General features: G+C 44.1%; 1 pseudogene; it reads right to left on the minus strand.

Moving 5' to 3' along the window:
- Positions 1-249,698: 249,698 nt before the first annotated feature.
- On the minus strand, positions 249,699-249,816 carry LOC126110067 (5S ribosomal RNA; annotated as a pseudogene).
- Positions 249,817-288,358: the final 38,542 nt, after the last annotated feature.

Below are 288,358 nucleotides of genomic sequence, written 5' to 3' on the forward strand. Positions count from 1 at the left end.
TGCTTAGTAGCTGTTCAGATTTCGGGAAATATGTTACCATAAAGGGTTTGTGCGTGGCTGTGTTAAGATTAGCTCAGGTTTGGCAATGAACGTGTACATTATCAAGGTTCAGATTATGCCGAAGTTTTTCCAGTATTTCCACCTTTCTTCTTCTTCTTCTTCTTCTTCTTCTTCTTGCGTTACGGCCTCTGTAGGACCACGGGTAGCCCCTTCGTAGACTGCATTTTCCTCTTCTTCTCTTACAACCTCTTCATTCTTTCTCTTCTTCTCTGCCGCTATTCTTCCGAGATCTTCAGTTTCCGTTTCTCCTGTCGCCTCCACTGGTGACACTCTAATCTTTTTCTGTATTCTTCTCTGTCATTGGTCTCCGGCATACTGGTCGGTGTATATTTGTTCCTCCAATTTTCCTTTCCTTCGACCTTGATCCTCTATTCCAACCAGTCCTTCCGAAGTTCAACAACACACTTGGTTCTTGTCTTTCCCCTTCTCCTCCCTGTTGTTTCCCACACTCTCTTCGTCATTCTGTCCATACTCATTCTAACTACATGTCCAGCAAACCTTGCCCTTTTCAGTCTGATTTCCCCGGATATTGTTATCATGTTCCGGTACAATTCTTCCCAAGGTCTTCGCATCCACCTCTCTCCACCTCTTTTTGGGACCTAGTATTATTCTCAGTATTTTTCTCTCTTCTTTCTGTAGTTGTTCTGCCCCATTTATTGCTAGTGTCATCGTCTCAGCAGCATACAATACTGCATTCCCCACCGTTGCCTTTTAGTGGCTAATCTTTGCCTCTGTGGATATATTCTTTTTATTGTATATGTCTCTCGTCATGCAGAAGGCTGACCTCATATTCTTTATCCTCTCTGTTTGTAATCCATTTGGACAGTGCCTTCTGGTGTTTCCCACTCTGCAGTGGTATTTAATGTCTTTGTCTTGTTGTAGGCGTTTATTGCTCTCCACTGCCTGATCACTTCGTCCAGTGCTATACTGAACAACAATGGAGACAACCCATCTCCCTGTTTAACACCACTCTTGATCTCAAATTCTTATGACTTTTGTGGTGTCACCGCCAGACACCACACTTGCTAGGTGGTAGCCTTTAAATCGCCCGCGGTCCGTTAGTATACGTCGGACCCGCGTGTCGCCACTGTCAGTGATTGCAGATCGAGCGCCGCCACACGGCAGGTCTAGAGAGACGTCCTAGCACTCGCCCCAGTTGTACAGCCGACTTTGCTAGCGATGGTTCTCTGACGAATTACGCTCTCATTTGCCGAGACGATAGTTAGCATAGCCTTCAGCTACGTCAATTGCTTCGACCTAGCAAGGCGCCATTATCATTTGCTATTTATCTTGTGATGCATGTACCGTCAGACCGATGTTCACCAATTATGGATTAAAGTTAAGTATTCCAACAGCTACGACCTTTTTTGCTAAAGTCTAACTTCCTTAAATGTTCCATACCTCACGCCAGCCTGCGTGAGCTTAAACGCGTGCCTTTCGGCTTCCTTAGAGTGGCTTGGTTGTCTTGCCAAGTCACAACAACTTTCATTCAAAAGTAAGACCCTTTCCCGATTCTTAGAACAGTTACGTTGTATGCAGCCTGGTGCGAGTTGCAGTACGGTATGTTTCTGCTCGGCTTTCCTACCGGCGATCTGCTGCCACGAGTTCACAGGTAGATGCAGGTAAAAAGGACGAAAGGAACCGCGCCGCCGCAAATGCAGCGTACAGCACATAGGATGGACATCTTTCGTTAACATCTGGTCTGTTATCACCGCGAGAGAGATGCTTTTTTACAGCAAATCGTTGCTGTAGACGACACGCGGGTGCAACATCACGAACCGGGAAGTAAGGCTGCGAGCTTGGTTTGGAAACACCCACCATCACCAAAAGTTAAAAAAGTTAAACGTCCACAATTAGCTGGTAAGAATATGCTAACACTATCCTGGGACATGAAGGGGTAGTAGCCGTTCATTTCACCCCAAGAAGCGAAACTGTGGATACTGAGAACTACTGTTGTTGCGGACTAAACTGGAACCTGCAATAAGAACCAAACGTCGCAGAAAACTGCGAAAACATTTCATCCTGCATCAAGATAACGCTCGGCCACGATCTGCCAAACGGACAGCGGAAACCTGGATGTAACTATTCGAAATGATCTCAAATGGAATGATAAGATTACACAAGTAACGGGTAAGGCAAACTCTAGATTGCAGTTTATTGGTATAATCTTGAAGACATGCAGTCCTTCAACAAAGGAAATAGCTTACAATACATTAGTTCGTCCAGTTTTAGAGTATTGTTCGTCTGTATGGGACCCTTACCAGTTGGGTCTGATTCAAGAGATTGAGAAGGTCCAAAGAAGAGCGGCAAGATTCGTGAATGGTACATTTATCCATCGCGAGAGCGTTCCAAATCTCATAGAAAGTTTGAAGTGGGACACACTTGCAGATAGACGGAGCGCTAAACGGAAGGGGCTGCTCACTAAATTCCGAAATCCGATCTTCAACGAGGATGTAGAGCATATATTATTACCACCAACTTTCAAACCGCACAATGATCACCATTCAAAGATAAGGGAAGTTAGAGCTCGTGCTCAGGCATTCAGACAATCGTTTTTCCCTCGCGCGATCCGCGAGTGGAACAGAGGGAGGGAAATATGACGTTGGCGCGAATTGTGCCCTCCGCCACACACCGGTTGGTGGCTAGCGGAGTATATATGCAGATGTACATGTAGATGTAGAACTTGGCTCCAAGCTATTTCCCATGTTTGGACCACTGAAGGAAGCCCTTAGGGGAAGAAGACTTGCAACTGATGCAGCAGTCATTGATGCGGTTCAAAACTGGTTACTGGCGCAAACAAAAAACTTGTGAAACGTTGGACAAAGTGCGCTGATGTGCGGGGAGGTTATATGGAAAAATATTGGATGTTTCAGTTTTCTATCACTAGAATAAATATCCCTTTTTTGACTTCCCATCGTATACCCACGAAAACGTAAAGTACGAGGTGCATTCAAGTTCTAAGGCCTCCGATTTTTTTTCTCCGGACGGGAAAGAGATAGAAACATGCGCATTGTTTTAAAATGAGGCCGTGTTCATTGTCAATACGTCCCAGAGATGGCAGCACTGTACAGCAGATGGAATTTTACCGCCAGTGGCGAGAATGAGAACTGTTTTAAATACTTAAAATTGCGACGTTTTCCTTACTTGAACAGCGTGCAGTCATTCGTTTCCTGAATTTGCGTCGTGTGAAACCAATTGAAATTCATCGACAGTTGAAGGAGACATGTGGTGATGGAGTTATGGATGTGTCGAAAGTGCGTTCGTGGGTGCGACAGTTTAATGAAGGGAGAACATCGTGTGACAACAAACGGAAAGAACCTCGGGCTCGCACAAGCCGGTCTGATGACATGATCGAGAAAGTGGAAAGAATTGTTTTGGGGGATCGCCGAATGACTGTTGAACAGATCGCCTCCAGAGTTGGCATTTCTGTGGGTTCTGTGCACACAATCCTGCATGACGACCTGAAAATGCGAAAAGTGTCATCCAGGTGGGTGCCACGAATGCTGACGGACGACCACACGGCTGCCCGGGTGGCATGTTGCCGAGCAATGTTGACGCGCAACGACAGCATGAATGGGACTTTCTTTTCGTCGGTTGTGACAATGGATGAGACGTGGATGCCATTTTTCAATCCAGAAACAAAGCGCCAGTTAGCTCAATGGAAGCACACAGATTCACAGCCACCAAAAAAATTTCGGGTAACCGCCAGTGCTGAAAAGGTGATGGTGTCCATGTTCTGGGACAGCGAGGGCGTAATCCTTACCCATTGCGTTCCAAAGGGCACTACGGTAACAGGTGCATCCCACGAAAATGTTTTGAAGAACAAATTCATTCCTGCACTGCAACAAAAACGTCCGGGAAGGGCTGCGCGTGTGCTGTTTCACCAAGACAACGCACCCGCACATCGAGCTAACGTTACGCAACAGTTTCTTCGTGATAACAACTTTGAAGTGATTCCTCATGCTCCCTACTCACCTGACCTGGCTCCTACTGACTTTTGGCTTTTTCCAACAATGAAAGACACTCTCCGTGGCCGCACATTCACCAGCCGTGCTGCTATTGCCTCAGCGATTTTCCAGTGGTCAAAACAGACTCCTAAAGTAGCCTTCGTCACTGCCATGGAATCATGGCCTCAGCGTTGTGAAAAATGTGTACGTCTGCAGGTCGATTACGTCGAGAAGTAACGCCAGTTTCATTGATTTCGAGTGCGTAGTTAATTAGAAAAAAAATCGGAGGCCTTAGAACTTGAATGCTCCTCGTATTTAGCTGCGAAACGTAACAAACCGCATATATTTATCGACCATAGTTTCTTATACTGTATATAAAGTTATGTAATCAGGGAAAGATATTATGCTTACCCTGCACCTCCTGTAAGAGACGGCCCTTGCGCAAAGAAAATTTACGCTCCGCCATGGACTTTAACGTTCGCAGAACTGACATGTAAATACAGAGAAAGACACCGTCCCGCTGGTTCCAGACGTGAGATTAATAGGAGCTCAGAGCCTACCAAGGAGGATGCAGCGGTTAGAGTTGGAACGGGTTGGAATGAAAGGAGACAGAGAGAACTTGAGGGTTCTCCAACCGGCCTTCTCGTCAAATAATTCCGACATGGAGCAGGTAAGTGAAATTTCATAAGCTCTCTCCCACCTGCCTCCCTCTTTTTTTCTTTTTTTTTTTTCAAACGAAGTGCTTCAAAGTGGCTCTCACGAAAATGTAATGCTAAATACGACTCCATTTACATGAAATCGAAAGCTCCTTTTTATTCACGACAGGAGTGCGATCGAAGCTTTAATATCGCGACCTGCTTACCGTAGTTAATACCTCCATCCGGAAACATTAATTACCAGCGCGAGCGCAAAGGAATAACGGAATTCTCACAGCTGCGCGGCGGTATTAAAATGATATTGAAAGTCAAGCATCTCATTCAGCCAGATTAAGCGACGTGCTATAAAAATCCAATATCAGCGCAGTTTATCGCTCCTTCAATGTACTTGCAAGAGAATTTTGTTCTTTTTCAAACAAGTCCACGTTCTCTCTCAATTCCTTCCTCCGACAAATACGCCAATCTCAATGACAAAGGGAAAAATTTCATCACTTACTTTCGTCACGTTTACCGCAGAGGAACTTTGGGAGCGGCATTTCACTCAGTAAGACACAAACGCTTATTAGTAAGCGTATCTCACATGTTAAGCGAAATTTGTGATTGGAGTTAGGGTTCCCTGGCAGCAAGGACACAGAATCAATTCTTGGATCGACAGATGTAGAAGTATCTTCAGGCATGCCCCAGGGAACGGTGTTAGGACCAATGCTGCTTATGCACTATTCAGAGTCTCTTCTGGAGCAAGTAGGCGTTTCAAGAGGTCTATGGAATCTTAGCTGTGCAAAAATTTTCAGCGTTTAAAAATAATCAAATCAAAACATGCGGACAATTATGTCGTATATTTTGATACTCGAAAATTCACTCAAAGCCTATAAGGTGCTTTCCGTTAAAATAGAATCACGAAATTGAGCTTGAATCAAGTTTTAGTGCTACAAGTAAAGGAAAAAATTTGAAAGTGGATAATTTGTAATTGTATCACGTGAAACAAATATTTCTTGTCATTTTTTTATCCGTGTGTACGTCTGTTGATCTGTTAAGATCCCATTTTCTCTGCAACGGGTTGGCGCAAGTTCAGATTTATATCACATATTGAAGGCTATGATACCTTGGTGCAGTAAAAAATTTAAGTTTCTAAGTCAATTGCGATGAAAAGTTTCGGCTATTTATGTCACATATTTTGATACTCGAATAGCCACTCATCGAAACCAATAGGGCACTTCCCGTTGACCTAGAATAATGATATTTGGTAAGAAGCAAGGTTTCACTGTACAAATAAATCATAAAAGCTGAACTTCTGATTTGAAATTATATCACATAAAAATCTCTTCGCCATTTGAACGTACATTGTATTCATCATCCGTCTGAAGCATAATAGACGAACTGCATGCAAACATAAAATGTAAGTAGGAGTTATATTTTAGTAACTAAATAAACATACTTTATTAAACCTTCTCTCTCTCTCTCTCTCTCTCTCTCTGTCTCTCTCTCTGTGTATACAAATTGAAGTCCCCTGCCCGCTTTTTTTTTTTTTTTTTTTTTTTTTTTTTTGCGCGGGCTGGTCTGAGAAACTGCTGTAGAGATTTTGGGACCGTTTTGCAATTCTTGGGGCCAGTATCTTGCCGGTATTGATATCGATAATACGTATAAATCTTTGACGTTCTCTATTTGTGGGATTAATAACTACACCTCTGGCATATGATGAAGGTATCTATAATGAAGTACTGTCGGAGAAAAAGCTGTATCAATATTATCAGATCGTGAGGAGATTTCAAAGTGGTGCAAAGATTGACAAATTTCCCCATGTGTTAGGAAAAGCAAAATTATGCCCTTCAGAGAACATTAAAACTTAGTATATTTTGACTACAACATTAACGAGTCATAACTGGATAAATGAACTCAATCAAACTATACTATAGTAACTTCCATAGATATGAAATGGAACGACCGCATAAGCTCAGTTGTAGGAGAAGGTGGTTTTAGATCTCGGTTTATTGGGGGATGCTAAGAAAATAAAGTCAATATACAAAGCAGATCGCTTACAAAACAGTGGCGCTAGACACCGTAGAATATATTGTTTAACATTGAGTCAGTCGTTGGCTGCAATATTAAAGTTCTAATATTTTTGAAGAATCCAGTTTACCGACATCGCTGCTAATTCTTCTTATTACTGTTATCGGTTTCGACCTACCTCCGCTGTCTTCATTGGATCTTGAAACATTATTAGATGTACCTGCCTTTTACACCACTGAAAGTCATTTAGTGATGTTTTTAATATAAAGTGGCAAAGAACACCAGCATGTCACAAAATACCACATAACTGAAACATATTACATGTTGCGTTGATGACCACGTATACACTAATCACTTGACAGCACAATGGCGACTTTGTGGTTTCAAGTGATTACTATATGCATAGATCTCAGTAACAAAATCAGATCGATGTTGTCACACTCGAAAGAGATGAAAGGGAAACCATAGTTGGGAAGGCTTTTTAGCCTATTCTCGATGTTGTTGAATCTGTGAATACTGAATAAATAGCGAAGGAAACCAAATGTACTGTAAAGAGAAACCAGTAATCACGTTGCCAACTGTATGTGACATGATTAGTGTGAAGTGAGTCTGAATACGACCGTTTATTTGGTAAAACTTCTTTCACATAACAAAGACATGCTGTTCAACACAGGTACGCACCAATTGCATGTGGGTCTACGACATGGAACATGCAGCTAAGTTCCCCCTCCAGCATATGCAGCTGAATAAACAAAGGTGTGCAACGAACGGTTTGTGGGCATATACTGCTGGACTATGAGTGTCCCAACTAGGGACTGTTGTCACAAAATGAGCCAGAAAAATGCGTTTCCAACGAACGGACAGTTATCCTTCAATAGACGTTTGAAGTCGAATCCTGTATTTTCGAAAATAGGTCTGATTACTCTTCAAATAAAATATTTATGGCAAAGAAACGATCTTCCTTGCGAGCAGCAATGTAGTCGTTACTTTTGACACAACAAATTTGACAGTTCGTAATTTAAAATGGCATATTCCGCGATGAGAACCAATATTCTTTCACATTACTTGTAGATTTTTTTCGCTTTTTCTATATATCGACACAGGCTCAGAACAGTACTTGGTGAATGCTGAATAAATTCACATTATTAACAGAATTTTTTTATTTAGTGTAGGTCATATCTCTTTCGTCAAGTCACACCTTATAAATTCTTGTGATAATATAAAGGAGAGTCCTTTTACCGTGATTCTGTAGAAAATATTGAAATATTGACGTACATGTAGCAGCGATTCTTACAAATAACAAAGAACTGCTTTCCAGACAGTTTCACCAATACACCCATAGGCCGACGTCACTGAGCCGTAGGAAAGTACGCCTTGTGGATATGCAACCAAAACAAAATGGGAGCGTTTCAGGTGGCTACCCCAGAGCCAGTAGGCGCACTTGAGAAGAGCAGGAGGGAGGGTGTGGCAGCTAAGGTTAGTGTATACCAATGCCAGTTCGCCTTCCGCAAATGGGGAAGGAAATTATGACTTTAGCGACTGGAGAACGACACGTGCATTGGAGACGGTCAGTCCGTCCAAGCTTTATAAATTAAACAGAAATATATGCTGGTCAGTAGTACTTGTTACACTGTTTCACACACAAATCTTCTCCTTCTTTTCTATATATAAAAGGCAGTGTCCTAATTGGCTAACTGACTGATTCATCTTCGTCCAGCCCAAACCTCAAAAACTTGAAATTTGGAGAAGGTGTGTATTTTATACTGTAGGCATCGTTTAAGAAGAGATTGTCCGTAATTTCACTCTTAAGGGGGTAAAATAGGGGATGTAAGGCTTTTAGATAATATGCCGCTATTAAGGGAATTTTGAAGCTAGAACAACAAAATCTGGTACTTGATTTCTCAGTCAGAAAATAAGAAATAAAGATTCTTTGAAAATAAATAATTACTAAAGAATAACTAATGGATTTTTAAGGCTACATCTATACAATTGGTATTTGAGTTCTTGGTTAGAAATAAAAAAAACATACATGTTTCAGTGTTTCTGGAAATTCAACCCGTAAGGGACGAAAATTTTTAAGAAAATATTTCGTTACATTAAAAAAATTCAAACCTAAATTTATGAAAATTTTTCTTTCACTTCTGGGTTAGATATAAAGACATATTTGTTAGGGGATGACAGTTGCTATGGAAATATCTCCACGAAGACGCAAATGGCATGATTGACAATAACTTTGTACTCCAGCTGAGAGAATCGCTTTTTGGTCAGAAGAATATTCGAAAAAGATCGTGTTTATATATGGCCTTAAATAGCGTGAAAAGCTTTGAAGGTGTTGCAGTTTTGGAGCAACATAAAAATTCGATTAAATGAAAACAAAACAAAGAGCTCTGTGACGCCATACAGCCTACGCGAGCAAAGCTGAGAGGGCTAAGTTAATGCAATATAGATTATGTGGATAATCCAAAAAGATCGCTGGCAATATGCTACCGCACTTTCACTTATTTCCGAGTAGTTCTAATGTGACGTCACTTTATCTTCCTCGCCCTTACGTTTTGCAGTCCCGTGTGTATGCAAAGATAATATGTGGTTCATTTCTGGTTTTTAATTGACACGGTAATCACACCGTCAACAATGTGCGGAATTTTAGTGATAAATATGTGCAAATATTAACGTATACTGGGCAACGATTTGCGTAGGTAAAAAAGACCCACATTTTGGTAAGATTCGCAAAATTACTCGTAGATCTATGTACCGTCTTCAAAGAGACAGGCATCAAAGGTCTCCTGCTGTGTATGCAAACAAGACAATATTGTTGTGACTTATGGAGTGCCGTTAGGAGCACAGTGGAAGCATCAACTATTCTGTCTGTATCCCAGTTCCGGAAGTTTGTTAGGAAATGAGAAGGAGAAATAGGATTTCAACAACCTGAGAGTGACTCGATTGTTATAGACGATCACCCCACTGAAGATAACCTTATAATGTGAATCAGAAATATATATTGGCTGCAAGTATTCTTTATACTGTTTCACCAAAAAAGACACTGTTATTTTGTAAAATACGTTGCAAATTTAGTGTGTACTTTATAAAAATTCTCTTTAGATATATGGCTGAAGATAACTTACGTCATTACAAAATATTATGTTAGCAGCCACTAATTATCACACTGTCGACGATGTACGTAGTTTTAACAAGAAATTCGACTACATAATGACTTTCGTTGGCAAGGAGTGGTGTCGATAACGAAGAGCTGCAGTCAAACACAGGTTCGGCATACTTAAGAGGTAGTGACCCGAGGAAATGTTCCCCTACTGAATATGCAACCCAACAAACAGGGGTGTACATTTGCTGGCTTGCATGTCATCGGCAGGCGCATGGTATGTTCCCTTCTTTGTTTATTTGTGTTTTAGGGTGCAAATCGGCTGAGGTTTTTAGCGCCCAAATCATGATTTAAAATAGACCGTTTCTAAGGACAGCTGTTCGTGGTTCTCAAACTTAGATGACACATAGCAGCCCAAACAGCGTTAGTAAGTGGATAAAACTACAATGCACGATGATAGTGAAGCTGGAGGGCCAGTTAAAATGCGACAAAAGGAGTGAAAAAGTAAAATGAACAATTACATTTTTTAATGTGGCATTTGATAAGAGCTTCTAGGGCAACCAGTGTCCATGCTACAAAATTGTAGCTCCTTCAATAGGATGCTAAGGTGAATAAATTATCTGTGCTGTATGTGCTAACTTTAAGGAGTTAGAAAAAAATTAGATTGGTTTAGGAAGTGGCACATGTCAATGGTTCTTTAGAGTGATAACGAAGTGATGTGAGGTTGTCGCTTAACCGCTGCTGACAAGACAGGGCCTAGTACGTAATGGAATTAAAACTGTCTCCTTCCGATGGCGTAGGCGAGAGAAAGTCGACCTATGCGTACAGTGGAGGAAGATGCTTTAGTATTCGTGTATCGCAATACTTGATCGTCGCCACGAGGCAAGTGAAGAAAAAATAGGGTTTTTTTTGACAGCACCATGACATTATCATTACAGAGTCACTCCAGCTGAGTATGACATTTTACATAAATACGGAAAACTGCAACCAGTCACTTTCTCGAATTGTTCGGCTATTCCATTAATTTGGATCCTCTGGAGGAGGCACGTAGAAGTTACATGTTTACTTCCATAGCCTGATGCTGGAAAATTGCTCTTTCAAAATGAGTCAGATAAAAGAATTTAATGTATCGGCAGAAGTAATTGTTATACAACGAGTTGTATCGTAAAATGAATTCTGCTACAAACTGGAACAGTATGGATGGCTTTGTGTCCAGAAATTATTTGGTTGTAACAAGATCGATTTTTCGATACAACTCGCTGCAGAAACGTTACTCATGACGATACATTAAAGTCTTTTTATCCATCTTATTGCCACAGAACCAGTACCCAGCACCACGCTATAGCTATAGAAGTTAATATGTAGCTTTCATTGCCGCATCTGAAGATGAGCCTGGGAAGCTTCAAACTTTGGTTAGTGGAGTATATCAGTATATCAACAAACGTGGCTGATCGAGTTATTCTGTATCTATGTGTTCTATTCGATTTAAGAAGAAATGCGTACTCGTTAAAAGGCACTAAGAATGACATCACTGAAGCTGTGAGGTATTTTCAATAAGAATCACTTATGAATATCGATTCACGTAAGTAACGAAGAGCTGCAGTGCAATCAAGTTCGGAAAATTCCCGCGTAGCTCTACGTACTGGCATCAAAGAGGCGCTGAAATGTTTCCCTGACGAGTATCAACCAAAGAAAGACGGTTGTGCGCCAGGTAGCACGCGGCCACCGGCAGGAGTACAGTAGGAATGGCAGCTAAGGATAATGTGTCTTAACACCGGGTCGTCGTCACGAAACGAGTGAGGACATGGTTTCAACAGCCGGAGAATAACATGATAATGTCAGACTGTCGTTCCACCGGTGATACCTTTTTAAATTTAAATAAAAATACATAAAGCTTTAGAATATTTGTTACACTATTTCACGCATGTATAATGCAAAATTATACTGCTACTCCATAAAAATCCACTTTAGATATACAGACGGAAACTAAATTCACGGACTAGTTTGACACAGGGTAATTCCTTGTGCACTAGCGGTACAAAAATGCCTGTAATAAAATTTCCTCCTGTGCAAATTTTCGGCAAAAAAATGGAAGTTAAAAAAAATAAAATAAGCAACGGGGCAACAGTATTCTCAGTTAGGCAGTGGCTACAGTTTTGCTTCAGAATACTCCAATTGGAGAGTTCAATTCCGGCTAAAGTTCCATTTATTTTTCCTAATTGTAGACTGTGTCACATGTTATCTGATTTCTTGATAGTTATACGTACCAATTAGAACAGATCGCCCACAAAACACTAGCATTTATTTAATACATACTGAAATGAGAGTACAATCGTTTTTATCCTTTATTACTCCACTTCTACGACATATTTTGTCTTTAAAAGTTCACTCTTTTCTCTTTCATGCACAACTTCCCTCCATACTGTCCGTTACATTGTCAGTATTGCTTGTCCTTTTCTTAATTTAATGTCCGCCGAAATACACTCTTTGTAATTCTGGAGGTAGCAGGGGTAAAATAAAGGGAGCTAAAGGTTGTTCACAATTAGTACAGAAACCAGACGGCAGTTATAAGAGTGGAGGGGCATGAAAGGAAAGCGGTAGTTGAGAAGGGAGCAAGGCAGGGTTGTAGTCTACCCCGATGTAATTCAGTGCACATACTGAGCAAGCAGCAAAGGAAACCAAAGAAATACGGTGGAGTAGACATCGAAATTCAGGAAGAAGAAATAAAGTCTTTTATGTTTGCCGATGACATTCTAATTCTGTCAGAGTCAGTAAAGGTCTTGGAAGAGGAGTTAAATGGAATGGACAGTCTCTTGAAAGGAATAAGATGAACATTATTGAAAGTAATGCAAGAGTACTGAAATATAGACGCATTAAATTAGGTGATACTGAAGGAATTTGATTACGAAAGGAGACACTAACAATACCACATGAGTTTTGCTATTTAGGCAGTAAAATACCCGATTACTGCCAAAGTGGGGAGGATACAAAATGTGGACATGCAATGGCAAGAAAAACGTTTCTGAAGAAGAGAAATTTGTTACGATGTAATACAGATTCAAGTGTTAGGAAGCTTTTTATTGAGATACTTGTCTGAAGTATAGCCTTGTGTGGATGTGAAACGTGGACGATAAATAGTTCAGACAAGAGGGAAATAGAAACTTTTGGAATGCGGTGCTAAGGAATAACTCTAAAGATGAGATGAGTAGATCGTGTAACTAATGAGGAGCTAATGAATATAATTGTTCAGAAAAGAAACTTACAGGGCAGTTTGACTAAAAGAAGAAATCGTTGGTATAATAAATTCTCCCACATCAAGGGACCACTAATTTAGTACTGGTGGGGAGTGTACGCAGTAAAAATTGTAGAGGGAGACCAAGAGATGAATGCTAATCAAGTTGAAATATATGCAGCTTGCAGTAGTTATTCTGAGATGAAGAGGTTTGCACAGGAAATAGTAGTGTGGAGAATTGCACGAAACCATTCGGCCTGAAACAACAACAACTACAACTACAACTACAACAATATCAACAACTACAACCCTTCCCCAGGAAAAACAGTTAACCACAGTTACTGAATATATGTGGTGTGTTTTTTTAATACCTAAACATAGAAAAGATTATTATTTAGCTCTGTGTTATGACACGTAATTTATTTTCAACTGATTATAATTGTTTCTTGCATATTTGACCAGCAACTGTTATGTTGCAAGTAAAACAAAAAGTATTAGGCGAAGGAAATGTATCGTTTATGGAACAGTGTACTAAAGCCTTATTCGGCATATCTAATTAGGCCTAAAACACTCGAATTGACTGTTCTAGCACAAGACTTTACACACTGCAGTAACCGGACAGGACACTACACAACATCAAACGAGTGACATTGTTGTTAAAATGTTGCCCATTTGGCTAATTCTGTCGTCCACTTTTACCGAAAATATGCACGGACGGAATTATTTTAGAGATGCAAGGCATCGAGCTGAGGCGTCCGAGTGCATGAATTTTGGTTGTATGTTTAAATATAATTTTTGGGTCACTGCTTAATTTAAAAGTCGCTAATAATCATATCGTCGACGATGAGTGAAATTTTAATTAGAGATATGACTCAGTATTGATGACTGTTTCCCAGTGGCTTCTTGCAGATAGGAAGAACGCGGATTGCAACGCAGGTACGGAAATTTACTCGTAGCTGTTACGTACTGTCATCAATTGGGCGCTGCAAAGTTCCCCTGACGCGTATGCAACCAGAGAAACAGGAGTGTGCGCCCGGCAGCTTGCAGCGCGTAGGGAGGCGCACGGCGCAGCTGCGCTTTTTCCCGGAGCCCGCGAGGGGCGGCGAAGTACGCGTGTTCGCGAGCGGATCGTAGCGTGTCGGTGTCACGCGGCACGGAGGCGGTGCGCGCCGTGTCACGCCCGGGTCGCGACTGCCGCGGCCGCTCCCGGGTCCAGCAGCCTCCGCCGCCGCCGCCACCGCCGCCTCCCGCCCGCCCCCGGACGCCACGCTGCGCCCGCTTCGATCGGCGGCGGCGGAGGCGGGCGCGCTCGCTGCGTGTTGTGCCACGGCCGCCATCTTGGACGTGACCGCCGCCACCGCATCCACCGCCTCCAGCCTTCGAACCGCCTCCACCGCCCCCCGGATGGCCCAAGCGTCATAGGTGTCGTCCGTCACCCTGAAGCCACCGCATGCCGACCCCATGACGCTACAAGAGCATCACTCGATTACGGAAGGAATGGGCACGTCAAGACCGCGAAATCTGACTAAACCACTCAGCTTCAAATCATCGTTCACCACTCCTCCTCTATTTTTGAAAAATCATGATTTGGCACAATACCTAATCACAACTCTCATAAATATGACGGGGTATCTAGCAGAATACTGAAGTATTGTTCTATGTATGTTAGCCCAGTACTTAGCCACATCTGTAACTTTTCCTTTAGGAGTGGTCGGTTTCCTGACCGATTAAAGTACTCGGTAGTGAAGACACTTTATAAAAAGGGAGACAGTGATAATGTTGACAATTTTAGACCTATTTCTGTGTCATAGGTGTTTGCTAAAGTTATCGAGAAGGTTGTATATACAAGGTCACTGGAGCATTTAAATTCACACAATTTGCTGTCAAACGTACAGTTTGGTTTTAGAAATGGTTTAACAACTGAAAATGCTATATTATCTTTTCTCTGTAAGATTTTGGACGGATTATAAAAAAGGTTGCGAACGCTAGGTGTTTTCTTTGATTTAACGAAGGCTTTTGACTGTGTTGACCACAAAATATTACTGCAGAAGTTGGACCATTATGGAGTAAGGGGAGTAGCTTACAATTGGTTCGCCTCTTACTTTAAGAACAGAAAGCAGAAGGTAATTCTCCGCAATATTGAGAGTGGTAGTGCTGTTCAGTCCCAATGGGGCACTGTTAAGTGGGGCGTTCCCGATGGGTTGGTGCTGGGGCCACTGCTGTTTCTTATTATATAAATGATATGCCTTCTAGTATTACAGGTGATTTAAAAATATTTCTGTTTGCTGTGACACCAGCTTGGTAGTGAAGGATCTTGTGTGTAATATTGAAACAGTATCAAATAATGTAGTTCATGAAATAAGTTCGTGGCTTGTGGAAAATAATTTGATGCTAAATCACAGTAAGACTCAGTTTTTACAGTTTCTAACTCACAATTCAACACGAACCGATATTTTGATCAGACAGAATGGGCATACTGTAAGCGAGGCGGAACAGTTCAAGTTCGTAGGCGTTCGGATAGATGGTAATTTGTTGTGGAAAGCCCACATCCAGGATCTCGTTCAGAAACTAAATGCTGCTTTATTTACCATTAGAACAGTATCTGAAATAAGTGACAGTTCAACACGAAAAATAGTCTACTTCGTATATTTTCATACGCTTATGTCGTATGGTATTATTTTTTGGGGTAATTCTTCTGATTCAAAAAGGGTATTTTTTGCTCAAAAACGGGCTGTTCGAGCTATATGTGGTGTAAGTTCGAGAACCTTTTATCGACTCCTATTCAATAGTCTGGGAATTCTGACATTGCCCTCACAGTATATATTTTCTTTAATGTCGTTTGTTGTTATCAATATTAGCCTATTCCCAGAGTTAGCAGCTTTCACTCAGTTAAAAGTAGGCAGAAACCAAACCTGCATGTGGCATGCAGTTCCTTGCAGAAAGGAGTGCAGTATTCTGCTGCATCCGTTTTAAATAAGCTACCACAAGAACTCAAAAATCTTAGCAGTAGCCCAAACACTTTTAGGTCTAAACTGAAGAGTTTCCTCATGGCTCACTCCTATTCTGTCGAGGAGCTCCTGGAAGATCTGAAAAATTAAGCAAATTCCAGTGTTACATTGTTGTCACAAAAATGAATCAAGTACACGCTCGTAAGCTAGCGCTACAGTGGAACTTAACAGACTTTAAGGGTGGAGATGGTTGATGTTGCAGGTTTATGACGCGTCATGGGCTTAGCATGCGACCGAAACCAAAATATGTCTGAAAATTTCCCAAAAATATGAAGAGATAAATTATCTTTCCATCGCCTTATTATTATTATTAGCATCGAAAGAAAGATAGTGTGGAACTAAGTCAAATGGCAAACACGAACAAATCTCCTCTGAGATTTGATGTGCCAAGTAGAGGAACTGTCGCCACGAAAGGTGATAAAATTGTAACTATAAAAACCAGCGGACATGAAAAAATGCACCTTTCATGTTGTACTGATGCCATTAAACCTAATCCAATGATCATTCTCAAGCGAGAAACAATGCCAAAGCCTTCTGAAATACCGCCAGGTGGTGCTGTTCACCTACATGACAATGGTTGGTTGGACGAGGCTGGTGTGAAATTATGGATCCACAGAGTGTGGACGAGATGCAAAGGTGGTTTATTGAAGAAGAGTTTCCTTCTTGTGCTAGATCAGTTTATTGGTCGTTTGAAAAATTCTGTGAAAGAGAAACTGAGACAGGCAAATACAGAGCCTACTGTTATTCCGGGAGAACTTGCTTCAGAATTGCAACCTCTTGATGTCTCGATAAGTAAACCATTTGAAGTATATATCAGAGAGGAGCGAAATAAATGGATGATGAATGAAACCCAACATGATATTTTTTTGTGGCGAAGGGAGCCTTAAAATGACCTATGATCAAACAAGTGTGTGAGTGAATAAAACAGTCGTGATGTAGATTGAGAGAAGACATTGTTAAATCTTTCAAGAAGTGCGGTGTAAGTAATGCTTTCTGTGGCAGTGAAGACCATCTTACATATGAAGAGGACAACGAGGACAAATAACAAGAAAAATTCATATGACGACTATAGGGATTTTAAAGGTCATTTCGGGTTTTTAAACTAAGAATTTCTTTTAGTCTGGTTTTGCAATCTAATAATAAGAAATGGTAAAAATTTTATTTTTTAAAGAAACTGCTTAAAAACTATGGTGTCCCTCATAGTCTGTATCGTCTTGTAGTCCGTAAAATACGGCAACTAACCAAAGATTAGATGGATAGATCACGTAACTAATGAGGAGGTACTGAATGGAATTGGGGAGAAGAGGAATTTGTGGCACAGCTTGACTAGAAGATGGGATCGGATGGTAGGACATGTTCTGAGGCATCAAGATGTAACGCCAGAAATGCATATCCTCCTATTTCCATCTATTGTACTAAAAATTTTTTCCTTATTTTGTTACCTGAAGATATGACATTTGTGTATCTTTATATATTGTAATTGTTTTACTATATATGTCGATGTATAATTGGTTTGTTTTGTAAATATTATTTGTATTTTTACGCTGGGTCTTCCCTAGGGAAAACTATGCTATCGAACGATTACATCAATAGGTCGTGTGGAGAACCAGAGTGTTTAGGATCTTTGGTAGCGTTAACTCTGCCGCGTGGGGCGCGGGCAGAGAGAGTCTGGCTGGAGTAGGGCGGTGGAGCAGGTGTGTTGTGTGACGCTCCCGCGAGTTGCCGCGCTTTCGGGGTTTGGCAGCATGTAATTACGTTCGACTTGCTATGATAGTTTCTGACACGGTGTTGTGGACAGGAAGCATTAGCTGGCGCACATGAAGAGCCCGTTTCGCCTGGTGACAGTGTCGAGAAGAAGGAGCGCCAACATCCAGCTTCTGCAACAGCGACGGCCGACAATGTGTGACTGTCGCCACTTCCCCGATCGACGACTGCAAACCTTCAATCAACCAACAAGGAAGACTAAAAGCACGTAATGTTTTAGAACTGTATGGCAGACCTCAGCATTTCAAACTGTTGCATCACAAAAATACAGCAACTTAGCATGAATCTTTGTTGCTCATTGTCCCAATTGCATTACCAAGCAGGGTCCCTTCCTTTTCCGAAATGAATCCGAGTGTCGTTGAAATTCAAACGCCAGCATTAAAGTAATGTCATTCCATTTCACTGCTTTAATTTCAAAGTTCAGTTAAGGTCTTCATAACTGGGTACAATATTTAGATTACACAAGCACAAATTAAGAGTGCGAGTTTTGTTACCATATTTTAGCTTACCTGTGACTGCAGCTCAGCTTGATACGTGCTAAATTTTACTATAGATAATTGTTCAGAATCATTTAATACAAGTTCAAAGTTAAATCTCTTATTTCTAAATTGCGTAGATTCAAGTAGCTTTTGAAATGATTCTTGAGGTAGCCCAAGACTAGCCTTATTTTACTGAATTTCGTAGTGCTTCAGAAACAAAGCTCACTATTAATTTCAGTCACTAAATTAACTTTCAATTTTCCAGTTTTATTAATTCTTTTGCTAAATTAAGTTAGAGTATAGCGAAATTTATTACTTCTGACAAACATTCAGTTTTCACACAACATGTGTCAACCTTCACTTGCCACGCTTTTAGTGCTAATTATATGTGCAATAACCTTTCTTTTTCGGTTATTATAGTAGTTGTCCATAGGGCTGGCGACCGTAATTTTCCCCAAATCTCAAATATCTAATTAACGCCAGTTAATTGTTAACGTAACGACCGCACATTTACTTTCTTTATTAACTTTACCCCTTTTCAAAATTAATTTCCACCAGTTTCATTTGCATTTTTCCTTTCATTTAGATGTAACCCTTTTCTCCCTCTTTACCGACAGATTAACTTTGGTGACGATTGCTTTTCCCAAATTTCCATTACGTACACGCGGTTTTATTTTTACTGTCATTAAGGTCGATAAGTGAGGGGGAGGTTACCAAGGGATCACAAATTTCGTTCTGGAGAGAAGCGTGGAGGATAAAAATCGTAGAGGGAGATCAAGAGATGAATACACCAAGCAGTTTCAGAAGGATGCAGGTTGCAGTAGTGATTCGGAGATGAAGAAGCTTGCACAGGATAGAGTAGCATGGAGAACTACATCAAACCAGTCTCTGGCATGAAGACCTAAACAACAAGTGACGTAAAAAGGAGGTAAAACTGAGACAAATTTAGGCTATGTGCTGTGTACCAGCAGCCTTAAATGGTGCAACGGAAGTAAGATTGGTCATAAATAGGATCGTAAGGCAGCGAATGACTTAGTCCAAACCAGTGCTGGTCAAACGTTTATGTTCAAGCGGCGATACTGACGTGGTGAGCCCGCTCCTTGGGCTGCATATGTACCGATCTTTTAACCGACTTAAATTATCTCGTAAGCCCCCAACAGGCTATCTACAGTGTGACTGCGATATGCTGGAAGCTAGTCCCTTAGTACTAGTCGTTAAAAGTCGTCCCATCCGGAAAAAGTGGTCAAACTAAAACATTCATATTTCTTTATGTACTACACGAATATGTAATAAAAAATGGGAGCTCCTATTTAAAAAAAAACGCAGCTGATAGCCGTTTGACCTATGGCAACGCCATCTAGTTGATCAACCATAGCGCCATCTGGATTCCCCCTTCAAGCTAGACAAGTTTCGTTCTTTGTAGTTTTTTCGTTTGACGCTTATTTCGTGAGATATTTGGCGTGGTCACGATCAATGGACCACCCTGTATAGATTAACTCATTTAGGAATCAAGTAAGTAGGAAATCCAAGGAGCCTAAAACGAAATGCCTGAAGAAACAATGTGAACAAGAAAGAAGTGAGAGTCGGAAGAACAGAGTCAGCATATAGAAAAGTCAAAACCATCTTCGATGAAACTAAAAGCAAAAGTCTCAACATTAAAAGTGCAAAAGGAATTCCGCGGTTTAACGTAGACGAGAGAACAAATCTGAGGAAGAGTACAATGAACGCCGGTTCCAGAGGGAATATCTGTCTGTTACTAATGGAGTCGTTGTGTTCAAGTAATAGAGATAGAGTTTCGATTGTCTGAGACCAAATAAGGCGGATGGTATAGACAGGATTCCTTTGGAAATTGAGAAATCATTGAGGGGAGTAGGCAACAAGGTACTACCCAAGCTGATGTGTACGCTTAGAGAAGTACGTTGTGAGTTAGATTTTATAGGATGGCTAAGATTCACAATGGTTTAGTAGCTGTGTTAGAAAATTGCTATGTAAACCGAGAAAGCTTCACACAGATTCACGTGAATCAAACACTAGCTGATGGAAAAATGTGGAACAAAGCTAAAATGACCATAAGGTGAGCAATGAGAAAAGCGCTCAGTGACTTTCAAAGTAAAATTTTGCCAAATGATCTGACTAGAAACCTCAAGAGCTTTTGGTCTTACATGAATCAGCAAGTGGTTCGGAGTCATCTTTCCTGTTGCTCAGTGATCACACTGGCACCGAAACGGAGCAAGATAGAGAGAAGACCGAAATACTGACTTTCGTCTTCTAAAACTTTTTCTGAGCGGATGATCATAATATGGTCCCTCGCACGAACGTCGAAACAGAGTCGCTAGCAGTTGAAAGGCGTCTGCACCAGATGAGATACCCATTAAATTCTACAGAGATTATGCGAAAGAACTTCTTCCACTGCCGTCTGTCCCTTGGATAACGAAGGGTACCTAGCGACGGAACAAAACTCAGGTCATACCTGCGTACAACACGGGTCTACATTGATCAGCCAGAACATTACCATCATCCACCGAAGATTTGGTGTGTCTACCTTTGCCACGGATAACAGTGGCGACGCGCCGTGGCATGGAAGCAATGAAGATTAGTAGATCGCTGTAGGGAGTTGACACCACATCTGCACACACAAGCCACATAATTCCCGTAAATTCTGGAGGGGGGAGGGGAGGGCGGTAAGCTCTGACATCATATTCAGTACATCCCACATGTATTCGATCGGGTTCAGATCTGGCGAATTGAGGGGCCAATACATCAACTGCACGAACCACTCCATCACACTCCTCGCCTTGTGACATGGCGTATTGTCGTCTTGAAAAATGCCATTGCTGTCGGGAAACATGAAAATCGTGTAGGGGTGTAAGTGGTCTGCGACCAGTGATGATACTCCTTGGTCGTCCTGGTTCCTTGCAGCGGTGTAAGTGGTCTGCAACTAGAGTAGATTGTTTTTGTAGGTTCTGGGACACTAGGACAATTTTATACAAAATAAAAAAAATCTCTCGTGACTGCGTCACTCACGATTTTCTTATGTTTCACAAAATTGTCCTAATCTCCCAGAACCTACAAAAACAGTCTACCAGCCCTTTTACCTAATAATAATATAATAAAATAAAATAATAATGAGTATAATAAAAAAATCATTTATTTTACATAATTTCCCATAGGTGAATGTAATGTAATTAAATAAATTAGAGAATTATCTATTATTTTAAAAAACGATTATTAAAAAACGCATTTTTACATCATTTTCTTAGCCCCAAAAATTGTCCTATTTTCGACTTTTGTGAGAAACGTGTTTTTAAAATTATTTTTAAAACGATTTTTTACAAAAGCATTTTATAACTTTTTCTAACCTCCTAAAAATGTCCTGTGTTTGACTTCTGTGAAAACGTGTTTTTTAAAATTATATTAAAGAATAAGTGTATAAAATTATTTACTTTCTGCTTTATCACCTATAAGATTAAATGAGTTGAAGTTTGTAAATGTTTTTTGGAGGAAGATTTATTTACAGTTCTACCACATGTACAAGTAATAGTTGATTAAAATGTATTAGTTAACAAAGGTAAATGTTAATGTTAACATACATTTTTATTTTTATTTTATGTTAATGTTCACATACGTTTACATGTTTATTTTCATACGTTAATGTTAACATTTAACATTTGTTTAACGAATGTTGGTTGTTAAAACTTATGTTTAGTGTTTACCCAAAATTAGTTTAAAGTTTGTATAACATTTATTTGTTTGACTGTCATTTCGAATTTAATTGATCTTTGTTCCAATTTTAATTAATTTATCTTAGTTTAAAGTGTAATTAATTTATCTTTCTTCCAACTTGAATTAATTTATCTTTGCTCCAAATTTAAGTAAATTTGTCTTAGTTTAAAGTTAAATTAACTTATCTTTGTTGTAAGTTTAATTAATTTATTCACAAGCAAATTTTGGTAATAATTTGGCCTCGCAAAATGCGAGCTCAAAAATTAGTTTAAAGTTTGCTTAACATTTGTTTAACATTTTTTTGTTTTACTGTTATTTCGAATTTCCCATTTATTAATTGCTTTAAGAATATTGTATATATATTTGTTTCTACTTCATTTATTCAAATCTTTTAATCCTACAAAAGCATCTTTTTGTTTGTTGTAAACTGTAATTTTTACACAACCATTTTTAAGTAAAACTAAATCTAAACATTGTATTTGGTATTCTTCGTCTAACAAACTATTTAATTTTTCTCTTGTATCATGGTAATGCATTTTATTCTTAAGAAATAGATCTATAATTTTAGCGTTTCTGTCTTCTTCCATTTACTATTATACATTTTTAATAAGTTGGATAAACATTGATTTTAAAATTAAAGAATATAATCCAGATTCATTAAACAAATATAGTGTTTATTTCATTACCTTTTAACTCTTTCTGGCAAATGGGTGTCAAATTTTCTAATAAATTAATATCATCTCCATATTATTTAGATTAAATGAATAAATTAATTATTCCTAAAGATGTTGCTACTTGGTAAACAATTATATCTGTTTACTTAACTAAGAAAACTATAGAAAATGAATGGTATCTGTTGTTATGTAGTTATTTTGGATGTAATGTTTACCACATTTGTTCTGCAGAAGATGGAAATATAATTCGACCTTGTTATATTTTTGGAAATTATTATACTCGCAAATACATAGCAAGTTTAGTTGGACTTAATTACGAATATCCGCCATTAAGGTTAGACTTTTTTAAACAGAATAATATAGTTATTCCAGATAAATTCGAAACAATTAAAATAGATACACAAAAATATTTTAGTTAACTAAACATCAGTCACTAACCGACAATTTGTAATATATACATAAAAATTAGACAGCAAACACTAATCTTCCTTTATGTTTACTTGGTGTTGTTTTAATTTTATCTAGTTTAACTTTAATCTTGCAATTTAGATATATATTTATATTTTTTTATTTGAAATTTCTTTTTTTATTATATGTTAAAGTCATCTGGCAGATGGGTCTCAAATTTTTAACTAAACAACAAACACAAGGCTTTCTTTATTCTTAGTTGGTGTTGTTTTAATTTTATCTAGTTCAACTTTAACCTTGTAATTAAAATCTATATTTTTTATTTTTTATTTCTGCTTCCAACCAATAAGAAACTGGTATATTTTCTGTGTTTAAATTATTTTTGCTGTATACAATTACCTTTGTGTTTTATATAACCAATAAAACAGATGTATTTGTTTATATAACTAAGTAAATTAATTATTTACTTATTTATGTAACTAAGGAAACTGATGTATTCATTTACATAATTAAGGAAACAAATGTATTTATTAAGAAACAGTGTTTTTTGTCTTTTTTATATGTTTAAATTGGAAAGGTTTAAATTTTCTAACAATTTTTTATCATCTTCATCAATATGTTTAAAAGCTTTATGTGTTTGATTATATTCTAAAAACTCAACATTAATTTTATTAAAATTTTCATTTTAATACACATTGGATTTGTTCATTTTCTGTTAGACAACTGGGAATTATACCACAACAAAAAACCTAGATTTGGGTAATCTATTTTAGTTCTTTTTATTTTCTGACCTTAATTTTCTACATTCTACACAAGCTGATAGTATGTTTCCATGATTTCTTGCAAAACAATCTAATTTCTTTTTAATATTACGTAAATTGTATATTTTTAAACTGTTTTTGTCCATGAAATTTTGTACATTTTGTTTCTTGCTGTCCATACTGTTTTGTTCATTTTGTTGATTTCTTTCCTGCCTTTCTTCCATACTATTCTGCATATTAGCCATTTTAATAGAATATCTGCTAATGCAATCATTATTTAAATGTTTCTTACAAATTGATCTCGGTTTACCTAATTTTTTTCCATATTCGGTTACACTTTTTACTGTTTCACGTTCAGTACACTTTTTTACATCATTTGTAGTGTTCAATGTGTTATTGTTCTTAATTTTTTTGGTTGAATAATATCTATTAAGTTGGTCATTATTTATACACTTTTATAAATTGATCTTCGTTTATCTAACTTTGTTCCATATTCTGTAATATCTTTCTCTATACAGCATTTAGCACATTTCTTTTGCTCTATGTTCTCCATTTAATACATATAAAAATAATAGTGTTGTCAATTTTTTGTTGTCCATTTATAATTTACTAAAATTCACTGTTGTTAACTATTACATATTACTTACATTAACAATACAATTTACCTTTGTAAATTAATTCATTTTTATTTTCTTATTGTTGTCCATTTTTTGTTGTCCATTTATAATTTACTAAAATTTACTTTTGTTAACTAATACATTTTAATTAACTATTACTTGTACATGTGGTAGAACTGCAAATAAACCTTCCTTCAAAAAACATTTACAAACTTCAACTCATTTAATCTTATAGGTGCTAAAGCAGAAAGTAAATAATTTTATATACTTATTCTTTAATACAATTTTAAAAAACACATTTTTCACAGAAGTCAAACACCGGACATTTTTTGTAGGTTAGAAAAAGTTATAAAAATGCTTTTGTAAAAAATCGTTTTAAAAATAATTTTAAAAACACGTTTCTGACAAAAGTCGAAAATAGGACAATTTTTGGGGCTAAGAAAATGATGTAAAAATGCGTTTTTTAATAATCGTTTTTTAAAATAATAGATAATTCTCTAATTTATTTAATTACATTACATTCACCTATGGGAAATTATGTAAAATAAATGATTTTTATTATACTAATTATTACTTTATTTTATTATATTATTATTATTTAAAAGGGATAGTAGATTGTTTTTGTAGGTTCTGGGAGATTAGGACAATTTTGTGAAACATAAGAAAATCGTGAGTGACGCAGTCACAAGAGATTTTTTTATTTTGTATAAAATTGTCCTAGTGTCCCAGAACCTACAAAAACAATCTACTCTAGTTGCAGACCACTTACACCGCTGCAAGGAACCAGGACGACCAAGGAGTATCATCACTGGTCGCAGACCACTTACACCCCTACACGATTTTCATGTTTCCCGACAGCAATGGAATTTTTCAAGACGATAATACACCATGTCACAAGGCGAGGAGTGTGATGGAGTGGTTCATGCAGTTGATGTATTGGCCCCTCAATTCGCCAGATCTGAACCCGATCGAATACATGTGGGATGTACTGAATATGATGTCAGAGCTTACCGCCCTCCCCTCCCCCCTCCAGAATTTACGGGAATTATGTGGCTTGTGTGTGCAGATGTGGTGTCAACTCCCTACAGCGATCTACTAATCTTCATTGCTTCCATGCCACGGCGCGTCGCCACTGTTATCCATAGCAAAGGTTGTCCTAGTGTCCAGAACCTACAAAAACAATCTACTAACCAGTGATGATACTCCTTGGACGTCCTGGTTCCTTGCATGAACCACTCTGGACCTATGGATGCGCCACCAGCTTGTCTTCACTCCGCATCAGAAGTGTCGAGGAGCTGTTCCCCTGGATGATGACAGATTTACGCCCTCCCGTCGTCGTGATGAAGAAGGTGCTGGGATTCATCAGACCATGCAACGCTCTGCCCCTGCTCCAACGTCCATTTCTGACGGTGATGGGCCAATTTCAATCTTAGCTGCCGTTGTCGTGGTGTTAAGAGTGCACATACATCGTTCGTCACCAGCAGAGGCCCACCATTAGGAGTGTTCAGTTCACTGCGTGTTCAGACGCACTTGTACTCTGTCCAGCATTAAAGTCTGATGTTAGTTCTGCCACATATCGCCACCTGTCCTGTTTTCACCAGTCTGCCCAGCCTACGACGTCCGACATCTATAATGGTGCATTGCCGCCCAAACCCACGACGTGTGGACGTGATTTCAATTTGGTTTCACTACAGCACTTCTCGAACACCCAACAAGTCGTACAACTTTCGGAATGTTCGCGCTGATCCTCCGGGCCATCACAGCCTGTTCTCAGATAGATCGCACTCCTTCCCCATATTATGCATGGACAGCACTCTCACTAATACTCCATGCACTATGCATGTACCTGACTAGCAACCATTCCCAGTCAGGTGAAGCTGCTATCGCCTGGACTGGTTTATATTCATAATAGGTCAGTGGTCATAATGTTCTGACCGATCAGTGTATATCGCCAACGAAAATACGTTGCAGAATTATAGAATATGTTCACGTATTAAAACGGTTTTAGAGAACGATATTCTACTTTATAAAAATCAACATGGATCCCGCAAAAACAGACCTCACCAAACTCAGCTCGCTCTGTTCCTTCATGAGATCCACTGCACTGTAGAGCTCGGCGCTCAGGTTATTGCTGTGTTCCTTGACTTCAGGAAGGCATTTGCTATAATTCCATCCTGTGTTTAGGCTAAAAAATACGGGCTTACCTTATGACAAGATTTGTGACTTCAAGAATTTCTTGCAGATAGAAGTTAACACAATGCCCTTAGCGAAACAAAATCGGCAGATGCGAAGTAATATCAGGAGTACCCAAAATAAGTGTGATACTAGTGTTACTATTTACAGTATATAAAAAATAATGTTTGAAACTCCATGAGGCACGCATCAGACGATGCAGTTGCGTAAAAGAAGGTAGTATCGCTGGAAGATTGAGAGATTTTCAGAATGACTTGCAGAACTTACATGGTGCAGGGCCAGGATGCTGACCCTGAACGTAAATCAAAGTAAAGAAGTGCACACAAAGAGGAGAGGAGATGCAGTACTGTTCAATCATACTACTGGTGACAAATTTCTGGAAACAGCTACATTAAAACCTCTAACAACAGCTATATCTAGCAGCAGCTGGATAGCTGCTCTACCACATAGAAAAACAAGTCCCAGAATGAAGATTCATAGGGAGAATCTCTAGGAAGTGCAACTAATCCACGAATGAAGTGGCTTACAAAAACACTTGTTTGACCGATTCCTGGGTTTGTCCATCAGTCTGGGACTCCTACCATAACTGATGAATAGGAGAAATGGGAAAGATCCAACGAAGAGCTGCATTTTTCATCACTGCATGGTTAGTAGTTCAAGAGCGTTATGGAGGAACTCGACAAATACCAGTGGGGGGGGGGGGGGGGTCAACAAGAGAGGCGTTGTGTATCACAGAGAGGTTTGCTATTGAAGATCTGCGAGAGTATGTTCTGGGAAGAGTTGGACAACGTATACCGCTGGACAAAAAATGCACACCACCAAGGACAGGCTCAGTTTTATTGACCCGTACGGTGACAGGTAGATAACCAGTTGTGGAGAATATTATAAAAAAATTCAGACCAAATGAACAACATACTGCAAGTTAGTAAGCACGATGGAGATATTCGTTACTCAAAGTTTTGAACATGGCTGCTTGGTTCAGTTACCGTTTATAAATTAAAATTGAAACAAATGAGCCCTCGGTCACAACTTTTTAGTCTTATTAACCAAGTTTCAACACTTCTAAGAGTGCCTTCATCATAATTTAGACGTTGTCTAAATTCTGATGAAGGCACTCTTAGAAGTATTGAAACCTGGTTAATAAGACGTAAAAACTGTGACCGAGGGCTCATTTGTTTTAATTTAGATATTCGTTACGCAATTCCACCTGTCTACCGTGGTGAGTAAACCATATGCTGTAATATGACTGAAAGTAATTTTTACTGTTGTTGCTACGCATCGGTGCCAGTGGTTAGTCACTTGAGAACAGGGATGCCAAAAAAATTATATTAATTAGAGCATGCAATGGGTCAATGGTCACCTAATATTTGTTAAGTGTTGCGAGCACCACAGACCACGACCTTTATATTTCACGAAGATATGTTGCCCTCAAAGATAGTCGAGCTCTTTCGCCCTCGACGTACTCGCTGTAAACTCTAGGAAGAAGAAACAGATAAATAATTTTGTAAATGAAAAGGTTCGTTGCAAATAAGAAAAGGTATCTACCACGATAAGTGAATAAGTGGTAACTGAGAGGCGCAGTTTCCTCTAAGAAAGCAAATGTTAAGTGTGCAAGGGATTGCTATTACAGAACCACTTGGCACCTATTCTTGAATCCAGGAGCACAGGAATAACAGAGTATCAGGCTAACGTCTTCCCTTCAGAGCCATGTGATGACACATCCACCATTCAAGTTCATATTATTATTCTTCACTATGACTCATGCCCCACTACTTGGAGATAAATTTGATATTCGTTAGCCACTTCTGGAACAATACGTCTATTCTGGAAGCACATATACTTTGGATTCCGGTTTCCCTCAGAGTAATCATAACTTTGCACTGCCAGTCGGCTCCTTCAGTAATGGAACGACGATTGCACTCACTCGCATATACGTTCAAACATGAAAGACTGAACTGGGATTCTGTTATACGCACTCGACCCGTCGGCCATCTTAGATGCTGATCTTTTGAAGGCGCAGCGGAAATTCACACCAGCGCAGAGCCATGCATAGATTCACTTGCCGTCGACGATCCTTTATTGTATGATTACATGATAGCGGAACAAACACTGGTAGCAGTTACTTCTGTAAAATATCTGGGAGTATGTGTGCGGAACGATTTGAAGTGGAATGATCATATAAAATTAATTGTTGGTAAGGCAGGTACCAGGTTGACATTCATTGGGAGAGTCCTTAGAAAATGTAGTCCATCAACAAAGGAGGTGGCTTACACAACACTCGTTCGACCTATACTTGAGTATTGCTCATCAGTGTGGGATCCGTACCAGATCGGGTTGACGGAGGAGATAGAGAAGGTCCAAAGAAGAGCGGCGCGTTTCGTCACAGGGTTATTTGGTAACCGTGATAGCGTTACGGAGATGTTTAACAAACTCAAGTGGCAGACTCTGCAAGAGAGGCGCTCTGCATCGCGGTGTAGCTTGCTCGTCAGGTTTCGAGAGGGTGCGTTTCTGGATGAGGTATCGAATATATTGCTTCCCCCTACTTATACCTCCCGAGGAGATCACGAATGTAAAATTAGAGAGATTCGAGCGCGCACGGAGGCTTTCAGACAGTCGTTCTTCCCGCGAACCATACGCGACTGGAACAGGAAAGGGAGGTAATGACAGTGGCACGTAAAGTGCCCTCCGCCACACACCGTTGGGTGGCTTGCGGAGTATAAATGTAGATGTAGACAATGGGACAGCATCTTGATTGCGGTACGGGGTCCTATCGTTCGTTTGGCACAATTTCATGAAACTTTGTACCACACAGTCAAAGTAAATACCTCGCGTACACATTTACTGGTGTGTACTAATAGCGGAATAACTTGTCGCTAGTCAACTGCTGTGCCAGACACTTGGAGCAGTGTTTGGAAAGCTTTGGTACGTTGAAAGCGCTCAGTGACGGTATTAACTGGTCATTTTAGTGGAGCGCTCCGATAATGGCGCCGGCCTCTGTGACCGAGCGGTTCTAGGCGATTCAGTCCGGAACCGCGCTGCTGCTACGGTCGCAGGTTCGAATTCTGCCTCGGGCATGGTTGTGTGTGATGTCCTTAGGTTAGTTAGGTTTTAGTAGTTCTCAGTCTAGTGGACTGGTGACCTCAGATGTTAAGTCCCATAGTGCTTAGAGCCAGATACGGGCCTGATCCCAGTGACAGGCAATCGGTGACTCTCTGGATGGAGCGCGCCAAAGACTAAGCTGGCACACCCTCCACTGTACCCATACCTCCGCGTCGATGAGTAATCAGGTAGTCATTCGATTTTAGAAAGCAAATGAAACAATACGGAATGTACAAGGGGAAATCGTTTTCTCAAGCACTGTTCTCAATTATTTTCTTTAGATAATTAGTAAATTATGTTTTTCTTAACCTGAGGGACTAAGAATAATCGGAACTATTTTGTCTCGATGACGATATCTTGCAATATCGCACAGCAAAGTCGTACGGGGTTTCCCCTCAGAGCTATCAATCCCTCACCCTCTCTTTCTATCGGAAAGGTATTCCTACGCTGGATTTTAGAAGCTACTGAAAGCTTTTTACTTTCCCGCGCACTTGGCATCACCTAATACTTCCGGCCACGTCAGCCAGTGGGCCTGCCCACTCAATGTGACTCACAGCCTTCTACACAAGTCGTTCTGACGTACGCCTGCCCATTATCATCGGAGCACTCTAGTTTACATTTGTTTGGATAATAAAGGAAATAAAACAATTCGTGCCGCCTTATGGGTGGCGTGAATCGTTTCAGCTTAGTTGGGGGTGAAACCCTTATGATACTATTAGAAAGCGTACAACTTTGCTTCCGCCGTTTGCCGATAGGTGGCGAGAACGGAAAGTAGCGGTCGAAAGAAACAGACCGCGGACGTCACGTAGATAGCTTGCACCTCGGTCAACATAACCTCTTTCAAACATTAATAGATTAGTTGTTCTTCTTGATGCGATAATTTACCCACAGCCGTATGCATCGTAGAAATTTGTTTTATTTTATGAACTTCTATGTGCTACCAGTTTCGGCATTACAGTGATGCCATCTTCAGGCCCCACTCGTCATAGTCGTAAAATCGCTATACACGGAAGGAGCCATATAACTGGATCCGTGAATCAAATCGTCCTGCAACAGCTCTTGGCGGCCAAGCCACACAGACTGAGGGTCTGCATTATAAAGTTGTTCTTGATTGAAAATGTTACTGTTAGTTTCAGTATGAATAAAACAGCGGCTTAGTCTCATCGAATGCTCTCAAGTACGTGTGGTAAGGACGCTGTTAGTGAAAGAACGTGTCGTGAGTGGATTCAACGCTTCAAGAACGGAGATTTTAACGTCGTAGACCGGCTTAGTGGTGGAAGGGAGAATGTTTTCGAAGACACAGAATTGGAGACATTTCTGAGTGAAGACTTGCGTCAAACTCAAGAAGTGACACAGCAAGGCATTTAAAAATGTCTCAAGGCTATGGGCATGATTCAGAAAGAAGCTGAAACCAAGAAACGTTGAACAGTGTTTGTTTGTGAACAGTTCGTGCAGAGGCAAAAACGGAAGGGATTTCTGCATCGCATTGTGACCGGGGACGAAAAATCGGTTAATTAGGGTAACCCTAAACGCAAAAAACCATGGGGATGTCCCGGTCATGCTTCCACGTCGACGGCCAAACCGAATATTCACGGCTCCAAGATCATAGTCTGCATTTGGTGGGACCAGCTCGGCGTCGTGTACTATGAGGTATCAAAACAAAGTGAAACAATCACAAGTGGTCGTTGTCGAACGCAATTAATGCGTTTGAGCAGAGCATTAAAAGACAAACGGCCACAATACAGCGAGAGGCACGATAAAGTGATTTTTCAGCACGACAACGCTCGACCCCACGTTGCAAAAGAGGTCAAAACGTACTTGGAAACGTTAGTATGGGAAGTCCTACCGCACCCGCCGTATTCTCCAGACGCTGCTCCCTCTCACTATCACCTGTTTAGATCAATGGCGCATGGTCTGGCTGACCAGCACTTCCGATCTCATGAAGAAGTCACAAATTAGATCGATTAGTGAATCCCTTCAAAAGATGAACAATTTTTTCGACATGGGATTAGTACACTGCTCGAAACATGGAAGAAAGTAGTGACCAGCGATGGAAAATACTATGAATGATACACGTGTAACCAATTTGTTTCATTAAAGCCTCAAATGTTGGGAAAAAAACGGCGGAAGCAAAGTCGTACACCTTATATTATAAATATTAGTCTTGAAATTTTGAAACGGAATTTTTGCGTTACAACATGTAACAATAAAGCAGTCACATCAATACACTTTATACCCCCCTCCCCTCTACCCTTCTGGCAGCAACACAGACGTGTACTATCTTACGCAAACGACCATAAAGCTGCCGTATGGCATCCTGCAATATACTGTCCCAAGTACCTTGCTACTTTTGTTGCAATTCGGCAGGCCCCAGCGAACGGGTAAGTTCAGACTTCATCGTGTCGAATACGTGTTCAATTGGCGAGAGATCTTGCGATCTTTCTCGCCAGGTCAGTTATTTTACACCACGCACGTTGCGCCAAAGCAGTTAAATGTTGACTTGCATTGTCCTGCTGGAAAAGCTCATCTGTCGAAGAAATTGCAGTGGCGCAGGGATAACAGCCTGTGCAATGTAGCAGCCACAGGTTGCTTCACGCAGCACAAACACCGCATGCAACCGGAAGTTGTAAATGATGGCTCCTTGCACCATGAAGCCTGGAGTGGGAGCCGTGTGTCACCGGCGAATTCACTGTGGAACAGCTGGCTCGCCAGGCCTACGACCTAGACGTGAATGTCGATCACTCGCATATCACTGATGACAAAAGAGCGCCATTCCGCTCTCCAGTCAGCTCTTTCACGACACCAGAGCAGAGATGACTGGCGCTGTCGTGGTCTCAATGGTAGTCTGGCCAGAGGCATGCATGATTTGTTTGTTTGTTTTTAGGGCGCAAAAATAACTGCATAGGCGCCCACGTCAGAAATGCAGAACACAAAGACGAAGAAGAGCTAAAAACAACTACCAGGTGTACCTGTATGAAATGAGCGTTTTTTTTTTTTTGTGAAAATGAAACACTAATTTTGAATTTTTAAAGTAAAAACATTTCATTCAAAGTACTGACCATTGCTTTCTATACATTTTGACCACGTTTCTGGCAATTTGTGGACACCGCGCCAGTAGAAATGTTCGTCTTTCGAAGCAAACCAATCAGACACCCAATTTTCGACTTCTTCGTAGGAATCGAAGTGTTCCTCAGCCAACGCGTGTCCTGTTGATGAAAACAAATGGTAGTCGGAAGGGGCCAAGTCTGGTGAATACGGCTGGTAGGGTAGCAGCTCCCAGCCAAGTATTTTGCTTGTATCCTGAATCAGTTTTGCTTTGTGTGCAGAGGCATTGACTTGTAAAAAAATTACTTTGCCATGTCTTCTCGCCCATTCTGGTCTTTTTTCGGTCAATGCATAGCTCAAATTGATCAATTGTTGTTTGTAGCGATTAGTATTCACAGTTTCAATCCCACCAAACACAGAGCATTGTCTTCTTGCCGAATCGATCTGGTATTGCAGTCGATGTTGATGGTTCTCCCAGATTAACCCATGATTTTTCCCGTTTAGGATTCTTACAATAAATCCATGTTTCATCGCCAGTAACAGTTCGATGCAAAACTGATTTTCTTTCATGTCTTTGAAGCAAAATTTGACAAATGGTTTTTCGGTTTTCCATCTGTCTTTCATTCAATTCATGTGGCACCCATTTTCCGCACTTTCGGATCTTTCCCATAGTTTTAAAACGGTCAGAAATTGTTTGTTGTACAACATTTAGCATTGCTGCCATTTGTTTCTGACTCAAAGTATCATCTTCATCCAATATTGCTTGCAATTCGGCGCCTTCGAACTTTTTTGGTGGTCGTCCACCTTCTTCATTTCTTACATCAAAATCATTATTTCTGAACCGTTGAAACCATCTTTTGCATTTTGCTTCTGATAAAGTATGATCACCATATGCCTCGACAAGCATTCGATGCGACCCTGCAGCACTTTTTTTCAAATGAAAACAAAAAATTAATGCTTTCCGCAAATCATCACTTTCTGGTACAAAATTCGACATTGTTAACACGATGAAAACATATGATGTTGTTTGTTCCATGATTTGATGTATACTAAATATCTTTGACAGATGTCATACCAACCAAACAAAAAAAATTAAGGCCCGTTCACAACAAATGTTCCTTATCGACACATTTGTATCTTAACGCTCATTTCATTACGGTACACCTGGTATACGTTAATCCTAATCGAGGGAAGAGAATACCGCTAAAACACGAACATGCAGAAAGGTCTACAAATACGCCATGTTGAAACGGAGATCAAGAACTAAAAATTAAATGCCGCTCACCGTATTGCTACGACGGATAAAAAGTAAAACATGGTTGACAGCCCGCGTGTCGTTCACTAAAACGGCCGATAACTCAGGCGGCAAACACAGACGAGAACGTCAGTGGTTTTAAAAAATAAAAGCACATTCCATCAGGAAATGGCGGACTGTCAAAAGTTGAGCGCAATGTCTACAAGGTGCCGAGGGAGCGCCACTTAACAAATGACGATGCCTAAGAAGACAGTGCCCGATACGCAACCTAACTAAATCGATAAGTTTCCTTTAATTTACGTCTATGTTCACTAACTCTTTGTTAACAGATTACCGATTTTGGCCTATAATGACCATCATCAAATCTGCAGCAAAAAATGGGAAAAACGTAAATACACTCGCAGATTGTCTACATCTTAAAAACAATACATAGACCGTAATGGGAAGTACTACTGACAAATATATGCATTTGTGTGCTTTAAATAGGAAGAGGCATACCTGTTTTATAAAAACAAAGTCCTGATGTACTGCAGCCATAGTGGCATCGTCAAATGTTAAATGCAGAATCAGTCCCAGCATCGTCAAATACATATAAATAACATCACATGCACGAGTCTTGTTGTAAGCAGTACTACTGTTTAAAACAAGCTGCCGCACAGTAGGCACAAGAAGTTTGTGTTGTAAGTTCACCAGATGTCGCTAATGTCGGCATACACTAGTTTTCAATAATTAACTGAAACAGCGAAAATAAAGGGGAATACAACAGATGAAGTCTGTAGTGAGTTTATAACGTATAAAAGGCATTACAGTAATGAAAAGCAATGAAAAGAACACGACAAAAGTATGATTGTTAAAAAGAGGAAGAGTTAAGAAACAGTAATTGACATATGCTCTAGTGCCAATACTCTAGATAATGACATAAATATTTAACACCTTTGATAGTGCACCGTATAATATTAAACAACCGTAAAACAAATCGCTAAAGGAGCCAAAAATGAAAGAAAACATGTTGCTGCACATACTCAGCGCCCTCTGTTAGCGCTAACGCCAGAATTCCGCACAGGCGGGAAGTGGTTGGAGGAACGTGACCGGCAGAGGGCCCCTCCTACCCTGCGGCACTCCGTTGCAAGAAAAGAATGATAAAATTCCGTAATAGTGCATGACCCACATTATCTGGTTAATCCAGTGCAGTGATTAGAGTAAAACAATGTCAAATAAAGCCTCTGTTATATATAGTTTTATGTAAGTCTGCAGGCTTTCGTGGCCGTTGTCACAGAAGTTAAAATCTTCTGGGTTATTGGGCCGTGTCATGTTTCTTCTAAAATGATCGACGTTTCGACCCCTCTGCTGGGATCTTCTTCAGGATCTTTTGGTGTCCACTGTTGCCAGGGGCCAAAGGGACGCCACACGTGTTCTAGCAGCAGTGAACACCGAAAAACCCTGAAGAAGATCCCAGCAGAGGGGTCGAAACGTCGAACATTTTAGAAGGAACATGACGCGGCCTAATAACCCAGAAGATTTTAACTTCAGTATATATAGTTTGTTGATAATTTTACCTAGTATTGAGTGCCTCACATATTTACTTCGTTTTCGTACGTTTTACGCATGAATCTAGTATGTTCTTGTTCCTTCTCTGTTCATTTCATAGAAGTTTGTGACCATAGACTGCAGCCTTGGCAGTAGCGTCAGAGTCCTCGTTTCCTGTCACACGGACAAGACCAGGAACCCACAGAAACATTGCAGTGGCTCCACCAAGAGAGAGCCGAGCGATTGCTTTCCTGTATCCAATCACATGTTTATGACACAGTTATAACCGGTTTCGGTCATACAATGACCATCTTCAGATTCTAAAGGGGGCATACACTGAACACAGGTTCATGCATTGTTGATGCGAGTTTGACAACGCATGAACCTGTGTTCAGTGTATGCCGCCTTTAGGATCTGAAGATGGTCATTGTATGGCCGAAACCTCTTACGACTGTGTCATAAGCTTGTGATTGCGTCTATAAATCAACGAAAAATTTTTTTTAAAAATAATCAATCACGCACGCCATAGACAAAATTTTTCCAAAATTTCCTGGATCCGTTGCACTAAGGGATGGACGATGTACTCTACACAGAAGCTTTGATGGGCACTGAGAGAGTCTGAGAAGATGACGCAATTGAAAAGCGTGTGTCGCCGATGCACTGCGTAGCCTGATACAGGGCAAAGAACTCTGCTGTAAATACTGAGCAGTGATCCGGAAGCCGATACCGAAAAAATTCGGTGCCAACGACGAAGGCACACCCGACACCACGGTCAGTCCGAGAGACATCAGTGTACGCAAAGGTACTGTCGCGAAGTTCCGTGCGAAGGTCCTGAAACTGAAGATATACCTGGTCTCAATCTTGTTGCGAGTTGACGGTTCCCAAGGATATCAGAGGACAGAGCAGGTGCAAAATGAGCGTTCATTTAGTTCCTTTATGATATTTAGTCGTCGATGTTGACTACGGGGACGTCCAGAGACTGGTCTAAAGGTGAGAAAATGATCCACAATGTCGTTGTTGTTGTGGTCTTCAGTACTGAGACTGGTTTGATGCAGCTCTGCATGCCACTCTATCCTGCGCAAGCTTCTTCATCTCCCAGTACCTACCGCAACCTACATCCTTCTGAATCTGCTTAGTGTATTCATCTCTTGGTCTCCCTCTTCGATTTTTACCCTCCACGCTGCCCTCCAATACTAAATTGGTGACCCCTCGATGTCTCAGAACATGTCCTACCAACCGATCCCTTCTCCTAGTCAAGTTGTGCCACAAACTCCTCTTCTCCCCAATTCTATTCAATACCTCCTCATTATTTACGTCATCTACCCATCTAATCTTCAGCATTCTTCTGGAGCACCACATTTCGAAAGCTTCTATTCTCATCTTGTCTAAACTATTTATCGTCCATGTTTCACTTCCATACGCGGCTACACTCCATACAAATACTTTCAGAAACGACTTCCAGACACTTAAATCTATACTCGATTTTAACAAATTTCTCTTCTTCAGAAACGCTTTCCTTGGCATTGCCAGTCTACATTTTATATCCTCTCTACTTCGACTGTCATCAGTTATTTTGCTCCCCAAATAGGAAAACTCTTTTACTACTTAAAGTGTCTCATTTCCTAATCTAATTCCCTCAGCATCTCTCGACTTAATTCGACTACATTCCATTATCCTCGTTTTGCTTTTGTTGATGTTCATTTTATACACTCCTTTCGAGACACTGTCCATTCCGTTCAACTGCTCTTCCAAGTCATTTGCTGTCTCTGACAGGATTGCAATGTCATCGGCGAACCTCAAAGTTTTTATTTCTTCTCCATGGATTTTAATACCTACTCCGAACTTTTCTTTTGTTTCCTTTACTGTTTGCTCAATATACAGATTGAATAACATCGGGGAGAGGTTACAACCCTGTCTCACTCCCTTCCCAACCATTGCTACCTTCTCATACCCCTCGACTCTTTTAACTGCCATCTGGTTTCTGTACAAATTGTAAATAGCCTTTCGCTCCCTGTATTTTACCCCTGCCACCTTCAGAATTTGAAAGAGAGTATTCCAATCAACATTGTCAAAAGCTTTCTCTAAGTCTACAAAAGCTAGAAACGTAGGCTTGTATTTCCTTCTTTCTTCTAAGATACGTCGTAGGGTCAGTATTCCCTCACGTGTTCCAAAAAACAAACAAGTCTTAAAATGACCGAAATACCATCGAGACATTGTTTCCAAGACGTGCACCAATCCGTCGATACATGCAGCCACGTTCCCTCACGCCCACAGTGCGATTCCATTCAAATGGCTGAAGTTGTTTGATCTGTACGGGCCAACCGGGTAGAACGGCTCGCACATTTTGTATTAGGTTTAGGTGCTCCATGGAGGACGGACGGACTGTGACAGCGCAGACTCACAGATATACACTTTACTGCACTGTGATACTGAAGTAGCATAGCAGGTCACTGCATGTGCTTCTGGACAAATACAGCCAAGTCTCCATTCTGGGCGGCTACTTGCGGCTCCGCGAAGGCTACAGGCGACTCCACTTGTGACAAAGTCTCGCAGGCTAATCTCCACTACAAAGTGCAGTCCTGGAACTCTGTACTAGAACTGTCCGTTGCTGGCTATGGCCACCGCTTATCACAACGCGGACGTCCATCTCATTAGCTGCAGCACGGATGTTGCTGATTGGGCCGCGTTTGTGGCAGGCGGCGAACTTCAAAGCGCCGCCCGTGGCGCCAATCGGAAACTGTCTCAGCGCACCAGGTCCGGTTGCGTCCATTGGCGAGGACACTGCTCAACAGCAATGCGTATTCGCTGGTGGCGCATGCCAATCAATGTTGCAAACCCTGTTCTCCACTAAAATCAGCAGTTTCTAGCAGCAGAGCCAAAACAAAGGGCGTACAGACAGAGCAGCATCTGATCACTGACAACAGTCACAAATTAATCACTAACAGTCCACAAAGTCTGGGTACACAGGGAACTCTAATATACATTAATAAATATTCTGTATTTTTGAGGACAATATTACGGAAATGAAAGAGGAGGTATATGAAGACGAAATGGGAGATATGATACTGCGTGAAGAGTTTGACGGAGCACTGAAAGACCTAAGTCGAAACAAGGCCCCGGGAGTAGACAACATTCCATTAGAACTACTGACGGCCTTGGGAGAGTCAGTCCTGACAAAACTCTACCATCAGGTGAGCAGGATGTATGAGACAGGCGAAATTCCCTCAGACTTCAAGAAGAATATAATAATTCCAATCCCAAAGAAAGCAGGTGTTGACAGATGTGAAAATTACCGAACTATCAGTTTAATAAGTCACAGCTGCAAAATAGTAATCCGAATTCTTTACAGACGAATGGAAAAACTGGTAGAATCCGACCTCGGGGAAGATCAGTATACAGATATATTGGATCCCGTAGGAATGTTGGAACACGTGAGGCAGTACAGACCCTACGACTTATCTTAGAAGAAAGATTAACGTAAGGCAAACCTACGTTTCTAGCATTTGTAGACTTAGAGAAAGCTTTTGACAATGTTGACTGGAATACTCTCTTTCAAATTCTAAAGGTGGCAGAGGTAAAATACAGGGAGCGAAAGGCTATTTACAATTTGTACAGAAACCAGAAGGCAGTTATAAGAGTTGAGGGACATGAAAGGGAAACAGTGGTTGGGAAGGGAGTGAGACAGGGTTGTAGCCTCTCCGCGATGCTATTCAATCTGTATATTGAGCAAGCAGTAAAGGAAACAAAAGTTCGGAGTAGGTATTAAAATCCATGGAGAAGAAATAAAAACTTTGAGGTTCGCCGATGACATTGTAATTCTGTCAGAGACAGCAAAGGACTTGGAAGAGCAGTTGAATGGAATGGACAGTGTCTTGAAAGGAGGATACAAGATGAACATCAACAAAAGCAAAACGAGGATAATGGAATGTAGTTGAATAAAGTCGGGTGATGCTGAGGGAATTAGATTAGGAAATGAGACACTTAAAGTAGTAAAGGAGTTTTGCTATTTGGGGAGCAAAATAACTGATGATGGTCGAAGTAGAGAGGATACAAAATGTAGACTGGCAACGGCAAGGAAAGCGTTTCCGAAGAAGAGAAATTTGTTAACATCGAGCATAGACTTAAGTGTCAGGAAGTCGTTTCTGAAAGTATTTGTATGGAGTGCAGCCATGTATGGAAGTGAAACACGGACGATAAATAGTTTGGACAAGAAAAGAATAGCAGCTTTCGAAATGTGGTGCTACAGAAGAATGCTGACGATTAGATGGGTAGATCACATAACTAATGAGGAGGTACTGAATAGAATTGTGGAGAAGAGGAGTTTGTGGCACAACTTGACCAGAAGAAGGGATCGTTTGGCAGGACATGCTCTGAGGCATCAAGGGATCACGAATTTAGTACTGGAGGGCAGCGTGGAGGGTAAAAATCGTAGAGGAAGACCAAGAGATGAATACACTAAGCAGATTCAGAAGGATGTAGGCTGCAGTAGTTACTGGGAGATGAAGGAGCTTGCACAGGATAGAGTAGCATGGAGAGCTGCATCAAACCAGTCTCAGGACTGAAGACCACAACAACAAGATTCGATATATGCGCTGAAGAGCCAAAGAAACTGGTAAAAGCATACGTATTCGAAGGCAGAGGTACGTAAACAGGCGCTGCGGTGGGGAACACCTATATAAGACAACAAGTGCCTCGCGCAGTTGTCAAATCGGTTACTGCTGCTACAATGGCAAGTTATCAAGATTTAAATGAGTTTGAACTTAGTGTTATATTTGGTGCACAAACGATGCGACACAGCATCTCCGAGGCACCAATGATGTGGGATTTCCCCTTACGACCATTTCACGAGTGTACCGTGAATGTCAGGAATCCGGAAAACATCAAATCTCCGACATCGGTGCTGCCGGAAAAAGATCCGGCAAGAACGCGACCGACGACGACTGGAGAGAATTGTTCAACGTGACAGAAGTGCAACCCTTCCGCAAATTTCTGCAGATTTCAATGCTGGGTCATTAACAAGTGTCCCGCTCGTGTACCTTTGATGACTGCACGACACAAAGCTTTAAGCTTCGTCTGGGCCGGTGAACATCGACATTGGTCTGTTGATGACTGTTGCCTTGTCGGACGAGTCTCGTTTCAAATTGTATCTAGCGGATGGACGTGTACGGGTATGGACACAACCTGATGAATCCACGGACCCTGCATGTCAGCAGGGGACTGTTAAGGCTGTTGGGGCCTCTGTAATGGTTTGGAGCGTGTGCAGATGGAGTGATACGGGACCCCTGATTCGTCTAGATACGACTCTGACAGGCGACACGTACGTTAGCATCCTGCCTGATCACTTGCATCCATTCATGTCCATTGTGTATTCCGAGGACTCGGGCAATTTCAGCAGAATACTGCGACACTTAACACGTCCAGAATTGCCACAGAGTGGCTCCAGGAACACTCTTCTGAGTTTAAACACTTGTGTTGGCCACCGAAGTCTCCAGACATGAACAGTATTGAGCATATCTTGGATGCCTTGCAACGTGCTGTTCAGAAGATATCTCCACCCCCTTGTACTCTTACGGATTTATGGACAGCCCTGCAGGATTCATGGTGTCAGTTCCCTCCGGCACTACTTCAGACATTAGCATTCATGCCACCTCGTGTTCGGCATTCTGAGTTCTAGCGGGGGCTACACGATAGTAGGCAGATGTACCATTTTTTGGTTCTTCAGTGTATTAATAAATAATAATGTAATAAACTATAGTAATTCTAATAAATTTCCTTTTTTCCATACTGACTTATGGCTCTGTCTAAAGAAGAATTGGTACTCTTAAGTGGACGAGAATGACATTCGTATCCCAGAATTGCTGAAGAATTTAACCTTCGACACCCTCACTCTCAACCTATTTGTTTTACTGCCGTCAGGAATTTAATCACAAAATTTAAAGAAACAGGCAGCGTGTTAGACAAATGCCGTTCTGAGCGATCAAAGATTTCAGACGAAACGAATTAGGCTGTCTTGGCCAAGGCTTATAGGAGGCTCATGTTCTAGACATTTCTTTTTTGATGAACATCAAAGGAATACCAAAGACCAGTTGAAGAGTCAGCCTGCCAGTTTGCCTCAGATGAGGATCCGACGACTTTGTGGCAGCCACCACAGGTGAATCTGTTCATGCGTCCACACCAGTGGAGTTGCAAAGGCATACCGGTAAGATGGCTCGCACTGCCAAGACCTTTGTAAATTTGTGTCGATTTTGTAATCGCTAAAAATAACATCACATATCCCCGACGGTGTGTGAAATTTCATTTCGTTTCCTCCTCTCCTTTTTGGTGCTTGCCTTTTGTGTTTTCGAGGAATGTACTTTGCGGCGTTTCTTTGCAATGTTAGTCATTTACACATCTAAGCATGTAGCCCTCCTGAAGTCAATTTGACATTGGATACATGTACAATGCTATTACAAATGATTGAAGCGATTTCATAAATTGACTGTTGCTCCATTCATTGACATATGGTCACGACACACTACAGATACGTAGAAAAACTCATAAACTTTTGTTCGGCTGAAGCCGCACTTCAGGTTTCTGCCGCCAGAGCGCTCGAGAGCGCAGTGAGACAAAATGGCGACAGGAGCCGAAAAAGCGTATGTCGTGCTTGAAATGCACTCACATCAGTCAGTCATAACAGTGCAACGACACTTCCGGACGAAGTTCAACAAAGATCCACAACTGCTAACTCCGTTCGGCGATGGTATGCGCAGTTTAAAGCTTCTGGATGCCTCTGTAAGGGGAAATCAACGGGTCGGCCTGCAATGAGCGAAGAAACGGTTGAACGCGTGCGGGCAAGTTTCACGCGTAGCCCGCGGAAGTCGACGAATAAAGCAAGCAGGGAGCTAAACGTACCACAGCCGACGGTTTGGAAAATCTTACAGAAAAGGCTAAAGCAGAAACCTTACCGTTTACAATTGCTACAAGCCCTGACACCCGATGACAAAGTCAAACGCTTTGAATTTTCGGCGCGGTTGCCACATCTCATGGAAGGGGATGCGTTCAGTGCGAAACTTGTTTTCAGTGATGAAACAACATTTTTTCTTAATGGTGAAGTGAACAGACACAATGTGCGAATCTGGGCGGTAGAGAATCCTCACGCATTCGTGCAGCAAATTCGCAATTCACCAAAAGTTAACGTGTTTTGTGCAATCTCACGGTTTAAAATTTACGGCCCCTTTTTCTTCTGCGAAAAAAACGTTACAGCACACGTGTATCTGGACATGCTGGAAAATTGGCTCATGCCACAACTGGAGACCGACAGCGCCGACTTCATCTTTCAACAGGATGGTGCTCCACCGCACTTCCATCATGATCTCCGGCATTTCTTAAACAGGAGATTGGAAAACCGATGGATCGGTCGTGGTGGAGATCATGATCAGCAATTCATGTCATGGCCTCCACGCTCTCCCGACTTAACCCCGTGCGATTTCTTTCTGTGGGGTTATGTGAAAGATTCAGTGTTTAAACCTCCTCTACCAAGAAACGTGCCAGAACTGCGAGCTCGCATCAACGATGCTTTCGAACTCATTGATGGGGACATGCTGCGCCGAGTGTGGGAGGAACTTGATTATCGGCTTGATGTCTGCCGAATCACTAAAGGGGCACATATCGAGCATTTGTGAATGCCTAAAAATACTTTTTGGGTTTTTGTATGTGTGTGCAAAGCATTGTGAAAATATCTCAAATAATAAAGTTACTGTAGAGCTGTGAAATCGCTTCAATCATTTGTAATAACCCTGTAATTTCGATAGACAACAGGCCTAGTGGCGTCTGTATTTGGTGTCTCAAGTAGAGGCGGTGTTCGGTAAGTAATACGAGGAAGGAAATTGCTCTGCCTCGATTACTGGAAGCTAAACCCTACGTCCGTGCACAACACTTTGCTCAGGAAGTGTCAAATACGCAACAGTTCTGATCAGTGGCTCTATGCATGTTGTATGCAAATACACGGTGGGTGTCCTAGAAAGCGAGAAACTGAACTTCAGCTTCCTGAGTTATTGTTATGAACCACAATCGATCGTTACGCCTCCGGCAGAGTGCGGAAACCTAACAGCTGCTGCTGCACCCAACTGCACCGGAAAAATTTAAAAGCAGTTAAGCTCTCTCGTGCCGGGATATTTCGTTCACAGCGCCTGTACACGTGTTGCTGGGCGTGCTGCCTTGTTTAAACACGGTGCTTTGCGCTTTTCGGTGTACTAGTAACGCGAAAAAAGCAAAAAAGAAAAAGTCAAACGGGGAAAAAACGACGGTTTAAAAGAATTTAGAGCGGTTTTCATTTAATATTTTAGATATATAGTATCATCAAATTAGTTAATTTCTCGGTTCATTCTTTGGGTGCTAAACTTTAGGTGTGCAATTCTGATCTACTTAAATTTACGTTGAGACCTTTAGAACAACCGATTTGTACAGGACACGCAACTGTGATTGCAGACCTCAACCATGTGATACTAGGGTCTTCACGCCATGACAGACAACGCTGCAGGTTTCTTAAGGCCTTGATCAGAGGAGGAATTCCCCAACTTACATCTTTGAATGACCTGTTTCGACAGTTGACCATAACTGATTACGTCAGTATTGTCCGGTTTTTGCAAGAAGCAGATATCCAGTTGTATGTCAGACACAAAGGTTCCAGCGTAAGAAGTTGCGATATACAGGGTGTTACAAAAAGGTACGGCCAAACTTTCAGGAAACATTCCTCACACACAACGAAAGAAAATATGTTATGTGGACATGTGTCCGGAAACGCTTACTTTCCATGTTAGAGCTCATTTTATTACTTCTCTCCAAATCACATTAATCATGGAATGGAAACACACAGCAACAGAACGTACCAGCGTGACTTCAAACACTTTGTTACAGGAAATGTTCAAAATGACCTCCGTTAGCGAGGATACATGCATCCACCCTCCGTCGCATGGAATCCCTGATGCACTGATGCAGCCCTGGGGAATGGCGTATTGTATCACAGCCGTCCACAATACGAGCACGACGAGTCTCTACATTTGGTACCGGGGTTGCGTAGACAAGAGCTTTCAAATGCCCCCATAAATGAAAGTCAAGAGGGTTAAGGTCAGGAGAGCGTGGAGGCCATGGAATTGGTCCGCCTCTACCAATCCATCGGTCACCGAATCTGTTGTTGAGAAGCGTACGACCACTTCGACCAAAATGTGCAGGAGCTCCATCGTGCATGAACCACATGTTGTGTCGTACTTGTAAAGGCACATGTTCTAGCAGCACGGGTAGAATATCCCGTATAAAATCATGATAACGTGCTCCATTGAGCGTTGGTGGAAGAACATAGGGCTCAATCAAGACATTACCAACAATGCCTGCCCAAACGTTCACAGAAAATCTGTGTTGATGTCGTGATTGCACAATTGCGAGCGGATTCTCGTCAGTCCACACATGTTGATTGTGAAAATTTACAGTTTGATCACGTTGGAATGAAGCCTCATCCGTAAAGAGAACATTTGCACTGAAATGAGGATTGACACATTGTTGGATGAACCATTCGCAGAAGTGTACCCGTGGAGGCCAATCTGCTGCTGATAGTGCCTGCACACGCTGTACATGGTACGGAAATAACTGGTTCTCCCGTAGCACTCTCCATACAGTGACGTGGTCAACGTTACCTTGTACAGCACCAACTTCTCTGACGCTGACATTAGGATTATCGTCAACTGCACGAAGAATTGCCTCGTCCATTGCAGGTGTCCTCGTCGTTCTAGGTCTTCCCCAGTCGCGACTCATAGGCTGGAATGTTCCGTGCTCCCTAAGACGCCGATCAATTGCTTCGAACGTCTTCCTGTCGGGACACCTTCGTTCTGGAAATCTGTCTCGATACAAACGTACCGCGCCACGGCTATTGCCCAGTGCTAATCCATACATCAAATGGGCATCTGCCAACTCCGCATTTGTAAACATTGCACTGACCGCAAAACCACGTTCGTGATGAACACTAACCAGTTGATGCTACGTACTGATGTGCTTGATGCTAGTACTGTAGAGCAATGAGTCGAATGTCAACACAAGCACTGAAGTCAACATTACCTTCCTTCAATTGGGCCAACTGGCGGTGAATCGAGGAAGTACAGTACATACTGACGAAAGTAAAATGAGCTCTAACTTGGCAATTCAGCGTTTCCGGACACATGTCAACATAACATCTTTTCTTTATTTGGGTGTGAGGAATGTTTCCTGAAAGTTTGGCCGTACCTTTTTGTAACACCCTGTATGGACTGCACTGAGTGTGTGAATGTAGAAAGTGTTCCATGATGCTTATCTGCAATGAACATAACGTCTAACGCCTATGCTGTATATATCATATTCTATGCCACATCTGTAGTTTCTCAATTCTCTGGATAATTGTTTGATGACAAAGGCCAACAAATTAAAAAAAGTATATATAAGTATATATAAATTATTAAAGAATACAAATATGACAATAGCATTCAAAACCAACAACCCACTACAGATGAAACCGAAACTCATAATCGGGGAATCAAATAAATATCAAAAGTCGGGCTGTTACAAAATACCATGTAACGACTGTGAGAAACAATATATTGGTCAAACTAGCCGTAACTTTTTAACACGTTTTAAGGAACATGCTACTGGTACTACACGCAACAAATCAATATTTGGTCAACATCTTGATGAATACAATCACTCTAAGGGTTACATTTCAAGCAATTTGAAAATATTACACAATGTACCAAAAGGGCTTCTGCTAAATACTTTAGAAGAAATTGAAATCTGTTCACTTTACAAAAGTAAACCGTTATCTGTTTTAAATGAGCAGCTTGAATTCAAAGACAAACATTTCTTAGAGCTTTTTGACGATTGCTTTAGAATGCTCACTCTTCTGTCTCTTATTTGTTAAAATTATTCAAACATTTATAAAACTTTTATAGTTTGTAACCTTTATTATTTTGACAAATATTATTTTATGTCTGACAATCTGGTTTTAGAATGTTTACTTCTGCCTCGCTTTAAGACTGCGTAATGCAAATTCAGATCCTTTTAATATTCTGACACTACGGCTTGTAGTATTGTATTTTAAATTCACTCTACTTTCTGACTAATGGTATATACATGATTCATTCTATATTTCTTTCTTAAACATTTTCTATATACTTATAGTGCAAATGATCTTATTCTGTGATAACATATTAGGTTTCTTAAGTTTTGGCTAATCTTCAGTTTTTTCTTTTCCTTTACATTTTACAAAGAAACAAAAGTTAATATAAATTGTTATTATATATGTATAAATTACTGAATATATTTTATTACCAATAATGCATGTCACCTGCTTCAGTGTTTGTCACAGGTACCTGTTAATTCCGTACCTTACACTGTCATTGTTTTATTCTTCGTCTTATAATACTTTTCTTATACTTTAACCATATTTTTGTTTATAAGACTGACATGTAAAATAAAGCATAGCAGTTCCGTTTAACACTGTTACATACAAAATTTGCAGGCAGTATTTTAAGAATATGCACGAGTACGGTGCCCTCTCGATTACTTTCTTTCTCAGTTCTCACCTGTTTGTTCTTGTTGTTGTTGTTATGGTCTTCAGTCCAGAGACTTGTGTGATGCAGCTCTCCATGCTACCCTGTCCTGTGCAAGCTTCTTCATCTCCCTGTACCTACTGCAACCTACATCCTTCTGAATCTGCTTAGTGTATTCATCTCTTGGTCTCCCTCTGCGATTTTTGCCCTCCACGCTGCCCTCCAATGCTAAATTTGTGATCCCTTGGTACCTCAGAATATGTCCTACCAACCGGTCCCTTCTTCTCCCCAATTCTATTCAGTACCTCCACATTAGTTATGTGATCTACCCATCGAATCTTCAGCGTTCTTCTGTAGCACCACATTTCGAAAGCTTCTATTCTCTTCTTGTCTAAACTATTTATCGTCCATGTTTCACTTCCATACATGGCTACACTCCATCCGCAATAACTAATTATTATCTATCGAATAATCTATACAAATGGATGTCTCTTGTTACACCTTGTAAATGTATGTGTGCAGCATTTACTACAATACATCAGTCAACGATTTTTGCCGCCTCTTTAATGGAAAGCGCCCTTGGTAGAGCGTATGTCGTTTCCATAACAACATGCTGGTGTTCATGGTACGTCGTCTGGCGTGACAGTGTTAGCCTATCGATATTACAACAACCTCGTTGGAGAGTAGCCTGCTGCCACATCTATGGAATGACGTCTATACTTACCATGGCAACCAGTAGCTTCTAAATGGTTCTCCAACAGGGCCAGAGAGGGCAACCAATGTACTGTCGAAACGATTTTCATTTATCGCATATGTTTAATATTTTATCTGACAATAGAGGTTGAACCAGCAAAGTTCCATGTATCTTATTTTATTTTTCATTCTTGTCATCGTTCTTTTAATTACGAAATTTTACGTTGGTATTTGACTTTTAACGCATCGATTAGCGATGACATCATTCTGTCAAAAGTGTGCGGAGCCTCCAGTACATAAGTAAGATGTGCGTTGCTGTATCTAGCAGTGATTTACCACCAGAAGGAGGCTCCTGCTCATACAGTCTTTTGCTAATTCGTTGTTTTATAACTTTGTAATTTTATAAACTATTTTCTTTAATGTATGTAGCCTGTGATCAGACTTTGACTTGTGGGTCTGAAGATGACCACAGGTTTGGTCGAAACCGGTTACCAGGATAAATAAATCTGTGATCAAGACTGATTTTAATGGTGACTGTTACTAATTTGTGTGTAAAATGTTGAGTTGACTGAATGACAGAGATTTGAGATTAGTTACTATAAGAAAAATACAAGGAGCAGTGCGCATAAAGCCTCGAACGAGACTTCAATGGGAAGTGATACAGAAATGTAGCACATCAGCCAATGAAGCATTAAACTTGATACTTTTTTTAAAAAAATATTATTTATTGTGCAGAAGTGGTACAAAACTGTATCACTTTCCAACATAATCTCCCCCACGCTCAATGCAAGTCCTCCAGCGCTTACTAAGTGCATAAATTCCTTTAGAAAAAGATTCTTTTGCTAGTCCGCGCAACCACTCATGCATTGCGTGGCGTACCTCCCCATTAGAATGGAACTTCTTTCATACCATTGAGTCTTTGACTAGTCCAAACATATGGAAATCACGTGGGAAAGGTCTGGTGAGTATGGTGGATGAGAAAGACACTCAAAATGCAGGTCTGTGATTCTTGCAACTGTTGTACAGGCAGTGTGGGGCCTTGCATTGTCATGTTGCAAAAGGACACCTGCTGACAGCAGTCCACGTCGCTTTGATTTGATTGCGGGTCGCAGATGATTTTTTAGGAGACCTGTGTATGATGCACTGGTGACGGTGGTCCCTCTAGGCATGTAATGCTCCAAAGACGCCTTTTTCGTCCCAAAAGAGAGTCAGCATAACCTTCCCTGCTGATGGTTCTGTTCGAAACTTCTTTGGTTTTGGTGATGAATGGCGCCATTTCTTACTCGCTCTCTTCGTTTCCGGTTGGTGGAAGTGAACCCAGGTTTAGTCCCCAGTAACGATTCTTGCAAGGAAGCCATGATCTTCTCGTTCAAAGCACCGAAGACGTTCTTCACAAGCATCAACAGGTCGTTCTCTCATTTCAGAAATCAGCTGCCGTGGCACCCATCTTACGCACAATTTGTTAAACTGGAGCACATCACGCACAATGTGGTGTGCTGACCCATGACTAATCTGTAAAAATGCTGCAATGTCATTCAGTGTCACTCGGCGGTTTTCCTCCACTATGGCTTCAACTGCTGCAATGTTCTGTGGAGTCACAACTCGTTGTGCCTGACCTGGACAAGGAGCATCTTCCACTGAAGTCACACCATTTGCGAACTTTCTACTCCATTCGTACACTTCCTGCTGCATCACTTGCTGCTGCATCACAGTACTGAACCTCGCCTGCCGTAGTGGCCGAGCGGTTCTAGGGGCTACAGTCTGGAACCGCGTGACCGCTACGGTCGCAGGTTCGAATCCTGCCTCGGGCATGGGTATATGTGATGTCCTTAGGTTAGTTAGGTTTAAGTACTTCTAAGTTCTAGGGGACTGATGACCACAGATGTTAAGTCCCATAGTGCTCAGAGCCATTTTTGAGTACTGAACCTCCATTCGTCGATGAATTTCAATAGGTTTCACACCTTCACTACTCAAAAACCGAATAGCAAAACGCTGTTCTTTCCTGGTGCAAGTCGCAAGTGGGGCGGCTATCTTTATACTGATACTGCGACGGTATGTGTGCATCCGTACTATACTGCCACCTACAGGCCATTCTGCACGCTGTTTGTAGCACGCTTACCAACTTACAGGATAACGGCACGAAATTTCGATTTGTTATTACAAATTTAAGGTTTTTATTTGACTCACCCTCGTAAGAGCACGTATTGAAAAACTGGAAATAAGCACAAACAGTTAAAATCTTTTCGCTTATAATACGTTTAAAATAAGTTGCGACTTTTGACAGTTCAGTACGGAGCGAGTGGAGGGAAGCGTAGCCGACAGCGTGTGCTGCGCGCGTCAGCGGGTGACGGCAGTGTAATGGCAGTCCTGCTCGGCGCGGAATCTGGGAGGGTCGTTTGACTGCGTGAACACGAGCCCGTCCGATCTGCGACCTTTCTGAAACGATTTTCAAGAAACTATTCTAGAAAATTCTGTAGTTTAATTCATCAGCTTCGTGATGTACCGCCTGTCATTCCATTAGTGGTCATAGTTGTTGCGATGTGTCAATAATACATAAACTAATACAAGAAATTCTTAGTTTGCAGTGAAAAATTCGTGTGGGTATGAATTTGTGTGCGTGGTGCGTGTTAGGTTAGATGTTCCTGCGGATTACATGTAGATAATATATTGAATTATTCTTTAAATTCGGAAGGATCCAGCTGTCTGTTTCCAATCTCGAGAAAATGGAATGTATGTAAAGCGCTCCGTCACGAAATCGTGAGTCAGTGAAAAAGCTAGAATGAAATATTCATAAATTCTTCGTATCTTATAAATGTTTTGAGATATCTAAACAAGATCTTGGCAAATGATCGCACGCAAAGACGAGAGTTTTTTGCCATATGATTGATATGCGAAACTTGCATATCTACTGCGATCTTCAGGAGACAACAGATTTTTTTCAATCAAATAATGTAATTAATGAGGGCCATCGGTGGCTGGTGAAACGAGAATTGCTGTGGGTTTTGTAACAATATAAGAGATGAAGTTACACGTTTATTTTTATACTGAGAATGTAATGACCTGCCTTACACCTGGTTGTTAGTTTAACAATAGACTAATTCGGTATTCTGTCGCAATTTCAACTGCATTGCAATGTTAGTGAGATGAATATTTCTTAACTCTGCCGTGTTCTGACAAAAGAAGCAGATTTTAACATAGCAACTTCCTCAGTACTCGTCTCATTCCTTCAAGAAAGGCTCCTCAACTACCTTCCTGGCATGGCTGACAACTTAAGAGCTGTCCTGTCGTGTAGCATTTGCAGTAGCTTCTTTTGTCAGAATTTCAGCATCAATGACGGTAAACTTCTTGCTGTTTTTTTGCCACAACACTTTTCACATAGGCCCATATACTCTCAGTCGGACTGAAATGAGCTTGATAAGGAGGAATCCTGATTAAACTATGCCCTTTACCGTTGGCCATTTCGTCGACCTGGTAGCGTAGAGTTTTGACTTGTACAATACTACGAATTCCATTAACTTCGCCTTATACACTCTTCGTTAAACTTTATCTCACGGAACATTTCTTTGTACCCGCAGCAAAATATCAGCTTCCGTCCACTGCACTTTTGAAGCTTTGTGCATCGCACAGTGTGGTATGGGTTTTGTCCATTACTATTGTCGAACTGCGAGGAACGTTTTGCAGCAGGACGTTGTCTTCTCGGCCGGTGAACGTGTTCTTGGACGACACTGTTATTGCAAATCTCGTATTCACATGTACTGCACTGATGTTATTAATGCAACGCTAACAAGAAACACTTGTTCACAATACCTCATGACTACAGAACATTTCAAAGCGAGAAAATACGATTCCCTTCACAACACCACGTTAAGCTCTTCTGACGTCGCCGGCCGCGTTGGCCTAGCGGTTCTAGGCGCTCAGTCTGGAACCGCGAGGCTGCTACGGTTGCACGTTAGAATCCTGCCTCGGGCATGGATGTGTGTGATGTCCTTAGGTTAGTTAGGTTTAAGTAGTTCTAAGTTCTAGGGGACTGATGACCACAGATGTTAAGTCCCATAGTGCTCAGAGCCATTTGAACCATTTTTTGAACCATCTTCTGACGTCGTCTTGGTGTGTTTTTTGAGGCCAGCACTACTCGTAACAGAAACAATCAATTCATCCGTTGTGTTCACTTTTTTTCTTTTGAAAAAGAGTAGCGGCCGCGGACATTGGTGGCCAAGAAACGAGACCATTTCCGCCCATCCATCTTCCGGAGGGCGTTGGTTTATAGGATCTGTATCCTGACCACTAGAATCTGCAAGGTCCTTGTCACTCTGGAACGAAAATTCCATCATTGTAGCCGAAGGAACCTTTTCCAATAATAATGAAAGTTCTTTTTCGAGAAAGTGAAGAAAACGGAACCCTATTAGACAATGCGCTAACACAACAAGCCCAATCACCTGGCTGGCCATTATACCGCACAACACATTTACAGAGAAGACGCTCCTGAAAATGAGTCTCCTTAAACGCATGTTGGTTTTCGGCGACCCACCGATGTGAGTTACGCTTTCTAAGTAAACAGTATGAGTACATCGAGGAAGCAATGATGGAAATAAATGAAAAGTTCAGGAGTAGAATTAAAATTCAAGGTGAAAGGATATCATTGATACAATTCGCTGATGACATTGATATCCTGAGTGAAAGTGAAGAGGAATTACATGATCTAATGAACGGAATGAACAGTCTAATGAGTACAGAGTATGTACTGAGATAACCTGAAAAAAAGACGAAGGTAATGAGAAGTAGTAGAAATGAGAAACTTAATAACAGGATCGATGGTCACGAAGTAGATGAATTCAAGGAATTCTGCTACCTAGGCAGTAAAGTAACAAGTGACAGACGGAGCAAGGAGGACATCAAAAGCAGACTAGCAGTGGAAAAAAGGGCGTTCCTGGCCACAAGGAGACTCTTAATTTCAAATATCGGCCTTAATTTGAGGAAGAAATTTCTGAAAATGTACACTCCTGGAAATGGAAAAAAAGAAGACATTGACACCGGTGTGTCAGACCCACCATACTTGCTCCGGACACTGCGAGAGGGCTGTACAAGCAATGATCACACGCACGGCACAGCGGACACACCAGGAACCACGGTGTTGGCCGTCGAATGGCGCTAGCTGCGCAGCATTTGTGCACCGCCGCCGTCAGTGTCAGCCAGTTTGCCGTGGCATACGGAGCTCCATCGCAGTCTTTAACACTGGTAGCATGCCGCGACAGCGTGGACGTGAACCGTATGTGCAGTTGACGGACTTTGAGCGAGGGCGTATAGTGGGCATGCGGGAGGCCGGGTGGACGTACCGCCGAATTGCTCAACACGTGGGGCGTGAGGTCTCCACAGTACATCGATGTTGTCGCCAGTGGTCGGCGGAAGGTGCACGTACCCGTCGACCTGGGACCGGACCGCAGCGACGCACGGATGCACGCCAAGACCGTAGGATCCTACGCAGTGCCGTAGGGGACCGCACCGCCACTTCCCAGCAAATTAGGGACACTGTTGCTCCTGGGGTATCGGCGAGGACCATTCGCAACCGTCTCCATGAAGCTGGGCTACGGTCCCGCACACCGTTAGGCCGTCTTCCGCTCACGCCCCAACATCGTGCAGCCCGCCTCCAGTGGTGTCGCGACAGGCGTGAATGGAGGGACGAATGGAGACGTGTCGTCTTCAGCGATGAGAGTCGCTTCTGCCTTGGTGCCAATGATGGTCGTATGCGTGTTTGGCGCCGTGCAGGTGAGCGCCACAATCAGGACTGCATACGACCGAGGCACACAGGGCCAACACTCGGCATCATGGTGTGGGGAGCGATCTCCTACACTGGCCGTACACCACTGGTGATCGTCGAGGAGACACTGAATAGTGCACGGTACATCCAAACCGTCATCGAACCCATCGTTCTACCATTCCTAGACCAGCAAGGCAACTTGCTGTTCCAACAGGACAATGCACGTCCGCATGTATCCCGTGCCACCCAACGTGCTCTAGAAGGTGTAAGTCAACTACCCTGGCCAGCAAGATCTCCGGATCTGTCCCCCATTGAGCATGTTTGGGACTGGATTAAGCGTCGTCTCACGCGGTCTGCACGTCCAGCACGAACGCTGGTCCAACTGAGGCGCCAGGTGGAAATGGCATGGCAAGCCGTTCCACAGGACTACATCCAGCATCTCTACGATCGTCTCCATGGGAGAATAGCAGCCTGCATTGCTGCGAAAGGTGGATATACACTGTACTAGTGCCGACATTGTGCATGCTCTGTTGCCTGTGTCTATGTGCCTGTGGTTCTGTCAGTGTGATCATGTGATGTATCTGACCCCAGGAATGTGTCAATAAAGTTTCCCCTTCCTGGGACAATGAATTCACGGTGTTCTTATTTCAATTTCCAGGAGTGTATGTCTGGAGTACAGCCTTGTATGGTAGTGAAACATGGACTGTGGGAAAAGCGGAACAGAAGAGAATCGAAGAATTTGAGATGTGGCGCTACAGACTAATGTTGAAAATTAGGTTGACTGATCCAAGGTAAGGAATGAGAAGGTTCTGCGCAGAATCGGAGAGGAAAGAAACATGTGGCAAACACTGATAAGGAGAAGGGACACGATGATAGGACATCTGTTAAGACATGAGGGAATGACTTCCATGGTACTAGAGGGAGCTGTAGAGGGCAAAAACTGTAGAGGAAGACAGAGATGGGAATACATTCAACAAATAATAGAGGACGTATGTTGCAAGTGCTACGCTGAGACGAACAGGAGAGGGATTCGCCGCATCAAACCAGTCAGAAGACTGATGACCCGAAAAGAAGAAGAGTGCGATTGGTGGCATTACTCGGTGATAAGTAATTTGCCAACGACAAAATTCTATTGATGTTTCTCATGGTTAGGAGCGATCTGTGTGTACTTTTAAGAAATTTTTTATAGCCAATATCGCGCCAGAAACTATTTTTTATTGATGGGTTTAGACAGCTAAAACTGATAAGTTCAGATCTTCAAAAAGCTTTGTATGTCATGTTCCACTGTGCTTCCGTTACTCATGCAACTTTAACATTTTAGTGGGCAGTATATTTCATATTCCACAGAGGGTTTATTTTTGACAAAACTGTGTGGAATGTGAAACGTACTCTCCACTAAAATGTTAACGTAGCTTGAGTAATGAAACAACATTGGAACATTACGTACAACCAAAAAAATGTTTGAAGATCTGAAAATGACAGTTTCAATTGTAGAAAGCGAACAACAAAACTAGTTTTGAACGCTATCTTGGCTATAAAAAAATCTTTAAAGAGCAAATTCGAATCGTCTAGCCTCATCGCATCCTCAAAAGATTGAATTCGCTGTATATGATGTGGATAGAGGCCGTGCACACCTAATGTCTGCCATCGTCTTGTATATGCAACGTCGCTATAAGTATAAATTCTGCGTTTGGTAGTTGAATGACGCCGTTCTGTCAACTGAATAACGTCTTGTGTCTCGTTCACACTCTGATCACTTTCAGGTACAGATGAGATACACTGAAGCGCCAAAGAAACGGGTGTAGGCATGCGTATTCAAATGCAAAGATATGTAAACAGGCAGAATACGGCGCTGCGGTAGGCAACGTCTAATTAAGATAACAAGTGTCTGCCACAATTGTTAGTTCAGTTACTGTTGCTACAATGGCAGGTTATGACGGTTTAAGTGAGTTTGAACGTGGTGTTATAGTCGGCGCACGAGCAATGGGACACAGCAGCTCCGAGGTAGCGACCAAGTGGGGATTTTACCGTACGAACACATCACGAATGTACCTCGAATGTCAGGAATCCGGTAAAACATCAGATCTTCGACGTGGCTGCGGCCGGAAAAAGACCCTGCAAGAACGGAACCAACGACGACTGGAGAGAATCGTTGGACGAGACAGGAATGCAAGCCTTCCACAGATTGCTGGAGGTTTCAGTGCTGGGCCATCAGCAAGTGTAAGCGTACGAACCATTCGACGAAACTTCATCAATATGGGTTTTCGGAGCCGAAGGCCCACTCGTGTATCTTTGATTACTGCACGACACAAAGGTTTACGCCACGCCTGGCCCGTCAACAGCGACGTAGGACTATTGATAACTGGAAACATGTTGCCTGGTCGGACGAGTCTCGTTTCGAATTGTATGTAGCGGATGGAAGTGTACGGTTATGGAGCCAACCTGATGAATGCATGGATCATGCATGTCAGCAGGGCACTGTTCAAGCTGTAATAGTGTGGGCCGTGTGCTGTTGGATATGGGACTCCTGGTACACCTGGATACGACTCTGACAGGTGACACGTACATAAGGTATGCATTCCGACGGACTTCGGCAATTCGAGCAGTACGATACGACACCCCATACGTCCAGAATTGCTACATAGTGGCTCCAGGAACGCTCTTCTGGGTTTAAACACTTCCGCCGGCCACCAAACTCCCCAGACATGAATCTTATTGAGCTATCTGGGATTCCTTGCAACGTGCTGTTCAGAAGGTATCTCCAGCCTCTCGTACTCTTAAGAATTTATGGACAGCCCTGCAGGATTCATGGTGTCAGTTCGCCCCAGCACTACTTCAGACATTAGTCGAGTCCATGCCATGTCATGCTGCGGCACTCCTGCGTGCTCGCGAGGGCTCTACACGATTTAGGCAGGTGTACCAATTTCTTTGGCTCTTCGGTGTATAACTGCTGGGCACACCAAAAGTCTGACGCAGATTAGCGAAAACACAAGTAAACAATGCTAATAGAAAATTGTGTCCCGTATTCTCTAGAAGCAGCAGCAGCGTCTTCATTACAAAACCTGGACACAAATGCCAAATGGGCACAGTGAGTAGTTCTGGTAGGCCTACAACTTTGTTTTCGAGGTCTTCTCTGGAAGTTAGGGTATCGTTGTGAAATATTACAAAACATTTGTGATTCAAATATTGGGCATCGCTGGCCCCTACTTTTCGCCATATTTCGGGCAGCATACGAATTTCGCGGAGGAAGAACTGGCCGTCTTTCGAGGAGATCCATGAATCGATCGATTTTTGCAATTGGTCGGATGTGTGCCATTGATCGGAAGAAGGTGGCAGTCAGAGGGAGCAGCGGGTGAAGAATACAACGGCTGGAGTAGGACTTCCCACCTTTGCGACGTGGGGTCGAGCACTTCCGCGCTGCAGTCACCTTTACACGTCTATAGCTGCATTGTGGCCGTTTGTCTTTCAGTTCGTGGCTAAAACGCATCAACTGCTTTCAATAACGATCCCCTGCGACTGTTTCTATAGGTTCCAGGAGCCTGGTAACCTTCCCTCTTCCACTGCCACCCCGGTCTTCGACGTCAGTCACCGTTCGTGAAGCGCTGAAACCATTCTCTGCACGTTCTTTCACTAACAGGCCTCTCGTTACTGGTCTTACCCAACTGTTTGTAAGCCTCAACCACCAATGATGTGAATTATGCTCTCAAGTTGACACATTCAATCGATACTAACTTTATGATGCAATCAGAAATAGAGTAATATTTTGATCGCATTATGTTTACAAATGCTAAGCTTATTGTATGAAACTTACGATCTTCCACCTGCACCGCCACTTACCGTCACTGCCATCTATTGAAAACGGTGGACGCAAAGTTGTAGACCTAATAAATACACGCAGCACGCTTAAACAATACAGTCGAACTAGTCATCAAAAAACATTGTCACAACTTCACTCCTGTATAGTCAAGCACAAATTCGTAACTTGAACGTCGCGAAGTGGAAACTTACTTCTGTAACCGCATGTTTTCTTATTCACGTGTTATTTTATCCTACACCTCCTAAAATATTTCCTATTCGTCGTATAACAGCATCTATATGTTTCACTATAGGTAAAAAAGGCTTGAATGATGTCTTAACGGTTTTAAGAGCTGCTGAGGATTTTAAGGAAGTTGTATCAATACCTTAGCCATCGTTGCTCTGTTCTACGTCGCATTCAGGCTTTGCAAAACGTTCAACCCAGATCTGGTTTATGGCTTTCACTGAATGAAGGCCAACGATATGTCTATCTATCTGGGTCGTGGTCATTTTAGAGAATATTCTGGAAACGATGTAAACAGTCTCCCCTATCTCAATTCTTCTGAAAGGAAATATTGACACTGTGACGTTTAGAATCAGCAAGGGACATTCGGCCAGCATGAAGCGGAATTGACGACCTATCTTTGTGGCAACACTGCCAAAATCACCTGACAAAGTTATGGACTTCGAAGAATTTTACCACTTCACGACAACGTCGCGCCTTCCTCTCCTCAGGACACAGTTACACGAGCGTCTTCTTAGGGCTTTCAAATTTTGTTGCCTCCCCCCCCCCCTCCCAATTACCTGTATTTTCCTAACGAGGCACTCAGACTTCTTCCTCTTTCCTCGAACTATGTAACCACAAATTTTCAGAAAGTTGCCTAAGTGATTTTCTTTTCAGTGAAATTTTTCTCAACAGTCAAACTGCACACTTACGTAGCCACGTATACCCAAAGATAGCTAGGACAAATGAGTGCGAGAACTATCATGCAATTATCTTAACGATTTCTGCATTCACATGCTGACGGGAATAATAGACAGAAGAACGCAAAATAATACTGACGATCTGTTAGATGACGATCAGTGTGGCTTTCGGAAATGGTAAAGGCACGAGAGAGGCAGTTTTGATGATGCAGCTGATAATGAATGCCAGGCTGAAGAAAGGTAAGGATACGTTCATAGTGTTTGACAACACAGAAAAAACGATCGATAATGCAAAATTCTGCAAGAGATTGCAAATTTTGAGGAAAGGGGTGTGGTATAGGGACAGACGGTGAAGTATCTACTATAACGAGGGGCCAACGATAGAAAGTATATGAGACGCAGTCTTTCGCTCATACTGTTCAATCTATACATCGAAGAGGCAATGGCAGGAATAAAAGAATGTTTCAGGAATGGGACTCAAAATCAGGGTTGAAATGCATCAATGATAAGATCCGCTGATGATATTGGCCTCTTCAGTGAGAGTTAGGAAGAGAACAAGAGCAATTCAGTGGAATGAACGGTCTAGTTAACACCCGGTATGAGCTTACAGTACACGGAAGAAAGACGAAAGTAGTGAGTATAGAACCGAATTTAGGCCTAACAATAAAATTAACATCAAAATTGGGACCACAAAGAAGATGAAGTTCAGGAATTCTGAAACCTTCGAAGCAAAGTAACACGTTACGGAAGATGCAAGGAAGGTAAGCAATTGCAATGAGGGCATTCCTGGCAAAGAACTCTATTGGTATGCAGGTATCAAACTTAGACTGTAAATTGAGGAAGCAGTTTCTGAGTATGTACGCTTGTATCACAGCATTGTGTGGCAGGGAATCATGGACTTTGGGGAAAATAGAAAGGTGCAATACAAGAATGTTCAAAATGAGATACACAGATAAGACACGAGCAAGTTCCTGGCACAACCGACGAGGAAAGAATAATGCGGAAAGGGCTGAGAAGGGATCACACTGAGATCACGAAGTTGACACAAGAGAGGAATTCATGGAGGGCTGCATCGAACCAATCAGATAAATGGTGACCCAAAAAGGAACACGTAATGAAAAGATGTTATTTGAAATGTTTCAGTACGAGCTCTTACGAATTTAATTGTTTCATTGACTGAAATCACACATTTTGCTCCGAAAGTGCATACGTACAGTATAGACATAATTTATGCATACTGCGCCATTACTTTTGACCTCAATTTTTTTTTTCGAATAGGAAGGTGTAATGACGTACACCGTAAAACAGACGAAATTTTCTATAGTTCGAAGAGTCGAAACCGCTCGACCGCTCTGGTCATTAGCAACGCGCCCCTTCGCAGTAGGCAACCCATCCGACTCCCGTGTGCGGCGGGGAAAGCGGCCCCGCGGATCGATGGCGCGGCGTGCGCCGGCCGGGCTGTGGGGACGCCCACGCACGCCGCCACGCCTGCGTCACGACGCCGTGCGACGCTGCCCGCCGCGGGCGCGGGACGGCGCCGCGGCGTCCACATAGCAGGAGCTGGCGTCCGCTGAGCACGCGATGTCTTGCTATGGTCGCGCAGATGAGGTTGCTCAGGGTGGCGTACAAGGATCAATACTGTACCATAAAAAGGATGAAGACACCTGTGTACTGTTTGCCAATACAGAAGAAGTATTCGGCAACGTAAATGGTGCATAATGTGTGAAACCTCAGATGAAATGTATGTACGCTGTAGGTGACAAGAGTAGGAAAGGGACATCTTGAGACGAACGCGTAGAAAAGGGTACTCAGGGTTGCATACCAGGACCATTATGTCTACTTAAGAAATATCAAGAGACTTTCGTACGATCTGACGACATTAAAGAAGCGTCCGAAAATCTGAAATGGAACAAGAAGTTCGAAAATCTATAGTGCGAAAGATTAGGGAGTGAAGCCATATGTATGGCAGGCGACTTCTTGAGAGTGATGCGAACATGAGATTCCTCAGGATACCACACAAGGACCAGTACTATTCGCTAAGAGAATCAAGGCATGTTCGTATGATTTGTCGACCTAGAGAAAGTGGACGACTGCGTGAAATCGTGCAAATTGGTCTTAAACGTCACGAAAGATGGGTATGGCTTAAAGCAAGAACGGGATTAAAACTGTCATTTCGTACACGGGACATCTTGGAAGCGACGAGAAGACGAGGTTCCGCAGGGTAGCGTACTAGGCCCAATACTATTCTTTAAAAATATCGAGGCATTTTCATACGATTTTTATTTTCACAAGTCCATCTTGATTACATTGATTTCTTTACACTTTATGACCGGTTTCTGCTCATCGCTATCTTCAGATCTGTTGTAAATATAAATATCAAGACGTACTTGCCGGCCGCGGTGGTCTCGCGGTTCTAGGCGCTCAGTCCGGAACCACGAGACTGCTACGGTCGCAGGTTCGAATCCTGCCTCGGGCATGGATGTGTGTGATGTCCTTAGGTTACACCATTCCATTCAAAAGGTCGAGCAATTCTTCCTCACTTACGCTAAAAATTGCAGTGTTGTCTGCTACTCTTATCACTGATCCGTTCGTCTTGAATTTTAATCCTACTACTGAAACTACCTTCTTACGAAGTTACTTATTAGATGTAAAGACTGAATAGGGAAAAAACGCTGCATCTTTGCCTCACACCCGTTTCAGCCAGAGCACTTGGTGCTTTATCTTATACTCTTCCCTCTTGATTTTTGGACACATTGAACAGCAGTCGTCTTTCCCTATAGCTTAAAATTACTTTTCTGAGAATATTTCACAATTTTAGATCGTCAAAACTTTTCCTAGGACGACAAATCCTATGAAAACGTCTTGATTTTCCCTAAGTGTTGCTTCCATTATCCATCACGACGTCAGAAGTGTCTCTTCGGTACAACTATCTCTCCTAAAGCCATGCTAATCGTCATCTAACAGATACTCAATTTCGTTTTCCACTCTTCTGCGTATTATTCTTGCCAGCAACTTTGATGCACGGGCTAATACGCTCACTGAAAGATAATTTTCACTTCCCTGTCTTTGGGATCGTGTGGATGATATTCTTCCGGAAGTCTGATGGTATACCTGCAGTCTCGTTAATAATACAAACCCAGGGTGAACAGTCGTTCTGTTGGAACCTCCCGTATATGGTTCAAATGGCTCTGAGCACTATGGGACTTAACATCTGAGGTCATCAGTCCCCTAGAACTTAGAACTACTTAAACCTAAATAACCTAAGGACATCACACACATCCATGCCCGAGGCAGGATTCGAACCTGCGACCGTAGCGGTCACGCGGTTCCAAACTGAAGCGCCTAGAACCGCACGGCCACACCGGCCGGCACTTCCCGTATAGATTTCAAAAAATCCTGTGGAACATCGTGCCTTCTGCCTTATTTGATCTCAGGACCAGCAAAGCCCTGTTAAACTCTGGCTCTAATAGTGAATCCCCTATGTCTTTAATATCGACTCCCATTTCTTCTTCTATCACAACAGACAGTTCCTTCCCTCGTAGGCCTCCAGTGCACTCTTTGAACCTATCCGTTCTCTCCTCTGCGTTTAACTATGGAATTATTATTGTACTTCTAATGTTGACACATTTGCGTTTAATTTCACCGAAAGTTGTTGAGTTCTGTATATGCTAAATTTGTCCCTTGACGACCATTCATTTTTCGAATTCTTCACATTTTTTTTCTGCAACAGTTTCACTTTAGCCTCCCTGCACTTCTACTTTATTTCATTTCTAAGTGATTTGTATTGTTTTATTCCTATCTGTCACTTTACAATTTTATACTTCATTCTTTCGTCTATCAACTGAAGTATTTCTTCTGTTACCTAAGGCATCTTTGGACTTACCTTCTTTGTACCTATATTTGATTGTCCAACTTCTGTCATTGCCCTGTTTAGACATGTCCATTCTTTTTCAACTACCTACTGTAATCTTCGTTATCACCATGTGTATTCCTGAGAGAACTACAAACACTTCTCATCATTCCTTAGTACTCCAGCGTCCCACTACCTTCCACAGTGGTTCTGCCATACTATTCTTTTAAACCTCAGTCTACTCTTCATTATTACTAAATTCCGATCTGAATGTATACATGTTCCTCGTACACCTTTCAATGCAGTATATGATTTCAAAATATCTGTCTCACTAAGATGGAAATTAGCTGGCAGGCGTCTTCCAATGTCTTCAGGCCAAGTATATCTCCTCCGCTTGTTATTTCTGAACAACAAATTCGGTATTACTAACAGAAATGTTTTGCAGAACTTACTTTGTCTTGCTTCTCTCTCATTCCCTCTACCGAACCCGTATTCTACTGTGACTCTTTCTTCTATTCACTCACCTATTACATTGACTCATTTCCCCATGATTATTAGATTTTCATCACTTTTTTTTGTCATCAGTCTTCTGACTGTTTTGATGCGTCCCGCCACGAATTCCTCCTCTCCTGTGCTAACCTCTTCATCTCAAAGTAGCACTTGCAACCTAAGTTCTCAATTATTTGCTGGATGTATTCCAATCTGTCTTCCTCTACAGCTTTTGCCCTCTACAGCTCCCTCTAGTACCATGGAAGTACAGATGTCCTATCATCCTGTCCCTTCTCTGTATCAGTGTTTTCAACATATTCCTTTCCTCTCCAATCCTGCGCAGAACCACCTCATTCCTTACCTTATCAGTCTACCTAATTTCCAACATTCGTCTGTAGCACCACACCTCAAATGCTTCGATTCTCTTCTATTCCGTTTTTCGCACAGCCCATGTTTCACTACCATACAATGCTGTACTCCAGACGTACATTCTCAGAAATATCTTCCTCTAATTAAGGCCGATATTTGATATTAGTAGACTTATCCAGAATGAGATTTTCACTCTGCAGCGGAGTTTGCGCTGATATGAAACTTCCTGGCAGATTAAAACTGTGTGCCCGACCGAGACTCGAACTCGGGACCGTTGCCTTTCGCGGGCAAGTGCTCTACCAACTGAGCTACCGAAGCACGACTCACGCCCGGTACTCACAGCTAGGAGACGAGATACTGGCAGAAGTAAAGCTGTGAGGACCGGGCGTGAGTCGTGCTTCGGTAGCTCAGTTGTTAGAGCACTTGCCCGCGAAAGGCAACGGTCCCGAATTCGAGTCTCGGCCGGGCACACAGTTTTAATCTGCCAGGAAGTCTTAGTAGACTTATCTTGGCCAGAAATGCCCTTTTACTATTGCTAGACTACTTTTGATGTCCTCCTTGCTCCGTCCGTCATTGGTTATTTTACTGCCTAGGTAGCAGAATTCCTCAACTTCATCTACTTCGTGACCATTAAGTTTCTCGCTGTTCTCATTTCTACTACTTCTCATTACCTTCGCCTTTCTTTGATTTACTCTCAGTCCATACTCTGTACTCATTCCGTTCAGCAGATCATGAAATTCTTCTTCACTTTCACTCAGGATAGCAATGTCATCAGCGAATCATTGATACCCTTTCACCTCGAATTTTAATTCCACACCTGAATCTTTATTTTATTTCCATCATTGCTTTCTCGATGTACAGATTGAATTACACTTTCAATAGCCCCATGTCCTTCCTCCATCTCTTCGTCTTCAACTTGTGACGCCAGCATGTATACCTGAACCGTTGTTGTTGGTGATGGTTTTCTATCGATTATGACGAGAATAATCTTACCGCTGAACTCTCCAACTTAAGTTCGTATTCATGACTAATCATACTCAGATTACACCATTTTCTGCTACTCCTGTTATAACTCCCTATTCGTCTGTCTAGAATTCTTATCCTATTTCCATTTGGCTTAAAATCTGAGCCATTACATTTCCCTTTTCAAGTTACCAGGCTTACCTCTTACATTTAGACTTCTGACATCCCATCCTGTAACTGTTTTTCTCGTGGTCACGTCCCTGTTACAAATCCTCACCTGGAAAACCGAATGGGGGACTGATCATAAATCTTTTGTCAGTGAAGTGATCATGAAACTTTTTTCGATTTACAGGCCGTGTGGACACACATTGCGTATCATCATACGGTAGATTCCAGTGGCGTCTGCATGTTCATGGAGATAGTCGTTTACCGTCTCTTAGGGGCGTCTCCCACTACAAAGGCAAGAGAGTGCGCCCAAGCTCCTTCCAGGCCTCGACGACTTTTATTCAAAATTTAATCATTGGCAGAGGTCGAACTCAGTATTCAGGATGTTCTGATTATCAACCAAAGACGCTAAACCTTAACGCGACCGATATTTTCAGGACATGTATCCTGGCATGGAGGGGATCATAGTGTTCGATGTACGCCTTTACATTGGAGCTCAGAACACGTTCTTAGATTCCAAAGTAGTATTACTGTGAAGTAAAATTCCTAGCAGTTTTTTTAAGCCTTGTATATTTACTTTGGGGAAAACCATCCTGATTAGGAAATGTCTAATTTTTTTCAGAGGTCAGAGGACAATAAGGTATCACAAAATGCAATACTGTTTACAAATGCACTGCACAGATTTTGATCATAATTGCCGACGCATTTATTTTGAAGATGTTTTTTCTAATTTCAATGATGACTTAGAAACTGTTATAAATCCAGGCTAATAGGCCCAATTCGTCGGTTGTGATTACGTAGATACTGTCCTCAAAAACTGGATAGTAACCATGCTGGCGATCTTCAGACAGTATTTCTTCTCCAGTTCGTCGAAGCGTGTATGTTTGGGTCTCACAAATGTTGAAACGCCCGAAATAAATCACTCACTCACGTCACACAAAGCTGTTTGCCGTCGGTATTTGCGTCCGTAAGTAAATACATCATGTGGAAAGTCGTGCGTGATTAACACTATTTACTGGTGACTCATTCCAGCGAGCCCCGGTGGGAATAAAGCCAACGGGTAGCATTCTCCCTTTCCAAACAAACCATCCGTATTCTCTAGAGACGCTTTCATGTACTTTAGTCAGGCCAGTTACGAAGTACACTCCTGGAAATTGAAATAAGAACACCGTGAATTCATTGTCCCAGGAAGGGGAAACTTTATTGACACATTCCTGGGGTCAGATACATCACATGATCACACTGACAGAACCACAGGCACATAGACACAGGCAACAGAGCATGCACAATGTCGGCACTAGTACAGTGTATATCCACCTTTCGCAGCAATGCAGGCTGCTATTCTCCCATGGAGACGATCGTAGAGATGCTGGATGTAGGCCTGTGGAACGGCTTGCCATGCCATTTCCACCTGGCGCCTCAGTTGGACCAGCGTTCGTGCTGGACGTGCAGACCGCGTGAGACGACGCTTCATCCAGTCCCAAACATGCTCAATGGGGGAAAGATCCGGAGATCTTGCTGGCCAGGGTAGTTGACGTACACCTTCTAGAGCACGTTGGGTGGCACCGGATACATGCGGACGTGCATTGTCCTGTTGGAGCAGCAAGTTCCCTTGCCGGTCTAGGAATGGTAGAACGATGGGTTCGATGACGGTTTGGATGTACCGTGCACTATTCAGTGTCCCCTCGACGATCACCAGTGGTGTACGGCCAGTGTAGGAGATCGCTCCCCACACCATGATGCCGGGTGTTGGCCCTGTGTGCCTCGGTCGTATGCAGTCCTGATTGTGGCGCTCACCTGCACGGCGCCAAACACGCATACGACCATCATTGGCACCAAGGCAGAAGCGACTCTCATCGCTGAAAGACGACACGTCTCCATTCGTCCCTCCATTCACGCCTGTCGCGACACCATTGGAGGCGGGCTGCACGATGTTGGGGCGTGAGCGGGACCGTAGCCCAGCTTCATGGAGACGGTTGCGAATGGTCCTCGCCGATACCCCAGGAGCAACAGTGTCCCTAATTTGCTGGGAAGCGGCGGTGCGGTCCCCTACGGCACTGCGTAGGATCCTACGGTCTTGGCGTGCATCCGTGCGTCGCTGCGGTCCGGTCCCAGGTCGACGGGCACATGCACCTTCCGCCGACCACTGGCGACAACATCGATGTACTGTGGAGACCTCACGCCCCACGTGTTGAGCAATTCGGCGGTACGTCCACCCGGCCTCCCGCATGCCCACTATACGCCCTCGCTCAAAGTCCGTCAACTGCACATACGGTTCACGTTCACGCTGTCGCGGCATGCTACCAGTGTTAAAGACTGCGATGGAGCTCCGTATGCCACGGCAAACTGGCTGACACTGACGGCGGCGGTGCACGAATGCTGCGCAGCTAGCGCCATTCGACGGCCAACACCGCGGTTCCTGGTGTGTCTGCTGTGCCGTGCGTGTGATCATTGCTTGTACAGCCCTCTCGCAGTGTCCGGAGCAAGTATGGTGGGTCTGACACACCGGTGTCAATGTGTTCTTTTTTCCATTTCTAGGAGTGTAGTTCTATAATAAAAGTAGCTTCGAGGTGAAACAGGAAACGTACGCTGAGGAACCGTATCATTAGGAGTACATGTTTAATAGCTTGTTGGTCCGCTTCTGGAATCAAATACAGTAGGCATTCCGCTTGGCGTGGATTCATAGAGTTTCAGCAGGTCTGCGACCTCCAGTGTTTACGCACATGTGACGCTCTTCCCATGAATTACCAGCTGGTTTTTTGTGGGAGAGGAGCCGGCACCGCCAGTGTTCCAGATGTGTTCCATAAGGTTCAGATCAGCAGAATATGGTGGCCAAGACATCAGCGGCAGTTCACTCCCATGCTAGTCTGGCTTTGCGTAAAGGGCTGTTATCCTGCTGGAAGATGCCTAATCTGTTGGGGCAGAAATCAAGCATTAACGGAAGCAGGTGGTCCGCAATACTATTCGCTTACTCTACAGCTGTCATGGTCTCTTCGATTACTGCCACCGGTCCCACAAAAACGTAGGTGAATGTCCACCATAGCACAATACTGCCATAACCTCTAGCGGCCCCACGTATCAAATATGATACAGTCGGGCGATATTTTTTGTCACAGTCAGAAATAATGTTTTGAGTTGGCAGCCGTACAAATTACTTATTATACAGACTGCAATTCACGTTCGTCATTTTTTTCAAGTTTCTCGCAGTCATAAGAAGGTGGCAGCAGTTTCGAAAAGAACAGTATTTGAGCGGGAACGATGATGCCACGTGACATAGAAGGTAAGAAACATAAATAGTATAGCTTGCGAGGCATAATCGTGATAAATATATGCAAATGAGTCTGAATACTCAACTTACGCCACGTCCTAAGTTTGTGCACGTGTTTACAAGTCACAGGACACGTGTAAATGTACTGCATCAAAATTTAATACAATCGGACTGTATGACAAAAATTTTGCACATTATACGGCCAGTTGTGTTTACATTTGTGTGAATGAGGTAAAAAACCAAATGTAGTTTGTTTGCTGCCTCTTATTTGCTGTAAATGAGAAAATGGTGATAGTTTCGCAGGCTATAGAACGAATATTTAAGAATTTAACAGCGTTTGCATTGTATGTGTACGTGGATTAGATTAGATTAGATTAGATTTATACTTGTTCCATAGATCACGAATACGACACTTCGTAATGATGTGGAACGTGTCAGGTTAATAAAAGATGTCTGTACAAGATATTACATTACACAAAATATTGCATGTTTAAGTTGTTGTTGTTTTCTTTTCCCTTAATTAATATTTAAAAATTCAGCCAATGAATAGGAGTTGTCATCTAGAAATTCTTTTAATTTATTTTTAAATGTTACTTGGCTATCTGTCAGGCTTTTGATGCTGTTTGGTAGGTGACCAAAGACTTTTGTGGCAGCATAATTTACCCCTTTCTGTGCCAAAGTCAGATTTAACCCTGCATAGTGAAGATCATCGTTTCTCCTGGTGTTATAGCTATGCACACTGCTATTACTTTTGAACTGGGTTGGATTATTAACAACAAATTTCATAAGTGAATATATATACTGTGAGGTTACTGTGAGGATCCCTAGATCCTTACATAGATGTCTGCAGGATGACCGTGGGTGGGCTCCAGCAATTATTCTGATTACACGTTTTTGAGCAATGAATACTTTTCTACTCAACGATGAATTACCCCAGAATATGATGCCATACGAAAGCAGTGAATGAAAGTAGGCATAGTTAGCTAATTTACTGAGATTCTTATCACCAAAATTTGCAATAACCCTAATAGCATACGTAGCTGAACTCAGACGTTTCAGTAGACCATCAATGTGTTCCTACCAGTTTAGCCTATCATCAATGGACACACCTAAAAATTTTGAAAATTCTACCTTAGCTACAGACTTCTGTTCAAAGTCTATATTTATTACTGGAGTTGTGCCATTTACTGTACGGAAGTGTATATACTGTGTTTTATCAAAATTTAGAGAGAGTCCGTTTGCTGAGAACCACTTAATAATTTTGTGAAAAACATCATTTACAATTACATCACTTAGTTCTTGGTTTTTGGATGTTATTACTATACTTGTATCATCAGCAAAAAGAAGTAACTTTGCATCTTCTTAGGTTTGACTGATTCAGAAATGCTGGAGGTGCTACTGGAGCCAATAGACCCAAATTTTTCGGACGAAAGGGAAAGATATGAAGCAAAGAAGCTTAAATCTATACAAGCCATCCCACCAGCATGCAAAACATCTAGGAATGCATTGCATTTGTCAGATACTTACACCGTGAGACAAAAACGTACAGCTAGATCTAGAGTGCAAGGTTGCTCCCCTCATAAGTTCGTTAAATGTCAGACTTGTGATGTTTTCCTCTGTTTCACTTCAAGAAGGAATTGCTTCAAAAGTTTCAGCGCAGTGTCAAACAGCAATGTGGAAGCAAAAATCACAAGTTCAGTAATGTCCATATATGGGTAATCACGTATATTATTATATAAGAATATGTAATGAAGACCATTTTACAACCTCTAGTCTCTGGAATGATTGTATCTTGGGAATTTTTACATACTGCACCTTTCAGTTTCATAAAAAGCCTTGAGTACATAAAAAATAATGTACAAAAGTATGAAGACAGTAACTGTTCCGAAAGAAGAGATACCAATGATGGCCATGCAGCTTCTCTAGAAAGAAATGATAAATTAAACGAAACCCTCAGCTGCCAACAGGTGTTGTTCATATACCTCAATGGGGACAGGTGAAAATGTGTGCCCCGTCCGGGACTCGAACCCGTGATCTCCTGCTTTCATGACAGACGCTCTGTCCATCTGTGGTTTCTTTTTTTTTTTCGGGTCGGACGTCTCATGACAACCGTTCAGGTTATTCGTTGATCCGTTCACTCATTTTATTATTACAGAGGGTAGCTAAACCCTCTGATCGAACACACTGAGCTACCGTGCTGGCGTGCATTTGGGCCATCGGGGGCACAGCAGGCAGCAGGGACTTATCCCTTGCACGCTTCCCGTGAGACCCACAGAACGTAGGTACGTTTATAGATTTTATTTCGCTTGTTGAAATGTGGTACGTGTACCTTCGTGAACTTATCATTTCTGGGAACGCATACTGTTACAGTGTGATTACCTGTAAATACCACATTAATGCAATAAATGCTCAAAATGATGTCCGTCAACCTCAATGCATTTCTCAATTCGTGTAACGACATTCCTCTCAACAGCGAGTAGTACGCCTCCCATAATGTTCGCACATGCATTGACAATGCGTTGACGCATGTTGTCAGGCGTTGTCGGTGGATCACCACAGAAAATATCCTCCAACTTTCCCCACAGAAAGAAATCCGGGGACGTCAGATCCGGTGAACGTGCGGGCCATAGTATGATTGTTCGACGACCAATCCACCTGTCATGAAACATGCTATTCAATACCGCTTCAACCGCACTCGAGCTATGTGCCGGAGATCCATCATGTTGGAAGTACATCGCCATTCTGTCATGCAGTGAAACATCTTGTTGTAACATCGGTAGAACATTACGTAGGAAATCAGCATATATTGCACCATTTAGATTGCCATCGATAAAAATGGGGGCCAATTATCCTTCCTCCCATAATGCCTCATCATACATTAGCCCGCCCAGGTCGCTGATGTTCAACTTGTCGCAGCCATCGTGGACTTTCCGTTGCCCGATAGTGCATATTATGCCAGTTTAGGTTACCGCTGTTGGTGAATGATGCTTCGTCGCTAAATAGAACGCGTGCAAAAAAATCTGTCATCGTCCCGTAATTTCTCTTGGGCCCAGTTGCAGAACTGTACACGATGTTCAAAGTCGTCGCCATGCAATTCCTGGTGCATAGAAATATGGTACGAGTGCAGTCGATGTTGATGTAGCATTCTCAACACCGACGCTTTTGTGATTTCCAATTCTCACGCAGTTTGTCTACTACTGATGTGCGGATTAGCCGCGACAGCAGCTAAAACACCTACTTGGTCAGCATCATTTGTTGCAGGTCGTGGTTGATGTTTCACATGTGGATGAACTCTTCCTGTTTCCTTAAATAACCTAACTATCCGACGAGCGGTCCGGACACTTGGGTTATGTCGTCCAGGATACCGAGCAGCATACACAGCAGACGCCCGTTGGGCATTTTGATCACAATAGCCATACATCAACACGATATTGACCTTTTCCGCAATTGGTCCATTTTAACACGGGTGATGTATCACGACGCAAATGCCGTCCGCACTGGCGGAATGTTAAGTGATACCACGTACTTATACGTTTGTGACTATTACAGCGCCATCTATCACAAAGCGAAAAAAGTGGTCCAACTAAAACATTCATATTCCTTTACGTACTACACGAATATGTAATAAAAAATGGGGGTTCCTATTTTTTTTGTAAAGGAGTTGATATCCGTTTGACCTATGGCAGCGCCATCAAGCGGGCCAACCATAGCGCCATCTGGTTTCTCGCTTCAAGCTAGACGAGTTTCGTTCTTTGTAGTTTTATTTCGTGACATATTTAGCCCAGTCACCATCAGTGGACCAGCCTGTGTACGTAAATTATGTGACAGACAGAGTGGGCAACAATCTGCGGTTGTTTGCTGATGATGCTGTGGTGTATGGGTAGGTGTCGACGTTGTCTTTGTAGGAGGATACAAGACGACTTGACAAAATTTCTAGTTGGTATGATGAATGGCAGCTTGCTCTAAATGTGCAAAAATGTAATTAATGCGGATGAGTAGGAAGAACAAACCTGTAATCTTCGGCTACAGCTACTACTAGTGTCCTGCTTGCTACAGTCAAGTCGTTGCAACACCTGGCCGCAACGTTGCAAAGCGATATGAAACGGAAGGAGCATGTGAGAACTGCGGTAGGAAGGCGAAAGGTCGATTTCGATTTACTCAGACAATTTTGAGAAAGGGTCGTTCTCTTGTAATGGACACCGCATATAGGAAGCTGGTGCGACCTATTCTTGAGTACTGCTAGAGCGTTTGGGATGCCCATCATGTCGGGTTTGTGATATTCGCTATTTTTGACTTCATTAAAACAGCAAATACGAGTAGTTAATACTTTCAGCCAGAAGGCAAATACTTGTTTATAAATAATAATTAATGTATAATGAGGCGTTGCATGGCGACGGTGGAATTTTCTATATAATGTAATTCGTCGTCTTTGGGCGGCAATATAAACAGAAAAATACGGATAGATATGCGATCCTTCACTATTTTGTTCGCTGGAGAACAAATGAGGCCTTGAGCGCTAAAGACTTGTACTGTTTTTCTCAAGTAAGACGGACGCAGATTTGTGGCAGTCTGATCTAATTTTTACTAAATGTATAAAAACGTGTTATGTCTAAGGTTGAGTGAAGTGTAAAGAGCTGTTATAACTTACCGCGTCGACGCACGAGCGGCTCAAAGACGACAATGGCTATATAAAAGAGCGCTCAATGTACATGATACGGACATAAAAATCTACCGTCATTGTAGTACTAAGCTTAAGGTACGATATAGGTTTTAGTTATAATAAATATTTGTTCTGGGAATACTGAATCATTTAGCAGTGCTCATTCCTATTATCTCCTCAGTATTATTTTCATTTTAATTATGCATTTTGCTAATATTACAACCAAGATCCGCAGTCCAATGTGCGTGTTACTTTGATAAAAAGAAAACTGTTTTATCGTCTTCTTTCATCAGCTTTAATATTGAATTTCCCTTTTGTGTGATGTTACAGTTGTTTTTGCGCCCTTAAGAACTTCCTGGTCCCTTAGGAAATTGTTTTGTCATAACAATAACTTCACAACCGGGTATGATCGTATCTACGATCATGAAGTAATTAGAAAGACGATAACGCAATTTCTTAATCAATAGCACACTAGTTGTGACTGCCTCAAGCCACGCGAAACTGCAAGTAAAAACTATTCACATCTCATAATGCAATATTTTATGACAATGGTCAATCCATGATTCTTACGCCAATTGTGATTGATAAAACAGTAGGTAGGGTAGGAGGAGTCGGGGCAGACCGAGGAGAAGGTACTTGGATTCGGTTAAGAATGATTTTGAAGTAATAGGTTTAACATCAGAAGAGGCACGAATGTTAGCACTGAATAGGGGATCATGGAGGAACTGTATAAGGGGGGCTATGCTCCAGACTGAACGCTGAAAGGCATAATCAGTCTTAAATGATGATGATGATGATGATGATGATGATGATGATGATGATGAAAACAGTAAGCTAAATCTCAATTTCCAACTTTCCGTTGAATAACAACATCACTTTTATTTTGTAACATCACAGGTTGGAGGAAGACATCAAAGCAATCCAGAGGCGGGCTGCTAGACTTTCTACCGGTAGGTTTGAAGAACACGTCAGGGTTATGGAGACGCTTCGGGGATTCAAATGGGAATTCCTGGAGGGAACGAGACGTTCTTTTCGAGAAACACAACCCAGAAAATTTAGAGAACCGATGTTTGACGCTCCCTGCCGAAGTATTCTACTGGCTCGAACATACATTGCGCGGAAGGACCACGGTGACAATATACGATAAGTTAGGGTTCATAGTAAGTCATATAGACAGTCGTTTTTCTATCGCTCTATTATGAGCGGAACAGGAAAGGAAATGACTACAGTGCTACAGGGTACACTCCGCCACAAACCGTGCATTGGCTTGAGGTGTACCTGTGTAGTGGTAGAAACTGTCTTGCAGGCACCAGCGATGCACTGTGTCCTCAGATCTGCCACAGATGGGCAATTATCCTCCTTTAAAAAGCGGGGAAGCCCCGACCTCCACGTTCTGCGATGAGGGCTGGAAGTGCAACACTTTGTAGCCTACCCGCGGTTTCACCGTCCTTCCATCGCTGTCCACAGATCCTCACGACTGTAGCACGCCGCTGTACAGCCGACCCCTCAGCCGTCAGCAAGATGCTCCATCCCAGATGCCATCCCAAAACAATCTGCCCTTTGTCATTGTCACTGCTGTCAGAGCATTTCCCCATTTGCGGTCCGTATCGTCACTAGAATGGTTCCCCCATTCATCCCTACTCCACTTCAAGATGGTCTCTCGTAATTCATGTTACGCACTTGTAGAGGTCGTAGACGGGACTTAGTAGTTCTATGAGTTTTCTATGAGAAGCCATGTCCGGAAATGTCATCCAACGCTACTATACTGCGTCAAAGTCCTCTCAGAGAGGTCACACTTCGTAGTGATGGTAAATCATCGAGTAGAACAGAAGTGACATCTGGCATTGCGCAAGGTAGTGTCATGGGCCCTCTGCTGTTCTTGATTTACATAAATGGTCTAGGTGATAACCTGAGCAATCCCTTTAGCTTATTTGCAGGTGATGCTGTAATTTATCGTCTAGTAAAATCATCAGGCGATCAATTCCAATTACAAAATGATCTAGAGAGATTTTCTGTATGGTGCAAAAAGTGGTAGTTGGTACTAAACAAAGAAAAGTGCGAGGTCATCTACGTGGGTAGTAAAAGAAATCCGATAAATTTTGGGTATACGATAAATCACACTAATATAAGGGCTATCAGTTCGACTAAATACCTAGGAATTACAATTACGAGCAACTTAAATTGGAAATACCACAGAGACAATATTGTGGGGAAGGCGAAACAAAGACTGCGCTTTGTTGGCAGAACACTTAGAAAATGCGACAAACCCACTAAAGAGACAGCCTACATTAAACTTTCCGTCCTCTGCTGGAATATTGCTGCGCAGTGTGGGATCCTTACCAGGTAGGATTGACGGAGGACAACGAAAAAGTGCAAAGAAGGGCAGCCCGGTTGGGTTGTTTTGGGGGATGAGACCATACAGCGAGGTCATCGGATTACGGAAGGATGGGGAAGGAAGTCGGCCGTGCCCTTTCAGAGGAACCATCCCGGCATTTGCCTGGAGCGATTTAGGGAAATGACGGAAAACATAAATCAGGCTGGTCAGACGCGGGATTGAACCGTCGTCCTCCCGAATGCGAGTCCAGTGCGCTAGCCACTGAACCACCTCGATCGGTGAAGGGCAGCCCGTTTCGTGTTATCGCGCAATAGGGGTGAGAGTGTCACTGATATGATACGCGAGTTGGGATGGCAGTCACTGAAACAAAGGCGGTTTTCTTTGCGGCGAGATCTATCTACGAAATTTCAATCACCAACTTTCTCTTCCGAATGCGAAAATATTTTGTCGACACCCACCTATATAGGGAGAAATGATCACCATACCAAAATAAGATAAATCAGAGCTCGAACAGAAAGAGTTAGGTGCTCCTTTTTCCCACGCGCCATTCGAGAGTGGAATGACAGAGAAGTAGTATGAAAATGGTTCGATGAACCCTCTACCAGGCACTTAAGTGTGGATTGCAGAGTAACCATGTAGATGCAGATGTTATATGCGCCGGCGGCCGTAGATGTATTTGTATGTATAGAATGATTCAGTGATGTTACAATTATGATGGAGAAGGGTAAGATTATTAGTTAGAGGTAACGGGAACGAACGAGTCGAAAGTTATAGGTGAGAACCGTTCTGATACCTCTGACAGTGGGATACATGTTTCGGTACTATTCCTGCTAAGAATATGGGATAAGCAACTTTCAGAGATGGTACTATGAAGCAAAATAAGACAAAATGTCAAGCAAACTGAGGAACTATGAGCATTTGTTCATCTTCACTAGTGTGAAACACATCTCTTCTGTTGAACAAGTACTCATAGCTCTTTAAGATATGGTTTCTAAAGACGTTGTTTATTGGACGTTCGACTCATTCGTTTCGTTACACGAACGCTTCCCTCAAATTGATACACTTATCCTTCTCCATCATCCTAGAAAGTTTGTAACATCATCACGGAATCACGCTGTATATACATACATTTACAAGTGCCGGCCCCTTCAAATTTAACGCTCTGTAACGTCGTTGCGTGACGCTCCCGGACGTAGGTTCTTATGTAGAACTTGATCTACTACCTCCTGTCTACAGCCTCTGGAATTGTGGTACATGAATTGTGAAATACCCTGTGCACCTCTCTGTGACGAAATTAGTTGCCGATTCTACGATCTGCCCCTTTCATTACTTTTGTAAAAACTTAAAAAGCAATTTACATCTATATTCAGAAAAGGACTGTCAGGTGCATGGCAAAGAGTACTTCCCCATGTAAGGAAGCAGCCTGCTCACGCCGTATAAAATTCACATCAGTCTTTCCATTGTGTGCCAGCCTAGTCCGCTGTAACTAGCTATGACGTCATAAATGTTGCGCAATAGTTTAAAAGTCAAGTAAATAACCTGAAACGTTTCTAGCATGTCAGGAGTAATACTAAATCAATATGTGTTGAATGTCAGGTCAATAACTTTAACCATTTTCGAAATTTGGACGTTTTTCTGTAAAAATCATTGGCGCAACATAAAAGAGCTAGAAACTTAAAAATTTATATTTAGATTCCTTTTTCATGATAATTTAGTAGAAACAGTATTCTGGATCTCACAAATTAAAATTTTGGTTGAAATTCGTGATTTTCTGGGTTTTGTCTTAGAAATTAAGGAAGCAAGACAGATTACGTAGGCGAATAGATAAGGCTAGGATGTTTAAATTTAAGTAGAAAGGAGATCCGCTATAATCATAAAGATGTGAGAAATTTCAATTGAACAACTATAAAACTATAGCAATAGCGCATCTCCAAAGGGCAAGTCCAGAGCTCGTCTACTGCGTGTAGTGTAATTAAATTAATTCTCTCGCCCAAAATATTTGACTTAGCCACGTCAGACTTTTATTATGATTACTTACCTGTGTGCTGAATGCACATTTGAATTGAGAGCTTCATCGGCCATCAGCAAAGGAAGCGATGACTTATTCAATAACTTAGTGGTGCATTACTAGCCCAGCGGCTAGTCGGGAGAGCGGATTTGATCAGCCGTTCCCTTACATATAAGAACGCGGCGCGAGAGAGGAAGGCCCCAGTTCTCTCCAGACGCTGAATAGCAGACCACCTGTGCCGGGAGTCGCGTCGCGTCGGTATCATTGCTATAAACAGTCTCGGATGCCGTAATAAGTTACTCGGGATACGAGTAACCATGACATCGTTTTCGAGTGAAGTGTTAATTCTGGGATGACTTTAATGATCTATCTTCAGTATGCGTATGTCGTATTTTCACGTGCCGCCGCGAGACAGACATTCTACCATTATTTAGTGTGGCGTTTGATTAACATTATCATCAAATTATGGCGAGCATTCACTTAAACATTTAATTTGAACAGTTATAGTTGTATCAGCGCATTAGACTCTGAACTGCTCTGTTAGTTGGATTGTGTGGATTCTTTTTGGTCTGTGACTTTCAGAATATAGTGAACATTATTAGAGAATCGTTTTTGATTATGAATCCCAGAGAATCTCCTAATTCCTCAGAGCTATAAGCTGTAGCTATAAGTGTATTTGTCAGATGAAGTGGGCACTAGGAATTCTAATTACAGGCTTCACGTTTTGCTAATCACTTTCTGGTTGCCAATGGAGAGCCAGTGTGGGAGAACGGCAAAAGACTGCATAAATAATAGGAACATTTTTATAACAATTAATTCCACCCGCCGCCCCACATATGGTTAATCGGCCGGGAAATGCATCTTTTCTACTTCACATTCTACATTTATAAACCAATTAATTCCACCCGCCGCCCCACAGCAAGTAGGGTTTCTTCCCGTTCCATTCACGCGGAAAGAACGATTTTTAAACGCCTGTCCGTGCCGTAATTATTCTAACCTTGTCCTCGGGATCCTTACGGGACCGACATACAGGGGGCTGTAATACATCCATAAATCTAATACTTTAAGCTGGTTCTCTAAATTTACTAAGCAGACTTTCGCTGCATAGTTTTCATCTACGTTTGAGCTTTTGCTACGTCTTTAGGCATCTCCGTGACACTGTGGCCATTCGTGTTGTCCTGTGTACACGTTCAATACTCCTTGTCAGGCCTGTTTGGTGCTGGCCTCACACACTTGAGCAGTATTCTAGACTGGGCGACACGAGTGTATTGCAAGCAATCTCGTTTCCAAAAAAATGGCTCTAGGCACTGTGGGACATAACACACACAGCCATACAGAGGCAGGATTCGAACTTGCGACCATAGCTGCAGCGCGGTTCCGGACTGAAGCACCTAGAGCAGCTCGTTTGCAGACTGACTGAATTTTTCTAGTATTCTACCAATGAACCGATATCTGCCACACAATTCATCTAGGACTCAGTAAATGTGATCGCACTCTTCCATGTTGTTATTGTGGTCAAGTCCAAAGATCGCTTTGATGCAGCTCTGCTTGCGACTCTATCCTGTGCACGCATCTTCATTTCCGAATAATACTGCAACCTACATCCTTTTCAATCTGCTCCTGCTCCACGCTGGCCTCCAATAAGAAACTGACGATCCCTTGATGCCTCAGAATATACCCTACCAACCGATCCCTTCTTCTAGTCACGTTGTGCTAGAAATTCCTCCTCTCCCTATTCACTAAATCCTCATTAGTTACGTGATCTACCCATCTAATCTTCAGCATTCTTCTGTAGCACCACCTTTCGAAATCCTCTTCATATTTGAAGCAAACAAATGTAAATTTTGTCAGTACTACTTCTCATTATGGTCTATGTATTGCTCTTAAGCTGTAGACAGTTTGCGAGTGTATTTATGTTTCTTTCCATTTTTGATGCAGATCTGATGATGGTCATTAAAGACCGAAACCGGTAATCTGTTAACCAAAATATTTTTGACCATAGACGTAAATTAATAGTAACTTATTTTGTCTGGTGTTTTTCACACCTGTCAACAACTACTTTCTTTGGACCAGGAAATATTATATTCTTCTTGAAGTCAGAGAATATTTCGCCTATGTCATACATCCTACTTACCACATGGCAGCGTTTTGTCGTGGCTGGTTCTCCCAAGGCTATTGGTAGTTCTAATGGAATGTTGTCTACCCTTGGAACCTTGTTTCGACTTAGATCTTCGATACTAAGTCAATTTTTTATCGAAAGTAGATATTGTTTAACACGATGAATAGTTTCTAAACTAGCACTTGCAGAAAAATAGAGTATTGGAGTTAGACTGCAAGTTGATCCTGGACTTAAAATTGTAACGTATAGTACATAAAGGTCAAGGCAGTGTTAACACCGGTTCTCGTGAGATCACTGAAGCTAAGTGTTGTCAGTCTTGGCTAGCACTTGGCTAGGTCGTCGTCTGTGTCTGCCGAGCGCTGTTGCCAAGCGGGGTGCACTCAGCACTTTCAAGGCCGATTTAGGAGCTGCTTGACTGACAAGTAGAGACACCGATCGCGAAATCTGGCAACGACCGGAAGAGCGGTGTGCTGACCACAGGCTCTCTGTATCGACATGCGGTGACTCCTAAGGGTTGACGATGACACGACGGCCGGTCGGTACCATTGGGCCTTCATGGCCTCTTCAGAGCTGTCTGTTCATTTCTATTGTGCATTAATAGACCAAGAGATCCATTAGTGCGCTAGTAAACTATTGGCGACAAATCACTGGAAGTGGTAATCGGCACAAAATGTCTAGGACTAGCGATCTAGAATTAAAATTCAGAGGGAAAGGATATCGGCGATAAGATTTGCTGGTGACACTGCTATGCTCAGTCAGTCCGAGGAAGAAATGCAGGATTGTTGAATGGAATAAACACACTAATGAGCAGGGAACATAAACTGAATGTAAACCAAAGAAAGGCGAAAGGAATAACAGAAATAAACCTAATAAAGGCAAGGCCTCCGGTACAGACTGTACACCAGTCAGGTTCCTATCAGAGTATGCCGATAAAATAGCTCCATATTTAGCAGTTATATGCAACCATTCGCTCACAAAAAGATCCGTACCTAAGGACTGGAAAATTGCTCAAGTCACACCAACACCCAGAAAGGGAAGTAGGAGTAATCCGCTGAATTACAGGCCTATATCACTAACGTCGATTTGCAACAGGGATTTGGAACATATACTGTATTCGAACATCATGAAGTACCTCGAAGAAAACGATTTATTGACAGATAGTCAGCACGGTTTCAGAAAATATCGTTCTTGTGGAAACACAAATAGCTCTTTATACTCATGAAGTAATGAGTGCTATCGACAGGGGATGTCAAATTGATTCCATATTTTTAGATTTCCAGAAGGCTTTCGACACCGTTCCTCACAAGCGTCTTCTAACTAAACTGCGTGCCTACGGAGTATCGCCTCAGTTGTGCGACTCTATTCGTGATTTTCTGTCAGAAAGGTCACAGTTTTTAGTAATAGACGGAAAGTCATCTAGTAAAACAGAAGTATTATCCGGCGTTCCCCAAGGAAGTGTTATAGCCCCTCTACTGTTCTTGATCTATATTAACGGCATAGCAGACAATGTGAGTAGCCGTCTTAGCTTGTATGCAGATGATGCTGTCATTTACCGTCTTGTAAAGCCATCAGATGATCAAAAGGACTTGCAAAATGATTTACATAAGATATCTGTATGGTGCGAAAAGTGGCAATTGAAACTGGATGAAGAAAAGTGTCAAGTTATTTACATGAGTACTAAAAGAAATCAGCTAAATCACACCAATCTGAAGGCTGTAAATTCAAGTAAATACTTAGGGATTACAATTACAAATAACTTAAATTGGAACAATCACATAGATAATATTGTGCCGGCCGGGGTGGCCGAGCGGTTCTAGGCGCTACAGTTTGGAACTGCGCTACCGCTACGGTCGCAGGTTCGAATCCTGCCTCGGGCATGTATGTGTGTGATGTCCTTAGGTTAGTTAGGTTTAAGTAGTTCTAAGTTCTAGGGGACTGATGACCTCAGATGTTGAGTCCCATAGTGCTCAGAGCCATTTGAACCATTTGATAATATTGTGAGTAGAGCAAACCAAAGGCAGCGATTCATTGGCAGAACACTTAGAAGGTGCAACAGGTCTACCAAAGAGACTACTTACACTACGCTTGTCCGCCCTATTCCGGGATATTGTTGTGCGGTGTCGGATCCGCATCAGGTGGGACTGACGGATGACATCGAAAAAGTTCAGAGAAGGGCAGCTCGTTTTGTATTATCACGAAATAGGAGAGAGAGTGCCACAGACATGATACGTGAATTGTAGTGGCAATCATTAAAACAAAGGCGTTTTTCGTTGCGACGGGATCTTTTCGTCAAATTTCAATCACCAGTTTTCTCCACCGATTGCGAAAACATTCTATTGGCACCCACCTACAGAGGGAGAAATGATGATCACGATAAAATAAGAGAAATCAGGGCTCGCACAGAAAAATTAAGTGCTCGTTTTTCCCGCGTGCCGTTCGAGAGTGGAACGTTAGAGAGACAGCTTGAAGGTGGTTCATTGAACACTCTGCCACGCACTTTACTGTGAATAGCAGAGTAATCACGCAGATGTAGATTTAAGATAGACACTGGGAACCAGAATGCAGACCACATTAAGGAATTCTGCTACTTTCGAAGCAAAGGAAAGCACGACGGACGGAGAAGGGCACATGTGATAGCTGAACTAGCACAGGCAAAGACGGCATTCCGGACCAAAAGAAATCTACCAGTATCAAACTCATGTCTCAACTTGAAGAAAAATTTTCTAAGAATGTATGTTTAGAGCTCATAATTGTATGGTAGTGAATGATGGGCAGTGGGGAAACCGGAACGGAAGAGAATTCAAGGATTTGACATGTGGGGCTACGGAAGAATGTTGAAACCTAGGTAGACTGATAGGATAGGGAATGATGATGTACTCCGAAGTGTTGGGTCAGCAAACATTGGCAAGAACAAAGGAACAGGGTAATACGGCATATGTAACATCAGCGGATAACTTCCATCGTACTAGAGGGTAGGAACTGATAAAGTTTGGAACAAGCCTAACAAGTAAACGAGGATGAAGGTTTCAAGCTCAACCGTGAGCAGAAGAGTTGATACAAGAAAGGAATTCGTGGCGATCTGCATCAACCAGTCGGAAGCCTGACGACTTATAAAGGAAAGGAACCGTAGCGGCCTTGAATGGAATGACGACATTAAATAAACTGTAGCAAAAATAGATACCAGGCTGAGATTCTACATATACATCTACGTAGATAGTCCGGAATCCACTACATGGCACGTGGCGGAGGGTACCTGCACCAATAATAGTCATTTCCTTTCCTGTTCCACTCACAGAGCCAGGAGAGTATGCCTCCGTATAAGCCCTAATTTCTCGTATCTTATCTTTGTAGTCCTTAGGTGAAATGTACGTTGGAGGCAGTAGAATCTCTCTGCAATCAGCTTCAAACGCCGATCCTCCAAATTTTCTCAATAGTGTTTCACGAAAAGAACGTTGCGTTTCCTCCAGGGTTTCCCATTGGAGTTTCCAAAACATCTTTGTAGCTCTTACACGTTGTTCGAACGCACCGGTAGTAAATCTAGCAGCCTACCTCTGAATTTCTTCGATATCTTCCTTCAATTCGACCTGGTACAGATTCCTAACACTCCAGCAGTAGTCAAGAGTAGGTCGCACCAACGACCTATGAGCGATCTCCTTTACAGGTGAACCACTCTTTCATAAAATTCTGCCAACAGAAGTCCACCATTGACCTTCCCTATCACAGTTCTCATATGTTCTTTCCAAAATGGTTCTGGGCACTATGGGACTTAACATCTGAGGTCAGCAGTCCCCTAAAACTTAGAACTACTTAAACCTAACTAACCTAAGGACATCACACACATCCAAGCCCGAGGCAGGATTCGAACCTGCAACCGTAGCGGTCGCGTGGTTCCAGACTGAAGCGCCTAGAACCGCTCGGCCACACCGACCGGCTCTTCTTTCCAGTTAATATCGCTTTGCAACGTTATGCTCACATATTTAAACGACTTCACTGTGTCAAGTAGGACTATAGTAATACTGTACCTGAACATTACAGATTTGCTCTTCCTACTCATCCGTATTACCTTAAATTTTTGCACACTTAGATATTTTATCTAAGTGATGTGGTAGCCCCCTACAGTCATTCATCTTCGACACGTTACTGTACACCACAGCACCATGAGCAAACAACGCAGATTGCTCTCCACCGCGGGAGAATAATAGTGGTCCTATCACACTTCCCTGGAGCACTGTTGACTACACCCTTGTCTCTGATGAAGGACGACATGCTGGGTTCCATAGCTTAAGAAGTGTCCTAGCCACTCACATATCTGTGAACTTACTCCATATGCTCGTACCTTCTTTAACAGCCTCCAATGAGACACCGTTTCGAACGCTTTGGGAAATCTATAAATACAGAATCTGCCTGTTGCCCTTCATCGATAGTTCGCAGTGTATCATGGGAGAAAAAGGCAAGCTGAGTGTCGCACGATCGATGCTCTCTAAAACCACGCAGATTCGTGGACACAAGCTTCTCGGACTCAAGAAAAGTTATCATAGTCGAAGTGAGAATGTGTTCAAGGATTCTGCAGCAAACCGATGTTAGCGATATTTGTCTATAATTCTGAAGATTCCATTCTTTTGCTCTTCTTATACACAGGAGTCAGCGGCGATTTCGTCCAGTTGCTTGAGACTTTGCGCTGAGCGAGAGATTCGCGAGAAATGCAAGCTAGGTAAGGGGCCAATGCTGTAGAGTACTCTTTGCGAAATTGAATTAAGATTCTATCCGAACCTGGTGACTTACTTGTTTCCAACTCTTTGAGTTGTTTCTCTACGCCAAAGATGCTTATTAAAATGTCGTCCATTCGAGAATCTGTTTGATGGTCAAACGACGGTACGTTTGTACATCTTTCCTGTGTGAACGGTTTCTCGGACGCGAAATTTAAAACACCGGCTTTCGTTTTGCCTTCTACAACTGCCACATCAGACTAGTCAACAAGTGATTGGATGGAGGCCTTAGATCGACTTAGCGGTCTTACATAGGACCAGTATTTTCTCGGGTCGCCTGCCAGATATTTAGCATCCAAAGTAAATGTAGTTAAAGAAGTGTCTTACAAAGTGCTCTCGCGACTGATTGTTGAATATTTTTCGGACTCTGCGACGCTTAACAATTGCGATTAATGGAAGAGAAAGAGAGCATCCAACGAAGAGCGGCACGTTTCGTCGAAGAATTGTTTACTCGGTTTGTGGGGTTTACGGAGATCATCAACAATCTCCAATGGCAGAAGTTACAGGAGAGGCGTTTTGCGTCATGGACAGGTATACTGTTGAAGTTCAGAGAGCGTACGTTCCAGCAAAAGTAGGGCAACAATTAACTGTCTCCCATGGACGTCTCGCAAAATGACGAGGTTGGTTGATTGTTTGGGTTAGGGTATAAAGGAACTAAATTACAGACTCATCAGCCCCTTAAAATGACCAGGACAAGAAAATCAGAGGAACAGGTTGAAAAAATCAGCCATCCAGTGGCAAAATAATGGTTTATTAGCCCTTGACGAAGTTTCGACATTTCTAAAAATATCTTCTTCAGAAGGAGTGGGTGTCGTTACATAACATGGTGGTTAATTATTACTTCTGAAGCAGATGTTTTGAAAAATATCGAAACCTAGGTCAAGAGTGGCAATGGCAAGGAAAGCGTTTCTGAAGATGAGAAATTTATTAACATCGAATATAGATTTAAGTGTCAGGAACTCGTTTCTGAAAGTATTTGTGTGGAGTGTAGCCATGTATGGAAGTGAAACATGGACGATAAATTGTTTAGACAAGAAGAGAATAGCAGCTTTCGAAATGTGGTGCTACAGAAGAATGCTGAAGATTAGATGGGTAGATCACATAAGTAACGAGGAGGTATTGAATAGAATTGGAGTGAAGAGAAATTTGTGGCACAACTTGACTAGGAGAAGGGATCGGTTGGTAGGACATGTTCTGAGGCATCAAGGGATGACCAATTTAGTATTGAAGGGCAGCGTGGAGGGTAAAAATCGTAGAGGGAGACCAAGAGATGAATACACTAAACAGATTCAGAAGGATGTAGGTTGCAGTAGGTACTGGGAGATGAAGAAACTTGCACAGGATAGAGTAGCATGGAGAGCTGCATCAAACCAGTCTCTGGACTAAAGACCACAACAACAAGTCAAGGGCTAATAAATCATTATTTTACCTCTCCTTGGCTGGTTTTTTTCAACCTCTTCAGATTTATGCAGTTACTAATTCGCAGCCATGTTTAACATTTTAAAATCCGAGATAGTAGAGCTCGTACAGAGCTTATTGACATTTGTTCTTGTTATGTGCCATCCTCGAATGGAACACGGAAACATTGAACACAAAGTGACACCAGAAGTACCCTATACCACGCACCCTAAGGTAGCTTGCTGAGTATAGATGTAGAGGTATATTATTTCCCTATAGGTCCCTTTTCAGTACACTGAATGTATATGTAAAAGGAGTGGTCCCAAAACGCATCCTTGAGGTAGCTATACTGTACACATTTCTGGCAATAGCTCTAAAAACTGAACAGAAAGCGTACAGGTGCAGCTCGACACGGTACTACTATTTAACGCACCTAGCTCCCTCGCGCCAATTGCTAGGCGAACAGCGAAGAGAGGGAAAAATTTTGTCAGTAGAGGTACCCTCCTCCACAGACTGCAAAGTAGCCTGCGGAGTGTAGATGTAGATATACCAGGCAGTGCTCCATTGTCGGCTGGACACCCGCCCTGCTGTCTTCTGGCTGGAGTTAGACGGCTAGCCTGGACCGGTAGCCAGACAGCAAGTAGCGGGGTAACCTGTTGCAGCTCCAACAGGTGTCTCCGCCCAGCCCAGCCGGTGACCGTATATCTCGGAGGCGGACGCCGCTGTCACCGCACAAATTCCTCGCCTTAGCAAAAACCTCTCGCCCTCCCATATCTCACGACCCACTAAAACCGTCTCCCGTGCTCACTTGCACCAGCACGAAGCCGCACCACCGCCAAGTACAGTTGCACTGGCCCAAAAAACTACTCACCGCCAGGAGAGGTATAGCGCTAGTGCCGTGTAAAAGCGCCCCTAATCGCTACCACGACAGCAAATTGGCGAGGGAGAGAGCGTACAATCTTTTTCAGGTGTGCCACATCCAGGGGAAGTCACTCATTGATCGCAGAGCTACCGAACTGCAGGTATGTTGAAAATTTGAGGTATGTTAATTGTTACGTTCCTCTCTCTCTTCCAGCTAGACAATTCCTGTGAGAATACGATAGGGTGATTTAGCGTGTCAGGCGAGAGGTGATAGGGTACTGTAGTGTTCGTCAAACCCAGAAGGAAGGACTGAAGCCCTGTGAACACAGATGTTGTCATCTTGGAAAATAGCAGTGTCCACAGCATACTCATCATGAAAATGTAGAAGAAAGGAAAGTACCTATTCACCGAGAATGGTTCTTATTCACGGTAACTTCTATGACTAGGCCCAAAACATGGTATCAAAACACTCTCAAAGGACGTCATGGGACTACCACTGCCTTTACCCTCTACACTGGGCTGGAGGTGCACTAGACAACTTTCGTCATTTGAAAGGAAGGAAAATCGCGACTCGCTAGGCCACTCTACACGCCTGTGTCTGTGTTGTTTGGACCACTCAACATGCGCAGTTTTATGTGCCCCTCTTGCCAACGGACGTCTGCTAGGTTCCGACTCCAAAAGTCCATTAAAGCACTTCACTTCACTGTTTTCGGAACTTGTTGACATTCATCGATATTCATTGATACCAGTAATTCCTGTCTTGTTTGAAACCTATTGTCACTCACACCTGTCTCTGATCCTTCTTGCTTAAGAAAACTTCGTGGTGGATTAACACTGTGTGCCGGATCGATATCTTTACCTTTGGCGGGCATATCCTCAGCGCACAGTCCGCTGCAGAGTGTGGAAACATCCGCTAGGCTGTGGCTAAGTCATGTCTCCTGAATATCCTCTCATCCAACAGTGCTAGTCTTGCAAGTTTCGCAGGAGAGCCTCTGCGAAGTTTGGAAAGTAGGCGACGAGGTAATGACGGGAGTAAAGCTGTGAGGACGGATCGTGAGTCGTGTTTGGGTAGATCAGCCGTTCGAGCACTTGCCCGAGCTAGGTAAAGGTCCCCTGTTCGAGTCTCGGTCCGGCATACAGTTTTAATCCCCCTGGGGGTTTCATGTCAGTGCACACTCCGCAGCAGAGCGAGAATTTCATTACTGTTCCTTACTATTTAACATCACTATTCTCACACTGTGCCTGTGAATGGTACATCGTCCCTTGCACATACGATATTTAGCATGAATATACCATAAATAAAGGAACTTCTTTCACAGTGGCGTCAAGGGCACGTCAAACACGATAGATGCTTTCTGCCAGTTTGTCAATTCTCTATATCAGCAAATCTTACTGAGCTGATGCCGTTCATCCAACAGGCAGACACACACACACACACACGCCACTTCACTGCTATGACACATCAGTGATGGAGAGTCACATGACCGTGTGGTACCAGTTCTAGACACCAAAGCCACCAGTGCGCTATTGCAAGAGAGTGACTAATAGTTTGTCTGGTGAGCTTATACATAAAAGTATGTGACCAAAAGTATTCGGTCGAACCTATGTAATGGGCAGCTGACCGCTAGATATCAGAGGCGGACCCTCCAACAATACGAGAGTAATCCCAAAAGTAAGGTCACCTATTTCTTTTATAAGTACATAGACCTGTTTATTTCTACAATGGTTTACATAAGTTTACAGTTTGAACATTTAGCTACTTTTCGACATAGTTACGATTTCTGTCGATGCACTTTTGTAGACGCTGTGGCAATTTCTGTATGTCCATGGCATACCAGTTCGGCGCCATCCTGTTCAGAAAGTTATGAACCTCTTCTTTCACCTCGTCGTCGGAGCTGAATCGCTTTCCGGCCAAATATTCTTTTAACCTAGGGAACAAGTGACAGTCACTGGGCGCCAAGTCAGGACTGTAGGGTGGATGGGTGATTACGTTTCACTGAAACTGTTGCAGGAGAGCAACGGTTTGCCGAGCGATGTGTGGGCGAGCGTTGTCATGGACAATGTGTACGCCCTTGCTCAACATCCCTCTTCTCCGGTTCTGAATTGCCCGTTTGAATTTTTTCAGAGTCTCACAGTACCTGCCAGCGGTAATTGTGGTCCCAGTGGGCACAAAGTCGACCAACAGTACCCCTTTCCGATCCCAAAAACGGCTGTCATGACTTTACCGGCAGACTGTGTTTGTTTGAATTTACGCTGCTTTGGCGAAGAGGGGTGCCGCCACTTACGTGATTGTTGCTTGGTCTCAGGTGTAAAGTGGTACGGCCAGGTTTCGTGACCCGTGACAATTGAGTCTAGAAAGTTGTGCTGTTCGGCTGCAAGGTGGTGAAGAAATGCGTGGGAAGTATCAGATCGTTGCCGCATGTGGTCCTCAGTCAGCATGCGTGGCACCCATCCTGCGCACACCTTCAGCTAGTTCAATGTTTCCGTTAAAATTCTGTGAGCGGTGCTTCCGGAAACCTTCGGAACCGACGTGCAGAGATCATCCAGGGTGATCCGCCGATCTTCACGCATGGTTTGCTCAACCTTCAACACTGTCTCCTCAGAAATTGACTGTCTCCCGCTCCTTTGCTCGTCGTGAATTTCGGTCCGACCAGCTGCAATCTATCTACACCACTTACGAACATTTTTGAGATCCATGCACGACTCACCATTCACTTCCGTCAATTGGCGATGGATTTCAATCGGAGAAATGCCCTTTGCGCTCAAAAACCGAATACCTGCGAGCGGTACAAGGTCGTAACATCCAACGGGGGCTCCATTCTCAACGGCTTCCAAGGCAAGACTGAGTGACTCAGGGCAGCGTGCGCATGTTTACACACAGCGCGTGAAGCACTCTTCATAACAGTGTGAACAACTGCCACACAAACAGAGTTCTGTACTTATTAAAAAACAGGAGACCTTACTTTTGGGATTACCCTCGTAAAACGAGGAAGAAAGTACTGTTCTGTCAGCAGAGAAGCGGAAAAAGCAGAATTGGTCAGTCACGAGAGCTCAGTGACGTCGAATGTGCAGTACATATTGGAGATTCAATGAGGTGACAGAAGTCATCGGATAGTGATATGTACGTATACAGATGATGGTAGCATCGCGTACGCCAGGCATAAAAGGGCAGTGTATTGGCGAAGGTGTGCGTTGTACTCACGTGATTCACGTGAAAAGGTTTCGGAAGTGAATACGATCGCAGGACGAGAATTAAGAGACAGTGAACACGGAATCGTACTTGCATCTAGACGCATGGGACATTCCATTTCGGGAGGAAATCGGAAGGGAATTTAATATCCCGAGATCGAGAATGTCAAGCGTGCGCCGGAAATACCAAATTTCTGGCACTATCTATCACCAGGGGCAACACAGTGGTCGATGGGCTTCACTTAACGACCGACAGCAGCGTTGTTTACATAACGTCAGTGCTAGCAGACGAGGAACGCTGCGTGAAATAACCACAGAAATGACTGTGAAACGTACGAAGATCGTATCCGTTAGGACAGTGCTGCAGTTAGGCTTAATGGGCAGCACATGAATGAGGCCTGTGCCTATTCTAACAACACAACATCGCCTGCAGCCTCTCTCCCGGATTAATGACTGTATCCATTGGACGCTAGACGACTGGAAAACCGTCACCTGTTTGGGTGAATCCCGATTGCAGTTGTTAAGAGCTGATGGTAGGATTCGAGCCCTCACAACGCCATGGACACAAGTCGTCAACAAGGCACTGCGCAAGATAGTGGCGGCCCCATAATATTGTGGGCTGTGTTTCCATTGAAAGGACTGCGTCCTGACTATGTTCTGCTACCTGGAGACCATTAGTAGCCATTCATCGACTTCATCTACATCTACACACATACTCCGCAATCCACCATACGGTGGATGGCGGAGGGTACCTCGTACCACAACTAGCATTTTCTCTCCCTGTTCCACTCCCAAACAGAACGAGGGAAAAATGACTGCCTATATGCCTCTGTACGAGCCCTAATCTCTCTTATCTTATCTTTGTGGTCTTTCGGCGAAATGTAAGTTGGCGGCAGTAAAATTGTACTGCAGTCAGCCTCAAATCCTGGTTCTCTAAATTTCCTCAGTAGCGATTCACGAAAAGAACGCCTCCTTTCCTCTAGAGACTCCCACCCGATTTCCTGAAGCATTTCCGTAACACTCGCGTGATGATCAAATCTAGCAGCCCGCCTCTGAATTGCTTCTATGTCCTCCCTCAATCCGACCTGATAGGGATCCCAAACGCTCGAGCAGTACTCAAGAATAGGTCGTATTAGTGTTTTATAAGCGGTCTCCTTTACAGATGAACCACACTTCCAAAAATTCTACCAATGAACCGAAGACGACTATCCGCCTTCCCCACAACTGCCATCACAAGCTTGTCCCACTTCATATTTCTCTGCAATGTTACGCCCAAATATTTAATCGACGTGACTGTGTCAAGCGCTGCACTAGTAATGGAGTATTCAAACACTACAGGATTCTTTTTCCTATTCATCTGCATTAATTTACATTTTATTTAGAGTTAGCTGCCATTCTTTACATCAGTCACAAATCCTGGCCAAGTCATCTTGTATCCTCCAACAGTCACTCAACGACGATACCTTCCCGTAGACCACAGCATCATCAGCAAGCAGCCGAACACTGCTATCCACCCTATTCCCAAACAACGATGGAATTTTTATGGATGGAAAGGGGCCATGGTGTCACAGTTGTTCACGATTGGTTTGAAGAACATTCTGGATAATTCGGGCGAATGAGTTGGCCACTTAGATCGCCCGACATGAATCCCGTCGAATATTGATGGGACAGAATCGAGTGGTCAGTTTGTGTGCACCATCCTGCACCAGGAACACTTCCGTCATTATGGACGGCTGTAGAGCAGCATGGATCGATATTTCTCCAGCGGACTTCCAACTGAGTGCATTGAGTGCGACGCACGTCCAGCTGATGCACTGTACCGGTCGGAAGGAGGTCCGACTCGACATTAGGATGTATCCAACATGTTTCGTCACCGAAGTGTAAGCTGAGTAACAAATCTTATCAGGGACGTTTCAGCCCTTCCAAAGTTACACAAGTCGACTGTTGAGGAGTTGAAACAATAAGGAACAACCACAAATAGACCAGGTAGAGCCGGCCGCGGTGGTCTAGCGGTTCTAGGCGCTCAGTCCGGAACCGCGCGACTGCTACGGTCGCAGGTTCGAATCCTGCCTCGGGCATGGATGTGTGTGATGTCCTTAGGTTAGTTAGGTTTAAGTAGTTCTAAGTTCTAGGGGACTGATGACCACAGTAGTTGAGTCCCATAGTGCTCAGAGCCATTTGAACCAGGTAGACCTCGTGTAATATCGGACAGGGACCACCGAGCACTGCGAAAGATGGCTGGCAAAAAGTCACATCAAGTCAGTAGAACGAATGACTAGTTAGATCCAAAGTGCTACCAGCAGGCCAGCTAGCACGATCACTGTTCGTAGGGAGTTAAACAGGCTGGGGTAGTATGGTCGAGCTGCTCCTCCTACATCTACATCTACATGGTTACTCTGCAATTCACACTTACGTGCCTGGCAGAAGACTTCATCGAACCATTTTCATACTACTTCTCTACCATTCCACGGCGCGTGGGAAAAAGGAACACCTAAGTCTTTCCGTTGCAGCTCTGATTTCACTTATTTTATTGTGATAATCATTTCTATCTACGTAGCTGGGCCTCAACATAATATTTACGCATTCGGAAGAGAAAGTTGGTGACTCAAATTTCGTAAATAGATCTCAGCGCAAAGAACCGCCATTGTTTCAGTGACTGCCACCCCAACTCGCGTATGATATCAGTGACACTCTCACCCCTATTGTGCGATAACACGAAACGAGCTGCCCTTCTTTGCTCTTTTTCGACGTCCTCCGTCAACCCAACCTGGTAAGGATTCCACACTGCGCACCAATATTCCAGCAGAGGACAGGCAAGTGCAATGTAGGCTGTCTCTTTAGTGGGTTTGTCGCATCTTCTAAGTGTTCTGTCAACAAAGCGCAGTCTTTGTTTCGCTTTCCCCACAATATTATCTTTGTGGTCTTTCCAATTTAACTTGATCCTAATTGTAATTCCTATGTACTTAGTTGAACTGACAGCCCTTAGATTTGTGCGATTTATCGTATACTCAAAATTTATCGAATTTCGTTTAGTACCCATGTGGATGACGTCACACTTTTCTTTGTTTAGTGCTAATTGCCACTTTTCGTACCATACAGCAATTCCCTCTAGATCATTTTGTAATTGGAATTGATCGTAAATGATTTTACTGGACAGTAAACTACAGCGTCATCTGCAAACAATATAAGGGGGCTGCGCAGATTATCACCTAGATCGTTTATATAGATCAGGAACAGCAGAGGGCCTATGACACTAGCTTGCGGAACGACAGATATCACCTCTGTTCTGCTCGACGATTTACCGTCCATCCCTACGAACTGTGACCTTTCTGAGAGGAAATCACTCCATATGCACACAATTTGATTAATAGTCGCTTGTGAGGAATGGTATCAAAAGCCTTCTGGAAATCTAGGAATATGGAATCGATCTCCCTTATGGACAGCACTCATTACTTCATGGGAATAAAGACATAGCTGTGTTGCACAATAACGATATTTTCTGAATCCGTGTTGGTTATGTATCAGTAAGTCATTTTATTCAAGGTGATTCATAATGTTCGAGTACAGTATATGCTCCAAAATCCTATTGCCAATTGAGGTCAGTCATACGTGTCTGTAATTCAGTGGGTTACTCCTATTTCTCTTGAATATTGGTGTGACCTATGCTACTTTCCAGTCTTTAGGAACAGACCTTTCGCCAAGTGAGTGGTTGTTTATGACTGCTAAGAAGGCGCTATTGTGTCTGCATACTACGAGAGGAACCTGGCTGGTATACCATCTGGACCGGAAGACTTGCCTTTCTTAAGTGATTTAAGTTGTTTCGCAACACCTAAGATATCTACTTTTATGTCACTCTTGCTAACAGCTGTTCTGGTTTCGAATTCAGGAATATTTACTTCGTCTTCTATCTTGAAGGAATTACGGAAAACTGTATTTAGTAACTCCGCTTCAGTGGCACCATCATCGGTAAGATTTCCATCGCTGTCGCGCAGTGGCGGTATTGACTGTTTCTTGCCACTGGTGTACTTTACATACGACCAGAATCTCTTCGGGTTTTCTACAATATTTTGAGACAATGTTTGATTGTGGAAACTATTAAAAGCATCTCGCATTGTAGTCCGCACTAAATTTCGAGCTTCCGTGACACTTAGCCAGTCTTGGTGATTTTGCGTTCAACTGAATTTCTCATGCTTTTTTCGCTGCTTCTGCAACAGTGTTCTGACGTGTTTTGTGTACCATGGTGGGTCAGTCCTGTCTCTTATGAACTTATGCGGTATGAATCTATCTATTTCTGTCGATACTACACTCCTGGAAATGGAAAAAAGAACACATTGACACCGGTGTGTCAGACCCACCATACTTGCTCCGGACACTGCGAGAGGGCTGTACAAGCAATGATCACACGCACGGCACAGCGGACACACCAGGAACCGCGGTGTTGGCCGTCGAATGGCGCTAGCTGCGCAGCATTTGTGCACCGCCGCCGTCAGTGTCAGCCAGTTTACCGTGGCATACGGAGCTCCATCGCAGTCTTTAACACTGGTAGCATGCCGCGACAGCGTGGACGTGAACCGTATGTGCAGTTGACGGACTTTGAGCGAGGGCGTATAGTGGGCATGCGGGAGGCCGGGTGGAAGTACCGCCGAATTGCTCAACACGTGGGGCGTGAGGTCTCCACAGTACATCGATGATGTCGCCAGTGGTCGGCGGAAGGTGCACGTGCCCGTCGACCTGGCACCGGACCGCAGCGACGCACGGATGCACGCCAAGACCGTAGGATCCTACGCAGTGCCGTAGGGGACCGCACCGCCACTTCCCAGCAAATTCGGGACACTGTTGCTCCTGGGGTATCGGCGAGGACCATTCGCTACCGTCTCCATGAAGCTGGGCTACGGTCCCGCACACCGTTAGGCCGTCTTCCGCTCACGCCCCAACATCGTGCAGCCCGCCTCCAGTGGTGTCGCGACAGGCGTGAATGGAGGGACGAATGGAGACGTGTCGTCTTCAGCGATGAGAGTCGCTTCTGCCTTGGTGCCAATGATGGTCGTATGCGTGTTTGGCGCCGTGCAGGTGAGCGCCACAATCAGGACTGCATACGACCGAGGCACACAGGGCCAACACCCGGCATCATGGTGTGGGGAGCGATCTCCTACACTGGCCGTACACCACTGGTGATCGTCGAGGGGACACTGAATAGTGCACGGTACATCCAAACCGTCATCGAACCCATCGTTCTACCATTCCTAGACCGGCAAGGGAACTTGCTGTTCCAACAGGACAATGCACGTCCGCATGTATCCCGTGCCACCCAACGTGCTCTAGAAGGTGTAAGTCAACTACCCTGGCCAGCAAGATCTCCGGATCTGTCCCCCATTGAGCATGTTTGTGACTGGATGAAGCGTCGTCTCACGCGGTCTGCACGTCCAGCACGAACGCTGGTCCAACTGAGGCGCCAGGTGGAAATGGCATGGCAAGCCGTTCCACAGGACTACATCCAGCATCTCTACGATCGTCTCCATGGGAGAATAGCAGCCTGCATTGCTGCGAAAGGTGGATACACACTGTACTAGTGCCGACATTGTGCATGCTCTGTTGCCTGTGTCTACGTGCCTGTGGTTCTGTCAGTGTGATCATGTGATGTATCTGACCCCAGGAATGTGTCAATAAAGTTTCCCCTTCCTGGGACAATGAATTCACGGTGTTCTTATTTCAATTTCCAGGAGTGTATATCTTTGAATTTGAGCCATATCTGGTCTACACTTACATAATTAGCTTCGAAGGAATGGAGACTCTCTCTTAGGAAGGCATCAAGCGAATTTTTATCTGCTGTTTTAAATAGATATATTTTGCGTTTATTTTTAGTTGATTTGGTTGATACGGTTTTGAGCCTCGCTGCAATGATCTTGTGTTCACTAATCCCTGTATCCGTCATGACGATCTCTATTAGATCAGGATTATTTGTGGCTAAGAGGTCAAGTGTGTGTTCGCAACCATTTACCATTCGTGTGGGCTCCTGAACTAACGCTGCGCATTTCTGCACCCAGTGTTAAGCAGAAGTTCGGGTGGTATAAAGAGTTGTGCGACACAGACAGTTGATGAGTGGAGACGAGTTATTTGTAGCGATGAATTAGATTGTGGCCATCCACTGGAGAGATTTGGGTTTGTTGAAGGCTATCAGATGTAGATGGGGTTGGGTTGTTTGGAGGAAGAGACCAAACATCGAGGTCTCATCGGATTAGGGAAGGACGGGGAAGGAATTCGTCTGTGCCCTTTCAGAGGAACCATCCCGTCATTTGCCTGGAGCGATTTAGGGAAATCACGTAAAACCTAAATCAGGATGGCCGGACGCGGGATTGAACCGTCGCCCTGCCGAATGCGAGTCCAGTGTGTCAGATGTAGTGCCAACAGTGAATCACAGAGGAGGTGGTGTTACAGTTTGGAGTGTTTTTCGTGGTTAGGCTGAGGTCCCCTGAAATGGAGTAGCCATCAAGTGTAACACCTTGCTCTGGACACGTCAAATATCACCAGCTTCTGTGGCGTTGTGCCACCTCTTTTCCAATCGGTTGTAACGTCCCCTTTCAACAATTATACACGACTGTGCTTAAACTGACACACAATATTTTTAGCGCAACGCAATCTGACTTTCATAATCCCTACAAAAGAATGGCCCTGACTAACATTAAACTATACCTTTCACAAATAACTTACCTCACAAAAATCTTCATTACTCGAACTACTGCAATACAGCGAGCGCCACTATTTCCAGCTAAATAAAAGATTCAAACTACAGAAGGCACTAACTACTGATATGGATAGTTAGCAAATGAAAGATATTAACAGAGAACAAACAACGTATTTACCTTAATAGTCATAATATATATAGCAGTTCATGACAAATTTCAAAACTCCGCCATCTCTCTTCCCACATCCACCACTGCTGGTGGCTCACCTCCAACTGCGCAACGCTACGCGCTGTTCACATCCAGCTGCCGCTGCCCAACACTACAATGGCAGACAACAATGCAAACTAGCCACAGACTGCACACAGCACAGCCAGTGATTTTCATACAGAGCGCTACATGGCGTTACCAATAAGAAAACATAAACAGCATACTTACACGGTGTCCACAACGTGCAACCAAGTGAGCAGAAAGTCAGAATCAGATCAGAAGCAGAATGAGGCTGAGCTGACATGACAGTAGTGTCCACTCTGGCACTGTAGTGAGTCAGGTTGCCACACGACTAGTCCCACTACCTGGGCCTGGGCCTGGAATATGGTCGACACAGCACAGAGCGAGTGCCAGAGCATCTCAGCAGTGATCTGGATTTGGAGAGTTTGGAGCTGCACTGTTTCCGTCGTCTACGTGATAAAAACAATTGTCCTATTACAAACAGTTGCCCTATCACAAATAGCACGATGCAGTATATGGTACATAGCCCGCTGCCACATCTGAGAAGTACTCCACACTAGACATCGATCGAATGAGAGTCATGCAGTGTTACCTACTACAAGACGCCACCTACGCTGTGTACTGGTCTGTGGGTTGCACGTAGCCTGGATGCAGCCAGGAGCTGTAATGTTCCACTATGGGGAATCTGCTAGGTGACCAACTGACATCATCTACATCTACATCTACATGACTACTCTGCAGTTCACATTTAAGTGCTTGGCAGAGGGATCGTCGAACCACAATCATACTATCTCTCTACCGTTCCACTCCCGAACAGCGCGCGGGAAAAACGAACACCTAAACCTTTCTGTTCGAACTCTGATTTCTCTTATTTTATTTTGATGATCATTCCTACCTATGTAGGTTGGGCTCAACAAAATATTTTCACATTCGGAAGAGAAAGTTGGTGACTGAAATTTCGTAAATAGATCTCGCCGCGACGAAAAACATCATTGCTGTAATGACTTACATCCCAATTCTCGTATCATATCTGCCACACCCTCTCCCCTACTATGTGATAATACAAAACGAGCTGCCCTTTTTTGCACCCTTTCGATGTCCTCCGTCAATCCCACCTGGTAACGATCCCACACCGCGCAGGAATATTCTAACAGAGGACGAACGAGTGTAGTGTAAGCTGCCTCTTTAGTGGACTCGTTGCATCTTCTAAGTGTCCTGACAATGAAACGCAACCTATGGCTCGCCTTCCCCACAGTATTATCTATGTGGTCTTTCCAACTGAAGTTGTTCGTAATTTTAACACCCAGGTACTTAGTTGAATTGACAGCCTTAAGAATTGTACTATTTATCGAGTAATCGAATTCCAACGGATATCTTTTGGAACTCATGTGGATCACCTCACACTTTTCGTTATTTAGCGTCAACTGCCACCTGCCACACCATACAGCAATCTTTTCTAAATCGCTTTGCAACTGATACTGGTCTTCGGATGACCTTACTAGACGGTAAATTACAGCATCACCTGCGAACAACCTAAGACAACTGCTCAGATTGTCACCCAGGTCATTTATATAGATCAGGAACAGCAGAGGTCCCAGGACGCTTCCCTGGGGAACACCTGATATCACTTCAGTTTTACTCGATGATTTGCCGTCTATTACTACTAACTGCGACCTTCCTGACAGGAAATCACGAATCCAGTCGCACAACTGAGACGATACCCCATAGGACCGCAGCTTGATTAGAAGTCGCTTGTGAGAAACGGTGTCAAAAGCTTTCCGGAAATATAGAAATACGGAATCAACTTGAGATCCCCTGTCGATAGCGGCCATTACTTCTTGCGAATAAAGAGCTACCTGCGTTGCACAAGAACGATGTTTTCTGAAACCATGCTGATTACGTATCAATAGATCGTTCCCTTCGAGGTGATTCATAATGTTTGGATACAGTATATGCTCCAAAACCCTACTGCAAACCGACGTCAATGATACAGGTCTGTAGTTAGATGGATTACGCCTGCTACCCTTCTTAAACACTGGTGCGACCTGCGCAATTTTCCAATCTGTAGGTACAGATCTATCGGTGAGCGAGCGGTTGTATATGAGTGCTAAGAAGGGAGCCCACCTGGGGGTCCACAGTTCACATCCCACTCTGGGGTGCCACTCGTATCTGAGTACCGCCAAGGTGTCAAATCCCTCTTCTTATACCACAGATTTACTTCCTACATCATTGGTTCAACGCTGTCCTCGGATGCCTCCTGCACCAGGCCCTCCACATCCGGTAGAATATTTGCTGCAAATCGTCTGCGCCGCCTACAACAGAGTTTTTCCGCCATTGCGCGCCTCTATCCAGGTCCTGCAGTCCTATTCCGTATCATTCTGTCGCTGTGCCGATCGGTCCAGTAGGTGAACAGCAACAGGTAGACTTACCACATCCAAGCCTCCATGTTATTCTGTCAGCCGTTCGGTATAAGCCGGTATAAGCCGGTATGGCTCCTGAGCTACTGAGGTGCTCTCGTGCCATGGTGCCATCACTCCTGGACTCATCCAATCAAGCGATCACAGCTGCAGGCACACTCACCCGACGACTGCGCATCGAGCATGGTGAAGCACAGCACGCATAATGCCCCACACCCGAAGCGGCCAGCCGAAACAGTTACCAGACACCGTATTGTTTTAGAAAAGAGTTTTTATAGCGAATAGTGTTGGTCATATGAGATGTCAGTGGAAATGGCGGAAGAAAATGAGAAGGTTAGTACGTTCACATCTGTGACACGGAAGTGCCTTTGCATATAGCCATTGTGTATCTGTTGTTTATGTGTGCTATTCTTGAAACGCGATACAGATAGCCGTACCGTAGGTGCAACCACAACGGAGGGGTATCTGTTGAGAGGCCAGACAAACGTGTGGTTCCTGAAGAGGGGCAGGAGCCTTTTCAGTAGTTGCTGGGCCAACAGTCTGGATGATTGACTGATCTGGCCTTGTAACACTAACCAAAACGGCCTTGCTGTGTTGGTACTGCGAACGGCTGAATGCAAGGGGAAACTACGGCCGTAATTTTTCCCGAGGGCATACAGCTTTACTGTGTGGATAAATGATGATGGCGTCCTCTTGGGTAAAATATTCCGGAGGTAAAATAGTCGCCCATTCGGACCTCCGGGCGGGGACTACTCAGGAGGACGTCGTTATCAGGAGAAAGAAAACTGGCGTTCTACGGATCAGAGCGTGGAATGTCAGATCCCTTAATCGGGCAGGCAGGATGGAAAATTTAAAAAGGACAATGGATAGGTTAAAGTTAAATATAGTGGGAATTAGTAAAGTTCGGGGGCTTGAGGAACAAGACTTCTGGTCAGGTGAATACAGGGTTCTAAAAACAAAATCAAATAGGGGTAATGCAGGAGTAGGTTTAATAATGAATAAAAAAATAGGAGTTCGGGTAAGCTACTACAAACAACATAGTGAACGCATTATTGTGGCCAAGATAGTCACGAAGCCCACGCCTACGACAGTAGTACAAGTCTATAAGCCAACTAGCTCTGCAGATGACGAAGAAATTGAAGAAATGTACGATGAAATAAAAGAAATTATTCACATAGTGAAGGGAGACGAAAATTTAATAGTCATGGGTGACTGTAATTCGATAGTAGGAAAAGGGAGAGAAGGAAACGTAGTACGTGAATATGGATTGGCGCTAAGAAATGAAAGAGGAAGCCGCCTGGTAGAATTTTGCACAGAGCATAACTTAATCATAGCTAACACCTGGTTCGACAATCATAAAAGAAGGTTGTATACATGGAAGAAGCCTGGAGATACTGACAGGTTTCAGATAGATTATGTAATGGTAAGACAGAGATTCAGGAATCAGGTTTTAAATTGTAGGACATTTCCAGGGGCAGATGTGGACTCTGACCACAATCTATTGGTTATGAACTGTAGATTAAAACTGAAGAAACTGCAAAAAGGTGGGAATTTAAGGAGATGGGACCTGGATAAACTGACTAAACCAGAGGCTGTACAGAGTTTCAGGGAGAGCATAAGGGAACAATTGACAGGAATGGGGGAAAGAAATACAGTAGAAGAAGAATGGGTAGCTTTGAGGGATGAAGTAGTGAAGGCAGCAGAGGATCAAGTAGGTAAAAAGAGGAGGGCTAGTAGAAATCCTTGCGTGACAGAAGAAATATTACATTTAATTGATGAGAAAAGAGAACCACTTGTATGAATATCACGAGCTCAGTTGGAAACCCAGTTCTAAAGAAAGAAGGGAAAGCAGAAACGTGGAAGGAGTATATAGAGGAACTGTACAAGGGCGATGTACTTGAGGGCAATGTTATAGAAAGGGAAGAGGATGTAGATGAAGATGAAATGGGAGATACGATACTGCGAGAAGAGTTTGATAGAGCACTGTAAGACCTAAGTCGAAACAAGGCCACGGGAGTAGACAACATTCCATTAGAACTACTGACAGCCTTGGGAGAGCCAGTTCTGACAAAACTCTACTATCTGGTGAGCAAAGTGTATGAGACAGGCGAAATACCCTCAGACTTCAAGAAGAATATAACAGTTCCAATCCCAAAGAAAGCAGGCGTTGACAGATGTGAAAATTACCGAACTATCAGTTTAATAAGTCACGGCTGCAAAATACTAAAGCGAATTCTTTACAGACGAATGGAAAAATCTGGTAGAAGCCGACCTCGGGAAGCTCATATTGGATTCCGTAGAAATATGGGAACACGTTAGGGAATACTAACTCTACGACTTACCTTAGAAGCAAGATTAAGAAAAGGCAAACCTACGTTTCTAGCATTTGTAGACTTAGAGAAAGCTTTTGACAATGTTGACTGGAATACTCTCTTTCAAATTCTGAAGGTGGCAGGGGTAAAATACAGGGAGCGAAAGGCTATTTACAATTTGTACAGAAACCTGATGGCAGTTATAAGAGTCGAGGGGTATGAAAGAGAAGCAGTGGTTGGGAAGGGAGTGAGACAGGGTTGTAGCCTATCGCCGATGTTACTCAATCTATATATTGAGCAAGCAGTAAAGGAAACAGAAGAAAAATTCGGAGTAGGAAGTAAAATCCATAGAAAAGAAATAAAACCTATAAGGTTCGCCGATGACATTGTAATTCTGTCAGAGACAGCAAAGGACTTGGAATAGCAGTTAAACCGAATGGAAGGTGTCTTGAAGTGAGGATATAAGATGAACGTCAACAAAAGCAAAACGAGGATAATGGAATGTAGTCGAATTAAGTTAGGTGATGCTGAAGGAATTAGATTAGAAAATGAGACACTTGACGGAGTAAAGGAGTTTTGCTATTTGGGGAGCAAAATAACTGATGATGGTCGAAGTAGAGAGGATATAAAATGTAGACTGGCAATGGCAAGGTAAGCGTTTCTGAAGAAGAGAAATTAGTTAACATCGAGTATAGATTTAAGTGTCAGGACGTCGTTTCTGAAAGTATTTGTATGGAGTGTAGCCAAGTATGGAAGTGAAACATGGACGATAAATAGTTTGGACAAGAAGAGAATAGAAGCTTTCGAAATGTGGTGCTACAGAAGAATGCTGAAGATTAGATGGGTAGATCACATAACTAATGAGGAGGTATTGAATAGATTTGGGGAGAAGAGGAGTTCGTGGTACAACTTGACAAGAAGAAGAGATCGATTGGCAGGACGTGTTCTGAGGCATCAAGGGATCAGCAATTTAGCAGTGGAAGGCAGAGTGGAGGGTAAAAATCGTAGAGGGAGACCAAGAGATGAATACACTAAACAGATTCAGAAGGATGTAGGCTGCAGTAGGTACTGGGAGATGAAGAAGCTTGCACAAGATAGAGTAGCATGGAGAGCTGCATCACACCAGTCTCTGGACTGAAGCGCACAACAATAACAATAGACTGTACCACTTTGCAGCTCTCTACCTATCGTGTTGTATCTTTTAAATTGTACAAATCTTATTTGCGATGCTTTCGACAAATCTGTGAGAGGGTTGGCTGCACATTATTAGTATTACATTTAGATAACGTATATTAGATATCACTAAACTCAGAAAAATGCGGAAAGTGTTACAATTTATGTGTTAACCTGTATATGATGAACACTCTAAATAATTAGAACAAATAAGCCCTCGATCACAAATATTAAGTCATAATTGACTAAGTTTCGACGCTACTATGAGCGTCGTCTTCAGAATTAAACTAACTGTTCTAAAACATAATAGGTATATAAGACATTAATAAACTGAAGTGTGTATTGACTGGAAAGAGATGCAGTACTTACAAGTCACATTCTAAAAAAATCCAAGCCGGAAGACGACGTCATGAAAAGTTGTAAATAAGATAAGATGGCGAGCCGCTAAGGGCTGCTCGTACCTGAGTGGACACGGGTTGCAGTCTGGTCAGTTTTTACGTAATATCTGTGACCGAGAGCTTATTTGTTATAATATAATTCTGACACGGTCACTGAACCTTAGCAGCTATGTTCAAAGTTTTACTCTAAATAATTTTTATTTAGACGTTTTTGTAATGATTTTCGTTTTTGTATCTTTTAGTCCCTCTCTCCGCTTGGCATCCTTGTTCTGTGGGTATAATGTAAACATGTTTTGTGTGGAAACAAAAACCGCACGCAGTGAGGATGTATCACTTAGAAAATTCAGTGTCATTGGAAAGTGTTTAAATATTCAGTTGATTCATAAGAAACGTCGCGAATCAGACGCAGGAATTGCTTGACTACATATGAAAGACAGGCAAGAGAATAAAATCAGTCACCTCAGCTAAAGATGGGCAGTTGTGTAAACGATTTTTGAGATTGTTAAGTTAGTTAGACCACTCATTTTAAGTTTTCGTATTTATTAAACAGTATATTCCCAACACTGACTATCCCAGATGAGGGTGATGCAATACTTCTTTGGTTTTGTATTGTACGCTAACAAACCAACATTACTCAACTTTTTTTCTTATTTACAAAATTAACATTACCTCGCACAGAGAATGGATCCGCAACCATGTACACCAGCGACTACATGACGAGTGCAACCGGTTTTAAAGCTGTGACTACATATAAATAATACTTGCTTCGCGTAAGGGTATAAGACTCTGCTCTTTATGTTTTCCACACTTTCACCCTGAGGCTCTGTCATTATCACTGTAGGTAAAATTGAAGACACGGCACTGCACGTGGACTAGAACTGCATCTGTTTTGCGTACTATGCCAAACAAAAATTTACTACGAAAATATTGTCACATTTAATTAATATTGTTTATCATCGTATCTGGATGCTTCTTGTTGCTGCTGCTGCTGCTGCTGCTGCTAAGGAGAGTTGTACTTTGTTTTGTCAGACACCTCAGTAGCCTATATGGAGTGACCCAAAAGCTCTTTAACATCTGAAAATGTACTATTTAACGGAATAATGTAGATAGAGGGGTAAAACTAGACCCGATTGCCTGAAATGACATGAGGCTTTATTGAAACCAAAAATGAATGGAAAAAAACGGCCAACATAGGTCGCTGGACCAACAAAGGCCATTCCACACTCTGAGGGTCTGTCAATACCCACAACTGCAGAATCTCGGCTGCCTAAAATCCTAGAACTGTCGTGGAAACCCCACTGCACGACTAGACACTCACGGTTCGGTGTAGATTTACCATATCAGTCGTGGTCGGGCCCTTGTTATTTGGGGAAACACGGGGTTGCTGCTTTTAAAACCACCAGCGTGACAGATGGGACGTAGGCCGATGTGTTACAGAGCTGCATGATCCATAGCCTGGCTGGTAAGCATCCGTTGGAAGATACGGCTGATGCGGGATCGCTCTCCACCCCATATTGCTACACACACAGGTGTGAAAGGCCTTCTGCGCACGTCGATTGGTGAGTATGATCCGCTACTTCGGCCATGCTTTGTCAGGTCACCAGACCTGAATCCCTTTGAGTATTGGCAAGTCTACCGCAACGTCCGAGCTCATTAGGTTCATATTGTTCAAATGGCTCTGAGCACTATGGGACTTAACTTCTGAGGTCATCAGTCCCCTAGAACTTAGGACTACTTAAACCTAACTAACCTAAGTACGTCACACACATCCACGCCCGAGGCAGGATTCGAACCTACGACCGTAGCGGTCACGCGGTTCCAGACTGTAGCGCCTAGAACCGCTCGGCCACTCCGGCCGGCCCTCATTAGGAACACTGAAAGACAACGTCCGACGGCAATTTCTCACCATACCTGCTGATATGCCGTACAGTGCTGTTCAAAACGATATACCTCGACTGCAGGTACTAATGATGAATGACTGCCGACATGTTGAGCACTTTTTTGCTATAAAAACGTTTGCTAAAAATCAATTGTTATGCTAATTATTGCGTGTATATGATATAAAGCGCTACCTGTTGGTCATTTTGTGCACTTTTTTGATTTCAAGACTGTGTCTAAATTTTTACTTCTTTACCTACGTTATTCCCGGAAGTATATAATTTTCAAATGTTAACCAACTTTTGGGTTATCCTCTGATATGGATCGTCAACCCCACAAAAAAGTCATTCTTGTAAGTATTAGCTTGGTATAAACGCTTATAGTGCCTCCCTATGAACCCTGCACACACAATAAATAAGCAATACTACTGCTTCCGCCTCCGGTCATTTATATAGCGTACTTTACGGTTAACGAAGATGATACACAGAGCATCATATCCTTCCACTTAGGTTTATCAGTCAGCCAAAAGGTTTCATTGTAAAACTTCAGCACTCCCTTACACCTGTTAAGTGACTGTGCTGTGTAACTATTGTTTTCGAACACTTGGTGTCACGCCTAAAACACGAAAAATCCGGCAGAGTAGTTGAATATGTTACTGTATGACACGTTTCCTTCTTAACTTTACTTAATTTGTGTTTATTTCGTTGTATGTCCCGCCTGCCACGTGCTGCTCTTTAAATTGTGTGATGCGTACTGGTGTGATGATTGTAACCCTGCTACAGATGTTAACGGGTTACACTCTATATAGTCTCGACTAAACAACACATGATTGTTTCAGGCTTTGTACTTTCGTTATATTGTATCTGATATGTACAGAACGGAACTGCGAGTGGCTACATAATCAAAATTACGCAGCAGTTAACAATATAAAATAAAAGAATGACAAGGCAATATCATCCAGTGTGACTAGTTACCATTCAGGGAGTTATCGTGACTTGAATGCTATTGCAACTGAAATACTGCAACTGAGATATAGGATGCTTAAAACACTGTCACATATTCCTACAAAACTATAATATCTTCGGACATGCATATTTAAATTTGATGCTGGTCGGACATGAGCCGGTATAATCTTTATTAAAAATGAAATTCCTCCAGCTGTACTCCAGATTTCATATTTATTTGGCTACTAGTTTCGATGTTGCATCAACGCCATCTTCAGGCCCCTGCACTATGATGTACTCAGCCACACACAATTGATATCATCAAAGTGTAGGGGCCTGAAGACGGCGTTGATGCAACGTCGAAACTAGTAGCCAAATAAATATGAAATCTGAAGTACAGCTGGAGGAGTTTCATTTTTAATAAAAGATATAATAATAGATAACTTCTTATGATCTGAAAAGCGTACCTGTTGAGATACAGGCCACTTTACTTGTGACGAGTAATGTGTTGTATTTACAGATGATACATGGTTCCATACTGCTCTACCACAATACGCACATGTGAGTATGTGTAGACTCGAGCAATCATGGAGACGAGTAACAAGGACCATTTCGTTATCGATGTATGGGCACGAACTGTTGGCGACAAACTCGTAGGGCCATACACTTCAGCAACCAGATTAACAGATGCTGTATATCACCAGTTCCTGAGCGATGAGTTACCTGTGGTATTGGGGAACGTCATCTCTGCAAAAAGACGACCGCGGCTTCTGCATGACGAGGCACTAAGTACTTTACTATGGATCGTGCGATAGCATCTCACCACAACGTTTCATGAGCGATGGCTGGTGAAGACAGTGCAGTACCATGGCCTTCCATTGGGTTTGTGGCTATGGTGATATTTAAAGGCACTGGTGTATACCTAAACTATCGATAATGGGCAGACATTACAGGAACGTGTGACCAATGCATCTGGCGCAATCCGAATAGAGCCAGGTGTACTTAAAGGAGTGTGTGATTCACTGTCAGGAAGGGGTGAAGGGTGCGTCAGTATGCGTGGTAGCCACATGCAGCACAGCCCATAGTGTCTACTTCTGCATAACAGACAGATGTGGAATACAAGGACAGATTGGTCCATACTGTGAGGTAACGGGCGAGTTGTGGAGCCCTGAAAATATTCTAAGTTAGGAGTTGGCGTGGCCGCACGGGCTGCTCGGCAAGCTGGGGCCCAGCAGCAACCACGTGGTGCCGAACGTTAGCTGAGCAAGAGGGGTCGCCCCAGTGCGTGGTCCAGGGACCGCGTGACTGGGAATTCCATGGTGACGCTGTGTCGATGAGGGAGACATGCAGGGAGTGCCAAAGGTGGCGGACTTTGTGAAACCTTAATGGAAGACATTTCACAGTTCATACAGAAATTAACAGTAGCCAGAGGAATCATGATACCTTAAAAAGAAACATGTACATTACCATTATTTGCACGATAATTGTGATGATGTAATCAGATTTTCGATATCTTTATTGGTTTAAAGTTTAGTATCTGACTGTAAATTATACAAGTACCACACAGCAACGAATTTCCAAAATCTAAAACGTTCGTCCGATTTTGTCGACTGACATCTCTTAAGAAAGCTATTAGTATAAACCTAAATTGGTATAATCAAAATATCCACGGGTGTGCTGCCGGTCTATAGTGTCCAACGGGCACAATATTTCGGCGATCATACATGTCGCCATCATCAGGTGAACTGACGTACTGAGCTCCTGTGAACGTGCCGGCACGGACATCCGTACGCTATGGCTGCTCAGAGGGAACTGGGTTCGGCCGCGGCGGCGGCCGATTTAAATACCCTCCGCCCGCGACGCGCTCCCTCCGCCGTCCGCGCCCCGCACCCCGGTCGCGCGGTGGAACAGATTGCGACGGCGTCTGAGATGACGTCGGTGTGATGGCTCTGTCCGCCGTGGTCGTCACAACTATACGTTTGCTCGATTTACTCTTGATTAACCCAATCGCTGGTTCCCAAGCCTTGCTAAGATTATAGCCACAGTCGCGGTTTATGAGGTCGTCATTGGTGCGAATTTCGATGGCCTCTCTAACAACGCTGTCCCAGTATCTCGACGTCTGTACCAGAATCCTCGTGCGGTCATACTCCATGGCTTGATTTTCCGACAAACAATGTTCAGCGACCGCCGACTTGCTCGGATACATCAGTCGAGTGTGCCTCTGGTGTTCACGGCATCGATCCTCGACGGTACGCATCGTCTGACCAATATACGACTTGCCACATTGACACGGAATCTGGTACACGCCGGCCTTCCTCAAACCGAAGTCATCTTTGGCGCTCCCCATCAGTGCATGAGTTTTATTTGGAGGACAAAACACAGTTCCGACCTGGTGTTTCTTCAGAATGTGGGCGATTTTCCCTGATATTGCGCCTGTATATGGAATAAATGCAGTGCCTACCTCCTCCCTCGTGACTTCATCCATCTCAACAGGTTGTGCTGCAGTGGTTGGGTGGAGAGCACGTTGAATCTGCCACTCTGAGTACCAATTTTTTCCAAATACAGTACTCATGTATGATCGCCGAAATATTGTGCCCGTTGGACACTATAGACCGGCAGCACACCCGTGGATATTTTGATTATCAAATACGCCGGGAGAAACTCAAGAACCTAAATTGGTATAAATTACAGGCATGTAACTTGAATAGTACATAAGTTATTGGAGGTCAAAGTTCCCGTTTTCTATCGATCGCGTCATGCCATTACACCACAGTTACACAAGAAAACGGTAACAGCCTGTTTATTAATTATATTTACTCATCTATGTCTTTGTTTATATCCGATATATACTATTCTTAAAGAAACTGGTCAATTATTTACTGTGTTTTACAAAGGACAGTGATATTAGTTTACTGGCTTAAAGCTGATCTATTCCTCTGATATATGTTTATTTATTTTGTTTATGTATTTAATAATGTGTGTTAGAGCTTGTTTATGGTCCACCCATAGGAATATTTATTTAATTTCAAGTAATTTAAACGTAAATCCAGTATTTCGAATGTGTTTCAAAATGTTTGTGTGTGTTGCCTTGGAGACATGACGGTAGCGCTATCGCCAATCACAGCACTCGTTACTAAGGGAGGCAACTACCGAAGTGAATGTAAGGGGAGTTCTGGACAGTACAGCGTGATACAGCGTGATGGACACACGGTCGCAGGAGAGACCTGGAGAGTGTGGAGCGGTTTGTGCCTGTTCGCAAGAGAGAGAAATATTTCGTAGTGTCGACTTGATGATGATGATGTTTGGTTTGTGGGGCCCTCAACTGCGTGGTTATCAGCGCCCGTACAATTATCCAATCTTTGCTCAGTCCAATTTCGCCACTTTCCTCGATGATGATGAAATGATGAGGACAACACAAACACCCAGTCATCTCGAGGCAGGTGAAAATCCCTGACCCCGCCGGGAATCGAACCCGGGACCCCGTGCTCGGGAAGCGAGAACGCTACCGCGAGACGACGAGCGGCGGACTTAGTAGTGCCGACTTGTGCACTTATGAGACTTCCGTGGCTTCTGCAGTGAAGACGTAGTATGCGTTTAGAAGTGAACATCTCGTGAGGTATGTATTTGTTTATAACTAATTACGTGAAGTAGGAATCTATTGTTTCCTGTTATTCGACTTATATTTTATTTCATTGCTGGACCATCGATACCAATAATAATGCAGTAATAAACGGCATTCTAAAAGATACTTCCGCTGTCGTACTCATCATTTAAAGTCGTTAAGATACTTCCTGCAGATTTTATTTAATTGCAATCTTTCATTTATAAATTACCATGTTGCATTAAAAATTCCCATTTGCCGAGTGATGGGAACCTTCAACCATTCGATTCATGTGTGTATTCATATTGTACACTATAGACTCAGCAGTATTTGGGTTCTAATGTGGCAACTACGTATCCCAGCTTCCAGACAAGGAAACTGAAAGGTTTCTTTCATTTGTGACATTCATTTCGCAGATTATTCTGCATATTTGAAGTAAATAACCTGATATAATGGTTAATTAGTCTTATTAGGTGGATTAGAAAGAGAGATACCTGGTGATTAGACACATGTCTGAAATAATACGAGCTTTGGTAATGATAATATTTAGTTGCATGCTGTAGGTGTAAGCAAAGCGGATTTGCCAGTGGAGGCGAAGGCCGGTGAGCGCCGGAAGAGCATTGTGCAGGGGCCGGGGGTCCCAGGCAGTGGTGTACACGTTCCGCCTTTAACCCGCCCATGCTTGCCCGGTGGCCAGGCGGGCAGGCCGCCGCCCGTTGTCAACAGAACGGGCAGGCTGCTTCACTCCCAGCCGAACCAAGCACAACCCAACCCGGGCAGGCTGCGGGAAACTTGCTTGCCTGCCCATATTACTGCTGAGCTGCGCTACGCAGCCGTTTAGACTGCGCGAGTCATTGTTGTATTATGAACCTTAATTAAAAGTTTTTAAAAGTTTTTATTTTACCTGAGCACCAAAAGACAAACCCCAACATATATATATATATATATATTAATTTCAAGTAAAAAAATATTGGGTTCTATTTGTACATTCTTCCTTTACGCGTATATTTCGGGCTTATTATCTATATACACTCCTGGAAATTGAAATAAGAACACCGTGAATTCACTGTCCCAGGAAGGGGAAACTTTATTGACACATTCCTGGGGTCAGATACATCACATGATCACACTGACAGAACCACAGGCACATAGACACAGGCAACAGAGCATGCACAATGTCGGCACTAGTACAGTGTATATCCACCTTTCGCAGCAATGCAGGCTGCTATTCTCCCATGGAGACGATCGTAGAGATGCTGGATGTAGTCCTGTGGAACGGCTTGCCATGCCATTTCCACCTGGCGCCTCAGTTGGACTAGCGTTCGTGCTGGACGTGCAGACCGCGTGAGACGACGCTTTATCCAGTCCCAAACATGCTCAATGGGGGACAGATCCGGAGATCTTGCTGGCCAGGGTAGTTGACTTACACCTTCTAGAGCACGTTGGGTGGCACGGGATACATGCGGACGTGCATTGTCCTGTTGGAATAGCAAGTTCCCTTGCCGGTCTAGGAATGGTAGAACGATGGGTTCGATGACGGTTTGGATGTACCGTGCACTATTCGAGTGTCCCCTCGACGATCACCAGTGGTGTACGGCCAGTGTAGGAGATGCCGGGTGTTGGCCCTGTGTGCCTCGGTCGTATGCAGTCCTGATTGTGGCGCTCACCTGCACGGCGCCAAACACGCATACGACCATCATTGGCACCAAGGCAGAAGCGACTCTGATCGCTGAAGACGACACGTCTCCATTCGTCCCTCCATTCACGTCTGTCGCGACACCACTGGAGGCGGGCTGCACGATGTTGGGGCGTGAGCGGAAGACGGCCTAACGGTGTGCGGGACCGTAGCCCAGCTTCATGGAGACGGTTGCGAATGGTCCTCGCCGATACCCCAGGAGCAACAGTGTCCCTAATTTGCTGGGAAGTGTCGGTGCGGTCCCCTACGGCACTGCGTAGGATCCTACGGTCTTGGCGTGCATCCGTGCGTCGCTGCGGTCCGGTCCCAGGTCGGCGGGCACGTGCACCTTCCGCCGACCACTGGCGACAACATCGATGTACTGTGGAGACATCACGCCCCACGTGTTGAGCAATTCGGCGGTACGTCCACCCGGCCTCCCGCATGCCCACTATACGCCCTCGCTCAAAGTCCGTCAACTGCACATACGGTTCACGTCCACGCTGTCGCGGCATGCTGCCAGTGTTAAAGACTGCGATGGAGTTCCGTATGCCAGGGCAAACTGGCTGACACTGACGGCGGCGGTGCACAAATGCTGCGCAGCTAGCGCCATTCGACGGCCAACACCGCGGTTCCTGGTGTGTCCGCTGTGCCGTGCGTGTGATCATTGCTTGTACAGCCCTCTCGCAGTGTCCGGAGCAAGTATGGTGGGTCTGACACACCGGTGTCAATGTGTTCTTTTTTCCATTTCCAGGAGTGTAAATAAAAATGAATTGCCAAATGTGTTGATAAGCGTAAAACTCGAGAACGGCTGGACCAATTCAGCAATTTTTTTTTCTGTGTTCGTAATTCTCAGGACAAGGTTTTTGTGAAATAAAATTTGCACACATGTCGTAACATACTCGAGGTTCCCGAATAAGTACTTCCGACCTTTTTACATAGTTTGCATTGAGACACACCTACCGATTCATTTGAAGCGGCCTCATAAACACACGACAACGTTTCCCGTGCGGCACTTGTACTCTGTTTCCTTATCAGCATGTATTCGCCAGTTCTCAATTTTTTTTTGTTTCTCATTAAAGTTCGACCTATTCATTGTGCTGTCCCCGCCGTTGCGATAAATGAACTGCGGACTAACTACCTGGCTACTCTAGTCACGGTAGCTTGACAGCGCAACCTGTTGTCAGGCGCAGCAAGCAGAGCGGGTCCCGTGAAGCTTGGCATGCCTGCGGGAACCCAGTTAGGCCGGGCTTGCGGCAGCCCAAGTCGGCCGCATTACCCACTATGCCTCAGTACACGCGCACTGTTGTGCTTACGTCGCGGCACGCTGACCTGCACGAATGGTTGCAGAGGAGCTAGGGGCAAGCAGGCTGCAAGGGGAATTTGTACACCTCTAGTCCCAGGGGATGCGGCCAGTGACCGGCAAGCATAAAAAAGGAACGCCGTCGGGTGCCAGGTGAGAGAGAGAGAGAGAGAGAGAGCGTCCAACGTACGCGCTGGCGACGCCCGGTCGCGCGCTGTTTTAGCGGCAAATGGGCTGAGCTCTGGTTGGGCAGTTCATAAGAAAGTGCGGGTAACGCTGAGGGTCAACGCCCGCTGTTTGAACAGAGTAATTTTTGGATAGGTGGAGAAATTGTATCACTCCGAGAATGAGATGTGGGAGGCCTTTGCAGCGCCGGGATTGGCTGATCAGAGTTTGGCGGCAAGATTGTCGCAAGAGCATCGTGCAGAGAGCGACAGGTGGGAGGGCGTCTTGTGGCGTGAAAGCGGACGGTCGCCAAGTTCGGTAGCTCTGAGAGAGGGACTTAGATTCTGAATACTGTGCTGTGTATGATGTGGAGTCTGCAGCTACAGTAGGACATCAGCGTCCGCGATAGGCATTGCACTGACTACTAGTATAATTGCAGTTGATTCCGCCTTATAGGCAGGCAGTCACCATTGAACGTAGTCAACCAGTGCACGGAGCTACCATACTGGTATTGCACGTTAGTACAAGACACACTGGGTTGCACCTTAAAGGTAGTTGAGCCAGTCTTGAAAGCGTTGTATACCTTTTAGAGGAAATATACGGCTTGTGGTATTAGCAGTTTCTGAGTAGTCTATTCTGCTCAAGATATTTGAGAGACTTATCTTAATTCAGCGACTTCGCAGCGGCAGTCGTCGCCCCAGCAGTATCGACGGAGCCAGCGCGCTGGCAGACGGTATTGCAAAACTTGCAGCAGCGGCAGTAAAGTTCAGAAATAGCTGTTGGATCGTGTTCTTGCCATCCACTGAGCAACCGTGCAGTTTTGCTTACGATTCGTTATTGGTTATTTGTCTTTTGCACGTTGTTTGGTTTGTTTCTTGGTGGTGGTGTCCGAAGTGCGTATTATTTCAGACACATTGAGATTATAGGAACGCAGTCAGATCGCATTCACCATTTGCTTGTCCAGGGGCATAATTAAATCTAACTTCGCATCAACTTAACATTAAGAGCTGAGAGCCAATCTTACCAGTGTAGTATATCTAAGAACAGTGTACAATTTGTTTAATTTGGTTTCATTCATGATTTGTTCAATATGATCCAATTTCTATCGAGAGATAATTTACAATAAATACAAGTTATTTACAATATCGCTTTTGATTCAGTAATCAGTGGTAGTTAGCAGTCACTGTGACAGTAAGATATCTTATTCATGTTCAATAACGTCTACTACCCCATAAGGAGAACCTTTACAAAACCAGGCAAAACTTTTAATATTTCAACTCTGAGTCTGTGGGTACGTAGTTGAGCGCCACCACATCCATTCGTTTTCTATTTGAAAGCCTGCAATACCTCAACAGGTATTGGCTTCCAGCCATAGCTTCTATTTTTGACCAAAATTATCTCTTGTTTTGAAAAGTGACATTTTTTAAACAGCCAGGGGAGAAGTGGATCTGAAATCTGATGGTTACGTACAGTAAGCAACAAAGTGTAAGCAGGTCTCATCGTATCCTGTTCTCTACTAAAGTGAGTGCAGAGGTACTCACCGTCGTGGTCCGGCTCAGGCAGCGCTGGCGGCGTCATCCTCACAGAGACGGCGATGACGAAAGCCGCTAACGAGACGAGCAGCACCACGAAGCCGACCAGGGGCAGCAGCACCGAGCGCCGCCTCCGCTCCTCCGCCACCGCCGCCGCCACCAGCTGGCGCGTCCTCTCCAGCGACACACTGCCCTCCAGCTGGCCGCCTCCCTCTGGAATCTCCAGCACGAGGTCGGAACGTCGTCCCGACGACGCGGGGCTGTCGCCCCCCCAGATGGCGACCTCTGGCACGCTCGGCGTGGGTTTGGGCAACCCAAAACTCCGGTTGCCCTCCAGAGCCTTAAGATTGGAGAGCTGTAAGTCCTTCCAACGGCTGGACCGGCGACAACAGCGGCACGATTCGGACTTCTCCGTGTGGGACGCACCCAACACAAGGTCGGACTTCCGCCTCCGCTGGTTGTCACGCCGTGCGCCCTCCATCAGTGTCAGCTCTGGAGCTGACCTCTTGCGGTGTCTCCGCCTGTTGTCACTCTGCCGGCAGTGGCCGCTGCTCTCGACTTCTGGCATCCTCAGAGGAGAGTTGGAGTGTCGCCTTCTGGCCTGTGAACAGCAAGCATCTCCAACCCTTCCAAGTTCTGAGCCTGACAACTTTCGCCCATGATCACCGTGGCTGCACTCGTAACAGTCCTCACTCATCTCAGACCACTGCATCACAGAAGGTCCAAATCCTCCCAACGAGTCACCGCCATGAACTGGCACCCTTCCATCGTTGGTCTGACCTTCAGCACTGCCTTGGAGGATTTCGACATCGGTCAACTCCAACGTCACTTCTGACTGCCGTCTCCGTGCCCTTGGTCGGTGTGCACGTTTCGACCCTCTCTTCCCCTTCAGACTTCCGCAACGACACATGTGTTCACCATCTGGCAACTCTGCAACACTTAGCACGAATTCGGAAAACCTTCTCTCAGGTCTATGACCACGAACCACTCCCATAGGCCTTATATCTGGAGCAGACTGCTTGCGACGTGTTCGTTTCGGTTTCTTTGACAGAGATAGGTTTCCTTCCAGATCGACAGCTGATGGTTCACCTGAACCACAACGTTTATGCTCTGCAGGACATTCCATTTCCATTCTGTATGTCCAGTTGTCTGATACAAATGGTCTTTTTCTTCTTTCACAATGTCCAGTTCCTATTTCTGCTCAATTGTTCAGTACCATTAGACAGTTGCCGCACTCACACCAGGATCTTAATATCGTAAACACCATTTTAGAGAGTATATATACATCTGCCCCAATCAAAGTAGTTGTTTCGACCGTTACACAGTACCTAACAATTCTTCTGTTGGCTCAGTATTCATTTCACAGGTAAAGTTCAGAGAAATTTATGACTTTTATAACTTGCCAAAAATTCAAACACGTGAACAGTTACCTCAGTCTATGCGCTTTTCCATATCAAACTTCGACATCTAATTTTTTGATATGCCAATAAAATTCTTCAATCGTACAATCATTGATACATACATTCTTCGACAGTTTTAGGGCTTCTGAGAGTCTTTTTAGTGAAAACTGTTTTGCCTCGTCATATTTTAACAATGTAAATTCGTGTTATCTCATCACTAAATTTACATCCACATCAGTCCACATATAACAGGCAGTACTGTAATGCCAAGCACTGGTTTTCTCTTGACACACGTGTATGATCTAAAGTAATTACTACTTCACTGACGTCGCTACACCAAGTAACAATCGTATCCACAGTTATCAGTTCACTAATAAACAGATCTTTATGTGCTCAAGAAAAATCTCTCATTGTGTGGTGCGACGAAAACACGTTGACTTAGAGGGAGTATACATCGAATGGAGAGGTGTCAGCGGAGAGTATAAAACTTCGGGTCTGTTCATGAGGCGTTAGCAGATGCCTCAACGAAAGCAGAATAGTGACAAAAGACATACTGGTGTGATAGCATAATCCAGCGTTCAGTTTTAACTTGTCACGATTTATAAACACAGAAAACTGCCTTATTCCCAGACAAATCACAGTTTCATCACAAATATCACCGTATTTAATAGCAGTATTTTGTAAAATCCCGTTATTAGCAGAAAAGTAGCGCAAGCCACAGAGTTTAACTGTGGACAGGTAAATTTTTGAAGTAATGGAGCAGCGCCAAGATTTTCATTCCATTTCACAGAACAAGAAATTATTACTCTGCGGAGTTTGACGCGCTTTAGGCACCTATGGTGGTGTTCCTGCAAATATTTCCAGTTCTCATCTTACGTGGCTCTGCAGAAATATCTCAAAATAAACCGGTTTGCGGAAAAACGTACAATGAACGAAACTTTGCCCTATTCGGATCATCTGTGATGCGGTTGAGCAAGTGAGTGCTTTCCACGATTTACGTCACCCATTTATGCCATGTGCGTTACATGCCCACAGGTAAAACTTGAAAGCAATGTTTTTACTCCATTTCACACGATGAAAAGCATCATTCTGTGAAGTGTGGCGTGGTGTTGGCGTACATCCTTGTGTTCCTACAAATATTTCCAGTGCAAACCTCACGCAGCCGTTCAGAAATGACACAAAACGAACTGGTATTCAAAAACCGCAAATGTAATAAAATATTTATTGTGTAATCTGTCATGAATTAGCGTAGTATGACATGTTAAGAAGCTTATAAACATCCTGTACAGACGTAGCTCAACATCCTGTAAGACTTTAACTCAGTGTGAAGTTTAGGAGTTTCCTTCGGAGAAGTCGACTTCGCAGCCGGGTGCATAAATTCTGACAGAAGACTTGCGGGATAGCCTTTCGCTGTTCCTGTCTTTGCAGTGCCCATCACTTGTCTGCCATCGACTGGAGAGGCAACGGCACGCAATGCCCGCAACAGGTGTTTTCCCCAGGCATCCGCTACTCCGTGCCCCTCGTGTACGACGTTCGCTGCTGGCCGTTGCTCGCGGTCGATAGAGGACCCTCCATTCAGCTCGCTCTAGATTTTCTGCTCGTCGGTGCACACAGAGCAAGGTTTCTACAGGGTGGACGCAGAGAATGGCGACAGCGGCAGGCCAGTCGGGAACAATAGGTCTGGAGCAGGCGCCCCACCACCACCCACAGCGGGCGTCGTCTTTGAGGACACTTCTGGTCCACTCTGGGAAGAAAACACTCACTCGTCCCGAAACACTTTGTTGTTTTCGTGGTTAGCAGTCACACAGACAGATGCCATAGAAAGGCAACTGGCAGAAAAATTTCTCTCTCTGTGTAAAAACTCTTCCCAAACGAAAGACCATTCCTCTCACTGGGACCAGCTACAAGGTTCATTCAGCCGTCTTAGATGTTGGACACAAGTCTACCCCACGGCACTGTCGACTCAGCACGCATCACCACCAGCATAACGAGTGTGTGACTCCAGTGAAGTTGTTTCTGTTTTATTTGATGTAGCGAAACGCCGCCGGTTGGTCATTCCTTTCACGGTTGCAGAGGTACTTACCCCTCAGGTTCAAGCTGCGGCACTCACTGTGCGGATCGAGACCCTGTAGAGCTGTAGTGAAAGAAGTACACAGTGACATATTCATGTTCTTCAAAATAATGATCAGTGTTTCAGAAATGCCAATTTTGAGCCAGAAAGACACCTTCAGCGTTGTGACACCACTAAGTTTTATGCTGGAAAAGGGAGCACTTGTTATTTTTAGACACTGTTTGTAACACCATAGCTTACACACTACATACCTTTTGATGATTCGTTTAGCTTTCTATTTTGTTCAACATCCCATCGTTGAAAATTCTGTAATTAGTGTACGATTAATTCGATACTCTAATGAAGTATAATCTTTGTAATATTCTTATTTTTGGACACTGTTTGTAACACCATAGCTTAGACGCTACATACCTTTTGTTGATTCATTTAGCTTTCTATTTTGTTCAACATCCCATCGTTGAACTTCTGTAATTAGTGTACGGTTAATTCGATACTGGAATGAAGTATAATCTTTGTAATATGCACAATATGAGCAAATGACCTTTTGTCTTCCTCATATAATCTCTTTGGTTATCTTCAAAATTAAATATATTTACTTAAATAATTTTGTGTGCAACTACCAATATATGCAAATGTTCTGTTTTATATAAAATGTTTATTTGCTGTTACGTAAACTGCAGACCTTCGCTTATGGTTCTTAATTACACTCCTGGAAATTGAAATAAGAACACCGTGAATTCATTGTCCCAGGAAGGGGAAACTTTATTGACACATTCCTGGGGTCAGATACATCACATGATCACACTGACAGAACCACAGGCACATAGACACAGGCAACAGAGAATGCACAATGTCGGCACTAGTACAGTGTATATCCACCTTTCGCAGCAATGCAGGCTGCTATTCTCCCATGGAGACGATCGTAGAGATGCTGGATGTAGTCCTGTGGAACGGCTTGCCATGCCATTTCCACCTGGCGCCTCAGTTGGACCAGCGTTCGTGCTGGACGTGCAGACCGCGTGAGACGACGCTTCATCCAGTCCCAAACATGCTCAATGGGGGACAGATCCGGAGATCTTGCTGGCCAGGGTAGTTGACTTACACCTTCTAGAGCACGTTGGGTGGCACGGGATACATGCGGACGTGCATTGTCCTGTTGGAACACCAAGTTCCCTTGCCGGTCTAAGAATGATAGAACGATGGGTTCGATGACGGTTTGGATGTACCGTGCACTATTCAGTGTCCCCTCGACGATCACCAGTGGTGTACGGCCAGTGTAGGAGATCGCTCCCCACACCATGATGCCGGGTGTTGGCCCTGTGTGCCTCGGTCGTATGCAGTCCTGATTGTGGCGCTCACCTGCACGGCGCCAAACACGCATACGACCATCATTGGCACCAAGGCAGAAACGACTCTCATCGCTGAAGACGACACGTCTCCATTCGTCCCTCCATTCACGCCTGTCGCGACACCACTGGAGGCGGGCTGCACGATGTTGGGGCGTGAGCGGAAGACGGCCTAACGGTGTGCGGGACCGTAGCCCAGCTTCATGGAGACGGTTGCGAATGGTCCTCGGCGATACCCCAGGAGCAACAGTGTCCCTAATTTGCTGGGATGTGGCGGTGCGGTCCCCTACGGCACTGCGTAGGATCCTACGGTCTTGGCGTGCATCCGTGCGTCGCTGCGGTCCGGTCCCAGGTCGACGGGCACGTGCACCTACCCGCCGACCACTGGCGACAACATCGATGTACTGTGGAGACCTCACGCCCCACGTGTTGAGCAATTCGGCGGTACGTCCACCCGGCCTCCCGTATGCCCACTATACGCCCTCGCTCAAAGTCCGTCAAATGCACATACGGTTCACGTCCACGCTGTCGCGGCATGCTACCAGTGTTAAAGACTGCGATGGAGCTCCGTATGCCACGGCAAACTGGCTGACACTGACGGCGGCGGTGCACAAATGCTGCGCAGCTAGCGCCATTCGACGGCCAACACCGCGGTTCCTGGTGTGTCCGCTGTGCCGTGCGTGTGATCATTGCTTGTACAGCCCTCTCGCAGTGTCCGGAGCAAGTATGGTGGGTCTGACACACCGGTGTCAATGTGTTCTTTTTTCCATTTCCAGGAGTGTATTTCGTATGGAAAAATTGTTGTGGTTCCCCTTGGGAACGGAAGTGTGTAGCGCGCGCAAAATGTGGTTGGCATGGATAAAAAGGTGGAATCAAGAGTCAGTCGGGAACCAGATACCAAACATGAACTCATGAACGAGTTGTGCTGCTGCCGGCAGCGGCTTTCCGTGCCGCTTTCCAATGCCTCGGATGGATGGATAAAGAGCTGGAACTATTCTGGAATTGGTACCTATCATCGGCACCAAGAAATGACAGGGTCCAGCATTTCCGCCTGCAAATCTACCCACCGACATGCACTTGCCACCACGTTGCGCAATCACAATAATGGAGTACTATAGTAATGTACAGTGCAGGATCAGCTCACTGGATGTTTTAGTGTGTGTAAATATAAGGTAACTCTTATACGTACCTTCATATTTTATCCCAGTCACAGAACCACTTAGGGTCCTTCCCATGCTAAAGTGATAACCGAGTGTCCTTCATTGAATGCATATTAAAATTAATATGGAAATAGAGTGTGCTAAATTTAATATTGTTTGTTGAAAGGATCTTACAAACATCTCAATTTTGTGTTCCAATGCAGTAAAAGTTCAGAACTGCAACTGTTGAGAGTTATATGTTCATGCTTGCTAAGTGCTTGTTTTACTAATGTAATGAAAGTGTGTTTAGTTTGCTCTGCTACATTGGTCAAGATTAAGGGCCCCCCTTCATTGAAAGTAGTTCAAATGCTCAAATTTACTTAATTATAGAAAGTTTCAATTATTATTGCTGTTCAAGTCAAATTCTGTAAAATATTGGGTTCCTCTTGTGTATTAAAAGTGCATATTAATGTTGTAACAGGATCCACAGTTTGTCTAATCATAACGATTAACAGAAAGACAACTATCTATGGAAACAGTAACTTCTTTATTCAAAAGACAGTGAGAAGTAATCTGTTAGTGAATTCCATTTAATTTTCACTCTAAGTAGAAAGGTGTTTATTAGTGAAAGACTTAATCTATGCACAGTAACTACATTTGCTGTGGACCATATCCATATTTCATGTCAGATAGGAATTTGTTTGTAAAGTGATATTAAACCTATGTCCAATTTACGGTTCTACAGTGAATATTAATAGTAACGTTATTAAAACCATTCAGTTTGACTAAGCCCTCAAGGTAATAGGGTGTTTTGTTATCTATTATATTTATGCAAATAGTTTGTTCTGATCTGTTAGCTCCAACCTTAACGTGAACATACAGTATTCAGGTGCCAGAGTTCATTGCACTAACGTATGGCAAAGTATAGGTTGTGTTTGTCCAGTTAAGTTACTCATATCTATTTTTTCTAACAAGAATGTCAATCAAAAAAATGGCTCTGAGCACTATAGGACTTACCATCTATGGTCATCAGTCCCCTAGAACTTAAAACTACTTAAACCTAACTAACCTAATGACATCACACACACCATGCCCGAGGCAGGATTCGAACCTGCGACCGTAGCAGTCGCGCGGCTCCGGACTGAGCGCCTAGAACCGCGAGACCACCGCGGCCGGCGAATGTCAATCATTCTCTTGGCTAATTAGGCTGGCGACCGTTTTCTTTATCCTTTGAACAGTGTGGATAGGTTAAATATTGTTTATTACTGTTTAAATATTTACGTACTTCTGACTTTCACTTCCGATAAGCCACCTCCGTTAGGTACAACACGGTCAACACAACTAAAATTCTTTCAGAGGGTAACACTGCTCTGCTTCTTCATACTGTAACTACTTGAATAAAAATAATTTCATTATACGACTTGCCTCCAGCTTTGAGGTTATGGTATAGCAGTAGTGGACGGTAGTGTTATATGTTTACGTCCTCGGATCTTCAGATGGTAAAAAGCGTTATTACTTCAGTGTAAGGTGCTCTAAACCAGTACACACTATTGATAAAGCCAAAAATCTACAAACAACGGGGAAACAGAGAGAGAATACTCCCATGTGACCAATAACATCTCTGTCAAAGATAAATAAACGGAAGAATATTGGGCTAATTTTAATATATGTATAGGTTTCTATATTAACGAAAATGATCTTCAATCTTCCTATCTATAAAGTGTTAATAAAGAAAGCGTGAAACATATGAATAATTAATCTTTTACTTAGATATTGATGTATATAATATTCATCTACACAACGAAGAAGTTAGCAATGGAGGATGAGACGGCGAGAGTAAATGTTCCTATACGATCAATCAACGACAAATAAACTTATGAATGAGTCTAAGTGTAAAATTTTAAAGTAATAAACATCATTCAACATTCTGTGTTTAGAATAAAAAAGAATTAATAAAGAGAAAGTACTACACAATCGGCTTGTAGTGAAATTGCATGCTTATGGAATATCGTCTCAGTTATGTGACTGGATTCGTGATTTCCTGTCAGAGAGGTCACAGTTCGTAGTAACTGACGGAACGTCACCGAGTTAAACACAAGTGATTTTTGGCGTTCCCCCAAGGTAGTGTTAGGCCCTTTGCTGTTCCTTATCTATATACAAACGATTTGGGAAACAATCTGGGCAGCCCTCTGAAGTCATCAGAAGATCAAAACAACTTGAAAAAAGATGTAGAAAAGATACCTGTGTAGTGCAAAAATTGGTAATTGACCCTAAATAACGCCAAGTGTCAGGTCATCCACATGAGTGATAACTTCGGTTACACGATAAATCAGTCAACTCTAAAGGCCATAAATTCAACTAAACACCTAGGAAACACTGGAAGACCTAAGCCGAAACAAGACCCGGGAGTAGACAACATTCCATTAGAACTACTGATAGCCTTGGGAGAGCCAGTCCTGACAAAACTCTACAATCTGGTGAGCAAGATGTATCAAACAGGCGAAATACCCTCTGACTTCAAGAAGAATATAATAATTCCAATCCAAAAGAAAGCAGGTGTTGACAAATGTGAAAATTGCCGAAATATCAGTTTAATAAGCCACGGCTGCAAAATACTAACACGAATTCTTTACAGACGAATGGAAAAACTGGTAGAAGCCGACCTCGAGGAAGATCAGTTTGGATTCCGTAGAAATGTTGGAACACCTGATGCAATACTGACCCTACGACTTACCTTAGAAAATAGATTAAGAAAAGACAAACTACGTTTCTAGCTTTTCTAGACTTAGAGAAAGCTTTTGACAATGTTGACTTGATTACTCTCTTTCAAATTCTGGAGGTATTTGTACAGGAACCAGATGGCAGTTATAAGAATCGAGGGGCATGAAAGGGAAGCAGTGGTTGGGAAGGGAGTGAGACAGGGTTGTAGCCTATCCCTGAGGTTATTCAATCTGAATATTGAGCAAGCAGTAAAGGAAACAAAAGAAAAATTCGGAGTAGGAATTAAAATCCATGGAGAGGAAATAAAAACTTTGATGTTCCCCGATGACATTGTAATTCTGTTAGAGACAGCAAAGGACCTGGAAGAGCAGCTGAACAGAATGGACAGTGTCTTGAAAGAAGGATATAAGACGAACTTCAATAAAAGTCGAATTAAAGCAGTAAAGAGATTTGCTATTTGGCAAGCAAAATAACTGATGATGGTCGAAGTAGAGAGGATACAAAATGTAGACTGGCAGTGGCAAGGAAAGAGTTTCTGAAGAAGAGAAATTTGTTAACATCGAGTATAGACTTAAGTGTCAGGAAGTTGTTGCTGAAAGTATTTGTATGGAGTGTGGCCATGTATGGAAGTGAAACGTGGACGATAAATAGTTTGGACACCAAGAGAATAGAAGCTTTCTAAATGTGGTGCTACAGAAGAATGCTGAAGATTAGATGGGTAGGTCACATAACTAATGATGAGGTACTGAATAATATTAGGGAGAAGAGAAATTTGTGGCACAACTTGACTAGAAGAAGGGATCGGTTGGCAGGACATGTTCTGAGGCATCAAGGGATCACCAATTTAGTACTGGAGGGCAGCGTGGAGGGTAAAAATCGTAGAGGGAGACCAAGAGATGAATACGCTAAGCAGATTTAGAAGGATGTAGGTTGCAGTAGGTACTGGGAGATGAAGAAGCTTGCACAGGATAGAGTAGCATGGATAGCTGCATCAAAGCCGTCTCTGGACTGAAGACCACAACAACAACGACCTAAGAATTATAGTTAGGAGTAACTTAAATTGGAAGGAACACACAGAAAATGTTGTGGGGAAAACTAACCAAATACTGCGTTTTATTGGCAGGACACTTAGAAAATGTAACAAATCTACTAAGGAGACCGCCTACGTTACGCTTGTCCGTCCTCTTTTAGAATAGTGCTGCGTGGTGTGGGATTCTTACCAGATAGAACTGACGGAGTACATCGAAAAAGTTCATAGAAAGGCAGCACGTTTTGTATTATCATGAAACAGGGGAGAAAGTGTCACCGAAGTGATACAGCATTTGGGCTGGACATCATGAAAAGAAAGGCGTTTTTCGTTGCGGCGGAATCTTCTCACGAAATTCCTGTCACCAGCTTTCTCTTCCGAATGCGAAAATATTTTGCTGTCACTGACCTCCATATGTAGAAACGATCACCATGAGAAAATAAGGAAAATCAGAGTTCGTACTGAAAGATATAGGTGTTCGTTCTTTCCGCGCGCTATACGAAATTGGAATAATAGAGAGTTGTGAAGGTGGTTCGATGAACCCTCTGCCAGACACTTAAATGTGATTTGCAGAGCATCCATGTAGATGTAGATGTAGAACTACATGAATCTTGAGCACCGACATTGATGTAACATCCATTATTTTGTTAAATGTTTTAAATCAACACTAATATAATAAATTACTTTATTTATCTACGAAAATTTAAATTCCATAATTTCACGTATGTTATAAATAACAGAATCCTCTTAGCCAGGCTTGAAGCTCCTCTTGACGGTATTCGGTGTTCGCGATTTAAACTATAGCGTTAGGTTTATGAGGATATTCAAAACAACCTAAATTTTATAGATAAAAATTTATGTAGTAACAATGTCAGTTATCACATCTACGAACCCCTTAGACTGCCACACTGGTATTCGCTAATCAACTAGAAAACCACGTAAATCCTACTTTACCTGTTAGTCAAACTGTAAGACGTAGGGGACCAACATGCACTTGTATATCAGAAAACCATAATGCATGGTCCTGTCTCAATAACTTTATTAACAAGCGGATGTTTAATTATTGTGAATAATGGTGTGATGACAATGAGTTGTATCCCATCATATCATAAAGTACGTTTCAATATTAATTTAGCTAGACATTTTGTAATAAAATAATTTTCGACGTTATTCAAATACGTTTTCACACTATCGTCAGACACATGGTATGCGAGAACCGGCAAATGTGCAACTTATTCTTATCCCTGAGTGCGGCCTATCTTTTGTAAACTCTCACAACGTGGCGTGGTCGCTGGTGCAACTCCGTGCCACGTCATCTCCCTTCACTGCTCTTTAATACGCTTTGTTTACGAGCGTCTTGTGTAAACCAGACGTTTATGGAGCCGAAAATTCTTCGGGAGGGGGAGGAACTCCTTTACAAATTTAGCTACGCAGCTACTGGTTGTCAGGAAGCTTAGTCCATGTGCATGATGTGAAAAAAGATTTACGTTTTTTAAGTATTTCTTTAAAGATTACCATTAATGTAATAATTTGTATCACAATAATGAACTACTTATTTTTAGTTAGAAAATACAGGCATGTGAAACAGTAAACTACAAAGAACAAAAACAACAAACATGAATTTAAAACGTAACATTACGATCTAAAATATGAAAAAAAAAATGGCTCTGAGCACTATGGGACTCAACTGCTGTGGTCATAAGTCCCCTAGAACTTAGAACTACTTAAACCTAACTAACCTAAGGACATCACACACATCCATGCCCGAGGCAGGTTTCGAACTTGCGACCGTAGCAATCGTGCGGTTCCAGACTGTAGCGCCTTTAACCGCTCGGCCAGTCCGGCCGGCCTAAAATATAAAACAAAAATGAGTAAAACAAATAATTAGAATAACAATTCACTTTTAGATATTGTAATTAGTTACACTATGTGATCAAAAGTATCCAGACACCCCAAAAAACATACGTTTTTCATATTAGGTGCACTGCGTTGCCACCTGCTTCCAGGTACACCGTATCTGCGACCTCAGTAGTCATCAGACATCGTGAGAGAGCAGAATGGGGCACCCGGCGCAACTCACGGACTTCGAACGTGGTCAGGTGATTGGGTGTCACTTGTGTCATACGTCTGTGCGCGAGATTCCACACTCCTAAGCATCTCTAGGTCCACTGTTTCCGATGTGATGGTGAAGTAGAAGCGTGAAGGGACACGTGCAACACAAACGCGTACAGGCCGACCTTGTCTGTTGACTGACAAGACCACCAACAGCTGAAGAGGGTCGTAACGTGTAATCGGTAGACATCTATTCAGACCATCACACAGGAATTCGAAACTGCATAAGGATCCACAGCAAGTACTGTAACAGGCGGGAGGTGAGAGAACTTGGATTTCACGGTCGAGCGGCTGCTCATTAGGCACACATCACGCCGGTAAATGCCAGACGACGCCTCGCTTGGTGTAAGGAGCGTGGACATTGGACGATTGAACAACAATGTGGCGATTCCATAGTAGGGTATGGGTATGGCGAATTCCCGGTGAACGTCATCTGCCAGTGTGTGTAGTGTGAACAGTAAAATCCGGAGGCGGTGGTGTTACGGTGTTGTGTTTTTCATGGAGGGGGCCTGCACCCCTTGTTGTTTTGTGTGGCATTATCACAGCACCGACCTACATTGATATTTTAAGCACCTTCTTGCTTCCCACTGTTGAAGAACAGTTTGCGGATGGTGGTTGCATCTTTCAACACGATACAGCACCTGTTCATAATGCAAGGCCTGTGGAGGAGTGGTCACAAGACAATAACACCCCTGTAATGCACTGGCCTGCACAAAGTCCTGACCTAAATCCTATGGAACTCCTTCGGGATGTTTTGGAACGCCGACTTCGTGGCAGGCCTCACCGACCCTCATTGATACCTCTCTTAGTGCAAGCACTCTGTGAAGATCGGGCTGCTATTCCCCAAGAAACCTGATTGAACGTATGCCTGCGAGAGTGGAAGCTGTCATGAACGCTAAGGGTGGGCCAACATCAGCATTTCCGATGGAGGGCGCCACGAACTTGTAAGTCGTTTTCAGCCAGGTGTCCAGTTACTTTTGATCACGTAGTGTATGTTGAGATTAGTCCTTGTGCACGTTGTGTACAGCTTATTTTTCGAAGATGATATTTCAGAAATCAGCTTTATTGTACATGGATGGACGTGGCGTGAAAGCGTCCTGAATTCATATATTAACAGAAGTTTTCGTTTTTCAAAATCAAATTATGGAGGTGTAGAATTTTGCATAATTTGAAACTGTTACAAAAGTTGATCAGAAGCTTTGAAGAACGTTAACCAAATTTCAAATTTTATGTGAAACATGTTTTTTTTATTGATCATGGTTGCGAAGATATTTCATCTAAATATGATATGCCTCATTATCTCCCAGAGTTTGTTTCATCCCTTGAAAACGAAACTGGACAAAAACGAATAACAAAGTATCGCATTATTTTGGACCCATTACATACCCGCCAAGTTTGATAAAGATCGCTCATCTACACCTGGGAATGTTCCCATGTAGACGATTCTAACAAGTGGAAGGGTTTAAAGAGGACTGACAGTTCGAAGGAGACAACGAGCAATTTTTGCGAACACTGTGAAAGCCGGGTTGCTTTTCCGCGGATTCCTCTGGCACTTACAATATTGCAGTGCCTGTGTTATTATGAATTACAAGGCAAATCTTCTTCGGACATGCATGAAAATTTGTGCCGGATAGGGACTCGAACCCAGATTTCCCGTTTGTCAGTGATCGCCTTACCGTTTTGTTACCAGATCCAAATTTCCATATGTCGTCAACCATGTGTCTACCACCTGTATTCCCGTACATGGGAGACATTTTACTTGAACGTCGCTTGCCCGATGCCGGCGGATAAATGAGATATTGCAGTGCGTTTGTTATTCCGAATTAGGATTAAAAGTTCCCTCGGACACACGGGGTGAGTCAGGAGGAAAGGTACATGTTTTGACGGATGATACAACTGGTGATTCTGAACAGAAGACTTCTAATAAACATATGCCCTTTCCTTACCGTCTCCGGGTAAACAAATGAAAACAGCTAGGAATGGGAAAGGTGCAGGTGACGGTAAATTAAGATACTGTTACGTTAAGGTTTGTGTAAGCCTCCTTAGAGAAGATGTCAAAACAATCAATCGTCAACTTCAATGCATGTTGCTGCTCTTATAAAATGGTTCAAATGGCTCTGGGCACAATGGGTCTTAATATCCGAGGTAATTGCCGGGCGGGGTGGCCGAGCGGTTCTAGGCCCTACAGTCTGGAACCGCGCGACCGCTACCGTCGCAGGTCGAATCCTGCCTCGTGCATGGATGTGCGTGATGTCCTTAGGTTAATTATGTTTCAGTATTTCTAAGTTCTAAGGGGCTGGCGACCTCAGAAGTTAAGTCCTATAGTGCTCAGAGCCATTTTGAACCACTGCGAACGCAGCCCAAGGGTCGGGAATATGTCGTATGGACCAACATCTACCCTTGTCTGTAATCACTTCCCTCTCACACACTGCCTTGTTTTCTTCCTTCTCCCACCGGCAACGATGCAGCGCCGACTGACATGAAACATTGTTTCGCTTCAGTGCCAACGTTTGTACGCGTCATTATAGGCACTCGATTTGTTTGTTGTCTACAGAAATGTAGCAGTGGCAAAATCAGAGTATCATGTATTCCGTTAATGTGATACGTACATCTACGACCAGAGCTATCGAATAGAAAATGAAAGACCGAAACCTGAAAATAGACTTTCTCGCTGCCACAGTCGTAGTAGAAGATCTGCATTATTGAGGCTTAGTTTTATTCTACATAGCTTTATAACACGTCTGATCATTTTTGAAGCTTCATCACGTGAGCTTCGTTGGCAGCACCTAATCAGCTGTCTTTTTCACGGTTCCGCACCTCAGTCGGTACAAAAGGAACCATTATAGCATCACTTTGTTGACTATCTGTCTGTCTGTCTGTCTGTTTGTCTGTCCGTCTGTTAAGAAACGGTTAGAGGTACACAGCTGAAATTTGTGTCAGATGCTAAGCTATATGGGCCCTTGTGATGTAAAACATATAAGCTCCTAACAAGGGATACCTTCGACCTCGGAACCATACGAAACCATGCTTAGAATAACGCTCGACCATAGTGCTCAGAGCCATTTGAACCATCTGAGGTCATCAGTCCCCTAGACTTAGAACTACTTAAACGTAACTAACCTAAGGACATCACACACATCCATTTCCAGAGGCAGGATTCGAACCTGCGACCATAGCAGCAGCGCGATTCCGGACTGAAGCGCCTAGAACCACTCGGACACATCGGCCGGCGCTGCTCTAATAGACAGGTGTTGTGCTGCCGATCGGAGCTAACTTTTGAATTCTTTTACCTGGGCACAAGCTTTTGAAACAGGGGCGAGAAGTTCCTGTGTCCACTCAGCACTTGTAGACGTCGCTCTTCAGCCACTCCCACAAACTGTAATCCAATGGGGTAACACCGGATGACCTCGGTGGACAAGCAGTGACTCCACAGCGACAGATCCCGCGACCAGGATACGTTATGTTGGGATACTGTACCACTGGCCGTACTGAATGTGTAGGAGCTCCGGCATGCTGAAAATACTCTACTGGCCATTAAAATTGCTACACCACGAAGATGACGTGCTACAGACGCGAAATTTAACCGACAGGAAGAAGATGCTGTGTGTGATATGCAAATGATTAGCTTTTCAGATCATTCACACAAGGTTGGCGCCAGTGGCGACACCCACAACGTGCTGACATGAGGAAAGTTTCCAACCGATTTCTCATACACAAACAGCAGTTGACCGGCGTTGCCTGGTGCTACGTTACTGTGATGCGTCGTATAAGGAGGAGAAATGCGTACCATCACGATTCCGACTTTGATAAAGGACGGATTGTAGCCTATCGCGACTGCGGTTTATCGTGTCGCGACATTGCTGCTCGCGTTGGTCGAGATCCAATGACTGTTAGCACAATATGGAATCCGTGGGTTCAGGAGGCTAATGCGGAACACCGGGCTGGATCCCAATGGCCTCGTATCACTAGCAGTCGAGATGACAGGCATCTTATCCGCATACCTCTAAAGGATCGTGCAGCCACGTCCCTGAGTCAACAGATGGGGACGTTTGCAAGACAACAACCATCTGCACGAACAGTTCGAAGACGTTTGCAGCAGCACAGACTATCAGCTCGGAGACCATGGCTGCGGTTAACCTAGAATCTGCATCACAGACAGGAGCGCCTGCGATGGTGTACTCAAAGACGAAACTGGCTGCACGAATGGCAAAACGTCATTTTTTCGGATGAATCCAGGTTCTGTTTATAGCATCATGATGGTCGCATCCGTGTTTGGCGACATCGCGGTGAACGCACATTGGAAGCGTGTATTTGTCATCGCCTTACTGGCGTATCACCCGGCGTGATGGTATGGGGTGCCATTGGTTACACGTCTCGATCACCTCTTGTTCGCATTGACGACAGTTTGAACAGTGGACGTTACATCAGATTTGTTACGACCCGTGGCTCTACCCTTCATTCGATCCCTGCGAAACCCTAATTTTCAGCAGCATAATGCGCGACCGCATGTTGCAGGTCCTGTACGGGCCTTTGTGGATACAGAAAATGTTCGCCTGCTGCCCTGTCCAGCACATTCTCCAGATCTTTCACCAATTGAAAACGTGTGGTCAATGGTGGCCGAGCAACTGGCTCATCACAATACGCCAGTCACTGCTCTTGATGAACTGTGGTATCGTGTTGAAGCTGTATGGGCAGCTGTACCTGTACACGCCATCCGAGCTCTGTTTGACTCAATGCCCAGGCGTATCAAGACCTTTATTACGGCCAGAGGTGGTTGTTCTGGGTACTGATTTCTTAGGATCTATGCACCTAAACTGCGTGAAAATGTAATCACATGTCAGTTCTAGTATAATGTACTTGTCCAATGAATACCCGTTAATTATCTGCATTTCTTCTTGGTGTAGCAATTTTAATGGCCAGTAGTGTACGTAATGGATGTATGACTACAGGTTGCGGACACATGGTTGACGACATATGGAAGTTCGGGTCTGACCGTGATTCGGGCTCGGATAGCCACATGGTAAGACGACCGATCGTGTTAAGTGGGAAATCCATGTTCGAGTCTCGGTCCGGCACAGTTTTTTTCCATATTTACAACTGCGAATACATTTAATGCCTTTTGCGCTTTGCGCACCCGCTCTACGGGCAAGTCGGTCGTCTGCTCACAGCCGACCAGTCACAAGCCGCTCCTCTTCGAGAGAACGGTACGTCTTTTCCTGAACCGGAAGGAGCGAGAACCTCTTGTAGCAACGCTGGTGCTTTGAACCGTGTCGCCAAATCGGAGTTCTGGACGGGCGTAGTTTGGTCGATAGCCTCGTCCAGTTTGAAACACAACAGCTCTTTCGTCTCGTCTTTAATCCTGGGTACCCATAAGATCAGTAGTAGTTCACATTATCGTGTCGTATATTAGACAGGGCCGCATTCTACTGGCAAATTTTAGCAGAAAAGCGGGACTTCAGCAAGCTGCGAGCATTCGGGTTGAAATTACTGAGAGTATTGAGGTATCACTCTGGGATGATAATGGCATTGAAACAGAGGATGACACGCGTAAAGTTGAAATACTAAACACCTTTTTCCAAAGCTGTTTCACAGAGGAAGACCGCACTGCAGTTCCTTCTCTAAATCCTCGCAGGAACGAAAAAATGGTTGACATCGAAAGAAGTGTCCAAGGAATAGAAAAGCAACTGGAATCACTCAACAGAGGAAAGTCCACTGGACCTGACGGGATACCATTTCGATTCTACACAGAGTACGCGAAAGAACTTGTCCCCCTTCTAACATCCGTGTACCGCAAGTCTCTAGAGGAACGGAAGGTTCCAAATGATTGGAAAAGACCACAGGTAGATCCAGTTTTCAGGAAGGGTCGTCGAGCAGATGCGCAAAACTGCAGGCCTATATCTCTGACATCGATCTGTTGTAGAATTTTACAACATGTTTTTTGCTCGCGTGTCATGTCATTTCTGGAAACCCAGAATCTACTCTGTAGGAATCAACATGGATTCCAGAACCAGCGATCGTGTGAGACCCAACTCGCTTTATTTGTTCATGAGACCCAGAAAATATTAGATACAGGCTCCCAGGTAGATGCTATTTTCCTTGACTTCCGGAAGGCGTTCGATACAGTTCCGCACTGTCGCCTGATAAACAAAGTAAGAGCCTATAGAATATCAGACCAGATCTGTGTGGCTGAATTGAAGAGTTTTTAGCAAACAGAACACAGCATGTTGTTCTAGATGGAGAGACGTCTATAGACGTTAAAGTAACCTCTGGCGTGCCACAGGGGAGTGTTATGGGACCATTGCTTTTCACAATATATATAAATGACCTAGTAGATAGTGTCGGAAGTTCCATGCGGATTTTCGCGGATGATTCTGTAGTATACAGAGAAGTTGCAGCATTAGAAAATTGTAGTGAAATGCGGGAAGATCTGCAGCGGATAGGCACTTGGTGCAGGGAGTGGCAACTGACCCTTAACATAGACAAATGTAATGTATTGCGAATACATAGAAAGAAGGATCCTTTATTGTATGATTATATGATAGCGGAACAAACACTGGTGGCAGTTACTTCTGTAAAATGTCTGGGAGTATGCGTACGGAGCGATTTGAAGTGGAATGATCATATAAAATTAATTGTAGGTAAGGGGTGCCAGGTTGAGATTCATTGGGAGAGTTCTTAGAAAATGTAGTCCATCAACAAAGGAGGTATCTTACAAAACACTCGTTCGACTCATATTTGAGTATTGCTCATCAGTGTGGGATCCGTACCAGGTCAGGTTGACAGAGGAGATAGAGAAGATCCAAAGAAGAGCGGAGCGTTTCGTCACAGGGTTATTTGGTAAGCGTGATAGCGTTACGGAGATGTTTAGCAAACTCAAGTGGCAGACTCTGCAAGAGAGGCGCTCTGCATAGCGGTGTAGCTTGCTGTCCAGGTTTCGAGAGGGTGCGTTTCTGGATGAGGTATCGAATATATTGCTTCCCCCTGCTTATACCTCCCGAGGAGATGACAAATGTAAAATTAGAGAGATTCAAGCGCGCACGTTGGCTTTCCGGCAGTCGTTCTGCCCGCGAAACATACGAGACTGGAACAGGAAAGGGAGGTAATGACAGTGGCCTCCGCCGCACACCGTTGGGTGGCTTGCGAAGTATAAATATAGAAATGCAGATGCAGAATTTTGAAAATCATGGGGGGATCTGGCAACAAAACGACTGTTCACGTTGGCGTGTAGAATGTATAAGTCTGACGACATACCATCTGCCTTTCGAAAAAGCATCATCCACATAATTCCGAAGACGGCAAGAGCTGACAAGTGCGAGAGTTTTCGCACAATCCAAGTTGCTGACAAGAATCATGTACGTAAGAATGGAAAAGAAAAGTGAGGGAGAGTTAGGTGGCGATCAGTTTGGCTTTAGAAAAGGTAAAGGCATCAGAGAGGCGATTCTGCTGTTGCGGCTCATAATGGAAGTAATACTAAAGAAAAATCAAGACCGTTCGCTGGATTTGTCGACCTGGAAATAGCGTTCGGCAGTGTCAAACGGTAAAAGATGTTAGAAATTCTGAGTAAAATAAGGTAAGCTCTATGGAGAGACGGGTAATCTACAATAAGTGCAAGAGCCAAGAGGGAACAGTAAGAGAAGAAGACCAAGATTGAAGTACTCAGATTAAAAACGGTATAAGACAGGGATGGAATCTTTGACCCCTACTGCACAACCTATACGTCGAGAAAGCAATGACAGAAATAAAAGAAGGATGCAGGAGTTGAATTAAAATCCAAGGTGAAAGGATATCAATGATACGATTTGCTGATGACATTGCTATCCTGATTGAAAGTAATTTCGAATTACAGGAAACTTTGGAAGGCAGGAGACGAGGTACTGGCAGAACTGAAGCTGTGAAGACGGGCCGTGAGTCGCGCTTGGGTAGCTCAGTCAGTAGAGCACTCCACTGCAGAGTGAAAATCTGATTCAAGAACTACAGGATCTCCTGAATGGAGTTAACTGTTTAATCAGTACAGAGCATGGATTGAGAGTAAATAAAAAAAAAATTAATGAGACGTAGCAGAAATGAGAACAGGGACACATTTGGCATCAGGCTTGACAGTCACGAACTAGATGAAGTTAAAGAATTCTTCTACCTAGGTAGCAAAATAACGTATGACGGATGGAGCTAGGAGAACATCAAAAGCTGACTAGGACTGGCAAAAAGGGCATTGCTGGCCAAGATAAGTTGAGTAATATCAAACACAGGCCTAATTTGAGGCAGAAATTTCTACGAATGTGCGCCTGGAGAACAGCATTGAGATGTGGCATTACAGAAGAATTTTGAAAACTAGGTGGATTGATAAGGTAAGGAATGATGAGGTTCTCGGGAGAAAAGGTGACGAGAAGGGACAGTATGGTAGGACGTCTATTAAGACGTCACGGAGTAACTTCCACGGTACTAGAGGGAGCTGCAGAAAATAAAAATTGTAGAGGAAGATAGAGATTGGAATACATTCAGCAAATAATTGATTTTGTGGATTGGTAGTGGTAATCTGAGATGAAGAAAAAGAAAGATAATGCACCGAGAGCATCGCTTCTGAATTCCATCGTGTCGCGAACGTCAGGGCGTCTTTCTGTTCACGACACTTTTATTTAATTCATACAGTGTCTCCCAAGAGGAACGGTCAGTATTCACATATATGACAGGAATTATTACGTGAAGTAGAAATGTCTCGTAAACATGCGTTCTAAAACTCATACATTAAGAGCTATGACCACTTCATCATCTTCGATACCTTGAAACAAACCGCTTCTACTGCAAACTCCTTGATTTTCATATTTCGGGAGAGTGTATCATAGACCAAAACAAGAAAAAACTGTCTAGTGAACATGGGCCCTACAATATTTGCTTCAAGAGGTATGAGCACTTCTTCAGGAGAAGAGATTTATGTCACAGTATCGAAGATGAACAACTCCTCATAGCTCTTAAGGCATATATTTTAGGGACCATGTTAACTGGACTTTCTTTTTATTTGTCCATATTACCACCTCTCAAAATAAAGGAAGCAAAGAGGTTGCAGTAGAAGAAATTTGTTTGACAGTATCGAAGATATCAGTATCTCTTCCAAGACATCGCTTTGGTTCACTCCGAGACACCTGGACACTTCCCTTGTTGAGAGCCCTTCCTGGGATAAAGTAACAATGCGGACGCGATCGAACCGCGGTATTGACCGTCTAGTCATCGTTGAACTGCAGACAACATAGTCCGCGTACCTCTTTCCTGGTTGAATGACTGGAACTGATCGGGTGTCCGTCTAATAGGCGATACTCATGCATAGTTGTTTACATCGTTGGGCGGGTTTAGTGACATCTCTGAACAGTTAAAGGGACTGTGTCTGTGACACAATATCCACAGTCAATGTCTATCTTTAGGAGTTCTGCGAACCGGGGTGATCAATACTTTTTTTGATGTGTGTATTTCGTTCCAAAGACGGGCAAACAAGGTATTCAGCAGGTGGTTACAATATTTTGACTCATCATCAGTGCATGCACTTTGACCTGGGTGGATAATGTTGTGCACTTGTTTGTGTTTTCCATTGCTACACTATATTTGACGATCGGTATCCTCCTCTGAAATAATCATCTTCAAATTCAAGAGATTTACAGAGTGTAACAACCGAAAAGGTTTTTCTAAACAGTTTGTAAAACTTTTTTGTGTAATTATAGCCGGCCGGATTGACCGAGTGGTTCTAGGCGCTACAGTCTGGAACCGCGTGACCTCTACGGTCGCAGGTTCGAATCCTGCCTCGGGCATGGATGTGTGTGATGTCCTTAGGTTAGTTAGGTTTAAGTAGTTCTAAGTTCTAGGGGACTGATGACCTTAGATGTTAAGTCCCATAGTGCTAAGAGCCGTTTGAACCATTTTTTTGTAATTTTATGCCATGATGTTTTGACGGGGTGTCAGTTTCTCTGATTTTGTGTTTGCCCCTAACCATAGACGATGTCTCTGTATATCACTTGTGATCTCGTGATCTCGTATTACATTGGATTTTTCGTACATTTGGGATTAGAAAATTCGTTCTTTTGTACTCTTCCCTTGGTCCACAAGTTCTAACGCGTGTATCTTGCCTCCATCTTTGAACACTTCAGTTCTATTTCATGCAAAAAGTGTTCCATTCATACCTGAACAGTATGTGCAATAGCTGTACTGCACGTGATTTCAATGCCTGCACTTATTATCAGCAAGAGACAAGAGTCCCTCGACTCACACGGAGTCAGAGACAGGGTCATCATAAATAAATTCTTTCACTATGCCAGTTCTCTGTTTTCAGGTTATTATGTACTGTATGGAACAGACGACAAAAACATTTGTCCTTGCACAGATACGGCCTATAAGACACCATTTTAGCCCACTTGAGATTTTTCGACACGACGTTTGCAGTAAATGTTGTGTTTCAGCACACTGTGTTACTTCAGTATAAGCTTACTCTCCCTCTCCCCTTTTGCGTACCATTGCCACCTCAGAGCTAAATCGTAGACCTCAGATTGCGTGGTTAACGGGTCATACTGGAGCTGTATTGCCACGCATAAATCGGGGTCATAATCTTGTGCGAACGCTCAGGTATAGTTTTAAAAGGAGCAGCACGCTTATAGCTTACTGTATATGCGATATAGAGGTCGCCGTTGATGGTTACCAGCTTTGGATTTCCGAATCTATGTGAGAAATACACTCCTGGAAATTGAAATAAGAACACCGTGAATTCATTGTCCCAGGAAGGGGAAACTTTATTGACACATTCCTGGGGTCGGATACATCACATGATCACACTGACAGAACCACAGGCACATAGACACAGGCAACAGAGCATGCACAATGTCGGCACTAGTACAGTGTATATCCACCTTTCGCAGCAATGCAGGCTGCTATTCTCCCATGCAGACGATCGTAGAGATGCTGGATGTAGTCCTGTGGAACGGCTTGCTATGCCATTTCCACCTGGCGCCTCAGTTGGACCAGCGTTCGTGCTGGACATGCAGACCGCGTGAGACGACGCTTCATCCAGTCCCAAACGTGCTCAATGGGGGACAGATCCGGAGATCTTGCTGGCCAGGGTAGTTGACTTACACCTTCTAGAGTACGTTGGGTGGCACGGGATACATGCGGACGTGCATTGTCCTGTTGGAACAGCAAGTTCCCTTGCCGGTCTAGGAATGGTAGAACGATGGGTTCGATCACGGTTTGGATGTACCGTGCACTATTCAGTGTCCCCTCGACGATCACCAGTGGTGTACGGCCAGTGTAGGAGATCGCTCCCCACACCATGATGCCGGGTGTTGGCCCTGTGTGCCTCGGTCGTATGCAGTCCTGATTGTGGCGCTCACCTGCACGGCGCCAAACACGCATACGACCATCATTGGCACCAAGGCACAAGCGACTCTCATCGCTGAAGACGACACGTCTCCATTCGTCCCTCCATTCACGCCTGTCGCGACACCACTGGAGGCGGGCTGCACGATGTTGGGGCGTGAGCGGAAGACGGCCTAACGGTGTGCGGGACCGTAGCCCAGCTTCATGGAGACGGTTGCGAATGGTCCTCGCCGATACCCCAGGAGCAACAGTGTCCCTAATTTGCTGGGAAGTGGCGGTGCGGTCCCCTACGGCACTGCGTAGGATCCCACGGTCTTGGCGTGCATCCGTGCGTCGCTGCGGTCCGGTCCCAGGTCGACGGGCACGTGCACCTTCCGCCGACCACTGGCGACAACATCGATGTACTGTGGAGACCTCACGCCCCACGTGTTGAGCAATTCGGCGGTACGTCCACCCGGCCTCCCGCATGCCCACTATACGCCCTCGCTCAAAGTCCGTCAACTGCACATACGGTTCACGTCCACGCTGTCGCGGCATGCTACTAGTGTTAAAGACTGCGATGGAGCTCCGTATGCCACGGCAAACTGGCTGACACTGACGGCGGCGGTGCACAAATTCTGCGCAGCTAGCGCCATTCGACGGCCAACACCGCGGTTCCTGGTGTGTCCGCTGTGCCGTGCGTGTGATCATTGCTTGTACAGCCCTCTCGCAGTGTCCGGAGCAAGTATGGTGGGTCTGACACACCGGTGTCAATGTGTTCTTTTTTCCATTTCCAGGAGTGTAGATACCAGGATAGAAGAAAGAAGTCTAAAAGTTCAAAAACCCGTCAACGCCGTGGTTGATCAAGACGAAGCACAAGCCTGGATTGGACAAACACACAGGTCGTCTCTTGTTCTAAGGAACCAACCCGTCATTCACCTAAATCTAGTTAGACAATCCAAGAAAAAAACCAGACAGCCATATGGGGATTCGAATCACCTTCCTCTCGAATGCGACCCCATTATCGCAGGTTACATTATGATACTCTGGAACTGCAGTGTCCATTTATAGCTGAGCAGATTAGGGTAGTTTGGAACTGCAGTGTCCATTTATGAGTTATCAGGTTAGGGCAGCCAACAACTGCTGTGGCTATTGATAGGTGAGCATATTAGGATATCTCGGACTGCAGTTGCCATAAAGCTGATCAGCTTAGGAGATTCTGGAAGTGTATTGTCGATGTACAGATGATCAGGTTAGTATAGTCTGGGACTGCAGTGTCTCTTTATAGGAGTAGAAGGGTTTTGTGGGCGCACGACAGCAAGGTCTTCAGCGCTGTCTCTTTATAGGTGACTGTCTTAGGATATCCTGGAAATGCAGTGTCCATATATCTTGACAGGTTAGGATATGAACTGCTGTGTCCATTTCTAGCTGCTGCGGTTAAAATTGTAACAGCACTGTCCACTTATAGTCAAGCATGTTAGGATACTCTGGAAATGCAGTGTTCTTTATAAATGGCTCTAAGCACTATGGGACTTAACATCTGAGGTCACTCCCCTAGGCTTGGAACTACTTAAACCTGCCTAATCTAAGGACATCACATACACCCATGCCCGCATGCCCGAAGCAGGATTCGAGCCTGCGACTGTAGCAGCTGCGCGCTTCCAGACTGAAGCGCCTAGAACCGCTCGGCCGCAGCGGCCGGCTGTTCATTTATAGCTGAGCAAGTTAGGATAGTCTGGAACTGCAGTGTCCGTATAGCTGAACACGTTCGGATAGTCTGGAACTTCAGTGTAACATCTGAATAGCGCCAAACCGACGATGTAATCGAATGAAGACCAATGGCATTTGTTCACAGGTTCTCGAAACTGCGTCGGTTTTGAAGGACGCGCAGTTGATTTCCTGATACCTGTCATATCTGTTTTCCTAACCATTATTATGTCAGTCTGAAAATGCAACACGTTTCAGCATCTTGGGCGCGTAATCTGTACGGTATAATTCATTTTCGCAGCAGCGCCGTATGCATCTGTTGCGTTCCTCACAACAGTCGTAAATTATGGCGCCTTGTTAACATAAATGTTACCTAATTGGACTTGGAAAGGATTTCTGACGCAACCTCGGAGTCTCATACTTAGCTGCGACCAATTGCATCAGCTGTTATCTCTGTTGAGGTCATACAGAAGAAAGAAATGTTGCTCTCTACTGCTAGAGCTCTGATTTCTATTGCAGGAGAACGCTGTCAACAATTTCCTAACGCACTACTAGTCTCTGCTCCATATATCTCTCAGCCGTCAATGTGACAGTTGTTTTCGTCGTTTTGCACACACATTTATATTGAACACGTGGTTCTCTTCTCTCAATACAGCGTTAAATTCACCGTTTCCGTGATCGAATTGTACTATATTACTCTAACTCTCCTTTCTTTCGCTTTGTGGCTCAATAATTTCTTTTGTCGTCTTATATCTGTCGGTCGGTTGACGTGTTCCTTCCATCCGTTTCTAGTCCGCCATGTCCTCAGCCAGATGCCCTCGCACGTCCAAGTACTCCTCAATGTTAGTGCGCAGTATTTACGAGCGGGACGCGACACTTAGCGCTCTGCTTACAGAGCCAAAATGTCTCGACAATGTAGATGAGTAGTGAGCTGCGACTAAGTTGCTTGGCTCGCTAAACACAGCCAGAAATTACGCACAACGGTGGAAACATGGCAAAGAGGCTTTCCACAAATTGACTGCAATTAGTCGCTTCTTATCCAGTTTAAGGGTGAAACTTACTGGCAGATTAAAACTGTGTGCTGGGCCAACACTCGAACCCGGGACCTTTGTCTTTCTTGAGGAAGTATCCTACCAACTGAGCTACACACGCACGGCTCACGAACCCTTTAGTTCCGCAAATATGGGTGGTTGATTACTATCGATACTTCCTGAATGCAAGCGGAATATACACTATGTGATCAAAAGTATCAGGACACCTGGCTGAAAATGACTTGCAAGCTCGTGGCGCCCTCCATCGGTAATGCTGGAATTCAATATGGTGCTGGCCCACACTTAGCCTTGATGATAGCTTCCACTCTCGCAGGCATACGTTCAACCACGTGCTCGAAAGTCCTTGGGGAATGACAGCGCATTCTTCACGGCGTGCTGCACTGAGGAGAGGTATCGATGTCGGTCGGTGAGGCCTGGCACGAATTCGGCGTGTTCTATAGGATTCAGGTCAGGACTCTGTGCTGGCCAGTCCATTACAGGGATGTTATTGTCGAGTAACCACACCGCCATAGGCCGTGCATTATGAACAGTGCTCGATCGTGTTGAAAGATGCAGTCGTCCCCGAATTGCTTCTCAACAATGGGAAGCAAGATGCTTAAAACATTAATGTAGGCCAGTGCTGTGATAGTGCCACGCAAAACAACACAGGGTTCAAGCCCTCTACATTTAAAACACGACCACACCATAACACCAAGGCATCCGAATTTTACTGTCAGCACTACACACGCTGGCAGATGACGTTCACCGGTCATTCGCCATATCCACACCCTCTCATCTGGTTGCCACATTGTGTACCGCCGTGATTCGTCACTCCACACAACGTTTTTCCACTGTTCAGCCGTCCAATGTTTACGCTCCTTACACCAAGCGAGGTGGCGTTTGGCATTTAGCGGTGTGATGTGTGGCTTATGAGCAGTCGCTTGATCGTGTAATCCAAGTTTTCTCACCTCCCGCCTAACTGTCATAATACTTGCAGTGGATCCTGACGCAGTTTGGAATCCCTGTGTGATGGTCTGGATAGGTGTCTGCCTATTACACGTTACGACCCTGTTCAACTGTCGGCGGTCTCTGTCAGTCAACAGACGAGGTCGGCCTGCACGCTTTTGTGCTGTACGTGTCCCTTCAGGTTTCCACTTCACTATCACGTCGGAAACAGTGGACCTATGGATGTTTAGGGGTGTGTATATCTCGCATAGAGACGTATGAGACAAGTGACACCCCATCACCCGACCACGTTCGAAGTCCGTGAGTTCCGAGAAGTGCCCCATTCTGCTCTCTCACGATGCCTAATGACTACTGAGGTCGCTGATACGAAAAACGTATGTTTTGGGGGTGTCCAGATACTTTTGATCACATAAGGTAGTTAACTAGAGCCGCCCGTAGCGTCCGCGTTTTAGGAGGTGCGACGTTTTGAATTGCGCGGCCGCTCCGTCGTGAGATTGGAGTCCTCCCTCGGGCATGGGTGTGTGTGTTGTTCTTAGCATGAGTTAGTGTAAGTTTGTCTAAGTAGTGTGTTAGTCAAGGGACCGATGATCTCAGTAGTTTGGTCCCTTAGGTGTTTACACATTTTTTTTTATATTTAACTACACATTTCAGTCAACCAGGGACTCTTTCATGGTAGCTTAGTGTGGTGTTACCGCCAGGCACCATACTTGCTAGGTGGTAGCCTTTAGATCGGCCGTGGTTCGTTAGTATACGTCGGACCCGCGTGTCGCCACTATCAGTGATTGCAGACCGAGCGCCGCCACACGGCAGGTCTAGAGAGACTTCCTAGCACTCGCCCCAGTTGTACAGCCGACTTTGCTAGCGATGCTACACTGACAAATACGCTCTCATTTGCCGCGACGATAGTTTAACATAGCCTTCAGCTACGTCATTTGCTACCACCTAGCAAGGCGCCATATTCAGTTACTATAATCTGAACAGATAATATTGTGAATCATGTACCGTCAAGAACGACGTTCATCATAATGGATTAAAGTTAAGTATTCCACCAGCTACGTCCGTTTTTTCTAAATTCTAATTTCCTTGTCCTGTTCCAGACCTCACGCCAGCCTACGTGAGCTAAAACGCGTGCCCTTCGGCCTCCTTCTAGTAACACGGTGTTGGCTCTCCTGCCAACCAAAACACTTAGATTCGTGAATGACTGCAGTAAGTAAATACAAATTAAAGAAGTAAACAGTGTAATTTATCAGGTTACCCGCCATTCATAGGCTGTTGCACGCAGCGACTGTTATATTGACTTGTAAATAATAGATTTCAGCTATCAGTCGTACATTTGACATTTTATTGGCAGATATAGATTTCAGCTAGAAACTAGCCATTCTCAATGCACTATCATTTTGATCAATGCTTGTAATGCCTGTTTTTCGGGCTTCATCCACAGTTCTTTGAATGTTCATTATATTATTTATTCTATTATTTATAAGTAAATGTATAATTTATTATATACACTGATGAGCCAAAAGTTGATGACCATCTACGCAAAAGCGTATTGGTCCACCGCGCGAGGTGGCACAGTGGTTATCACACTGGACTCGCGTCCGGCGATCCTGATTTAGGTTTTCCGTGATTTCCCTAGCTCATTTTAGGCAGATACAGGGGTGGTTCCTTTGAAAGGGCACGGCTGACTTCCTTCCCCATCCTTTCTTATTCTGATAGGACTGATGACCTCGCTGTTTGATCCCCTCTCCCAAAACAACCACCCAACAACCAACGTGTTTGTCCATTTCTGGAACGCAGTTCAGGAGTGATTCCGCGTGCGGTGGAATCGACAAGTACCTGATAGGCTTCCAGAGATTTGTGCCACCAGATGCCTAGGCACAGGTCACACACTTCCCGTAATTTACGGTAGAATGGTTTGTGGGTGTGGAGCTGGTGCCCGATAGCTTTCCAGTTGGGTTTCGTCGGATTCAGGTAGGCCAAATTTGATGGCCGAGACATCAACATGAGTACACTAACATGCTCCTCAAGCCACTGCAGCAAGATTCTGGTCTTGTGACACAGACAGTTAGCCTGCTGAAAGATGCCATCGCTGTTGGGGAAGAAATCAAGCATATGGGGTTACAGGTGCTCACCGAAAACGTTTGCATAGTCCACAGCTGTGTTGCCGCAGGTCCCATGGAAGCCAGGGTGTATATCTGACGGCTTGCATCCGTTGCACACTGGGTTATACCACGAATAAATTCAAGGTGCTCTTTAATAAGCAGAATAAGAGAGCTGTAGTTAAGTATAAAATTTGGATCGCATTCAAAAAGTAAAGATATAATCAATCAACCCTACACCGAATAAGAAGCACCCGTTCGTCTGGATGACGGCGTACCTGGACACGACGAACCAGCTGGACATACGGCATCCATCCAACCAGGCAGCACGATTTCATCGATCCGCACTCCAATCTCGATCATCCCGTGGCCACGTTGTTGGGTCACTAACACGGTAGGGGTCATCTGCTGTGGAGCACTATGTACAATACGAGGTGCATTCAAGTTCTAAGGTCTCCGATTTTTTTTCTAATTAACTACTCACCCGAAATCGATGAAACTGGCGTTACTTCTCGACGTAATCGCCCTGCAGACGTACACATTTTTCACAACGCTGACGCCATAATTCCATGGCAGCGGCGAAGGCTTATTTAGGAGTCTGTTTTGACGACTGGAAAATCGCTGAGGCAATAGCAGCACGGCTGGTGAATGTGCGGCCACGGAGAATGTCTTTCACTGTTAAAAAAAACCAAAAGTCACTAGGAGCCAGGTCAGGTGAGTAGGGAGCATGAGGAATCACTTCAAAGTTGTTATCACGAAGAAACTGTTGCGTAACGTTAGCTCGACGTGCGGGTGCGTTGTCTTGGTGAAACACCACACGTGCAGCCCTTCCCGGACGTTTTTGTTGCAGTGCAGGAAGGAATTTGTTCTTCAAAACATTTTCGTAGGATGCACCTGTTACCGTAGTGCCTTTTGGAACGCAATGGGTAAGGATTACGCCCTCGCTGTCCCATAACATGGACACCATCATTTTTTCAGCACTGGCGGTTACCCGAAATTTTTTTGGTGGCGGTGAATCTGTGTGCTTCCATTGAGCTGACTGGCGGTTTGTTTGTGGATTGAAAAATGGCATCCACGTCTCATCCATTGTCACAACCGACGAAAAGAAAGTCCCATTCATGCTGTCGTTGCGCATCAACATTACTTGGCAACATGCCACACGGGCAGCCATGTGGTCGTCCGTCAGCATTTGTGGCACCCACCTGGATGACACTTTTCGCATTTTCAGGTCGTCATACAGGATTGTGTGCACAGAACCCACAGAAATGCCAACGCTGCAGGCGATCTGTTCAACAGTCATTCGGCGATCCCCCAAAACAATTCTCTCCATTTTCTCGATCATGTCGTCAGACCGGCTTGTGCGAGCCCGAGGTTGTTTCGGTTTGTTGTCACATGATGTTCTGCCTTCATTAAACTGTCGCACCCACGAACGCACTTTCGACACATCCATAACTGCATCACCACATGTCTCCTTCAACTGTCGATTAATTTCAATTGGTTTCACACCACGCAAATTCAGAAAACGAATGATTGCATGCTGTTCTAGTAAGCAAAACGTCGCCATTTTAAGTATTTAAAACAGTTCTCATTCTCGCTGCTGGCGGTAAAATTCCATCTGCCGTACGGTGCTGCCATCTCTGGGACGTATTGACAATGAACGCGGCCTCATTTTAAAACAATGCGCATGTTTCTATCTCTTTCCAGTCCAGAGAAAAAAAATCGGAGGGCTTAGAACTTGAATGCACCTCGTACTGTGCGCTCCAAAACACTTGTACCCGCGCCGGCAGTGTTCTCTGCCATCAGCCCTGCCGCAGAACGCTGACTATCCTACATCACAGTACGGGCCAGCCTCCGATGCCTCTGTTCTGCGATGCGGTGTGGACGAGCGACTTCTCGTCGCCTCTGTCCATCCATCATGGACAGGGGACATCAGCTGGTCAAGTAATTATCTGTGAAATTCGCATACAGCCGCGCCATTGAGAAGTTACTTCATTTTACTTCGAGTACCAGTTTCGGCATTCCATTATGCCATCTTCAAGCATCTGCATAATAAAAGACTGTACATGCAGTGTAGATCAGGGTGTATTAAGCAATCTTTATAGAAAGTGACGGATAATCGAGTAATTATAAAATCACTTAAAGCTACATATCCTTCTCGGTTTGTTTTACCGTGGTAGTGCCGACCTGCTGAGCGCTACAAAGTACACCAGATCATATCTTTTTATTACCATCTGCTGTATAATATAGGCTGACGTGGTGTTTTTGAATATTCTTATCGTGCTCTTTGCATTGTGTTTTTCTCTTAATATATCATCTGTTTTTGGGTTTTGCGTCAAGTTGCATTTTTGATGTCGTGACAACTAATTATATCACCAGTTGAATGGTAAATGTGGTATCGATAGTAGCGATGCCACATAGTTTCAAAGGTTGGCACTACAACGAGACAGCGACGACAGCGCCCTCTAGCCGGTGCTGTCGAGGTCTGCGAGTTCCGCGACAGCTTCAGCCCATTTTATCAGGTGCAGACAGCCAGGACACTTCGCTTCAACTTCGCACCACCTTGCAAGTTATATATTCTCATTGCTTGAGTAAAGGGGATTTAAATTCATACACCAGTACTGACGTGTTTTACCTTTTCCTGATCCAACCCACGCGTATACAAAAGTAAGTAGTCAGGAATATGGTATGAACGATAATTCAAAGCAAAAAAACTCTAGGAACATGGCATTTTAGGTTTTGTGAAACAAATCTCTTCTACTGCAAACACTTTGCTTTCCATATTTTCAGAAGTGGTAGTATGGACCAAAACAAGAAAACGATGTCCAGTAAAAGATGTTCTCTAAAATGTATATGATTAGACCTATCAGCACTTGTTCATCTTCGCTACTGTGAAACATAGACTATGTCTTCTGCTAAACAAGTGCTTATAGCTCTTAAGATATACATTTTCAGGTCGTGTTTACTAGACTTTTTTGCTTCTAGTGACCGTTCCCGTCATTTGCCTCAATATTTACCAATCTTCCTGGGACACCCTGTATATTAATTTATTTAAGCTTGGGAAGACTGAGGGTATCAGATCCTCGCTTTCATCTGACCAGGCATTTTATTCCCATTACACGCCTTCATGGGTTGTAGAGGAGATAAAATGGTTCAAAATGGCTCTGAGCACTATGGGACTCAACATCTGTGGTCATCAGTTCCATAGAACTTAGAACTACTTAAACCTAACTAACCTAAGAACATCACACACATCCATGCCCGAGGCAGGATTCGAACCTGCGACCGTAGCGGTCACGCGGTTCCAGACTGACGCGCCTAGAACCGCATGGCCACACCGGCAGGCTAGAGGAGATAGCAAATAAAGTTTTGTTTAGGATCCCAAGTCAGGAAAAGTACCGCTCTGATTTCTCTGACGTGTGTGCTGTACAAAAGCCAACTGATGGCTAATGTTTTGCGTGTTCGCCTTCGCGTTCTCTTCTACGTGAGGAAGGACGTCCTCTTCAAAGTCTAGAGTGCGAATCTACCGCGAGGCACCACAATCAACTCTCTTAGCACCGAAAGTTCCAGCTTCTCGGAGCCGTTGGTGCAGTGGGACGAAAATAGTATGTTAAGTCATAACTACAAGAGGCACCGATGACACTGCCTCGTTGTCAGTTCCACATCTATATCTACAGCTATACTCAGCAAAGTGCATGGCAGAGGTCGTATTTCACTGCACCAGTTATTAGGGATTTCCTGCCTTCTATTTACGAATGAAGCGAGGCAAAAGTGACTGTTTAAATGCCTCCGTGCGTGCTATAATCGACATAATCTCGCCGTCATGATCTCCCTAGGGACGTAACTTAAAACCGGTTTTTGAAACTCTGTAAGTACCCTTTGTCGGGACAGTTTATGTCTATCTCCAAGAGACAACAAGTACAGTTTCTTCAGCATTTCTGTGACACTCTCCCACCGAAGAGACAAACCTATGACCAATCGTCCTGTTCTTCTCTGTATATGTTCAAAATCCCCTGTTAGTCCTATCTGGTATGAGTCCCATACACTTGAGCAATATTCTAGAATGGGTGTTTTGAAAGCAATCTCCTTTGTAGACATTGAATTTCACCAGTATTCTACCAATAAGTCGAAGTTTACCACCTGTTTTATCCATGAGTGAGCCAATGTGATCATTCCAGTTGACCGATTCCCTCTGTCACTTATAGCTATACGGTCTTAGGATACCACGTCTTGTCGTTTTTTGTAGTACACAATTTTATATTACTGAAAATTTAAAGGAAGTTGCCAATCTTTGCAGCACTTTCACATCCTATCAACATATGACTGAATATGTATGCAGTATCTTTCAAACAGTACTTCATTACAGATAACTGCAGCCGGCCGCGGTGTTCTAGTGGTTCTAGGCGCGCAGTCCGGAACCGCGGGACTGCTACGGTCGCAGGTTCGAATCCTGCCTCGGGCATGGATGTGTGTGATGTCCTTAGGTTAGTTAGGTTTAATTAGTTCTAAGTTATAGGCGACTGATGACCTCAGAAGTTAAGTCGCATAGTGCTCAGAGCCATTTGAACCATTTGAACAGATAACTGCATCACCTGAAAAGTGTATTAGGTTACAATTAATACTGTCCGCAGGGTCATTAATATACAATATGAACAGCAACGTCCCTGCACAGATACCTGGGAAATACCAGAAATTAGTTCCACATCCGTCGATGATTCTCCATCGAAGATAACATTCTGCGTCCTCCGTATCAAAAAGTCCTTAATCAAGTCATAAATTTCGCTTGATACTTTACGATCCTGCTCATAGGACTCAGCACATCGATCTTAACGGAACAAACGTGACAGATGTAAGGGGACACAATGGTGAAATGTGATAGCACCGTTACTGTTTACAATGTACATAAATGATCTAGTAAAACGAATCGGAAACTGTTTACGGCTGTTGGCAGATGATGCGGTTTCGTACAAGAAGGGAGGAACACCAGAAAACAGCAACGATTTGAATAAGGACCTGCAGAGGATACATGGATGGCTCAGGACCTGGCAGTTGCCCCTGAATGTAAATGAATGTAACATATTGTGCATACATAGGGTAAGAAATCCACCGCTGCACAATTACACTATTCATGACAAATTTCTGGAAACACTATCCAGAGCGACCCTAAGTAGAATGGCCACACCGAACAAAAATGGCTCTGAGCACTATGGGACTCAACAGCTTAGGTCATAAGTCCCCTAGAACTTAGAACTACTTAAACCTAACTAACCTAAGGACATCACACACACCCATGCCCGAGGCAGGATTCGAACCTGCGACCGTAGCAGTCCTGCGGCTCCGGACTGCAGCGCCAGAACCGCTAGACCACCGCGGCCGGCCACGCACACCGAACATACAGGGTGTCCCAGCTATCTTGTCCACCCAAAATATCTCTGGAACAATAACAGTTATTGGAAAACGACTTTCACCCGTATCAATGTAGGGCTGGGACCCATGAATGTGCATATTTGGAAACATTCTAAAACGAAAGCATATGTGTTTTTTAACACAAACTTATGTTTTTTTAAATGGACCTCCTATATTTTTTCTTCAGCAATCCATAGCATGACAAAGCACATACACAATGGCGTTGATTGCATCGCAATATTCCCATTACATTCCGAGATATTGAGACGCGAAGTTGACGCTTGAAACACCCGACATGCGCTGCTGGCGCATGTCCTGAGGCTCAGGCGTGAACCCCATGCTGCCCGTAATCGCGATGTGATTGACATGCGTAATCACACTTCCATACTTAACAAGAGGTCCGAAACGAATAATACGGTCTGCTGCGCGATTGCGGGCAGCATGGGGTTCACGCCTGAGCCTCAGGACGTGCGCTAGCAGCGCATGTCGGGTGTTTCAAGCGTCAACTTCGCGTCTTAATATCTCGGAATGTAATGGGAATATTGCGATGCAACCAACGCCATTGTGTATATGCTTTGTCATGCTATGAATTGCTGAAGAAAAAATATAGGAGGTCCATTTAGAAAAACATAAGTTTGTGTTAAAAACACATATGCTTTCGTTTTACAATGTTTCCAAAAATGTGCATTCATGGCCCCCCAGCCTTACATTGATACCGGTGAAAGTCGTTTTCCAATAGCTGTTATTGTTCCAGAGATATTTTGGGTGGACAAGACAGCGGGGACACCCTGTATATTAGGGAAGTCAGATGCTAGAGCTAGATTCATAGAAAGAATGTCTTAGCTGTTTTCATACCAAGTAGGGCTGATAGCAGAGAGAGAGAAGATCCAATGAAGAGCGGGGCGTTTAACCACCGGAGCGTTTAGTCGGTGCGAGAGCGCTACAAGGATGCTCTTACAGACTCCGGTGGCAGACACTACAAGAGAGGCGTTGTACATCACGGAGAGGTAAGACATAGCAGTTTTTTTTGTGGTTTTAGGGCGCACAACTACAGTGGTCATTAGCGCCCAGACTAAGTTATGAATGCACTGCGAGGCACAAGGTTAAAACAGCAACTAAAAAGGACAACACTATAAAAGGCACATTAACAGGCAAGGTATTAAAAGAAAACAGCATAATCAAATGTCCTTAGACAGGTTTGTCGACTGGATAAAACGAAGAACGCGAGCAGCTGCTCCTGGGTCATCCGCTAAAATGGCATCCAGAGTACATGGCAGGCAAAGGTCAATGCGCAGTGTATTAAACTTCGAACAGGACGTTAAAATGTGGCGTACCGTCAGCAATTGCCCACACGGGCAGAACGTCAGCAGATGGCGATGGCTGAACCGGCAGTGTCCAATCCGTAACCGGGACAAAACGACCTCCTCCCACCGAGAAGGGCGTGAAGAGGTCGTCCAAGCCGTGGGGAGAGGTTTCAAGGCCCGAAGGTTGTTGTCAGTAATCGGCATGCCACACCGAAAAAATGCGGTGACAAATGACCCTGCTAAAATCAGATGAAGGGACACAACAAGAAGCTGTCCGAGGCTGGAGGACCGCAGCCCTGGCCACGGCATCTGCAGCTTCGTTCCCAGGGATACCGATATGGCCAGGAACCCACATACAGCTAACCGGAGAACCGTCGTCCACCAGCTGCTGAAGAGAGCGTTGGATCCGGTGCACGAAAGGGTGAACCGGATACGGATCACTGAGGCTCTGGATGGCGCTCAGGGAATCGGAGCAGATGACATAAGCAGAATGTCGGCGGCGGCGGATGTAAAGAACAGCCTGATAGAGGGCAAATAGCTCAGCTGTGAAGACCGAACAATGGCCAGGGAGCCGGTATTTGAAACTGTGTGCCCCGACAATAAAAGAACACCCGACACCGTTATTGGTCTTACAGCCATCTGTATAAATGAAGACCGTATTAATGAACTTCGAACGAAGTTCGACAAACCGCGAGCGGCATACCGAAGCTAGGGTAACCTCCTTTGGGAGAGAGCTGAGGTCAAGGAGAACGCGACCTGAGACTGGAGCCAAGGTGGTGTTTGGCTCTCGCCCACTCTAAAGGTTGCAGGGAGTGAAAAATGAAGGTGCTGAAGGAGGCGACTAAAGCCAACTCCAGGGGATAGCAGGGCAGATACATACAACCCGTATTGACGGTCGAGAGAGTCGTCAAAAAAAGGAACGATAAGACAGGTGGTCGGGCATTGATAATAGCCGACAGGCATACCGACAAAGCAGTATATCGCGCCGGTAGGTCAGTGGCAATTCACAGGCTTCAGCATGAAGGCTCTCCACGGGACTAGTATAGAACGCTCCGATCGCAACATGTAACCCCCGATGTTGTACAGAGTTGAGGCGGCGTTAAGATGGACGGCCGTACAGAGGAGTATACAAAGCTCCCATAATCCAGCTCTGAGCGGACGATCGACCGATATATGCGAAGTAGGACGGTTCGATCCGCTCCGCACGACGTACCGCTGAGAACACGGAGGACTTGGTAGTGAAGTGGCGTATACGTGACACTCTGTGTTATGGAGCCAGCACAGGAAGGTGTTTCTACGCGGAGACAACGTGACAAAATGACACAAAGAAGCTATGATGTTTGGAAGTTGCGGTGACTATGCCGTCGATTAAGACTCCCCATCAGCTGATGATTCAACGCGGACAGTTGAACACAGCAGCAACTCCTTGATAATGGCCTTAATCCAGCAGCGAAAAGAATTCGCAGGTTTCTTCAGGCATGTCGCAATCCGGGCAAGAGTCACTCACTGACGATTAGATCCTGCACATACACTAACGGCTATACACAATTTTACTGGTGTTGAATTTTGGGTTTATTGTTACGACTTTAAAAAGAAAACCAATCGGCTCACAAGGAACAACTTGAGTGCAGAATCGGAAAAGGTCAATTATGTCTACGGTGGCACTCGACGCCCCACATGTTATCTACTGTGCAACCGCAATATTGCCTGCTAATGGCAACAGGTAGCGCTACTGGAGGTATCCAATGGTGAGCACAGCACAGCATGAGGCTACGTAACGAAGTTGAACTGCTCAGGCGAAGAGTAACTCACGGCAGTGTTACAGTACCAGTGGTGTTGATTCAAAGCAGAGCAACGGCAACGAGAAACGAAGCAAACATTCCATTCTACACTGAAGAATCTGGTATACCCGCCTAATATCGTGTAGGGCCCCCACGAGCAACAAATGGTTCAAATGGCTCTGAGCACTATGGGACTTAACATCTGAGGTCATCAGTCCCCTAGAACTTAGAACTGCTTAAACCTAACTGACCTAAGGACATAACACACATCCATGCCCGAGGCAATATTCGAACCTGCGACCATAGCGGTCGCGCGGTTCCTGACTGTAGCGCCTAGAACCGCTCGGCCACTATGGCCGGCCTACGAGCAGCAGAAATGCCCCAACACGACATGGCATGGACTCGACTAACATCTGAAGTAGTGCTGGAGGGAATTGACGCCATGAATCCTGCAGGGCCCTCCATAAATCCGTAAGAGTGCGACAGGATAGAGATGTCTTCTGGACAACATGTTGCAAGGCATCCCACATACACTCAATAATGTTTATTTCTGGGAAGTCTGGTGAGCAGCGGAAGTGTTTAAACTCAGAAGAGTGTTCCTGGAGCAGTTCTGGAAGTGTAGGCTGGAGCGTTGTCCTACTGGAATTGCCCAAGTCCGTTGGAATGCACAATGGACATGAATGGATACAGGTGATCGGACAGGATACATACGTACATGTCATCTGTCGGATTCGTATCTTCGTATCTAGACATATCAGGGGTCGCGTATCACTCCAACTTCACACGCCCCACACCATTACAGATCACCTTGAAAAGTCCCCTGCTGCTATGCAGGATTTGTGGGTTGGGTTGTTTGGGGAAGGAGACCAGACAGCGAGGTCATCGGCCTCATCGGATTAGGGAAGGACGAGGAAGGAAGTCGGCCGTGCCCTTTGAAAGGAACCATCCCGGCATTTGCCTGGAGCGATTTAGGGAAATCACGGAAAACCTAAATCAGAATGGCCGGACGCGGGATTGAACCGTCGTCCTGAATGCGAGTCCAGTGTCTAACCACTGCGCCACCTCGCTCGGTCAGGTTCTATGGATTCAATAGGTTGTCTTCATACCCATATACATCTATCTGCTCAATACAATTTGAAACGAGTGTCCTCCGATCAGGCAACATGTTTCCTGTCATCAGCAGTCCAATGTCGGCGTTGACAGGTTCAGGCGAGGCGTAAAGCTTTGCCTCGTGCGGTCACCAAGGGTACACGAGTGGATCTTCAGCTCCGAAAGCCCATATTGATGATGTTTCGTTGAATGGTTTGCACGTTGACACTTGTTGATGATCCAGCACTGAAATATGCAGCAATTTGCGGAAGGATTGCACTTCTGTCACGTTGAACGATTCTCTTAGATCGTTGGTCTCTTTTTTGCAGGATTTTTTTGCGGTCGCAGCGATGTCGGACATTTGATGTTTAACTGAATTCCAGATATTCACGGTTCACACTTGAAATGGACGTACGGGAAAATCCTCACTTCATAGCTACCTCGAGGATATTGTGTCCCATCACTCGTGCGCCGAATGTAACATACGTTCAGACTAACTTAAATCTTGATAACCCGCCATTGTAACAGCAGTAAGTGCCAACACGTGTTGCCTTATATAGGCGTAGCCGACTGCAGCGTGGTATTCTGGCTGTTTACATATATGTGCATTTGAATATGCATGCCTATACCAATTTCTTTGGAACTTTAGTGTATGTACAACAGTTGCCGAAGATGACATCTCGTCAGAAAGGATCACAAGGAATTTCGCAGAGTGAGAAAGAAGTGGAAGACGATCTATTAGCGATTCTGCAAGATGAGTCCGTCGAATGTGTGGTGTCATATACGCCGACTGTGTGGACAATGTGCATGAGTAGTACATTGCTGTCGATACGTGGTTAACAATGAAAGAGATACTGAAATGTGTGTGGAGCAGTGTAGTTCATCAGCCTTCTCGGACAGGGAGACGCAGATCCTATCTCAAGTCAAACATACACTACTCGCCATAAAAATTGCTACACCACGAAGATGACGTGCTACAGGCGCGAAATTTAACCGACAGGAAGAAGATGCGGTGATATGCAAATGATTAGCTTTTCAGATCATTCACAGAAGGTTGGCGCCAGTGGTGACACCCACAACGTGCTGACATGAGAAAAGTTTCCAACCGATTTCTCAAACACAGACAACAGTTGACCCGCGTTGCCTGGTGCTACGTTATTGTGATGCCTCGTGTAAGGAGGAGAAATGCGTAGCATCACGATTCCGACTTTGATAGAGGACGGATTGTAGCCTATCGCGATTGCGGTTTATCGTATCGTGACATTGCTGCTCGCGTTGGTCGAGATCCAATGACTGTTAGGAGAATATGGAATCGCTGGCTTCAGGAGGGTAATATGAAACGCCGTGCTGGATCCCAACGGCCTCGTATCACTAGCAGTCGAGATGACAGACATCTTATCCGCATGGCTGTATCGGATCGTGCAGCCACGTCTCGATCCCTGAGTCAACAGATGGGGATGTTTGCAAGACAACAACCATCTGCACGAACAGTTCGACGACGTTTGCAGCAGCATGGATTATTAGCTCGGAGACCGTGGCTGCGGTTAGCCTTGACGCTGCATCACAGACAGGAGCGCCTACGATGGTGTACTCAACGACGAACCTGGGTGCACGAATGGCAAAACGTCATTTTTTCGGATGAATCCAGATTCTGTTTACAGCATCATGATGGTCGCATCCGTGTTTGGCGACATCGCGGTGAACATTGGAAGCGTGTATTCGTCATCGCCATACTGGCGTATCACCCGGCGTGATTGAATGGGGTGCCATTGGTTAGACATCTCGGTCACCTCTTGTTCGCATTGACGGCACTTTGGACAGAGGACGTTACATTTCAGATGTGTTACGACCCGTGGCTCTACCCCTCATTCGATCCCTGCGAAACCCTAAATTTCAGAGGATAATGCACGACCGCATGTTGCAGGTCCTGTGCGGGCCTTTGTGGATACAGAAAATGTTCGACTGCTGCCCTGGCCAGCACATTCTCCAGATCTCTCACCAATTGAAAACGTCTGCTCAATGGTGGCCGAGCAACTGGCTCGTCACAATACGCCAGTCACTACTCTTGATGAAGTGTGGTATCGCGTTGAAGCTGCATGGGCAGCTGTACCTGTACACGCCATCCAAGCTCTGCTTGACTCAATGCCCAGGTGTATCAAGGCCGTTATAACGGCCAGAGGTGGTTGTTCTGGGTACTGATTTCTCAGTATCTATACACCCAAATTGCTTGAAAATGTAATCACATGTCAGTTCTAGTATAATATATTTGTCCAATGAATACCCGTTTATCATATGCATTTCTTCTTGGTGTAGCAAATTTAATGGCCAGTAGTGTAGTAAAGGATAATCGTTGTCCAAGGGTGGATACTAAACATAATTACCTACATGGTAGATCATCCGGAGCACAGTGAAAGAAAAATTATGAACATATTTCGATCAAGACCGCATCAATATGACCGAATAAGTGCGTAAGAGAGGCACATTTTGCTCGTTTCCAGGGTGCTCGATACAATTTACGGTGACGCACTACGTTATGCACATCAAACAGCACGCTACTTAGATTACAGTGATTTCAATTGAAGCAGTGTAGGGCTGCATAACGTCAAACAATGCTACAGAATTGGAAGGCGTAAGATAACGAAATTTCAAACAAAGCGTCAGCTTCAGACTTCACGACGCACAGCAAACTGCGGAATTGGACCGAAAATCTGTAGAGTAGATAAACAAACTTATCCCATCGTCCTTTAAGGAATTTATTTTCAACTCCGACCAATCGGGATTCCAAGAGGAAATGTATATGAAAGGATCCCGGGAAATTACAGGTACTAAGAGTGTTGTATCAAGCTCAACTGACATCAGTGCCTAAACACATTCGTATACAATTATGCCGACTGTTAATGTGGATGGTAAATTGAATGGAAAGTTATGTATTGTGTTGCGATGAGGTGGAAGAGCTCGGCCCTCCACAATTCTTTCTCGTATGTGTGATCTTTCAAGGCCAGTAGGGAACATTTCACAGCAAGCAAAAGTAGAAAAATGGTCGTAAGAGGCATGACCACTACTTTTGGCCACCAGCTGGTCGAAAGATCTTTTTTCGTTTGAGTCGTGCTCTGCGTATAGAAATCACACTCGTTTGGAGAAAAATACTCCTCCTGAAAAATGTAGGACGATGCAATACATTCCACCTGGAACCACTGGACATATTACCCCTCTGGATGTTCGTTTCTTTCGTGCCTATAAAATATTTTGCTATAATGTCTGCAGCTATTCGTTAAAAGACAGCCAGTTTCACGATAAGCTCCACAACGGACTCAGTTGTATGCCATCACATTCGATCATTTCTTATCACCTTGTTACGAAACTGTGATTATATATCAATCCTTTAAGAGTGGACACCTAACAGAACGTGCTACATGGTTTTTAGGGAGCTAACTTTCGATCTTTATGGTGTGAACCGTTTTGGTCACTGTGGTTTGCCATTTTTAATTGGGCGTTCATGGTGCAGGTTAATTGATTGTTTTAAACATTTCTTGAATGTCGACGATATCCGTTTTGTGAAGTGTAACGCGAACATCCCATAGAAGGTTGATTTCTGCACATTCCTGACAATCATTTTCTGTTGCCCTCCTGATACACAAGTTGTGTTAATATCAGCTAAAATTTCTCTTGCCCTAATGTTAACACAACACTTTCAAAAAAGCTTTACCTAAAACTTAACGTGTGAACTCAAGCTCAAGGGCCGCGCGGGGTATCCGCGAGGTCTAGGGCGTCTTGTCACGGTCCGGGCGGCTCACCCCCCCCCCCCCCATCGGAGGCTCTTCCTCCCTCTGGCATGTGTGTGTGTGTGTGTGTGTGTGTGTGTTGTTCTTAGCGTAAGTTAGATTAAGTAGTGCGTAAGCTTAGGGACCGATGACCTTAGCAGTTTGTTCCCATAAGACCTTACCACAAATTTCCAAATTTTTCACGCTCAGGGGGTCCCTTGAGAGATTTTTCTGACCCCAGTGCTATGCAGCGTTACGTAGCCGCGAGTAGTGCCCCATTCCTTGTAGAAACAATGTTGAGTCAATGTTGATGCACCAACGATCGAGCAACTTCATTCACGCTGTCATGACGGGTACGTCTAGATAAGAGCGCTTTTTTTTCAGCCATTTTGACGCATCTCCAAGTCGTCCCACCTTACGTCAGCGATTCCGTACAGCCGACTGAAACATTCACACCACTTCACTACGAGAACTTTCATCAATGGTAGATGGCCACATGACCTCGTAATAACTGTTCTATACTGCCCATAGCGCTCCAAAGCCACCAATCGACCCTGTTAAAGGGCAATGACTAATAGAGAGTTTCTCAAAGAGCACGTTGTATCTTAGATATTCTCACTGTGTGTGGGTTAAGTGATAAGCTCAACAAAGTTTCGGTTGTGTGTGTTGCATAATGTGAGTGAAACATAACGACAACGGTTCAAGAAAATGTGTGGAATATTCAGACCAAATCGGACTCGCACGTTCAGAGGAACTTCGAAACACGGTATAGGAAGAACCCGCTCTCGCCTACATCTGTATGCTGGTGGTACAGGAATCCTACGCAGACAAGACGTGTTAGTGTGAAGTACCATTCAGGACGACCTGGAACAAGTGAAGTCCACACAGAACGGGTACTGCTGACTTTTCTACGTTCATAACAGAAGTACGTTCGTATGGCGTAGGAGGGGTGGCAAATACCTAGGGCGACCGTGCACCAAGTCCTTCGCAAACGCTCACAGATGTACCCATACAGATTATAACTGCTGCTCGCAATGAAATCAGACGACGTATGTGGTTCTCTGTGGCCCATCTTTACCGTCTAGAGGAGGATAGAAACTTTCTAAACAATATACAGTAGTATTTACTGACGAACCGACATTCCACTAGTTTACTAGCACAAAAAACACAATATTTACTTTTGGGGGACAACCAATACGCACACTGTGATGGAAGAGATGCGTCAGAGCCCGAAAGTGAATGTGTGGTGTCATTTGATACTCGATTGCATTGTGGGACCATTTTTGCTTCTGAGAAAAAACAGCAAATCCTACCAATTACGTTGAGGTGCTGGAACTGTTTGCATCCCTACAACTGGTCCCCCGCCAAGATACACTCGTTTTATATCAAGATGGTACGCGGCCAGACTGGGCTCAGACTATGCGAGACAGACAAGGTGTTTCCAAATCGCTGGATTGGCAGGGGTGGTGAAATTCTCCAGCCTGCTACGTCGCCTGACATCACAACGATTGAGTCCGCAGCTCGTGGTCTTCCGGTAGCGTTCTCGCTTCCTGCGCACGTGGTCCCGGGTTCGATTCCCGGCGGGGTCAGGGATTTTCTCTACCTCGTGATGACTGGGTGTTGTGTGTTCATCATCATTTCATCATCACTGACGCGAAAAGTCGCCGAAGTGGCGTCAGGTAAAAAGGACTTGGCTCTGAGCACTATGGGACTTGACTGCTGTGGTCATCAGTCCCCTAGAACTTAGAACTACCTAAACCTAACTAACCTAAGGACATCACACACATCCATGCCCGATGCAGGATTCGAACCTGCGACCGCAGCGGTCGCGCGGTTCCAGACTGTAGCGCCTAGAACCGCTCGGCCACTACGACCGGCAAAAAGGACTTGCACCACGTCGGCCGAACTTCCCCACATGGGGCCTCCCGGCCAACAATGCCATACGATCATTCCTTCTAGCCGGCCGGAGTGGCCGAGCGGTTCTAGGCGCTTCAGTCGGGAACCGCGCGACCGCTACGGTCGCAGGTTCGAATCCTGCCTCGGGCATGGATGTGTTTGACGTCCTTAGTCTAGGGGACTGATGACTTCAGCAGTTACGTCCCATAGTGCTCAGAGCCATTTCAACTTCCTTCTATGGCGGTACGTCAAGGACACACTCTGCCAGACGCCTGTCAGCGACACAAATAAAATAAAAAAGCCAATCGTTGCTGCCACTGCCCCAACTGATGCAGGTAAGTTGCTGCGAGTGTGGGTAGACCTCGAATGCAAACTGGATATTACGCGTGGCACCAAATCCGCACGTGGTGAAATTGATTGAAAGGCTCAAAAACTTTCTGAGACAGCGTATCACGTAAGCCAAACATGGTGTGAATTTCTTAATTAGTTTGGATGATATAACACGTTACTGTTGTACCGTTCCTTTAGCGTCGCCCTGCATTTTGCGCGGCGAGTTAATTTTACAGGAGAATGGAAGTGACTATGGTGTTATAGACACACAAGGAAGAACAATAGTGCGTCCGGGACTGGGTTTACAGCTGTACTGACCTCCAAGCTGGCTACGCGGTCTGTGGGGGGGAGGACGAGGCGTCGACGCCCGCGTCGTGAGTTCCCCTGCTCGCGGGCCGGACTGCCGGGCCTAACTGCCCCGTAATTCGCTTCGGAGCTCCCCTCGGGCTGTTAGGCGGCCCGACGTGTTTGCGCGGACGCGATCGGCCGCTGTTTGTGTACACAGGGCTCCTTGTTTTGCGGCTGTTCTCAACCTCTACTATATAACCCGACCGCATCTGCGCTCTGCATTAACTCATGCCACGGACTCGCCGGCTGGACGCCGCGCCACGCACGCCCTGTCTGTCCTGAGGCCCGCTTCACATGAGGGACTCTGTTGTCGTTGCCATCAGATCTTCGAAGGAAGCACTCGATAATTCGTGACATCCACAAATAGGTGTCGCCGGTACGCCAATATCGATAATTTTTTAGAGGTGCCTATGGGGCCTGAATATGGCTTACTGAAAGGCCGAAACTGGTCGCGAAAATAAAATAAAACAACTTCTCACTTTGCACCGCTGTGTGTCGAGTTCCTTCGCTAAATATTTGACCAGCCGCTGCCTCCCGTACACAATGGATCAACAGAGAATTTGTCTCAATCAATCCGCTAATCGTGGGTAGTGTGACGTCCCTTAAAAAAAAAAAAAAAAAAAAAAAAAAAAAAAAAAAAAAAAAAAAAAAAAGGTTCAAATGGCTCTGAGCACTATGGGACTTAACATCTATGGTCATCAGTCCCCTAGAACTTAGAACTACTTAAACCTAACTAACCTAAGGACATCACACAGCACCCAGTCATCACGAGGCAGAGATAATCCCTGACCCCGCCGGGAATCGAACCCGGGAACCCGGGCGCGGGAAGCAAGAACGACGTCCCTTCCCTCCTCCTTCACCCGCCCGGAGGAGACGCGATTTTTTATTTATTTACACGTCACGTTCCGTAGGACCAAATTGGGGAGCAAAATCTCCAAGCACATGGAACGTGTTAGTACATGAACTTACAACATAAAAGTAATAACAGATAAAAATAAATGTTCATGAACCTGAAAAGAAGTTGGTCCACAAGTTTAAGTAAACGCTATCAGCAGTACAATAAGAATCAGCTTAATTTTTCAAGTAACTCCTCGACAGATTAGAAAGAGTGACCCATGAGGAAGTTCTTCAGTTTCTATTTGAAAGCGCGTGAATTACTGCTAAGATTTTTGAATTCGAATGGCAGCTTATTGAAAATGGATGCTGCAGTATACTGCACACCTTTTTGCGCAAGAGTTAAGGAAGGCCGATCCAAATGGAGGTTTGATTTCTGCCGAGTATCAACCGAGTGAAGGCTGCTTATTCTTGGGAATAAACTAATATTGGTAACTAGAAACGACAATAAGGAATATACGCCAATGTCAAAATACCCAGACTCGTGAACAGAGGTCGACAAGAGGTTCGTGAACTCACACCACTTATTTCCCGCACCGCCCGTTTCTGAGCCAAAAATATCCTTCTATAATGGGAAGAGTTACCCCAAAACATAATACCATACGACGTAAGTGAATGAAAATAAGCAAAGTAGACTAATTTACGTGTCGAAGTATCACTCACTTTTGATACCGTTCAAACAGTAAAAATGGCAGTATTAAGTCTTTGAACAAGATCCTGAACGTGGGCTTTCCACGACAGCTTACTGTCTATCTGAACACCTAGGAATTTGAACTGTTCAGTTTCACTAATCATATGCCCCTTCTGTGAGATTAAAACGTCAGGTTTTGTTGAATTGTGTGTTATAAACTGTAAAACCTGAGTCTTACTGTGATTTAACGACTCATAACGATGTTGGTCCCCGTCGGTGTGACGTGGGAACAGCACCTGTAACTCTCGTAACAACACAACTCCTCGCGTGGTTTGGAAATATTCTGTTATCTGTCCGCAATAGTCTTTTCAGCTTGTGCGAACTGGTAAACTGCCATCGTTTATTATTATTTTATGCCCGGTTAGTTCCGTGATGAAATAAAATCTTAATTCTTTATTTCATCATTAAGATCGTTTTTCGCATCATACATATCGAGGATGAAATGTTACTGTCTACTATTCCGCTGCTATGCCGTTGCTACGTCCAGTTATTAAAAACGGTCCGACGTAACTCCAGAGATAACATATGCTGGAGTAATTTTTTTTAATACGTCGTAATACTGGTTTAACCTAATCACTTTTCACTGTCCATTATTCACGTACTCACTTAGTCACTTAAAATGTTTAAAGAGTCAATCAAATTGCATTAATGCACATTGTATTGTCCGTTTAATGAGTTAGGCATCACGTAAGATTTGACTCATATTTTATTGTTCTTTCTGGAATTAATTGTTTGTCCCTACAACACACGCACACCGATTTGTCATTCAAGATTAACTTCTGTTCAGTTCAGTAAACGTGACGGCGACGACAACTTTTCACTAGTCGGCGTAGCCTACTTGGCTTTCTTCGTGTCTTCGTTTTATTGTGTCCTACTCAAGACCACGAATTGTTTTTCTGTCGTTGGCCATTGCTCTCAAGGTTTTTAACTGTTCATCAGTGCGAAGGCTAAGTCCGATAAACCAATATCACTCAATCGAAGTCTAACACTCGTCTTACTATACCGTCGCATTGAGAACGGTAAAGATTAACTTTCTTCAGTCGAATAACTGACCAATACTTTTATCTCTATCTCTCTTCCAAAACTGAAACAATCTAATAGCGTTTCCATCCAGACAACTATCGCAAAAGTACTCTTGAGCGACTCAAGCGCAACTAACTAACTGACTAACTAACTGAACATATCCATATCTAAGTTGCATTGTAGTCGCATCGAATTTCCTTTTCGAAGCGGGTACAACTCTCTTCCATGGTAATGTTATCTTTGACTGAATTACTTTCTTGGATTTAACATTCGTTAATATGATTTTGAATTTATTCTATAGATGTTTGATAAAGAATTTGTGATAATCCTTGCCTTTTATCTCCCCTTTTTGTATGCTATTCTCAGTATTTGAAAGATATAGGTGTTAATCAAAATATTACCAGTGTAGATTTTATCGTCAATAGTTGCCGTCACTGTCAAGATGACTCACTTCCCTACTTTAAGTTTCCACAAAGTTTGTTCAAAATGGCTCTGAGCACTATGGGACTTAACAGCTGCGGTCATCAGTCCCCTAGAACTTAGAACTACTTAAACAAAACTAACCTAAGGGCATCACACACATCCCTGACCGAGGCAGGATTCTAACCTGCGACCGTAGCGGTCGCGCGTTTCCAGACTGAAGCCCCTAGAACCGCTCGGCCACCACGGCCGGCACAAAGTTTGTTAATTGGGTTTTCTGTCTTTGCGGCGTTACAGTAGGGACACAGAAAACAGTATCGATAGCTCTTTATATCCATGACTTTCTTTCTTTTCGACAGGGACACTTTATTACTTTTCAATTTATATTTTCACTCGTAACACTGATTTAAAGGATTTATCGTCTCGAATGAGCCCAGTAACGATTTCTCATATTTCTGTTGGTATCCACAATCGCGGCCACATGACTCAGTCACAGTTAGAGATGAGGAAAACCGGCCAGTTAAAATTGTTACTTGTGTTTTAATTCTGAACAACCGGTATTTTTCGGTATATATTTGGTCTCGGTTATAACAGCTCTTTCAGTAACAACCGAGTAAAAAATCGGTATGTCAGTTTATCATGGCAGTGATGGTAAATATTTTTGTTAAACATACATAATTATTATTCGTAAAATTTCGAGTGTTTAGAAACACTGACTTATTACACAAGTTAAGAAATGCGGTGGGTGGTATTTTGATAAGAATGCTGACAGCTAGAAACAAGCAATAGGCACATGAAATGTAAGTAGTTATCTTCTGTATGTGCCTATATACACTCCTGGAAATGGAAAAAAGAACACATTGACACCGGTGTGTCAGACCCACCATACTTGCTCCGGACACTGCGAGAGGGCTGTACAAGCAATGATCACACGCACGGCACAGCGGACACACCAGGAACCGCGGTGTTGGCCGTCGAATGGCGCTAGCTGCGCAGCATTTGTGCACCGCCGCCGTCAGTGTCAGCCAGTTTGCCGTGGCATACGGAGCTCCACCGCAGTCTTTAACACTGGTAGCATGCCGCGACAGCGTGGACGTGAACCGTATGTGCAGTTGACGGACTTTGAGCGAGGGCGTATAGTGAGCATGCGGGAGGCCGGGTGGACGTACCGCCGAATTGCTCAACACGTGGGGCGTGAGGTCTCCACAGTACATCGATGTTGTCGCCAGTGGTCGGCGGAAGGTGCACGTGCCCGTCGACCTGGGACCGGACCGCAGCGACGCACGGATGCACGCCAAGACCGTAGGATCCTACGCAGTGCCGTAGGGGACCGCACCGCCACTTCCCAGCAAATTAGGGACACTGTTGCTCCTGGGGTATCGGCGAGGACCATTCGCAACCGTCTCCATGAAGCTGGGCTACGGTCCCGCACACCGTTAGGCCGTCTTCCGCTCACGCCCCAACATCATGCAGCCCGCCTCCAGTGGTGTCGCGACAGGCGTGAATGGAGGGACGAATAGAGACGTGTCGTCTTCAGCGATGAGAGTCGCTTCTGCCTTGGTGCCATTGATGGTCGTATGCGTGTTTGGCGCCGTGCAGGTGAGCGCCACAATCAGGACTGCATGCGACCGAGGCACACAGGGCCAACACCCGGCATCATGGTGTGGGGAGCGATCTCCTACACTGGCCGTACACCACTGGTGATCGTCGAGGGGACACTGAATAGTGCACGGTACATCCAAACCGTCATCGAACCCATCGTTCTACCATTCCTAGACCGGCAAGGGAACTTGCTGTTCCAACAGGACAATGCGCGTCCGCATGTATCCCGTGCCACCCAACGTGCTCTAGAAGGTGTAAGTCAACTACCCTGGCCAGCAAGATCTCCGGATCTGTCCCCCATTGAGCATGTTTGGGACTGGATGAAGCGTCGTCTCACGCGGTCTGCACGTCCAGCACGAACGCTGGTCCAACTGAGGCGCCAGGTGGAAATGGCATGGCAAGCCGTTCCACAGGACTACATCCAGCATCTCTACGATCGTCTCCATGGGAGAATAGCAGCCTTCATTGCTGCGAAAGGTGGATATACACTGTACTAGTGCCGACATTGTGCATGCTCTGTTGCCTGTGTCTATGTGCCTGTGGTTCTGTCAGTGTGATCATGTGATGTATCTGACCCCAGGAATGTGTCAATAAAGTTTCCCCTTCCTGGGACAATGAATTCACGGTGTTCTTATTTCAATTTCCAGGAGTGTAGTTCTAAGTTGTAGGGGACTGATGACCTCAGCTGTTAAGTCCCATAGTGCTCAGAGCCATTTGAGCCAAGCCAATAACAACAACAACAATAATAATATAATAAAGGTGTATAAGACACAAATACACAAAATCAGTTGCTATATCAATGAGTGAACGTGACGATAATAGAGTGACTTGTAGTATTAGCAAACGGCGCCACACTCCCACCGTTCTCACCAATCTACGCCTCCACTGTGTGTAACGTATGTAACGGATAGAGATTACAGTGTGCACAAGCAGCATTCATTGACGTCACCGATCAAGTCGTGACGTGGTTGTTGGCTCATTTACCACTGGTACGTGATGAGCAACGACTGCAAGTAGTCGAAAGTGATCAGGATCACGTAAAAACTATTTAAAACACCGATGACTGACACACTCTCTCTCTCTCTCTCTCTCTCTCCCTCTCCCTCTCTCTCTCTCCCCCTCTCCCTCTCTCTCTCTCTCTCTGTCTGCCTCTCTCCCTCTCTTTCCTTTAGCCCTTATTTCTACCTCACACACACTCAGACTGACACCATGTTCCACGTTTCTCACACGCTATATTTGCGCGTCGTCTGTTTGACAGTGCGCTGACCAGTTTACACGGGGAGTACGTTACTGATGGCCCTGGTATCACCAGCCCTGATATTTCACCAGTGAAGGCGAGTAATGCTTTCCGTTCTCACAATTTCTGTGCTGCAATGTTCCGTATACTTTCATCACCTCTGGGAACTCCATATACAAGGTGATACAAAAAGGTACGGCCAAACTTTCAGGAAACATTCCTCACACACAAAGAAAGAAAATACGTTATGTGGACATGTGTCCGGAAACGCTTACTTTCCATGTTAGAGCTCATTTTATTACTTCTCTTCAAATCACATTAATCATGGAATGGAAACACACAGCAACAGAACGTACCAGCGTGACTTCAAACACTTTCTTACAGGAAATGTTCACAGTGTCCTCCGTTAGCGAGGATACATACATCCACCCTCCGTCGCATGGAATCTCTGATGCGCTGATGCAGCCCTCGAGAATGGCGTATTGTATCACAGCCGTCCACAATACGAGCACGAAGAGTCTCTACATTTGGTACCGGGGTTGCGTAGACAAGAGCTTTCAAATGCCCGATAAATGAAAGTCAAGAGGGTTGAGGTCAGGAGAGCGTGGAGGCCATGGAATTGGTCCGCTTCTACCAACCCAACGGTCACCGAATCTGTTGTTGAGAAGCGTACGAACACTTCGACTGAGATGTGCAGGAGCTCCATCGTGCGTGAACCACATGTTGTGTCGTACTTGTAAAGGCACATGTTCTAGCAGCACAGGTAGAATATCCCGTATGAAATCATGATAACGTGCTCCATTGAGCGTAGCTGGAAGAAACTAAAATGAGCTCTAACATGGAAAGTAAGCGTTTCCGGACACATGTCCACATAACATCTTTTCTTTATTTGTGTGTGAGGAATGTTTCCTGAAAGTTTGGCCGTACCTTTTTGTAACACCCTGTATGTGTCCCTAGAAGATGTGTAAGCAATAGCATATCGTCCGCGGCAGAGCAGGTATAATATATAGACTGGATGAACCTCTTTATTTCAGTCATATGTTGGTATCAAAAGAAATTTGTAACTACACTCCTGGAAATGGAAAAAAGAACACATTGACACCGGTGTGTCAGACCCACCATACTTGCTCCGGACACTGCGAGAGGGCTGTACAAGCAATGATCACACGCACGGCACAGCGGACACACCAGGAACCGCGGTGTTGGCCGTCCAATGGCGCTAGCTGCGCACCATTTGTGCACCGCCGCCGTCAGTGTCAGCCAGTTTGCCGTGGCATACGGAGCTCCATCGCAGTCTTTAACACTGGTAGCATGCCGCGACAGCGTGGACGTGAACCGTATGTGCAGTTGACGGACTTTGAGCGAGGGCGTATAGTGGGCATGCGGGAGGCCGGGTGGACGTACCGCTGAACTGCTCAACACGTGGGGCGTGAGGTCTCCACAGTACATCGATGTTGTCGCCAGTGGTCGGCGGAAGGTGCACGTGCCCGTCGACCTGGGACCGGACCGCAGCGACGCACGGATGCACGCCAAGACCGTAGGATCCTACGCAGTGCCGTAGGGGACCGCACCGCCACTTCCCAGCAAATTAGGGACACTGTTGCTCCTGGGGTATCGGCGAGGACCATTCGCAACCGTCTCCATGAAGCTGGGCTACGGTCCCGCACACCGTTAGGCCGTCTTCCGCTCACGCCCCAACATCGTGCAGCCCGCCTCCAGTGGTGTCGCGACAGGCGTGAATGGAGGGACGAATGGAGACGTGTCGTCTTCAGCGATGAGAGTCGCTTCTGCCTTGGTGCCAATGTTGGTCGTATGCATGTTTGGCGCCATGCAGGTGAGCGCCACAATCAGGACTGCATACGACCGAGGCACACAGGGCCAACACCCGGCATCATGGTGTGGGGAGCGATCTCCTACACTGGCCGTACACCACTGGTGATCGTCGAGGGGACACTGAATAGTGCACGGTACATCCGAACCGTCATTGAACCCATCGTTCTACCATTCCTAGACCGGCAAGGGAACTTGCTGTTCCAACAGGACAATGCACGTCCGCATGTATCCCGTGCCACCCAACGTGCTCTAGAAGGTGTAAGTCAACTACCCTGGCCAGCAAGATCTCCGGATCTGTCCCCCATTGAGCATGTTTGGAACTGGATGAAGCGTCGTCTCACGCGGTCTGCACGTCCAGCACGAACGCTGGTCCAACTGAGGCGCCAGGTGGAAATGGCATGGCAAGGCGTTCCACAGGACTACATCCAGCATCTCTACGATCGTCTCCATGGGAGAATAGCAGCCTGTATTGCTGCGAAAGGTGGATATACACTGTACTAGTGCCGACATTGTGCATGCTCTGTTGCCTGTGTCTTTGTGCCTGTGGTTCTGTCAGTGTGATCATGTGATGTATCTGACCCCAGGAATGTGTCAATAAAGTTTCCCCTTCCTGGGACAATGAATTCACGGTGTTCTTATTTCAATTTCCAGGAGTGTAGATTGGAGATTTTTCGGTAGCGATGACGCATAATGTCATCTTGTATGGAGAGTCATCGACATGTGTAGAAATAACTTCAGGTGTGCCCTACGGCGCCAGGTAGACAATATTAGTAATAACATTACACTTTTTTGTGATTAAAATTCACGGTGGAAGGGTAATACTCGCTAATGACATTGCTGTCCCCAGTGAAAGTGAAGAGGATTTACAGAACGTGCTGAATGAAATGAACAGTCTAATGAGCACAGAATATGGATTGAGAGTAGGCCATAGAAAAGGTTAAACAAGAGTAGGACAAATGTAAATTGCGAGAAACTTAACATCAAAATTGGTGACTACAATGTAGACGACGCGAAGCAGTTCTGCTGCCATGATAGCAAATTAACGCATGACGGGCGAGCAAGGAGAACATAAAAATCAGACTGCTGTTGTTGTGGTCTTCAACACAGAGACTGGTTTGATGCCGCTCTTCATGCTACTCTGTCCTGTGCAAGCGTCTTCATTTCCGAGTAACTACTGCAACCTACATCCTTCTGTATCTGCTTAGTGTATTCGTCTCTTGGTCTACCTCTACGATTTTTACCCTCCACGATTCCCTCCAATACTAAATTGGTGATCCCTTGGTGCCTCAGAACGCGTCCTACTAACTGGTCCCTTATTTTAGTCAGGTTGTGTCAGAAATTACTCTTTTAACCAATTCTGTTCAGCACCTCATCATTAGTTACGTGATCTACCCATCTAATCTACAGCATTCTTCTGTACCACCACATTTCTAAAGCTTCTATTCTCTTTTTGTCTAAACTATTTATCGTCCATGTTTCTCTTCCACACATGGCTACAGTCCATAGAAATACTTTCAGAAAAGACTTACTGACACTTAAATCTATACTCGATGTTAACAAATTTTTCTTCTTCAGAAACACTGTCCTTGCCATTGCCATTCTACATTTTATATCCTCTCTTACTTCGACCATCGTCAGTTATTTTGCTCCCCAAATAGCAAAACTCATATACTACTTTAAGTGTCTCATTTCCTAATCTAATTCTCTCAGCATCACCCGACTTCAGTCGACTCCATTCTATTACCCTCGTTTTGCTTTTATTGATGTTCATCTTACATCCTCCTTTAAGACATTGCCCATTCCCTTCAACAGCTCTTCCAGGTCCTTTGCTGTCGCTAACAGAATTACAGTGCCATCGGCAAATCTCAACGTTTTCATTTCTAATCCGTGGGATTTAATTCCTACTCCAAGTTATTCTTTTGTTTCCATCACTGGTTGCTCAAAATACAGATTGAATAACATCGGGGATAGGCTACAACCCTGTCTCACCACAGCTTCTCTTTCGTGCCCCTCGACTCTTATCACTGCGATCTGGTTTCTGTACAAATTGTAAATAGCCTTTGGCTCCCTGTATTTTACAACCGCCATCTTCAGCACTTTAAAGATATTACAGAAGAGAGTTCTTTTTAACTCTCCTTAAAAAGCAGACTACCATAGGCAAAAGGGGCATTCCTGGCCAAGAGAAGTCTACTGGTGTCAAATATAGGCCTTAATCTGAGGAAGAAATTTCTAAGAATAAACGTTTGGAGCACAGAATTTTATGGCAGACGTGGACTGTGGAAAACCGGAACATTTGAGATGTGTTAAAGAAGGACGTTGAAAATTACGTGGACCGATAAGGTATGGAATGTGGAGGATCTCCGCAGAATCGGTGAAAAATGGAACGTGTGCTGATTGACAAGAAGATGGGATACGATGGAAGGACATCAGGGAATAGCGCCCATCGTATTAGAACGAGCTGTAAAGGGTAAAAGCTGTGGGGGAAGACAGAGGTGGAAATACATCCAGCAAACAATTGAAGTCGTAAGGTGCAAGCGCTATTCAGAGATGGAAAGGTTGGTGCAGGAGAAGAATTCGTTGTTGGGCCGCACCAAACCGCTCGACAGACTGATAACTCAAACAGAAGCTTTTTACAGGTGATGCAGTAATACGTAGCGAAGTACATGTTTTCCTACGACTACACTACCTATCAGTCAACTAATGGTGACAAGTGACTGTAACACTTCGTGAGGAAGTGAAATTAAACTATCAAACAGGCTCAACCATAGATAGAGTGGCGTATTCGATTCATTGGTTGGATACTAGGAAAATGCAGTTATTCGACAAGGGAGATTACTTACGAATCACTTGAGCGTCTCGTATTGGAATATTGCTCAAATGTGTGGGACCCGTACCAGGTAGAACTAACCGCGGGCAGTGAATGTATACAAACAAGACTAGCACAGGTTTGTTCGATCTATGGATGACCGCCACGGAGATGACGAAAACGTGGACTGGTAGACGCTTGAAACCAAAAGCCAGTCTGGTAATTCGTATCAGACACCCTCTATCCTCTGCTTTGAAACGAGAAAACAATACTCTTGGCATTCGATTAATGAAACACGCCTAACAGCTACCTGAAAGTGAGACAATATCATCTTTAAACAGATTGTACACATATGACACAAACATAAAAGTGAAATAATAAATACAGTTGTAAGGGAATTGACTTTCAGTGAAATTAATAAAGAACAGTTGAAAATGTTCTGGATAATGGGCAGGTAGCCGACTCCACAACACGTCTTGCGTCCTGTCCCTACTTCTAGACAGTGCTTTCCACATATTCCGTTCCTTGCCTGTTCTGCGAAGGATCTAGTCATCCCCTATTTTATTGTTACATTATATTGTCATATTTCTTCTGTAACACCATACCTCAAATACTTCGATTCTCCTCTTTTCAATAAATGCACATTCTCAGAAATTGTTTCCTCAAATGAAGGTCTACTTTCGACATTAGTAGACTTATTTCGGTAAGGAAAGCCCTCTTTACTTGCTTTTTATTTCTTCCTTATACCGTTCTTTGCTTCCAATGAAGCAGAATTCCTTCACTTTGCCAATTCGTGGTCACCAATTTTCATGTTACACTAGTGACTAATCTTATTTCTGCAACTTTTCTTTATTTTCGTCCTCGTTCGCTTTGCCCTCAGTCCTTATTCCACGCAGATTACACTGTTCATTCTATTCAAGCTTTCAATGAAAGCTTTCCACTCCTGACCACTTGCAATGAATGTCTCCACGTAACTTTCACATGTTAACCGAAATTTTCGATTCCGTATAAACTGTGCTCAGACTTGGACTAATTTTCTTACTCAAATTATATATTTCTCATCTGTAGATATTTCTAAATATATGTGATTGCCAAAAAAACTATTTTTCTCGTAATATATTTTTATTATTCATATCGATGCGTTGCATAACATCGGTCTTGGAATATTAGTAAACACGACTGCAACTTAAATGATCCAGAAAGAAATTTATAGCAAATATAATATTGTTATGCTACACTTTTCATAAAAAGAAAATTTGTAACTTCACTTATAATTTTTTTCTAATTTTCCTATATACAGAGAAACCGATTTTATAAAATAACAGGAAGGTCCTATTTTCATATTGTCAAAATTTGCCATCTTTATTTTAATAATCAAGGCTATAAATTTTCACCTAAATAAATATTTCGAGGAAACAACATATAAACTAAATCTGAAAAACAACTTCAATTAAGACAGTCATGTTAATACAAATTCCTGTTCTAGAGAGTATTGGATCTGGGTACGTAACAAATATAGAAAGTTTTGGCGTCAAGCGCCCCAGAGTGGATGTAGTATCTATTGAGTTTGGTACATTTCATTTTCCGATTGATTATGTTCTTTGTACGGCTCAGTCTAGTTTCATATGCGATGGTAAATTATGTTTCAAGAACATGCACATAAAAGAACAGAATGGTTATGAGCATATAATGTTCCAGCATCTTGTCATTTAAACGATCCTCGAGAAAATCTTTTGTAGGTTATACAGGAGCAAAGGAACCAGTCCCAACACTGAGGTCAGATTCGCAAGATAATATCTATTTAGCTGCTAATACACACATCAAAAAAACTTTTGTATCACCCCGGTTCCCAGACCTCCTGAAGACAGACGTTGACTGTGTATACTGTATCACAGACACAGTCCCTTTCACTGTTCAGAGATGTTACTAAACCCGCCCAAAGATGTAAACAACAATACATGAGCAGTGCCTATGAGACGGAGGGGTTCGACAGCCGATCAGTTCCAGTCATTCCACAAGGAAGAAAGTACATGGCTCGTGTCGTCTGTGGTTCAACCATGTCTAGACGGTCAGTACCGCGAGTCAGTCGTGACCGCATTGTTACTTTGTGCCAGGAAAGGCTCTCAACAAGAGAAGTATAAAGGCGTCTCTGAGTTAACCAAAGCCATATTGACGGACATGCAGGAGATGCAGAGAGACAGGAACTGTCGATGACATGCCTCGGCCAGGCCGCCCAAGGGCTACTACTGCAATGGATGACCGCTACCTACGGATCATGGCTCGGAGGAACCATGTTGAATAATGCTTTTCATGCAACCACAGGACGTCGTGTTACGACTCAAACGGTGCGCAGTAGTCTGCAAGATGCGCATCTTCACTCCCGACTACCATGGCGAGGTCCATCTTTGCAGCCACAGCACCATGCAGCGCGGTACAGATGGGCCCAACAACATGTCGAATGGACCGTTCAGGATTGGCATCACGTTCTCTCCACCGATGTGTGCCGCATATGCCTACAACCAGAGAATCGTCGAAGACGTGTTTGGATTCAACCAGTTCAGGCTGAACGCCTTAGACACACTGTCCAGCGAGTGCAGCAAGGTGGAGGTTCCCCGCTGTTTTGGTGTGGCATTATGTGGGGCGACGTACGCCGCTGGTGGTCGTGGAAGGCGCCGTAACGGCTGTACGATACGTGAATGCTATACTCCGACCGATAGTGCAACCATATCGGCAGCATGTTGGAGAGGCATTCGCCTTCATGGACGTCAATTCGCGCTCCCCATCGTGCACATCTTGTGAATGACTTCCTTCAGGATAACGATATCGCTCGACTAGAGTGGCCAGCATGTTTTCCAGACATGAACCCTATCGAACGTACCTGGGTTTATGCTGTTTATGGACGACATGACCCCTAATCACTCTGAGGGATCTACGCCGAAACGCCGTTGAGGAGTGGGATAATCTGGACCCGCAGTGCCTTGTGGATAGTATGCGACGACGAATACTGGCATGCATCATTGCGAGAGGACGTGCTGCTGGGTATTAGAGGTACCGGTGTGTACAGCAATCTGGACCACCACCTCTGAAGGTCTCACTGTATGGTGGTACAACATGCAATGTGTGGTTTTCATGAGCAATAGGAAGGGTGGAAATGATGTTTATGTTGATCTCTAATCTTATTTTCTCTACAGCTTCCGGAACTCTCGGGACCGAGGTGATGCAAAACTTTTTTTGATGTGTTTACAATGCTTTTGATCTTACTACATATTTTAACGTTGTTTAAACTACGAGATAGTTATTACAACGTAATAATTGTGCTTCGTAATGTCCTATCAACCTGACCCTTATCCAAGTCAGTGATTTCCACATACGCATTTACTTACCGGTTCTGCAGAGAAACTCCCCATTTCTTATCTTATCAGTCCACCTGATGTTCAACATTCTTCTATAGTTTCAAGTCTAAAATGCTTTGATTCTTTTCTTTTTTGGTTTTCCCACAGTCCATGTCTCACTACCATGCAATGCTGTGGACCAAACCTACTTTCTCAGAAAATTCTTTCCCGCATTAAGGCCTCTGTTCGATACAATTAAACTTCTTGTACTGGGGAATCAACTCGTCCTTTTTATCGTCTTCTCGCTTATCCCCGCTACTCCTCATTATTTTTGTCTTTCTTCCGTTTATTCGCAACCTTCTTTGGTACTTAACAGTAGGGTTGAAAGAATACCTCTCTATCACACATCCATTTTAATCCGATCACTTTCGTTTTGATCTTGTATTCTTAATTTTCTCTCTCGTTTTTGTATAATATAAGGCACTACTAATAGCATACGCCTACATCTTCAAGAATTTCGAACGTATTGTACCACTTTACACTGTCGAGCCCTTTTTTAAGGCGATAAATCCCATGGGCCTGTGTTGATTTTTCTGAAGTCTTGCTTCCATTATCAATCTCCACGTTAGAATTGCGTCTCTGGTGTCCTTACCTTTCTCTCCGTAACGTAGCTATTTACTACTAGTATGCTTTGCAGTCTATCAGTAAGCCAATGTCCGCCACCTAGCCTTTTATTTTACCCTGACCTTCAGTGGGTGTTGTAACACGAGAACGCCGCAAGCAGAGAGACACCTCAGGATACAAAGAACAGCTACAGCAAAAATAAATGTCTGCATCAGGTTTCTAGCTGCAGTAGCTGTCAAACACGTATTTTGGAACCTGGACATATGTACCTCCAGTTTTATACTCGGCCTGTCCAATCATTTAGATGAAGATTATGCAGACAAGAAATGTTCCAAAACTGAATATTTCGTGATATGCAACTGACACTCAGCAATGAATAAAACAGGTGATAAGATATCGTTGGTCGCGCAGTTCGTATGAGCTAGACTGAGCAGCCACACCATTATGACCGCTGCCAGCCGAGAACCTGACTGCCGGTTGCCGAAGTGGTAAGGAAAGTGTACAAGCAGAGCAGAGACAAAAGTCGAATGATCCTAGCCACGATACGGGCAGCAAAGAGGGAAATCGACTCACGGAAGTGACTCTGACAAAAGGCACATTAATCAAAATATCCACGGGTGTGCTGCCGGCCTATAGTGTCCAACGGGCACAATATTTCGGCGATCATACATGTCGCCATCATCAGGTGAAACTGACGGACTAAGCTCCTGTGAACGTGCCAGAACGGAGATCCGTACGCTATGGCTGCTCAGAGGGACTCTGGATGGAGTGGTGGATGTGGGGAGAGAAACGATTACAATTTCAGAAAAGCTGGGTCATTTCCTCAAGGGAAAGAGCCTTTACAAACTGAGAAAGTCAACAACGCGTTGGTCTAACTCTGGCTCCAGAGTCCCTCTGAGCAGCCATAGCGTACGGATCTCCGTTCTGGCACGTTCACAGGAGCTCAGTCCGTCAGTTCACCTGATGATGGCGACATGTATGATCGCCGAAATATTGTGCCCGTTGGACTCTGAGCAGCCACAGCGTACAGATCTCCGTTCCGGCACGTTCACAGGAGCTCAGTCCGTCAGTTCACCTGATAATGGCGACATGTATGATCGCCGAAATATTGTGCCCGTTGGACACTATAGACCGGCAGCACACCCGTGGATATTTTCATTATCAAATACGCCGGGAGAAACTCAAGAATCACAAAAGGCACATTGTTATGGGCCCGCGCCAGAGGATGGGCGTCCCAGAGAGGGCGAAGCTAGTCGGCTGTTGCCGCGGAAAGACGCACCAGGAAGAAATAATCCGAACGGGACAGTGATCGGTAGATGTTACGTGCATGTAGAGTAAACAAACGATTACAATTTCAGAAAAGCTGGGTCATTTACTCAAGGGAAAGAGCCTCTACAAACTGAGAGAGTCAACAACGCGTTGGTCCAACTCTGGCTCTCCCGACTGACATCGTGCCACATTATGTCCATTTGGTGCGTTAGTTCCTCAAAATCCCCACCGTATTGAATGGCCCAGACCGTAATGCGCCAAACGTCCAAAAGTTCTCAATTGGGGAGAGATCTGGCGACCTTGCCGACCGAGATAGGATTTGGCAAGCACGAGGACAGGCAGTAGGAACTCTCGCCGTGTGCGAGGGGCGTTATCTTGCTGAAATGTTAGTCCAGGATGGCTTGACATGAAGCGGAACTAAACGGAACGTAGAATATTGTCGCCATACCGCCGTGTTGTAAGGGCGCACGGATGACAATCAAAGGGATCCTGCTACGGAAAGAAATGGCAGCCCAGACCACCACTCCTGGCTGTCGCGCGACAGTCAGGTTGCTGTCCTACTACTGTTTGCGGCGTCGCAACACACGTCTCATCTTGGCAACGGGGCTCATTTCAAAACGGGACTCATCACTGAAGACAATTCCACTCCGGTCAATGAGAGTCCAGGCTGAAGATATGTCTGGAAACGTCCTGGACAGCGGTGGCGTACCAACCTGATTGTCGGTCGCCGTATGACCTGAGAAACAGGTATGATGATTTGGGGTGCCATTTCTTTTGATACAAGGACCATCTTTGCTTGTCATCCGCAGCACTCTTACAGCACATCCGTATGTCTCGCTTTGTTGCCCATTGTGGTAGGCCATTCTGGGCTTACATTTCAGCAAGTTTATGCCCTTCCCGACCGGGCGAGAGTTTCTCCTGCTTGCTAAACACCTCCTTTGCCAGCAAGAATCACCGAATTTCTCCCAAGTTGAGATGTTTGTGGCATTATGTGCAGGACCCTCCAACCACCTCGGGATTCTGACGACCTAACTTGGGCAGAATTTGGCACAATATGCTCAGGAGGACACCTGACAGCTCCATCAATCAGTGGCAACGATGATGATGATGTTTGGTTTTTGGGGCGCTCAACCGCGCGATCATCAGCGACCGTACTAAAACCTAATTTTTTTACAAAGTTGAATTTGTTTTACACAGTCCAATCTAGCCACTGTCACGTGATGAGGACAACACAAACACCTAGTCCCCAGGCAGATAAAATCCCCAACTCGACTGGGAATCGAACCCTGGACTCCGTGATCCACAGGCAGCAACGCTACCCACTAGACCACGAACTGCGGACAACCAGTGCCAAGCCGAATAACTGTTTGCATAAGTGCCAGAGGTGGACCAAGGAGTTACTGACTTGCTCAATTTCTGAAGCTCTTTTTGTTGAAGGAATGATTTTTTTTAATTGTAGTCATTTGTGTGTCTCTACATTAACGTCACCCTTAGTGATTTCTGTCTCGTTTGGGTGATTCCTTCGTTGTGCGTCGTTTCCTTTTATCTTAGAGTCTATTTGGAAAGTGGTTGAAGGACGGCGAAGCTGCAAGTAGACGACAAGGTGTTGGGCGTCCGAGTTTCATCACACAACGTAGAAATCGGAAGCTTAGCTGCTCTGTAAAGCAGGACAGGCTGCAATTCTTGGCACATCTGACGACCGAGCACAATGATGCTGCTGTCTCAGCCTTCTCGGAGCACAACGCTCAGCACAACCTTTTCAACATGGTGCTCTGCACCAAAAGAACTCTACGTGATTCGATTTTGACCCATCGACATCGCCAGTTAAAAGTGCAGTGAGCACCGTGTATCAATGAAATGAGTCGTCTAGTCCAACGAATCACATCGTTACTTACACGACAGGAAGGTACCAATATGTTCCAAAAAGTCGCATGCAATAGGATTTTCTAGGGGGCCATCACTAGTGACTATTTGTATACTTATTGGAAGAACAGGCATATAGTAGCAGGACCAAAATTGAAATATTACACACTTTCCCTGCCCAGGCTAACTGAGCAAATATGTTGGTTCTTTTACATTAGGTATGGTGTAGAATGGACCTTAGGAGGGTTATAAAAGCGCCATTTCTTCCACAGGCAGTTCGTCAGAAAATCACAAACAATCATAATCTTTGGCTACTTCTGCAACTTCTGTTCATAGCAGATGGTCAACATTTTTATCATATGTCTTTAAGAGGAAAACCACATTAGGAACTTCAGGAAATCCGATTTCTTTATTGCAGAATTCGTTAGCTTAACTATCCAAGGATACGCTGTCAAAATTTCAAAGCAAAATTCGCGTATGAGCATAGAAGCGACAGCACATCGGGTTCAGGCTCAAGCGCAGATAGGGCAGAGCACTACCTCAGGTAGGCTTGACCAGTTCAACCTCACGAAATGCGAATGAAAGTTTTAATTCCACTATTTAGCGATTAGCTCCTGAACACTTGCACTCCGAACTACAAGTCGTTGAATTGGCATCGTATTCAGCAGCGGGCTCATTCAATGAAGGAAATTCATCCCTTCTGATGGTCATGAACGAGGCAGGAATTGTAGTAGGCATACAAAGCTTCAATTATGCTGAACAAATGGATAACCAGCGCGTGAGCCGGTAGAATCAACGTAGTTCATTGGAATCGAAGGAAGGTCGGAAAGCTCGGAAAGCACTGCTGCAAGCGCAAAACGAAGCCTGTGAGGGAGAAGAAGGGTTACTATATGGTACTGGAATCGCAGATTAATCGATAAGCATTTTACATTATTGTTAACTTCCTTGAATTTCTAGTTTCCGAGAATTTATTTTTCAAACGCGTTTATCTTGAAATGACATTTTTCATATTTGCATGCAGTCTAACTCAAGAAGTATACAACAGATAAATACGAATACTGACAGTATCAATTTTTATGAAATTACGAATTATATGAACTAACTTGTGAGATGATACCATGATTGTAAGGGCATTTTTCTTCGTCTAATTAGAGAAAAGATCGTGAAAATCGAAGTAAATTGTTCCAACGCCTGCATCAGTAATGTATTTTTAATTTTTCATTATTTTCACATGCATTGAAGTTCATATTTTTAGAAAATAAGTTATTAACGTAAAATCAAAACCTTTTTTATTTCAGATGGAAATCGGAATGGCTACACTGCAAGTAATTGGAGAACTATTCTCACAACCTTCAGCCGACATCACAGCCTAACTTTGTTATTTTTAGCTGAAACTGTTCGAAATATGAGTGAAATGAAGTCAAAATTTGATTAAATTCTAATTAATTCTTCCCACCCAAAAAAACTCCCAAACAATCATATCAAACAGCCTCCTAATGTGTTTCCCCCCTTAATATGATTCTGTTGACGAACTTCGAAATTTTTTTCGATGTCTTGATCCGTTACCGAGATCCAGGGGTTCTACGTTACCGTACTTATGCACGTAAAATATCTGTGCTGAGGCGTACTTGTAGCATTAAGTGATGAAGTGAACACATGTCAATTATTTTGCGGTCATCCCAATGGTTCTAAGATAACCAAACCATATTTTTAGTCAATATTTTTTCACAAAGAGGTTAACATTATGACCCGTTGTCTCTGTATAATGGTCACTACAGGCTACACGTACAGTTATGTGAACATTCTAACCACAATTTTCTCATGTAAAAAGTCATAAACCCACATACCAAATGTGGTACTGGGGAACACCGAAATCACGACCTAAAATATGAATATTAATCTGACTGACAGTGCTGTTCTAGTGTTAGTGTGGCGTGGCTCCTCTCAAGTTTTCATTTAACGCAGGCAGGTAAATCTTTGCCCACGACTGCAGACTGACATAAGCAGGTTTGCAAATATTAGAGGCAGTGTTCGAATGATTTGGAAGAAAATCTCCGAGTTCATTCATAATGTTTCGACTGCGTTCTTCGGCTTGTCTACATCTACATGAGTAATCTACAATTCACACTTAAGTGCCTGGCAGAGGGATCATCGAACCATTTTCATACTACTTCTCTACTATTCCATGGCGCGTGGGAAGAAGGAACACCTAAATCTTTCCGTTCGAGCTCTGATTTCTCTTATTTTATTATGATGATCATTTCTGCCTACTTAGGTGGGTGTCAACAAAATATTTACGCATTCGGAGGAGAAAGTTGGTGACTGAAATTTCGTAAATAGATCTCGTCGCAAAGAAAACCGCCTTTGTTTCAGTGACTTCAAATGGTTCAAATGGCTCTGAGCACTATGGGACGTAACATCTGTGGTCATCAGTCCCCTAGAACTTAGAACTACTTAAACCTAACTAACCTAAGGACATCACACACACCCATGCCCGAGGCAGGATTCGAACCTGCGACCGTAGAAGTCGCGCGGTTCCGGACTGAGCGCCTAGAACAGCTAGACCACCGCGGCCGGCGTTTCAGTGACTGCCACCCCAACTCGCATATCATATCAGTGACGCTCTCAGCCCTACTGCGCGATAACACGAAACGAGCTGCCCTCCTTTGCAGTTTTTCGATGTCCTCCGTCAATTCTACCTGGTAAGGATCCCATACCGCGCAGCAATATTCCAGCAGAGGACGGACAAGTGTAATGTAGTCTGTCTCTTTAGTGGGTTTGTCGCATCTTCTAAGTGTTCTGCCAACAAAGCGCGCAGTCTTTGTTTCGCCTTCCCCACAGTATTATATATGTGATCTTTCCAATTTAAGTTCCTCGTAATTGTAATTCCTAGGTATTTAGTCGAACTGACAGCCCTTAGATTTGTGCGATTTATCGTATACCCGAAATTTATCGGATTTCTTGTAGTACCCATGCGGATGACTCGTGCTTTTCTTCGTTTAGTGCCAACTGACACTTTTCGCACCATACAGAAGTTCTCTCTAGATCATTTTGTCATTGGAAATGATCGTCAGATGATTTTACTAGACGGTAAATTACAGCGTCATCTGCAAACAGTCTAAGGGGGCTGCTCAGATTATCACCTAGATCATTTATATAAATCAGGAACAGCAGAGGGTCTATGACACTACCTTGCGGTACGCCAGATATCACTTCTGTTCTACTCGATGATTTACCATCTATCACTACGAACTGTAACCTATCTGAGAGGAAATCACGAATCCCGTCACACAACTGAGACGATACTCCATATGTACGCAATTTGATTAATAGTCGCTTATGAGGAACGGTATCAAAAGCCTTGTGTGTTGTTCCATCTCTCGAATCCACCATCTTCAACACTTTCTGAGCTTGGGAAGTGAGTACTATAGGCGCAAATGGTAGACCGTATACAGTATTTAAAAAGTGAACTTGAGTCGTGAATTTCGGTACAAGGTGTTTCAATTTAAGACATTCATCCTGATGTCGGTAAAAAACGTCTGACAGTTCAGTGTCAATGATGTCAGTTTTTTTTTTTTTTTGACGTGAAAGGTAAGTTTTCGAACAAAGATATAAACCTTGAGTCTATTCTGTTCTGTTCCCAGACATTGCACGTTACAAATAAACTTCACCTTGCATCGCTAAGTATGATACTGGAGATAGGGGAAGCTAGTTAGCTCAAACCTGTCTGCAGGTGATCTGTTTTCAACTACAAGGAAATCGTCCCCCAGACACTCATTTAGTAATGTTATGAAACTGTTCACAGCTTACTCTGCTTTACTAAAGTTCAAATCTCATAATTTCCTAGATCTTCCTCTGTTGTTTTTCATCAACTCTTTTACACCTGGAATTCTTTTCACTTAACCTTCCGCCACAACCGAGAATGAATAATATTTGAGCATTTTGGTACCGAAAAATTAACAATGTATCTAGCAGAAATATTTCAGTGGGGGGGGGGGGGAAGGGGAGTGGGGTGCAAGGGCCCCATGGACCGCCACCACCCCCGCCGCCCTGCGTGTGGGCCTGGTGATCCCATTCATATCATGTTCAAAAGCAAAATCCAGCAAGACACCAGAGTGAAGTTCTATAAAACTATTGTCCTTCCAATCCTTTCTGGTCCACCAAAAACCTGGGTGCCAAACTGAAAGGACACTGAGTCGCACACAGTGCCAGTGAAAAGAATTAGGTGCTATTGTACAACAGACCGTATAGTAAATGGAACGATGTTACAGTAACTAGTGATGGACGCAGCCTGGGAGAAAACTGTTCTGCAACAAGATGTGTGAACACATGCAACACATGGACAATAAAAGATTCCCCAAAACAGCTTCTGACAATAAACCGTTTGATAGGAGACGCTTTCTAATGTGCAAGGAAAGACTCTGTCAAGAGAGTACATGCTTAAAAGCCTAATCCATGAAGAGAAGGGAAAGACATCAGTAATGTATTTCAAGGAGAATAATGCTCCTAGCACGAGTTTCTGAGGAACTGCCTGGATGGAAATATGAGACATCCAGATATCTAACAAGAGGTGGAAGGAATTTGAAAACAGAACATGCTGAAAAGCCTATTTGATGAAGTGAAGAAGAAGAAGAAGAAGAAGGAGTCTTTAACGTACTTCAAGTCATTATGACTCAAAGACGTATCATTAAAGAAATAACAGGAAGTAAGTATTGACATAAGACACGACTGAAGCATGTTATGAAGTTGGAAGTGGCTGAAGAGTCTAATCCTTGAAGAAAAGGAAGACATTACAGTATTTCAAGAAAACTAGCCTTAGGAAAACGTATCCCTGAGATAAGCGAGGAGAATTGTTGGAAGATTTAAGGAGAGATGAAAGGATTTTGTGCACGTGGAATAGGCTTAGAAGCCAAATCATTGAAATGCAGAATCCATTTATGTATGTCAACAACAATAGAGGCCCAAAAACGCATCCTTGAGGAACTCACAGTAACAGCAAGAGACAGGAGAAGGGAAACGTGCCTTGTGATGTCCTTCAGCAGGTCTCGCGTCCGCCGGTGTGAGGTGCAGGCAGGATTCCGCTCTCAGCGTGTGGCCCCCTCCCCCCTTCTCCCCCGACTACAACCATTTCCAGCCACCGACAGCACCGGCTGCGTTGTCCGCAGACAACGCAGTTCTGTGGCGATACGGCGTTAACGATCCACCCGCCGTAAACTGTTTACACCGACCACATCTGGCGCCTCCAATACTCTGTGTATGTGTATGTGTGTGTGTGTGTGTGTGTGTGTGTGTATGGGCGCGCGCGAACACGGTGAGCCGTGGACTTTCTGTAGCTGACGTGGTTTCCTGTGTGTGTGTGTGTGTGAGGAAAAAGATACAGAATAACGCATCGTCAATATTATACTTAAATCGGCGTGTTCTCCTGTGCCTAACTTCAAATATTCGTAAGTACAAAGGCACATTAATGAACACACTACAACAATTAGTGAGTGACATTTGTCTCACGTGCTACACAGGCCGCATTGTGTACCTTACCTGTTAGTTGTAGTTCGCCTCTAATTGTCACTGTGCATAGTAAGTCGAGACTTCTCCTCGGATAAGTAACAGACATTGAAGTTAAAATCTTCTGTGTGGTTAGGCCGCATCATGTTTCTTCTAAAATGTTCGACGTTTCGACCCCTCTGCTGGGATCTTCCTCAGGATCTTTTGGTGTCCACTATTGCTAGAAGAGTGTTTTGGCGGTAGTGGACACCAAAAGATCCCGAGGAAGATCCCAGCAGAGAGGTCGAAACGTCGAACATTTTAGAAGAAACATGACTCGGCCTAATAAACACAGAAGATTTTAACTTCAGTGACAACGGCCACGAAAGCCTGCTGATTTACATAAGTAACAGACACGTTGCAACTCATTGCGTTGATTGGAAGGTAGGAGGTGAGGTACTGGCGCAGGTAAAGCTGTGATGACTGGTCACGTGTAGTGTTTGGTAGAGCACTTTCCCGCAAAATGCGAAGGTCCCAGGTTCGAGACCTGGTATGGCAAACAGTTTTAATATGCCAGAATATTTCATTGAACTTTCTAGTTTTAAGAAATGAGAAGGAGCGATCTGTCCTGCTTGGAAAGAAAAAAGCTTTATAAAGCCAATATCGCATAAATGTTTCCTTATTTTCAACAACCAGTTTCGGTCATTGCTATCATCTTCACGTCTGCAACATAGGGCACGTGGATGGCATATATCTCATCTCATGCGTTATGACGTAATACGTGAGAAAAACTGTACCATATATCCCGTCTTAGATGGATCAGCAATTAATGGAACATGGAAAACTAAAGTAAACGGATGTACTACGGTGCATTTTATTGTATATTGTGATTTTTATGATGTAACAAGCAGCTGTGAGAGCTACACATACGGACACGACCGTGTAACCAAGGTGCTTTCAGATTGTAAATCTTTGATAAATGACAAACCTTTGTATAAGTTGCTACATTTTAATCAGTAACATGACAACTTGGCTCGAGGTTCCAACTCACAACGAATACGTTTGTAAATGTAATTTCTTTTTCCGTTCGTCGTAATGTCAAACCAAAAACTTCTTTTCTCAAATATTACATCATAAATCATGCTATGAGATACATTACACTTATGTGCACTATGTTACAGACCTGAAGATGACAGCTAAGTCCGTCGAAAAATCGGTTGTTGAAAATAAAGTAACATTTGTGTGATCTTGGCTTTCGAGAGATTTTAGCAAGAAGCTTCAATCAGAATTACTATTTCCTACCCGTACGCAACTGCAGCCGCCTTCATAAAGCCTTTTACCTTTCTGAATTAGCATTTTGGGTACATTTTTCCCTCTTAAGTGCTCACATACCATCTGTCTTGGGGCACTATCAAGAGCTTTTCCGAGAACTGAAAACACAGGTGTTTATCCTCTGTCCTTCTCCCAGGACAGTAAAAATTTTTACTGAGCATGCTCATGCATTTTAATGTCTGCTCATAAACAAGGACATTTCCACATGCACTGAGTTAACATTTTCTGTTTGGAGCACTTTTTCCCAGATTTAAATTAAATTACTCCCCATCCCACGGTTCGACTAATATTTTCTCGAGCTTTCCCCTACTTACAGGACAAATTCAGGAGCTGGGAATCCCCTCACAAAAATTCCCAATTGGGACTCCCTCTCCTCAGTAGCAGCTCAGCTGGTATTTGGTTGAAGATCCCCCGACTGTCCAACGGTTTATTACTCAAATAGCACATTCCACCTGGAGAATGCGTTACCTATTAATACTTACCACAGTGTGAATTATTTCTGAGATATCGATTGTAACGGTATGACACAAAAGTTTCTAGGCGACAGGGAAATCGCAAGAAAATACACTCTTGGAAATTGAAATAAGAACACCGTGAATTCATTGTCCCAGGAAGGAGAAACTTTATTGACACATTCCTGGGGTCAGATACATCACATGATCACACTGACAGAACCACAGGCACATAGACACAGGCAACAGAGCATGCACAATGTCGGCACTAGTACAGTGTATATACACCTTTCGCAGCAATGCAGGCTGCTATTCTCCCATGGAGACGATCGTAGAGATGCTGGATGTAGTCCTGTGGAACGCCTTGCCATGCCATTTCCACCTGGCGCCTCAGTTGGACCAGCGTTCGTGCTGGACGTGCAGAACGCGTGAGACGACGCTTCATCCAGTCCCAAACATGCTCAATGGGGGACAGATCCGGAGATCTTGCTGCCCAGGGTAGTTGACTTACACCTTCTAGAGCACGTTGGGTGGCACGGGATACATGCGGACGTGCATTGTCCTGTTGGAACAGCAAGTTCCCTTGCCGGTCTAGGAATGGTAGAACGATGGGTTCGATGACGGTTTGGATGTACCGTGCACTATTCAGTGTCCCCTCGACGATCACCAGTGGTGTACGGCCAGTGTAGGAGATCGCTCCCCACACCATGATGCCGGGTGTTGGCCATGTGTGCCTCGGTCGTATGCAGTCCTGATTGTGGCGCTCACCTGCACGGCGCCAAACACGCATACGACCATCATTGGCACCAAGGCAGAAGCGACTCTCATCGCTGAAGACGACACGTCTCCATTCGTCCCTCCATTCACGCCTGTCGCGACACCACTGGAGGCGGGCTGCACGATGTTGGGGCGTGAGCGGAAGACGGCCTAACGGTGTGCGGGACCGTAGCCCAGCTTCATGGAGACGGTTGCGAATGGTCCTCGCCGATACCCCAGGAGCAACAGTGTCCTTAATTTGCTGGGAAGTGGCGGTGCGGTCCCCTACGGCACTGCGTAGGATCCTACGGTCTTGGCGTGCATCCGTGCGTCGCTGCGGACTGGTCCCAGGTCGACGGGCACGTGCACCTTCCGCCGACCACTGACGACAACATCGATGTACTGTGGAGACCTCACGCCCCACGTGTTGAGCAATTCGGCGGTACGTCCACCCGGCATCCCGCATGCCCACTATACGCCCTCGCTCAAAGTCCGTCAACTGCACATACGGTTCACGTCCACGCTGTCGCGGCATGCTACCAGTGTTAAAGACTGCGATGGAGCTCCGTATGCCACGGCAAACTGGCTGACACTGACGGCGGCGGTGCACAAATGCTGCGCAGCTAGCGCCATTCGACGGCCAACACCGCGGTTCCTGGTGCGTCCGCTGTGCCGTGCGTGTGATCATTGCTTGTACAGCCCTCTCGCAGTGTCCGGAGCAAGTATGGTGGGTCTGACACACCGGTGTCAATGTGTTCTTTTTTCCATTTCCAGGAGTGTATATAATAATTCTTTCTTGATTGAAAAATGGGAAACTAATATAAGAAGGCAACATTGGAAATTTATGACAAACAGATTGTTAAATCTGTTATATTTATAACTGAGCAGCCAGTAAAGAAGTGTTAACTCGCAGTTATGTCTTTCGGGACACACACTCCCGGCAGCTGACTGTACGTGTTTAAATAGTGAACCAAACAGTGGAAACTCGAGGTTGGAATATCAACAATATTAGGATAAGGATAGATTGCTATTTACCGTAAATATGATCCGTTGAGCTGCAAGCAGGCAAATCTTTCTTCAGAAAAATGGTTCAAATGGCTGTGAGCACTATGGGACTTAACATCTATGGTCATCAGTCCCCTAGAACTTAGAACTACTTAAACCTAACTAACCTAAGGACAGCACACAACACCCAGCCATCACGAGGCAGAGAAAATCCCTGACCCCGCCGGGAATCGAACCCGGGAACCCGGGCGTGGGAAGCGAGAACGCTACCGCACGACCACGAGATGCGGGCTCTTCAGAAAAGGAAACACACACACATACTCACGCAAGCAAGCACGCTTCACGCCGACAGGATACTACCACCAGCTACTCTGATGCTGGTGTGTGTGTGTGTGTGTGTGTGTGTGTGTTAGGCTTTGGCCGAATGCTTTTAATGTGCAACAGTCTTTTCCCGTGGCAGATCCATATGGAGGGGGGGGGGGGGGGACGAGCCCCCCGCCGCACCCCGCCCCCTTGCTGGGACGCCCAAATTGAAATTGTCACCCACGCCGCCACCGCTAGTCAGCCCGCACGCTGTTCGTTCCTTTCTTTCGTCAGTCGATTCGACTGAATCGAGCTATCGAGTAGTTGTACTTCCCTATGTAGAACGCGCGACATCGTATTTTATACATTTCTGTCTGGCACATAGGTAGCTAACACATACCTACGAGGGAGGTCGCGGCCATTTTAGTGATCTCGATACTTTATTCTGTCTAACATTTGTTCGAGAAAAGTCGCGAATATTCTACTGTTTTCTTGTACAGAGAACCTTCGATGCATAGCGCCATAAATACATGGTAATCGCCGAATAGGAAACTAGTTTACATTCAGAAGCAGAAATATTAAGACTGACGAATAAATAAGTAAAAATACTGGTTGTAGCAAGTGCAAGTGTGAAGATTAGTCAAGAGTTAGAGTGATCATAGTAATTCATAGTAATTTATCGCTAAAAATATTGTTACGAGTCTCTTGATAACATTTTTACTAATTTTTTCGAATGAAAAACAGCCCACAGTTGCACTAATCATGTTTGTACTAAATCTTGAACATGGTTTCATCTATAATAATATAGCCTTCTTTAGAAGTAATAAGCTTTTAAAAATGAAAAACGTCTTAGCCCAGCTGCTGCCTCTCGATCAGTAAAATAAAATAACTTCAACAGACATAAGCCTGTTTCGATCATAAGTAAAACTACGTATACAGGGTGGTCCATTGATCGTGACCGGCCCAAGTATCTCACGAAATAAGCGTCAAACGGAAAAACTACAAAGAACGGAACTTGTCTAGCTTGAAGGGGGAAACCAGATAGCGCTATGGTTGGCACGCTAGATGGCGCTGCCATACGTCAAACGGATACCAACTGCGTTTTTTTTTTAAATAGGAACCCCCATTTTTATTACATATTCGTGTGTACAGCGTGATTACCTGTAAATACCACATTAATGCAATAAATGCTCAAAATGATGTCCGTCAACCTCAATGCATTTGTCAATACGTGCAACGGCATTCCTCTCAACAGCGAATAGTTCGCCTTCCGTAATGTTCGCACATGCATTGACAATAATGCGCTGACGCATGTTGTCAGTCGGTGTTGGTGGATCACGATAGGAAATATCCTTCAACTTTCCCCACAGAAAGAAATCCGGGGAGGTCACATGCGGTGACCGTGTGGGCCATGGTATGGTGCTTCTACGACCAATCCACCTGTCATGAAGTATGCTATTTAATACCGCTTCAACTGCACGCGAGCTATGTTCCGGACATCCATCATGTTGGAAGTTCATCTCCAATCTGTCATGCTGTGAAACGTCTTGTAGTAACATCGGTAGAACATTACGCAGGAAATCAGCATACATTACACCATTTAGATTGTCATCGATAAAGTGGGGGCCAATTATCCTTTCTCCCATAATGCCGCACCATACATTAACCCGCCAAGCTCGCTGATGTTCCACTTGTCGCAGCCATATTGGATTTTCCGTTGCCCAATAGTGCATATTATGCTGGTTTACGTTACCGCTGTTGGTGAATGACGCTTCGTCGCTAAATAGAACGCGTGCAAAAAATCTGTCATCGTCCCGTAATTTCTCTTGTTCCCAGTGGCAGAACTGTACACGACGTTCAAAGTCGTCGCCATGCAATTCCTGGTGCATAGAAATATGGTAAAGGTGCAATCGATGTTAATGTAGCATTCTCAACACCGACGTTTCTGAGATTCCCGATTCTCGTGCAATTTGTCTGATACTGATGTGCGAATTAGCAGCGACAGCAGCTAAAACACCTACTTGGGCATCATCACTTGTTGCAGGTCGTGGTTGACGTTTCATATGTGGCTGAACACTTCCTGTTTCCTTAAATAACGTAACTATCCGGCGAACGGTCCGGACACTTTGATGATGTCGTCCAGGATACCGAGCAGCATACACAGCACACGCCCGTTTGGCATTATGATCACAATATCCATACATCAACACGATATCGACCTTTTCCGCAATTGGTAAACCGTCCATTTTAACACGGGTAATGTGTTACGAAGCAAATACCGTCCGCACTGGCGGAATGTTACGTGATGCCACGTACTTATACGTCTGTGACTATTACAGCGCCATCTATAACAAAGCGAAAAAAGTGGTCCAACCAAAACATTCACATTTCTTGACGTACTACACAAATATGTAATAAAAAATGGGGTTTCCTACATATATATATATATATATATGAACCCCCATTTTTATTACATATTTGTGTAGTACGTCACATATATATATGTATGACGTAGCCACTCGGCTACGGCGTTTTTATTTTTAAAAGGTGATGACTTCCGAAGAAGGTTATATTATTATAGTCGAAACCATGGTCAAGATTTAGTATGAACATAATTAGTGCAACTGTGGGCTGTTTTTTCATTCGAAAAAATTTCGTAACTGTTGCTGGTATTGCTGCCACGATGAAAATAATTTTTACTAATTACGTAACAACTACTGATGGGTACATTACCGGTAATAGTGACTTTCGAGAAGATTCCTAAAAACGCGTTTGTTACTAAATCGGCTCTCTATCAAATGCACTAGAAAGGAACGGAAACGACAATAAATGTTCCACATAGATAAATTGTCGGATGACATCATCATTGGAAACTCGCCGTTATATCATACGTCGTAAGGTACATATTGACTTATCGCTTTCACTGTAGGTATTTGTTCACACTCCATGAAAGTCTGGAAGTGAACATTCTGGCAGCGAATGTTCCCGAAACAACCGAGCCACATATTTAAGGGAAGCAGAGTCGCTGCCAGGTAGTCAGTTTGAAAGCTACAGTCGTCGCAATAACTTGGAAGTGATAAAAAGTGAACAACTGTGACTATTGGCTATTACCGCGGAATTCAGTCAGTGTTGTGCTTGGAGATATTAGAAACACGTGGAATGTTACCGTGTGTGTTTTAGTGGTAAGTGTACTAGTATACTTGAAAAAAGAGACAGCATTGGTCGTATATTTTTTACTATCGCTAAATCGATTTTCTGTCACTGAGTGACCATCTTCAGTGCTATATTGTATAACTTACATTAGGATGCACTGTTGTCACTAAGCTTACGGCAATCACCAAGCCGTAAGCTTAGTGACAACAGTGCATCCTAATTTAAGTTATACAATATAGCACTGAAGATGGTCACTCAGTGACAGAAAATCGATTTTGCGATAGTAAAAAATATACGACCCATGCAGTCTCTTTTTTCAAGTATACCAGTTATCTGGTCGTAGTGCACAGGACAACATGGAGTCGCCAAGTGTACTAGTGTTGCATTTTTCAGTGCGAATAAAGTGTTTATTCGAGAATGAAACTGATATTTGTAGCGCCCCCTCCTTGACGTTTTTCTGCATCCAGCACTGGTCTTTTCGTTTTGTCTGTCTGCAACTCAACGGGTCATCTTTACAGTAAGCAGCAACGCATCCTTTTCGTAATTCTGCTAACTCATCAATCATAAATACCTTAATTTTTTACAACATCAGATATTTCGACAAAAAGTCCAACCTACTTGCTACTGAAACTTCCTGGCAGATTAAAACTGTGCGCCGGGCCGAGACTCGAACTCGGGACCTTTGCCTTTCGCGGGCAAGTGCTCTACCTCTTTTCATTCTACTAGCTACTGTTCCAGTGCATCAGACTTCCGCTCTTGCACCAATATGATGTGACTGCTTCTCTTCAGCAGTGTGTTCCACTATGTCTGCTTCATGGCTTGATTTGAGCAAGTGAGCATCAAGTGTAGAACGGCACGACAGTACACCAAGACTTAAACTCTTCTTAGCGTTTCCAAAGATAGCAACACGATATTGTTATGAAGCCGTTATTTACATTGCTCATGAGTAAAACTATTTTTTAAATGGATGCCAAGTTTAAGTATCAGAAAGGATCAATCAAATCTTTATGGAATCAGTTCTTTCTAATCACAATTAATACTACTTCATATCCTTCAAGTAGGACAAGTCCTTCCCTCTTCTTCTATGTTTGTAGTACTTGACTAACCTCTAACATTCCTTTTTGTGGGTGGCCTGTGTCGTACACTGCAACACAGTAATGGCTACATGCAATAAACTTAAAACTGGCGTTAAGTGTACTATCCACTTGTATACGCAAACGATTAGCATTTCTACAGAAGTGCATAAAGTAGGTAGGAGTAATGTCATCTGCATTGGATAGACGGGACCTGACGAAAGAAAAAATCGTAACACCAAGAAGGATATCTGCGACATAAATGAAATTTGGTAGGCATTTTTCTACATCCGATAGATGATGGCTGTACAGATTTAGTGCCAAGAGCGTGGTGCTAATAGCTCCACTGTGAGGATGGAAAATAGGTTTGGATCAAACACACGCTGTAACGAATGTGAGCGTCAGTTACCTCTGAGACTGGACATAGTGAGACGATGAATCAAGAATGCCTTTAAAGCGACAAAAACGCTATTAAAAATTTACTAGGTTTGCACATGGTCGTGTAATGGAGGTACGAGAAACGGGACCCTCCTTCTGTCATATTGCAGAAGGACTTGGCAGGAATGTAGCCATTGTACATGTCACTGTGGTCGCGAGAGTGTTACCGTAGCCAAAAGACCGGGCGCCGGACGGCCACTGGCAATGTCGAGAGGTAAGACCATCATGTTCGGCATACGAGGTGCATTCAATTTCTAAGGCCTCCGATTTTTTTTCTCCGGACTGGAAAGAGATAGAAACATGCGCATTGTTTTAAAATGAGGCCGCGTTCATTGTCAATACGTCCCAGAGATGGCAGCACCGTATGGCAGATGGAATTTTACCGCCAGCAGCGAGAATGAGAACTGTTTTAAATACTTAAAATGGCGACGTTTTCCTTACTTGAACAGCGTGCAATCACTCGTTTTCTGAATTTGCGTGGTGTGAAACCAATTGAAATTCATCGACAGTTGAAGGAGACATGTGGCGATGGAGTTATGCATGTGTCGAAAGTGCGTTCGTGGGTGCGGCAGTTTAATGAAGGCAGAACATCATGTGACAACAAACCGAAACAACCTCGGGCTTGCACAAGCCGATCTGACGACATGATCGAGAAAGTGGAGAGAATTATTTTGGGGGATCTCCGAATGACTGTTGAACAGATCACCTCCAGAGTTGGCATTTCTGTGGGTTCTGTGCACACAATCCGCATGACGATCTGAAAATGCGAAAAGTGTCATCCAGGTGGGTGCCACGAATGCTGACGGACAACCACATGGCTGCCCGTGTGGCATGTTGCCAAGCAATATTGACGCGCAACGACAGCGTGAATGGGACTTTCTTTTCGTCGGTTGTGCCAATGGATGAGACGTGGATGCTATTTTTCAATCCAAAAACAAAGCGCCAGTCAGCTCAATGGAAGCACACAGATTCACCGCCACCAAAAAATTTCGGGTAACCGCCAGTGCTGAAAAAATGATGGTGTCCATGTTCTGAGACAGCGAGGGCGTAATCCTCACCCATTGCGTTCCAAAGGGCACTACGGTAACAGGTGCATCCTACGAAAATGTTTTGAAGAACAAATTCCTTCCTGCACTGCAGCAAAAACGTCCGGGAAAGGTTGCGCGTGTGCTGTTTCACCAAGACAACGCACCCGCACATCGAGCTAACGTTACGCAACAGTTTCTTCGTGACAACAACTTTGAAGTGATTCCTCATGCTCCCTACTCACCTGACCTGGCTCCTAGTGACTTTTGGCTTTTTCCAACAATGAAAGACACTCTCCGTGGCCGCACATTCACCAGCCGTGCTGCTATTGCCTCAGCGATTTGCCAGTGGTCAAAACAGACTCCTAAAGAAGCCTTCGCCACTGCCATGGAATCATGACGTCAGCGTTGTGAAAAATGTGTACGTCTGCAGGGCGACTACGTCGAGAAGTAACGCCAGTTTCATCGATTTCGGGTGAGTAGTTAATTAGAAAAAAAATCGGAGGCCTTAGAACTTGAATGCACCTCGTATGATTTGGAGCATCGTACTGCACCTTCAGCAGCGATCTGAGCAGCAGTTGCCACCACAGTGACACAACGAACTGTTACAAATCTGTTACACCAATGACAGCTATGAGCCAGACGCCCTGTGGCGTACATTCCACTGACCCCAAACCACCTCGATTTGCACCTCAGTGGTATCAAGCGAGGGCTCATTGGAGGACAGAATGGAGGTGTGTTGTGTTTTCTGATGAAAGCCGGTTCTGTCTCGGTGCCATTGATGGTCCTGTGTCGGTTAGAAGGAGGGAATTTATGCACCTGCAACCAAACTGTCTGCGTGTTAAACACAGTTAAGGGGCTCCGGAAAGGCTCAAAATCATGAAAAGTTCAATTTTTACTTTTTTGCGTTTTCTGAATGTGCAGACTATTGCCTTTTAATAGATATATAATTTATTCAATTCCGAAGACTACAACTACTTTTAAATTTTTTTTGAAATGTGTTCTACATGGGCGTGACCCACTGTGGCGCTGTTAAACTGCTGTCAAATGGTGTTATTATTAACGTCCGTGTTCATCAGGTACATTTTAGTGATGTGAGATAAAGTATGTGTTGTGGCTAACTTGTGATGGTTCAATATATATCGCTGGTGTGTCGATTGTTTCATGTTTATTTACTCTGCCGTTATCTCGAAAATATTTGTAATTAATTCTGTTTCTTGAGTCTCTGTTTTGTTGAAGTATAATAATGAGTAAAAGTAATGTTGCTGTTGCGACTTTCAATGATGGCAACATTGTAAGGTGCAAGGTATTTAGAAATATGGGAATGAAGATAGGTTCTAACATGGTACGAGCGATGCTTGCTTTAGACAAGGAACGCCTTCGGGCTGCAGACAGGGCTGTAAAGAGTCTAGAAATACAAGCAAGAGTAAACAGGAGGAGGAACAAGAGGAAGCTGGAGGAGGAGTTTGCAGAGGATGAAGATAATCCATCCTATGGACCTGGAATGCACTAAAAAGTTAATCCAATCTTTGTCGCTCGATTCCGAAAACTTTTATTTTCTCATACTAATTACATGTTTTCTAAGGATCTTCGAAACATATTTGTTTCAAACTTTCAGTAAATGTTACACAGTACTTTCTGCATAATTTAACACAGCCTTTTTCCAAAAAACTGTATATTTTTGAATATATAAATAAAAAATTGCAAAAAAAATGTTGTGAATTTGCATTACAATTGAAAAAAAAAATCATCTTTAATAACTGAACTAAAATTTTGTAAAATCCCCGTGTTAAGTTGTAGCCCATATTCTAATAAATAATCTGTAAAAAGTTCAACTTCCTACCTCAAATACTTTGTGAGGAAAGATGTAATTTATAAGCGTTATTTTAACATTGCAAGTATAGGGCGTTCCGGAGCCCCTTAAGCCGAGAGTTATGGCCAGGAGCACGATATTGTATGACGGCAGGAGTACTCTCGAGGCTATCCCATGCACCCTCATTGCAAATTTGTACATCATATTTGTGAATCCAACTGCTGAGCTGCCATTCATGAACAGCATTCCAGGGGGTGTTCGGCTTGTGGAATTTGAATAAGACCACTGGAAATAATTGATCACGTCGCCTATCAGTCCGCAGCTCGTGGTCTCGCGGTAGCGTTCTCGCTTCCAGAGCACAGGGTCCCGGGTTCGATTCCCGGCGGGGTCAGCGATTTGTACCTGCCTCGAGATGACTGGGCGTTGTTGTGTCTTCTTCATCTTCATCATTCATCCCCATTACGGTCTGGGGAAGGCAATGGCAAACCACCTCCACTAGGACCTTGCCTAGTACGGCATTGCGGGTCTCCCGCATCGTTCCCCTACACTCTGTCAAGGAGTATGGGACTTCATCATCATCACCGTCGCCTATCACCAAAATGATCGAGCTTGTCTAACGTAAATTGCAGATTGCTTTCTCAAATATAAAGTGCCGTTAGAGGTCGGTGAATCTGACTCAAAATTCTCTCAGAACGACCTCCTCTTTAAAATATGCCACTTGTCTCACAGCATTTCTGAAAATAAGTTGCGACTGGGATTGCATGAGTATTACGCATGGCTTTCAGTAACACTTTGCTTTCTAATTATATTTTCGACACACGCTTACATCAATTCAGGAATGAATCAAAGCAGAAAAGGAGTGCAGTGAGAATGAGAATGAAAATGTGAATGATAATGAAACAATATACATTCTTTGTCACTTACGTATCAGTTGTGAGTAAACATCTTCGTCACGTTATGACGCAGTTTATATTATGTCTGTATGATTTACTTTTTTCTTGCCCTTTGATAATCTTATCCAATGTGGTTGAACATTAGCTATTGTTATTTACATGCGAAACCAAAAAACTTCGAAAAGACTCGTAAACATCAGAAAATAGGCGCCACACCAACATTTCGTTAATGGTCGTACCTACTGTGTTCTTTGGGTTGGGTTGTTTGGAGAAGGAGACCAGACAGCGAGGTCATCGGTCTCATCGGATCAGGGAAGGACGGGGAAGGAAGTCGGCCGTGCCCTTTCAAAGGAACCATCCCGGCATTTGCCTGGAGCGATTTAGGGAAATCACGGAAAACTTAAATCAGGATGGCCGGACACGGGATAGAACCGTCGTCCTCCCGAATGCGAGTCCAGTGTCTAACCACTGCGCCACCTCGCTCGGTGACTGTGTTCTTTCCACAGGGTGGTCGGAGACAGTCCAAACAGCTTTAAGGGTGTTGCAGGATAAACAGTGCTGAGAAATAACTGTTAACAGAAAAAATCGACAAGTTCCGCCGTGTCCGAGTTAGTTAGCATTAAAGTTAGCCAATTAGTCCGTTGCGCAGCCAAATTCAAGTGCCATGTCACGGACGGTGTTGGCAAATGTGTTCTCCATTTGGTTTCCTTAAACGGAACAAGAGAGCGGTACAAAATATAGGCTGACTCTTACACAGAAGATTACAGCAACCAGTCACCTTTTACAATGCTATTTATTTATTTAAACAGCGCCGTTGCTGGTTTCGAACCAACAGGTTCATCTTCAGACGGTTAGTTCACGTTTTACATTAGATTTCGCCTTTTGTTTCCCCACCTGACAAAATTTCTTTGAGGTGTTGGTGACCTAGAACCAAAACAAGATCTGAGACACCGTGTTTTTAACTGTAATTTTGCCTCACAAGGATTTTAAGTGATATAAACAAATTATTATTATTAAAGGGAAGATGGTGCACCATGCTCAGAAAGGAAGCCTTATAAATTTGTTTGAGGAGATTTAAATATATGTACGTAGAAGCAAATTACCACAAAATCTTCTGAATGAAAAAACCGGGATAGCCAATGCAGCCTTTCTTCAAAATTTCATTCACCTGCTTTCCAGTTTAAAGTAAAGAGAAAAAAAGAAGTCCACTGTTGTAACATTTATATATGCACAACCATCCCAACCCATTTACTGTGCCTTCAGTGTATGTCATACTATGTCCATAGTTGAACTATTTATTTATGTACATCTGGCCCTTATCATTTACTTCTGTTCTAATGTACATCATGATAATTACGTACTAGGGCTGCAGTAACACTTTATAACTGACTCCTTTATTTGTTTATCGTAATTTTAATCAGTTCTCTGTGAATGTATATAGGAAGTAACGTAACATTAGAAGTTTGTAAATTTCTACCGTCACATACATGTACATAATGAAATATGTGAGGGTGGAAGTCTTTGGCATTATTATGATTGTAATATCGCCATCTTTTTATGCATACCTCCATGTGGTGAAACTTCTTAGTCTATGAGTGATGCTCTACATTATGTGTGCATATATATACAAAAAAGTGCATTATACAGTTGTCGCTGCTGCAAGATGATGAGCAACCTGCACTGGAACATAATGGCAAGGATTCTTCATCGTAAGTAACCGAAACATCTTTCTTTTAATAATAATAATTTGTTCACATAACTTAAAATGGTTGTGAGGCACAATTACAGTTAAAAAGACGTTGTCTTAAATCTTGTTTTGGTTGTAGGGCACCACCACCCCAAGATAATTTCGTCAGGTGGGAAAACAAAAGGCGACATCTAATGAAAAACGTGAACTAACAGTCTCAAGATGAACCGGTAACGGCGGAATTAAATACACTCCTGGAAATTGAAATAAGAACACCGTGAATTCATTGTCCCAGGAAGGGGAAACTTTATTGACACATTCCTGGGGTCAGATACGTCACATGATCACACTGACAGAACCACAGGCACATAGACACAGGCAACAGAGCATGCACAATGTCGGCACCAGAACAGTGTATATCCACCTTTCGCAGCAATGCAGGCTGCTATTCTCCCATGGAGACGATCGTAGATATGTTGGATGTAGTCCTGTGGAACGGCTTGCCAAGCCATTTCCACCTGGCGCCTCAGTTGGACCAGCGTTCGTGCTGGACGTGCAGACCGCGTGAGACGATGCTTCATCCAGTCCAAAACATGCTCAATGGGGGACAGATCCGGAGATCTTGCTGGCCAGGGTAGTTGACTTACACCTTCTAGAGCACGTTGGGTGGCACGGGATACATGCGGACGTGCATTGTCCTGTTGGAACAGCAAGTTCCCTTGCCGGTCTAGGAATGGTAGAACGATGGGTTCGATGACGGTTTGGATGTACCGTGCACTATTCAGTGTCCCCTCGACGATCACCAGTGGTGTACGGCCAGTGTAGGAGATCGCTCCCCACACCATGATGCCGGGTGTTGGCCCTGTGTGTCTCGGTCGTATGCAGTCCTGATTGTGGCGCTCACCTGCACGGCGCCAAACACGCATACGACCATCATTGGCACCAAGGCAGAAGCGACTCTCATCGCTGAAGACGACACGTCTCCATTCGTCCCTCCATTCACGCCTGTCGCGACACCACTGGAGGCGGGCTGCACGATGTTGGGGCGTGAGCGGAAGACGGCCTAACGGTGTGCGGGACCGTAGCCCAGCTTCATGGAAACGGTTGCGAATGGTCCTCGCCGATACCCCAGGAGCAACAGTGTCCCTAATTTGCTGGGAAGTGGCGGTGCGGTCCCCTACGGCACTGCGTAGGATCCTACGGTCTTGGCGTGCATCCGTGCGTCGCTGCGGTCCGGTCCCAGGTCGACGGGCACGTGCACCTTCCGCCGACCACTGGCGACAACATCGATGTACTGTGGAGACCTCACGCCCCACGTGTTGAGCAATTCGGCGGTACGTCCACCCGGCCTCCCGCATGCCCACTATACGCCCTCGCTCAAAGTCCGTCAACTGCACATACGGTTCACGTCCACGCTGTCGCGGCATCCTACCAGTGTTAAAGACTGCGATGGAGCTCCGTATGCCACGGCAAACTGGCTGACACTGACGGCGGCGGTGCACAAATGCTGCGCAGCTAGCGCCATTCGGCGGCCAACACCGCGGTTCCTGGTGTGTCCGCTGTGCCGTGCGTGTGATCATTGCTTGTACAGCCCTCTCGCAGTGTCTGGAGCAAGTATGGTGGGTCTGACACACCGGTGTCAATGTGTTCTTTTTTCCATTTCCAGGAATGTAAATAAATAGCATTTTAAGAAGTGGCTGGTTGCTGTAATCTTCTGTGTAAGCGTCAACCTATATTTTGTACGAAGCCACTGGTTCGAAATGTCAGTTTTTGACAAAATATCATTGAGCGATACAAAAAGTGGACATTGGACGGTAGTAAGGATCGAAGCCGAGCCAAACGCTGAGCAGTTCCGTGCGCTGTCATGTACGCTAAGTGAACAACTGACACTAACTGTATCTGGGGGGTGGCTTGAATTTTCGGGCACAATGACCTAATTTGGCTAACTTCAATGCTAACGAACCCGGAAGCGGTGTAACACACAAAGTTTTTTTTCTTAACAATTTTTTCTGAGCACAACGTAACATGCAACAAGCTTACAAGCTCTTCGGGCTGTTCCTGACAACCATGAAATTAGAATAGTTTGCAATAAGAAAAAGGGGTCGCTATGAGTTTGTGTTTGCTGCACGTTACATCACATATTGCTGCGTATAAAACGGAGTTAACATACTGAATTTGTCTACAAACTTGTGGTGAGATCTACATCTAAAGTAATATCAAATGGTTCAAATGGCTCTGAGCACTATGGGACTTAACATCTATTGTCATCAGTCCCCTAGAACTTAGAACTACTTAAACCTAACTAACCTAAGGACATCACACAACACCCAGTCATCACGAGGCAGAGAAAATCCCTGACCCCACTGGGAATCGAACCCGGGAACCCGGGCGTGGGAAGCGAGAGCGCTACCGCACGACCAAAGTAATATCAAGGAAACCTATTGTACGTAATGCACTTACATTCGACCGTGTGAGCAAACGAGCACGCAAAGCGGAAAATCTTTTGCCATATAGCTAAACTGCAAAACTTTCTTATCTACTGCGATATATGAGTGACTACAAATTTTTCTGTGAAATAAGGGCCCTCGATAGCTGGTGAAATGAGAATTGGTATGAGACTGAAGGTATCACACTTTTATTTTTATACCAACCATGAGTTGTTCTAAGTATATTGAACTTACTTTTTCTGAATTGTTTAATAGAAGATTTTTTAAAATTCTGTCACAATTTCAACAGCAGTGCCGTGTTAGTGATATGAAATTGTGTAAATTCCGCTTTTGTTTTGGGAAAATGTTGAACATAAAATTAATTTAGAAAGTGACTTGGGATTTCAACTACTTGATTGAAAACAGATGCAGTCGATTAGCACAAATTTATTTTAACTCCCGACCTTCAGTCATCACATCACATGACTCTCCTATCAGGCAGTGATAATAAATTGCGCTTACGTGGAGTAAAGCGCGATAAATCAAAATTAATTCCTGTCGACTGACCCAGGCGTAATGCGAAGTGCGAGAAGAATTCCCCAATACACGGCCCATTAAACCCTTGTGGAAACTTTGCTGACGTGATCCAACAAATTAATCAGTGGCATAAATCAAGCTGGAGCGGGTGCAATATCACCAAATTCAGTGTGGCGGGGCGGCGGCATTATGAGTATGTTGGCCGTCCTTGTGGGTTTGCAAGGCTGTGCTTGTCTATTCACTCCTACCTATCTTACTCAGTACATAACTGAACCAAATCTTACTATTTCCAAGCTCAATCGTTCCTTGTCTATTCACTCCTAGCTATCTTGCTCAGTACATAGCTGAACCAAATCTTTCTATCTCCAAGCTCAATCGTTCCATTTGCTAAGTCCTAAACTGCAGAGATGCTCACTCTTTCTCAGGCAATCTGAGTAAAGAACGCCATGTCCGCACTCTAGGCAAGGTGGAAATGGAAGACCAATACGGAGACTTCTCCCAGTTCGCTCTTCACCTCGGTTTCCCCTCCAGCAAAATCACTTACGCCAAAACTGCAGCGCAAGTCGCGTTAATTATGCATCGCTTCCCAGTACCGACCCATGCCTGCTCTGGGAAGTGAACAAATTCCCAAAAAATTTCCCTTCCTCTCAACTTCTGCTATTTAGCTCCTCCCAGGCCACCCATCAAGGTTATCATCTGCACAAAACACCAATTTTTCTGGAATTCTAGCTCCCAGGAGCGTACTTCAAATTCCTTAGTCCTACTTTCCCATCGGAGGTTGGTGTATTTCATTCTGTCGCTCTTCACCTGATTTACTTCAGACTCTGCAGACCGTGAATGCAGCATGAAATTGCTATAGTCACGAACACGCATATTTTGGCCTCTGTTGACCGCTCCACCGTAGCTTTGCGCGGCTTTCTCACATGTTTCACTGAAAATGAGACGACGGACATTTATCAACAGCCATACAAGTTCTCTGTCTGCTTCCCGGTACACCAGCATGGGGTCAACCACCCCCCCCTAACTGTCACTCATCTTAAGGCAACTGGAGGCAGTGCCCCATTACCGCTTTCTCAGAGCTTGAGCCGCCCTAAGCTGCCTGTTGTTGCTTCCCTTCGCCGCTCCCCAGCCGGCCACGGTCAACTCTCAATACTTCCCTGGGATAAACTAGCCTCCAATAAATCGACGCGTTTCCACAAAGTTTTCATGTCGTGTGAATTACTTTAAAACCATCACCCGACATTAATTATTCCAATACGTCCATACTATAGCCTCTACATAGCGCATTGTGCCTTGTCAGTCATTATTGTTCAGCCCTACTGTTCGCTCAACGTGAGTTAGGTGATCTTTAATGACTTCATGTAAGGGGTATAGTTCTTGCTATCTTACACAATAAGACAAAGAGGAAAGCTATAGAAGGCAGGCAAAAAATAAATAGCTATCTCGGTTACATTTTAACCTTAATTCTGCACCTGTTGAGTTTTTAGTAATAAACTGTTGAATTAATAGTTATACTGACATAACCAGTCAACAGAATCGTTTGCAGAGTCGCTAGATGCACATTACAAGTTCTGCATCACTAGTTCACAGCGTCGGGTAATTGCATCTGAAGGTTAAAATTTAATTTTATAAGGGGTAAGAAGTTTTGATTACGAAACTACATTCTTCTGAAAGATTATTACTACTATCATTACTTCGTAAGGCAAGGCCGTTGGGGTAATCAGGAGTAATGGTTGAAGAAAGTCCGGTAGCCATGGTTCTGTGAGGTGTGTTCAGGAACTAAAAAGTGTATTTGAAAAAAAAGTTACACGATATTGTTGATACACTTGTTGACAACTTTCCACATAACCGCCATCCCGTTCACTGCATGTGATGAGTCTTTGCTCAGATGTCTTCATGCCAGCTGCTTGCCCCACTTCAGAAGCTCTTTCTGCTCCTGTTAGTCAGTTGAAAATTTAATTCCCCTCATTTGTTTCTTCAGGGAACTGAAAAAACTGAGGGTTGGTCCGAAACACCCCAGCCAAATGACTGCAAGAGCGCCATGGTGGCTAAGGCTGTGTGAGGACTGGCGTTGTCATGCAACGAGCACACTCCTGTCATTAACATTCCCCCACTTTTGTTCTAACTCTCCCTTTGGGTCTCCTTCTGCATTGATGGTCTCTCCCTGAGACAGAAATTCGATCAAAATAATGCCTTTTCCACCCAGAAATACTGAGGCCTTGACTTGTTTGTCCAAAATTTTCATTTTGAATATTTTGGCAGACGAGGAATTGGGATGACGTCACTGTGACGACTGTCATTTTTTCTCAAGTGTGTAATGAGCAACCCACGTCTCATCTCCAGACCTAACAGAGTTAATCCTTACCTTCCAATTCATTTTGCTTGAGAAACTCGCTGGCGCCATTGACCCAACTTCTTTTGTGCTGTTTCGTCAGGTGTTTTGAAACCCATCTTGCGCGCAGTTTCTGGTATCCTAGAGTTTCTGCGAGTGTCACGTAAAAGAGCGTTCTGGATACTTGTGGAAGCGTCAGAGAAATTCCATCCACTGTCGATCAGGGATCTTGACGAATAGTTTCCTAGATTTTTTTGCACCAGCATATCAGTAAAACTGAAAGATCTTCCACTCCTCTGTCCGTCATGATCATTTTCTTTGCCTCCACTGAACTCCCTACACCACTTAATCACCCTGTTTCTGTTCATAGCACCATCCCTGTAATCCGTTCTAATTCGCGGAACAGTTTCAATATGTGCTATTCCTTCAGCGAGTAGAAAGTGGATCACAGCACGTGGCTCATACTTAGTGGGATTTTTACTGACATCATTCACAAAGTTCTACACTACAACATGAGTTTACGAACCACCGTGTTCCTGAAACTCTCACTCTCGTCAGGGGATCCCCCTTTATGACTCAGTGTTGCCAACTCTCAAAAAACAGAACACGACAGCTCGTTATGGTCACAGCACAACTACTCCTTGAACATCTTCATATGTGATAGGCCCTTCTGTGAAGGTTTAAGCTGTAGAACCACACCACCCCTACTGTGGTCACCCATCCTCAATGGAGCCCTTTCCCTACTGTCGTCCCATCCCCCACCGTGCCTTCTGCAGAGCTAGGCCCCGTATAATATAGCATCCACTCTAATGCCATCCCGTGAGACCATATGTTAGCTTGGTCATGCAGGATCATACAGCTGCGCCAAGGATTGGTAACATGGCAAGCATTGTCGTGGCTTCCCTAGTCGATGCAGCAGAGGGAGACGCATCAATAATGCTGCACCCAACGTCAACACAGTGTACGGGAGTGGCGCCACGTTATTTTCAAGTGAGTCCCAATACTTCAAATAGCGTTACAATGGTCGAATCCGTGTGCACACTCAGGAGATGGAACGATTTGTCATCGTCATAATGGCTAAGCACCAGTGAGATGGCATAGTCATTGCATGCACATACACAGTCCAGTCACATGAATGTGATCACCTGTCAAAATCCTGAATAACAATCTTCCGTTCAGGAAGGGAGGTAGTGAGGGTCTGGAAGGTACCGACAGGGATTTGGAGCCATGCCAACTCCACTACCGTGGCCAATTGCGCTAAGTTTCTTAGTTGACGATTCATGATGTGAAGAGCCCTGCTGAGGTGATCCGACAGATTCTCGCTTGGTTTTAAATCTGGAGTTTGGTGGTCAAGGAAGTGCAGTAAACTAATCCTGGTGCTGTTTGAACCACACACATACAATTCCAGGATATGTGACATATTCCATTGTCCTGCTGGTAGATCTCATTGTGCTGAGGAAAGATGATGTGCTTGTAGGGGTGGTCACGGACCCCAAGGATAGATGCATATTTGGGCTGGTTTAAAGTGCCTTCCAGAACGATGAGATTACCCAGGGGTTGCCACGAAAACATGCCCATTCCCTCTTCCGACCTGGACCCTTCTGATGATTGTAGCAGGGTGTTTGCTTTCAAACGTTTCACGTTGTCTATGGCGATGGCTATTGCTCTGATGGATCATAAAACGTGATCCATCTGAAAACGTCACCTGTCGCCTCTCAGCTGATATACAGTTGCGATATTGGTGTGGAAATTTCAGCCTTTGTCACCAATGAACAGTAGTCAGCATGACTGCATGAACCAGGTGCCCGCTGCAGAGGCCCATACGTTGCAACATTCGCTGAAGGGTTGTTGAGGAGAGGCTGGTCATACATAACCTCTTGGTTCATCCAGGTGGTCAACTGTTCAACTGTAGCACTGTAGCACATGTCCACTTCCACCGTTCACCCCTGTCATCCATGGCATGAGGTGGTCCACATTTGCCCCAGCGCTGGTTTTGGATAGCATCGTTTTGCCATGCCTGGTGTACTTTAACCACGATGGCATGGAACAGTTCACAAATTCTTCTGTTTCAGAAATGCTTCCACCGCCTGAAAGCCAATGAATATTCCCCTTTAGATGTGACTTAAATCACTCCATTTCCACATTATGGCAGTGATAGAATTGTTTTCGACATCCGTCTGACATGGTTTATATACCCTCGAATGCTTGTGTTGCCGCTACATACTGACTATGACTGGTTACTGCATGCTGATGTTGTACACTGGCCATGGTCACATCAAACTGACTGGACTGTGTACTATGCATTTAACTGTAGCCCTCATATACTCCAATCAGAGTGCAGTATATTATTACAGTATGACCACCTCTCCTATTCCTGTCCTGTTTAGCTTTCATTTGACGAGTTACCCTGCTACATATTACAAAAGTTGGTTTGAGTTAGTAATTTAGCATGCTACCATTTAATTATTTCTGTTTTTACTTTCTGTTTGATCAGATCTTCTCACAATGACCCTCTTACAAGTCTAGTCCAGTTCACTGCCATTTGTGTGACATGAGACTGCTAAAATACAATGAATTGGTTACCTACACAGTATATTTCTGTTTCCCTGTGACTCAAATATCGTACACCAAACACATGGTGTACACACAACCACTGTGCCTCAGACCTTACAGACTATTCTGGCGCACACTATTTGGCTTCATACCACCTTACCCTGTTATCCAGATAGTGACGCATCAGACATCATCTACTCCCAACCATAACGTCTGCATGAGTTTGTTGTGAGAATTATCACCACAGGAAACTTTCTTCTAGTTTTGACCGATACTATCTCCTGTGGTACTATGTGAAACTTACCTTTAAACAGCCTGTGCATCATAGCAGCTTCGAAGGGTCATACCATTACAGTTCCAGTAGCTTAAACCACCCCTAACCTCCTTCAAAACAGTACTTTCTCACCTATATTTTAGGATCCTTAAAATATCTGACCACTTCTCTCAAATCTCAACTGCGGGGTTACTAATGAGAAAAGCTTCAGACACTCCAAGAGAGTCTGTTTAGTGTGGCTGTTTCTTCCAGTTCCAGCAACAACCTCAAGCCCAAGACACTCCATGCTGTGCCTCTTGCAGCTGGCATTGGCGGAGCTGCGTGCAGCCGTCGTGTTGCTGAGCAGTGCTGTACTGTGCTCTCTACTCACGGATTTCGTCGATGTCGGGCGCCATGTGCAGCGTCACCCCCACCAGCAGGGCGGCAGCGACGCAGATGGCCGTGGCGAAGACACGCACGGCCAGGCGCGCGCGACGGCGTCGCCGCTCCGCGGCCACCCTGCGAAACAGGCGAGAGACAAGGGCAGGGGATCACCCTAGCGAAGATATGGGCCACAAACAGCGAAATCCAATGAGACAAGCGACTTTGATAAAGCAGAGATTATTATTACCAAGAGCCTGTGAACGAGTATCTCGAAAACGGCGAAGCTGATTGAATGTTCACGTGCTACTGTCGTGAGCATCTACAGAAAGAGGTAGGACAGTGAAACCACGATTAAGCGCTAAATGTTTAGACGTCCACTACAAAGGATGTGGAGTTCAGAGGCTTGTCTGGTCTGTAAAGTGGGACAGATGGTGACCTCTGGTATCTGTGCCATAACAGCAGAATGATGGTGTATGCGCAAGTGTTTTGGAGCACCCTGTTCATCGTCTATTGTTGAACACGGAGCTCCACAGTAGACCACACCTCTGTGTGTTTACACGTTGTCCCAATGATATAGAAAATTACGATTCCACTGGGCACGTGCCATCGAGACTTTACCGTGGATGAAAGTAAACGTGTCGCCTCTTAGGGTGAATCGTGTTTTAGCTACACTGGGTCGATGATCCTCTCCACAAACGCGGTCACCGAGGTGAACGGCGGCCTGAAACGTGCTTTGCACCATGGACACAGGCTGGTGGGAAGATATTCTGCTGAGCTTGCGTGGGACATATGGTAGTAGTCAAAGACACGCTGACAGTTGCTAACTACCTGCAGCCCTTCATGCTCGATGTCTTACCTGATTGTGAAGTCATCCCTCAGCAGTATAATTGTCTGTGCCTCAGAGCCAGACAGTGGTTTGTGTATTGTGTATTGAACCAGGGACAAAGAAACGGTAGAGAGGCTTCGTTCCACTGTAGCCCTCAGTGGTTCACAACCCCAAAACGGGCCACAGCAGTCCATCCACCCCACGGTCACCCCACACAGAACCCATGGTTATTGCGCGGTTCGGCTCCCAGTGGACGCCCCTGGGAACGTGTCATAACAGACGAGTGTAACCCCAAATGTTTGCGTGGTAGAGTAATTATGGTGTACACATACACGGAGACAGTGTGTGCGCGGCAATCGCCGACACAGTGTAACTGAGGCAGAATAAGGGGAAACCAGCCTGCATTCGCCGAGGCAGATGGAAAACCGCCTAAAAACCATCCACAGGATGGCCGGCACACCAGACCTCGACACTAATCCGCCAGGCGAATTCGTGCCGGGAACCAGCACGACTTCCCACTTGGGAAGCGGCGCGTTAGACCGTGCGGTTAGCTGGGCGGGCCGAGCTACAGTGGTTTGAGGAGCATTATAGTGAACTCACGTTGATGTGACGAGCTATTAAGGAAGTGGTCATAATGTTTTGCCTCATCAGTGCATCTGACACTTTGCTCAGCATCACAGTTGACTCAACTGGATGTAAGGCGCATTGGTACTTTTTCTACCTGTGAACGCAATGGGCCAACGGGACTACCATGAATCAAGCTTCATAACAGCAATGGCAGCGTTGGGTAGCCCCATTGATAGATGCTTACATCAAATACCGTAAATATTTTCCAAGAGAAGTAAAAGAAAGGTTCAGGAGTGGAATGAAAATGCAAGGAGAAAGGATATCAATGATACGATTCGCTGATGACATTGCTATTCTGAGTGAAAGTGAAGATGAATTAAATGATCTACTGAACGGAATGAACAGTCTAATGAGTACACAGTATGGTTTGAGAGTAAATCGGAGAAAGACGAAGGTAATGAGAAGTAGTAGAAATCAGAACAGCGACAAACTTAACATCAGGATTGACTGTCACGAAGTCAATGAAGTTATGGAAATCTGCTACCTAGGCAGTAAAATAACCAATGACGGACGGAGCAAGAAGGACATCAAAAGCAGACTCGCTATGGCAAAAAAGGCATTTCTGGCCCAGAGAAGTCTACTAATATCAAATACCGGCCTTAATTTGAGGAATAAATTTCTGAGGATGTACGTCTGGAGTACAGCATTGTATGGCAGTGAAACATGGACTGCGGGAAAACCGGAACAGAAGAGAATCGAAGCATTTGAGTTGTGGTGCTATAGACGAATGTCGAAAATTAGGTGGACTGATAAGGTAAGGAATGAGGAGGTTCTACGCAGAATCGGAGAGGAAAGGAATATCTGGAAAACACTGATAAGGAGAAGGGACAGGATGATAGGACATCTGCTAAGACATGAGGGAATGACTTCCATGGTACTAGAGGGAGCTGTAGAGGGCAAAAACTGTAGAGGAAGACAGAGATTGGAATACGTCAAGCAAATAATTGAGGACGTAGGTTGCAAGTGCTACTCTGAGATGAAGAGGTTAGCACAGGAAAGGAATTCGTGGCGGGCCGCGTCAAACCAGTCAGTAGACTGATGACAAAAAAAAAAAAAAAAAAAAATAATAATAATAATAATAAGAAGTAGATAGACATGGTGCAGTCAACATAATGAATAAGACAATATTTTACTAGCGAGGTGCATACACCTGTCAGCAGAGACAGCACATTGGTACACCGATTTGGTAGCTATAATGTTAAGCACCCTTGTCGGGAGAACAGATGTTGGACGTTGAGCTCAGAAAGTAGCCTTCTCAATGCGCCTTTGATAACCTCGGTTGCAGCTTGACGGGACTGTACTGGGTGACCAAGAAGTCCGTATAACCCTAAATAAAACGCGATAGGAAACTTGTGCCACCATCATTTCAGCATTCTCCCACAAAATAAATTTGCAAAGGACGAGGTGAACATCAAGTAAAGCTGTCAAATATGCGAGACGACATTAACATTTCGGCTACCAATTTTTTTGGGAATGAAATTTATTTTATTGTAATGCAACAAGTTGTGGCTAGCCATGACTCATCTTCAGGCTTTAACTGACGCTGATGGGTTGAACTCCAAACGTATACACAAGCCCATCACTGGCCAACATCCATGAACTGGTTTCCATAGAAAACTATGTTGTATCTGCAACCATAACCAGCACACAATGGTGTATACTACCGAAGTTTAACCCCTCAGCGTCAGTTAAGGCCCGAAGACGATGTATGGCTCGCCATAACTGGTGCAATATAACAGAATACATTAAAACGACGGCTGTAGGTGTTTCATTTAGTTACATAAGTGAACAGCCGAAGTCCCACAAACTATCAGTCGCAAGGGTGTACATAGAAAAAGTTTATTTCTTTGTTGTGTAATGTGGGGAGGGGGCATGTACAGGGTTATTGATATATATCTCCTGGATTTCACAAGATTATTGTGAAATAACAGCAAGACATACATAAAACAGACACGTATGAGTTTTTAACTCATCTTACAGATGCACAACATGGACACTGCTCGTGAGTGGAAAATATCAACATGTGCGAGCAATAAATTGAAACAAGTTGTCTGGGAATTGGAAGCAGGGTTCTAAGTCTTTTCTAGGCAAAAGCTGATGTTTCTTTTAGAACATGCAGCTCAAATTGAACAAAACAGTTTCGTCTCAATGAGACATACTAAATTATGTGATGCATTCAATACAGCGTGCATTATAGCTAATCGTTTTCACCTTTATGAAGCCATGAGCAAATCTTAACGCCATTGATCACTAAAACTGATTTCCAATTTCACTTTTTGCCTCTTTTTTGGCACTGATACTCCACTAGCTCCGATGATGGAGAATGCAATTGCAAAAATGCTTCGCCATCGTTAACAACGTCCGCCCCTGGTAGCTGAGTGGTCAACACGACAGAATGTCAATTCTAAGAGCCCGGGTTCGATTCTTGTCTGAGTCGGATATTTCCTCCGCTCGGGGACTGCGTGTTGTGTTGTCCTAATCATCATCATTTTATCACCATCGACGCGCAAATCGCCGTAGTGGCGTCAATTGGAAAGACTTGCACCCGGCGAACGGTCTACACCATCGTGTGCTCACACGACATTTACATCATTAACAACAACCACTATTTCGATAGATCTGTGACTCGCTGCTGGGTTCGACGTAAGGTAGCTGACTGCACGCCCTGCCCCCATATGTACTACCACCATGCGAGGTGAAGAAGCCACAAATAAAAATCGAAAGTGGAATCGTCATACGTAGTGATATTTTTAACAAACCTCGTAACTGCAACGTATACGTACTGATATCACAAGCAAAGGCAACACTCGAAATAGAGTAAAGTAAAACACGGAGACAAAGCAGACAACAATGGCTACGTCATACAGTACTACACAGTCAGATGTGTAGATAACGTTGACTGCAGCCAAAAACAATGACTTTCAACCGAAGCCTATCGACTTCTAACGATAGAGAATTTTGTTCCTGAAATTCGCATTAGGTCATCGTCATACAGCGAATGAGGTCTATGAAGCTGATAGGCCAACTTAAAGTTGAAACTCTGAACAGCTGTTGGGTGTAAGTCTTTTGGGACTGAGACCTGCATTTACGAGAGTGCTGCTTAGCTCTTATAATGACCGGAGGATATTTTGTGATATATTATTCGTTCCCGTGTAATAGAGATTTTTATGTATCCTGACGAGGTATGATAGGGAGTCGGGTTTTCAACAGAAAAATCTGGAAAATCCCGCCCAAACTGGTACCTGGTAACCCTGACTGCGACTGCAGCAAGCTTTGCAAATCTGTCCAGTTGGGTTGTCTATCTGTAGGTGCGAACTATATCGATGAGACAGTACGGAGTGCAGTGGAATAGCGGGTGAGCAGTGGAATTTGAACAGAACACAACATACTGGTGTAAGTTGTAATTATAAGAATTCTCCAGACCGCCATCAGTCCTCTCTTTAACTGTGTGTACTGATTGTGTAGCAACAACATGCAGCACTTCCCTTTGGTTATCTGATAACTTGAAGTCTGATACATACATCCCACGGGCAGTGAAAGAGTTAAGAAATATTTGAAACTGAAAGGATTTAATTCAGTATTTGTGAATGAATTGTTTGGCAACGACTTGAAGCCGCGAGTGGCAACCTGCCACGTTCAAAGGTGCGATATATCGTGGTTCACGCAGGAGGAATGTGGTTTCTGATCTAGTGAAGATGTGTAAGAGTTGGAACGAAACATGTCTCTCATTGTGATTGGTTTTGGGAGAGCGGTCATCTGTCCCATCGGATTATGGAAGGATGGGGAAGAAAGTTGGCCGTGCCCTTTCAAAGGAACCATCGTGGCATTTGCCTGAAGTGATTTAGGGAAATCATGGAAAACCTAAATCAGTATAGGTGGCCGCAGGTTTGAGCCTTCGTCCTCCGGTTGCGAGTCCAGTGTGCTAGCCACTGCGCCACCTCTCTCGGGTCTCATGTTGTAATATGGGACAGGCTATCACGATACGTGTCTTGATGTTACCACACCAGATAACTCGTTACGAGGAATAATCGAGTCCCTTGTGGCTCAGCATCGGTAAAACGTTGAGGAAGCGTTTCTAAAGATTCTCTGCAAGGTATCAAGGAAAACATGGAGCAGGGCGGAGTGCCTGGGTGGTTTCAGGTGCCATGTCACAGACTGCGCGGTACCTCCCGCCAGAGGTTCGAGTCGTCCCTCGGGTATGCGGGTGTCTGTTAGCATAATTTAGTTTCAGCAGTGTTTGAGTCTAGGGACCGATGACGTCAGCAGTTTGGTCCCTTAGGGACTCACACACATTTGAACAAGACATCTACATCTACATTTATACTCCGCAAGCCACCCAACGGTGTGTGGCGGAGGGCACTTTACGTGCCACTGTCTTTACCTCCCTTTTCTGTTCCAGTCGCGTATGGTTCGCGGGAAGAACGACTGTCTGAAAGCCTCCGGCGCGCTCGAATCTCTCTAATTTTACATTCGTGGTCTCCTCTGGAGGTATAAGTAGGGGGAAGCAATATATTCGATACCTCATCCAGAAACTCACCCTCTCGAAACCTGGACAGCAAGCTACACCGCGATGCAGAGCGCCTCTCTTTCAGAGTCTGCCACTTGAGTTCGCTAAATATCTCCGTAACGCTATCACGGTTACCAAATAACCCTGTGACGAAACGCGCCGCTCTTCTTTGGATCTTCTCTATCTCCTCCGTCAACCCGATCTGGTACGGATCCCACACTGATGAGCAATACTCAGGTATAGGGTATAGGTCGAAGGAGTGTTTTGTAAGCCACCTCCTTTGTTGATGGACTACATTTTCTAAGGACTCTCCCAATGAATCTCAACCTGGTACCCGCCTTACCAACAATTAATTTTATATGATCATTCCACTTCAAATCGTTCCGCACGCATACTCCCAGATATTTTACAGAAGTAACTACTACCAGTGTTTGTTCCGCTATCATATAATCATACAATAAAGGATCCTTCTTTCTATGTACTCGCAATACATTACATTTGTCTATGTTGAAGGTCAGTTGCCACTCCCTGCACCAAGTGCCTAACCGCTGCAGATCTTCCTGCATTTCGCTACAATTTTTTAATGCTGCAACTTCTCTGTATACTACAGCATCATCCGCGAAAAGCCGTATGGAACTTCCGACACTATCTACTAGGTCATTTATATACATTGTGAAAAGCAATGGTCCCATAACACTCCCCTGTGGCATGCTAGAGATTACCTTAACGTCTGTAGACGTCTCTCCATTGATAACAACATGCTGTGTCCTGTTTGCTAAAAACTCTTCAATCCAGCCACACAGCTGGTCTGATATTCCGTAGGCTCTTCCTTTGTTTATCAGGCGACAGTGCGGAACTGTATCGAATGCCTTCCGGAAGTCAAGGAAAATAGCATCTACCTGGGAGCCTGTATCTAATATTTTCTGGGTCTCATGAACAAATAAAGCGAGTTGGGTCTCACACGATCGCTGTTTCCGGAATCCATGTTGATTCCTACAGAGTAGATTCTGGGTTTCCAAAAACGACATGTGGATGAATAGGTGTAAGGATCTATAGCTGTGTGTCTAGAAAGGTGACGTGTGGGCTGGGATTCTCTGCTGAAGGAGGATGATGTGTGCAGTCAAAGAAGGCCTGATCAGGTTTACAGTAACTTCTTCATTGCAGCTTACACTGAGCTGACAATAGTCATGCAATAGTGCGATGAACATATTCAAATGACGGTAGTATTGCATAAACGAGGTACAAAAGGGCAGTGCATTGGTGGAGCTGTCTTTTGTACTGAGGTGATTCATGAGAAAAAGTTCCCCATGTCGTTATGACCGAATGATGGGAATTAACAGACTTTGAATGCGAAATGGTAGTGGGAGCTAAATGCTTTGGACACTGCATTTCGGAAAACATGAGGGAAGTAGTCTATATTCCAAGATCCACAGTGTCAAAACTGTGCCAAATATTAGGCATTACCACTCACCATGGACAAAGTAGTGGTCGACAGATTTCACTTAACGAGCACAAGCAGCAGCGTTTGTGTAGAGTTGTCAGTGATAACATACAAGCAGCACTGTTTGAAATAACCGCAGAAATAAATGTGGAACATACGATGATCCCTCCTTTAGGAAAATTTAGCGTTAATGGGCTTTGACAGCAGACAACCAATGCGAAGCTACAGAGACGACAAGTTACTCTCTCACCTATTTTCCACATACAGAAAATTATTAAAGATATTATTACAACATGTCACACCTTGAGTGAGACTCTAGAAAGTTGATGGCCTGAGCAGACGTTGATGGGGCCTGGTAGGGCACTAAAAGCATGAGGTATTTTTATGGTTCTTAGCTCGTAGAAACAGCAAGGTGGGAGTTGAAAGCAATTGGCGGCGAGCCCATCCCTTAGTAAATATTTCCAGATAGGTCCACAGCCATACAGGGAAGGCAGGACAGCCCCTCATCGAGACAGGTCTCCAGCAGAACAATGCTGAGCTACCTGCCACAGTGCCAGCAGAGGCCTGGGTTGGAGACGACAGTCTGAAGGAACGCGTCTACACACTGAAGTCATGAACCGGCACTGTTAGTTTTTGTGTTCGCCAATAGTTCAAGTAGGCCTTTGAACCACTTCATGGCCACCTCAGTTGTATAAAAGAAATGCGGCGTCTGAGAATCTTTATTACACCTCATAGCTAGAACTAACAATCTGCAAGGCGCAAGCGATTTAGATAAAGATCTTTAAGATTGTATCTGTTCGCTTGCTGCTGTGGGAAGTGACACAACTTCAGAGAAAATCGTCTTTTCCCCTCTGTGAAAACTTAAAATAGCTAGTAACCGACGGTTTTCTTTTTTTTTCAGAGATGCAGGTTTCTTAACTCTTGCCCTGGTTCGTCATGAGTTTGTGGTGGCGTGTGGCAGGGGAGATTTAGCGCCACTAGAGCCCTGTGATTGGCTCAAAACGGCGTGAAGGCGGTGTCGTTCGTACACTTTGCGGGAAAACTTTTTTTTTCTTCTTCTGTAGAGTTGCAAAGCACTCAGGTGCGGAACATCGGTCTTGTGAGCACTGCTGGCCGAAAATCTGGCATGTGTGGTTGGTGCTTGGGACCTGTCCTGTCACTGACTTCACTTGCAAGTAGTTTAGACTGGGAAACCTGTGGTGAAGTTCTTACTGTACCGACAGTGTGACTTCAAACGTCTCGGACTACTCGTTTGCCGAGGGCACACTTATTCGTTTTTGATTTACCAGTCATGACGTTTGGTATCCTTGTGCACTCTGACGCATAAGTGAGCCAAATTGGTCCTTGGTTCGACCAGCGAACGGATGTGTCACACACTGAAATATACTGTGATTTCACGGCTCTGGTAGTAAATTGCGATCCGTCTGCCTGCTCCCTACACCGTGAGATTTTTGCATTTCTTTCGTGGCAGCGATCGATTAACAGGTGCCGCCTCGACCTCTCATATGCACCGCCCACATCTCGCCAGTTTACATCGCCGCACAAAGCAAACAGGGTGACGTACTGACACTCGGTCATTGTCAGGGAGCACAGATCTGAGTCGCCACTCGCTCACAGCTGCACCTTTACAGAGAAACTTCAGTAGATTTGATCAATCAAAGTCTGCGCAGCGTCAGATTGCGTTATCCACATTTTTAGGGCCAGAGTTAAGCCATCTTTTCCAAACCCAGGATCCTTGTCCAGTGTAGTCTTAAACCACCTGTTAACTGATTACAGTATTCAATCAATAACTTGTTTAGTATAATTTATGTCTGTTTTCTATTTTTAGAAAAACAGATGTTGTTTGAACACTAAAACTACACTCCTGGAAATGGAAAAAAGAACACATTGACACCGGTGTGTCAGACCCACCATACTTGCTCCGGACACTGCGAGAGGGCTGTACAAGCAATGATCACACGCACGGCACAGCGGACACACCAGGAACCGCGGTGTTGGCCGTCGAATGGCGCTAGCTGCGCAGCATTTGTGCACCGCCGCCGTCAGTGTCAGCCAGTTTGCCGTGGCATACGGAGCTCCATCGTAGTCTTTAACACTGGTAGCATGCCGCGACAGCGTGGACGTGAACCGTATGTGCAGTTGACGGACTTTGAGCGAGGGCGTATAGTGGGCATGCGGGAGGCCGGGTGGACGTACCGCCGAATTGCTCAACACGTGGGGCGTGAGGTCTCCACAGTACATCGATGTTGTCGCCAGTGGTCGGCGGAAGGTGCACGTGCCCGTCGACCTGGGACCGGACCGCAGCGACGCACGGATGCACGCCAAGACCGTAGGATCCTACGCAGTGCCGTAGGGGACCGCACCGCCACTTCCCAGCAAATTAGGGACACTGTTGCTCCTGGGGTATCGGCGAGGACCATTCGCAACCGTCTCCATGAAGCTGGGCTACGGTCCCGCATACCGTTAGGCCGTCTTCCGCTCGCGCCCCAACATCGTGCAGCCCGCCTCCAGTGGTGTCGCGACAGGCGTGAATGGAGCGACGAATGGAGACGTGTCGTCTTCAGCGATGAGAGTCGCTTCTGCCTTTGTGCCAATGATGGTCGTATGTGTGTTTGGCGCCGTGCAGGTGAGCGCCACAATCAGGACTGCATACGACCGAGGCACACAGGGCCAACACCCGGCATCATGGTGTGGGGAGCGATCTCCTACACTGGCCGTACACCACTGGTGATCGTCGAGGGGACACTGAATAGTGCACGGTACATCCAAACCGTCATCGAACCCATCGTTCTGCCATTCCTAGACCGGCAAGGGAACTTGCTGTTCCAATAGGACAATGCACGTCCGCATGTATCCCGTGCCACCCAACGTGCTCTAGAAGGTGTAAGTCAACTACCCTGGCCAGCAAGATCTCCAGATCTGTCCCCCATTGAGCATGTTTGGGACTGGATGAAGCGTCGTCTCACGTGATCTGCACGTCCAGCACCTCTACGATCGTCTCCATGGGAGAATAGCAGCCTGCATTGCTGCGAAAGGTGGATATACACTGTACTAGTGCCGACATTGTGCATGCTCTGTTGCCTGTGTCTATGTGCCTGTGGTTCTGTCAGTGTGATCATGTGATGTATCTGACCCCAGGAATGTGTCAATAAAGTTTCCCCTTCCTGGGACAATGAATTCACGGTGTTCTTATTTCAATTTCCAGGAGTGTATCTCAACATTGTCAATCATTTATATAGTCCCCACTAGGGTTACGTTTCAAGGTCTTTCCTAACAGCACGACATCGCCTGAGCGTCTCTCCTGGGTTCGTGACCGTATCAGTTGGACCCTACACTACTGGAAAATTGTGACTTGCTGAGATGAGTTCTGATTCCAGTTGCTATGTGGTGGCCTCATGCACCCATTGAACATCGTGAAGGTGAAACTCGCTGTGCCACGAGAACATTAGGCTTTAAATCGATCTTTGGAAACTCCTTCCGAATGCGAGGTACGATGCACTCTGGTCGAGAGCGTCATGCATTATGCCGCTCGTCAAAACCTTTCAATCGCATCCTTAAAGTTACATCCGTCCAGCGTAACACGTAGAAGCGGAAATTTTGACCGAAAGTGGCACAGGCGATTGGGTTTTGAAACCTCGAATTCCGACTTACTCCTAAGAGTTTACCGTCTCGCTTTGAACACGTAATAGTTCCAGATGAGCCTATGCTATGCCATGACCATGAACAAAGCAGGCCAGACAGTATGGGACCCTTCTGTGGGCGTGGACCTACATGTCAGTTGCTGTCCACATGTCTAGCTCTTACTCTCTCCCGCGTTGGGGAAGTGAACAAGCTCTTCATGTCCCCAATCATTCTACTTCAGATGTTGTATACAATGAAGCCGTATAAGAAAAAAATTCCTCATGTTGGAAGTCTCAGGCACAGGTATAAATAAATATTTGACCAACACAGGGTTTCTCAGATAGTTTAATAATTTTATCTTCTTCCCACACTGTATAAACACAATAAATAAATATTTGTTATTTGCTGTCTTCATTAGTGTTCCAACCTAAATAACAGCTGTGTACATATCACTGTTGGGAACATTGTGTTGTCATGACACGTACTATTACATAACAACAAAGCTGCTTTACATACAGGCTCCTCATGTCCAACAGGAAAATTTATTTCGTACTGTTACTAAGGTTGCTATATTACGATTCCTTGTTGCGAGTAATGCATCATACACCGTAGTTGTTATGATCCATTTTGTGATGTTTATTTGGGATGTTGGCCTGATGATGGCTGTAATGTAAGCGAAAGCGTCTTACATTTATAGAATACTAAGAAACAAGGTAAAGACCGAAACAGTGCTGAAGTTCTACAAAGCTATGATAGTACCCACAGATTTATAGGGGCTGGATACATGGATCACCACTTAATCATTAGATGAAGCAGCAAAATATCATTTTCGCATACCTAGCTAAGAAACCATTTGCCATTGGACACACATACAAGCGAACACTAGAGTTGGTGAATGGAATTTGGAGGTTTGGGGAGAACTTGGGTAGTGAGAGATGGACGTGTCGTTAGTTAGTTTAGTTTGGGTTACTTATTTGTGTGTTCTGTCCATCCTAACTGCAACTTCGCGCTATGATGTGGAAAGAGCCGCTCTTATAACGGTCGTATATTTTCTCATTGAAAAATATGGCAGATTGCTGACAATCTACAAGATTCACTCGAGCTATGTCTTTTCTTCATAGTCACCTAAGCTTCGTTCTTTGTCTCTGTCTTACACGCGCACGCGCACCTACACGCACACGCACACGCACATCATATCACACATTCAGAAACTCTTCTATGCAGTACATCACTTGGTTCGTGGTGGAGATTTTTATGGCTAAATACCCCACACCTTCATACCTTTCTGTGCTACACTAAGTCTGAGAGACGGATGGTGTAAGTTATTTCAGCTTCTAGAATTTTGTTTATGAATCCTACTTCTCTCTTCAAACCGTGACTGACTATTGCCAACAAATCTCCTAAGCAAGTAAGAGTAGTGTGAGGCTGTTGTCAGTACACTCAACTATTTAAAGAGCTGCCACCAAGTGGTTCTAGAGTGAATATTATGTACTATCTTCATTGAACACTTCTGTGAAACAGAATACAATCTCACAAAACATTAATGAATAAAAATTACAATAATAAGTCAATTTCTTGACATTTTCATTCCTAAATATGGTATTATCCGTAACTCAACAGTCTCAGAGCGTAGACGTTGAAGAACATGTTTCACTTCCAACTTTCATTCAGGTTCTTATCAATGTATACACGTGAGAATTTATAATATGTTGTGTACCTAATAATTTGCCCTCAGACACAATCTCTAGTCGGGTGGTCAGGCCTGAGTAGTACTGAATTTGATATACTATGTTCCATCCCACATCAGTGACAGACCAGTTGCAGAGAAGAAGTTTGTAATTTTCAAGAGAATCTTTAACCTATTCATGTGTTGAAGTCTGGGCAATGACTTGGAGAGATGATGAATCAAACGCTGCCAACTAGAATAGCGTATGTCACTTTGTGCAGATTCTAGGAAACATTAAAACTAGGGATTTCTTTTTCAAACACACTGTACAACAAGAAACAGGGGCAGACCCAATACTGCCCCCTGTGGTACATCTGTAATGATTGTTCCTCACTTTGAAGAAGCTGTGTCGTTGCATGTACTGTACCCTTCAGACAGGATGAAATTCATTGCATCTTTGATGCATGACAGAATATAATTTACATAATATAACAACAGCGGACCTCAATATCGACCCCTGTGGTGCATCTGTAATTATTTCTCACCACTTGGAAGTAGTTGTCTCATTAAATGTGGTGCATCGTCTTAGATAAGGTAAAATCATTACTTCTTAGGTACATAATAGCAGATAATTTATATATAGTAAGAACAAGAGGGGATCCAACATCGGCCCTGTAGTGCATCTGTAACGATTACTCTCCATTTTGAAGTAGCACTTTCCCTGGCTTCATTGCATTGTTTTATTGAGGTGAAAACGATTCCTTCTTTGATATATGATGGCAAGTAATTTACATATAATGAGAACAGAAGCGAACCCAGTATCGACCCCTGTGGTACACCTGTAAAGATTATTTCCCAATTCTGAAGTGTTTGCCTCACTGCACTCACGCCCTGCACTGCTTAAAGCGTGCAATGCTAAGAGAGCCTGCACGCCGAAAACACCTGACAGCTGTGTAGATGCACACACAGATGCAGATGTGCATACAGATACTCACGGGTCGACGCCGCGCCGCCGCAGCTGACGCATGCGCGCCTCCTTCCAGCGGCGCTTGCGCGACCTGCGCGCCCTCCACAGGCGCGACTCGATACTGCCCGATGACGTCAGCACCAGCTCGACGCGCCGCGCGCCGCCCGGCGGCGACTGCTGAAACAAGCGGGTCGTGACGTCAAGCAGTGGAAATCTGATTCGTAGCGTCGCACTGCAAACGAAGGTAACACAGAGCCACGCTAGTTCATAGACACGCCGCTATCTGCAAGGAACCTTCGCTGCGTCCAACAAAATTTGTGGGGAACCATACTAAGTGTTGAAAGTAGCGCGTAAAGAGGCAGTAAAAGCAATTAGATGCATAAATTTCTTATTCAGTTTTACGGCAATGAAGTAGAATGAAAACTGAGAGTTTCGAAAATGCTAGGGAAATTGGGAAATTACAAGCCACTTTAGCACGCAAATTCTCTTACATTTGAGACACAGTTACGGTCTATAATGCAATCAAAATTGTTTTGGACCTAAGGTAGCGATTTCCAGATACTATTTATCATGGATGACATTTAGAGAACAAGTTGGTCATTAGATGTGTGTGCAAACATGCAATACTTTTCGAAGGACGTTCCGCCCGTTCACAGGTTGACCTGCCTGTACCTGCTGCCGACAGAAAACCCACAACGGCTTCTGAGTCCACAGGTGGAACCAGCACACCATATCAACCTCAGGTTGGTTTCTATTCGGAACCATTTGCTCAACTACTGGAATATTAGTACTGTCCGTAAGAAAAATGACAGCTTCGATCGTAAGATGTTTGACATCATTTATTATATCAAATAGATATCTATCATTGTGTGTCCATCTTCAGTAAATATTAAAGTGTTAAAGTACCATGCAGTAAAATCACATGCTACAACTTCAACATGGCTTTAGTTCAAAAGACCATAGCAGCTAACGAACGAGATCAGTTTAAAATTTCTTTGTTAGGTTCCAAGGTCTCTTGTATTGACGCCATGCTGAAGTTGGCGAATGGCTCTGAGCACTATTGGACTTAACTGCTAAGGTCATCAGTCCCCTAGAACTTAGAACTACTTAAACCTAACTAACCTAAGGACATCACACACATCCATGACCGAGGCAGGATTCGAACCTGCGACCGTAGCGGTCGCGCGGTTCCGGACTGGCGCGCCTAGAACCGCTAGGCCACCATGCTGAAGTTGTTACATGTGCATTTATTACACGAATTTTGAAGACTAATATTTACGCTGAAGCTGGTCACACAGTAACTGTAATGGATATTCTGTAATAAACGATTTCAAGTATCTTTTGACCGAAGCCACCATTTTTCTCATTTACAGAATCATATAAAATTGGCAGATGCCAAAACACAAGAAAATATAATATAATGGCTGACCTATTATGAACATAAGCAGAACCGAGAAAAATAAACACTGTATCCCAGTATTTACTCTCTTGTATAGGTGTGGGCTGCAGATCTGTGTTCACAATAACAACGCTGAGTGAAATACTGATAACCTTTTAATTTTGATCTTGTAAATTATGAAGAATTAATATGTTGCTATTATAGTTCTAAAATCAGTTGTGTGAGACACTGCAATCTCTTAGAAATTATGTTTGACGCATTGTATTAAGCACTTGTAATGTCACAGACCAAGAGATGCAATACTGAAGTGACCGATACCTTATTCGATTTCACCATATGTACTAAAGCAAAACAGTCTATGATCGCAAGTACTTATTTCATTCGATGACCAGTATCAATGGTAATTATCAACTTCAGATTGGCCTAACGAAGACTATGCATGTTTATGAATAAGATTCTGACACTCCACTCCTTTTCTCTTTCGTCAGACATCAGCATGAACACCCTGTGGGTGCGTTAGCATCTATAGAATAAATGACTGGGGTAAGGAGTGGACCCTTATTCTATGACAGAGCACAAAGGTGTTTTAGCTGTACACAAATTGTTTTTAATTCAGAATTATTATCAAAGAAACATACGAATTTACATAGGTTGTAACATGACAATGTTAGGACAGTAGACAAGATAACACATTTCGTCCTGATTAATCGGAATAACTCTAAACACAACAATATTAAATTTTGACCAGAAGGTTCTTTACGAAATTATTCTTACAACTACATCGTGAAGCTAGCCAGTATTACGACAAATCATCTGATTCCGATTCTAAGTCTGGTACTATCTAGGATGACAATCAAGTCTATCAAGGATGGCTAGGCTTTAAGCAAAAGATTACTCAAGGTTGCTCGAGTTCACAGACGACGCAAGCTGGTGAACCAACAAGTTTACACCTCTGCTAGCGGTATTTATCTTAGCTGCTATGAGCTGTTGGCTACATGGCTGCTCTTGTCCTCTGAAAGTCCTATAAAGGCTAATCAAAATCTTCGCTAACTTTACCAGCAAAAACTGTCCTATGTTTCTCGTTAGGTGAGAAAACATGCACTCATCCCTAGTCTTGAAATATTGCGCTATGCAAGTGCATGGATAGAGCAGCGTGCGTATTACAATGCCCTCTCAGTTCTCGCAATAACAATTTACTATGTTGCTGTTTCGTTTCTGCGCTGCTGGAGCTCAATGACGCTTCAGCTAATATCTAGCTTAAAGCAGTGTTCACTCCAAATTCCTCCTTCGTGTCCTACAAAACGTGATGCACCCTGTTCTGCACTTGACGCTGACTCAGAGGAGAGTCTCCAAAGTTTTCGGTCTTGTGTCTCTCATAGCAAAACTGTCCCCCACCTGTGTCCTTCCGCGCTCCACGTCACGGCTTTTTCCGACCAATACGAGCGGCCCTTTTATTTTGTGGAAATTATCTCTGCCAATCGCAAAGGGCGTACCATCACACTTCATCGAAATTTCGGCACTTTACTCCTTTCTAGTTCGTGTCAGCCAATCGGACATTTTGTGTCTGTTAAAGGCGCCTTAAAGTTACATATGTATATCAGGAACATACCACGTGCAGTTCACGTGATCGACTGCATCACTTGTTTGTTTGTATCCTTCTGGAAATTCCCCAACACAGTTTTCTAAGGATTCTTTCCGTACCACTCTAGTGGCCCGCTACTTGTCCTCATGGATTAGTCACCAAGACAGTTCGTTGTCCTTCACCGCGGGTTGCTTTAAGAGCTTTCCGTTGTACTAAGCCTGTGATCTCGCTACTCACATCTGCTCCCAAACGAAACGTATCCTCCAGCAGCTTGTTTCACCTCACGCTCATTGACATGCAGGATTTAGGTTCAGTGTAATAATACCGCGGATTGAGTGTCATCACTTTTCATTGCATACTGTACATTTTAATGCGCAAATCTGGTCGTTTTCGCCAAAGTATGTCAGGTGACATATTCACCTTTCTGTTACGACGTACAAAAACTCTCATGTAAGGATCGAAATTGACATTCATATAATCTGACACTTTACAAGACCATTATGAGAAGTTCACAACATTGTAATTAGTATCACTGAGTCACACTGAGAAGCAACTAACAAATGACATACCTGTATCCATAAAATTAATAAAAGAGGCCAATATAATTTATAGCCCTGACTGCCATCGACACATGATGTTAAAATATGATGAAACTATAGTAAACATGCATGGCCTGTAATGCAGGGCCATCATTAGCACACTGTACGTACAGCTGCAGTACGAACAACTGGGAGGGTTTGGTCGTTAGGTGTCACTGGCCATACTGTTTACAGTGGTGTGTTACAAAGCCAGAGGTGTGGACTTAAAGTTCCTACATGAAACAAAGTAGGGTAATTTATTTTATTTTTTTATCATTTAGTAGTTTACAAAACTACTACATGTCAACATTTAAACACAGTTCTCCAGCGAATAACAACACAAATCACAAGAGCTGTATACAGATATCAAGATCTTTTACGTATTTTATCACGCCACACGTCGCTGTCAGGAAGTCTTCGAAAGGACCCTTGTAGGCACACGAGGGACATGTTGACCCAACATGAACAAATGTCTTTCGTTCCACACCACACTCACATGATGGTGGTGAAGATTTGACCCACCTGTGGACAGTGTCAGCACATCTTCCACAGCCCATTCAGATGTGGTTCTGATTAGTCCAAATTGCACGAGGCTTGTCAATTCCAGAGGAGTTTCTTCCGGATACAAGGCAGTTTCAGGCGTTCTGGACGTCAGTTTTGTTGCCAGAAATGTTTCCATTTATAGATTTTATTGAATTCAGATGCCCTGAAAGTCCTGGCTGTGATGAGAGCAGGATGTCTTGATGTCAATCGTTTTCGCTCTGCAGGGAATACATCGTTCAGTAAGGTTGCCGTTATCCGTAACCTTCTGGCATTAACGCAATAGCGCGTTTTCTTGTCTCAAACCAGGAGGTGGAATGTGGCTCAAGATACAGAATCAGCATGCGAGATTTGTTCGTATTGACCCACTAGTGATGGGCACGATTTCATTAAGTTGCACATCTATCTCTTTTATGGGTGCACTATTAAGCCAGATAGGCGTAAAGTACTCTGCTATTGAGCTTACCAGTCCGAGTACTGACACTCGAAGGCGGTCTGCTGACAATTCCCAACGAGTACTACAGAGTTCATGGAGAATGTTGTTTCTCCTTTTGAGCTTAGCAAAGTGAGCCCAAGGTTTATCGGGTGCATGTTGTTCAAAGTAGACAGCAACAGTTCTGAGTGCCAATCTATTGGACAGATGGAAACAGGAAACTTCCTTTCTATTTGAGTTTGGCTGTAGCCTCCATTTGTGGAGATGATGACCAGGTCAGAATTTAGGATTTCTTGAGTCGTTTCAACGGTTTTGTATTGGGTGGCTGTTGCCCAGTCGTCCACACAGCAAAACGTACTGGACTGTGTCTGTGGTATATCAGATATACGTATAAATTAAACAACTGAGGAGCAAGAACAGATCCCTGTGGTACGCCACTGTTCAGTACTTCTGGGAAGTGAGTGTCATTTCTCGTAGTTACTGTGTCATTCCAGCTAACATGTTCTCAGTTAGTTTCGATGTACGTTTGCATGAGACAAGTATTAATAATTAATAAAGCAGTCCATACCTCCAAATTGTGTAATACACTGCACTTAGAGCACAACACTGTAATGGTTAGAAGCAAGGATTCATCTGGCTGCAAGGAATTCTTTCAAATGACTTATAAATAGTGCTAAATAGTGCGATTTACCGATATTTCTTAGGCTGGTCTGATGCCTTGCTGGACTTTAGTACTGCTATGATTTTTGACTGTTTCATTTTTTGTGGGACTGAGCCAGCTTTCATGTCAGAAGTATAAGCTAAAATGTACTTAGAAAAGAGATAAAGCTCAAACATGGATCAACCGTAAATTATAGTATGAAGGCTTTCACGACCGGATGACATATCTTCTGGTAAACCTTCCGGGATGTAAGGTCGTGGTCCATGAAACTCTTCAGCTCCTAACGTTTCGTCCAGAGCTGCGCTGGACATCTTCAGAGGGCAAGACTCACCGGAGGAGAAACACCCCTCTGAAGATGTCCAGCGCAGCTCTTGACGAAACGTTAGGAGCTGAAGAGTTTCATGGACCACGACCTTACATCCCGGAAGGTTTTCCAGAAAACAACTGTAAATCGTTAGTTAAATTATAAATACTAACTCTCTCCAAAAAAAAAAAGGTGTTTATTTTCCAGACACCTTTTCAGAGAGCTAGCAATCACTTGAAATTATCTCAAAATGGTGTCTGCAACATATGTAGTATATAATGAAGCTAGAAGAAACCAGCATCTCAAAACACGAAAAAAGGCACAGGCATAACAGACTCGTGAAAACAGAGCCAAGAAAAGGTGGCGAGTTCTGGGCAGAACCGACGTTGAGAATTTCGAGAAACTGCTGTGGTACAATCAGCCAGACACAGCTAATGGTCAGTGTGGGGCATGACTGCTGTGTAGACAAAACACTTTGTTGGAGCAGACATTGAACACAGTGACAGGGAGAGAGGGTTTTATGCATGCCAGGAGGAGCACTAGCAGAGTTTATTAGTTTCATGTTCTGTGGATCAATTGCATGGTAAATCATGTTGATATGGAACAAGTGATTCCACATTCACACTGCATATTGATTTGTAAATACATCTACATTCTGAACATTTATAAGTATTTTTAAGTTTTTGGTTATTATTATTACTATTACTAAACATAAAAATGTGAGCTCCATTGGTTCTTGGTAAAAGAGTTTATACTTTATCAATGAAAACACACACAACAGTGTTCAAGTACCTGCTTAATATCACTGGTATACCTGATCTGCTTGTCAAATAGGTACTATTCAAGAAAAAATCATTTTGTTCTGCCACACACTTTGAATATGCCACCAATGTTAATTGTTAAATTTATTTTCTTCTATGATCAACTGTTGTAATTTGTACATAGAGCAATAGTCAATGCGTCATATATTTTATATTAGCTAAACAATTTTACATTCCACTTACACAAATAATTCCTCTCATTTTATTCCTAAATCTAACTTTAATACCTTCGTTTTCAGAAATGGATATACTGTGTAGATACTCTTATTTAAAGATCTTTGATCCAACAAAATTTCATGGCACAAGTTATCCCAGCTGCTTGTCTTTGTACTTGGTAATGGCATAACAGCTGAAAACACATTTGTGAAATAAGTAATAAATATTGTAGGATATTACACCAGTGCTATTTTTATTCATAATGAATAAAGTGAATGTTTCTATGGAATAGAAGGAGTTGTCATTGATGAACATTTTGTCAGTTTGTTTTCAAAATTTGCTTTGCAGTCTGTCAGACATTTTATATCACTGTTTGTCAAACATTTTAGTTGTGACATTGTAAATCCTTACAACCCTCTTTTTTTCCGAAGACAATCATAATGTGGAATAATGAGTGTCAATTTTCCTGTAGATATTGGAATTATGTCATCATTGTTCCTTTTTAACTGCTATGATTTATTTAGAACAAACTTCATGAGGGAATAAATATACTGTGAGCCACTAGTCAGAGTGACTAACTCCTTGAACATGTGTCTACAAGGTGAGTGTTGATGAGCAGCGAATATTATTCTTATAGCACGTTTTCGAACAATAAAGCCTTCTTTCTGAAGTATGAGTTAGCCCAGAACATTATTCCATATGACATTATTGAATGAAATTGTGTAAAATATGTCTTTTCCCTGAGATTTTTTATGATTCTATGTTGAAATATGATTGAACTAAGTTGTTTTAGGATTTCCAGTATGCCTTTTTTTTCAATTTAAACTCTCATCAATATACACACAAGAATTATCAAGTTCCCACCCTATATATTATTTCATTTCCATGTGTTATCATTTGTATAGTACCATTAGATGTGCAGAAATGAATATGTTGTGTCATTTTTTAAATTGACATAGAGATATTTTCAGAATACCTGTCAATGACATTTTTAAGAACCTCATTTACCATTTCCTCTGTTGTTGCACATATTCTTGGATGATTAGAATACTAGTGTCATCAGCAAATAGAACTGACCCCATTTGTTATATATTAGAAGGAAGATCACTTACGTGTATGAGGAACAATGGTGGACCTATGATTTAGCCTTGGGGAATACCAAAGATTTCACCGCAGTTAGAATAATTTCCTTGCACTTCGTTACTGTAATTACTGAGTACAACTTTCTGCATTCTTTTGCTCAGATGTGACATTATCCTTTGACTGGCTTTACCACCTATTCCATAAAACTTCAGTTTATCTAAGAGAATATTGTGATTCATACAGTCAAATGCTTTTGCAGCTGAATTTCAAGCTGGCAGTTTTATAGTTGATACCACAGTGTGGTATACAATTGGTGCATTGGATGTGTTTGCTAGGCACAAATATCACATGGAATTAGATGACTGTCTTGTGACAAGTTGTGGTTGGTATACGATTGGTGCCTTGGGTGTGTTTGCTAGGTACAAAGTTCACACAGAATTCCACGACTGTCATGTGACAAGTTGTGGTTATAAACTAATGTCACACTTGAGTGCAGGTGTAAGTGCTGTAACCAAGAGAAGTTCTGGTTGTGACCTACATGCTATGAGCATAATCAATTGTATTAATCCAAAACTGTTGACATTAATCTGTACTGCTAAGAATTCATCTCGTTTCTTGTTCTGTGTGAATAATCAATTGTTTGTGCTATTGTATAAGAGTATTGCAAGATATATGCCTAGGTACGAGTAGCTTGTTATGATAGATGTCTAGTGATGATAGTAGTATTAGATCATTGCTTAGATGTGTGGTATTGTTTTGCCATCTTATTTTTTACTGCTGAAGTTGTTTCAGATATGATGACTGGTTGTGGCTGAGGACTATGAATGGTCAACTGTTAGTGTCGTTTTCTGGTTATGTATATTAGAGCAAAAGTTGGATTTTATTACTTTATTTAATGGAGACATTTTTGTACTGGCAGTGGGGAAAGCCACCTAAGTTTTTTTATGAGCTACAGAAATATTTTATTTACATGGAAGTGTATTTTTGCTCTGTTCATATAAAATGAAATAACTGTTTTGTTCAGACCATGGTTGCTAATCCCCAAACCGAACCCTACTCGACTCAAATCCTAATCTGAAGTTGTACAAATGTTTCACACAAGCAATATCCAGGACATATTAGTCTGCAATGAAGAAGAACACATCTATAATTACTGAACGAAAATCAATGATAAGAATTATCACTTAGTACTGTAACTTTACTGCTACAGTACTCAACTTATGTGTTATATGCTTAGTACCGATTAAGCAAAGGAAGCACAACACTTGGCTTTTACTATGGATTTTATAAGGAATCATGTATCAAGTAATATGCTAAATTTACAATTTAGTAGATTCACAAAAGATGATACTGATAATGAATTAATTTTTGAAATGTGGATTAGACTGATGGTGATGTAGATATGATAGAGGAAGATATAAAGTTCAAAGATGTAGTGGATATGAATGGATGTGAAGAAGATTAAAACTGCATACAGGAATCTAGAAATTGATAGATAACTTACGACATAGTACTACCTGATGTGCCGAGCAGGTTTCAAGGAAACTGCAAATACTCCACATCATATCACATCACCATAGATAACAATTACATATAATGTTCCGAACCTCAAACGAAAATTATGTGATCCTTGCCCAAGGCCACAGGACAGGAAAGTGAATCAATGGTGTGATGAGCGTGACAAGTTTGTCTGTAAAGAACACGCGTGGTGTGTAATGAGTGTTCATCATATGACACGGAGGGTGAATAGAAGTCTACTTCCAACACAATTCTTTATAAGTGATATTATACAACATATTCATTAATTACGGTATTGTTACATAGTGTGAGTTGTAAGAGTATTTCATGTTAAAATATTTTTTTAGCTAAGGAAACTAAATAATGTATACGTTTTTATATTTCAAACATAGCCAATTACAACTTAAACGTAACGTAATTAAATGGTTCAAATCTCTCTGAGCACTATGGGACTTAACTTCTACGGTCATCAGTCCCCTATAACTTAGAACTACTTAAACCTAACTAACCTAAGGACATCACACACACCCATGCCCGAGGCAGGATTCGAACCTGCGACCGTAGCGGTCGCGCGGTTCCAGATTGTAGCGCCTAGAACCGCTCGGCCACCCTGCCGGCTAACTTAATTACTGTAAGCTATTATGGAGTTGTAATTTCAGCACTGTGCATGCGTCTCTTAATAAATCATTACTCTTTTGTGGAAATATTTTACCTTTTATCGCCATAAAATTGCTAGAATCACTAAAAACTAAACTTCGGTTGAATGGTACCGTCCGACCGCCGTTTCAACCTCACACATATGCGTTACTGAATGTGGATATGGAGGGATATGTGCTCAGCACACCGCTCCCATGGTCGTATGTTAGTTTTATGAGGCCGGAGCAGCTACTTTTCAATGAAGTAGCTCCTCAGTTTGCCTCGTAAGGACTGAGTGCACCCCACTTGCCAACAGAGCTCCGCTGACTGGATGTTCACCCATCCAAGTTCTAGCCCAGCCTGACAGCGCTTAACTTCGGTGACCTGACAGGACCGGTGTTGCCACTGCGGCAAGGCCATTTGCTGCGAGAATCACTATGACGTCAAAAAAGACAACAGAGATACAATGTTTCCCCAGAGCTGGTACTATGTGAGGGTTAAAATGCTCAACAAAGCGAGGCAGGTGGCACTGAAAGTGTTACCAAGAGACCCTTCGCCATTTTATTGACAGATGTGTCAACGATGCAACACTTCGCAATCATGCCACAGGAGGGCGCAAGATAGGAGTCTGAAAAACCATAAACACCCTCTGCTGCTTCGGATCGCTTTCATATTTCGCCGAATAATTTGGACAGATCCTAGTCATTCCACGTTGTGGAGTCCGCACAGAGTAGCATACCTGGCAGACACGCAGGTGACAGAGCACGCATGAGGCGAGCGATAGTCGTGGGAGATGCAAGGCAGGCAGGGGAACTGTCATTCTTAACTGAAGTCTACACTCACATTTTGTGAAAATATTAAGCGAGGCCTCTCCACACCCACAGTTGCAGGGTGGCCATTCAAAAAGATCTGTCACCTATGCTTTGGTTAGTACGCAAAAATAACTCCGCCAAAAACGCAGAGTCTTATTTTTGCCTGGCTTAGTTAAATATTTACTAACTTCCAGGTAAGTGTCACGCGTGGCGAATTTTGAGTAAAACTTACACAGTTCTTTTGTTTGATGTTTATATTTGCTTCTTTTCCGAATAATAGCAGTTTTTACACAGTGTCACCTCACCAATGTGGTGTACAGACAACTGCGTGAGAATTCTGAAACAGTGGTTTATTAAATTTATTGAGGAACTGAGGGAAAGTAAGGTCAGTACCTGATTACAAAGCACATTCGCTATCGATGGCCCTTAAAAATCACAATGTTGTTGTTGTTCTGGTCTTCAGTCCTGAGACTGGTTTGATGCAGCTCTCCATGCTACTCTATCCTGTGCAAGCTTCTTCATCTCCCAGTACATACTGCAACATACATCCTTCTGTATCTATTTAGTCTATTCATCTTTTGGTCTCCTTCTACGATTTTTACCCTCCACGCTGCTCTCCAATACTAAACTGGAGATCCCTTGATGCCTCAGAACATGTCCTACCAACCGATCCCTTCTTATGGTCAAGTTGTGCCACAAACTTCTCTTCTCCCCAATCCTATTGAATACTTCCTTATTAGTTATGTGATCTACCCGTCTAATCTTCAGCATTCTTCTATAGCACCACATTTCGAAAGCTTCTCTTCTTGTCCAAACTATTTATCGTCCATGTTGCACTTCCATACAAATACTTTCAGAAACGAGTTCCTGACATTTAAATCTATACTCGATGTTAACAAATTTCTCTTCTTCAGAGACGCTTTCCTTGCCATTGCCAGTCTACATTGTATATCCTCTCTACTTCGACCATCATCAGTTATTTTGCTCCCCAAGTAGCAAAACTCCTTGACTACTTTAAGTGTCTCATTTCCTAATCTAATACCCTCAGCATCACCTGACTTAATTCGACTACATTCCATTATCCTTGATTTGCTTTTGTTGATGTTCATCTTATATCCTCCTTTCAAGACACTATCCATTCCGTTCAACTGCTCTTCCAAGTCCTTTGCTGTCTCTGAGAGAATTACAATGCCATCGGCGAACCTCAAAGTTTTTATTTCTTCTCCATGGATTTTAATACCTATTCCGAATTTTTCTTTTGTTTCCTTTACTGCTTGCTCAATATATAGATTCAACAACATTGGGGAGAGGCTACAACCCTGTCTCACTCCCTTCCCAACCACTGCTTCCCTTTCATGCCCTCGACTCATAACTGCCATCTGGTTTCTGTACAAATTGTAAATAGCTTTTCGCTCCCTGTATTTTACCCCTGCCACCTTCAGAATTTGAAAGAGAGTGTTCCAGTCAACATTGTCAAATGCTTTCTCTAAGTCTACAAATGCTAGGAACGTAGGTTTGTCTTTCCTTAATCTAGCTTCTAAGATAAGTTGTAGGGTCAGTATTGCCTCACGTGTTCCAATATTTCTACGGAATCCAAACTGATCTTCCCCAAGGTCGGCTTCTACTAGTTTTTCCATTCGTCTGTAAAGAATTCGTGTTAGTATTTTGCAGCTGTGACTTATTAAACTGATAGTTCGGTAGTTTTCACATCTGTCAACACCTGCTTTCTTTGGGATTGGAATTATTACATACTTCTTGAAGTCTGAGGGAATTTCGCCTGTCTCATACATCTTGCTCACCAGATGGTAGAATTTTGTCAGGACTGGCTCTCCCAAGGCTGTCAGTAGTTATAATGGAGTGTTGTCTACTCCCGGGGCCTTATTTCCACTTAGGTCTTTCAGTGCTGTGTCAAACTCTTGACGCAGTATCATATCTCCCATTTCATCTTTATCTACCTACTCTTCCATTTCCATAATATTGTCCTCAAGAACATCGCCCCTGTATAGACCCTCTATATACTCCTTCCACCTTTCTGCTTTCCCTTCTTCGCTTAGAACTGGGTTTCCATCTGAGCTCTTGATATTCATGCAAGTGGTTCTCTTTTCTCCGAAGGTCTCTTTAATTTCCCTATAGGCAGTATCTATTTTACCCCTAGTGACATAAGACTCTACATCCTTACATTTGTCCTCTAGCCATACCTGCTTAACCATTTTGCACTTCCTATCGATCTCATTTTTGAGACGTTTGTATTCATTTTTGCCTGCTTCACTTGCTGCATTTTTGTATTTTCTCCTTCCATCAATTTAATTCAGCATCTCTTCCGTTACCCACGGATTTCTACTAGCCCTCGTCTTTTTACCTACTTGATCCTCTGCTGCCTTCACCACTTCATCCCTCAAAGCTACCCATTCTTCTTCTACTGTATTTCTTTCCCCCATTCCTGTCAATTGTTCCCTTACGCTCTCACTGAAACTCTGTACAACCTCTGGTTCTTTCAGTTTATCCAGGTTCCATCTCCTTAAATTCCCGCCTTTTTGCAGTTTCTTCAGTTTTAATCACAATATTCTGCCAAAAATGTCGGTAGTTAGTGGAATCACACATAATGAAGTTTTTCATAAGCACAGGGTAAAATACTCTTCTCCTTATGTTCTATCATTTGCAAAAATCCCATTCCGATATTTCAAACCATTTTTAAAATACTAGGGCAAGTGTCGATATTTCACTGGCGCGGCATTCGCCTCGACAGCTCAGCGGCCGCCGGCACGGTAGCTAAGCGTGTTCGGTCAGAGGGTTAGCGGCCCTCTGTTATAAGAAGCTGAGCTAATGGAACGACAATGAACTTAAACAAGCGTCATAGGTCGTCTGCCCCAAACAAATAGAACGAACAATCAGAAGCAAAATGATATTAAAAAACAAGAAAAATGTGGTCAGTGGGACAGAAAGCCATGCTAAGGGGCCAGGCTCGATTCCCGGCTGGGTCGGAGTCTTTTGCCGCTCAGGGACTAGGTGGTGTGGTGTTTCCATCATCAACTGATCCTCATTGAACCTCAGGTCGCCGAAGTGACGTCAACTAAAAAGATGCAGCAGGCACCCGGCTGGAGGCCCTAGTCACACGACATTTTATTTTTCACTGGCGCGGCGCGATCGCAAATGAGTGTGTTACGTCAGATCAATTTTATCGAATTTCGTGATAGGTACAGACCTCCACCCAAGTCTAGAGAAAAATTGAATATGTTAGCTAAATTTCACACGCAGCAACATATCATGTAGTACACACCAAACTCTTAGCGAACTCTATTTTTCATTGCAAACTTTTCCTAATTTCAAGCAGTATGTTACCTCCCCGTAGATACCACAATAAATATGACCGTTAACGAAATGATGGGCACATCATAATGAACCTGACATTTAAAGCTATAACTGAAGCAACAATGAAATTTGTTTACCGAATAGTTTCTGTAAAATCGTTTGAGATGGCCTGAAGGACGTGCGCGTGGATTCTGCCATCGCCGACTGGCTGAGAGGTGGCGGACACTGTCGGCCTCCCCTTCTGAATGAACGAATGAACTCGCCCAGCGCCATGGACGAAAACTGGCCACTGCGCATCGGCCACAACATCCTGTGCGGACTCTGCAGGAGAGCCAAAACTGTGACAGTGGAGCACTCCAAAGGGTGGGGGCGGGGTGGGGGGCGATCATGTTCAGTGGGTTCACTACCTCAACAGATCCTTAGACAACAGTTGAACAGTCCTGAGTCAGCAGTGTCAGAGGCTGTCACGAACGTCGTCCTGATGCTGATCACACTACGAACTGTCGTTTACGACCGCAAAAAATGTGTAATAAGCCCAGAAAGGAAACCTGTGGTTTCAGTGAAGCCATTTACGCCACCACAGAAGACCTTTAGTGTTGATTGTGAGCGGCGGTGGGTCTGAAATGTTTTTCTCGGTCATCCTTAAGAAAGTAGGATGAAGCAAACAGCTTGGTGGAATGACACAGTCAAGGCAGCCTGTAAAAGGATAAAGAAGGCGTATCAGAAATGGCTACATACTAGAACTCAGGTAGACAGAGAAAGTTATGTTGAAGAAAGAAACAAAGCCAAACAGATAATTGCAGCATCCAAGAAGAAATCTTGGGAAGACTTTGGAAACAGGTTGGAGACTATGGGTCAAGCTGCTGGAAAACCATTCTGGAGTGTAATTAGCAGTCTTCGAAAGGGAGGTAAGAAGGAAATGACAAGTATTTTGGACAGGTCAGGAAAACTGCTGGTGAAGCCTGTGGATGCCTTGGGCAGATGGAGGGAATATTTTGAAGAGTTGATCAGTAATGTTTCAGATTTCGAGGTAGAATGGGATAGGAATGATGATGGAAATAGGATCACATTTGAGGAAGTGGAAAAAATGGTCAATAGATTGCAGTGCAATAAAGCAGCTGGGGTGGATGAAATTAAGTCAGAAGTCATCAAATACAGTGGAATGTCAGGTCTTAAATGGCTACACAGGATAATTGAAATGGCCTGGGAGTCGGGACAGGTTCCACCAGACTGGACGAAAGCAGTAATCACACCATTCTTTAAACATGGAAACAGAAAAGATTGTAACAACTACAGAGGTATCTCTTTAATCAGCGTTGTGGGTAAAATGTTCTCAGGTATTGCTGAAAGGAAAGTGCGAGTATTAGTTGAGGACCAATTGGATGAAAATCAGTGTGGGTTTAGGCCTCTTAGAGGTTGTCAGGACCAGATCTTAAGCTTACGGCAAATAATGGAGAAGTGTTATGAGTGGAACAGGGAATTGTATCTATGCTTTATAGATCTAGAAAAGGCATATGACCGGGTTTCTAGGAGGAAGTTATTGTCTGTTCTACGAGATTATGGAATAGGAGGCAAACTTTTGCAAGCAATTAAAGGTCTTTACATGGATAGTCAGGCAGCAGTTAGAGTTGATGGTAAATTGAGTTCATGGTTCAGAGTAGTTTCAGGGGTAAGACAAGGCTGCAACCTGTCTCCACTGTTGTTCGTATTATTTATGGATCATATGTTGAAAACAATAGACTGGCTGGGTGAGATTAAGATATGTGAGCACAAAATAAGCATTCTCGCATATGCGGATGACTTAGTTGTGATGGCAGGTTCGATTGAAAGTTTGCAAAGTAAGTTTTCAGAGCTAGATCAGAAATGTAAGGACTATGGTATGAAGATTAGCATCTCCGAAACGAAAGTAATGTCAGTGGGAAAGAAATATAAACGGATTGAGTGCCAAATAGGAGGAACAAAGTTAGAGCAGGTCGACGGTTTCAAGTACTTAGGATGCATATTCTCACAGGATGGCAACATAGTGAAAGAACTGGAAGCGAGGTGTAGCAAAGCTAATGCAGTGAGCGCTCAGCTACGATCTACTCTCTTCTGCAAGAAGGAAGTCAGTACCAAGACTAAGTTATCTGTGCACCGTTCAATCTTTCGACCAACTTTGTTGTATAGGAGTGCAAGCTGGGTGGATTCAGGTTACCGTATCAACAAGGTTGAGGTTACGGATGTGAAAGTAGCTAGGATGATTGCAGGTACTAGTAGATGGGAACAATGGCAGGAGGGTGTCCACAATGAGGAAATCAAAGAAAAACTGGGAATGAACTCTATAGATGTAGCGGTCAGGGCGAACTGGCTTAGATGGTGGGGTCATGTTACACGCATGGGAGAAGCAAGGTTACCCAAGAGACTCGTGGATTCAGCAATAGAGGGTAGGAGGAGTCGGGGCAGACCGAGGAGAAGGTACCTGGATTCGGTTAAGAATGATTTTGAAGTAATAGGTTTAACATCAGAAGAGGCACCAATGTTAGCACTGAATAGGGGATCATGGAGGAATTTTATAAGGGGGGCTATGCTCCAGACTGAACGCTGAAAGGCGTAATCAGTCTTAAATGATGATGATGATGATCCATAAGAAAATCGCATGATTTCAACGCTGTGTCGTCGCTGTCGAGACAGCAATCGCAAGGACCTCTAAAAGAAGGGCTGAAATGTGGGTAGGAGAGGCTTTGTTGACCTCCATATCGGAGACACGTCCACAGTGGATTTGGGCAGAATTGTGATAAAATTTGCTGTCAATGTGAGGTTTTTAATCCACTTTACACTTCCCATCAACTTGTGACCTCTCGCCTTTGAAGTTTTGAAGCTTTTCCGAGTCCGAGGGTGACGTATCAGGGCGCCACAATTTTGTATCGTTACAGAGTACCGTTGTGGGCAGCCTTGAGCCAAATTTCAAACTGCTGCACCTTAACAGAAGACAAATATAGCGTTTATATGGAGTGATGGTTGAATTTTTGTATATTGAAACTAACTTCTAATAACAAGTGTCGTAGAGTACAGCACACTATGCAACACTGCTAGACAGGGAGTAAATTCTTAGCCCGCCTGTGTGCTGGTTGCAAAAATCCGCTTATCCCGCAAGAGCTGCAGGATCGCAGAAGAGTCAGGTGTTCCAGCCCGGCCCTGTCTGCGGGAGCTCCGGCCGTCTGTCTAGCTGCTAAGTTGTTTACGTCTCCAGGCACTTTGCGCATCCAAGGCTACGTTTCATTTTCTAAAGAAAATATTTCTCGTTATTTCGTAGGACACGCTCTTTGTGTGGTCTTCAGCAATAACAAACCAAATTGGTTTCCAAATTAGAGTTTAGTAAACTGTACGAAAGTTGAACAAAGTACTTCAGTGTACGTGGTTAGTTTGAAAGATTCATGGAAACAGTCAGTGCTAGTGCAAGAGGTTCTCTCGTAATAGCAGGTCATCCTTTATGAGTGAATACATAATAATGGAAACATGACAAAAGAAAAATTAAGGCACATTCATAGGATTTTTCGACCTGGAAACATCGGTCGATAATGTCAAATGGTGCAAGAAATTCTGAGAAAAATAGGGGTAAGCTATAGGGACAGACGTGTATTATACAATATGTACCAGAGGCAAGAGGAAACCAGTAAGACTGGAAGATCAAGAACGAAGTGCTCAGATTGAAAAGGGTGTAGGACAGGGATCCAGTCTTTCGTCCCCACTGTTCAGTCTGTACATCGAAGAGACGTGGAAATAATGGAAATAAAAATAGTTCAAATGGCTCTGAGCACTATAGGACTTAACATCTGAGGTCATCAGTCCCCTAGAACTTAGAACTACTTAAACCTAACTAACCTATGGACATCCCACACATCCATGCGCGAGGGAGGACTCGAACCTGCGACCGTAGCGGTCGCGCGATTCCAGACTGAAGCGCTTAGAACCGCTCGGCCACACCGGCCGGCAATGGAAATAAAAGAAAGGTTCAAGAGTGGAATTAAAATTCAACGTGAAAGGATATCAATTATATGATTCGCTGATGATATTGCTATCCTGAGTGAAATGAGCAGTCTAATGAGTACAGAATATGGACTGAGAGTAAAAGGAAGAAAGAAGAAAGTAATGAGAAGTAGCAGACATGAAACATCGAGAAACTTAACATCAATATTGGCGATCACGAAGTAGATGAAGTTAAGTAATTCTGCTAGCTAGGCAGTAAAATATCCAATGACGGACGGAGGACATCAAAAGCAGTCTGTCGCTGGCAAGAAGGACATTCCTGGCCAAGGGAAGTCTACTAATATCAAATATCGGCCTTAATTTGAGGAAGAAATTTCTTGGAATGTATGTTTGAGGCACGGGATTGTTCGGTAGTGAAACACGGACTGTGCGAAAACCACAATAGAAGAGAATCGAAGCATTGGAGATGTGGTGCTACAGACGAATGTTCAAAAGTAGGTGGAGTGATAAGGGAAGAAATGAGGAGGTGCCTAGGACTCATCACAGTTTGTCTCTCTACAGGTACATTTCTAAAGTGCTCAAAAAAGGCGTGCAGGTTACACAGAAGGTGGCGGCGAACTGGAGAGGGGGGGGGGGGGGGAGACCGTTGCCGTTTCAATGCCGTGTGTCTATTGTCTATCTCGTACCCCTCCGAGACCACAACTTCATCTACATTTACATGCATACTCTGTATATCACACATATGATGTAGATGTAGATGTGACCTCGGAGGAGTACGATATAGACACACAGTGCCAGGCAGAGGGTTCATCGGCCCACCTTCACAATTCTCTATTATTGCAATCCTGTATGGCGCGTGGAAAGAACGAACACCTGTATCTTTCCGTACGAGCTCTAATTTCCCTTGCTTTATCGTGGTGATCGTTTCTCCCTATGTCGGTCGGTGTCAAAAAAATATTTTCGCATTCGGAGGAGAAAGTTGATAACTGGAATTTCGTGAGAAGATTCCGTTGCAACGAAAAATGCCTTTGTCTTAATGATGCCCAGCGGAAATCCTGTGTCATTTAACTGAGTCTCTCCCATATTTCGCAATAATACAAAACGTGCTGCCCTTTTCTTGAACTTTTCCGATATACTCCGTCAATCCTATCTGGTAAGGATCCCACACCGCCACACTCGCCATTACAATGTTGTCACATCTGTTGCTGGCTACTGCTCGCTTATATATATATATATATATATATATATATATATATATATATATATATATATATATATATATATATATATATATATATAAGCGAGCATATATATATAAGCATATATATATAAGCGAGCATATATATATATATATATATATATATATATATATATATATATATATATATATATATATAGGGTTAGGTTAGTGTTGTTTAACGTCCCGTCGACAACGAGGTCGTTAGAGACGGAGCGCAAGCTCGGGTTAGGGAAGGATGGGGAAGGAATTCGGCGTGCCCTTTCAAAGGAACCATCCTGGCATTTGCCTGACACGATTTAGGGAAATCATGGAAAATCTAAATCAGGATGGCTGGAGACGGGATTGAACCGTCGTCCTCCCGAATGCGAGTCCAGTGTGCTAACCACTGCGCCACCTCGCTCAGTATATACAGGGTGTTTCAAAAATGACCGGTATATTTGAAACGGCAATAAAAACTAAACGAGCAGCGATAGAAATACACCGTTTGTTGCAATATGCTTGGGACAACAGTACATTTTCAGGCAGACAAACTTTCGAAATTACAGTAGTTACAATTTTCAACAACAGATGGCGCTGCGGTCTGGGAAACTCTATAGTACGATATTTTCCACATATCCACCATGCGTAGCAATAATATGGCGTAGTCTCTGAATGAAATTACCCGAAACCTTTGACAACGTTTCTGGCGGAATGGCTTCACATGCAGATGAGATGTACTGCTTCAGCTGTTCAATTGTTTCTGGATTCTGGCGGTACACCTGGTCTTTCAAGTGTCCCCACAGAAAGAAGTCACAGGGGTTCATGTCTGGCGAATAGGGAGGCCAATCCACGCCGCCTCCTGTATGTTTCGGATAGCCCAAAGCAATCACACGATCATCGAAATATTCATTCAGGGAATTAAAGACGTCGGCCGTGCGATGTGGCCGAGCACCATCTTGCATAAACCACGAGGTGTTCGCAGTGTCGTCTAAGGCAGTTTGTACCGCCACAAATTCACGAAGAATGTCCAGATAGCGTGATGCAGTAATCGTTTCGGATCTGAAAAATGGGCCAATGATTCCTTTGGAAGAAATGGCGGCCCAGACCAGTACTTTTTGAGGATGCAGGGACGATGGGACTGCAACATGGGGCTTTTCGGTTCCCCATATGCGCCAGTTCTATTTATTGACGAAGCCGTCCAGGTAAAAATAAGCTTCATCAGTAAACCAAATGCTGCCCACATGCATATCGCTGTCATCAATCCTGTGCACTATATCGTTAGCGAATGTCTCTCGTGCAGCAATGGTAGCGGCGCTGAGGGGTTGCCGCGTTTGAATTTTGTATGGATAGAGGTGTAAACTCTGGCGCATGAGACGATACGTGGACGTTGGCGTCATTTGGACCGCAGCTGCAACACGGCGAACGGAAACCCGAGGCCGCTGTTGGATCACCTGCTGCACTAGCTGCACGTTGCCCTCTGTGGTTGCCGTACGCGGTCGCCCTACCTTTCCAGCACGTTCATCCGTCACGTTCCCAGTCCGTTGAAATTTTTCAAACAGATCCTTTATTGTATCGCTTTTCGGTCCTTTGGTTACATTAAACCTCCGTTGAAAACTTCGTCTTGTTGCAACAACACTGTGTTCTAGGCGGTGGAATTCCAACACCAGAAAAATCCTCTGTTCTAAGGAATAAACCATGTTGTCTACAGCACACTTGCACGTTGTGAACATCACACGCTTACAGCAGAAAGACGACGTACAGAATGGCGCACCCACAGACTGCGTTGTCTTCTATATCTTTCACATCACTTGCAGCGCCATATGTTGTTGAAAATTGTAACTACTGTAATTTCGAAAGTTTGTCCGCCTGAAAATGTACTGTTGTCCCAAGCATATTGCAACAAACGGTGTATTTCTATCGCTGCTCGTTTAGTTTTTATTGCCGTTTCAAATATACCGGTCATTTTTTAAACACCCTGTATATAAAGCGAGCAGTAGCCAGCAGCAGATGTGACAACATTGTAATGGCGAGTGAAAGACGTCAACTATCATCATAGCAGCAGAAGCGGCAATAGTGCACTGGCAAGTCACAGATGTGAACTATCACATCAGCAGTAGATGTGGCAACAGCGTAGTGGCAAGTGGCAGATACAACTATCATGTCAGCAGCAGATGTGGCAACATTGTAGTGGCAAGTAACAAGTATCAACTATCGCTGTGGCAGCGTTTATGGCAACATTGTAGTGGCAAGTGACAGATGTCAACTATCACCTCAGCAGCAGATGTGGCAAGTGACAGACGTCAACTATCACCTGATTTTAATGTGGGTATAGGACAAGTTGGGGGGTCGCTCAGCTCTTCTGAGTGGTCCATTATGCTGTTACTGCCTCTCTACAGACAGTACCTCTCGAATCCTTATGTATTAATGGGTCTCCTTCTCGTGCCATCTACTTGTCAACTGTGCAGTGCAAAGTACGATTCTTATTTCAGTCGACAGCACATTGGGCTACAGACATGCAGGTGATGAGGATGGAATTATGATGAGGACAACACAACACCCAATCCACAAGTGGAGACAATCTCCAACCTGGCCGGGAATCGAACCTGGGCTCACTGCATGGGAGGCAAGAACATAACCACTCAGTTAAGCAGGTGGACATGGACATTTACACAGGTGTTGCCCGCATACTTCTGATTAGTTCATGTACGGGGGACACACTGTACAATTTTTTTTTACTTGGTGGTATGGGGGCTTGTCAGGTATACTGTATAAATGGCTGCTTAAGACAGTTCAGAGCTCGGAGGAAGCGCATGTCGTGAGGAGCAAAGCACTGTAGTGTTGAGACGAACCTTGGGTGTGATGACAGGTTTACAACAACGCGAGAACGGTTGTAAATTTAGTCTGATTTATCTGTCACACGTGGCGTAAATCCGGCGACGTGATAATTTACGCCGCGGCCAGAACGAGTAAATTGCGCGGTTAATCTGGCAGGTGACCGGTTTACGAGACCGCGCGCTGGCTGCCGGTTCCAGACGCGCCCACAGCGCTGTTGTTTACGTGATAAACGGGAATCGCCCTGACACTACAGTGGCCGCCACTGTGCTGTTTCCGACCGGGAGGTGGGGCGGGGGGGGGGGGGGGAGGGGGGGTGTTGGTAGTGTCTGCGAAGAAACAGAGACGATCCAAAGTAGCTGTCTCTTGTCTGTCGTGAGGTGACGACCGTCTTCCTGCTGCTCGTTAGGGCAGACACAGCAACGGCAACGGCAACAGCGTGTTAATGGCGACCGCCGACGTCCAACAACCGGCCAACACTTCCTGTTTACCAGAGGCTGCTGCACCAGCCACAGCGACGGCCTCCCAGCGACGGCGCAAAACAACTGTGTGCGCATCGCCAGAGTTGCTGCAATCCTCCAATCAGGTCAGCTTAAGACAATGACCTGACTGGTAGCTTCCTCCCCTGACCGTGATTCCGAGCATTAGATTCCATTTACTACTGGCAGGGCGAAATTACCGTCAGGCTGTTGGTCTGATTACAATTCACTGACATGACAAAAGTCGTGGGACAGCGATATGCACATAAAGAGATGGCAAAAACAGACATAATGTCTTACGGGATAACAGCAGTCAGTGATTTTATAATGTTACTTAAAATCCGTCTTGATTGCAAATTTTTTTTTATTATTCATATGACCGGTTTCTGAATTACGGAATTCAATATAACGACATCCACAGTTTCGAGAGCGTGCCGAGAATATCAAATTTGAGGCATTACCTCTCACCACGGACAGCGCAGCGGCCGACTGCCTTCACTTAACGACCGAGAGCAGCGGCGTTTGCATGGAGTTGCCAGTGCTAACAGACAAGCAACACTGGGTGAAATACCATCAGAAATCAATGTGGGACGTACGACGAACATATCCATTTGGGTAGTGCAGCGAAATTTGGCGTTAAATGTTTTTTATTCCAGTCTTTGGTCACAACATCAATTTTTTTGACGATGACCGGTTTCAGTCAGTAATGACCATACTCAGATCTTTTCTACACCATATCCAAAGTGATAAGGCAGTAATGGCATCGTCAAAAGATATAAATATACTCAGCACAGCATTATCACATAGATCTAAAATAAGGTGTAGAATAGGCCACATAGTCCATACAGTAATTTTTTGAGTTGCAAAAATGACTGTATGGATGATGTGGCGTATTCTACACCTTATTTATCTATGTGAAGATGCTGTGCTGAATATATATCTTTTGACGATGCCATTACGGACTTATCACTTTTGGACATGGTGCAGAAAAGATCTGAGGATGGTCATTACTGACTAAAACCGGTCATCGGCAAAAAAATTGATATTGTGATCAAAGACTGGAATAAAAAACGTTTGCCAGTATTGGATCACTGTTCATATACGCGACTTTATCGCAGATGGTGGCTATGGCAGCATACGACCGACGCGAATGGCTTTGCTAACAGCCCGACGTTGCCTATAGCGCCTCTCCTGGGCTCGTGACCATATCGGTTGGACTGGTCAACCATTATGAATGAGATTTTCACTCTGCAGCGGAGTGTGCGTTGATATGAAACTCCGTGGCAGATTAAAACTGTGTGCCGGACCGAAACTTGAACTCGGGACCTATTGATCCCGAGTTCAAGTATCGGTCCGGCACACAGTTTTAATCTGCCACGAAGTTTCACTGGTCAACCATTGCCAGGTGGGATGAGTCCTGATATCACCTGGCAAGAGCTGATGGTAGTGTTCAAGAGTGGCGCAGACCCCACGAAGCCACGGACCCAATTTGTCAACAAGGCACTGTGCAAACTGGTGGTGCCTCAGTGTGGTCTGTGTCTACAAGGAATGGAGTGAGTCCTCTGGTTCAACTGAAGCCATCATTGTCTAGAAGCAGTTGCGTTCGGCTACCCAGAGACCATTTGTAGACATTCAAATACTTGGTGTTCCCAAACAACGATGGAATTTTTATTGATCACAATGACGCATATCACTCGGCCACATTTGTTCGCGATAGGTTTGAAGAAAATTCTGGATAATTCGAGTTAATGATCTGGCCATCCAGATCGCCGGACATGAATCGTATCGAGAATTTATGAGGCACAATCGAGGGATCAACTCGTGCTCATAATCTTGCACTGGCAGCGCTTGTGGATGGCTATAGAGACAGCATGGCCCAATACTGATTTTAATATAATTTATTGGCCTTTGCCACTAACCATTTAGCCAGAGAAGTGAGTAACTACCGACTTGGTATACAGTATCATATACACAGCATACACATTAGAAATTACATTAGTTGCAGGTAAACTTCACGGTACAGTCTCTACATTCACGCGCTCAACACAGTCCATATAGCACAGGTTATTACTCTGGAACGTTTCTGGCTGACTTGTAACTGGATATGCGCTTCTTGCAGAAACTGGGCAACACCGACACAGCCCGTTGTTTCCAGCTGTCGAAACAGGTCCATCTCAGATGTCGACTGGGTAATTCCTGCTCTGATCAAGGCCTTAACAAACTTACGGCGTTGTATGGCATAGTGTGAACGTCTTATGATGATGTGGTTGACATCTGAAATTTCTGTTAGGTGGTCTTCACAGTAGGGAGATGGCTGAACTTTCATCCTGTAAAGATGTTAAGGGTAACAGCAGTGGCCCAACCAAATGCGTGTTGTGGTAGTGGTTTGACATCTAGATTTCATGATTTGGGAGAACCAGGTTTTTCGCTGGACTGTTGTGAGATAACAGCAGTGACCCAACCAGATACGCGATATGGTAGTGGTATGAAATCTAGATATCATGATTTGGGAGAACCAGATTTTTTGCTGGATTGTTGTGAGATCTGTCACGTATGTGACCATTCTTGAGCTATTTCTTACTGGCAACAACTAAATCTGTGTATACAAAGCAGACGGAGTAAGACGATCATCAGTCACACTTTGCTTCGCCAAGCTGTCCACCTTCTCGATACATGAGAGACCAGAGTGTCCCTTGATCCAAAATAACTGGACCCGTTTCTGTCGACTTTCACTCTGACTGAGTTAATTACAAAGAGCACGTGACAGTGTTTCAGCCCCATTGTTGCTTTTCCAGGTTTTCCAGTGCACTCCTTGAATCCGTGACAATAAGGATGTCGTCGAACTGATTTCCCGTGTATTGAGGGTATTGCTTAACTGCAAGGATTTCGACAATGAAGGTGCTAGCGTCGGTCGGTAGCTTGAACATAGCCGAAGATAGTGGATCTCCGCAGAAGCAAGCAAACCCGGTCCCCTCTCTTGTTTTAGAGACGTCAGTTAATATTTTGACCGATGTTGGCCACGTTGATTCGATCAGGTGGGAAACGCCAGTAAGAAGTAGTGAAAGTTCAGATGGCTGGTTCAGATGGCTCTGAGCACTATGGGACTCAACATCCTAGGTCATAAGTCCCCTAGAACTTAGAACTACTTAAACCTAACTAACCTAAGGACATCACACACACCCATGCCCGAGGCAGGACTCGAACCTGCGACCGTAGCAGTCCCGCGAGTGAAAGTTCGATTCAAACGTCTGGACTGATATAAGATTGTCAGTTGGTACTTCAGTACGTCGTATTCCAAACTAAATACAGGATGTCTCAGAGTCTTTTACGACGAGGGGGACCACATGTCTTTGATGCCTCAAACTTTGAACTGGCAGAGGTGCCCTCCTCCTTCGAATCCTTTCGGTGTACCCGTTGTCCTCAGTGAAACATTTACGATTTTGAAGAAGATGATGAACTGAAACTTCCTGGCAGATTAAAAATGTGTGCCCGACCGAGACTCGAACTCGGGACCTTTGCCTTTCGCGGGCAAGTGCTCTACCAACTGAGCTACCGAAGCACGACTCAGGTCCGGTACTCACAGCTTTACTTCTGTCAGTACCTCGTCTCGTACCTTCCAAACTTTACAGAAGCTCTCCTGTGAACCTTGCAGAACTAGCACTCCTGAAAGAAAGGATATTGCGGAGACATGGCTTAGCCACAGCCTGGGCAAAGGTTCCGAGTTCGTGTCTCGGTCGGGCACACAGTTTTAATCTGCCAGGAAGTTTCATATCAGCGCACACTCCGCTGCAGAGTGAAAATCTCATTCTGGAAACACCCCCAGGCTGTGGCTAAGCCATGTCTCCGCAATATCCTTTCTTTCAGGAGTGCTAGTTCTGCAAGGTTCGCAGGAGAGCTTCTGTAAAGTTTGGAAGGTAGGAGACGAGGTACTGTCAGAAGTAAAGCTGTGAGTACCGGACGTGAGTCGTGCTTCGGTAGCTCAGTTGGTAGAGCACTTGCCCGCGAAAGGCAAAGGTCCCGAGTTCGAGTCTCGGTCGGGCACACAGTTTTAATCTGCCAGGAAGTTTCATATCAGCGCACACTCCGCTGCAGAGTGAAAATCTCAGTCTGGAGATGATGAACTGTTTGAGCTGCTGTACTAAGGATGAGTTTCTGAACCCAGATATTCCTCTTGAATTGAAGGGTTATCTCCTTTGCTTCCACCAATGGATCATTCACAGGTGTAGAATTCATTGCACTGTACTGCTGAGTATCTTGCTTAGCAGAGACATCGAATCATTGGCATATAACATGCACCCATATGCCAGTATAGACCCAATGATGCTACGGTAAAGGGTGAGTAGGACTGCAACATCAGCTCCCCAACAGACGCGGGATACCGTTCGTAGAATACTGAGTGATCGATCGACCTCAAAAATTAAATATTCCACATGGCTTGCCCACGTGCCATTTGACTGAGCTCCTTACTGGAATAGTAATCAGGCCCCTGTGACCGAGCGGTTCTAGGCGCTTCAGTCTGGAACAGTGTGACCGCTACGGTCGCAGGTTCGAATACTGCCTCGGGCATGGATGTGTGTGATGTGCTCTGGTTAGTTAGGTTTAAGTAGTTGTAAGATCTAGGTGACTGATGACCTCAGATGTTAAGTCCCGTAGTGCTCAAAGCTATTTTTTTGGAATAGTAAAAGATCCTAATCATATCTGGGGCGTTGTTGTCGTTCATATCTGCCGAAGGTTGTGTATCTGCCACATTAGGTCCAGTTCTGCACGTCGAGGAACACTGTAGGTACAATCGAGTATAATACGTCTATGTCAATGAAACTTGGTACAGAAATTAATTACACCGAAGCGCCAAAGAAACTGGTATAGGTATCTGTATTCAAATACAGAGACATGGAAACAGGCAGAACACGGCGCTGCGGTCGGAAACGCCTATATTAGAAAACAAGTGCCTCGCGCAGTTGTTAGACCGGTTACTGCTGCTACAAAGGCAAGTTATCAAGATTTAAGTAAGATTGAACGCGGCGTTACAGTTAGCGCACGAGCGATGGGACACAGCATATCCGAAGTCGCTATGAAGTGGGGATTTTTCCGTACGACCATTTCACTAGCGTACCTTGAACATCAGGAATCAGGTAAAACTCCAAATCTCCGACATCGCTGCTGCTGGAGAGACATTCTGCAAGAATGGGGCCCACGACGACTAAATAGAATCGTTCAACGTGATAGAAGTGCAACCCATCTGCAAACTGCTGCAGATTTCAGTGCTAGGATATCAACAACTGTCAACGTGCGAACCATTCAACGAAACATCATCGATATGGGATTTCAGAGCTCTGTTGACTGTACGACACGCAATTTTCCGCCTCGCCTGGATCCGTCAACACCGACGTTGGACTGTTGATGGCTGGAAACATGTTGCCTGGTCGGACGAGATGGGCGTGTACGGGTATGGAGACAACCTCATGACTCCATGGACCCTGCATGTCAGCAGGGGACTGTTCAAGCTGGTGGAGGGTCTGTAAGGCTGTGGGGCGTGTGCAGCTGGAGTAATATGGGCACCTTGATACGTCTAGATACGATTCTTACCGGAGACACGTACGTAAGCGTACTTTCTGATCACCTGCATCCATTCGTGTCCATTGTGGATTTAGACGGACTGTGGAAATTCCAGCAGGACAGTGCGATATCACACACGTCAATAATTGCTACAGACTGGTTCCGGGAACACTCTTCTGACATTTTTAACAAGAAAATTCCGCACTGGCTGTATCAATGATGTTTATTAAATCTGCGACCGATTTCACACCACTTATCGGTTCAAAAATGGCTCTGAGCACTATGGGACTTAACATCTACGGTCATCAGTCCCCTAGAACTTAGAACTACTTAAACCTAACTAACCTAAGGACATCACACAACACCCAGCCATCACGAGACAGAGAAAATCCCTGACCCCGCCGGGAATCGAACCCGGGAACCCGGGCGTGGGAAGCGAGAACGCTACCGCACGACCACGAGATGCGGGCCACTTATCGGTGCATCCTCAGGCAATATACGCTATTTATAGCATGGTAACGTTGAACATTGCCCTGCAGCCACTCCCCACCATTCACGTCCAATATACCGTCATCTGGCGAAAGCGGTAGTTAAAATTAAAATTTTTTTTTTTAATTTTTCTTTGGAAAAATGTCGAAGGTTGGCTGTGATTGCCGGCCCTACAAAACAACACTCTTCTGAGTTTAAACGCTTCCGTTGGCCACCAAGCTTCCCAGACAGGAACATTATCGAACATATATGAGCTGCCTTGGAACGTGCTGTTTAGAAATCTCCACCCCTCGTTCTCTTACGGATTTATGGGCAGCCCTGCAGCAGTTATGTCGTTAATTCCCTCCATCACTTAAGGCATTAGTGGAGACCATGCCACTTCGCGCTGCGGCGCTGCTGCGTGCTCGCAGGATCACGATATTAGGCAGGTGTACCAGTTTGTTTTGCTCTTCAGTGTATATGACTTGCTTTGAAATGTGTTAGAATTATAGCAATCAAATAAAAGTGTGCTAATATTCAGATTTTTTTCTTAAATTCCAGTGTTTTTTAGGTAACTTTCGTGTGGATTCCTAATATGACAATAATGCTACTCTGATATGTTACATACATTTTGAAGAAGATAAGACAAATTATGTACGTTTCAAATTTGTTTCTATTTGAACAAGCAGTTATTTGAGAAATGTGTACCAACGAAGCAAATACGGTCACGACCGCTTCAGGTGGGTAAATTTTGATGAGCAATGCAGTGACCTCCTACATAGAATCCTTCACCACGTATAACTGTGAATGAATACATATCTGTGTGTGTGGGGGGGGGGGGGCGGGGAGGGGGGGGAGAGGGCGGGTCGGTCTTTTACTCACACTGCCCCCCCCCCCCTCTCGCGCGAAAGAGTTCTAAGTGCCAGACACACTGGACGGAGCCTCCTTATCAGAGACGACTCCGTTCCAGCAGCGTACCTCCAGGACGCCAGCGAACAGCTGCAAACTTACCGCTCCATTCTTCTCGAGGTCTCAGCCCGTACGGCGGATGCCGTGCCAGACAATACCGCCTGATTGGCTGCTCAGACCTGGAGACGCCGCCATGGTGCTACGGGGCGCTGCCGACTAAAACCCTGTATACAGGCAGAGTACAGCCAGAAAGTGCCCGTCTTCCCCACGGCCCTCAGATTGGAACCACCGCACTAACTACTCACATACTAATTGATGGAAACTATACTGACTCCTCCAAGTAACGCGGAATTGGCCTCTAGATTTCACGAGAACGGTAACCGCCTATATAAAAGAATACAGTGTCGTGTCGTAACACAGGATATAGGGAAGACAGGGGCTTACAGGTCAGTCCGAGCGTTTAGAAGCAAATGCAGAAAGGCACCTTCCAGTAAAGGCAGGCTGATAGCTTAGATTATCACCAACCAGCGCCACAGGACACCATCAACAGGCACGATTTGGCACTCAGTGCTCACGGCAGGAGACTCATGTACTTCAGAGATCCGATTAACACTGTTTACATTGAGGCTCAGAAGACGCGGAATAGCGATATGCACATATGCAGATGGCAGTAGCATCGCCTACACAAGGTAAAAACTGGCAGTGCATCGGCGGAGCTGTCATTTGTAATCAGGTGATTCATGCGAAGAGGTTTCCGACGTAATTGTGGCCGCTCGACGCGAATTAACGGACTTTCAACGCGGAATGGTAGTTGGAGCTGGACGCATGGGACATTTCATTTCGGAAATGGTTACGGATTTCAATATACCGAGATCCACAGTGTAGACAGTGTGCCGAGGATATCAAGTTGCAGGCGTTACCTCTCATCAGGGACAACGCATTGGTCGACGACTTTCACTTAACGAATGAGAGCACTTGTCAGTGCTAACAGACAAGCAACAGCGCGTGAAATACCCTCAGAAATCAATGTGGGGCGTACGAGGAACATATCCGTTAGGGTATTGCGGAGGAATTTGGCTTTAATGGGCTATAGGAACAGAGGACCGAGTCGAGTGCCTTTGCTAACTGCTCGAGATCACCTGCGCTCGGTTAGACGACTGTACAACCGCGGCCTGGTCAGACAGGTCCCGATTTCAGTTTGTAAGAACTGACAACAGGGTTCAAGTGTGGCGCAGACAGCTTAAAGCTATGGACCAAAGTTGTCAACCAGGCACTGTGTTAGCTAGTGATGGTTCCGTAACGGTATGGGCTGTGTTTACTTGGAACGTACTAGGTCCTCTGGTTCAACTGAACTGTTCATTGAGTGGATATGGTTATGTTCGGTTACTCGGAGACCATTTGCAGCCATTCATGGACTTCGTGTTCCCAAACAACGACGGAAGTTTCATAGATGATAATGCGCCATGTCACTGGGCCAGAATTGTTCGAGATTGGACAATTCGAGTGAATGCTTTGGCTACCCAGATCGCCCGACACGAACCCCATCGATAATTTATGGGGCGTAATCGAGAGATCAAAATCATGCACCCGCAACACGTTCGCAATTATGAACGGTTATAGAGACGGCATGGCTCAATATACCGACAGACGCCTTTCAGTGACTTGTTGAGTCGATGTCACGTCTAGATGAACCAATGCGCCGGGCAAAAGGAGGTCTGTCACATTATTAGGAGCTATCCCATAACTTTCATCATCTCGGTGTAATAACGATCAGTCTAGCTACTACACTGAAGCTTAATTCTGAACTGGAAGGAGGTAACTGGTTGCCCAACAGAGGCCAGTGCTTGAATACGTGGTGCTGAGTGCCAACAAATGTGGCGGACACTAGCAGCATTTTAAGGTCAGACTTTGTGAGCACCACTGCAAGTGGGAAAAATGTTGTCGGAGCTTCCCGAGACTAGCAACCAGCAACTCGGAGTTTGCGTCACAGTGATCTGACTGACAACTCTGCCCAAATACAGAAATATGGGTTTTTAAAGGGTTGTGGCGGCGCACTATTTCTCCATTCCTGCGTTCGGTTCAAGCCCGGCTCCGGCCATCCTATTTTAGCTTTTACGTGGTTTCCCTAAATCACTTCAGCCAAACGCTGGGGTGGTTACTTTGAAAAGGCACGGCCGATTTCCTTCGCTATTCTTCCCTAATCCGATGGGACCGATGACCTCGCTCTTTGGTCCCCTCTCCCAAATCAGTTAATCAACCATCCTACGATCGGCCCACCAATCCACCAGCACTCTAGAGGCTCTGGCCAATCTGACGAGTGGTTCTGCACCTTCGGTGTGCCTCTGGTCAACCACATTCAGATTGCTCTCCTTCTCTCAGTCGGTAGGTAAGGATATATCTGGACGTCACATCACCAGGCTCCAAAGTTGGTAGCAATAGTGTTCAGCTCAAAGCTAAACGTCAGCAACAGCAGCTCTTTACGCCACTTGCTCCCACCCAGAGGCCTCTGTGACTGGGGAGCACTGTTATACCTCTGGCGTTGCAGTTCTCAGGGGCAACTGTCAAGCTTGCTGCGTCTGTTAAGACGTGCCTTTCAGTGCGTGGCCATTTTCTACTTACAACAGGGCTCTAGGCGGTGGGTGGGTAATTCTCTAAGTGAAACTTCTCCCCTGAAACAGCTGCCCAGAGGGTCTGTAATTTGCAGGGCTCTACCGTTGCAGTGTACCACTGGTAACCTACAAGCTACCACTTTTGCCTGCTCTCTGCATTGATTTCCTACCTTGGAGTGCCCTTGTTGGCTTCCAGCAGCCTTAAGATTATCGACGTACAAGTCATTAGATCGGCAATATGTGACAGTAGGGCGCATTGTCAGCAAAGAAGGAGTAAGAGCAGAATTGGTCGGTCAGTGACTTCGAACGTGAACGTCGGATGTCACCTGAACAACAAATCCGCCAGGGACACTTCAACACTCTTGAAGCTGCTCAAGTCCACTGTTGATGATCCGTTTTGCGAAGGAACAACCACAGCTAAACCACACCAGGCAGTCCCACCTATTCACGGACGACGAGGAACGATCTAGAACTGTGGTTATTAAAAAAAATCGCATGAAAGGCAGCAGAAGGAATACCTCGTGAGCTCCAAAGTTCTACTAGCAGCCCAGGTAGCACAACGAATGTACGTAGGGAGTTAAAATGGGTGGGGTGGAATGGTTGAAGCACTCCGTCTTCAGGCCACAAGTCGCCCATCGGGACCATCCGACCGCCGTGTCATCCTCAGCGGAGGATGCGGATAGGAGGGGCGTGTGGTCAGCACACCGCTCTCCCGGTCGTTACGATGGTTTTCTTTGACCGGAGCCGCTACTATTCGGTCGAGTAGCTCCTCAATTGGCATCACGAGGCTGAGTGCACCCAGAAAAATGGCAACAGCTCATGGTGCCCCGGATGGTCACCCATCCATGTGCCGGCCACACCCGACAGCGCTTAACTTCGGTGATCTGACGGGAACCGGTGTATCCACTGCGGCAAGGCCGTTGCCAGAAAGGTTGAAGAGCTCCATGAAATCCTCACTGACACTGAAACCTCAAACAGTCATTCAGATCGGTACCAAACGTTGTATGTGGATAGAGCATCAACCAGAACACCGATTTAGTTCGTGCTATGTGCTGTCGTCCAGTAGAACACGCGTAAAAAGTAACAGGAGGAAGACAGATGGAAGGGTAAGCGTATCTGTGAATCATGGAATGGCGGAAGTCGCTTGGGTGAATTGGTAGAGCGTAATACCGTCGTCCCAAAGGTCCTGTGTTCTTAGGAACTGCCACTGTGCAGTTTTTTCTCCAATTTCCTCTACAGTGTCTTCCTTAACCTACCCCAGAGCAGGGTGCCTTCCTGTCATAAAGAGTTGACCCCCGCCTCTTTCACACTTAGAACCGCTATGTTGTTGTTGTTGTTGTTGTTGTTGTCTTCAGTCCTGGTTTGATGCAGTTCTCCATGCTACTCTATCCTGTACAAGCTTCTTTATCTCTCAGTGCCTACTCTGACCTACATCCTTCTGAATCTGTTTAGTGTATTCATCTCTTGGTCCCCCTCTACGATTTTTCCCCTCCACGCTACCCTCCAGTACTAAATTGGTGATCCCTTGATGCCTCAGAACATGTCCTACCAACCGATCCCTTCTTCTTGTCAAGTTGTGCCACAAATTTCTCTTCTCTCCGATTCTACTTAATACCTCCTCATTAGTTATGTGATCTACCCATATAATCTTCAGCATTCTTCTGTAGCACCACATTTCGAAAGCTTCTATTCTCTTCTTGTCTAAACTATTTATCGTCCACGTTTCACTTCCATACATGACTACACTCCATACAAATACTTTCAGAAACGACTTCCTGACACTTAAATCTATATGTTGACAAATTCCTGTTCTTCAGAAACGCTTTCCTTGCTATTGCCAGTCTAGAACCGATATATTCACTGGTAATCGGAATGTTCCTCTTAGTCTGACGTCTTGCTACGCCCCCATCCTCGCGTGACGCCGGTCTCCTGATATTCTCGATTATATTAATATCAAAAGTAAATAAATAAATAAAAATAAAAAAGAACGGAAAGAAAAATAAATAAATAAACGATGTTCATTGTACCTCTATTCCACGTTCCCTTCGCTTACCTTGGTTTCTGGAGAGTCGGAACGGGACATCGTGGTCAGGCCTCAGGTTGCGATCCCTGTCCACTTTGTCCCACACCACCCTTTGGAGGTTCCTTAAAAAAATCCCAGTGACAGCAATTTTTTTAAACTCCTTTACGCGTGAAACTGTTCCATGGGAGAACATTTTGCTGACATGTAAAAAGGGCGTTTCGGAGTGTGTAGCAATGTTCTTTTGGAGTCTGCTTTCGTTTCGTTAGTTGAAAGTAGCAAACCTATAGAGTACATTTGTACAGATAGGTGTGGTGTTCCGTCTGACATATGTGACGGAACAGAGAGCAGACCATCTCTTGTGGTGAAGCACATGGTGCATTTGTAGCTTCACATAATAAACGCAAATAATCGGAACAATAGAATAAAGAAATAATTGCATAACACGTGCGGAAGTATTATTAGTCCCACATAACACTTGCAGGCATGTTACAGTTATAAAAAAATTCGTCATTGTGGTTTGACCGAGGAACCCTAGTAAAACGATAAAACACTCTACCAACTTCTCCACGGAAGCTATATAATTAAGTTAATCGCGGCTAGCTTTTTCTGTGTTCTGTAGTTCAGGTGTTACTTTTAATTAACGTTTACGCCCGTTCTGCTGAAATACAGCACACATTACGAACTAAATAGGAGTTTTGGTTGATACTCTATCGACATCTTTCTGAAATTATACTCATTTGTTTGTCAGTACATGTACGTCACATCTACTGATTCCGCCCCATCCGGATAATGTCTTGATAGTCCGTGGGCTTTCTTTCTTTTTTTCTTCTTTATGTTACCGTGTATTTTCAAGAAAACGATTTTGGAATGTGTGTAACTAAAGTTAAAAGATCAGAATTTAATAGTAACTGCACGAGAAATATTTTTTGTGCGTTGAACTAAACTTAAAATAGCAGAATTCATTTTCAATTGTCTTTATATTACAATAAGCCGCTAGAAAATACCTATATTAATATTTATTGCTGCAGAAATTTATATTTTCAATTATCGGCTTACGAAGCACTCGAACGTTAAAGAGTGGGCCGTGCGGTTCTAGGCGCTGCAGTCCGGAACTGCGGGTCTGCTACGGTCGCAGGTTCGAATCCTGCCTCGGGCATGGGTGTGTGTGATGTCCGTACGTTAGTTAGGTTTAAGTAGTTCTAAGTTCTAGGAGACTGATGACCTCAGAAGGTAAGTCCCATAGTGCTCAGAGCCATTTGAACCTTTTTTTTTTTTTTTTTTTTTGTTAAAGAGTGCTTTCTTTCGAGCAAACGCCAAGAGCATGCACGTTAATTTCGCTGCTTCCTGGAAGGCTTGTATTTATTTCACTCTCTTATATACCGACGTTTGTGAAATAGCTTCAGCTGGCAGCAATGTAATTTTGTGTTAAAAATGAACAAATTGTTTTATTTTGAAAAAATAAATTAGAAGGCGCAATAAGAAATATGAGTCAAAAGTTCATTTACAAGCCGACGTCGAATGAAACTCCGACCCCTGAACAATAACATTCATTAGTAAATTTAAAGTAAATACACCTCTTTTTTTAATTTTACTTGACTCACTTATTTGATTCTTACAGTAGCAAGTAGGACAATCCTAAGATCAGAGGTGAATTCTGCGAAGAACCAGTATTATGATGCTGATGATGCTGCAACAAAAATTATGATCTTATTTACCATTCTGTACTTGTAATTAAAGATGAATTTTCTGCAAGGAAGCAGTATGAGGCCTGTTACGAACTGGGGACTACAATGCATGCAGAAGTCTGCTGGTGGAACAGTGTGTACAGAATGATAATGATGATGAGGATGATGATGATAATGACTACACGGTTCTTAAAAATAGAACTACACACGTATGTTCGTATCATACCTTTTCGGACCTCTTGACACATTTCTGGCTGTGTCCAGCGCTACGTCCACCCTCACCCCGACCCCACCCCTCTGGAACCGCGCAGCGAAAATCCAATCGCGAGAACTCGTCAGCCCTATCAACGCATTTGCAAATTAAATTCTGAATTGTTGAAATATCAATCGATTAACATTCCCGCCGAATGCCATTTGACATTTCAACACCTCCGCTGCGCAAAGCAGGGCGGAACAAGCATGTATCAATATGCAATTGCCCGCTCGTGCAAGCCGGGCCGTACTGGAGACACAAAGGAGTTAACAAGCGCCATTTCCAGTTCTGTAGCCTGAGAGAAGAGCGCGATAACTGCTTGGAAAGAGACGAATAAAACACAGAAGGATGTAGTCTTTATTAACTTTGTGAATGTATTTTACCTGCTTAGAACAGATACGTGCTTTATTTACTGAACGTATTTATATCGTAATTTAAAACTTATTGTGGAAAAAATATTAACAAAATGTATAACTATTGAATTAACAAAGAGAGTAAGTGCAAAGAAATACACAAATTATAGAACAGTAGCTCTTTCGCCACATGTATGCACACATTATGTTAAAAAGTGGATCACAAATAAAACACATTGTAACGTAGCCAATGATTACTTTGAAATGTATTGGTAGTTGAGTGATATGGCAGCCATCATCTGTGTAGTGGAATGACGACAGCGGAAATTGTTGCCGCACCGGGGCTCGAACCTGGATTTCCTGCTTACCATTTGGTTATCCGTGTGCGACTCACAACCACACCCAGATTTTCAGACGTCATCAAACTACGAAGTACGGCCCGACACAAATGTTTACTGTCGTCATTCCACTACACAGCTAATGGTTGAAGATATTCGCTACTGCCACTACATTTAATGTATTTCATAACGTCTGTAGTCACCGCAGCGCCTTTCCCTTCGCACGTCCTAACAAACACCGTATCGCAATCTGTACAGGCACTGTATTATCGTAATGATTAGTTTGGCTTCAGATCAGAGAAAGAAACGGTGGAAGCATATTGCCACTACGTCAAATTACGGAAAGAAGCTTAGATGTAAACAGAAAAAGATATTGACCTAGGAATGGCATTTGACACGGTTTATTGGAAGTTACTACTTAAAATAATGCCAAAAGTAGGACTCTACCAGGACAGGCGCCTAATTATGTACATATACACAACAGGCAAAGTACTGAAGCAGATATTAATAGTACGAAGAAAGAAGCAAAAATCAGGAGAGTCCCTCTATGACATCACTTTTTTAATATGTTCGTAGAAGAGATCGCAACAACAGTGAAAGAAAAGAGAATCAGATTTAATGGCATGCATATTAACTGGATCAAATTTGCCGATGACATTCCTGTACTGCGAGACTCAGAGAAAAACACTAAATACAATGCTTAATGTCTCACGTGAAGAGGTAACAAAACCAAAACTAGAAATAAACCAAAGGCCAAGATCGCTTAAATAGTGTTTACTGGATAACCGGTTTCGACACAGTAAAGGTCGCGTCATCGGATCTGAACGTAGATTAACATTTATAAACCATTTGGATATAACGAGACATGAGGCAGACCAGCTGAGAGCAGTTTTTGTTTTTTTGTTTTTTTGTTGTTATGACAATGACTTTATATCAGCTGGTCTGCGTCATGTATCGTTATATCCAAATGGTACATAAATGTTAAGCTACATTCAGATCCGATGGTGGCACCTTTACTATGTTGAAACCGGTTATCCAGTAAACACTATTTAAGCGATCTTGGCTTTTGAAATATTTCTACAACAGACTGATCGCCCCACTACACACTATGTGTTCACTACAAAACCAAAACTAAAAACAGAAAGCAAGAAGACGATAGTCATGGTTATAGACAAGAAAAGAGGCGGAAGTTTGACTTAAGAATAGGCAGTGAGGTACTCAGGGAATTTCACTATCTGAGTAGAATTGCAAAGGAAAAGATGTCTGAAGGAAACCATAAGAACAGCAGTGTCCAAGAGTGCCTTCCAAAATAAGAAAAACCTTCTACTGAACAACTACATCAGGTTCCAGTCCTAAGAAAAAAAATTGTAAAGATATTTGCATGGAGTGGCCTAGCATAAGGAGCTGAAACTTTCACATTAGCAAAGCAGAAGAAAGGTCATCTCGAGGATGCAGAAACGTGAGTCTAGAAGAGAACCACAAGAACTAGCCGACTGACAGAAGAATGAATGAGGTAGTTCTACAAGAAGTAGCAAACAACAAGCAACTACAGAAAGTTATAGTCCAACAGAAAGGAAAATCCCTTGTAATTTTTTTTTATTTATAGACGCAATCACATTCTTGTGATACAGGCATAACCGGTTTCGGCCACACAATGACCATCTTCAGATTATAAAGGTGGCATAAAGGTGAACACAGATTCATCCTATAGACGCAATCACGACGATCTCCTTCAGATTGTAAAGGCGGCATACACTGAACACAGATTCATGCGTTGTTTGACAAGTGTATGCCGCCTTTAGAATCTGAAGATGGTCATTGTATGGCCGAAACCGGTAATGACTGTGTCATAAGAACGTGATTGCGTCTATAAATAAACCAAAAAAAATTACCAAATAATCAATCACTCACCCGATGGAAAAAACGTCGTTTTTTCGAAAATTCCTTTGGCACATAATTAAACACGAAATCACTTTAGTACACATTTTCAGAGGTTAGATCGTAGGGAAAGGAAAGGAGCGAATGACCAAGAACAGCCTATTTATAAAGCATGACCAGTGAGATGGCATGTTCTTCATACACTGACGAAAACAAATCGCAAAACCAAGAAGGAGTTGCGCGACATAACCGACAGTGGGTAGGCGTGTTTCTGCATCTGAAAGATGATGTCTTCTGAAATATCACGCCATTCGCATAACAGTGGTGCTAGTAGCGGCACTGTAAGGATTCAAATCATGTTTGTTTTAAACATAAGCTACAACGGTGTTGAGATTGGACGCGGCGAGTCGATGTTAAACAAGAATGACTAAGGCGACAAAGACGTCATTATCAACACCCCACAGTCTGAACGAAGGTCGGGTAATAGGGCTAAGAGAAGCTGGATGTTCCTTCTCCGATACTGAAAGAGTCGACGAGAATGTAGGCACTATACACGACACATGGCAGCGGTGATCTCGGGAATTTACGGTCCGCGGGAAGACCGAGATCCAAAGTGGGCGTGGCCTTCCCGAGAGGGCAGCATCGTATTACGTGTAGGTCTCCGAAAAATCGTACTGCATCTGCAGCAGCAATTTGAGCAGCCGTTGGCACCACAATGACGCAAGGAACTCTTATAGATCGGTTAATCCAAGGATAGCTCCGAGAGAGACCCCCTGTAGTATGCATTCCACTGACCCCAAATGTCCACCACTTACATGGCCGTGCGTGGGTTGGACTACGCCAGGTGAGGGCCTGCAGGCAACCAGTCTGCGTGCTACACACATTGGACCTACACCTGGGATTACGGTCTGCAACGCCAGGAGTATTCTCGCCGTTATCCCACGCACCCTGAGTGCACAATCGTACGTCAGTCTGGTGGTTCGATCTTTTGTGCCGTCATTCATGAACAGCATTCCATGGAGTGTTTTCCAGCAGGATAACGCTCGTCCACATACCGCTGTTGTAATGGAACGTGCCCTAGATAATTGGACATGTTGCCTTGGCCTGCTTCATTACGAGATGTGTCTCGGAGCACAAATGAGCCATCATACGACGACACCAACGATCTCATCCACAACCAGCATGAACAGCCCCGTATCAGCAACCAAGTGCAACAGGTATGGAACTCCATCCCACAGACTGACATACAGCACCTTTACAGTACAATGGACGCTCGTTTTCATGCTTGCATCAAAATTCTGGCGGTTACACCGGTTATTAATGTACTAGAAATTCACATTTCCAATAGCTTATCTATTGCTTACATTGACATGCGATCTTGCATTGTTAATCACTTGAATTCATTACCTAGACGAACGTATTTCCAGAAATAAACGCATCGAAAAACGTTTTGCATCACCTCCGTTCCGAGAGTTCCGGAACCTGTACATAAAACTGGAATAGAGATCAACATAAACATCACTTCCGCCTTTTTATTGCTCATGAAAACCACACATTGCATGTTGTACCATCACACAGCGAGACCTTCAGAGGTGGTGCTCCAGATTACTGTACACACCGGTACCTCTAATACCCAGCAGCACGTCGTCTTGCATTGACGAATGCCTGTATTCGTCGTGGCATATTATCCAAAAGTTCATCAAGGCACTGTTGGCCCAGATTGTCCCACTCCTCAACAGCGATTCGGCCTGGACCGCTCAGAGTAGTTGGTGGGTCACGTCGTCCATAAACAGCCCTTTTTAATCTATCCCAGGCATGTTCGATATGGTTCATGTCTGGAGAACATGCTGGCCACTATAGTCGAGCGATGTCATTATCCTGAAGGACGTCATTCACAAGATGCCCATGATGGCGGCGCGAATTGTCGTCCATGACGATGAATGCCTCACCAATATGCTGCCGATATGGTTGCACTATCGGTCGGAAGATGGCATTCGCGTATCGTAATACCGTTACGGCCCCTTCCATGACCACCAGCGGCGTACGTCGGCCCCACACAATGCCACCTCCAAAACAGCAGGGAACCTCCACCTTGCTGCTGGACAGTGTGTCTAAGGCGTTCAGCCTGCCCGGGTTGCCTCCAAACACGTCCCCGACGATCGTCTGGTTGAAGGCATGCGCGACACTCATCGGTGAAGAGAACGTGATGCCAATCCTGAGCGGTCCATTCGGCATGTTGTTGGGCCCATCTGTACCGCCCTGCATGGTGTCGTGGTTGCAAAGATGGACCTCACCATGGACGTTAGGAGTGAAGCTGCTCATTATGCAGCGTACTGCGCACGGTTTGAGTCGTAACATGACGTCCTGTGGCTGCACGAAAAGCATTATTGAACATGGTGGCTTTGCTGTCAGTGTTCCTTTGAGCGATAATCCGTAGGTGGCGATCATCCACTGTAGTAGTAGCCCTTGGGCGGCCTGAGCGAGGCATGTCATCGACAGTTCGTGTCTGTCTGCATCTCGTCCATGTCCGAACAACATCGCTTTGGTTCACTCCGAGACGTCTGGACACTTCCCTTGTTGAGAGTCCTTCCTGGCACAAACTAAGAATGCGGACGCAATCGAGTCTTGGTATTGACCGTCTAGTCATGGCTGAACTACAGACAACACGAGCCGTGTACCTTCTTCCTGGTGGAATGACTGGAACTGATCGGCTGTCGAAACCGCTCCGTCTAATAGGCGCTTGGTTGCTTACATCTTTCGGCGGGTTTAGTGAATAGTCGAAGGGACTGTGTCTGTGATACAATATCCACAGTCAACGTGTATCTTTAGGAAGTCTGGGAACTTTTTTTGGTGTGTGTATTATGTACTCACTCCCACTCACCCCAGACCTCACGTACTGGCGGATAGCTTCCTAAGAGCATTACAGAACGTGATTGTAGAGAGTCGCAGGAACTCAGCGGATTCACTCGTCAGTTCCAAAGCACAGCCACAAGACCAGCTATCGTAAGTACTGTACGTAGGGAGTTCAGAGGAATGGGACACAGTGATCTAGGTGCTCCTCATAAGCCACACAGTTACACAGTCGATGCTAAGAGATGCTTGAGATGGTGTAAAGGGCATCGCCGCTGGTCAGTGGATAAATGGAACCCAGTGGTGAATCACACTATGCCCTGTGGTAACTCAATGGAAGGGTATTCGGTTTGGCGAATGCTGGAGAACCAGTCACATGCGTAATACCAACAGCGAAGGACAAAAGAGGTGGTGAGATATTTACTGTGTTAGGGTATGGTACTGTTATAGAGCTTCACAAAACGCTAGATGCGAAAGCATACGAATACGTTTTGCAGGATTCTGAGCTACGTAGAACAGAGGAACCTTTTGAAGAAGATGATGCTTCGTATGAGCCCCGCGACACGTCCTGTCATAAAGCAGCATCTGTGAAGCAATGATTTGTGACCAATAACATTCGTCCAATGAATAGCCTGCCCGCAGTCCCGATCTGAACGCAATGGAACTCCTTCGGGATGAGACACAGCGTCGACTTGGCACGAGAGCACGTCGTCCAACATCGTTCTGTCTTCGGCTCCCTTGAGGAAGAGTGGGGTCCGGACATTCAGACACCTCATCTAGAGTGTCGTCAACAGAACTCAGCCTGCCATAAAAGCGAATGGTGGATTCAACCCATATTAATATACACAAACAGGTTCAAATGGCTCTGAGCACTATGGGACTTAACATCTGAGGTCATCAGTCCCGTAGAACTTAGAACTACTTGAACCTAACCTAAGGACATCACACACATCCATGCCCGAGGCAGGATTCGAACCTGCGACCGTATCGGTCACGTGGTTCCAGACTGAAGCGCCTATAACCGCACGGCCACACCGGCCGGCATACACAAACAGGTGCCCAGATAGTTTTCGTCAGAGAATGTATGTGGGAGGGAGAAATTTGATGCTTTACTCTTCCTGGAAATACAAAAGTAAGCCTAAATGTGATGCACCAACGGCCACGTCGCAGTGGTAGCACAGTCTCCCTTCATACCAGCGAAGTTGAGCGCTGTCAGGTTTGATTGATTGGTTGGTTGGTAGATTCGAGCGAGCGGACCAAACAGCGAAGTCATCGGTCTCATCGGGTTGGGAAAGAATGGGGTGCCGGACGGGGTGGCCGAGCGGTTCTAGGCGCTACAGTCTAGAACCGCGCGACTGCTACGGTCGCAGGTTCGAATCCTGCCTCGGGCATGGGTGTGGGTGATGTCCTTAGGTTAGTTAGATTTAAGTAGTTCTAAGTTCTAGGGGACTGATGACCTCAGATGTTAAGTCCCATAGTGCTCAGAGCCATTTGAACCATTTTTGAAGGAATGGGTAGGAAGTCGACCGTGCACATTTACAGGAACTATCCCGGCATTAACCCGAAGCGATTTACGGAAGACGTGGGAAACTTGCATTGTATGGTAGTGAAACATGGACTGTGGGAAAACCGGAACAGAAGAGAATCGAAGCATTTGAGATGTGGTGCTATAGACGAATGTTGAAAATTAGGTGGACTGATAAAGCAAGGAATGAGGAGGTTCTACGCAGAATCGGAGAGGAAAGGAATATGTGGAAAACACTGATAAGGAAAAGGGACAGGATGATAGGACATCTGCTAAGACATGAGGAAATGACTTCCATGGTACTAGAGGGAGCTGTAGAGGGCAAAAACTGTAGAGGAAGACAGAGATTGGAATAGGTCAATTGTTGGACTTTGAAGGGTGACCGTTCGTGTCCGGCGAGAGCTGTTGCACTAAACTCTTGCGACGCCAACTTTAAGCTACTTGGCTGAGAAGTGGCGGCTCCCGTCACGTAAGCTGAGAACGGCCGGGATAGCGGTGTGCTGCGTATTGTCATATCGCTGACTTGGTTGCGGAGTATCTTTGCGGGCAGCCGTGTCTGTTGAGTCGGGCACCGGACACGGAACTGTTATGTTGTGTAGTGTGTAGCTCTGCATGTAAGAAGCATTGTTAGTATTCGGGTTGAAATGTTGCTAGAAGTGCTATTACAGTAAAGTGATGAAAAATCGAAGTAATTCAGAGGACAGTGCGTCAAGATGTAATTAAAAATGAGCAGTGCCGCCGATAACGTATTTGTGTATCTTCTCGTTGCGTGTACACGGTATCGATCACCCGCGCCGTGTTCGGTCTCTTAGAATAAACTGATGTGAATCAGCAAAAGATAGTCACCACAAAAGAGTACAAACAAGTGCCAGTGTCTTGTAGCGAGCGTTGAGGACGTGCGTTCGATCATCGCGTTTCCGCATTATCAACAATCAGCCGCGCCGCGACTGTTACGCGCACGCTCGTACACATGAGAACTGAGAACTGAAAAATTGACTTTACGAACAGGGTTATATCATTACTAGTGTCACGAAGGACTGGTACCAAAAGAAATCTGTGTATGCGTGGCGAGCGTAAGAACTTTCGTTCGATCATTCGGCTTCCGCATCATCAACAATCACCCACCCCGTGTTCGGTACACGTACGCTCGTCTGAGTGGACAGATAATCATCGAGACTGTCAGTTGGGATAAACATTTACGACTTATAGTGTAAACAGTGCAACGTATGAGTTCCATATCGTCTCAGAATATAGATGTTCATACCAGACGTAGAACAATGTTGTGTTTTAACGTTGAGTGGCTCCCCTAAAACGGCCTGTATATTTCGATAGATAATTTCGGGCAAGCCAGCAGCAGTGTGGAGCAGGACAACACGACTGCCGCGGGATTATCCGGTACGTCGTGTGGACAGGGCGCACGGTCACGAAACGAGAAGTCAGTTTAAGGGTCCCCTACCCATCAGTACACTCCCGGGCGTGTTACAACCACATGCCCCTCCATATCCGCATCCAGTGACACCTATTGGCTGAGGATGGCGCGTGGTCGGTTGGTACCGTTAGACTTTCCGATACCTGTTTCGACATAGAGTTTACCTGTGACGCACAATGTCTGCTTTCGGCATCACAGACGGCTTCAGCACGACGAACCATGCTCCTGAGAAGAAAGCCTTTTCCTGCCTGACCGCTCCGTATGACTGGATTTTCTGTACGCAGTGTGACATACACAACCATTCTGTTTCCTCTGGGTCAGTTCAATTCATATTTTAGTTTCATTATTTTTTTGTTATGTTTGTGCCCGCCAGTCAACGACAACTCATGCATTTGTCAATATTTAATAGCGAGATTTGGTCACTGTTTGCGAGCTCTCGGTAAGTAGTCAAATGTACTGAGTCTAAAATCCACAGCTGTCCAAACATGTCTGCAAGAGGAACTGCAAAGCAAACGTAATGCTCTGGTGGAAGCGACGAATGCAAACGGCTGCAGCGCGTCTTGTTTGCTCATCACACAAATTACGTCCATCGGGCAGCCGGAATGAGCTGCTGCATCAGGCTAACTTATGACGTTTGTCGACTGTAACACACTTTAGTTTACAGATACACAGTGGTCCAGAGGCTGCAGTAAAACCGTCGTGAGAAGAGGGTGTGGTGGAGGTAGCTGGAAGAGAGGGTGGGGTAGTCGTTCGGGGAGATGTCGCTGTGCATTTGAAATTTATTAACACGCAACGGGGATAGTCACTTAATTTACCCCTTGCATAAGTAATCGGTACTTCTTTCCCTACTCGCAGAACAGGTTCGTGTCCCGTAATTTGGCTGGTAGTGAATTTGTTATTTGCTACGTTTCCAGCCACCGTATTTCTAGATTTCCAGAAGGCTTGTAGTGAAACTGCGTGTTTATGAAATGTCGACTCAGTTATATGACTCGATTCGTGATTTCCCATCAGTAAGGTCACAGTTTGTAGTAACTTACAGAAAGTCACCGAGTAAAACAGGGGCATTTCTGGCGTTCCCCAAGATAGTGTTCAAATGGTTTAAATGGCTCTGAGCAGTATGGGACTTAACATCTGAGGTCATCAGTCCCCTAGAACTTAGAACTGCTTAAACCTAACTTAGCTAAGGACATCACACACATACCTGCCCGAGGCACGATTCGAACCTGCAACCGTAGCAGTCGCGCTGTTCCGGACTGAAGCGCCTAGAACCGCTCGGCCACTGCGGCCGGCCCAAGACAGTGTTGTACGTCCTCTGCTGTTCCTTATCTACATAAATGATTTTGGACAGAATCTGAGCTGCCGTCTTAGTTTGCAGATAATACTGTCATTTATCGTCTAGTAAAGTCATCAGAAGATCAGAACAAACTGCAAAACGATTTAGAAAAGGTATCTGAATGGTCCTAAAATTGATCATTGACCCTAAGTAATGGAAACTGTGAGGTCATTCACATGAGTGCTAAAAGGAATCCGTTAAACTCCGTTTACACGATGAATCAGTCAAATCTGACGAGCGTAAATTCAAATAAATACTTAGTAGTTACAGTTACGAACAACTTAAGTTGGAAAGAACACGTAGAAAATATTATGGGGAAGGCGAACCAAAGACTGCGTTTTATTGGCAGAAAGAAAATGTAACACATCTACTAATGGGACTGCCTACACCGTCTTCTTTTGTAGTATTGCTGAGTGGTCTAGGATCCTTGTCAGGTAGGGTTGATGGAGTGCATCGAGAAAGTTCAAAGGAGAGCATCACGCTTTGTATTATTGCGAAATGGCGGAGAGAGTGACACTGACATGATACAGTACTTGGGCTGGACGTCATCAAAACAAAGGCGTTTTTCGTTGCGGCGGAATCTTCTCACGAAATTCCCTCACCATCTTTGTCCTCCGAATGCGAAAATATTTTGTTGGGGAGAAACGATCACCACGATAAAATAAGAGGAATCAGAGCCAGCACACAAAGATACAGCTGTTCTTTTTGTCCGCACGCTGTTCGAGAATAGAACAATAGGGAATTATTGCGAAGGTGGTTCGAGTACCCTCTGCAAGAAGGATTTTCACAGTACCCATGTAGAAGTATATATGGAAGCTGGGTCAAGATGGGTGTCGAAATTTCTGAAGGTACATTTATAATGCATTCAACAACGGTGCGTGGATGGCGCCGACGGTGACTTTATTTCCACCTTCCCCCCTCCCCCGTGCCCTCCCGTAATTACGCAACAGGACCTCTGAGAAAGCATAAACACCCTTCGCAAAGTCATAACACGTTGAAATTTCGTCGAAAGGTTTTGAACGGTACCTAGTGGTCCACCGCTGTGGTCTCACTAAAAGGGGTCGGATCACGTTTGGCTTGGTTGCAGCCCCATGCCGTCCTCAGAGCATTGTTGAATTCCCCAGGGGGTGACAACGGTGTCCAGCATTGTCAGCAACGTCTTCCTATTGCTCATCGCACTGCGAACTGTCGTTTTCGACCGCGAAATGTGTGGGAATCAACGCCCGACCGGACGGAGCGGCTTCAATAATGCCCTTTGCGCTACCTCTTTAGGGCTGGGTAGGGGTACGTCTGAAATGCTTTCCTCGGCCACCCATAAAAATCGGGTGGTTTGAACGCTGTGTGTAGCGACTCTCACCTCCACTGGAGAGGTGTCGAAAGAAGGGGGTGAAATATGGATGAGAGGTGGTATGACGACCTTCCCATTGTTTAACACGTCCGCAATGGCGTTGCGCAGAACTGAGGTGAGATTTGGTGTCAAAAAAATGGTTCAAATGGCTCTGAGCATTATGGGACTCAACATCTTAGGTCATCAGTCCCCTAGAACTTAGAACTACTTAAACCTAACTTAGCTAAGGCCACCACACACACCCATGCCCGAGGCAGGATTCGAACCTGCGACCGTAGCAGTCCCGCGGTTCCGGACTGCAGCGCCAGAACCGCACGGCCACCGCGGCCGGCAATTTGGTGTCAATGTGACTTCATTAACTCACTTCACACGTCGCATGAACTTCTGATGTGTGACTTCTGTTTTTTTTTCTTTTTCGTATGTGTCGGCACCGTGCTGTGTGAAGCGTCGCCCAGCTCCAGGGTGACGTAGCGGTGTGCCACGCTTTCGCACCATTACAGTGGAGACAATTACGTGGTGTCGTGAAAATGATCCTTTAATTGTGTTGGGGCGGTATATACGCAGATGAGGTTGTTATTCAAATAACTTCCGGAATTCAGCCAGGTAACACTCAACGACCGCCGATATTTCGGCGGGAAAACACCCCGCCATTTTCTCCTGTGATCGCAAATTTGTTTATGGAAGACTTCGAGGAACGTGCATTGGAGTTGGCGCCTTTGAAACCCGCCCGTTTCTTTAGATATGTTGACGATACCTTTGTTGTTTGGCCTCATGGTAGCGAGAATGTCAGTGCCTTTCTAGAACATCAGGAACTCGATCCACCCGAACATTCGTTTTACGATGGAGGTGGAAGAGGATGGTTGCCTTCCCTTTCCCGATGTGTTCGTTAGGAGGAAGGATGATGGATCATTGGGACATGCAGTCTACAGGAAACGTACTCACACCGATTTGTACTTACAGGCTAATAGTTGTCACCATCCGGCTCAGCGTGAAGGGGTACTTCGCCTATTGTCCACCCTCCCCCCCCCCCCTACCCCCCTCAAGCTATCACTAACTTTAGTACCTAACTAAACTGTAGAATGAAAAACTTTTCTTGGAACACTTTTATTTTTAAAATGGTGAAAGATGAATGATATTTAGTTTTTGTGTGTCGGGTACGGAGGTGCCGGGGAAGGGCGGGGGGGGGGGGGGGTTAAAATGAACGACGAAAGAATTCACGATGCATCGCAAGTATTATCCACAACTTTCCTCAGATAAGAAAGCTAACTATCCACAGTGAGGATAGACACCTGTTACGAGACATGCTTCCGCTTCATTACTCCTCTCCATTGTGGCGCTTGCTTGACCTGCACTCTGCAACCCCATTTAAAATCAACCAAGAAACAATGTGTGCAGCGTACTTGCTGTTCGTGAATCGCTTGATTGCTGAACTTTTGCTTCTGAACTGGCAGAAACGTGAAACTTTTTGTCTGACCATAACCGCTAATAGCAGTAATAAATAATAATAATACTGCGATGTACGGGAAAAACACAACGTATATGTACTCGGTGGACTATATGAGGAACCAGTAACCACCATCGCATTAATGCTACTAACTGAGAAAAAGTAATTATTGATAACTTATATGATCAGTATTAAGTCTTACAAAATTGCGATAATAGTACTGATGTTTTGAAAATAATTTAGTTTAGTGAATGATACGGAATCTAAACTTTAGTTTTCACCCTCATAAAATTTCATTTTACCACTCAGGGGGTAATTACCCCTAATTTGGGAACCACTGGAGTAGATACAGACGTCTAGGCAGACCGTGTGTTCTTTGACTTTCGACACGCATTCCTTACAGTTCCACACTGCCGCCTAATAAACAAGATACTAGCGTGCGGAACATCAGATCAGTTGTGTGACCGAATTGAAATTCTGAACGGAGAGAATTCTTCAGATGTAAAAGTAACTTCGTGCTTGTCCCTGGGGAGTGTTATAGGACAGATACGTCTGACAATACCTATTTATTAACTATGTTGTAGGTAAGGTTGGACGTTCCAGGAGGCTTTTCGCTGGTGGCGCTCTTGTATGTACAGAAGCGACAACGCTAGCAAATTTTATCAAAATGCAGGGCGACCTTCAAAGGATCGACGCTTGGTGCAGAATCTTAAAATTTACCCTCAACAGAAACAGATGTAACGTTTTCGGCATAAACATAGAGACTCTTTATTATATGGTTACACAATTTTAGAACAATCACTCGGAGCAATTACTTCTATAAAATATCAATGAGAATGGGTACTGAGTGATCTGAAACAGAACGACTGCATAAATTTAATCACGAGTAAGACAGATGCGAAACTGAGATTCAGTGGAAGTATCCTCGAAAAAATGCAATTCATCAACAATGGAAGAAACTCACGAAACACTAGTTCGACCAGTACTTGAATACTGTTCGTTAGTCTAGGATCGGTACCAGACAGGAAACAGAGATGATCCAAAGAAGGGCAGCGTGTTTCGTTACAGGTTCATTTACTATGCGCGAAAGCTTCAGTCAACTCCAGTGGCAGAGAGGCGCTCTGCATCGAGGTGTGATTTAAAGATCCGAGAGCGTACTTCCATACAAGAGTCAACATATGGGCCCCTATTTAGCTTCCTCCTGCGTATATCTCGCCAATAGACCATGAAGGTAAGATCAGAGACGGCTAGCTGCGAGCCCACACTGAGGCTTGCAGGCAAGCGTCCCTCCCGCGAACCATTCGCGACTGGAACAGCAAAGGGGGAGGGGGGAGGGAACATGACGACGGTATAGAAAGTGTGGTGTCACCGCCAGACACCACACTTGCTAGGTGGTAGCTTTAAATCGGCCGCGGTCCATTAGTACATGTTGGACCAGCGTGTCGCCACTGTCAGTAATTGCAGACCGAGCGCCACCACACGGCCGGTCTGGAGAGACTTACTAGCACTCGCCCCAGTTGTACGGACGACTTTGCTAGCGATTACACTGACGAAGCCTTTCTCTCATTTGCCGAGAGATAGTTAGAATAGCCTTCAGCTAAGTCCATGGCTACGACTAGCAAGGCGCCATTAACCATTTCTAGAGAGAGTCTCACTTGTATCATCAAGAACGCTGTATACAAATGATGGATTAAAGTTAAGTATTCCAGCAGCTACGTACTTTTCTTTATAGCATTCATTACGTATCCTGTTTCAGACCTAACGCCAGCCTGCGTGAGTTGACGCGTGCGTTTTGGCCTCCTCTAAATTAGTGTGCGTTGTGTTGGCTAATCTGCCGACACAACAAAATTTTGGCGACGAGGCTTAAAAGAGGATTTCGCGTTCGTATTGCACTAATTTACTTGTGTCATGGTTTCGCCACATTCTCCAGATGTACTGTCCGAATTTTATCGCTTGCAGAATCAGCTGACGCAGGCCTTATTGGATTCCCCTTGGACAGCTCGTCCAGGGTCAACGTGCACTGCAAAACGATGCGGCCGCCGCCGCTTCAACACTACCGCAGCACAACACGCAGTTGCACCACCATTTCGACCATTTCAGCCAGAAGTGGAAACATGGATGCCAATTTGGATTCCATCTCGCCGCCTACAGAATTCAAGGTAATGAGCGGCAGTCTCATCTACTTTGTATCGGTGTGTCCACCTACCGTGTGATAGTGAAATTGTTTCCCCGACGCGACGTAGCAACTCTGTCCTACGAAGAAATTTTGTCTGCTTTAGATGCCTATTTCAAGGAATCAGTTAATGTAGTTGCAAAAAGGCATACATTCTTTCGTACCAAACGTACGGCCGGTCAGACTATCGGGAGTGGGCTGCAACTTTGCAAGGCCTTACAAGGGATTGTGCTTTTGAGTGTGACTGTGGACTCCCTTATTCAGATACTATGGTGCATGATGCAATTGCACAGAACGTTTCTGATGTTCGTATATGGGAGCAAATTTTGAAACTAGTCAATCCCTCCCTTCGACAAGTGATAGACATATTGGATCGGCAAGACACACTTGACTTTGCTCAGGAATCGTTTGAAACTTCGCCAGCCGTGTGTCACATTAACCGGCCCGCCGTGCGAGCTGCACGGAATGGTAAACAGCCCTCGCGCACGTCCGCGCAGCCACGTGTGCCGTGCAAGCAAGCAAATGCAGTACTGAAATCATGCCCGCGGTGTGCAACTAGACATTCGCGTGAGAATTGCCCGTCACGCCAAGCTAGTTGCTTTTTCTGTAATAAAAAAGGACATGTTCAAAGTGTTTGCCAGAAAAAGCTCCGATCGGACACTCACAACCATTCCAGGCCCTTTGCTTCGCGCCGGAATCGAACCAAGGAGACTCAGGCTCGTGAACCTTCGCCCATGGACATTCATGTAGTTAATTCCACTCCGTCCCATGCCACTTTCTCTAACAGTGACTGTGTTCATCCCACACATACTGTGCGTCGTTATCGCCGGAAATCGCGTCAAGTCGTGAGTGCTTCTGTACCAGACACAGTTCACGTTGCACAAGACAGTCGCTCATGTCGTCGGCAGGACAATAAACTTCTTGTAGACTTGGAAATTAATGGCAACATGATACCATTCCACCTCGATACCGGAGCTGCAGTTTCATTGCTCAATAAAGACACGTACAAACAACTGGGTGCACCTCCGTTGCGTGCCGCAACTCTTCAGCTCACTAGTTATTCAGGACAGAATATCCCTGTGTTGGGACAGTGCAGCCTTCTTGCAACATACAAGGGACAAACAAAACTTGTGTCTTTTTACGTCCTTCGTTCTTCTTCTGCTGTGAACTTGTTTGGTTTAGATTTATTTCAGTGGTTTAACTTGTCTATAGTCAATCAGGTCCTACCAGTGAACCAGACTGTGCCTTCAGCCAGTGTTTCTCGTCTATGTGAAGAATTTGCAGACATTTTTGCACCGGGCCTTGGTTGCGCTAAGAACTATGAAGCACATTTGGAACTGAAAGTAAACGCGCAACCGAAATTTTTCAGAGCGCGCAATGTTCCCCATGCATTGTGTGATGAGGTCGCACAAACATTAAATGATTTAGAATCACAAGGTGTAATTGAACGCGTGCAGGCTTCTCTCTGGGCCTCACCCTTAGTAATTTTGCAAAAACCTTCTGGAAAATTGAGACTTTACGTGGACTTCAAGGCAACAGTGAATCCACAACTAGTGACTGCTACTTTTCCTTTACCCCGCCCGGAAGATCTTTTTGACAAACTGTACCCGGGTAAATATTTTTTGAAGTTGGACCTAGCCGATGCGTACTTGCAAATACCAGTGGACGCAGAATCCCAGCGCGTCTTGGTGGTTAACACGCATCTTGGTTTGTACCGATTCAAAAGACTGCCATTCAGGTGTGCATCCGCCCCGGCATTGTTTCAGCAATATTTACAGACTGTTTGTGCGTCGGTCCCTACTGCAGCAAACTATCTGGACGATATTGTGATCTCCGGAAAGACGGCTGCAGAACATTTAGACAATCTCCGAACGTTATTTCAGGTATCGCGACAAAATGGTCTTCGCTTGCGGAAGGACAAATGTGTTTTTTGCTCGTGACTTACCATATCTGGGACATGTAATCAATGCCCAAGGCATACATCCGAGTCCAGAGCACCTCCATGCCGTACAGGACTTGCCTTCGTCGCAGAATTTGAAGCAGCTACAGAGTGTGTTGGGAAAAATTAACTATTATCATAACTTTGTCCCGCATGCCTCTTCCATTTCAGCTCCGCTTCATCGCTTACGCCGTAAAGGTGTTCCGTTCGTCTGGACGACGGAATGCGAACGCGCCTTTCGCCATTTGAAATCGGCGTTGCTTTCAAATACTTGCCTTACGCCATTCGATCCCCAGAAACCTCTTTTGTTGATGGTAGATGCATCGGATTTCGGGATCGGTGCTGTGCTTGCGCACAAAGATGGTTCGCATGATCGCCCTATAGCCTTTGCGTCCAAATTTCTGTCGTCTGCGCAAAGAAATTATTCACAGATAAAGAAGCTTTGGCTCTAGTATTTGGTGTTACCAAGTTTCATGATTTCTTGTATGGTCGTCACTTTACCATCATCACAGACCACAAACCTTTGACATCGCTTTTTCATCCGAACAAGCCTGTACCTCCACGTACAGCGCAGAAATTCATTCGCTGGTCTATTTTCCTCTCGCAGTACCGCTACGATATCTTGTATCGGTCCACTGCTAAGCACGGAAACGCCGATGCGTTGTCCCGTTTGCCTGTTGCTGAGGATAGAGCATTCGATTCTTCCGAACATGCTTGCATGTTCGTTGATGCGGAAACTGATGACGTGGTCGAATCGTTTCCGATTGATTTTCGTCGTGTAGCTACAGCCACAGCTGCTGACCCTGTCCTTGCTACCGTTTTGTGTTTTGTTGTTACGCAATGGCCCTTGTCAAAGTCGCGGATCGAGGATCCGCTGGTTCGCCGATTTTTTGCTCACAAGGAGAGACTTTTTGTACGACGTGGTGTTTTGTTGTTGCGTTCTGATAATGATCAGTCCAGGGTCGTGGTCCCACGTTCGTTACAGTCCTCTGTCTTACGGCTTCTCCATCAAGGACATTGGGGTATCGTGAGAACGAAACAGCTTACTCGTCAGCACTGTACTTGGTTCGGAATCGATGCTGTGATTACGAATATGTGCTCTTCTTGCATGGCGTGTGCCGAACAACAATCCGCACCGCCGCGGAAATTCTTTGCATGGCCGAAAGCCACTTCCCCTTGGCAACGCTTTCACATCGATTTTGCTGGTCCATTCTGGAATGCTCGATGGTTGGTTGTGGTAGATTCATTCAGTAATTTTCCTTTTGTTGTCCGGATGTCTTCCACGACGTCATCTGCCACAATCCAAGCGTTGTCCGCTATCTTTTGCATTGAAGGTCTACCGCAGACTATTGTTTCCGACAATGGCCCACAATTCATGTCCGCAGAATTTCAGTCATTCTGCAAGGCCAATGGTATTCAACATCTGACATCCGCACCGTTTTCGCCTCAGTCAAACGGTGCCGCTGAACGATTGGTCCGGACTTTCAAGTCACAGATGTTGAAGTTGAAAGAGTCGCATTCTCGGGAGGACGCGTTGTTGCTCTTTTTGTCCTCGTATCGCTCACAGCCCCGAGATGGTCGCTCGCCGGCTGAGTTGCTCCATGGTCGTCCTCATCGAACCTTGATGTCTTTGCGTGATCCGCTGAATCAGGTTTCTGTGCAGCGGCAGACTCCTGCTTTTGCTCCAGGCGACGTTGTATGTTATCGCAACTATCCAGGTTCCCGGCGTTGGCTCGCAGGGCGCATTTTCGCTGCCTCGGCCGCGCGATGTATTTGGTTTTGGGGGCCTCTGGTGACGTGCGTCGGCGTCTCAATCAGCTGCGCCTCTGTCGTCGCACGGGTTCTGCCGCTCCCCGTCTGCTTTCAGCGACGGTGCCGTCCGGTCAGTGCCCTGGCGACCCATCTACTGGCTCGCCTCATCCCCAGGTGTTACCGACGATGCCTTCCATTTTGCCCCATGGCGACGCGCCGCCTCCGCCGCCGCCGCCGCCGCCGCTTTTCCCGCCGGCGCCGCCCGCAGTGGACGCTTCGCTGCAGCCGCGAAGTGCCTCCCTGGGTCACGCGCCACCGATCGCTTCCCGTGACCAGCTGTCCTCCGCCATGGAACTCTTGCCCGCTCCGGACGACATGGCGTCATCGCGCGTCGGAAACCCCGACGCAATGGAGGTCGACCCTTCGGCCCCTCCTGTCTCTTTACGGGCGCATTCACCGCATGTTGACGTGCACCCTGGACTATGTTTTCAGGCGTTTCCTAGCTCCCCTCGGACCGAATGGCCGGGTGCGGGTGGCACCGCCTCGCCTGTTGTTAGGCTCCCCACCTCGTCGCATACGTCAACATGGGGTCCTCCCCACGGCGGGCGGAAGCCTTATAACACGACCGTTCGCCGATTTGCGGGGGAGGAATGTGGTGTCACCGCCAGACACCACACTTGCTAGGTGGTAGCTTTAAATCGGCCGCGGTCCATTAGTACATGTCGGACCCGCGTGTCGCCACTGTCAGTAATTGCAGACCGAGCGCCACCACACGGCAGGTCTAGAGAGACGTACTAGCACTCGCCCCAGTTGTACGACAACTTTGCTAGCGACTACACTGACGAAGCCTTTCTCTCATTTGCAGAGAGATAGTTAGAATAGCCTTCAGCTAAGTCCATGGCTACGACCTAGCAAGGCGCCATTAACCACTTCTATAGAGAGTCTCACTTGTATCATCAAGAATGCTGTATACAAATGATGGAGTAAAGTTGAGTATTCTAGCAGCTACGTACTTTTCTTTATAGCATTCATGACGTGTCCTGTTCCAGACCTCATGGCCGTCTGCGTTCGATTGTAGCGTGCATTTCGGCCTCCTCTATCTACAAGGTGTTGGCATATTTGCCAACACATCAAAATGTACGTAGTTTTTTTGTGTAGAACCTGATTCTGCAATAAAAAATGGGAGTTCCCATTTGAAATTTTAAAACAGCCTCCCACCCCACCCTCAAGAGGCTGGGGTGACGGGCTAATTTTAGCAAAAGCAGATGTCCCCCTCGAAAAAAATCAACTTTGAATTCTACACATTTTTTCGTGTGCAGCTTATTTTTCGAGTTATTCTGGTTTGTCAACTTAAAATTTACTCCCTGTATAAGTGGAAGTAAGACACTGCGCAAAAGTGGAAAAAGTTTGCAGTGAATAATAGGGGTCGACATGATTTTTCGTTTGGTGCATGCTACATAATATGTTGCTGCATATGAAATTTAGCTAATATATCCATTTTTTTTCTTTAGACTTGGGAAGAGGTCACTGTTTGTCACTGATCTCGAGAAAACTGTTCTAACAAAGCACACTCATCTTTGATCGTGCCGCGCCAGTGATAAAGCCAGAGTGAAATATCTACAATTTTCTTCATATTTCATAAACGGTTTGGAATACCAGAATGAGACTTCAGCAGATTATATCACAGGAGAGGAGACTCTTTCGCCATATGGTTATTATCCAAAACTTCATTATCTACTGTGTTATTCCAATAGCTACTGTGTTTCGATGAAAGAAAGATATTTTTAAGTGCAATCAGTATCTGGGGAAACGAGAAAGGCTATGGGTTTTGTAACAACATAAATGAAGACATTTACACCCTTATTTTGTTCGGACGATATGCTTTTTCATAAGATACTAACCTTGATTTTCCTCAGTTCCTCACTTAATAAATCACTGTTTTAGTGTTCTCTCGCAACTGAGTCTGCACAAGATGTTCGTCATCAGCAATGGATGTACTGAAATTACTACTACCTTGCCGGATAAAACGAACAAGAAGACCTACAGGAACAAAAAGTTTAAACTGATGAAATTTTTCCAACCCATCAAGTTTAGTAAGAAGCGTCTCACAGAAAAAGTCATTCAAAAGTACATTAATGTAAAGACCAATAACAACAGCAAGTCAGCACAGAAAGCCAAAAGAAATTGTGAAATCTTCTGACTAAAATCGGAAATCGGAAAGCACTGCAAATACACAGACCTGCTAACTAAACAGTTGAATGAGTTGCAGTTTGCACTATGTAATGACATCGACCCAAGCCGCCTTACGCAATTTCTTGATAATGTTGATGCACACATTAATAAGTTACAATAAGAAATAGAATGTAAGCGAAATAAAAAGAAAACACAAGACGAATTTGTAGACTTTGCATGTACACCACATAAATTTTATCATATAGTTGTGAACAACACTGATATAACTTTCAACAGCGATGAGCTGAGCCTACTAAATAAAGGGCTCAAACACAACATTGCTCCCAAACTAAATAACAAAAATATCAATAATTTAATCATTATCACCAACATAGCCTTTGCCACAGCCAAACTAAAGCACAACACACAGAACGCCATAGCACATATAGCAAACCAATTTATAAAAAAAAAAAAAAAAATCTTACAGAAAATAAAAATTTAACATCAGCCCACAGTGAGCAGATAATACTTGGAAACATGAATAAAAAACTCACTAGTCATGAAGCGCTAGTAATAAAAACAAATAAAAGCAACATTGCAGTTAAGATGTACCAAAGAGACTACAATAATATAACACTTAAATTTTTTTGATGTAACAATATCAACTGAACTACAGACAGACCCCACGCAAAAGTACCAGGAGAAGCCAAGAAGACTACTTAAAACCTGCAAGTCTTGCCAAAGACTATTATGTAGTAAAGTGTAGTATCTGTCATGTATATTCTTTGTAAAAACTTCGAATGTTTACATTCTGCGAGCAGTGTAAAACCAAGTGTAGCTAAATACTGTGTTCATTTGTGTGCATTGCTTAATAACGCACGCTATAAGAAGCTATCTGATGTGGATACCACGAGGCAGTGCACTGTAAGTACCTTTCAACACCACTATCTGATGATGAACCTGCTAGTGAGGTGAGGCTGTGTAAATTCCACTGTGTTTTGGCAAAAGGAGCAAATTTTAACACGGCAACAAAAGAAATCTGTAGGTTTCACTTTCTCTGAAAGTTACAAATGTTCGACAAGCCAGGCGAAAATAAATCGCTACATTTTCGGTTAAATCCTTTTTATATACCAATCAAAGCAGAGGTGGCGGAGATTTTTTGAATGGACATCATGCAATTGTGGACATGGAAGAGCCCAGCTTAATATTTACAAAAAAATTGAGTGTAGGCTTCACTTTAGAATAGCACTTCCCCTCCAGTACTCGGTATTTCCCCTACAGTGCCTGCCCGCAACCCCCACCACTACCACTCTCACCATGCATGGATTGTCGTCTGCACATCTACCGACCACAGTATCCTGTGCAGACTCTACTCGCGTGGTTAGCAAGATCCCTAGATATATACCAAACAGAACATGTGTTGTCAATGACTGAAAACAGAAATGACCTGTGATTTTTTTCCAAAGGGCAAGAACCGAGGAACAGACATACACAAAACTATCGGCCTATGTCTTTGAGGCTGTTCTGTTGCAGAAGTTTGGAACATGTTTTACTTCCACGTATTATGATATTTCTGGAGATGTGAAATCTCCTCGGTAAAAACCAACATGGGTCCTATACCGTTAAATACATTAGGAATGAAATAGACATGTGCTTTGCCTCCATGTAACTCTGTAGCCATTGGAAGTGTGAGATGAAAATATACTAATAGAAAAATGAAAATATTGTCATACATGGTGAATTTCTGTTTTTGTTAATCTTTGTAAAATATGTTTTGTAATTAAAATCAAAATCAAAACTTAGTCAGAGACTTTTGCTAAGGAGGCCAAAAGGAAACGAGCTCGGTGTTACCTTTTGCTGCAAAGCAAATGATACTGTAAATTGTTTATTCTCGCTGTTCTGTGGCGTCTTTTCTGTCTGACTGTTCATGCGTAAGCACACAAGCAACTTAAGATAAAATATCAAACAAACTAAAATCCGGGATGGAATAATGACAGTATTATAAAACGATAGAATGCTATTTACCATACAATGGAGATGCTGAGTCGCACATAGTCACAACAAAAACACTGTCAAACAAGTAAGCTTTCTGCCAGAAAGGCCTTCAAATGCACACACACACACACACACACACACACACACACACACATACACACACACACACACAGACGCAAAGCTATTTCACACACACATGACCACAGTCTCTGGCCTTGACTGCGGTCATGTGTGTGTGTTGGGGGGGGGGGGGGGGAGGGTCTAATTCGGATGAATGCCTTTTTGGCCGAAAGTTTACTTGTTAGATAAAATATACTTTTTGAAATGTTCAAGCGGAATTGAGTTGCAGTCTCAGACTTCAATATCTCTAAGGAGAACGAGACTGAGATCGAGTTGCCCAACATTTCCTTCCTTTCCTCACGTGCATTTTTTACATAAGAATCACGTTAGTTTCGCCACTCATTTATATTGGATCAGTGACATTCGCAGTCCTTCAATGGCTTAATGTACCGTGCCTCATGTTAATAATAGGCGGTAACCTGACAATTAGGCGAATATGTAATTTACATCTACTGACAGTAGTCATTAATAACATTTATCTAATTTTTTCCCATAATTTTGCCGTCTTTGATCGCTCCTCTCACCAGTCACAGAATTGCATAATAATCAGTATTTTTTTATTTGCTGTGACATGCAGGGAGAAGTTTTCCTAATAATAATATCTCAGGTCTTTCTCTTTAACTGGGTTGGACTTCATGGTCCCTATAGCTTTTTTTTTCCTCTTATCGAATTTTTATGTTGTCTACAAATTGCAGCACCTACACTTTTCACGCTAATAAAGGCCTTAGATCCATGGTTTTTCTGCTTGTACCTCTGACTAAAAAGCGGTTCTGATAGCTGGAGTCCATGCATGGTATCTGTCAATCATACCCTGGTGTTCTTGCGAGGATATTTCCATAGAAACTTTCATTCCATAATGCACATTTATTCGTATCTAACCGAGAAGGTGAATACCAGTTTTCACAGATTTAGCTTCAATTTTTTTTAATACATCGAAATGTTTCCTTAAAAATTTTCATCTCGTATTCTACCACCTTACGGGTTTAAATTCCAAAACTGCTGAAACTTTTCCTTAGTTCTGACCAACTGTAACAGCAAAATATCAATTTCCATAGTTCTGGTTACAAAATTGCCTTAACAGTTACAAAATTTTGAAAAGCTTTTCGTCGCTTATTTCACCTCCTTACGGCCGTAATTTACAAAAATCCTTTCTTAGGCAACGCCTACAGTATAAGGTCCACACACTCGACAAATTTCAGGTTTCTACCTTTAGGAATTTGGGCTGGGTCATGATGAGTCAGTGGGTGGGTCAGTCTGGTCATTGCCCTTTATACGGAGAGATAAACGACCTGGTTGATAACTCCAGAAGTTCCATGAGACATTTCGCCGGTGATGGTGTTGTATATCGAGAAGTCGCAAAGCTAGAAAACTGTAGGGAAATGCGAGAAGCCGTGCAAGTGGATCGACCCTTCGTCAAGGGTAGGAAGTCGACCCTCAACGTAAACCAACGTAATGTATTGCGAATACATAAACAGAGAGGCCAGCTATCGTACAGTTCAAGGTTTACATTACAGTCACATCCGGTGAATATCTGGAAATATGCATACGGTGCTATTTAAAGTGGGACGACAGAACAAAAAATTGGTCAATATTGAGTCCAGCTATCAACTGTGTGATAATCATCACAATATGTTTTGGGACAGCTGGCCGGAGTGTCCGAGCGGTTCTAGGCGCTAACCGCGCACCCCTACGGTCGCAGGTTCGAATCCTCCCTCGGGCATGGATGTGTGTGATGTACTTAGGTTGGTTCGGTTTAAGTAGTTCTAAGTTCTAGGGGACTGATGACCACAGCAATTAAGTCCCATAGTGCTCAGAGCCATTTGAACCATTTTGTTTTGGGACAATATTATCCCATTTTAAGTGCTAAAACAAGAAAACCACGTGAAACAATCCTTCTTATATCGAGAGTCACACGAAGATTAGAGACGTTCTGAGTTATAACCTACGGTACCGTAAAATTTTTTATGACATTATGACTCATCACAACTTATAGACAAGCTGCACACGTGCAATGACAACTGAAACCATAAAACATAACGAGCCGGTGCATCCACCATTCCCGAGGTACAGCTGCAAACTGAAAGCCGCTACCACCACCTACCAACGATGATATTTACTTAAAGCGTAACGTTCAGCACCAACGATACTACTGTCTGTCATAAAATCTGTGAGAAATACCTGTCTGGTCCCAGCCCATTCCAACTTAAAACTACCTCTAAGCTGCAGTCTAAAAGGAAGTAGCAATCGAAAATGCCAGTCGGTAAAATGTGTTGTTGGCGGCTTCTTAAGGAGGATATCACTGAAGAGAGGATGGAAGTGTCAAAAGGGTATTTCTCGACACACTTTAGCGATATCCTCCTTAAGAACCCGCCAACAACATATTTTACCTAGTGGCGTAGGATTTACGCTTGCTACTTCATTTCAGACTGCAGCATAGAGGTAGTGTTAAGTTAGAGTGGGCTGGGACCAGACAGGCATTTCTCAAAGATTTTATGACCGACAGTAGCATCGTTGGTGCTGATCATTCTGCTTTAAGTAAATATCATCATGGTAGGTGATGGTAGCGGCTTTCAGTTTGGAACTGTACCTCGGGAACGGTGTATGCACCGTTTTGTGATGTTTTATGGTTGCTGTTGTGAATGCAAGTGTGCAGCTTGGCTTTGAGTTGTGACGAGGCCTAACGTCATAAAAAAATTTTAAGATAGGTTTTAAATCAGGAAATCTATAACCTTTCTGTGTCTGTCGGTATAAGGAGGATTGTTCCATCTGGTTTCCTTGATTTTAGCGCTTGAAAATGGGATAATGTTATCCTGAAACATGTTGTGGGAAGAATCATATGATTGACAACTGGACTGAATATCCTCAGTATTGCTTGAATAACAGTAGTGTGATAGCTTCATATCAGTCAAAAAGCTAATTGCAGATATGGCAGGTGCAAGATCAAGATTCAAGAATCCTGAGGAAGTAAACCTCGTCCACAAAGGAGGCAGTTCCAAAACCTTCGCCTCATTGTCTGAGGCGTCTTGCCACGGTTCGCTCGGCTTCGTCCAACGGAGTTCGAGTCCTACCTCGGGCATTTGTACGTGCGTTGTCCTTAGCGTAAGTTAGCTTAATTTAGATTATATAGAGTGTAAACCTAGGGACCGACGACCTCAGCAGTTTGGTCCAATAGGAACTTACAACAAATTTCCAAATTTTCGAAACCTTCAAAGCTTTGTTCGATCAATACTTGAATACTTCTCGTCCGTCTGAAATCTGTACTGGAGGTGATGATGCTGTTTGGTTTGTGTGGCGCTCAACTACGCAATCAGCGCCCGTACAAAGTCCCAACTTTTACAAAAAATGTCTCTGAGCACTATGGCACTTGACATCTGAGGTCATCAGTCCCCTAGACTTAGAACTACTTAAACCGAGCTAACCCAAGGACATCACACACATCCATGCCTGAGGCAGGATTTCAACCTGCGATCGTAGCGGTCGCGCGGTTCCAGACTGAAAAGCGTGGAACCTCTCGGCCACAGCGGCCGGCTTAAGCGATGGCCCACAACTGAAGGTCGTATGCAATAAGAATCTGATTACATTAGAAGCTATGCTGTTTCACAGTAACAGAATAATATGTTCGCATTCGTTCACTCATTTGTTTCTGCTTTCTGTAGGCAACACCGCCTTGACAGTGAGACTGAACAACTATGAGAACTCGAAATTGTGACGTCGGCGAGAAGCGGCGGAAGTTAACAGCTGTCTGTCGTACAACAAGGCGTTGGGTATAAACAAAACTAATTTGTGTTATGTGATCGGTACGACATTGTTATTCAAGTACACAGAAGTCATATTGTGCGTTAGTAAGTTGTGTCTGGGTGAGTTTAACGCAACGTAATATATGTGCAGTTATATCTTCGTTACGGTTACGAAGTATTGGGTACCAAAAGTTAATGGAAATTCCATAGCAGGTGAATGTGTTCAAGTTTCCTAATGAGACAGACATGGCACCATTCGATTCCTTGGCAGGATTTCGCCGTTACTATACTACTGGCTCTTAAAATTGCTATACCACGAATATGACGTGCTACAGACGCGAAATTTAACCGACGGGAAGAAGATGCTGTGATATGCAAATCATTAGCTTTTCAAAGCATTCACACAAGGTTGGCGCCGGTGGCGACACCTACACCGTGCTGGCATGAGGAAAGTTTCCAACCGATTTCTCATACACAATCAGCAGTTGACCGGCGTTGCCTGGTGAAACGTTGTTGTGACGCCTCGTGTAAGGAGGAGAAATGCGTACCATCACGTTTCCGACTTTGATAAAGGTCGGATTGTAGCCTATCGCGATTGCGGTTTATCGTATCGCGACATTGATGCTCGCGTCGGTCGAGATTCAATGACTGTTAGCAGAATATGGAATCGGTGGGTTCAGGAGGGTAATACGGAACGCCGTGCTGGATCCCAACGGTCTCGTATTACTAGCAGTTGAGATGACAGGCATCTTATCGGCATGGCTGTAGCGGATCGTGAAGCCACATCTTGATCCCTGAGTCAACAGATGGGGACGTTTGCAAGACAACAACAATTTGCACGAACAGGTCGACGACGTTTGAAGCAGCATGGACTATCAGCTTGGAGACCATGGCTGCGGTTACCCTCGACGCTGCATCACAGACAGGAGCGCCCGCGATGGTGTACTCGACGACGAACCTGGGTGCACGAATGGCAAAACGTCAGTTTTTCGGATGAATTCAGATTCTGTTTACAACATCATGATGGTCGCATCCGTGTTTGGCGACATCGCGGTGAACGCACGTTGGAAGCGTGTATTCGTCATCGCCATACTGGCGTATCACCCGGCGTGATGGTATGGGGTGCCATTGGTCACACGTCTCGATTACCTCTTGTTCGCATTGACGGCACTTTGAACAGTAGACGCTACATTTCAGATATGTTACGACCCGTGGCTCTACCCTTCATTCGATCCCTGCGAAACCCTACATTTCAGCAGGATAATGCACGACCGCATGTTGCAGGTCCTCTACGGGCCTTTCTGGATACAGAAAATGTTCGACTGCTGTCCTGGTCAGCACATTCTCCTGATCTCTCACCAATTGAAAACGGCTGGTCAATGGTGGCTGAGCTACTGCCTCGTCACAATATGCCAGTAACTACTCTTGATGAACTGTGGTATCGTGTTGAAGCTGCATGGGCAGCAGTACCTGTACACGCCATCCGAGCTCTATTTGACTCAATGTCCAGGCGTATCAAGGCCGTTATTACGTTCAGAGGTGGTTGTTCTGGGTACTGATTTCTCAGGACCTATGCACCCAAATTGCGTGAAAATGTAATCACATGTCAGTTCTAGTATAATACATTTTTGCAATGAATACCCGTCTATCATCTGCATTTCTTCTTGGTGTAGCAATTTTAATGGTCTGTAGTGTAATTATTCAGTGGTAAGTTGTGTTTTAACGTAATTTCATATTTCATGGTTTGTATTATGGTACATTACTGTTCGCCGGATCGCTTGGCTTGAATATGTTACGATTAATGTGCTCCACTGCTCATTTTTGAGGCGTGCCAACGGCGTTTCAAAGTTAGCGACATTATCTCGGTATAGTGTGCCACAGACGGAAAAACTATAGCTGCTCCACTTTCAAAGCAACGGCTTGACTCAGATGCCATGCCAGGCATTTTTCCCATCTGTCCAGCATACCTGTCTTCTGCTGGAGAACCATCCAGAGAGGAATCAGAAGGAAAAGGAATACGTTGTAAGCAGCAGTATTGCACGAAATAGTCAACATCAGTATAGCCAGCCATAACGAGTGTTTAAAAAGAATTTCTTGTAAAACCTTTAGAAACTGGAAGATAAAATTTATCTTTGCAGAAAAATTAAGTGAATATAGTGAAAGAAGAGTGCATTATTTTTATGTGATCGGTCATCTATGCAGTCCCATTACTCACTGTATATTGTGATTGATATTCACTTGAAAGTGGAGCTCTATTCAGAACGAGTTTTGTTAAACAAAATTGTAATCACAGAATTTGTTCTCGAGGTTGTAGTGGTATTAGGAAATTGTGTGAACACAACCGACTGTGATGTGCGTATGTCGATGTTTTTGTATGTGGAAATTTTTGAATGCTTCACTGAACAACAGTACATTAAAAAATGCCCCATATGCTCTTAACACTTCAAACGCACGAAAATACTTTTTAGTGATACTCTGTATGCGGAATTAACCGTAGTTATGCGCCACTATCTGTTTTTGTCTCATTTCCAGATAAACAACTGTGTTTTTTCTGTTAACTAACCTTAGTGAAACATCAGTTCAAAAATCACTAAACCTGAGGTTGTCTGCTTTATACCGAGGTGGCAAAAGTAATCGGAGAGCGATATGTACATGTACAGATGGCGGTAATATCGCGTACGCAAGGTGTAGAAGGGCAGTGCAATGCTGGAACTGTCAGTTGTACTCTGGCTATTCACGTGTAAAGGTGTCCGATGTGATGATGGCCGCACGACGGGGATTAACAGACTTTGAATGTAGAATAGCAGCTGGAGCTAGAGCTAGAAGCATGCGACATTCCATTTCGGAAATCGTTAGGGAATTCAATATTCCGAGATCCGCAGAGAAGTGTGTGCTGAGATTACAAAATTTCACGCGTCACCTTTCACCACAGGCAATTCAGTGGCCGATAACCTTCACGTAACGACCGATAGCAGCGATGAGTTAGCAGTGCGCAGAGTTATCAGTGCTACCAGACAAGCAACACTGCATGAAATAACGCCAGAGATCAAAGTGGGTCATACGACGAACGTATCCCTTAGGACAGCCGGCCGGAGTGGCCGTGCGGTTCTGGGCTCTGCAGTCTGGAGCCGAGCAACCGCTACGGTCGCAGGTTCGAATCCTGCCTCGGGCATGGATGTGTGTGATGTCCTTAGGTTAGTTAGGTTTAATTAGTTCTAAGTTCTAGGCGACTGATGACCTCAGAATTTAAGTCGTATAGTGCTCAGAACCATTTGAACCATTTTGAACCTTAGGACAATGCAGCGAAATTTGCCGTTTATGGGCTATGGCAGCAGACTGCAGGCTCGAGTGCCTTTGGTAACAGCACGACATGGCCTGCAGCGCCTATCATGGGCTCGTGACCATATCGATTGAACCTTAGACGACTGTACAATCGTGACCTGGTCAGACGAATCGCCATTTCGGCTGGTAAAAGCTGATGGTAGGGTTCGAGTGTACCGCAGACCCCGTGAAGCCACGGACCCAAGTTATCATCAAGGCACTGTGCGAGCTGGTGGTGGCTCCATAATGTTGTGGTCAGTGTTTACATGGAATGGACTGGGCTCTCTGGTCCAACTGAAGCGTTCATTGATTGGAAGTGGTTATGTTCGGTTATTTGCATACCATTTGCAGCCGTTCATGGTCTTCACGTTCCCAAACAACGATGGTATCTTCATGAAAGACAATGCACAATGTCACTGGGCGACAGTTGTTTGCAACTGGTTTGAAGGACTTTCTGGATAGTTAGAGCGAGTGATTTGGCCACCCAGATCGCCGGAAATGTTCCCACCAACATACAGCAGTAGGCGGACTTTTTAGAGTATAGATGTAGATGCAAACAACTGTCGCCCAGTGATATGGTGCATTGTCATTCATGAAGATCCCATCGTTGTTTGGAAACATGAAGACCATGAATGGCTGCAGGTGGTCTGCAAATAATCGAACATATTCACTTTCAGTCGATGAACGCTTCTCTGAGACGACATTTGCGAGTACCAGAAGGCGATGGGTGGGGAAGAAAGTTGGTGCCAGAAATACCCTCCGCCACACACCGTAATGCTACTTGAGGGGTACATTTACAGGTGTAGAGGTAGAAATCTCGACACATCTCGAGACATTTCGACTTGAATCGCTGGAAAGTACGAGACGGGTGGCGTGTAAACAATGATTCAGGCCACATCGGGCAGGTCATATCTGTGTGTGTGGCAAAGTATTTGTTTTGCCCGCGTTTTCATCGATCGACTGTAGGCACATGCGCCTGATCATTATGAATTAGCTTACACAAGGTTATACACTGAGGTGAGAAAAGGCATGGGACACCTACTAATATCGTCTTCGACTACCTTTCGCGCGACGTAGTGCAGCACTTCGACGTGGCGTGGACTCAAGAAGTCGTTGGAAGTCTCTCACACAACTATTGAGCCATGCTGTCTCTATAGCCGTCCTGAATTGCGAAAGAGCTGCAAATGGACAATTTTGCCTATGAACTGACCTCTTATTATCTCCCATCAGTATTCGATGGGAATCGATGTCCGGCGATCTGGGTGGCCAAACCATTCGCTCGAACTGTCCACAAAGTTCTTCAAACCAACTGCAAACAACTGTCGCCCGGTGTCAGGGCGCATTGTCATTCATGAAGATTCCATCGTTGTTTGGAAACATGAAGATCATGAATGGCTGCAAATAGTCTGCAAGTAAAAAAAAAGCACTCCGTCTTCAGGCCACGAGTGGCCTGCTGGGACCATCCGACCGCCGTGTCATCCTCAGTGGAGGATGCGGATAGGAGGGGCGTGGGGTCAGCACACCGATCTCCCGGTCGTTATCGTGGTATTCTCGACCGAAGCCGCTACTATTCGGTCGAGTAGCTCCGCAATCGGCATCACGAGGCTGAGAGCACCCCGAAACATGGCAACAGTGCATGGCGGCTGGATGGTCACCGATCCAAGTGCCGGTCACGCCCAACAGCGCTTGACTTTGGTGATCTCACGGGAACCGGTGTATCCACTACGGCAAGGCCGTTGACTAAATAGTCTGCAAGTTACCGAACATAATCACTTCCAGTCAATGAACGCTTCAGTTGGACCAGAGAGCCCAGTCCATTCCATGTAAACACTGACCACAATATTATGGAGCCACCACCAGCTTGTACAGTGCCTTGTTGACAATTTGGGTCCATGGCTTCATGGGATCTCTGGCACACTCGAACCCTGGCACCAGCTTTTACCAACCGAAATCGCGACTCATCTGACCAGGTCACGATTTTCGACTCGTCTAGGGTCCAGTCCATACAGTCTGGGCCCAGGGTAGGTGCTACAGGAGATATGCTTTTAGCCAAGGCACTCGTGTCTGCCGTCTGCTGCCATAGCCCATTAATGCTAAATTTCGCCACAATGTGCTAACGCGCACGTTCGTCGTACATCCCACACTGAGTTCTGATGTTATTTTACGCAGTGTTACTTGTCTGTTATCGCTGACAACACTATGAAAACACCGTTGCTTAAGTGAAGGACGTCGGTCACTGCGTGGCGAGAGGTAATGCCGGAAATGTAGTATTCTCGGCACACTTTTGGCACTGTGGATCTGGGAATACTGAATTCCTTAACGGTCTCCGAAATGGCGTATCCCAGTGCGTCTAGCTAAATCTACCATTGCGTTTTCATTGTTAACTCCCATCTCGAGGCCATAATCATGTGAATCACCAAATGCACTGCCATTTTAGGTCTTCTTTACGTGGTACTACCTCTTTCTGTATATGAGCATTTCTCTAGCCCATCACTTTTGACCCTTCAATGTAAATTTCTGTAGCGTGGAAACACGTTGAAAGGTCTCTGCTGGATTCCTTTCATGTTAATTTCTTAAATCTGTTGTCATTTACGGCATAAATTCCTCTTCTAAATTTACTGTGGCGTTTCTATCTGGAAGGAGACTGAGTAGTGGAACGTGTTACTTTTACACATAAACAAGAACGATCTGTCACACTACTACACTTTAAAACACAGTTTATATGTAATTCATGTCACACAGTCTCATACGGAACCTACATACGCTTTCTTTTATATACTGTATATGATAAGATACTGTCATCCCCCTTCCCTTCTGTGTGAGAGGATGAATGAGCAAATGTATTTCTAGTTGCATGCTGGATTGGTAGCAGACAAGCCTGTCTGCTGGAGAACAGTAGGACCAACGTCGGAACAGGTAGCTACGCTTTCTAAAAGCAAAGAGGTTCCTATCCTTAGTATGGTCCTGTCCGTCCCTTGTCATGTTGGTATAGGAAGCTGCCCCCCTGGCCACTTCCGTTTGTATTTGTGAGCCACCCTCAGGAAGGGACCAGGGCAGTCTGTCCGCGGCGAGCGTCTGAAGTGGTAAGATCTCCGGCTAAGCACATGTCTGCTAAGTCCGTAGGACAATGGATTTCCTAAGTTCAGCCTAACTGAAAATTTAATCACCTTTATTTCAGGTTTAGCTCTAAAATATCTAATGTTATCTTAAATTGCAACGCAGTATAATTCGGGTGTGAAGTTCAGAATATATTCCGGTAGTTGCTTTGTCACTACTTTGTGAGTAAAGTGGAACCATGTGTTGATCAGTAACTCTAACTAAGATCATCAATCTTAAATGCGAATGTGCGTGAGATTATGACGTCTCGTCTTGACAATATTTTTCAATATAGCAACTTTTCTTTATGTTCAACCCACGTGGGGTGTACTTTGTGAGACCAGTACCACGTGGTTATACGATTGTTTGACCCATCAGGTTAATAGTAAGACGATAGTAACCAGTTGGAGGTTTTTCTTTTGTAAATTGTTTTTCGATCTAATTTATTTTAATTATCAAAATTATTGTGGAGTTACACTCTTTGTGTAAACCAAGTTGACCATGTGAAGCATGTGGTGTAATCATCAAAGTAGCCCTCAGCTATTCTTTTCGGGAAAATTTCACAGAGAGTTAGTATGAATTTAGTATACCAGTGTGTGGTAATTACATGACGGACAGGATTGTGCTACGAACGTAACTTCTTTGGGTGAAAATTGAATCGGTTGGTTGTGGTTAATTTCCTCTTGCATATGTTTCAATGTTCTTCGTGTGTTATTTTATGAATGCTGTGTTGTATGCAGTCTCCCAATCTTGGCTCCATATTTGATGTGTTCCGTAAGATTACAAACTCACATTTTCCACAATCCTAAATAAGGCACCAGTTTAGTTATGAATCAAATTTAATATGCTGAAATTTCAATGATCAATGTTAAAATAAATTTCCAAATATAAACTGATTTATTTCTTTTTATTTAAATTCTCTTTTATATATATATCACCGATTGTCGTATGACTATTAAAAGATTATAATTAATGTTAGTCTGGTTGGGAATTTGGTAAGCTAGACTGGATACCTGGTGAAACAGTTGCTCAGTAATGCAAGGTTAACTTCCCCTGACAGCTCACAGCTTTTAACCCGCTTTTATTGTCTATCAGCACCGCTTTCATAGCAAATTAAAGCAACAACATTACAACGTTTGTCTAGGTCATGATACTGGTGTCACTAGGAGGAGCGTGCGCAACACCACTAAAACCGAAGATGAGATAATAAAAATATTCGCCAGAATGTAAATGAGAACCGGAATTAAACTGAATAATACAAAATACCCTTTGCAAGTGGTAATAGTTGCTCACACAGAACGTCCCAGACAATACTGTGGCTGACACCCACTGGACGCGTAACTGTTGAACTCTTCAGCGCGGCACGGTACACCATCTTGAAATTCGGGCGAGCGGCATCGCCGTGGAGAGCCACACACCTGCCAACTCACCGTTCAGATACCTGTTTCTCGGAGTCACTGTGTAACTTGGACAGAAAGTTTATGCGATGGCATGCTACGCTGCCGAAAACGTTCGTGGTAATATCCGACTAGCAGCTCTTCCGTTACCTCGAGATTTGTATTCTGTTTACTGTATCGGAAATGCACAGCCATTTGATAGATCTTCGAGCGAGGAAGATGTTAAGCGGCATCAGGTGACCTTCTGAAGTAGTACAGGTCGTTCCGTCTACCCTACTGCATACCACGACAAGCAGATCTGAGACTTTTCTTTTTTCCTCGGCAGCTGTGGTCGCGTTGCGCAATTGAACTGGAACCATCGCAGAATAGAATCCTTATGTTTCCGGACATGGGTTCCTGTTCAAAATGTCATGTGTTCACTCTTCTCTACTAGTCCTAGAAGCTTATAACAAAATGGTTCTGATCACTATGGGACTTAACTTCTGAGGTCATCAGTCCCCTAGAACACATCCATGCCCGAGGTAGGATTCGAACCTGCGACCGTAGCGGTCGCGCGGTTCCAGGCTGTAGCGCCTAGAACCGGTCCGCCACCACGGCCGGCATCTTATAACAGTTAATTTCCGTACATACTGTACATATAACACTGGGATTTCCCTGCATCCTGTATATAGGATACGAAACATTTGTTGGAATTTAATAAGGACGTTTTCACGAGAAACATCTTTTCTTCGTCCTCACGACGGGAGTTAACAGACTTTGAACGCGTAATTGTAGTTAAAGTTTTTGATGCATGGTTATAGGTGTGAGGTATAATTTTGGTATCTGGATCGATTGTGAGCGAGCAGCGATGTTGTAAAGCTGTATCGCAGAAGTTAGGTTATTATCTTTTGTGCTGCGAGGGCGCAGTGAGTAAATAATGTTAAGCTGTGTTACAGTGAGTGCCTCGGGCGTGGATGTCCTTAGGTTAGTTAGGTTTAAGTAGTTCTAAGTTCTAGGGGACTGATGACTTCTGACGTTACGTCCCATAGTGCTCAGAGCCATTTGAACCATTTTTTGTTACAGTGAGGAAGCAATGGTAATGTTATGTTTCAAATGTTGTCTCAATTTATCAATGTGTTTAATGAACATAACTATATCAACATTAAAACGCAAAATGATTGGTGAAGGAGGAAGTTTAATGGAACTAAGTGTATAGCAGAAGTGGAATGTCAGAGGTAAATATTATATTTATGTTACTTTTTTTCATTATTGCTGCGCCATTGGACTGACTTTGTTATTGTACTGAGAGCTGCTAGATTTGAAGGAT

The sequence above is a fragment of the Schistocerca cancellata genome, chromosome 12, assembly GCF_023864275.1.
Source record: "Schistocerca cancellata isolate TAMUIC-IGC-003103 chromosome 12, iqSchCanc2.1, whole genome shotgun sequence".
Classification (NCBI taxonomy): domain Eukaryota; kingdom Metazoa; phylum Arthropoda; class Insecta; order Orthoptera; family Acrididae; genus Schistocerca; species Schistocerca cancellata.